General features: G+C 38.9%; 9 protein-coding genes and 1 long non-coding RNA gene across 13 annotated transcripts in view; 5 read left to right on the top strand and 5 right to left on the bottom strand.

The window, feature by feature from the left end:
* Window positions 1-45, top strand: part of LOC109036887 (NADPH-dependent diflavin oxidoreductase 1) — a 9,187-nt gene extending 9,142 nt beyond the window's left edge. Inside the window, exon 9 of the mRNA XM_019051309.2 lies at window positions 1-45. This exon is cut by the window's left edge and continues 1,685 nt beyond it. The gene's annotated coding sequence lies outside the window, so the exon portion shown is untranslated.
* Window positions 46-692: 647 nt separating this feature from the next.
* Window positions 693-9,107, top strand: LOC109036784 (uncharacterized). Its single transcript, XM_019051156.2, has 7 exons — window positions 693-1,016; window positions 1,568-1,751; window positions 4,871-5,115; window positions 5,645-5,719; window positions 6,265-6,520; window positions 7,355-7,525; window positions 8,340-9,107. The coding sequence occupies exons 1-7, from the start codon at window positions 978-980 to the stop codon at window positions 8,954-8,956; spliced, it is 1,587 nt and encodes a 528-aa protein (XP_018906701.2). The 5' UTR covers window positions 693-977; the 3' UTR covers window positions 8,957-9,107.
* A 1,697-nt stretch (window positions 9,108-10,804) lies between these two features.
* LOC109036769 (CDK5RAP1-like protein) lies at window positions 10,805-17,211 on the bottom strand. Its single transcript, XM_019051144.2, has 9 exons — window positions 16,705-17,211; window positions 15,789-16,022; window positions 15,055-15,268; window positions 14,354-14,499; window positions 13,858-14,063; window positions 12,954-13,238; window positions 12,617-12,766; window positions 11,654-11,794; window positions 10,805-11,008 (listed from the first exon to the last, which is right to left on the bottom strand). Exons 1-9 carry the CDS (start codon window positions 16,979-16,981, stop codon window positions 10,895-10,897), a joined length of 1,767 nt encoding a protein of 588 aa, XP_018906689.2. The 5' UTR covers window positions 16,982-17,211; the 3' UTR covers window positions 10,805-10,894.
* An 8,157-nt stretch (window positions 17,212-25,368) lies between these two features.
* LOC109036952 (organic cation transporter protein) lies at window positions 25,369-51,177 on the top strand. 2 transcript variants are annotated; one of them, XM_019051395.2, is made up of 12 exons: window positions 25,369-25,829; window positions 27,997-28,153; window positions 39,878-40,203; window positions 41,439-41,542; window positions 42,006-42,160; window positions 43,362-43,533; window positions 44,278-44,401; window positions 46,339-46,522; window positions 47,360-47,488; window positions 47,867-48,054; window positions 48,933-49,069; window positions 49,496-51,177. In XM_019051395.2, exons 2-12 carry the CDS (start codon window positions 28,111-28,113, stop codon window positions 49,572-49,574), a joined length of 1,641 nt encoding a protein of 546 aa, XP_018906940.2. In that variant the 5' UTR covers window positions 25,369-25,829; window positions 27,997-28,110; the 3' UTR covers window positions 49,575-51,177. The 2 variants fall into 2 exon arrangements, with proteins under 2 accessions (XP_018906940.2, XP_018906948.2); XM_019051403.2 differs by lacking the exons at window positions 25,369-25,829; window positions 27,997-28,153 and adding an exon at window positions 38,176-38,605.
* On the bottom strand, window positions 46,526-47,946 carry LOC140224485 (uncharacterized). Its single transcript, XR_011899749.1, has 2 exons — window positions 47,823-47,946; window positions 46,526-46,771 (listed from the first exon to the last, which is right to left on the bottom strand). It is a non-coding gene; the product is annotated as an uncharacterized lncRNA (long non-coding RNA).
* Window positions 51,178-72,331: 21,154 nt separating the features above from the next.
* LOC109036802 (organic cation transporter protein) lies at window positions 72,332-181,326 on the top strand. 2 transcript variants are annotated; one of them, XM_072299656.1, is made up of 13 exons: window positions 72,332-73,734; window positions 101,757-102,773; window positions 169,098-169,381; window positions 172,775-172,891; window positions 174,234-174,334; window positions 174,952-175,106; window positions 175,616-175,784; window positions 176,245-176,374; window positions 177,348-177,537; window positions 178,734-178,862; window positions 179,606-179,805; window positions 180,236-180,366; window positions 180,824-181,326. In XM_072299656.1, exons 2-13 carry the CDS (start codon window positions 102,506-102,508, stop codon window positions 180,888-180,890), a joined length of 1,941 nt encoding a protein of 646 aa, XP_072155757.1. In that variant the 5' UTR covers window positions 72,332-73,734; window positions 101,757-102,505; the 3' UTR covers window positions 180,891-181,326. The 2 variants fall into 2 exon arrangements, with proteins under 2 accessions (XP_072155757.1, XP_072155758.1); XM_072299657.1 differs by lacking the exons at window positions 72,332-73,734; window positions 101,757-102,773 and adding an exon at window positions 139,650-141,457.
* Window positions 111,500-122,221, bottom strand: LOC109036791 (uncharacterized). The gene is made up of 2 exons (XM_019051167.2): window positions 121,809-122,221; window positions 111,500-114,891 (listed from the first exon to the last, which is right to left on the bottom strand). Exons 1-2 carry the CDS (start codon window positions 121,821-121,823, stop codon window positions 112,720-112,722), a joined length of 2,187 nt encoding a protein of 728 aa, XP_018906712.2. The 5' UTR covers window positions 121,824-122,221; the 3' UTR covers window positions 111,500-112,719.
* Window positions 181,327-182,607: 1,281 nt separating the features above from the next.
* On the bottom strand, window positions 182,608-202,047 carry LOC109037191 (EF-hand calcium-binding domain-containing protein 4A). Its single transcript, XM_019051739.2, has 8 exons — window positions 201,854-202,047; window positions 195,998-196,118; window positions 189,508-189,604; window positions 187,255-187,444; window positions 186,371-186,436; window positions 184,602-184,775; window positions 183,631-183,805; window positions 182,608-182,786 (listed from the first exon to the last, which is right to left on the bottom strand). Exons 1-8 carry the CDS (start codon window positions 201,929-201,931, stop codon window positions 182,722-182,724), a joined length of 966 nt encoding a protein of 321 aa, XP_018907284.2. The 5' UTR covers window positions 201,932-202,047; the 3' UTR covers window positions 182,608-182,721.
* A 1,429-nt stretch (window positions 202,048-203,476) lies between these two features.
* On the top strand, window positions 203,477-211,864 carry LOC109035683 (uncharacterized). The gene is made up of 4 exons (XM_019049395.2): window positions 203,477-204,195; window positions 204,933-205,121; window positions 208,409-208,603; window positions 211,415-211,864. Exons 1-4 carry the CDS (start codon window positions 203,614-203,616, stop codon window positions 211,799-211,801), a joined length of 1,353 nt encoding a protein of 450 aa, XP_018904940.2. The 5' UTR covers window positions 203,477-203,613; the 3' UTR covers window positions 211,802-211,864.
* Window positions 211,865-214,001: 2,137 nt separating this feature from the next.
* Window positions 214,002-286,860, bottom strand: LOC109036519 (fatty-acid amide hydrolase 2-A). 2 transcript variants are annotated; one of them, XM_019050808.2, is made up of 12 exons: window positions 286,619-286,860; window positions 277,541-277,600; window positions 245,096-245,278; window positions 238,802-239,021; window positions 234,534-234,751; window positions 230,744-230,855; window positions 228,094-228,257; window positions 226,389-226,532; window positions 225,673-225,777; window positions 218,923-219,096; window positions 218,149-218,331; window positions 214,002-217,412 (listed from the first exon to the last, which is right to left on the bottom strand). In XM_019050808.2, the coding sequence occupies exons 3-12, from the start codon at window positions 245,276-245,278 to the stop codon at window positions 217,296-217,298; spliced, it is 1,620 nt and encodes a 539-aa protein (XP_018906353.2). In that variant the 5' UTR covers window positions 277,541-277,600; window positions 286,619-286,860; the 3' UTR covers window positions 214,002-217,295. The 2 variants fall into 2 exon arrangements, with proteins under 2 accessions (XP_018906353.2, XP_018906345.2); XM_019050800.2 differs by lacking the exon at window positions 277,541-277,600 and having other exon boundaries at window positions 286,619-286,859.
* Between the last annotated feature and the right edge of the window lie 1,498 nt (window positions 286,861-288,358).

Raw genomic sequence — 288,358 nt, 5'->3', positions numbered from 1 at the left:
TACCTTCCCATTTCTTTTCAATAAAACTGTCTCTGAAATGATTAATGCATGGTACATTTTATTTCTTACTTAAATTCTCAAAGTAGTACTTTATTCAATTATGGGTCTTTCATAATGAAGCAAACGTGTGTTTTAGACAAACCTTCAATAATTCAAGCACACACATACTTAAAGACATGCATTTTTAAACTTTTATTATCATCCCTGCAAGCAAAGATTTTAAATTTTTCACCCCGGATCAGTGTTGGGAACATTTCATGAGGGTGGAAAAGTAGAAAAGCAAATTGTCGTCTACCATAAGGATTTTTTGAATACTTAAAATTTTTTGCCTGGATCCTTGAGCTCCGAATAATCAAATGTATTGAACTGCATATTTATTTAAAAACCCCGCTATAGCAAACACCAACTGTTGAACTCAAACTCGAAATTTATACTTCCTCCATTGGATTCGTCAAACCGTATTTCTCACTATTAAGTTCTTGAATATTACTTTTTTGTCCGAAAAGTCGTAATTTATTGGCAAAGATAATTTTATGTGAGCATGAAGCAGTAAAGAAAAATACTTTTTTCTTTTCTAGCCAGTTAGCTTCTAGATCCCTATTCTAGCCTAGTGGGAAGTAACGATTTTATGTTGGTGAAAGTGTGGCGCCATGCAAATTCAAAAAATGTTTACTTTGGGGTTTGAGGTTATAATCTACAAATATCACCTCGAGTGTGGTTAGTTTTGTTCAGAGACAAGTTTTGTCACTTTCATTTCATTGTTAGCCCCCCTCTTTTTTTCTCAAAAAAATTCCATATTCGGAAAATCGGCTCGTTTTTCCTAGGTATCGTCAAGGTTCATATACTGACTGAAGCTCAAAATTCTTATCTATCTCGGGATCATGTGTCAGTATTTTTTACTCAGGTAGTTTTCATTTGTTCATCCTTGTTATCATCCCGGGTTCTTCGTACTTGAAGAGTTTGCTTCATCCTGAAAAATGTTTGAGCTCGACGACGATTTCGACTTTGATGATGAAGTGAGTATTCCTATCTTTTTTACAAGCTGTCAAATCTTTTTCCAGCGGTAATTTATAATCTTCAACGTTCAGTTCTCTGCTCTCAAGTGATCATGCGCAGATTGCTCATGGAAGCACCCAGGTGCCATGTTAGAGGAACATCTCTACAGATTCGAAATTTTGATGGTTGATTGAATTCAATGTTGATATACATTTTTAAGGTGCAATATGCTTGGTATTTGGAAGGTACGCTTGTGAACAGAGTCTTAATTATTCGCTAAGGCTGAGCATGGCAGAAAAACCTTAATATATATTGAGTTGGTTTGCACACAATACAAAATCAAAATCTCTATGCAGAATAAGAGAGCTGTTTGTAAAAAGTATTGACACTAGGAGCCACTAAGATCCATCCGGATAAAAGAAATCATCCTCTACCTGAAGAGTTCCAAGTTAAATGTTAAATATGAATGGGCGGAATGTTTTGTAGATTTGCTTGCACAAGTAGTTCTCACGTGATGTTTCTTATTACCTACTCGTCAATCACCAATGATATTTTTTAAAATTATCATCAGGATTTCGACAAGATTTGCACTGGGAAAACTCTGGATAAGAGCGCTAAATTCACATCTGTAGAAACGGATGAGAAGAAAAAGGTGAAGCCGCCAGAGCTTCAATCCGCGTTTGACCAATACGCTGAGGATGATGATGAGTTGCTTCTTTCAGTTATAGAACCGGACCCTTTGCCTGAACAAAATGGTAGGTCATCCAAATGTATTCATTATATACGTCACTCTTTTTAAGGTGATTCAACAGTTGCCATTTTTTATGTCAGAGCGACGTGCGATATATCGCATCAATTTGTTTCATAATTTCAGCTGCTTGTCATTTTTTCGAATTTTGGGATCGCACTTGTGTTGTCATGAGACTAAAGAATTCATGTACCAAATTTGACAAAGAAATTCAACGTAATAAAGGCAGGATTTTTTTAGAGGAAAAATATCGCATTCGACACTGATATCGAAACTGCACTTGAATACGATATTTTTCCTCTGAAAAAAACCCTGCCTTTAATACGTTGAATTTCTTTGTCAAATTTGGTCCATGAATTCTACAGGGTTCATGCAAGCTTGAAAAGTGCTTGAAAAGTGCTTGATTTTAAAAAAAAAATTCAAGGCCTTGAAAGTGCTTGATTTTTTGGAAAGTGCTTGAAAACGTGCTTGAATTTCTCAGATCCACTTTTCGGAGGTCAAATGAGAAAGCATTCGACTTTTCAGACGTACGCTGGAAAGTATTAAAACGTGTTGAAATTGAAACGAGAACTACTCTGCTGAGTTGCCTGCTCAGTCTTTCGTCGCTGCTGAAAGTGGCTGAAAAAGATAACTTTGATCTAATTACTGGCGCTATTAGATTTTACAAGAATGTCTTGTCAAAAATTTTAGAAAAATCTCCAATATCACATGCCTTAGTTCGAAATTTGTCCTGTTTGGATCCGAGAAGTATGATTCACCTAGATGCAGATTCTTCTCCTGTTAGTCGGTCAGCTGTTTGCAAGAAGAAAATGAGGTCTGTCTTAAATACATTGTGTGATTGTAAAATAGTCGTAGCTGGTAAAGTTGATATTATTCTTGATGAATTTGATTCATTTTATCAAAACGTTGTCTTAAAGAAAGCTGTCACCTTTGCACACTATGAGCCTTATAAAGAGAAGTCAAGAGTTGATGAGTTTTATATTAACTTTATGGACAAGGATGAATACAAAAATTTATGGAAAGTTGTCAAAATAACTCTACTCTTAAGTCATGGACAAGCATCAGTGGAGAGAGGTTTTAGTGTAAATAAAAACCTAGAAGTAGAAAATTTAAAGGAGCAGTCCTACATAGCACAGCGTTATGTACATGAGTTTACCGATGAAATGGAGAGCTTATCCAGTATGGTAATAACCAAAGAGTTAAGACAAAGTGTATCAGGTGCTCGCAGTAGATATGCTACCTATTTAGAGGAAGAAAAGAAAATCAAGGCTCTCACAGCTATTAAAAATGAAAAGTCAGAAAAAACAAAATCTCTACAAGAGAGAAAAAGACGCTTATGTGAAGATGTAAAGACCTTAGAAAAAGGTGCAGACGACCTGGCAGAACAAGCTGAAAAGAAGCAAGATCTCTCATTAATTGTTAAGTCCAATAGTTTCCGCCAAAGTGCCAAAAGAAAAAAAGAAGAGTTAGCAATCGTTGAAGGAGAAATTTCGAAACTCTCCAAACAGTTGTGAAAAAGAACCATAAGTCTCGGTTAAAATCTATAACTTTTTAAACTGCTTGTAAAAACATTTTTCTTCATACCTACATTTATTTAATTTCACATTAACATTTTTTTCTTTTTACTTCTGGTTTTTTTACCTTATTTTTTTTCAATGATGTGGGTCCATTATCTTCTTGAAAGTGTTTTTTTTTCTTCTTTCGTCCGGTTTTTTAGTGTTCATAAAGACTCTTTTTTCAAATGATGTGCCGTTCCATACTCCAGACATACTCCTTACGTGTAGCTTCAAATTAAGAAATCCCACTTTTAAAATTCAAATATTTTTACAATAGTGAAAGACTATCAGAAAACATCTTGCTTCAGCTTTATCAAGAATGAATCTTCAATTTTGAGCTTCTTGTCCAAGTACCCTACTATTCTCATGAATTTAATCCATCGGGATAGCATGCAGATTTTCTATTAACTCTTTCATAAGTTGCACCATCTTCAGCCCATCTTATACCTATCGATATCCATCACTTCTTAATGATTAACGTTGTCTCAATGAATATGAAAGTAAGATATTTATTTATTATTATCATTTATTTTTCTTTTTATTTTTAAACCAACGTTTTGAATAAATTGGAATAAAACATTCAGGTGTAAGTATGGATGGGTAGTTGGTCGAAAACTTATGCGGTGAGCCAGGATTTTACTTTTTTTTGCTTAGAATTTAGAGGTATTTACTTACTGGGTTGTCAGTATTGGTACTGACACTTGGGATGGTCTTTCATTTATACATCCGTGTATTTTTTAATTAGAGGAAAATACTCATTTTAGTTGGTTGTTGATATCTGTCTCGCTATTAGGAGTTTTTATGTCAAAGGTCCTGTGGAAAAATTTCTTGAATCTCGCGCAAAACTGCTTCCAAAAGGCTCTTCTTGAGTCTCATGACAACAGAAGTGAGATCCCGAAATTCAATAAAAATGACAAGTAGCTGAAATTATGGAACGCATTGATGAGATATATCGCGCGTCGCTCTGACACAAAAAATGGCAACCGTCAAATCACCCTGAGCATGAAGGTGTGCCTTGCAAAATGAAGCTTTAAAAATGTCGAAAGAAAATCAGTGTTGCTGAGTGCTTAAAGATGTTGTCTGTCTCTTTTTCTATACTCTTTGTAAGCTTTTGGAAGATATCAGACTTTCCTAAGTAGCCACAGCCACAAGCCCACCGCTGCTCAGATACGATCTTAAGCTGCTTAAGCTATTGATTAACCATGCAGCTTTTGTATGCACCTATGCTTTTGCAAAAATATGAATTACAATATTAAGCTGGTATTAAAGACAGTTTGATGTGGTCGACATTTCATTATTATTATTTACCTCATCATGTTTATGCAACTTAGTTGTCGTTTGCCACAAGAATATTGTTCCCAAAAGTGGTCAGTAAGTAAGCAAATGAAAATTTTCTGAAATTATTCTCCATATAAAGATACAAATTTGAAGAGATCTAATATGAAAATTGAAAACAAAAAAATCAATTTAAATTTGGGCTTGCTGAAATTTCCGTCTCACCTGTGAAAGAATAATGTACGTTATCTTTTTCATGCAATATTTTTTTTTTTCAATCGCTTTTTTTCCCTAGACACTAGAGCAAAGCCTGAAAGGAAATTGGAACTTGTTGACTCAGAGAAATTAGATCAAACAATTCAGCCGTCATCCTCCAAAAACAGTTCATCCTCTAAAAAATCTAAATTGCAGTCTCCTCTGGATGTATCAGGAAATTCCTCTATTTTCTCGCCAAGCTCACGGCTAGATTCTTCTGCATCAGTCACTCCCATCGTTTGTCAGAGAAAATTTCCTGGCCCAGCTGGATTGCTTCCAAAGCGAGTAAGTATCGTAAACTAATATATCATAATCATTAAGTGCTTGCATACATTGAAGTTCAGTTTTACACCAATCTGAAAATGATACTCGACACAATACGCAGTAACAAAATTAATGAGAAAAAAATATTTGCTTTTAGATGACTTTCATACCTGTGTACTTCTATTTTGAAACTATGTCAGACATCAAAATTTTCATTGCAAGATGCTCTTGGCACAATGAAAATTTTTGAATGAGTTTTCGCCCATTTTTTCTGAATTTGTCAACTTGGCAGTGTTAACAAAATTATGTGATAATAGTGGGTGAAGACGAAGTGTCAAAAATATCAAAAATCCTGTTGGCATTAGGTACATGTATGTTTCGGCCAGTGCCGGTAACCGCCCAAAGTCAGGCCAATGACGACTTTGGCTAAAACGACCAGGGAGGATATAGAGAATATGAGCTTTAATCAGAATTTCCCCAGGAAATTTTTATAAATTCGTAAGGAAAAAAAAGTAAATAAAAAAATAAAAAATGTGTTTTTTCCTTCCAGACTTCGAATGCTTTTAAAAGCCCTCACTCATCCATGCTCACGGACTTCAATTTTGACGACTGCTCTTCGTTACAGGTATGACTTTGTTTACCTCCTTATCTCTCTGTCAGAAATAAAAATATGAATGTAATTGTATGCTTATTCTTGAATAATTGCTGAATGTCCTCGAAGAATTTTTATTATAATTGTATTCTTTTATTTTTATTATTTTTTTAAGTGATTATCTTGCAAATAAGATGGTCAAAAATGCCACAAATATCTACTGCATTGAAGCTAAAAACATGAGAGGCAACGTAAACTGAACTTCTTCGTTCCCAGCAACCTCTGTTTTTTACAAAAAATTGAGAAATTCCTGTGTATTTTGCTAACGTATTGGCAATTGAACATGTGGTTATGAGAGGTGGTCTCAATAAAATTGAGTTTTCTGGAGCACCCATACACTAATTTTTAAAATCTTATATTTATTTTGAAACTAAGAGTGTGCTAGACTGATGCCTCTTTACGACTAAATATGATGTATCTTTTTTTGTTCAGAAGATTTAAAACAGGGAAACTTAATTTCTGATAGCCTCCGCTCTTATTGCAGATTTACAGTTGCCCTTTTATTGATCATTTTCCAGAAAACTGTTTGTTCTCAAAACTCGAACGCTAGTTTTGAGGCCGGTCCATGGCAGTACGTGATGAGGGACTTCGCAGCAATCGAAAAAGAAGACTGCATGTTAAATAATTTCACTGTAGCTTGGGTCAAGAGGAAAGCCATTGCCCGACAATTCGTAAAAAATCGAGTGCCTTTCCTTGCTGCCTTACTCACGAGCTTAGATTGCTCAGCCTTGGACAAAGTATCTGGCCCCGTCGTGTTCCTTAAAGATCCTACAGGTATGACATGGTTGAATACATTTTTGTTGATCTATTTTGTTCACATTATGTGCATTGGCGACAAGTCGAGGCAAATCTTCAAGAGAAAATTTCAATTTCATTTGAATTTGCCTACAGATTGATGACTTTTTATCATCCAGATAAATAAAAGGTAACAATTTATAGTGTTGAAGTGGAAAATTTCTAAGATGAAAGCATTTTTTTATACACATTTTTATCTGTTGATCGACGGGCTTCTTACCTGCTTTGCATCACTGATTGATGTCAGCTCAGGCTATGAGTCTCTCACAATGGAGAATTTGCATGCAATTTTTTTATCGCTTCATTCAAAAGTGCTCAAAGAGCTGATTTAAAAGTATTTTTTATAATTTTTTTCCAATATGGGAAATAGTGTAAAAATAATATTTAAAAGTGAGAAAATGCACTGCCTAGTGATCTGGCGGCATTTCCCATTTAAACACTTGTATTTTAGCAGATTAGATAATTTTGTCTTATCTTCTCCAATAATTATTCAATTCATTCATCAAATTTTAGACACCTTCAAATTCTCTATTATAGCAAGGGTGAAACGAGGGAAATGTGTATCCCGGTTTGTCGTGTTGCAGACCTCCTATCATACTTCATTCTCTTTATTGATTCGCTGATTTTTCTAAATTGTGTGAAGAATATTTTGTGAAAATGTTAAGCCAATGTTGGTTCGGTCTCTTTTTATAAAATAAATAAATTAGGAGTGGAGATTTTGAAACTGCAACTGAGGTTTGCAATTTTTGCAGTTTCAGTGTCAACTTGTAGATGCTTTTGCTTGTTTCTCAAACAATAATTTTTCAATTTCAGGAGAAATCCAAGGGACATTGCATAGAGAAGCCTGGGATAAATTTGGTCCGTACCTGGTGATTGGAAGTGTTCTTGTACTACGACAAGTCGCAGTTTATACTGCAGGCACTTCAACCCGACAACAGTATCTGAATATTACTGCTAAAAGTATTGCAATCATCTATCCTCCAGGTACTAAACACTTTAGAGACTGAGTAGAAACAAAAATTGGGGTAGCAACAGCTGAGAGACTTGTGGCAGTGCTCATCTGACAAGCACTGCCTCCTCTTTCAGCACTAAAATATAATTGGAGTGAAGCATTTTGCGTGTTATTAATAGATAGAATTAATAAAAGAAAAGTCCCCCCTTTACTTGGTTGTAGTTTTATTCTTTGTTCAGTGTACGTACATTTTGGACTATGAGTCCATCTTCAGCACATCCGTGAAGTTTTTGACATTTGTGCTGTAGGTGGACTCGTAGTCGAAAATGTACGTACTTTGAACAAAAAATAAAACCACAAGCGAGCAAAGGCAAGACTTCTCTTTTATTAATTCTAACTAAAATATACTGTTAAACACTTTTTATTCGTAAGATATAATCTCACCCAGCAGTTCACATAAAAAATATGCAGTAGTCATCAAAAAAATATATGTCAATACAAATTCTGGCATATGTGACTTCATTTTGTAATTAGAAACTACAACTTCTGGCTCATCTGTAAAAACACCAATGTGCATAAAGAAACTAATGGTACATACATTGTTTCTAAATTGAGACAGATATTTTAGTTCCGAATTGCAACATGTAGTCCAATCGAAAAACATTAAACTATGCAGAGCTGTTTCAAAGTAATTGTTACATATGTACCCTCTATACCTAGTGAACCCTGTTCTAAAACCAAGCCTTATAATGCTAGTAAAGCTCTGACTTTTACAAGCAAAGTCTACTTCAGATACAAGCTGCTCTTTCCAATTTTCTAAGCAATATGCTCATTTTTTATTTTCAGATTCTAGTCCCAAATTAGAAGTGTATCCGGTTTCATTAGAAGAAGTAATGCATAGAATAGGAGAGTGGAAAATAATAACACAACAGAGCGTTAACGATTCACTTTCTGTCAGAAACCCTGTTCAGCCTATCGCTCCACGATCTCTGTTTTCTACTTCTAGTGCACAGCAATCTAAATCAGCTCCATGCCTTGGTGAGCCTGCGTCAAAACGCCCTTGTTACGAATCCAACAATGTTCGTAGGAATAACGTCCCCAGTCCATTTCCCATAGGTTTGACAAAAAGTTCCAGCCAGGGTTCAAGTTTGACAAATATCAGTCCTAGAATTAGTCTCAATAGTTCTCGACCACCTCAAAAATCAAATTCTATCCCTAAAGTACAGAATAGCTTCCAAAGTAGTACTTGCAAATCAAGTAGTAATTCCAAAATGTCTGCTGGTGAAAGCGCAAATGTTAAACCACAAACAAATACACTTAATTGTTTGGACAAAACAAAAGAAAATAAAGTTCCTGAAAGCAAGACATGTATCAACAGTCTTCCAAAAATGAACGATGATGATCTTTCTGTGCTGTCAAGTGTTCTAGAAGGTATTGATGCTGATATGTTTGATGATTTCTGAGGTAGCTTTTTAGTTTTTGTTAATTTTTGTTAAATTTCTTCGTGTTCTGTCCTGTTCAAAGTGTGCATCTCATTTTTGTTAATTCCCCCGTGCCGAAGTTGAATTTGTAAAATTGTATCACTCTAGAATAAATTTACTATTCAAAATCAAAGCGTACCCCTAATAAATATTTCATTTGGATTGCAATTTTATCAATTATGTACTCCAAAGTTATAATAAAATTAAAATATCAATGAAACCTTGCACGGAAACAAATATTGGCATAATAGCAAGCCGAGAGCTGTGCATAAATGATTTCAGGAACATGGAGGAGGGGCCGGCAAACGATGCTTGATATGGACTATTTTGCAATTGGCAACTACAATTTCTAGCCCAGTTTAAGAACCATGTATGTAGTTTCCCTATGCAAATGAGCGCTTTTACAGATGACCCAAAAATTGTTGTTCCTAATTGTAAAATTAAGTCCATATGTACCTGCAAGGGGACATCAAGTCCATTTTGTTATCAGGCTAAGATTAGCGTGCCTAAATTAAAGTGCTCTTTTTCTAGAAAATTGTGATTGAAAATAGCGTAGAGAGCTGTTTTTTTGTAAGTAATATGAAGGGTGAGTCCCAAATCTGACCTAATTTTGAGGGGGACTCAACACTGTCCGATATGAAGCTAACAGGGGGAGGTGGATCAACAAAATTAATAAAAAACCTGACATTACAAATGGAGGGTCCATAATTTGTCAATGATAATTGAGGCACCTCATATCAAAACCCGCAATCTCCATTGCTATGTCTTAAAATTTTGGAGATGTTTTATAATTTTTTAAAGATTAATCAATAAGATTTCTTGCATAAAATACTGTCATAATTTTTACATGGAAAATTCTTGAGAGAGAACGCAGAAAGAAACTCACCTGCTCTCTTCGTACTAGGTAATTGAAAATCATAGCCAAATTTTTGACACTGTAATGGAGATTGCAGGTTTAGATACTTGGCGTCCAAGTTCTGCATTTATTGCCACTGAAAATAACCAGGGATGTAACAATTTACTGAGGCTGGAGAAATCCTCAGCAGAGAGACCGCAGTTTTAAGATTTATTCGATTAATAATGTTCTCTTGATCAACGTATGGTACTTCATGCAGGACACTGAATTTTGTGAATACTGAATTACGTTAATAATTTTACCCTCTCTGAAGATGGTCGCCTACAATGGACGATTTTTGCCAGATCACCATACACACTCGGGTGAGTGATTCTTAAAAATCTGTGAAAAGTCTCAAACGAGAGAGTCATTAAATGGATTGGATTTTGCAAAAAGGAACCAAGAGTATTCCAATGTTGCTAAGATTGGGCAACTTTTTTTACCTTGCAAATATAAACGGATTATCTACACAAGTTATATCTGTTCTCCTGAGTAATTATGAATTCAAGACAAAAATCACCTTTATTTTAATTTTTTCCATGATTTCAGTAATTTTATCCGAAGAATGTAAGTTTCACAATCATAGCAACACTGGAATGCTCTTGGTTCCTTTTTGCAAATGCAATCCAAATGTATATCCTCTATCAAACAAAAATGTCCGTTAAAGAACAGTTCTTTATCTCAAAGACATTCATGTGGGATATCCTAGAGGCAAGGTCGAGAAGTGTATTTCTTTCAAAGCCGACATAAAGTTTTAAGATTCCAGTTTACGAGTGATGGCTTGAAGGAAATTAGATGGTACACGAGATTGTCTGAGTTTATAATAATTTTGTCCGTATTACTTATTATTTGGCTGGGACCAGCATAGTTACTATTTATTCCTAAGCTTTAAAAGGGAGGTATTGAGAAGGATGAGGAATGACAAATACGGTACAAATTCTTAGGAGTATAGTTTAATTTTTTTTTGTTTTGGTTCATTTAGTTCTATGATTTTAATAGAGGGTACTCTTCGTTTCATCCTTTCTTCATGCTGCAACACAGGATCCTTTGAAATTGTCGGCTTGAATGGGATCAAAATTGGTTAGAGTCGAATGAAACAGCGGCAATCCTTTTAAAACTTGTGAATTAGATTCCGTTATCTGTAAAATTCGAGAATGCTGTTACTGAATATTGATAAAGAATGAAAGAACATTTGTAATGTTTTAATGATATGCAGAAGTTTGTGTTATTGATATTTTACTTAAGACCCAAATTAGTGTCAACACATGAAGGCATTACTTACTTGCATCTGCAGAACAATCACTCTTAATATGAGCAAGGCAAGAGATGTATTGATGCTGTGATTCCAAGCTTATAATATAGCTTCTGAGATGATCTTAGTCTTGGAATAAATCTTCTACCATTCCTAATTGATTGAGACCAAACTCTTCTCAATTGTTCAAATATTGATGAAATTATGAGGGCTCAAATGAAGATAGTAATGATACTGCCCACAGGTTTTGCACAGTTTTTTCTTTTCAAATTTTAAAAATCATACATAACTCAAAAAATGTGTCCAATTTTTCTGGAAAGAGAACCCTTGTTGACACCATAATTAACTAGACAATGATAGAAATTGACTTGAGTTGGATTTGTTCTGAGAATCCTCTTCAAAGCACTAGAACGTGAAAACAAAAATTCAAACCCAGATCACAAAAATCGGATTTTCGCAATACGTCAAAGATTCATCCATCCTTTGAATACACACAGAGGCTGAAAAAAAAAATAAAGAAAAATAAACTTACAAGAACCGCAACATAGTCTCCCGGGTTGATAGGCTGTGACTCTGAGGATCCACGAGAGGCTGGTATTGATCCACTTGGTATGATAACTTTAGTATTAAAATCATTTCGGCCATAAAAATCATGTTCAGACCTCTTGCTGACCTATGGAAAAGATTGTAGAATTACGATGTTACCTACCTTGGAGTAAACGATTAAATTTTGCAACAGAATAGTTTAAGATCAACAGAATAAAGTAAGTATACGGTTTAATTTTAACCAAAAATTGAGACTTGTTTTCACTTATCATCACCAAGTCAGAAGATCCACCTTTTTTAGCTACAATGAGGTCGCTAGAACAATTTTATAACTTAGGTTATATTTTTTAAACGTTTTACATATTTTTGGAAAGAAGCAGTTTACTTTGCTTGCACAGCTGCCAGCAAGAAAGAATTTTAGAAACTTTTCTAAAAATTGCTTCATCCCGTTTTCTTGCACCATTAAACGCAAAATGCAGCATACTAAGAAAATTTGTTGGTGCAGAGGGTTGGTCTGTTCCCTCCACAGATCGGAGAAAACCCCAGTGAACATTCCACCCAAGAATTCCTGATGTACAGAAATTTACCTTAATATTATCCTGAAGGCATTTTCTGCCATGGAAAAAAAATGAATTGCTGATCTAACAATTAAATTGTTAAAAAATATGTCCAACACGTTTCAAATGTACATTTTACAATAGTGAATAGCTAATTTAACCACGAGGGTGCTTAAATTAGCATTATTTTATTGTAAAATCTACATTGAAAAAAGTTTGGATGCCTTTTTTTAACTACAAAATTGTTGAATCAGCAATTTCATTTTTTTCTGTACGTTCAACACCACCAAAGTACCTTTACCCTCAGTACTATTATAAGGACTAGGAAGGCCTCTGATGATGTTCTTCAGAGAAATGATGGAAAAAATAAAACAAGAAGAAACAGGACATACCCCTTCAACTAAGACCAATTGGATATCTCCTTCGTATGCTTTGTGGATTCTACTAGCTCCTTTCCGGTACACTACATTCATTCTTGCTATTCGTTCCTTCTTAACATCTTCAGGTACATCATCCTTGTACCGTCTATGAGCAGTAGTTTTCTGTAAAAGAAAAAAATTTAAATTTTATATGTATAAGGTCTCTATGGGTAAAATACTCTAGGGCTACATATTAATGTGAATGCCAATAGAACTCTCACTTATTCTCCTTCGGTCAAACATTTATTTTACTCGCTAGACTTCACGCTCTGACAACAAATAAATGGAAAAGGTAAAAATTATTTATTACCTCTCTCATGCTATAGGCAAACATAAAGGCAACACTGTATGGCACTGTTTCCATGAGAGTCAGAGTGTCTTGAAACTGTTCCTCTGTTTCTCCGCAGAACCCACAGATGAAATCCGATGATAGAGAAACTGATGGTATTGTTTCTTTAACATGTTGGATTAGCTCAAGATATGCCTCTCTTGTATAACCTCGCCTCATTCTTTCTAGAATTTCATTATTGCCTGACTGAGCCGGTAAATGAAGGTTTTTACATATATTTCTGCGACTTTTGATGACATCCAAGACCTGAAATCAAAGGTGGCCAAAAATGTGAGAAATACAGAAGAGAAATGTAAAAAATTGACAATATGTGGCATTTTTAATGGATGTAAAGGACAGAGAGGATAAAGTTTAGAAATTTATATTTTGAGGGACAATATACACAATGAAAAAAAAATCAATTTTTTTACATTCAAACATTCTTGACCAGTTTACTTTTTGACCGGTGTGCCACGATAGCAAGTGGAACAAAAAAAAACTCTAAAAGGGTCCAGCCTTTTTTAATTATTTTGTGCAGTTTAACACTGAGGCGCCTGTGCTGAGGCCTTTGTCAAGCTGTCACTGTGAGGCACCAATATCCAATTGGGCCATCTTTTTCTATCCATTCCACGGGGTACATGGCCCTTGCGGGTGGCGCGCTCAAAGAATTTTGCGCCAAAATCATGCTAACTACGTAAAAGCAGGAGCCATGGCAAGACAAGAGAGAGAAAGAAAGAAAAAAAATAATACTAGGAATCTGCTCCCTTTTTTCGGATTTACTTTAAATAGATTCCTTATTCTAGAAAGAATCAATGGAAAATAAAAAGAAATATGGATCGAAAATAAAACTTTTGGATTTCCTGAAGAAATTGTGGGAAATACATACCTCATCTGGGAAATCTTTGGGATGTGGAGAAGTGAATCGGATCCTCACTTCAGGATCAATTTGTGAAACTTGGTCCAAGAGTTCCGCAAACCTCATTCCACCTTTCTTTGGTTTGTAAACTGTTTTGAATCCACTTGCTAACTTAGTTTCACTTGGAAAAAAATGAGATTCTGTGGTTGCGTCTCGATAACTATTGACATTCTGACCTGAAATTAGAAAAATAAGATTGTTAAGTTGTCTGAAAATTCTTCCATTTTAGGCTTCCAAACTTGATGATGGAGGCATCACAGCTTATGCAGTGAGACGCTAAGTCTATTTTTAAAATGTTTCATTCAGCTTTCAAAATCAAAAGAAAATACTTTAAATTACTGTAGGTATTGTAGTAATTTTTATTCAAAACACTACGAACCTTCATCCCAAAAGAAATGTAAAAATAGAATTACAAAAGAGAAAGACTCTCTTTCATCTTAAAATTGTGAAGAGTAATTGTAATTACCTAATAAAATTATTTCTTTTACACCCTGTCCTACCAGGTGTTTAACTTCCTCTTTAATTGATTCCACAGGTCTGGAGCGTTCACGACCCCGAGTGAAAGGAACTATGCAGTATGTGCACATGTTGTCACAACCTCGCATGATGGATCTGTAAAAAATAGGGCAAAATAATTATCTCCATTTCATGAAATAGATACTGGGGAACGGACAGCATTATAGTAGCTCCTAAAATTCAAGTTTTGTTCTGTCTTGTCTGTTCAATGAGTTGCTCTGTCATGTCATGCATGATGGTCTGTCTGGCATCCATGATCTTACGTACTGCCTCATTCCTGACGATTCTTTCTGGAAATACCAGCGGATCTACGCCAGCAGTCCATCTCTGTTGCCTCTAAAACCTCCCGGGTCCGCTGTTTTATCATACTTCACACCCATAGGTCACTATGCTCTTGATAATCACGTTGTAGGTCCTTCTTTTGTTCTCTTTAGAGATCCTTTGGTCCCAAAGGACTCCATTTAACATGGCAATTGCCCTCCTACTCTGCATATTTCTGTTCTTGATGGCCTGGTCCAATCTTCTATCCTGGGTCAGAAAAACTCCTAAATATTTGTCAGGTTAGTATCTTAAGTATTGATAAACTCATATAATTAAAATTACATCTGAAAAAGTTGAAGTCACACCATTTTGGAGACCTAGGTTACTCACACAAATGCAGAAATTGAATCCTCATTCAATCGCACAGGCATGACATCAGCATACGTTTCATCTAGGGATAACAATACATTGACGGCGGATTGACTGTTACTATAAGTTGAGGCGAGAAGCCTTGGAAGATCCTTGTAGCTATCAGGTCCTGCTATCACATCAACAGCTTTTTCTTTTTCTAAGATTTGGTGCTTCAGTCGCTCGGCCATGCAACCTAAAATAAATCAAAAGGTTCCAGAGGTAAATAGTTCGGTCAAACAATTTATCAATGATCATTCAATCTAGGGATTCACATGCCTATTTCTAACAAGCAGGGCGTATTTCTGGAAATAATCATGGGGAAAAAAATTTTACACAGACTTACGATAAAAGTTTGTTAGGTTGAAATGTTGAAAGACTGAAAACTATCTGACGACTGAGGTTGTGGAAGAATAAGTCATGGACCATCTCTAGATGCTTTGTTAAAAACAGGAATGCTAAGAAAATCAAAACAGCCAACCACTGACTCTGTTTTCAATTGAATGATTCTGAAAATTAGGAGGCAAACAGTTCTTTTTTTATCTTTCTTTTTTTAAAAAAAAATAATTATGTTTGACCTATTAAATGTTGTCCAAATTGTAAATGATGATTTCTTCATTCTGTTCGAAGTGCAGGAACATTAGAAATCTAAAGAAAAAACATTTTTCCTAAAATTTGAAAGTTCACTTAAAATTACACATGATAAATGCTCTTACCTAAAACACCAATTTTTACTTTATTTTTCTTCTTTCTCCGCTTGATACTATGGAAGTAATGAAGTCTCTTCCAAATTTTCTGTTCAGGATTTTCTCTGATTGCACAGGTAACAAGCAGTATGACATCAGCTTCATGCTCTGATTCACATTTTTCATAACCAGCTGATCTCAGCACAGACCAAACAATTTCAGTGTCACTAACGTTCATTTGACAGCCATAAACATCAAAAAAGACTGAATAAAATAAAAGAAAAATTCAAAATTAGAAATGTCAATGGTTAAAGAAAAAAGGATTAGATAAGGCTCAACGATCGTTCGATCACATGATTTTTTCATTTTGACATTCTGAACGTTTCATCTCTTAATTATTGTGCTCCTGGATACTATCTCAAGAGGAATTTTGTGAAATTGACTTGCATTACATTTAATTTTGTACCTATCCATCATTTGGCTATAATGAACAATTCGATGATGAAACTATTATACAAGATACCTATCTCAGTTAATGTTGTTGCAGTATTCCTGTCATGCTTTATTTCTTCGATGGAAAATTACTTAAAAAATATCAATTCTAGAAAATTTCCATGATTTTTTTTCTCTTTACGATGAAAACTCTGTGAAAACATCAAGGAATGATATTCACTTGTTCTCCTCCAAAAACATAAAATGGAAGCGGAGATTCTTAAACACCGCAAACAAAATATGTTGTCTGAAAGTTTCACCATCAAAGTGTGTGCTGTTTGGGCTACTGCGATTCTACCTTTCACACAGTAATTAGATCCATTTTTAGGTAATAAAAGATGTTGACCTGATAGAGAGACAAAACTGAACTGCAAAATAAGTTTACACTTGCAAGTACTTAAGGTTTGATGAATTAAGTGAACCACTTTAGAAAAATCAAATACCTAAAGTTTACCTTTTCTTCTATTAACTGTCCAGTCAGAACTTTTCAAATACGGAGAATACTGAGCTGATAAGTCTTCTGGCACGAATTCACTTTCACTAATATGATTATTAGCGATAAAATCTTTGAGAGTTGGGCCATCTTGCAATTTGGATTTGAGGGATTGTATTTTTGGCTCACTTGCATCACAGAAGGATCGGTCTATCACTGTTAGCACTTTCGAATAATTAAAGGTCTTCGAAAGATGATCCAAATTTCGAGCAATGGGTAAAATCTTTCTGCAATACATGATTAAAAGGAATTAATCTGAGTAGGTAAGAAGATTTTCTCGGCAGAGGATTCTTTCACTAACACCGCACTGATCGCAAACACAGGAACTTTCGTATACTTAGTTCAATTCTTGAAAAAATTACTAACTGAAAAGTAACAAGAGTCATTGAATAGAAACTGCGGTTAAAAAGTATTATAGACTTAATTCTTACTTTTTTTCACACTCACTTGTTTTTTGTTTAGAAATGTCATAATGTCATAACCTAACCTAATTCTTAGGGCATGCACCATCGATGCAATCCATCAGTCAAAGGAACGCGGGAAATTTAAGTTTCGGGATTCGGGAGAAAAGTTAAAAATGAGGCCCGAACACATCTCTCCTACTTTCGGCTGTGTTATTCACGTAGTGCTTGAAGCACCACTACGAATAAAACAAACGCAAATAAACACAACATGGAAATAAAGCGAGGGAAAGGATGCACGTTTACGACGGCGCAGAGATACAACTATTCGTACTTGATGGACGTCCGTGCTGCATCTGAAAAATTGAAGGCGCGATGACGCGAAGCGTGAGCTATCAATGCTCTAGACTATATAGCAGAAGTCTGCTAATTGTTGTCAATGAGGCGTTGCTCAGATTTGGGAGAATAGTTAAAAAAGAGGCCCGAATACGTCTTTCCTGTCTTTAGTGCGGGGGCATACGTAACAAAACATATGTCCCGTGTGCAGGTTCGTGAAGGCATATTGTGTGATACATCAATCTCTTCGTTTTGATGTCTAGAAAAAGAAAATCGATGATGGCCATCTCAAATTTCATACAAACCCCCCCAAATTCAAGATGGCGGCCAAAATGGCGGTTTTGGGGTAAAAAAATTTAAAGTTTGCAAATACGTCGTGTCGGGTGTCGATTCTTATGTATTTTTGATCGTAGAATCCGAATTTTTAGTCAAAAGTTAGCCCAAAGGTCATTCTTAGGCCAAAATCCAAGATGGCGTCCAAAAATACCTCTTACGGGTACTAATTTGCCTATTCGGGTCTACATGCATTGTGAGGTATCAATCATTAGGTTTTCAGGGTCGTAGAGTCCGAAAATGAGGTCCATTTTCCGCTGCGGCTCTCAAGAAGCCCTTAAATCAAAGATGGCGCCCAAAATGGCCACCGGTCTTGCGGATGAAACTGCCATTTAGGGCAGCTATAACAAACAATACGTTCAAATTTAAGTTTCTTGGGTCAATAAGTTCGAATAGGAGATCAGATGTTTACTCCTACAAAAAATTAAGCCTCCGAATCGAAAATGGCTGCCAACATTGTTGCCAGTTAGAGGCGCAGACCGGTAAATGACTGATATTAAGGGATTTGCCAAAGGAGGGGTTTCGATAAGAGCCGTTGTTGGGCCCATACCCTGAAATTCTTCAATTCTACGATTGTTTGCTCATTTAAAGTCTAAAGTTTGCGGAATGTATCATAATTTGGTCATTTTCGGTCTATTTAGGGGTCTCATACTGGCCTGAACATGAGACTAAAGGCCGATTTTGGCGACAAATGCGGGTTTTTTTTAACATTCGACGTGATGCTGTTTCATAACGATCTCATCATCGGAGGAGATTATTATCCTTCAAGTACGTTCATTAAGGATGTAAGATAGTTACTTTGGCCAATTTTCGTTGATGGCAAACCTTGCGCTCAGAGTTAAAACGATCTTCTTAGAATTTTCTTGTTTTTCATCATGATTTAAAATGGCATAAATAGGGCGACTCATCTTAAACCAGAAATAGATTCCTTGGTAGAAAAGGTACGCAGCTGGTCATTACTTTCCTCCAAAATATTAATGGATTAAAGCCTCCTCCCCCCCCCCCAAAAAAAAAAAATAAAAACCTGTGTTGCCATATTTCATTGCCTAACATCACAGAAAACCGCGTAATTATTTCAATATTTGGAGGCTGTTCTTAGTAGAGCATATTCAGCAAAGCTCAAAACCCTCGATTTTTCATACGTTACAATCACATGATTAGTGATTATATAAATGCAATTATCCATCATTATTTTGTCTAATACATGTATGTATCTTTAGAGACTCCCACCGTGGCGCGGCATTCCTACATATCATTGGTAAAAATCGAGAAAAATGCAACATTGAAACGAAAATGAGAATTCTACTATCATCGCGCTGAGAATGTTAGCCTTATACAAAACTGAAAACTCATTGCAATAAAAAGTGTAATATTGGTTAAAAGGTAAAACAACATAGAACATGGTCATATCCGGGCGGCATCACCTCTGCAAAGTGGGCGATAGAGTCGTCGACTGCTGAGCTCATGTTGCATTCCTCCTTTGGTGCCTCACTCCTTGCAGACATAAGTCTGAGTCAGAAGATCGAAGCGTTTGCTAGATTAACATGCATGCGTCATTTCTCCAAAATTATGAAATGGCAGCTCAAAACAAGAGGTTTGATGCAGGAGACGGGGAACCTGATGAAGAAGCAACTGTAGGGAAACTGTGAGGTGGCTGGTCAGGAGTGAGGGAAACCAGGGTTTCAAATTATTTTTAGAAAGCAGAATTCTGATCGATCGCAGGCAATAAGAAAAGCGGGGGGTAGGGATTGTCAGGGTGGTGAAAAATCAGCATTAAGCACTCGTGATTCTGACACATGGCTTACTTTTTTTTCGGATCTCAGATCACGGTCACTGATTCAAAGTTGCATCTTCGTTTGTAAATATCGTGTACGAAATTCGTAAGATAATGGGCCACCTGCAAGCCCAAAATTTTAAAGCAATTATCACCAACACAAAATGTAATCTACTTGCATCTCTGAATACTGTAATTCGAGTCTTACATATTTATTTCAATATGCTCATATTCCGAGAAAGTTGCTGAAATCCTCGGCCAACTCGGATTTTTCTCGATTTTTACCGATGATAGGTATTATGTGCGAGTGCCGCGCCACGATGATGGGAGTCTCTATAGATACATACATGTTATAAACAAAATAATGAGGGATAATGGAGATGTTGCATGTGTGAGGAATTTGCGATTTGACTGTCGATTCTTACGTAAAAGTTCGCGAGAAACACGATGGTGCCACTGGTTTACTCTGAAATCAACTCTCAAGCTCAAAAAAAGCTCTCAAGTTGAGCCCGAAATGGAGGGGATATCCCACGCTATCCTGAGAGTCCACCTCTAAATCAAGACAAACTCTCTATGCAAAGATAAGGAGCAAGTACATTCACAGGGCTACCTCTTTATTTGGGGACTCCACAACGGAAAACACGGCAACCATGCTAATGTATTTGCTCCCTATCTTTGCATGGAGAGTTAGTCTTGATGTAGAGGTTGACTCTCAGGATAGCGCGGGATATCCCCTCCATTTTGGTCTCAACTTGAGAGCTTTTCTTGAGCTTGGAAGTTGATTTCAGAGAAAGCCTTTGGCACCATCGTGTTTCTCGCGAACTTTTACATAAGAATCAATAGTCCAATTGCATTTATATAATCACTAATCATGTGATTGTAACGTATGAAAAATCGAGGGTTTTGAGCTTTGCTGAATATGCTCTACTAAGAACAGCCTCCAAATATTGAAATAATTACGCGGTTTTCTGTGATGTTAGGCAATGAAATATGGCAACACAGGTTTTTATTTTTTTTTTTTGGGGGGGGGGGGGGGGAGGAGGCTTTAATCCATTAACACGTTGACTGCCACGCCGGTCGTATCGACCGGCCTCGAAGGGTTCTGCCGGGGCCACGCCGGTCGTTTCGACCGGGACCCGCTCGCTCGCATTACTAGGCTACTGTGAGGCCAGCGACCGGCGGAGCCGTGTATACGCTTATGGCTCACGACCGGCATGGCCCCAGCAAGAGAGTGCACTACTGAATTTTTTTTTTTTTGGTTTTTTGTTTTTTTTTGGGGGGGGGATTTTTTATTTTTTTCATTTCATGGATCTTTTTCTTTATTATCTGTATTATCTGTATTTATTAGTACAATAAAATTACAATAGTGTTGTTTTCTTTGCTTAATATTAGTTACAAACCTTAGAAATTGTCTGCATTTTGAAAAATATATTAAAAAAGGGGAATAACAATTGGGGGGGGGGGGGGGATTTTCTCTTTCAACTTTAATTTTCTTTTTCGCTATTTTTTGTTGTTTTAAGTTAGAATATAATTACAATCGTTGGTTTTTTACCTCAATAATAATTTTAGACATTTAAAATTTGGCACAACTTGAAAAATAAATTTTAAAAAAGGGGGAACAATTTTTTAGGAGGGGGGAGGTAGGGGTAAAAAGGTAAAATACAGGGTGTTCGAAAAGTCCCCTCCCCCCCCCCTCTATCTTTGGCAGAGATTTGAAACTTGGAGGGTGTTCCTAGATCGAAGGGAGCTACTTTTTGAACCCCCCCCCAAAAAAAAATTTTGGGGGCTCCCCCTTGGGGGGGGGGGGGGTTACGGACCCTAACTTTTTTTTTCAAATGGGAAGACCCCCTTTGTGATACCTCGTTCGAAAGAGCATAAAAAAAGAAATTTTTTCGCGCAAACCCGAAGTCATTATCTCAAACCGTTTCAAAATGGCGGCCGGTCAAAGTTCAAAATGGCGGCCGGTCAAAGTTCAAAATGGCCGAAAATTTGACAAACTCGATTTTTTGCCAATGGATTCACCTGAAATTCGGTATCTGGGGGTATTTTGACCCGAGAAGAACGAATTCGACGTTGGATTTTTCAACAAACCCTAATTTTTCAAAATGGCCGCCGATTAAAGTTCAAAATGGTCAACAATTGGCAACCTCGACTTTTTGCCGATGGATTCGCCTGAAACTCGGTGTTAGGGGGTATCTGGGTTTGTCTCCTACCCAGTTTTACCAGTCCTTACCAGTAATTCCATGCCGTTCGAGGTTGTAGGTTGACTGCGCGCGAGTCACGCAACGTTGCCGATTCTCAAGGAACACACGACCGGCCGGACGACCGGCGTGGCCTCCGGTGCATTATTTTTCACCGGAGGCCATACCGGTCGTTACGACCGGCGGCTTCAGGCTGAAAGCTGAAAGAATATTACGAAGGTTTATGAAGTTTAGGTTTGATATAGTCAATTCTCAAAAAAATACCAAAAAAAAAAGGCTATGGCGCCGGGGGAAATAAGTACCTAAAACACCGTGGCAGTCAACGTGTTAATATTTTGGAGGAAAGTAATGACCAGCTGCGTACATTTTCTACCAAGGAATCTATTTATGGTTTAAGATGAGTCGCCCTATTTATGCCATTTTAAATCATGATGAAAAACAAGAAAATTCTAAGAAGATCGTTTTAACTCTGAGCGCAAGGTTTGCCATCAACGAAAATTGGCCAAAGTAACTATCTTACATCCTTAATGAACGTACTTGAAGGATAATAATCTCCTCCGATGATGAGATCGTTATGAAACAGCATCACGTCGAATGTTAAAAAAACCCGCATTTGTCGCCAAAATCGGCCTTTAGTCTCATGTTCAGGCCAGTATGAGACCCCTAAATAGACCGAAAATGACCAAATTATGATACATTCCGCAAACTTTAGACTTTAAATGAGCAAACAATCGTAGAATTGAAGAATTTCAGGGTATGGGCCCAACAACGGCTCTTATCGAAACCCCTCCTTTGGCAAATCCCTTAATATCAGTCATTTACCGGTCTGCGCCTCTAACTGGCAACAATGTTGGCAGCCATTTTCGATTCGGAGGCTTAATTTTTTGTAGGAGTAAACATCTGATCTCCTATTCGAACTTATTGACCCAAGAAACTTAAATTTGAACGTATTGTTTGTTATAGCTGCCCTAAATGGCAGTTTCATCCGCAAGACCGGTGGCCATTTTGGGCGCCATCTTTGATTTAAGGGCTTCTTGAGAGCCGCAGCGGAAAATGGACCTCATTTTCGGACTCTACGACCCTGAAAACCTAATGATTGATACCTCACAATGCATGTAGACCCGAATAGGCAAATTAGTACCCGTAAGAGGTATTTTTGGACGCCATCTTGGATTTTGGCCTAAGAATGACCTTTGGGCTAACTTTTGACTGAAAATTCGGATTCTACGATCAAAAATACATAAGAATCGACACCCGACACGACGAATTTGCAAACTTTAAATTTTTTTACCCCAAAACCGCCATTTTGGCCGCCATCTTGAATTTGGGGGGGTTTGTATGAAATTTGAGATGGCCATCATCGATTTTCTTTTTCTAGACATCAAAACGAAGAGATTGATGTATCACACAATATGCCTTCACGAATCTGCACACGGGATTACGTATGCCCCCGCACTACTTCTGCTATGTTGATACTCGTTCTTTCTTCTTTTTTTAGGTTCTTTCATTCTTTCTGAGGATGGATTTGCAGACCCACGTCTTAAGCTCGTGTAAACCACAGCACTGGCTCGGTTCTTTTGGAAATAATGGTGCTTGGATGCGCCTGGTGGCTTTAATTTTTTATGTTTTCTTTAATTTCAAAAGTCTGTTGGTTACTTCGATACGTTCAATTTTGCAATTTTTACTCTGTACGATTGCTAAACTTTGAACCTGAAAATAGCGTAAACTTGTGCTGCTTTGCCAAACTTTTTTGAACCCTTCTCCACGTACGGGATGCCCTATCAGGAAATATCACATTACGCCCTTTTACCCAGCCAAGGGTCTACGCCCTCAGATGCGAGCCAGTCCGACCCTGCTGTCAGCCTACCATATGGACGTATTTCTATCAAATGGACCTAAGCGCCACAGAATAAGGAAGGTAGAGGAGGGCTTGGATTGGCGGCGAAATCGGGCGTCCGGCTTATTCCGTCCTATACTCGCAATGTTTTTCCATGGCGCTTAGGTCCGTTTGACAGAACGCGCTATCCGGGATTCTAAATTCCCTCAAAACTAACTCAAATTGGCGCTTAGTTCCGTTTGATAGAAATACGTTCATATTATTATTGTCAAGTAAATTTCAGCTTTCGAGAGGAAAGAGGAAAATTGTTTAATTTCTTCCATGAGGGGCTCAGAGGGCAAGGCGCATAAGTGCAGTTTTGCAAAAATTTAGATATTAATGATTTCAAGTAAAATTATAGTCTAAATGCATTCTGTGAAGAATTAGCCCCGAAATTCCAATTTTTAAGTATCAAAAAGTCGGTTTGAACTTTCTTTCCGCCACAAAGATCCATGTAATTTCGAAATTTCAAACATGTATTTCTCGAAATAGCAAAAACTGCACTTATGCTTCTTGTCCTCCAAGCCCCTCCAATCAAGTCTCCATATGATTATGAACCAGCTTATGTGTTCTTGGATCCATGCCTTTGTCCGTCGGGCCTCGAAGTGTAGGCATACTAATGAAACCAGTCTCGTGGAGGTGGAGGGGGCCTTACGTAACCTCTTACGTAAAGTTCCGCGGCGCGACGCGCCGTTAGTATCCGTCCCGAAACTTTATCATGATCAGGGAGTGATTCTAGAACATCGAATCAAGTGTCCCGTTCAGCTTAAAGAATCGCAAACCTTTGAAACGTTCCCGGGTTTCCGATGTGAGCATAATCTTTTTCTAAATTTTTTCATCATCTCACGTTTCTCTCCCTTTCCCTTTATAATTGAGGTAGTTGGTACTTTCATTCCAAAAATTCTAAAATGAATATTTCTAACAATCGGAAAATTTTTTAAGAGGCATTCAGAAATTTTCTAAAATAAAAAAATAGAAAATGCGTCCCTCTTGAAAAATAAGAAAAACTATACATTAGAGGTCTTCCGAACCCTTTATTCTTCTTCATTTCTCGCCCCTTCTCTCCTCCTCCTCCCTTCGAGAAAAGGAAGAGAGAAAGCAAAGGATAAAAAACAAACCAATGTACACATCGTAGTAAATCTGCTCAAGTTATATTCGATGTTTCTGCTGTATACAAGATTTCATATTATTTTCAATAATTTTAATGAAAACTGTCAAAGTATTTTTAACAATGGTTGACTTGTTCGTAGAGCATTTTTTAAGCATTTAGGTAAAATCACATTTCAAATATTATAACCACAATTTTGTCGAAAAATCTGTTAAAATATTTTAATGCAGGATCTCCCCACCCCCTGATTTGAAAATTTCCCCGAAAATCCCTCATTATTTAAACAATTATTTATTTCGAATTAATTCTCCATTTAATTCTTTAGTTCTTTATTCAATTATTTAATTCTTTATTTCTTTATTCGATTATTTAATTCTTTATTTCTTTATTCAATTATTTAATTCTTTATTTAATTATTTAATTCTTTATTTAATTATTTAATTCTTTATTTAATTCTTTAATTCTTTGCTTCCGAACCCATTTCCCCATGAAAAATGTCTGGCTATGCCGTTGTTGACTTTATGTTGAAAAAAATGCCGAGATATCACCATGGTTTACAGGTCCATTCGATTTTGCCGCTCCGTGGAGACCAGCTCACACACGCAAGAACGAATCCTCTCATCCCGGAGTCGAGTTCATGGTCAAAACCTTGTCTCTGTCAAAACCACTCACCCGGTCCACTACCAACACAACAAAATGCCGACACTCATCATCACGCGGGAACCAGTCTCAGTTTCCAGAATATCCAACGCGACGACTCGGGCGGCGAGAAACGAAATCCGCCCCAGATCCTCGCCGTTGTTGTGAGTGAGTAAAAAAATCACCAATAACGACGATCACCGCGCCGTGATAACGGGAATGAAAGATAAAACGGAGCGATGGAAATAACCTTATCAAAAGCACCGAGTATCGAAAATAAACACGGTGAACGGAGGCTCACGTATTCCGCTCGTGGAAAAGAGACCCAGTGTGATTGTGTCGTTGTCGCTCCGTTCCAATTTCGACGGAAACGAAACCGGTGCGCGGGGATTTCGCGGGAGAAAAGTTTTCCGGAGCGCACAGTGCAGTGTCCAATGGAAATAAGTCAAATTTTCGAACATATAAAATGAAAAAAGTAATGAGATATACGAAAAATGGGGACATTAGCGGTATTATTTTCAATGTTTGTTTACCGATTTGCATCGAATTGGCGTGAGGGGAGGTGATGAGATTTAAGCTCCGCGCGCGGTGACCGGTAGCCGATGACGCGCAAGTGTTGTGATAGCAGTTATCAAGGCTGATTGACACGGTACCAAATGTCCGGTTGGTGATAAAAATGGCTACAAACACTCCTGGTAAGTTCTTTAATTAAGATTTAATCGTAAAAATTATTTTTTCAACTTCTAAACATTACTTTTGAGCACGTTTTTCGATGGTACTCTAATTTAGTATTCTTCCCTCTTACTTAAACTTTAAAGACGTTTTTAAGAAAAACCAAAAATAACCAATTTTCCTGACAAGTGATAATGATTGCAAATTTCCTGTAGATTCTGAATTTTCAAGTCCCATCTGCGTCTGGCTGCGAATAATAAAGTTATATAGTTTTTTCTGTCTCAAGGTCTTGCTCTGAAAAACTCTGATTAGTCCAGGCGCCTGGTAAGTCTACCTGGAATTTTGGGTATACAGCGATTTTTTTTGCTTACTTTATGTTTTTGGGGTCGCTGAATCCGAATCTGAAGTTTTCTACCGCGTATCTGGTGAGCATTTTCCGCCATTTTGAAAAAATGGCCTAAAAAGGCCTTTTTTCGCGGTTTTTTTAATATAGCGGCTACGCATGAGAAAAATTCCCGGATTTAGTTAATGTTTTGAATAGCTGACATAATTTGGAAGAAAATGGTATATGAATATGCTAAGTTTGCTCAAAAATTGAGGAACCTCGGATTTCGGAACTTTGGAACGCTTCGGAACTTGGCTGACCGCGGCGAGCCGGATCGCGCGTTGACGGGTGCGCCGCGAAAACGTGAATGGGCGCGATGTTCACGATGCTGTATCTTCCTCAATTTTTAAGCAAACCTAGCATATGTATACACCATTTTCTTCCAAATTATGTCAGCTATTCAAAACATTAACTAAATCTGGGACTTTTTCTCATGCGTAGCCGCTATATAAAAAAAAACCGCAAAAAAAGGCCTTTTTTCAAAATGGCGGAAAATGCTCACCAGATACGCGGTTGGAAACTTCAGATTCGGATTCAGCGACCCAAAAACATTAAGTAGATCAAAAAATTGCTGTGTACCCGAAATTCCAGGTAGCCTCATTTTTAGCTACCAGGCGCCTGCACTAGATCTCTTCGACTTGTGGACACTGGCATCGAAAAAGGAGTGCGTTACAACGATTGAGGGGAAACTCCGAGAACTATTCGCAAACAAACGTGTCCCAGACGAAAATTTGACAAAATGTCTTGTATTTTTTATGGATTTTTTGTATTTTTATGGATTTTTTGTTTTTATCTTTCTTTTTTCTCTTGTCTCTTGTGAAGTTTAATTTTACTGTAAATTTTCGGTGATGTTTTATTGTGCTGAATTTTTTATTTTTTGAAATGCCTTTTCCTTTTTATTAAAGACTTGTAATATGACCAAACCCAAGTGTTCGTCCTTTTTCTCATGCTGATCCTCGGAAACCTCATTATTTTATAGTGTATATTTGAATTTTTCAGCTTTCATTTCACGCAGCATTGAAATTCGGAATGAAAGAAAGGATAGACCTTAGTTTTGTTAGGCCCGGAGTTAAAAAATAAAATATGCATCGTTAGCATCTGTAAGTATACAGTCGATTTTTGGAGCGAGCTTGCGTTAATCTATACATTTTAATCCTTGAATTATTGCTGAAAAAACTGCTTTTTCCAGGCGCGTTGGCAACACTGTATTTAAAAGAAAGGTGTTATGAGAGGGCCAGATATACCCTCGTAAGCCTTATTAGTTGTGATTTCAGGTTGGTTTTCTCTCCTTTACCCACAAAAATAATGTACTCATGTCATTAAAATAAGTGGAAAAATAACGGCACATTTGGCAAAATTTGGCAACACCATATTCAATCATTTGGGGAATTTTGGAAACTTTGACTTTAATATAAGCAAGTACATGATGAATACTTAACACTGTCAAAATTTCATTGAATTCCATGCATTATTCGATCAGATATGAATTATTTCCCATCCGCCCATAAGGACACTGCACTGTGGAGCGTGGAAATCGGGTGAAAAGTGTGAGGAAGTGCCCCTCGGTGCGTGAAAGTTCGGAAGTGACATTTGTGACGTGAAGCAACGTCTCGATCCCTGATCGGGGAATGAAAATTGGACGATGGAAACGGACCCGTTGATCGCCAAAAGTCCTGCTCGTGGATGTAAGTAACGTACTCGTGTATGTTTAAAATTACTTTGCCTCTGCAGCATAATTGGACGTGTTTCTGCCAAATAGAACTATGTGCATTGTGACGTAAGGCCTGTTATACTGCCGCACTAAGGAAGAACGCCGTATGAACCTTCAGACGCTGCCATATTTACGTCAATAAGACCTTAATTTACTGGAAAAATCGTGAATTTTTTTCTTCAAAATTTCCAGACACTTTTCTTCACAATTTCGTCTGAAATGTCTGAAAATTTCAAGGGAAAATACGCTTAATTTTTTTTAAGAATACATGTTATATCCGGGGCAATTTGGCAACTCTCGAATGTTCATACGGCGTTGTTCTTTAGGACGGCAGTATGCATATATTCCTATGCTGCCTTGATAAGGAAAAACGCCGTATGAACCTTCAAGCGGTGCCAAATTTCCTTTGATAAAGCACGGGTTTCCTAGTAAACGTATAAATATTTTCCTTCCAACTTTTCAGATAATTTTCTTCGCAATTCCATCTAAAGTTCCTGAAGGTTCCAAGGACAAATATTCATAAAATTCCTCAAAAATAAACATTCCAGCGGAGGAAATTTTGCAACCCTCGAATGTTCGCACGGTGTCATTCCTTAGCACGGCAGTATGGGTCTCGGGGCTCATGTCTGAATGCACTTAGTTAGTTCCGTTTGGCAGAAATACGTCCAATAATTAATGGCAGTTTGGTCGGCGAACCACTTACAAGTGTACGTAGGATTTACCTCTCATTGAAAAATCAACGAGTACCTTATCATATCTCAATGTTGCGACCTAATAAGTCGTTTACGAAAGAACGCAAGTACATTGCAATGTTGCCAAATTCCCCTAGAAAATTGCAATTTTAACTATTGATTTTTGGGCATTTCCAACCGAAAATCTCACTGGTTTTTCATCTGATCTCATGCAAAAATCAGAAAAGATTGGACAGGAATAGCACAGGTCTATTCTTGCAAAAATGTAATTGTTGAATCAATTCTGCAACGTTGGAATCAAGTTACGTTTCTCCGTCCGGGAAACGACGAATTGGACGCATTCCTGTCAAACGGAACTACGTGCATCATGACGTGAGCCCTGTTATGCATACATTCTTATGAGTCTCAGGGCTCCATGTCTGAATGCACATAGTTCCGTTTGACAGAAACACGTCCAATTTATGAACGGTCCCTTAGACCTAGTTCTATCACCTCTTGTCACGGTCAAGTTTTAATCAGAGGTTTCAAAATGTTCAGTTGCCGCCAAAAATTTCATATGACTAAATTCAATGAGGAAACGCGCTAGTGCCCCGCCAAAAAACATGTAAAACTTCGTTTTGCTAATAAATTAGTGGTAGTGGTAGAGCTAGGACCCGAGCGCGTGATGATGTTTTTGCCTAATCGACGATTTGAAGGAGCTCATGCGGGTTACCCGGTTTCCGTACTCATATAAGAATCAATTAATCTACATTTTTCAACAAGAAACCAGTAATTTTGGCTCCTTTAAGAAACTACGTACATACTAAGCTCATAGTCTTTCGAATGCAGGTTGGTAATTTCGCAGAATGATCAGGAAATAGTATTTCCTCATTGCGAAATGCAATCCTCTTGAACGTCTCAGTCTGGCTTTGAAAGTAAACGAACAAGTACATACTGTTATTACTCTATGGTGGAACACTAAATTTGAACATTTTAACCCTCAGATGCCCAAGCCGCGGGTCCAATAGATCCAAATCTGACTAAAAGCACCTTGCCTGCGGATTTGAGGGGCTGGTACATACGTGCGTTAGATGTAGGTCTACAAATACATCTTTATAATATCCCTTTGTTGCACGGAAAAAAAAAATTTCATTTTTTTAAAAAAAATGTTATGGTTCAAATTTAATGATAAAGATAAGCACAAAAAACGCTTCAAAATTTTTTTTCATCCCTTCTGAAAAATTCTGTAGGGGTAGGAAAAGTGGTAGAACTGTCATACCACCGCACACTGACGTTCCAGGTTTGTCATTGTGCGGTGGTATAACTGTCATACCACTTTGCTGACCACATTGGATTTTAGTCCATAGAGTACATTTGTATGTATGTATGATTTCAACTTTCTAATTTTAGTAATATCGATTATCACATATATCATTTTTGGGTCAGGTTTAGGAGGGGGGGGGGGGGGTTCCAGCGAGTGGAGAACGGCAGTCAAGATGAAAATAAATATAAATAAAAAAAAATCAAAATTGAAATTTCAAACATAAGCAAAATTTTTTTTAAATGAATATGAAAAAGGTCAAAATCCAAAAACTTTGTGACTACACAGAATTAGGGTGGAAGGAATGGGGGAAAAGAAGAAAAAGAAAAAGGGGTGTATATTTGAAGTTCCAGGGGAAACTTATTTTTTTGTGGGAGGGGGGGGGGGCAGGAAAAAACTAAAGAATATTTGTGGTCAATAAAGAGTGGCATGTGTGTATTTTCTGGGTCATTTTGGTAGTAGATTTAATGTATGAAGTCAGAACAGCCACCCCCCCCCCCCTCCACAGTCAAAGATACTGCCCCGAATTCAATATATCTGACTTTGAAAGGCAGGAGGGTGCATTTTGTAAATTTTTACGTGATTAGGCAAGTGAGATATCAATTCTTATGAAATTTTGGTCCAAAATTCCATATAAGGATTCAGAATTTCATATAAGAAGTCATAATAGCCCCCCGGTCAACGAAAAAGCCCCAAATCAAAGATGGCGACTAAATTTGAAAGGCAGAAGGGTGCATTTTTTTTAAAAATTTTACGTTATTGGGCAAGTGAGGTATCAATTCTGATGTAAATTTGGTCGTCGATTTCAAATGTGAAGTCATAAAAGCCCTCCAATCCACAACAGTGCCCCAAATCCAAGATGGCGGCCGAATTTGAAAGACAGCAAGGTGTATTTTTTAAATTTTTACTTGATCAGACACCTGAAATATCAATTCTGATGTACCTTTTTTCGTAAATTTTATATGTAGTCATAAATGCCTCCTGGTCGAAGGGGGTACCCTAAATCCAAGATGGCGGCCAAATCTAAAAGGCAGGAGGGTGCATTTTTTGAAATTATAAGTGATTAGGCAAGTTAGGTATCAATTCCAATGTCACTTTGGTCACCCACATTATATATAAAGTCATAACACCCCCACCAACCAACCCCCCCCCCCCCCCCGGTCAAAGAGGGTGTCCCAAAAGCCAAGATGGCGGTCAAATTTGAAAGGCAGGAGGGTGTATTTTTTAAATTCTTACGTGATCAGGCATCTGATATCAATATCAGATATCAATTCTGATAAGATTTTTGTTGTGAATTTCATATATGAAGTCATAAAGGCCTCCTTTACAAAGGGGGTACCCTAAATCCAAGATGGCTGCCAATTTTGAAAGGTAGGAGGGAGCATTTTTTGGATTTTTTGTGATTAGACAAGTTAGATTTCAATTCTTATATCACTTTAGTCGCACATTTCAAGCATGCAGTCATAAAAAAATCCCGGTCAAAGAGGGTGCCCCAAATCCAAGATGGCGACTGAATTTGAGAGGTAGTAGCTTCACCCTTCACCCGAGAAATACGCTTAGGACAAGGAAATGTCGGTTCTCGAGTGACATTGGGATCAAAACTTGAAACGGGGAGAAAGATTTCCTCGAGAATGCACAAAAAATTGAGTTATCTACAAAATGCTGTGTGTGCGGTGGTATAACTGTCATACCACTTTATTTCAGCTCAGAAAATCGACCAAAATGAAAAATCAAGTAAAAACTGCAATGCACCTAGTAAATTACGGCTAGTTAGATTAGAGAATCACATTTATCTAAAAAATAACACCTATTTTTCACACACGACTCGAAGAAAAACAATGCGGATCCGACATAACCTAAAATACCGGGTTTTCATGACATACAATACGCTGTAGCCATGTCATTTTGTAAAAATGAATGGTCATACCATTTAGCAATGATAACCAGAGGTATATTGGACCCAATGATTCAGTAGTTGAGTCCGCTCATCACATTGGCAGCGCTGTAAAAATTAAAAACCGAAGTGGTATGACATGTATACCACCGTGCAACAAAGGGATAAAAGATTCAGACATCAAATTGAAAAAAAAAAATATTTAAAAAAGTCGTGTGTCAACACAGCCGAACATAAGAGAGATGTATAGGGCCTTGTTTTTAAACTTTTCTGCCGAATCTGAGTGACACGCAATCGGCAGCATAGACCAGAGCATTGCGAGTTGACGCCTCGCACCATGTTCGCGCCTTCAATTCTGCAGATGCAACACGGGCATCCATCAAGCATGAATAGTTGTATCTCTGCGCCGTCATCAACGTCCGTCCTTTCCCTCGCTCGAATTCCGTGTTTTGTCGGTTCCGTTTGACTTATTTGTAGTGATGCTCCAACGGCTACGTGAGCAACACGGACGAAGATAGAAGAGACGTAATTGGGCCTCGTTTTTTAACTTATCTCCCGAATCCGAACGACACTTCATTGGCAGCATATAGCGCGGAGCATTGCAAGTTCACGCATCACGCCATCGCATCGCGCCTTCAATTTTGCTTATGCAACATGGACATCCATAAATTCCGAATAGTTGTATCCCTGGGCCCTAATTTTGTCGGTCCCTCCCGCACAATAGATCTAGTCATCAGAGATGTCGAACATGACATTTTTATCTAAAATAGCAAATTTTGATGTTTAATTCGTCAAATTTTAAATTTTAAGGGGTGTTTCTTCACGAAAATTCCACGAGGAATCAATGGAACCACTGTTAAAACCTCCAAGGTTTGTATGAATGGAGTTATGAGTTTTTACAGTTTCCAAATTTAGTCCGGCCTCACCCATTGACTCGATCCATTGTGCACCGTGCTTAAGTATACTTAGAACGAGTCTCGAATGCCCTTAAGTCCACCGGCCGACTTAGCGCTTCTGATTGACCGGTGCGGTGCGGTTTGGACTTAATCATGGATGTTTTGCACCTCCGGATGAAAGAGCCGACAAAATTCGGCCCCAGCGCCGTCATCAACCCGCGTTGAGGTGTCTCTTAAGTTAAAGGGAAATTAAGGTTTAGTTTGCTCATAATACATTATGATATGATGGGTCCAAATCAATAATCATTATTTTTTAGACACAGTAAACACAAGTAAACACATGAGTAGACGTCTTCAAAGAGCGCTCTTTCCAAAATTGGTATTTTTGACAGAGTTAAGTCGTGTCAGGGTGACGACTCCTAGGAATATCTCAAGCCGTGTCTCGAATATATCTTCTGGGGGAGTCTTATGACAAATGAGGAAGGAGGGATGAGAAAGTGCCAGTATCTTACCAAAAATGTGAATATATAAATACGGTTTTCTTACCCTCAAAAACGTAGGAATAACATAGATATTATTTCAAAAACTGTCAAAATCAATGTATATTTAAAAACGTTCAACTTGACCCGACTTGGGACTTAGTGTGTATATGAGAAGTCTTCAGCATCTAAGGATTAAATTCAAATATATTAGACAAACAGCTATTTTTAGTGTAGGTAATTTTTATTTTTCTTTATTCTTCAAAGCTAAGTACACGGAGAGACAAATCAACGGAAAATCCTCACTTCTAGAGGGGCCAAGCAATTCTATTTTTAAGTGCGGTTCAACCGCACTGAGCCGCTAAAAAGCGATGGTTTACCCATTCATTAGGTGGTGTTTGTGATTCTTAAATTACAAGCGGTATGAGTTCGTCTATGACAGTTTTTTCATCACGGCACCGACATTCAACACAAATTTAGAATGAAGGTGCGATTGAAGACTGCGAATCACTAAAGCCACCTTGATGATCAGTCAGTGGAAGACTAATTTTGGAATAGCTGGAGGTCGTGGCAAAATCTTTATTTAGAACATCATACTTCTCAGTTTACTTTGGAGTTCGTTCATCTTCATGACTTTGTTCTACACAGTAAAAAAGTTCCGTTTTATGGTTACTTTGAGTTACTTTATTCCAGCCGGATCAACCAAAAAGACTTGGTTGCTCAACATAATTGGACGTATTTCTGCCAAACGGTACCATGTGCATTAAGACGTGCGCCCTGAGACCCATAAGACCCAAACAGGGCTCACGTCATAATGCACACAGTACCGTTTGGCAGAAATAGTCCAATTTTTGGTTAAATCCAAGATCTATTCATATAGATCAGTCATTCCCAAAACCAAAATGAGAATCCTTTGCGCATGCCGTCAGCATTAGTGGCGCGAAAGCCAGATAGCTGGGGATCAATTATTTTTTATGAGAGAAGGCTAATTTTTATTGATGAATCATTCTTCCTTACTTTCAAACCGTTTGAAACTTTTTGAGAGTCGAAAAAAAAACGTGTAGACATCAGCGTTCAGGGTATCGATTCAGCCGAATTTGCGTTTTTATATTTTTAATTAATTTTTGAAATCAAAGCTACGTACGAGCTATTTGGTGGTGAAGACTCGCGTGTAAAATGGCTAATCAGAGTCAACTGTAAAAATAAAAAAAAAACACAGATTCCGCAAAATTGAAACCCTGAATGCTAATGTCTAAACGTTCTTTTTGACACTCAAAAAGTTTCCAAGGATTTAAAAGTAAGAAATTGAAATGCTTCGGCAATAAAAAAAAATAGTCCCCCACAAGAAAAGCGTTGTTTCCGACATTTCTGGGTTTTGCGGCAGTAATGTTGACGTCACGATCCATTGGACAGGGGCGACCCCAAGCGGGGAAATCTGCGCAATGACTGACCAGCTGTATATGAATAGATCTTGGTCAAATCAACCGAAACCGCAGATTACTTTGAGGCATATGGAGATTCAGAAAATGTCCTGCTGAACTAATAATGTACTCTTTTTTGTCTTGATGTAACTCAGAGGCATGTGACTTGCGAGTGGTTATCCCATTATCATCAACGTGATTATAATGTACAATCCTGGCGGCTCGCGTTTACTTTTTGACGGGGTTGCAAATTTGCAACTCAAAAATTTGGTCCATGTAACCAAAAAGTATTGAGCCCCACTTTGGCCCTATATCGCGCCCATTATTGAGCCCCCGTCTTGGTAAAAACGGGTGATTGCGATGAACAAATGGACGTATTTATGCTAGATGGAACTATGTGCAAGTGGAAAGATGGGGTGAGCTCGTTAGTGCTCGGGCCATAAGGCTGAATGGGAATTTAAAAGCGCCATGCAGTGACGTCAGCGGCAACGAACTAGGAGGTACGACGGAGAGATCGGTGGCGGGACTCTCTTAACTCATGAGCCTTGTTCACAAGGCTCTTGTCACATGCCCATGGCTCACGAGTTAGTGCTTAGTTCTTTTGATTTAATAGAAAATCCCATTTTTTCATTCTCTCAAACGGAACTATATCCACTTTTACATTGTTTCTCATGCAGCTTGCACGAGCACACCCCATCTTTTCACTTGCGCATAGTTCCTTTTCGCATAAATACGTCCAAATGAGGTAAGTAATAGGCTAATTAGACTGCATTTTGCAATTTGGAACTATAAACTCTGGCTCATCTGAAAAAAACACTTATAAGCATAGGGAAACTAATGGCACATACGTTGTTTTTAAACCGGGCCAGACTTTACAGTTCCAAATTGCAAAATGCAGTTCAATTACTGGCAACCCACGAGAGACCCTGGTATGGAACGCCGTTTGTACGAAAACCTATTTTCAGGGGGAGAAGTGATTTTTCTTGGGGGAAGAGCAATTTTCGTCGGGGGAGAAACACTTTTTCAGGGGTGGAGAAACTTTTTTAGGGGTGGAGACACTTTTTCTATGGGTGGAGAAGGAATTTCAGGGAGGCGTGAGAATTCTGTGCTCCACTCTCCCGATGAAAATCTTTCCGTCCCTGATCGTGAATATATCGAATATCTGGAGGAGAAATGAAAAAAAAATCCTTCCCTCCGCCGTGCGTTCGATATCGCGACTGCTCGGTGCGGAGAAGGATCTTGCTGCGCCGCGACTGCTTTCGATATATCGATTGAGCGCGGTGGAGAAACGTTTCTACGCGTGGATCCACTTTTTTTCGCGGCGATCCACTTTTTCGTGGGGAGGAGCCGATCGCGACTGCTCGGCGCACAATGGTCCACAGACTGGATTTAACGGATCTTTATTCGAAAATGCAATGCACCGTTTTGAAAGTTGAAGGAGCTAATCATTTTAGGGTCGCGGATTTTATTGTACATCTTAGTGAGTGAAACAAAATATTAACATCCTGACCGAGAAACTTGACTTTAATTGTGATTTCTGACCCTTTTAGGACTAAAGGTCTAAGGATAGCGAGGCTTTGTCAGAGGCAAGTAGAGGTCAAACTCGGGTTCGATGACTCTAAAGACATCAGAGCAGACCTAAAGAGGATCTCGGAAAATATCTAAAACTCCTCAGAACAGGAAAATCGTCGCAACAGTACGAAAAAAGCTGGTTCTCCGAGGAAAATCGACTTTGCCGGGAAAAACAGGTGTGATAGTGAAAATCAAAGGTCATCAAGTCAAAATACATAAGAATCGATGTATCGCACATCGAAAACATTTTTACAATATATTTTTAATAGACTTTGGGGTCGCAAAAGGTTTTACAAGAAAGGCTCGGAAGAATTAGCGTTATCGCAGTGCTGGAGAGTGATAAACAAAACCGAGGTCATATTCGGATTTAGCAGCAGCTTAAAATACATAAGAACAACTCTACCGTGGGTCCAGGAAAATGTACCAAAATGAATTGCAGGCATCACAAAAAGACGTCAAATTTCCTCATTTTCCCGGGCAAAAGTCGCTTTTTCGGAAAAGTGAAAGATGAAAGGAAAAAACGAAGGTCATTTTTGGACTCAGCGGCTCAAAATATATGAGAGTAGTATAATTTCGTACATGAGAAAAATTTTACCTACATGATGCGGGGGTCAACAGTCGCAAAAACACCAAAAATGCCCATTTTCTGCCCAAGATTGAAGGGCGATGCACAAAAACGGAGGTCATATTCGAATTCAGCGCCTAAAAATACATTCAAATCACCTGATCACGACCGGGAGACTTTTTTTTTAAAAAACAATTGTTTATATATGTTCTTTATTGTCGTAATAGGAGAAAAAATCTTGAGTCTTAAAAGCGTCAGAAATCACAATTAAAGTCAAGTTTCTCGGTCAGGATGTTAATATTTTGTTTCACTCACTAAGATGTACAATAAAATCCGCGACCCTAAAATGATTAGCTCCTTCAACTTTCAAAACGGTGCATTGCATTTTCGAATAAAGATCCGTTAAATCCAGTCTGTGGACCATTGTGCGCCGAGCAGTCGCGATCGGCTCCTCCCCACGAAAAAGTGGATCGCCGCGAAAAAAAGTGGATCCACGCGTAGAAACGTTTCTCCACCGCGCTCAATCGATATATCGAAAGCAGTCGCGGCGCAGCAAGATCCTTCTCCGCACCGAGCAGTCGCGATATCGAACGCACGGCGGAGGGAAGGATTTTTTTTTCATTTCTCCTCCAGATATTCGATATATTCACGATCAGGGACGGAAAGATTTTCATCGGGAGAGTGGAGCACAGAATTCTCACGCCTCCCTGAAATTCCTTCTCCACCCATAGAAAAAGTGTCTCCACCCCTAAAAAAGTTTCTCCACCCCTGAAAAAGTGTTTCTCCCCGACGAAAATTGCTCTTCCCCCAAGAAAAATCACTTCTCCCCCTGAAAATAGGTTTTCGTACAAACGGCGTTCCATACCCTGGTAGTTAGTCCATCGTCTTTAACAACCACTCACTTCAACCATAACAGATCCATCCATACTCCATATGTCTTTAAATCTTTCGCTTTGCCTATCAATTCCTATCAGCTCGCTGGGAAACGGCGAGATGTTTCTGTGGCTAGCAACGTTGCTATCGGCCAGTATGACTTTTCGGGGGTTAGTGGGAGCGAAAGGGGGCGTAGCAATGCGATGCGACAGTTCGCGACCGTCTCACGTGAACTCAGTCAAAGCGCAAGGAGAAATAGTTCAAAACAATTATTAACAAGCACAATCACAAGCACTGAAACTTCCTTCCTAGTCGGTCGGGAAGCCTCTGACCAAAAGCGTGTTCATTACTTATTAAAATACAGCTATTAAGTTGTCTCGGCGGTGTCTGTGAGAACCTTTCTCGTCGTGTCTTTATTTTTCCATCATAGTTTTCTCGACCTTCCAGTGCGTTTCCTTTCCCACTCGTTCTCTCTCCGACCCAGTTTGTTTTTATAAATAGTTTGCAAGGAAATTTTTAAATTAACAAATTTTTACAAATTTTAAGTTGAACAATTATAAAAATTATTGCAAGAAAAACGTTAAAAATACCACTGTGAAACTAATGTGCATCAAGTTACTCGCCATTAAATTTTAGAGCACTCGCGGATCGTGCTCTAAGGTTTCTATGAATTGTACTTATGGGCGTCTCCTCGGAGTAGTCCCGACAAAAAAATTTCTGTTGACTTATCATCAGTGAGTACTTAGTTAACTCTTGTACCTTTTTTTCAAAGGCGTCACCGAGAAAAACCGATCGGTAGAATTTACCATTCCTTCACGTTGTATTACACACAGCGTCAATTCAGAGTCAATTCTGACAGAAGAAAGGTAAACATTACTATAATACTGGTACAGATAACCATTCCTCTGGCAGAATCGACTTTGAATTCACGCTGTGTAAAATACAGCGTGAAAGAATGGTAAATTCTAGCAATCTTTTTTCTCGGTGATGCATAACACACATTGCTGAATCTCTAATCAATTGTCTGGATGAAAAGCTCCTCTAAAAAAATGCGCACGTTGCGTAAAATTTGAAAAATAAAAATTAATTGGATGAGTTGGATAGTCCGTAGGTATATACTTTCGTTCTTGACGTTGCGTTGTGGATGTCCGTTCATATTTGATTGATTTATTTTATTAATCAAGGAATTTCTCGTCATATTTTTAAATTTTTCAAGAATTTAACTCAAAATGTGAGGAGTAGTAAGCAAAACTTTTAGGCTGAAGCATTTTTTCACGGGTTTTCCCTTTCTTCTTTCTTTTTCTTAAAAACATGTCACTTACATATCATTTTTAACTTAGTTAATTACAAGCAGTATACTATCCAGATAACGACGCAAGGTTTTTAATGGCAACAAAGTAGGTATCATTAAAAAAGATTTTATGAGTTCAATGAAAGTCATAGAAGATAATAGAAGGAAGAGAGTTGCAATTATTATACTCTAGAAATAAACGCATGTATAACAACTCTTTTTAAACCCGATTCTAGAACAAGCATTAATGTTCTCTTCTTTCACCGGAAACTAACTGACTGAGTAATTAATTGCACTATAAAAAATTAGCGAGATTATTAGATTTGTACGATAAAAGTGTTAAATCACCGATAGTGTCATTGCATAACGCATGACTTCTTCAGTTCATCGATTCAAGGATGTGAAGTGTAGCTATCGAGATTAAAATGCAATCCACCAGGGTGCAATATTATACCTTCATCACTTCAGAAATAAGCTTTATGAAATACGGGCGTGAAATACGTCGTGAAGGAATGGTAAATTCTACCAATCTTTTGAATCAGTGTACTATTTTAGATTTTTTACCATTTTTCTTTTCATTTATCCAACTGAGAATGGCTGAGTTTTCAGCCGAAAATTTTTGGTTTCATTCGTGAAATGTTAGCCTTGTTACCCGCTTTTTTAATTGTTTTTTATTGTATTTCGTTAACGTGCTCGTTTTTGTTCCTTTTTCCAGTGAAAGGAAATAGCGGAAAGCCGGAGTCAGGTCTCGAGCAAATAGATGAGGAGGAGAAGGATCAAACAGATGAAGTTGGACAGGTGACGGGGAACTTCGGAATATGGCAATTCTGGATATGTCTATCTGTTTCGATGGTAAAGTGGGTGGATGCATGGCATCATTTGGCCATTATTTTCCTAGCCCCGGTCACAGAGTTCCAGTGTGCAGAGGGCGACTACATAACTTCGGCCGACCAGTGTTTTGTCATCAATAATGGCACTTACGAGACCTGCCATAAGTGGGAATTCGATACCAGTATATTCAAACAAACCATCATCTCTGAGGTAAGAGCACTGTCCACTGTCCCTGTGTCCCTATGCTAGGCTTATGACAAACTCTGTCGTGCTAAAGAAGAACGCCGTATGAACCTTCGCGGGTTGCCAAATTTCTTTCGGTAAAATACGAATTTTCAGGGAAACTTGCGAAAGTTTTCCGTCCAATTTTTCAAGGAGTTTTCTTCGCAATTTGAACTAAGGTATCAGAGAATTTTAGGTAGAAATATTCATTATTAGCCTCAGAAATTAATGTTTTAAGAGGAGAAATTTGGCAACTCTCGGATGTTCAGACGGCGTTTTTCCCTAGCACGGCAAAACATTCTAGCCGATTTTGCATAATACGTATGTGGAATTGTATCTGAGCTGAATGAAGGCGCTATGAAAATGAGCAGCGGCTGATAGCTCATAATCCCGAATCCCCAACGCAAGGCGAGACTGACGTGTGAGAATAAGAATTCGACTACACTTTGGAATATGGAACTATACGATTTCTGGCTCATATATAAAAACACCAATCTACAGGGAAACTACGCACACACGTTGTTTCTAAAATGAGCTAGAATTTGTAGTCCTTGATTGTAAAATGTGGTGCAATTCATGCGCAGACCATTATGTATCAGTTTGCTTTCCGCTCGGAAGTGTATTCTCGTAATTTTACAAATTTTGACATCTTGCTAAAACAGGAGAAGAAAATACAAAATAATATGCGGACTTGAATAATAACAATACTGGACTACATTTTGCAATTAGGAACTACACATTCTGGATCATTTTAGAAACAACGTATTTACCATTACTTTTCTAATGCACATAAGCACTTTTGTGGATGATCCAGAAATTGTGGTTCTTTATTGTAAAATTTAGTACACTTGCAAGACGGTATAAGAAAACATTCTTGGAGTAGTCGCAAACTGCAAGAAAACAAAAATAAATTTCCTCGAAATTCTGAAGGAGCTTATCATTACTGCCATGGTAAGAAATAACGCCGTAAAAGCCTTTAGACGTTGCCAGATTCACTTCGATAAGCCCTGGATTTTCTTGGAAAATTTCAACAACTTTTTCAGATACTTTTGTTCGCAATTAGATCTAAAAGATCTGAAAATTTCAGAGAGAATTATGAATAACTTCCCTCAAAAATACATGTTATATCTAGAGAAATTTTGCAAATCTCGAATGTTCATACGGCGTTTTTCCTTAGCACGGCAGATTGCAGGTTTAGTAATAATTGGTCTCAATTTTTGCAGTTTGGTCTAGTTTGCGACAAAAACCAGCTGCCGAATGTCGTTCAGTCTGCATCTATGCTGGGAGGACTCGTTGGAAGCATGCTCTTCGGAGTAGCAGCAGACAGGTCAGTGTCTATTTTTCCTCCATACTTCTTAAAGGACAGTACCTACAGAATAAATAAATAAAATCTACTTGATAAAAATTCATTTTTAAAGCTTTGAACTTTGTTGAGCCATCTTCGACTCTTACTTTACTCAATACATCGTGTTACAATTGCATCAAACCCTAAGAAAGTCGGTTGATTTTAAGAGTTAGTAATTGAGCCTGATTAAGATTTAATCTCTGCACGTTGCTTCCGTGTATCATACAGCCTACCAAGGGTCATTAAGATCAATTGGACTACATTTTGCAATAAGGCCCACAATGAATCTTTGGCTCACATCTCCTTAGGGAAACAATAGCACATTCGTCGTTTCTAAAATGGGCTAGAAATTGTAGTTCCTAATTGGAATATGTAGTCCGATTCAAAGAAATGCACTATTCCTGAACTATTGGGATTATTATACTTACAAATTCATTAATTTAAGGTATGGACGGAAGAAGCCCTTGATTATTGGTGTGGTGGGTCAACTGGTCGCTGGAGTGGCTGCAGCCTTCATGCCAACCTACGAGCTTCTACTCCTTTTCAGGTTTATAACGTCCGTTGCCGTTGGAGGCACAATGGCCGTTAGTTGTGTTTTATGTAAGTATATTTAAGTATCTTTAACGTATTTTATTCTTTCGGCTAAAACATGTATGTGTCACAGGCAATTAGCAATCGCCGGCAATTTGCAAGTCAGTGGTGAATAAATACAGAAAATCATAATTTCAAAAATAAAATAACAAGATTAGAGTGCTGATTCTGTTGCCTATGATGTGAATAGATAATTTTTCTACCTTAAAAACATGGCAGAAATATGCACCCTCAGAAGAGCGTGTAGTGAACTCCGTGACATTAGTTGGGTTGAGATCGGACAGGCAACTAAACTAACATCGTGACAAAGCGTAGAGTATCACAAAAAATGAGGGCGCTTCAAGCCGAACTCATACTTTTGAAGACCATGACCCTTAAATTGCATTATTGCGATATATTGAAACAACACGTGAACCGCTTGCAAATTGCCGGCGATTGTTAATTGCCTGCGATTGCTAATTGCCTGCGACATATATTCTTTTGTTAGTTGCGTCTCCCTCATTATTAATGAGAGAGACCTAAAATACGACAGCTGTGCCACACACAATCATCGTGTGAATCCTACGGGTGGATGGATGTATGTAGAGTACTTTTATCCGGAGAGTATGGACTGAGTTACTTGGAGCCTTTGGGGTCCAAAAAAATGACAACGACTCTTGGTGGGAGAAGATGGGGATACGTTGAGAAGGGGTTGTTGCCAATACCTTCGACGTTTATCACCTGCTCCACCTGTTACCACCCAACGTTGGTAACGTGAACTTGCAAGGGTGGTAACGTGAACTCGCAAGGGTGGTTTAACTTGAACCTCTACTATGGCAAGCCATAATAGCAAGCACTTGGGAATGGCCTGCATGTGACGTCCGGCCGTCATTTCTTTTGAATCCTAAAGGCTCCATGAAAGGCCTACGATGGCTGAGCCAATCACTAGTGACATCTTCTGTGGCTATACTCTGTCTACAAAGGCACACTAGATAGATGGACAGAAGTTATTAGTCCCCAAATTCCCATAGAATATGTACGATTTGATGAATTTCCTTTGTTTTCCGGTTTTTAGTCGTCATTGCACAACTTGTGGCGTGCGCTGTCCATGAGACAGGTTGCCACTTTGAATCTAGCGTCCAAGTATATTATTGTTAAACAAGCTCAGTCTCCTTCCACATTTTGTTTCAATTATACATTTTGTAAAAAATTTGATTTCTTTTTGCCAAAGGTATGGAAGTAGTCGGTGGGAAATGGAGGACAATAGTGGGAACATTGTACCATATTCCTTTTAACTTTGGCCACATGACATTACCCGTCATCGCTTACTTCACACGGTCAAGCTGGCGGATCTTCGAGATCGCCATATCCTTACCATCGGCTCTGCTCTTGTCTTACTGTTGGTAAGAGCCTAAAATTGTTTTATCCCATTTTTGATACATAAGAGCAAAATTATCATACATTTTGTTTGGAAATCTGAGATTTGCATAGCTTGATTGTGATGTAAAAAACTTAGGGATTTTACAACTTATTTTTCAACTGATATTTATTTTTGTTTGCTGATGATGAGCCATGCCCAAGATTCATACTAGCAATAAATATAAATGAACTCTACAAATTCCAATTTCGCGTGTTAATGTATATATCTGTAATCTTTTCCTAGAATAATTTTTGCCTGCACTGAAAATCAAATTTTGTAAAGATATCTTATTTTTTCAAAATTGACATTGCTATTGCCATCTAATAGATGTTGGGATTTTTTGTACCATCTAGTAAAGGGTTAATTGTTCATCTTTAAATTGGGGACAAATAAGTTGGCCACATTTCATCGGATACCTGATTGACTTTTAACATCACAAAATCATGATATCAGTTGAATTAAATTTTGCAATAAGGAACCACTGTCTTTGGCTCTCCCATAAAAGCACATATCTACGTAGGGAAACTAATGGCATGTATGTTGTTTCTAAAATAGGCCAAAAATAGTGGTTCCTTATTGCAAAATTTAATCCAGTTACCAGTCATCGATAAAGGTGTCATATTTAAACTTGTTTGCGCATAAATCCAGGTTCCACTGAATTTGGATCGAGACGAGGAGATATAAAAAAATCTCTTCACTCTTTAATCAACTTCTTTTTTTTTTGAAGGCTTACACCGGAGAGTCCACGATGGCTTGTCGCAACCGGGCGAGGCGAAAAAGCTCTACCTATTTTAGATCAAGCAGTGAGAGCCAACGAAAGAGAATTCCCCGCCGATTTGCGAGAGAGCATTGTGAGTAGCATTTTTTATTCTATTTCCTCTATAATTTTGTAAAGATGGGAAACATAAAGAATATGTTAATTTATAAAATACCGCGCGTGCTTTTACTTGTAACATTTGAAGAGCATTATTCTAGATTTCCATGTATCCAAGTTTGCTCGAAGCGAGGGTGACCTTGGCGTTTAGATTACACTTCCACTCTGCGAATATAATACTTTTTTTAGCCTATTAGAGAGAGTATCTAGAAAACCCGCCTTCGAAAGAGATACGTATCTCTTGCTCGTAAAGGAACGCCAACTGAACGCTAGTGGCGTGGCGTGCTTTGCGATGTATCGATTGATCTGCTATATAAACCTATAGAAAAGGATCGATAACAGGATGTTCTCAACGAACATCTTAATAATCGATTCTTTACCATAGTTCCAAATAAGGTGTATCGATAATCGACGATTCACGCCTCGCCACCACTGAACGCTTATTATGGACAGACAGTTTTAATTTTCAATAATTACTTGAAAAGAGATAAGAAAGAATGATAGTGGTTACTAGATTTCGAACAGCACAGGGTGTCTAAAAAGTACATAAACTCCCCCCCTTCTAAAATTTTCCCTAATTGAGCCAATGAGACGAAACTTGAGGATTTTTTCTAAGTCATGCAGAGAGAACTGCTTTTTGGCATATCCACAATTTTGGAAAAAGCGAAAAAAAAGTCGTCGTCCCCCGCAGTTTTGAATATGCCAACAAGTAGTTCTCTTTGACCTAAAAAAATTCCCCAAGTTTCGTCTCAATTGCTCGATTGAGGAAAATTTTAGAAAATGAGGGGGGGGGGGGTACAGACCTTGGAGACACCCTGTATATGAGCCCGAGAACAGCTATGACCAGTAATGGATCCCTGTTCGGATCCCTAATCATGAATCTGGTTACGTCCACTGTACGCGTCATAAAAATCGTCAATAATGTACACTACTGGCCGCTGGATTTTCTAGAGATCGGGGCCGGATTTAGGGGGTGACCACATGAACCACGGCCCATGGCGGCAAATTTTGCAATTTTTTTAAATGTAGATATAAAGAAAAATCGGATTCAGAAAAAAAAATTACAATCGAGAAAAGGTGACCAAATCTCTTACTTCCGGAGAGTATATCTCTAATTTTGTCGTCTTGCTGTGATACAAGAGACAGCGACTTTAATTAGTCGAGTTAACACAAAGAGAGAAACCGAATATGGAATATGGCCTGGAACGGGCCGGAGCAGAGACCAATGATGACGAGAACTTGAGATGAAACGGGGAAACCCTGGGTGCGGCGCGGCGGTCGGCATGTAACACATATTCGCGCCTACAAGACTGCATGAATACATCACGCATTGCGTCAAAGACAGCGCGATCAGCGGCGGGCGGCGCGGCGTGAAACGCATAGCGCCCACAAGAATGCATGAATACTTCACGCATTGCGCCAAACAAAGAGCGGTCAGCGCGGCGCGGCGGCGGCGGAATTTAAAATTATTAAACCACATTTATGTTTGTTCTTTCATAATATTTTCGTTAATTTCATATAAATGGAAGGCCTTGTCCACACAGAGATAGGTTTACGGAACTTAACTTTCGCGCCAAGTTCCGTGAACTTTTGCAAGTAGTCTTGACAGGGCTTTTACAAAACATGTGTCCAACACGAGTGAACGCGTCTTATGCACCCCTCCCCCTCCGGCCCGTTCACTTGATGGTTTTTATTGATGCTTCAAAACGAATGAGAAAGGGGCGGCAAAATACAGACGGCCCATGGGGGCAAGTAAGTAAATCCGGCGCTGCTAGAGATCATAGATTTTCAAGAATCTATATTGATCGCCAATACACTCTTCTTCCCGCGTTCATTTACCTCTGAATAGAGATGATTTTGCGTCCGCAGCGAACGTATGAGCGAAATTCTTTATTTATTTGATTTTATTTTCAGAGAAGATCACCGGCTATTGTGAAAAAGAAGCCAAGTATATTTGATTTGTACAGAACTCCAAACTTGCGAATTAGGATAATAGCTGCTCACGTCAACTGGATCATTTGTGGACTGATTTACTACGGACTGGCTCAGTACATGGGTAGAATCGGCGGAAATATATTTATAAATGTTTCACTATCTGGTATGTAATTTGACTAACTTTTATTGCATTGATTACTACCAATTTTCGTTACCGTTTGTTTCTTCCTGTTTGTAACATAAAAATGAAGATTTTGAAAAACAACTTATGAAATGGGATTTTCCATTTTTAGCATTTGACTGAATGCTGATTCAGATGCAGATTTAGTGTTGATTCATTATTTTGTAAAACTTTCTTGGCCACATCGTAAAACTAAGGATATCCACTGAAATCTGATTCCTTGATGAGCACCTGAAACAAGTTTAAAGTGAACAAAAGCTGTTACTGAATTTGTGGTAGATTGTTACAATCTCTGTTCGTTGAAAAATATGAAAATACATTGATATGTAATGTTAGATGACCTGAGAGATATACTTTTTACGGTAAAAATCATAACGATTAATGCCAAAAACGATGGGTGAACATAGTATCAGTGCACTGCCGTGCTAAGGAAAAATTCCGTATGGATAACCATCAGACGTTACTAAATTCCCTTCTACAAATCGCGAGTTTTCAGGAAAATCAGTGGATATTTTTCCTCCAATTTTTCATAGGATTTCGTTCATAATTTGATGTAAAAAGTCTGAAAATTTCAAGGAAAAATATTCATAACTTTTCTCATAAATAAACATTTTATCAAAGGCAACTTGGCAACGCCTGAAGGCTCAGACGGCGTTCTCCCTTAGCACGGCAGTGTACACATCAGTGTTTCATGTGTAACACTTTCAGCAAGTTATCCTAAAATTATATCGTTGTGAAGGACTTCATTCAATTTTTTTTTATTATTTTTTATTTCGTATAAAATATTAACTCTCACGATGTAAACATTAATTTTTTCAGGGATCATTGAATTACCTGGTGGTATATTTTGTATGTATTTGATGGATACATTCGGCAGGAAAAAGACAATGGTAGCATCTAAACTACTCATAGCAGCCTCAATGTTATTGATAACACAGTGCTCCAGTGGTAAGTTTGCCACCTTATTCAGCTTTATTTTACTCGCAAATATATTCAGAGTAAAATTATAGATCTCAAGGAGAAGAATCACGATAGAATACTGTCTATAGGTCTTATGAGCAGTGTTTAGCAAACGAGCATTAAGTAACTAAGAAAAGGAGTTAATAATACTTTTTAACTCGTCTAGAGGCACGTTGTTCCAATCAGAAATTTGAGGTCTTCAGAAAATATTCTTCATGAAAAAAAGCGAAAAACGCCTACATTTTGTGATTGTGACAACATGTAAACTGGACTTAAAAAATTTAAATCAATGAAATAAAATTGAAGTAGAAATGTGCTTTACCTCAAAAGTGATTTAAGTATGTGCGTAACTTATTTTGCCTCCAGAGGATGAAAATGCGACCGAAAGAATAATTCTGGCGTTCTTCGGTGTCGTCGGAATTTCGACAGCGTTTCCAACATTGCACTTATTTACGGGAGAGCTGTTCCCCACAGTGCTTAGGAATGTCGCCATAGGATCAGGAGTTATGTTTAGTCTGCTTGGGTCCATGGTTTCGCCCTTCGTCCTATCATTGGTAACTTTTTTACTTTTAATTAATCGATTCAGACATTCTTCAAAGTATCTCGATTTTCTAAGGAAGAAAAAGAAGATGGAGGAATTACCTTTAAGAAAAAGAATAATACGCGGACAAAAAGTTGCACAATTGATTTTATCGTGAGTGAAACTTACTGTAAATCAGATGCTCAGAGAATGCCTTCAAATTTTAGGTCAGGCAAAATCCACCACAACGATGTACGTATGATTGTATGCACGATCATTGCGGGAGAAAGAAAGGCGAGACAGAGAATGCTGTTGTAACTTGTAAGCTCACAGGCAAATACCTGGCTCTCAAGGGATTTTGCCAAATAGCCCAATTTCTTAATTCCAACCTGTTAATTCGAGAGAAGGAATAGAGAGAAATTGTTACCCTTTGTGAATTTTGTTGCTCGTCATAATATCAAGATCACGGAAAAACACATACAATTTGACAGCGTTTAGCAGAAAAAACTAAGTTACATCTGACATTGCCAAATTCAACCGGGTAATTTAACTTTTTAGAAAAGAACGTTTGTATGGATTCCTTTGAAAATTTTAAGGAATTTGATTCGTAATGTGCAGAAAATTCACTGAAATTTGCACAAAAATCCGCAAAACCATTTTCTTGTTATAAAGTAAATTGCTTAACTGAATTCGGCAATAGCTGATGAGGCTCAGTCAGTTCCTTTCTACTTTACACGGTCCAATTATGTTTTGTAACTTATTTAAAAAGAAAATGTTAAACCTTTAAAACCGTAAACATGTTAAAGCCTTCATTCTTGCTGCAGAATGTGACCGTGCATGCTTGTTCTTTATTAATTAACGCTATAGCAGACGAAAAAGAAAAAGAAATCAGCCAAATTTTGTGTTTTTCAGGACGAGTACGGCGCTTATTTGCCGCCTCTGGTGTTCGGACTTTGTCCTTTGGTTTCAGCGGCCTCTTGCATGTTGCTACCGGAAACTTTGGGCTCGGAGCTTTTGCACACTATAGAAGACTGTGAAAACTTTGGAAAGTAAGAAACTCATTTTTACTTGTAATGGGCCTATTACAAACTTTTGCTAGAGGCAAAATAAGGGTTATTCTCATAAAAATCGTTTTTAATATAACGATGAGCGCATCGGCAAAGTCTAAAATGCACTCCTAACTTCATAATCTGCTTAAGAAATTTGCTTTTTTTTAGCCTCCTGCTTCAAAAACGATACGGCGTAGGTAAACATTTCGTTAGAAATGTTATTCTATCCTACCCCTGCGTTGGTACGCAAATAGTGTACGTACAAACACGTATGTGCATAGGAAAACTAACGGTACACTTCCTAATTGCAAAAAATAGTCCTATTGTAGTAATATGTGTAGCCAAAATTGCTTAACATGCATTGAATAGATTTTTTAGTTGGCAATTTCTTCTGAGCCTGATTTCCTTACACAATTCTGCTTCCAGGAATTCAGACAACACGAAACAAGGCAAGGTGAATTCATCTTTTGTCGGAGACGAAAGCAGTACGGATAAGCCTCAGTAAACGGTAAAAATCGTCATGTACGGCGAAAGGTGCAATACAACATTACTATTTGTAAAGTATACTTTCTGTAAATTCTTGTAAATTATGTGTCTGTTCAATTGGCTTTTAAATCCCAAGTAGTGCAGGGCAGCAAACATGCTGAAACAATGCCAAAGAAAAAAAACTCCAAATATGGAAGACGTACTTACGGGCTATATCTATGTGTTCCGGACTCAGAGGCCGAAAGTCCGTGTATTGCACCCGGAGCAGTCGAAGCCACGGCTCCAGCACCCGGAACTCTTGGTCTCTAAGCCCGGAACGGACGGTATGTCTTTATAGCCCGGAACTTTTTTCAGTGAATATATTTGCACTTTAATGCGATGAAATTGGAATTATCTCATGATGAGATGCGATTTTTAAATCATTTAGCCGATAAATGCCGATTTTGTACAATCAATGAGATGAGTCCAATGTATCAGAATGATATGTAAACTGCAACGCAAAAAAAAAATTGCAATCCATTCAACCTTCATTTGAATTAATCTCAAAAAGAGAAGCTCTTGAAATCGGTAGATAGGCAACATTTACAACACTCCGATACCGTAGCATTCAATTTCACCGCACTGAATCGAAAGAGCTTTCGGAAATCGCAAACGAAACCCCCCACCCCCACCCCCACCCCTCCATCCATTGCATGTTCTTTAAACTTCGTTTTTTGATTATTCATACTTGAGCGCTTCTCTCCCCAAATGTTCAGTGACCGCCAGAAAAGGGAGGGCGACAAGGGGGTGGAAGTGCTACCTGCAATCTGTGCGACTTGGGATGTAGGTCGAGTTACTAATTATTTTTAGTTATGCTCGGAGGTATTTCAAATACCAATAGATCTGTAAACTCAGCCAACTGCAACAAGCAACACGTGTTCAAATAACTGTTTTATGTTATTTTGCACAAAAATGAATTATTGGTATCGAAAAATATGTTTAATATCTGGATATTATTTAAATTTTTTAAGGAATTGAATGTTAGAATCTCTAAACTTCGCGAATTTTTAAGAGTTTTTGATTGTGAATTTTATGAAAGAAATAAAAGTGAATAATAATTATTTTAGCTCAACATATGGAGTAGAAATAACACGTGGTTTCTGCTTCTTGTTGCGTACGTTTGTTTTTGGCTGTGATTGTTCACGTTTTATCTGGATCGATAAATTCCTAATATACTTATCCAGGATAGTGAAAATGGTATTGAAGAATCTGTAATTTTAAGTTTATTTGTGTACATTTAGATTCAGATTGAAACACACAACTCGATGAGAATTTTTAGCATGGCAGAGATAAAAGTCTAAATTAAATTAATTCTTTTGTCTCTGTTGCCTCCCAAACAGTTTAAACATGAGATTCTTAGCAGATTCATCTTACTTGCTTATTTTCTCTTAAAAGCAATTGTACATCCCTTCAAAGGGAGCAACTTTCATGATTCCTAGGATAGGCAGCACCCCCGTGATGTGCCAAAGCTGTGATTCAAGTCTCATAGAGACATATTCTAGCTTTTGATATTGTAACATATTTTTTTACTGTTCTGTTTAAATAAATAAACAATAAGTAAAGATAGTATTAAGACCAACGGAGTACTGTCTAATTTTTATCCCACCGACTGCAAAAGTCTCCAGCCTAAAATCTCTCAGTCGAGGGCAAATAGTCAAATCAGGCATATTGCCAAATGCCTTGACAAACAGTCAAATATTCTTACGTAGATTGAACTTTTGATTTTTCACTCTAATTTTAGACAAAATAATTCGTTGCCCTTGTGAGAAAAAATTCTCTGTAAAAATATGCAGCATACAACTGTATTTTAAACGATTTTAAAATCCTGAATGCACATTTCTCATAAACTTGTCAGCACGTCATAAAACATAGACTTTTTACAATTTTAACATTTAAATGTACTAAAGGCATGTAAAAAGGAAGGAACAAGGAGAGTTCGCAGCTTTAAGGTGTTATTCTTCCCAAAATATTGAAAACCCGTGAACTCCTCGCCATAAATTTACAGAATTCCGTAACCTGTCAAAATTTAACTACCGGCCTGGGAATTTGATAAAATGTCTGATTTGACTACTATAACACCGTGCTTTCGGTTCGTATGATCCGAAATTTTTCCTCAGCGCAGAAAATAGAAAACTTTTTTTTTTTCCATCCTGGAGATCGTGTTCCTTTATTTGGGCCGATTAAGCCAGAGACATCCTGTACCTGCATCGACATGAAACACGTGGCCGGTAGATCACCTGTGGAAGCTGGCGCAGTGTGGAGGAGTGCATATCGTATTCACCAGCCAGCACCCAACACTCTCTCGCCCGATGCGCCAGATCAAACATCAAACAGTTGTTTTTGAGCGTCACACTTACGTGGATGTCATCCTTTGCAAACACCAGACTGTGACGTCACTGTGCGCTACGTGCGTAATAATTTATAAGATTTCCCCTTCAGAATGCGATGCTGTAATTAATACGTTTACCCAGCCTCCTTTAACCGAGCATTGTTGCCGCCTTGTCCGTCTTCCCATAATTTACTTGATCTACACCCAGGTGTAAGAAATACAGTAACTTTTCCCCACAGAATTATCTGCGTTGATAGCATATTGCATGAAACTGCAGAAATGCGTATCTTGATTTGAGGGCGTTGCAAACTTTAAGTCATACTTTATTTTCTACGCGGAAAACTACCGAACTCCGTTTCTTGAAAACTTTGGTGATTTTTATTCTCGGTGTGATGAATATTCTATAAAAATTGTAAGCCATATAATGTTGGTTGGGTCCCCTTTTAAAAAATGAAATATGAGCGGAGCCGGAGATTTTGAAACACTGCAACTGAGATACGCGTTTTTGAAGTTTCAGCACCGGTATTGAGTTGCATATCAAAATAATTTTTATCGTGAGAGTCTGAAATTGCTAACTACTGTCCGACTAAATTGAGAGTTTTGAAAAAAGACGTATCCATAGCTAGAGAAGTACTTTCTTCCTGGAAATAATTTGGGGAATGAATTATTATTTTTATATTATGTGCAGGTATTTACTATGAGTCACAGAGGCTTGGATACAAGAATTAAGTTAGCATCAACATCGTTATAGACAAATTTTAACGTTATCAACTATGGGAGGCAAGATTTATAGACAAAACATTACCAAGAGAAAAATATTTGTGCTAAGTCCAAAGTCCAAAAACTACGAAGGAATTCAAACACCTCCGGGAAAATGCTGACGATATACTCGTAGAACTACAATAGTCAAAGCTCTATCTATTCTCATCCTCTGGTGAAACTCGCTGAAATAAAAACGCATTTTGATGTGGAATTGCGGTTTGTTCACCACTAACGATATGGACAAGATTCACTTCAATTTGATTCTGAAAATAGTCATAACTATCCTATTGTTTTCATGTACACAGAGTGGAGAAAAAAATTGACTAAAGCCGAATAAACCCTTGCTTGCCTCTGATTGGTACCGAATATCATCCGGTCGGCCGAGAAAATGGAGCGTTTTTAAATTTCTAACAAAGTTACTAATTTTAAACCATATATTCCTCGGTTTGAGATTTGCTTGCTCGCGTTTTTATTGCGCGAACTGTATTCTACGCGCCATTTATTGCAAGGAAACTGTATTTAGAGGTCGAAATACACTCAAGGTTCAGTTAGAGTACCAGTATAGCGAGAGTATAGAGAGATGTAAAACTCTAAAAATCCATCAGGCCTTCACTGATGCCTCCGCGAATAAAGTTAGGGCCCAGAAATGCAGCCAACCTATGAATTTCAATTATCCAAAGCGATTTACTACTACAATTAATACGAACCATCGTTTATAAGGCACGTATTTGACTTAGTTTTCGCACAAAACTCATTTTTGCGGAAAAGCGCTCATTTATATACATTCTTAGCCATCTTGATTAAAATCGGAATCTGCAGGCTGGCAGTGAAATTTTTGGCGTTAGAAGTTTGGTTAGAAGGGTGGCTGCACTTTTGGGCCCTAAGCGCTCCATGAAGCGATCTGTCCATACTCTCGCTATACAAGTACTCTAGGTTCAGTGACCCATTCTCCACGAAAATAACACGTCTGTATGTAAATTTCCCGTAATGACATGATCGATTGGCGATCCGGCAGCTTTGGATAAAAATCAGCAACCTTTCAAATAAACGTATTTAATGCTGAAAGGAACTATGTGCATGGTATTTGCGTGAGACATAGTTCCTTTTAGCATTAACACGTGCAAATAGATTCAGCCACAAAGAGAATTTGATCGCACGCGGAAATGAGCTCTGCAGTAATCAAATCATGTACATATTGATACTACCATCGAGGCTCAACTCTGAGAGCTTTTCACGAGCCCGGGAGTTAATTTCAGACAATAACAGTCGCTCTACCCTGTCTCTCTCAAAATGTTACACGTGCAACTACAACTGGATGATTAAACCGCAAATCTCTCGCTATTGTAGGGATTCTATCGGGTGAAAGCTATCATTCTACATAGCTGTAGTGAAGTCACTGTATGATTTTAGGAGGAGGAGTAGTGGCGAGGCGTGAATGATCGATTATCGATATTTTCCCTTTTGAAGCTACGATAAAGAATCGATTATTAATGTGTTCCTTGGGAACGACCTTATTATCGATCCTTTTTCATAGGTCTAAACGGCATATCAATCGATATATCGCAAAGCACGCCACGCCACTGAGGAGGAGGGGACGCACAGAATCTCCTCATACATTGTTGGAAAGAAAACCCCTCTGAACGCATCGAAACCGGTGTGTTTATTTAGAACCTTCTGACTTATGTTGCAGTGCTAAAGGAGAACGCCGTATAAACATTCGAGTGTTGCCAAGTTTCCTTCAGTAAAATGTTTATTTCGGAGGAAAGTTATGAATATTTTTCCTTGAAGTTTTCAGGGACTTTAGGTGAAATTGTGAACACTATTATCTGAAAAATTGGAAGAAAAGTATTTATAAGTTTATCAGGAGATTCGTGTTTTATCAGAAATTTGGCAACGCCTAGAGGTTCATACGGCGTTTTTCCTTAGCACGGCAGTATGAGACAATGAATTGCTTTTCATGGTTACAAATCCGCGGGAGTAGTCACCTTTTTGTTGCGTTTTGTTTCTATGGACAAAAGATTCAAATAAACACCTGTTTGAACTTTTGATAGTGTATAATTTATTAGTGATTCTCACCGCATATCGGAAGATGATGAAGGAGATGGATGGGAAGAAAAGGGAGAAAAGGAGAAAGAAAAAGAAAAGAAGATAAAGAAGAAAAGAGATAAGAGCAAAAGAGGAGGAAAAAAGAGAAAAAGAAGGAGAAAAGTGAGAGGAGGAAGAAAATTAAGAAAAAGAGGAAACAGATGAAAAGAAATGGAAGACAAGGAAAAGAAAAAAACGGGAAATGGGAAGGAGTGGACGAAGAGAAAGAAATTCTCCGTCCTCTTTTCTACCCTCTTCTCTTTTCTCTTGTCCTTTTTCTTTTTTTGCTTCCTTCCCTCTTCCTCCTGATTTTTTCTTCCTCCTCCTATCTTTCTCCTTCCTATTCCCTTACTCCTTCGCTCCTTTCTTATCTTCTTCTGCTTTTTCTACTTATTTTCCTTCCGATTTCAACGGTGTCCAGCACCTGTCATTTGTTCGAACTCTTCTAATCCGAATCCGTCCTTCGAGGGTTAAATATAAATAATCGATGGTGATTCCAATATCATCCTCACGTCAGAGACAAACGGACGTATTTATGCTAAAAGGAACTATGTGCATAGGGTTTGCGTGTAGCATAGTTTCTTTCAGCATAAATAAGTCCAAACGGAGTGTTCTTTTCTTTGCTCACGACGCTGACTGCTTTCGAGAGGGAAGCGCGGAATTAGCGGCTTAGCTGACAACAGAGTCCAGCGAGCGTGGCGACTAATAACCATATCTGGGAGCGAGTCATAAATCGTGGTGGGTGAATTAACTTGAGCCGTTTGATCGGCCAGTTATTTTAGCTGTTTTAAGTAATTCGATTTTAATTAGTCTCGTGGGCAGTCGTCAATTGGAGGAGTACGGTGGATTCTCAACTACGCTCTCTAGGATTGCCAACTTGTCGTCAGCCAAGACCTTTGTACGAAAGTACACGACATGTTGAATACAGGCGTACGGTGTGAGTATCATGTGCCTCAGTTTTGATACCGCGATGTGCTGAGCATGATTTATAGGGCCTAACTTCTGAGATTCATGCAGGCCTAAAAGATATTTGTAGTATATAAATAAAGAATTGAAGGCGATCTTTCATTTTAAATCCTCGCCCGCACAATGGAAAGAGCCTTTCACGGAGATTAGGACATGAGATATTCGACTAAAACTGCAAATAATGTTGTATGGGGTGCTTCTTACTGCAGAAAGTTTTTCGAGAAAGTCAATGAAACCACTTCTAAAACCTGTATGGTCCTAATTAACATCGATATGAGCTTATAATGTTTCAAAATCTTTCGACTCGTTTCACTCTAGGAGCGCTGCTGCGCTGGTGACTACTGACTGGCTACTGGTGAGGTACTGTCTGAAGTCAAAACGCCTTCCCTTCCGTGCGTATGCAACACGGGCATCCATGGAGCCCGAATAGTTGCATCCAGGCGTTATAATAAAATTCGTTTCGCATCCGTTGGATGCGACACTAATTGAAGCTTTGATTGTTTACTTTCTTGTACACTTTAACTTAATTACAGTGTTGCCTATTCTGCCGATGGAGCGAACCATTACTGATGAATTGCAAGAAATTAGGAACAAAAACGGTGACTACTCGGTGACTACTGTCAAAAAAATGAAATGCAACAGGAAATCTCTATAATCACAAGCCAGAAACTATTGGTGCAATGGCAAAACTTTAGTTCCATAAAGTCTGTAGTGAAAAGTATATTATGTCATGCTCTTTACCTGCTGGAATATGGGCTGCGTCTAGTCGATTTTAAGTCGCATCAAAAGTTGGGTTTCAAGGGCGTGGCAGGACCTTCCAAGTTTTCCCTCCCTGAAATTAAGATACGATAATAAGATAGAAACAAGGAAAACTCTCGGGGCACCTTATGTGATCGTCTAAGTTATTACGACAGCCGCCGAAGCGACTTATAAGCTGTAAAGACCATCAAATGGCTAAAATCCGCCAATTCTATTGACCAAGTGAATACCCTCTTATTCTTACTCTATTCCTACATGTAGACTTCCCTCCAATAAAATACCAAATTCATACGCCTGAGGCCGAATTCCTCTTTTCTCTCTTCCTCCCCTCCTCTTTTATCGCATTTTCCTTTCTTCTTGCTGGGAAAGAGAGGAAATTTCCTCCCTCCCTTTTATTAATTTTTTATGCGGTTTGAAGAGAATTTTTGTATCGTAAAAGCAAACGGATGGCAACGAAGGAGCCTCCTGCCGTGCTAAGGGAAAATGCCGTATGAACCTCCAGGCGTTGCCAAATTTCGATTGATAAATCCCGAATTTTCTGATAAACTTATGAATAGTTTTCCCCCAATTTTTCAGATAATATTTTTCACAATTTTAGCTAAAGCCCCTGAAAATTTCAAGGAAAAATATTCATAACTTTCCTCCAAAATAAACATTTTACTGAAGGAAATTTGGCAACTCTCGAATGTTCATACGGCGTTCTTCTTAAGCACGGCAGCCTTGGCTGTGCCCACAACTAGTATACGCAGGGAAATTGAAGAGCGAGAGTGACACCCTGACTCGACCACGGTTGCCTTATTTGCGGATTTAAAAGTTGACAAAATACATCACATAGAGGCACACACTCATATAGAGTACGACTTCAACTTTTTTAAAAAAAAGGATCTGAATCAACTTAGTAAGGGTAGTCCCATTTACTCGTTCGGGACACACACCTCCCCCCCCCCCCCCATGTGGAGGCAATTATGTATTAGTGTAAAGCAAGCTATCGGACAAACATCTTTATTCTAAACGTAGGTAACAGGGTGGAGAAATGTATTTCCCACATCAGAAAAAAATTATAAAAAACACTGTGAAATCAGCTCTTTAAGCAGGTTCAGATGAAGCAATAAGAAGTTTGCTTGCAAATTCTCCATTTGTAAATTCTTTATAAAGTTACCGTTTACAAAAAAAATGAAAACCATCTAAGGAAGAAGAAGAAAAAGGTAGCTTTGCGTTGAGCTTTGAATATCCTTGAGCGATCTGGCTACCTGTGCGTTTGCATCTTTGGGACGAGATGCCTTATGGGATGGCATCGACCTTGGGCTATGACGCACGTTGTGGCACTGCATTCACGTTACTCGGCATTTCATCACGGCAAAACGCATGAATAATCCATTCATAGGCGGCCCTGCCCCTCCCCTCCCCTCCCGCCATCCCGACCCCCCGCCCCCCTCGTTTTTGGTGGTTGCAGCAGCAGACATCCCGCTCCGCATCATCTTAATGTGGATTGATAGTGCAACGAAAACACGCTCCCATCTTCCCAACATCGAGTAACGCCTTCCCAAACGCGTTAACGACCCGAACTTCGCCGGGCTAGGGAAAAACGGCATACCTAAGAGCATTTCTGCGCACCAATGGACGAGCCAACGGGAGAAACCGGAAATGACGTGACGTGAAAACTTTAAAGGCTCGCATAGTCGTGTTTTGTTCGAAACAACAAAATGTTTCCGTTTTTTTCTTGTTTTTTTTTTTTTTTTTTTTTTTTTTTTTTTTTTTTTTTTGCGATTCTGAACAACCAATGACAGAGCGACTTCCGACTTAGAGAACAGCGTTGCTTTTTTGAAAAACATAAAAATGACTTGCTTTGCAATATGCATATCTTGCATCAATTCTCAAAAACTGTAACTTGTTAGAAAGCCACCAAAGATATGCTCGTTCTAAAGCTGGTCTTGTCCCCTTTTTAGCGTTAATAATTTCAAAGCTATTAAACGGGTAAACTTACTTAAAAATCCACCCTCATAATTTTTTAAACGATTTTGGTTGCAATTTAATCTAAAATATCTGAAAAATATAAGAAAAAAATACACGCATATTTCTTCAAAATAAATAGTTTATGCAGGGAGATATGGTAACGTTGGAAGGTACATACGGCAAAATTGTTGGTGGTATGCAATGTTGCCAACATTTTTCCTTTTCATTCCTTTGAATCTTGTGAATTTTTATCTCCAAGACGTTAATGAAATTATATTTGCAACTTTCACTCGTGCATCTAATGCCTTATAGCAAAAATAATCGTAATCCTTCTCAGTAATGAGTACTTTCTTGGGGGAAATGTGGTAACATCTGAATATTCATATGACGTTTTCCCTTAGCACGGTTGAACCCCCCCCCCCCCCCCCCCCATGCCTGAAAGAATGTTAGAGATTCTCGGATATTTTTTCGCCTAAATGACGCATGCCTTAATGAGAGACTTTTCCAATGACGGCATGAAAGGATACATGCCATGGAAAATGTTGTTTACGAGTTTGTTACTCATTTTTGCACCTCACGACATACACGTTTAATAATAGGAAAAAAACTAAATACAAAAAACCGATAAATAGGTCGGGAAACATGTTTTTAAACAGGCTGTGGTCGTGATTCCCCGGGTTACGTATTTCCTGATATTGATCATTTAAAACTGATAGAGTGGAGAGTAGGTTGGATCACTCACATTTTAAAATATTTCACACATTTGCGCGACGTTGTCTATTTAGAAATTCTATGTAATTAGTACGAGCTTTTGGTAAACCCTGGTAAAAATTGGCGATAGGAGCTGCGGTTCAAAATACCATAGGAGTTCTTATAGCCGACTGAAGAAGGCGATAGAAAATCATATAGCTGGCTGTAGAAATTGGAAAAAATCATACGGTCGGGCTACACGAAGCGATTAAAAATTATACAGCTGAGCTATAGTTCCTATCGCCGGGCTTTCCACTTTATAGCCTGGCTGTTGCTTTTTCGCTATCGGCTATTAGGGGCTATGAGACATTGTGAAGAAATTCGTGTGCTTTGTAAATCCTTAAGTTTGTACGGAATCACCTTAATATTTACAAAACGCATATTATGTTTTCCTTTACTACATATTTTTTCTCATCAATTAAAATGAGAATAAGCCGTACAGAGTGTGCAAACATTTCAAAGTCATGAGTTGAAAAACGCTGACTCCACGAGATTAAATATTAGAGCCTAACACAAAGCGGAGCGGCGGCGCACCGGCGCCTACAAACCTAACAGAGAAACTTCACGCATTGCGCAATGCGTGAAGTATCCCTGTTAGGTTTGAAGGCGCCAATGCGCGTCTCGCGCTGGCTGCCCGCCCAGCGCGCCGCGCCGCAGCATACCACGGCGCACGGTGGATCGAGTCAATGGTACAGGTCGGTCATGGGCGATTCGGGCGAATCGCATTTTTTAAGGGTCAAAAGTGTTCCTCAAGAGTTATATTTTAAGGATCTGACATTGATTTGGAACGAAACATGTTCATTTTTGTGACAGAAGGCATCAAAGAGAGGCTTTGCGTAACTTTTTATTTTAGCGAAAAATCGTCCGAGTCTTTCTATTCCATTTAACTTGCTTCTGTTTAAATTAATGCTAATTTCATTGACATATTTTTGTTCTTCAGAGTCTGGAGAACACATTGCACTAGTAATTTTTTGTATTCGGCCCATTTTTTCAATGATTATGTTTGCGCTAATGTGCTCATCTCAAAACGCGAAAAAAAAAAGTTTAGGTAAACTTTTAACTACCCATCCGCCACCATCCGCCAGAAAAATTTGCATAGGCATGTTCGTAGGAGTCCTGAGAATACGATCCCGCAAAATTTGGGTGCCACTTTGCGCCACTTTGGCCGTGACGTCACTTTTTCTGTTGCGTTCCGAGATTGCGCGCGAGCCTTATCTCGAAAATTAAGCGACCGGTTAGCTGCCGCGGCGCTTAGCTTGCTTCTGTTTAAATTAATGCTGGTTTCATTAATTGATTCTTATATTCCAGAGTCTGGAGAACACATACCGCTAATAATTTTTTGTATTCGGCCCATTTTTTCAATGATTATGTTTGCACTAATGTGCTTATATCAAAATGCAGAAAAAAAAAGTTAAGGTAAACTTTTAACTACCCATCCGCCACCATCCGCCAGAAAAATTTGTATAGGCATGTTCGTAGGAGTCCTGAGAATACGATCCCGCAAAATTTGGGTGCCACTTTGCGCCACTTTGGCCGTGACGTCACTTTTTCTGTTGCGTTCCGAGATTGCGCGCGAGCTTTATCTCGAAAATCAAGCGATCAGTGAACTCTCGTAACTGCTAAATGACCCAGGTAGGTATGATTCCTGGTTCATCGGAAACTGAAAAACAAGTTTCACCATCAAGACGTGCTCTTTGGCCCGTTTTTCGTATTTTCATTATTTCCTAAACTACATATCTATAGGAGAACTAAAAAAAAAAATCGGGCATATTTTCACTCGGACATCCCTTTATATCCCTTATAGAAAGCTTTTTTGGGACGTATGCGTAGATAGCTTGAGGAAACTTTTAGCAAGTAACCCCCCCCCCCCCCTTTACTTGCCTGGCCCCTGACTATGATGCCATTTTATCTGTTGGCCTCCGCGATCGCGCGCGACCGGTCACTGGTGAACTCTGATAACTGATGCTTCTTTCAAATACGTACATATTTTTTAATTTTTCACCTATTTCGATGTGAACAAAGTGCAGTTAGTGCGAAACTAATTACACTGCGAGTACGTTTTAACGTTACAAGTCCGGGAAATTTTGGAATTTTTGCGGTTTTTTGCGTTGCTTGTTTTTTAAGTTTGATGCGGTTTGAGAGCGGAAGACAAGGATGAGAGTGATGGGGAACTGAATATGAAGAAGAAGAATAAGGAGAAGCAGATGACAGATGTCTGTTACATGTTTAAATTTTTTTTTTCTTTTCTTTTTTTTTCTAGCCATCTAGTGTTTTTCCTACTCAAAGTCCCTGTTCCGTCCTCTGAATGTAAATATGAATTTAAAGTAAAAGTGATCTTGAATATTTTCAAAGAATTCATAAATGTATTTCATTTGTTTTCTCACCGATCTTTATGCAGTAGAATGATATCTTATGACAAAGTTTCGAAATTAACTTAGCAGTGAAGGGAATGATTTATCTGATGCAGCAGCTCATAACTGGAGAGGTATTTTTGCGTATTTGTGACACTTATTAGTAAGTTTTCATAATTTTATTCATACTTTATCCTCTTCCATCATGAAAAATTAAAAACTCCGTCCTACGAAGTAAAACACAGACGCCTAAACTTTGCACCTGTATAGTTTTCCCGACAAAATGCACAAATACGGGTCTTCAGGTACGTTGTTCACCAAAAATAACATCAAAAATGAATTCTACGCGAAAAATTACATGAGATTGGTGGGACATAATCGATCAAATGACCAGGAATATTCGTTATCCTCGTAACATTGGAAGCGCAACGCTCCATGACCGACCTCTCCCATTGACTCGATCCACCGTGCGGCGCTTGAAGCAACTATTTCACACCAGAGGTATTGCACAGTATCATACGGAATTGCAGGCGCTCCAACATTTTAGGAATGGCAGGTATCCTTCAAAAGTACGGAGGTTTCCTCGCAAAATAAATCAAGATACCACGGCCCAAAAAGAGAGCGGTATTCCATAAACTCACTAAGTCCTAGCATCCGTAATTAGGAACGTTTAGCATACATTTTATCGCCAGGCTGTTGCTTAGTCGCCATCGGCTATAAAAGGCCATAAGAAATTGTGTTGCCGGCTATGGAAGCTATTGGAAATCTTACAGCCGGCTGTAGGTCCATGGTATTTTGGAACACCAGATTCTACTGCCAATTTTTACCAGGGAAATTACTATTCCAGGAGGTAGATGCCTTGTCGTGTTTATTAGAACGTGTGCTACGGTGGTAAAAAAAGAGGTCATACGTGTGTATCCTCGAAAATTTTAAAATGAATCGACACAAAAAGCATAAAATCACTTCGAGGTATCGGAAACATTTCGCTGAAATATTGAATTAACTTCACATGTTCGTCATAAAACGGATCTATCATGCCTGTATAGTGTATATGAGGCACATTTTAGTTGTTCCTTCCCTATGTAGCTCAAAAATCTTGGATAGCAACAGGAGAGGGGGGTGGCTACTTAAAAAAGAGGGTTTTCCAAGATGGTTGCATGGGTATAAATTCTTCACATTTTTTAGCCATTCCGGCGCGATTGAAATTCCCCCGAGTCCTATGACTTTTTGAAAGTGGGCTTTTTCGGGATTTCGTTCGAACAATATGCAATAAATCACCACGTTATCTACTCACCTGGCACAATTAGAATATCAAGTGCAAAACACAAGGTTTAGTGACCCATACTTCACGAGAGATTTCTTCTCCTCGATCTTCTGTGCTTTCCAGTGGAGTGGAGTACTTTGCGATGGATCGATAAATCGATTGATCTGCCATTTTATCCTATGAAAAAGGATCGATAAACAGGGTGTTGCCAACGAACACCTTAATAATCGATTCTTCAGCGTAGCTTCAAATAGGGAAATATCGATAATGGATCATTCACGCCTCACCACTGGTACTTTCACCATCGATGTGCCATTCGCAAGGCGGGGCGCGCGGAGGGGTGGGGGGTGGAAAAGGGGTAATGGCGAGGCATGAAAGATCGATTATCGATATTTCCCTATTGAAAGCTATGATAAGCAATCGATTCCTCGGGTGTTCAATACACTGAAAAAAAATTCTCGGCGTTTTTACCAAAGGTCCGTTGGTACCTTTACCATTTCACTTTTTTTTACCAATTATTGGTAATTTTACCAAGATAAACCGGTAAGCTTACCTAAAAACTGGTATTTTTACTGTTTTTTCAGGTAAGAATACCTCTTTTATTGGTAATCAATTCCCGGTAACTTTGCCATTTTATCTCGGTAATTCTACCACAGTCGATAAAAAATATTGGCGTTTTTACCGGGGTCCAGTAAAATTACCGAGAAAGTTAATAATTTTACCGAGATTTCTCGGTAAAATTACCAATTCCATAATTGGTAATTTTACCAGGAAAAAACTGGGATCAAATAGAACCCTGAATTCTTAGTAATTTTACCCTTTTCCTAGTAAATGCACCGAGATTTTTTTTTCAGTGTGCGAACACCCTGTCTACCGATCCTTTTCCACAGGTTTAAACGGTAGATCAATCGATATATAGCAAATCACGCCACGCCACTGGAAGGGGGAAGGGGGGGGGTTGTCGAGCGGTAGCCCTCGTTGGAAGGTGAGGGGCCGGATGGAGCAATGAAGTTTGAGTTGTCCAGCCGCGTTCCACGACTCCACGAGACGACCTCGTCCTCGGAAGTTGAGCTTCATCTCCCGAAGGGGGGAGGGTGGCGGTAAAGGGGGGGGGGGCGGCGCGGCGTGGGTGCGGGTGCCCCTGTCCGGTGCAGAGTGCGTTGCACCGACGACGGACGTCGCGCTGTCTTGAGACGGACGGGACTTGCTGTCTGGTCTCTGCACCCGCGTCGTTGCCGTCCTAACGAAGAACGCCGTATGTACACTCCAGAGTTGTCAAATTTCCACGAGTAATATGTTTATATTTGAGGGGAGTTCAGAATACTTCCTCTTGGAACCAGAAAACTTAGTTTAGATATAGGGAGGAGCACGGGGATGTCGCTAATTTTTAGGTTTAGCCGGCCAGTGGGCCGATTATTGAAATTGATAGACAAAGCCATGGACAAAGATGACAAAAGGGATATGGAGGGAACCTGTTGGCGAAAGCGGGTGGTTACAATGGACAAAGGCAAAAGCAGTAGGTAATAGAACTAACTAATGACAACCCACGAGAAACCCGACAGTTAGTCCATCATTTTTTCCCTTAGTCTATGGGAACCACACATTTCAACTAATTTGATCGCTCCATACTTCCTGTGTCCTTTTTGTCTATAGCTTTGTCTATCAATTTCAATAATCAACCCGCGGGTTGGCGTAGCGGTCAGCGCGTCTGACTCTAAACCAATACTGCCTCGCTAAGGAAGGACGCCGTATGAACATCCGAGAGTTGCCATATTTCCTTCGATCAAACGTTTATTTTAAAGAAAATTTATGAACATTTTTCCTCGAAATTTTCAGGAACTTTAGGTGAAATTGCGTCCAAAATTATCTGAAAAATCCAAAGAAAAATATTCATAATTTTACCAGGAAATTCGTGTTTTATCGAAGGAAATTTTGCAACGCCTGAAGGTATATACGGCGTTTTTCTTTATCACGGCAAAATAGGTCCCGGGTTCGAATCCCGGTGGTGGCGACAAATTTTCACGGAACTGACGAGAAGATCTGCAGAAACAGATTCTACCCGGCCTTAATCCCTGAAAATTTGAAAGCCGGAGCATGGATGTGCCGAAATCCCCCTTATGTCTACTGACAATAAAAAAAATAATCTCTACGTTAAACTCTTGTCTAAGCTGTAGATTCCTAAACTGGAATAGAAACCAAATAAACTGCAAGAATAAAACACTTTGATATTAGGTCACGCAGCTTTTGGGACTCAAAGGAGCAGCCAACCTAAGAAATCAAATTATCTGGAGATATGTATTATTAGAATTGTTACAACCCGTCGTTTGTAAAGCACGTATGTGAGTTAGTTTTGCATAAATTCACTCATTTTGGGACCGTTCCTGAATTACGTAGGTAACGCTCTCGGAGGGAGGAGAATCGAGGAAAGCGTTGCAAGGAGGGAGGGGACATTACCATAGCGAAAAAGTGCGTTGCGTAATTTAGAGACGGCCCCTTTTGAAGGAAAAACGCTTATTTATGAACATTCTTTAGCATCTTGGTTTGATAATTGAATCGGATGATTGGCAGTGTATTAGAAAGTTCGCTGCTTTTTTCGGCCCTAAAAGCTCTATATTTCGGCATGTCCGTACTCTCCATATCTCTAATTGGACGTATTTCTATCAAACGGAACTATGTGCATTATGACGTGAGCCCTGTTATGCGTGTATTTTTATGGGTCTCGGAGCTCATGTCTTAATGCACATAGTTCCGTTTGATAGAAACACGTCCAATTAATTACAACTGAGGGGTGACTCTAATTTAGGTCTGATTGCGAATAAATTTCTCTAAGAAATTGGAGAAAAAATATCCATAGATTTCCCTGAAAATTCGTTAGGAAAGGGAGTAAATTTGGCAACGTTTGATGGCTCATATGGCGCTCCACCTTAGCACGGGAGCACAGTGGAGTATTGCCATGGTCTGCGTCGCTCGCTGATTGGTTTATCAGTTCTTGAGGAGTGTCATAAATCAATTCACGCTCTACGGGGGAGGAGGTATGATCCTGCGTTACACTGCGTTACAAGGGGGGAGGGGGGTCAGTGACGTTACGTAACTCTCTCCATTGGGAAAAAACATACAAAATCTGGAGGAAGTTCGCGTGATCTTATGATTTAATGAAGGTCACGATTTTTGCCTAGCTAACGATTTGAAGGCACTTTTTTCTGCTCATTCCAACTCTTATGTTTTTTATTACCGTAATTAAGGTTCTTTGGAGACAAATTGAAAAATATTAGTTTGGTACTCACGGCTTCTCTCACGCCACGATTAATTCATAATGGTCTTTCACTGAGAAAAATCTGTGAATCATAGATCAATAAGTGGTTCATAAGGAACACCACTAATAGTGGTAATGGCAATATATCATATTAGCGTATAAATCTTAGTGATGGTACCTATACCTCAGTATGTTATTTATACCTTCACTTTGGAGTTTGGTTGACAGACCGAGAATCGGTTTGAAATTTTGCAATTATTCTTTCAGCATCGTAGAGTTTTGGGGATAAAGTTGCGGTATCATAATCCTCAAACTTGTAAATTTTGTTTTTTCCTCTCTTCTAGCTTATGTGATGCAGGATGCACCGTTGGCTTGGCTGAGCGAGCCATAACCATGCGGTTCAGACTTGTCAAACATATCATCAGAAAATTCGCGAAACCGTCGCGAAAATAAATTCGCTCGGTTACGCCTGTCCGAATGTGCGAAGCCTCATCCAGGATCCTCGAATTGGCGGATTTCGCAATTAATCTTCGGTGTCAAATCTGGTGACGTGCAGCAAGACCCCATAGCTCACGCGTGGAATTTAACGGGCGGCTTAAACGGGTTGTTCACCCCCTCTCAACAATGTCAAGAGCGTTCCCCTTCGTACCCTCCTTCAACTCCTGATCTCACTCAACTTGAATTATTCGTGGGCTGGAACCATTGAATGATACAAAAGTTATTTCTATTATTTTCCATTCCATAATTTTTTACTGTCAATATTAAAGCGAAAAACTTATCAGGCAATACGCACAATATGGTGGAATGATGCTGTATAATAGAACTCCCTCGCAAACATTCTAAACAAGCACACCGAAAGGCTTACTAAACTGACCTATGCAAACTTTTAGATGATGGGCGATTAAAGCTCTTGAAGTATTTTTACCATATTCTTGGATAGTAATAAATGATCACATAAAATTGAGGGGCGAAGAATATGCAACTACGCTTTGTACATGCAATGTATATTGTATAGATACCCCTGTACAGGCCAATGCGTGAGACCTTTCCAATTTAATATTAGTAGAGTAAATTCATTCAGGGATACTTTCTCCTATCGGTAGCCGCAAAAATCATGAAAATCGACCGCATAAATGCTTAGAACGAACTGTGACAAAGTATGAACAATTACACTGTTTGAATGGGAGAATTCACAACTTTATCATGTAATATATATAGCGACGGTGTAAGTCGGCAATCACATAACTCGGTTTGCGACGTCGCAGACTTCCTGTCATACTTCATTTTTTAAACGGAAAACTACTCAACGGCAATTCTTTTAGACTGCCGTGATTTTTCTTCTCTGTGCGAGGAAAATTCTGCAAAAACTTCAAGGAATGATGTCAATTTGTTCTCATCCTTTAAAAAAAGAACGTGAAGGCGGAGATTTTCAGACACCGCAAACGAGATATCGACGGTGAAACTACCAAACTACGTATCTCGGTTTGCGACGTCGCAGACTTCCTGTCATACTTTATTTTTTAAATGAAAAACTACTCAACGTCTAGTCTTGAAAATTTATGTGATTTTTCCTCTTTGTGCGGAGAAAATTCTGTGAAAATTTCAAGGAATGATATTGATTTGGTCGACTTCAAAAAAATAAAATGCGAGCGTAGATTTTTAAACACCGCAAACGAGATACGTGGTTTGGTAGTTTCACCGTCGATATGTGATTGCCGACTTACACTGTTGATGTAAATAATATGGGTCCTATACTCAAGGCGGGAAGAATATTAGTCTTAACAAAAAAATTAACTCATTGCCACCTAATTTTAGCCTTAAAATGTGCTCATGCTCCGTCCAAAACGTAACCACGCAGACCATGTAGACGAGAGAACAGAAATACGACATATTTCTTGAATGGACTTAATTAGGCACTATTTACAAAGTCGAGAGTAAAATTCATTAATTTAATTATCCATAAGCATTATGTCTCCGAGTCTTTTGGGTTATTATCGATAATTTCAAGTAGAAGGGAGAATTCGTTCAGAAGTATTACCAGACAGCACGTGAACGATTCCGTTCTCCCAAAACTTCAATTTTGCACTCAACTGGAGCATTATTTCTCATTTGGAACGGCTATGCTGACTTCATACACCACGCAAGCGCAGGAAGTTACTGCAAATTGATCGAGTTGTTGGATTTTTGAAACGCAAAATCCCATTATTCCTTCGAGATATGTAGCAAATCCATTCATTGCCTCATCATCTTTGCAGATGACCTAGGTGGCTGGTGGGCTGGCGCGGTAGCTTGGATCGTGACTGGACTTAGAAAAAATCCAATTGCACAATGAAATCTAGTGAGTTTGTTTTCAAGCGTTTCTCTTGAATTGTCAATTCTCTTTCCATCTCGTCTCAAGAAATATGTCTCCATGCATTAACTTCTCAAATTCCACTATAAACAGTCGGCAATCGCAGGTATCTAGACTGGTAATTTTTTGCGAAAACGGTGATGAGGCCTTATTAAAAAAGTAGAATATTTCAGGAAATTGGCAACGTCCCGATCCCAAATGAGTGATTTGGCAGTTTCACTATCGAATTGTATGTCACGTAGTGGCGTAGCGTGCTTTGCGATGTATCGATTGATCTGCCATTTAAACCTATGAAAAAGGATCGAGAAACAGGGTGTTCGCGACGAACACCTTAATAATCGATTCTTTACCATAGCTTCAAATAGGGGAATATCGATAATCGATCATTAATACTCGCCACTGATGTCACACGCGCATTACGCAAGGCAGTGGTATCCACCCTTCAAATTCTTGTGCAGTAGTGAACAGACAGAGCTGTTTTTGACATTTCTCCTCATTCTCTAGGCCTTATGAAATTAATGGAGCGTAAAGTTTTATTCTATCCGCGCAGAGCTAGAAAAACTCACTGTAAATGGGCAACTGCAATTTTATATTTCATTCTGTTTGTTTTTGAAGTAAAAGAGGGAACTTATACCTAAACTTACAGTTGTATTAATAGTCGTTTCTCAAACAGTTCTTGCCTCAGGGGGCCTCATTCCGTTTTTATGTAGTTTGTCGTTTCTCCCACGAAAGAACGTAACTTCATTTCAATGTTGTCAAACTTACCATCGCAAATTGCATATTAACTAGAAAAATATTGGGCATTCTTAGCTGAAAATATCACCGATTTTTCCTCGGATTTCATGAAAAAATCAAGAAAATATTTGATACAAATTGCACCGGTAAAACTTTGTAAACTAAATTAATTGTCGGAGTCAATTTGGCAACCTTGGAGTGGAGTTACGTTCCACCGTGCGAAAAACAACAAATTATGGGAGGCTCAGATTCAGAAAGATCCTCAAAATAGCATCATGGAAAGGACTAATTTTGCTAACTTTAAATCAAATTCAGCAGCAGGGTTTTGGAAATGGATCCTCGCAAGTCATAAAATGATAAGCGACTGTAAAAAGTACAAAGTGCAAAGGAAAAAATAATAAGATTTATCAAACTTTAAAATTCGAAGGCGAATCCATCTTAAGGTGACATAACTCACAATATATTTTCTCTCTCTCTCTCTTTTTTTTTTTTTTTTTTTTTTTTTTTTTTTTTTTTTTGCAAAAGACGAATAATTGTGATATTTGGAGGGTTCCATTTCCAAAGTCAACTGCTGAATTTTACCAGAGGTTTGAAAAATTTGGCGTCTCCTGGACGAAGGGACGTAAACTTAATTCCGAGGTTGCAAAACTGACCCAAGCAAAGTTATTTTATACACGAATGTCCCTGGGCAATTTTAGTCCAAAATAATTCGGATTTTTGCACAAGATACGGGGGAAAAATTTGTGGAATTTTCAGTTAGAAATCTCCAAGATTCTACTGGTAAAAATGAAATATCCAAGGGAAAATTTGGTAACATTGAAATCTACTGACGTTCACTGAAAAAACAAGATTAGGACTGGGCCCTAGAATTGCTTCACAGGGCAGGCCCCGTCCAGGTAGGGCTGGGACCTACCCGCGCAGGGCCTGCCCCTGTGGGGTTTGAGGTAAAGCAATTATACCTATCCGGTTAGGACTGGGACCTTCCGCGCAGGTCCGTTTTTTCCGTTTCCTTTGTCCTTGTTGTCCTGTTGTCCTTTGTTTCCGTGTCCTTTCGTCAGGGGAACGGCAAATCGTCGGTTTTACAATGATATTTCAGGAGGTTCCTCAAAGCTCAAGCAAAGAAGGGTCATACGGCGTTTTTCCTTAACACGGCAGTAATAAAGTCCTGAGGATGTTATCTGGCCTATCTCTTAAATTGAAGGGGAACTGGGAAAGGACATGACCCTCTCGTTAACTCTTAAGACATCATTGGGATTTGGGTTCCTCAAATTTATTTTAATGAAAGATTGCCGCACCTACCATTGGGTCCAGAAAATGTAGTAAGCCCCGCGGGTCGATTTTTGCATCGTTGTCGAATGATCCCGCTCGATAAATCCCTATCTTAGCAATGCTTTTTATCGATCATGGTGATTCAATATCGATCCAAGAATCGAGCCGCAGGAACTATGCAGTGGCAATTCCTGCAAGCTGACAACATTGTTATTTCTCCATTTAAATGTATGTCAAACAATCGATTTTAGGTGAGGCAGCCTGTCTCACCTACAGTCGATATATTCAGTGGATTTAAATGGAATATTGACAGTGTTGCCATCTTGCTGTAATGTGCACTTGCGGAAACAATATCTGGTAGAGTAAACCACATACATTTTAATGTCATTTGGCTGGTTAAGCTGCATAGAACATGGTAAATGATTAAAACAAATCTAGCTACACGCCAAAAACAAATTAAACAAGTTTCAAGTTTCTTGATCTTGTTTCTTGCAAAAACGCCGTAAACGCCAATTTACATTTTTTGAAAACAATGTATCATAGCAGAAATATTTGTGTACCTTGGGACAATGTTCTTACAGAATTCTTTCGGGAATATACTATCAAGAACTGAGCTTGAAAATTTGAGGTGATTGGGTAAAACAGTTTTTATGTTAGAAAGTGTTAAGTTCCAAAAAACGAGGAAAAATATTAATGGATTTACGGCGTTCTTGCTTAGCACGGCAGCATACGAATTGAATGTCTGCTTAATAAATCGAATATTTTGATGATTTTGAACACCGAAAATTCGGCACGTGCAATCGAATTTTTTTTAGTGTTGATGAATGGTTACCGCTGCCAAGCATCAGCTTCTATAATTACGATTTTTAACTGGCAGGAATCGAGTAACTGATTGAATCCTCGCATTTTTTCCTCGAAGATGGAGTAAAACTAAATGTATAGATATAACCAAATGAATTATGCACCCAGAAAGGATTCGAGTAAAAAAGGATGAGTAAGGTTATATAAAGGTTATTTTTGAACACGGCGTTACCTAATTCTCCGCTGCTCGAAGATCATTTAAATCATTTTATTGTTTCCTCTCCGACCAAATAACCCGCATAACTCATCACCGAAATCCGTCGTTTCTCCCACGAAAGGACGTAACTCAATTTCAATGTTGCCAAATCTCCCCGCGCAAATTACACTTTGACCAGGAGGATTTCGGGACTTTCCGATTGAAATTTCACTGATTTCCTTACTGATTTAATGCGAACACCCGACAAAGTTCCAACCGAAAATTACTAAGGGCATTCTTGTAAAACATTCAATTGGACCGCGTTAAACAGAAAGGAACCAAGCCACATCATCTATTGCCAAATTTAATCGGGTAATTTAATATTTTACATGAAAACGGTTGTGCAGATTTTCGTGCAAATTTCAGTGGCTTTTCTCCATAGTACAACGCAAATTCCTTAAAATTTTCAAAGTTATCCACACAAACGTTCTCTCGTAAAAAATTAAATTCCCCGTTAAATTAGGCAATAGCTGATGTGGCTTGGTTCCTTTCTGTTAAACGTGGTCCAATTTTTTGAATCAATTTTGCAACCTTGGGATGGAGTTACGTCTCTTCGTCCTGGGAACGACGGATTTCGTGTTCCGCGTTCGCGTTGAAATTTTTAAAATTTCTTGACGTCATTTCATTCACAGCCTCTCGGACCGTCGAAATTCCCACAGCTCGGGACGGATAATTGTGGACAAGTTTATGGAATTTATGGACAAGTACTTTATAGACAGCCTGTGGGTATGATCCGAGTATCAACTTGTTTTCCGTGGGCCGGAGCTCGACGCGCGACGCGCGGCGTCGAGCGAGGATCCCCGCTGTTCGCGGGCGTCGGGACGCCGCGTCGCGCCGCGCGGCTCCAACTTGTTTATCTTCTTAGTTCAAGCTCGGAAGCTCCGCCGCTGACATCGCGTAAAGCCATCCCGCGTCCGTCCCGTCGGGCTCCCGTCAACGCGGACGTAAAATTTACCAATTCTAGACCGTAGAATTTACAAACTCCAGACCCTCGAATCCCCGTGTTTCCACGTGTCGAGTGAACAGTGCCATCGTAAAAGAGGGAACGAACAAATTGTGGCCATTCCGTCATTTTTCGGAAAGTTGAGCTTTAATCAGGATATAAAGTTATCGGGCTCCATGTTACATTAATCACGCGGACGTAACATTTACCAATTCCAGGCTGTAGAATTTACAAATTCCAGACCCTCGATTCCCTGAGTTTCCACGTGTCGAGTGAACAGTGCCATCGTAAAAGAGGGAACGAACAAATTTTCGGAAAGTTGAGCTTCAATCAGGATATAAAGTTATCGGGCTCCATGTTACATTCATCACAAGTTGAATTAAAAATAAACAGCGATCAATCTCTCTTAAATCAAGGATACAATTTATCGAGCTTTTAAGAATCATCGTGGCGATTTTTCTCCGTGCAGTTACTTTTTGAAAAGTTGAGCATCATCCAGGTTTATAGGTTTCGGGCTCCTTTCTGTACTTAATACAGTGGTTGGAATAAGAAGACTCGATCATCGACCCCCTCTCAAATCAAAAATACGATTCCTCGAATTTATAAGAGTTAGATGCGAGGTACGCCATCTGATGTCTAATTATTTTAAATTGGATATTGTGTCGGGTTTAAGTTTCTAATTGGTTAAAACCAAGTTCTTTCAAAGCACCGCATTAAATACGCTGTGTTTTTGTGTGTAATGGAACATTTTTACAAATTATGAAATACTTTTTTTGGTCGAGCACACAAATGAAAAAAAGAACTGAACTTCAGGATATAAAATCAGGACTGGCAATCCGGGTACATGATCATCGGAATACAATCTCGCGCGTTGCGCAAGTTTAAACTTTTCTGAAATACCTGCGAGGTTTTTCTTTGCAATCTCACATACACCATTTTGCCGTTTGCTCGTTTTGAATCAAAAATTGTGTCGGGCATCAGTTTCAACCGCGAGCTATACCTCGTTATCCCGACCGAGAATTTTCAAAATGTTGCGCTGAGTATGTCACATCATTGAGTTTCTGGTTGTGTGTAATGGAATTTTTTCTAACTGTTGCTCACGCGTATGCTAATGCACTGCAGGTGCAAAAAAATTTTAATGCTCGAGGCTCCGTGGTTGAAAAAAATGATACGCGCAAAAAAATTACTGGTTTGAAAAAGCAGTGCGAAACTCATCTTGAATTGTGATAATTCAAAGCGGTTGAAAGTGCTGGAAACGTGAACTCAGGAACCCACAGGATCAGGAGGAATTCTCTGTCAATCTTCTCGTAAAAAGTAAGTTCCAAATTTATTCTTATCCTACGCATGTTCCCTTGTTCGATAAATAATAAAAAAAAAAATCCGATCTTATCTTTGTAGGCGATTGGTCGAGAAATATTGCAAAAATCTCAACGAGCATTCATCGTTGCCAATTTTTAGACTCCTTTTTGAATCGTGGTAACTCAAAAGGAAGTAGAGCTTGAGTCGAACATACGAATTTCAATCAAATTGCTTTCGTATCGTTCAATCTTTTCAAACTTTCTATATTTCTTTTAAAAAAAATAAAAAATGGACTTTCATGAAAAGAAGAGCTCCAATTTGGTGAAGAAATCAAATTGTGCCCTCATCTTTGGGCAATTCTTTTAATTTTTTACGACGAAGCTCCCGCCTCGTCAGGATAGATAAAAAGGTATCATTGATTTGTACCTTTATCATAATCTGTATCCTGCAAATGAGATTTTTTTCTCATGAGGTGGTGTAAGTTCTATTAGAAATATTGCATAGAGATTTACAAAGCTTGGTACACTCAAAGGCAATTTTTTTTGATGGTAAAAACTGTCCCCGAAGAAAATATTAGTTGAATGTAAGTTTAATGAGATAAATAAATTGAAAAATTTCCTGACAAATCTGGAGATTCAAGTACTCAACAGTTATAACCATCTGAAACTACGAGTAGTGACTGTGCTATTAAGCCAGAAAAACTAAACGGAAGGTTGACGTATAATACGACTCTACACGTGGGTAAGATCATGAAATGACTATGATTGTAAGCCCGGGACAGCAGTGGAATGGCGTATGCTTTGTGATACATCGATTAATCTGTCATTTAAACCTATGGAAAAGAATCGAAAACAGGGTGTTCGTAACGAACACCTCATTCGTTGATTTTTAAACACGTGCAGCTTCATATGGAGAAATATCGAAAATCAATTATTCACGCCTCCCTATACTACAAAACAGAGTTTGGCACGAGTGATCCAACTTTTTGACCTATTTCAGGAACGGCCTAGAGGGAGGAAATTTGCAAAAAACATTGAAAAAAAAACACCGGCCGTGGGAGCCGCAATTACGGGCTATATAGACATACCGTCCGTTCCGGGCTCAAAGGCCGAGAATTCCGGCTGCTGTAGCCGTAGCTTCGGCCTCTGAACCCGGAGCAATCGAAGCTACGGCTCCAGCACCCGGAATTCTCGGCCTTTGAGCCCGGAATGGACGGTATGTCTATATAGCCCGTGATTGCGGCTCCCACGGCCGGAGTTTTTTTTTCAGTGAAGAGAAAATGAAACGATAAATTAAATTTGATTTTCAGCTTTTATTTCCAGCCCTTATATCCAGCTTTCCCAGTAGGCCCATACTCAGCATAAGAACAGGGTCTTAATGAGAATGACAATACCTTCATCTTAAAATCCAATGTTCAAAACACGATCCCTTTTTTACTGTCCCACTCTAAATGCAACTTGGGTGCTGCTTTCATTCAACGGTCCACCGACATTGAGACCTTTGATGCATCCAGCGAATTTTAGTATGTTTCATTAAACATACTAAAATTCGCCGATTAAAAAAAGAACCTGCAACAGAGTAAGATGATAGATATACTCACGTAAACATACACCAATTCGGCGGCATTCATAGACTAACACACAGACATACATAAACACATAGACAGTGGAAATATAGACAGGAGACCGGCTAGGTGGGATTAAAATAAGCCGACTATTAGGTTAAAAGAAATGGGAGAAACTGAAAGAAATGAAAGTTGAGTGCATAACTCGCGCTTATTAAAACACAAGGCACTGGCTCATAAACCGATTAACTGGTACGCTGCAAGTCTGTTTTGAAATTAAGGACGAGATTAAGAGGACTTACACCCAAGTCGATATGATCACACTTTTCATTCAATAGGTGTCTGAAATAGGATTTAACCCGACGAAGATTAATGACAATTTCAATTTGCCTTTCCAGCCTGTTTCCATCCCTTCTGCACAATTGCTCTCAACTGTCGAAAAATTCGTCATTTTGAAATTCCGAAAACTATATTGTCAATTATGGCCTTCATTAGCAATAAGTCTCATAGATTGCGGTGATATACATTAATTTAAAGCATAATCTCCTAATGGCTATGCTGTCGAAAAATCCGTATTCCCGATTGCGACGTTAAAATCTCCACACATAATTATTTTATTTTTATTTTTTGACTTTTGAAAACACATTGAAATAAAAAAAGAAGAAGAATATTCAAGAAGACGCACTTTTTCTCAAAGTTCTCCCCCCCCTCTGATTTGTTACGTAACGCTGGGCTTGACACCCCCCATCTCCCCTTAAGTGCGTCACGTAATAATTGATCGGCCCTTCAGAAGATAAATGCAACATTCTACGAAGCAGTGGCGTGGCGTGAACAATCGATTATCGATATTTCCCCATTTGAGGCTATTGTTAAGAATCGATTATTAAGGTGTTTGTTACGAACACCCTGTCTATCGATTCTTTTCCATAGGTTTAAATGGCAGATCAATCGATACATCGCAAAGCACGCCACGCCACTACTATACGGAGAGGATACACTGGTAAAAAAAAAAACCTCTTGGACCAATGTCGCGGTGCATTGACTTAAGAGTGCAGTTTCTTGTTGCCGGATTGTTGCTTGAAACAAGAGTCTGGACTCTTATTTCAAGCGGATTTTGCATTGATTCAATTCAAAATCCGTTTAAAACAAGAGCCCAGACTCTTGTTTCAAGCAACAATCCGGCGACAAGAAACTGCACTCTTGAACCAAGGGTTTTTTTTTTACCAATGTATCATTGCGATCCCGTTTGAAATTCGGGACTGTGTTGAAGTACCCCTAAAGTCTAGTATCTTAAGACTCTATGTGGGCTAAATGCATTTTATAAGATAAATTTACCGAAAAATTCAAAATAAATACGGCAGATCCAACTGTTCGTTTGAATTGTTTGGATTGAAACTTAGGTTGCATCCTTGTGCTGAATCCTCATGGACGTATGAACTCTATCTGAGCAAAGGCATGCACCCCACGAATGGATTCCTCGCCGCACATTTCAGTGTGAGATGTGCGCCAAGTGTATTTATCGCATATTTTTTTCAGATGTAGAATCTAAAGGTGACACAAAAACCTTGACCTATTACAAGATATTCTTCTGTCAATTATAAAGAAATGTTTCTCGGAAATATCATCTACCTTCAGGAATGAATTTTTCGGATGATTTAGAGGTGGATGGTGGCTTCGGATGGATTACTTTCATTCTTAGATTGGAACTACCTTGAGCGATCTGAGAGAAAAAATGTCTCAGATTCTTAAATTAGGTTAGTACTATAAGAAAAAACATGCGCATTGATATTAAATTTAACATATCGAACATATGAGGGCTTAAAGGAGAAAAATGTCATCAATATGGACAGTTTCTCATTTGCATGTGAAACTATATAATCTGTCAATCACCTACATCAATAGACTACTAAACGCAACCCACTTCTCCGGAGAGAAACGGCCTAACATAATATAATTTTTACTTATATATATTTACTTGACTTAATTGTGTCACATAGTCTCGCCATTGCACCTAGGAAATTATATCCGTATATGTAGACATGTCATGATACAGATTTTCCGTTGCATTTCATTTTTTCGAAACGTCAGGCATTGTGTTTGTTCCATTCATCCGGATTATTCTTTGAAAATTTTGCTCTGAAACGTCAAAATTAGTTTTCGCCAGGGAGAAAAAAACGAAAAAAGTCCAAACAAAGGACGACTCATGAAAGTAGGTTAAAGGAAACTGTACATATTATGATCAGATACCCAATCTATTTTCGGGCAGCGTTTTACTGTATGTGAATGATGCACTTCTCGGAAAATTAACGATGTCGCGATAAAAATCAGTAATGGTTTACTTCATCGGCCAAGTAGGCAACGCTGGAATTAAGTTAAGGTGTGAAAAAAGTAGACAATCGAAGCTTCAGTCAATGTCGCGTGCGACAGATACTAAACGAATGTCATTATAACGCCTGGATGCAACTATTCGGGCTCCGCGGATGCCCGTGTTGCATACGCACAGAAGGGAAGGCGTTTTGATTTCAGACAGTACCTCACCAGCGCAGCGGTGCACAGTGGATCGACTCAATAGGAGAGGACAAAATTTGGAAAGTTTAAACGCTGATAACTCCGTCTCTACAAAACTTTGAGGTTTTGAAAGCGATTCCGTTGGTTTCTTAGTGAAATTTCCCTCCACAAATACCCCTTATAATTTAAAATAAGACGAAGTAAACATCAAAACTCGCAGTTGTAGTCAAGAAGTTCATGTCCGACCGCTTTGATTGGCTCGATCCACTGTGCGGCGCACTTGGAGAGAATCAATGAAACGAGTCGTACAAAACATGGACAAATTTAAAGCTCATACTAAGGAAAATAGAAGTTTTAGAAGCAGTTTCATCGATTGTATTGCAAAATTTCCTTCAAGAAGCACCCCATACAATTTATAAGAAGAATGCTTCCGAAAAGAATGGTTAAAATCATACAATTTATCAAATTTTCTGTGCGACATAACTTTTTGCGAATCGATTAGGGGCTAGATATTTTCGCCAATGATTGATGGCTGCACAGAGATTTTGTTCAATTTCAATGATCAGCGAGTCAATGAGAGAAGCCAGACTTAAAATGTTTATATTAATTGGCAAATTTTTATATTTATATCCCGTCATATATTATTATAAATTTTAAGGGGCGCTTCTTCTGGTAGATTCTGATAGATGATCCCAGAACGGCTAGTTTCTAATAAAACTCGAGTTACGCAGTGAACCGAAGAATCGTCGTGGTAAAATTCCTGGTTGTAGCCACGGTGAAATTTATGGGACCGTCCGTTGTCTGCGGTTCATCTGTAAGGGGTGCGGCTCTCACTTTCGGTGGAAAATGCCGAGCAGAATACGATTGACCTCACGGCAACCTGCTTCTCCCAAAATAACGATTTTTAGGGGTCGGTAAAATGGTTTGCAATCCAACAAGCTGACCGCCAACGTGAATCAATGAAATTTAATTACGGAAATTCTTCACCACTGTTGACAGATTGTGCTGAAAATCCAGTACATTTCCCCATACAACTCAATGTAAAATATCCAGGTTGTTCACACAATCTTGGTCCTCACTCTATCGAAGGTAAAACTGCAAAAACGCATATTTCATTTGCTGTGGTTCAAAATCTCTTTTCTTATTTTAAATTATCAAAGAGGAGAAAACGAACATCATTGCTTGAAACATTCACATAGTATCTTCATACATAGCAGTTAATCAGAGAAGTTTGCAATTAAAGATAAATCGAGTGTTTTTTCGCATTTAAAATTTATTATGACAGGAAGTTTGCAGCGTCGAAATTTCTCATTCGTCCGAGGTAATATAACCCAGTTTCCTGAATTTGTTGTTTCCTAGACAAAGGAACGTTACACTTCATCCCACGGTTACGAAACTCACTAAAATAATTCAATTTTTCACAAAAATATGACTGTGCAGAATTCACGTCATAATTTTTTCTAATCAAACTATACCTTCCCTCTGAAAGTCATAAGCATAGATCCAGGGGGACGGGGGCGTACACTCCCCCCCTCCTTTCGCTCGAAAATGAGGAAGAAGAAAAAGGACAGAAAGAAAAAAGAAAGAATGACGGTATGATTTGCATGGTAATTATTCATGACGAACTTGACTAAAACTTCATGTTCGATGCTTTAAAATTTTGAACATTTTCTAGCGGATGACCCGCGGACCTCCCTTGCGTCCCCCCGTTCGAAATGTTTGGATCCGTCTATGCTGAAAGTTTAAGCTTCTGATTATACGAGTGAGCGTGTGGTATTAAGAAAAATCAGTGACTTTTTCAGATAGACATGAAATTAAATTCTAATGAAACTATAATTCACAGTCAGGGATAGAGTACCTAGGGAGAGTATGCGAACAACTCAAAATATGTAGCTCCTGGGCCCAAAAGGGCGGTAACCTTTGTAAACGAAAAATGTCACTGTCAATCTTTAGACTCCAATATCAAACGAAAATGAGGAAGAAAATTCATAAGTAAGCATTCTTCCGCAAAAATGAATAAGTTTATGCAAAAACCAAGTCAAATACGTGCTTCACCAACGACGGTTCAACAATTGTGATTATAAATCACCCTGGATAATTTGAACTCATAGAGTGCCTACCCTTTCGGGGTCTAAGAGCTCCATCACCTAACCTCAAAATGTTCGACTTGTCCATACTCTCCCTATATACGTACTCTAGTCAGGGAAACAACGCAAAGAACAGAAGTTTAAGCACATTTTCCAATCATGCTAAAGCAAAGCAATAAAAATAAAACTAAAACTAAACAAAGAATATGAAAAATTGGAAGAAATAAATAGCAATAATACAAGGGACTACAAAACCTTTTACTTTTAAAAATAATGAAAAAGTGAGGAACACATACAAATCGTATACACACCCACTTATTCACGGGCGATATGGGATTTGAGCGCATGTGAGCGTCAGTGCTGAAACAGGCAGGGAGCCCCCGTAAAGGAACACTGCCATGCTAAAGGAAGAGCTATAATACGGAGGATGCGTTGGGTTGTGATCTGCAATATTCTTGAGATCTTCTCCAGGAAACCGCGGAACCGATACTTCCCACAAGTGTCCATCTTCGGCGAACCGAGGGAACGCCCAAAACTCGTGAGGACACGCTTGGGTAATTGGACGTATCTATGCTAAAAGGAACTATCCACCGTGCAAAACCTATGCGCACATGGTTCTTTTTAGCATAAACGCGTCAAATTGATCCACGACTTTGTGGCAACTTTTGCGCCGCACGGTGGATCGAGTCCATAGGAGAGGTCAGACAAAATTTTGAAACTTTCAACGTTTGTAACTCCGTTTATAAAAAACTTTGAGGTTTTGAAAGCGGTTCCATTGGTTTCCTAATAAAATTTCCTTCCAGAAACACCCCTTATAATTTAAAATAAGAAGAAATAAACATCAAAATTTGCAATTCTTGTCAAACATTTCTTGTCTGACCTCTCTAATTGACTCGATCCACTGTGCGCCGTTCCATTGTTTTAGCCTGTCTTATAAGCGGTCACCGTGCTATATGGCGGTGGTCCATGTTCGTTCCAACCCCCCCCCCCCCCCCCCCTTGACTCCCGATAGCGAGTAAATGTACTTTTTCATTATTGAAACTATAGGAGCTCGTGTTACTGACAAAATCAACACAACCCGAGTCAATTTCGAAATTAATCTATTGTTTTAAAATACAATCAGTTTGTGCCATCCTGCTAATAGCTTTATTCCGCTCTTAGAACTCAAAGGCCATACTAGCACAAGGTGATGTTTAACATTTTCTGACAATGAACCCGCGAAAGTCAATTTCGCTCCTGGTAGTCAACTTCTACGAACCTTTATTGACTGAAATATCTTCAGTTTTCGGGAATTACAAGCACGAAGGAACCTGAATGTGAACTTGACGATGTGGTATTTGTCGTCACTGTTTTCCAAACCCACGACGATCATCAGAAAAGGTAGTCAGTTATGTTATGCTGACTCTTTTGTGGGGGCATTTATAAACATTATGATGGACTAATGGTGGATCTAGCACTTCAGAGCGAACATTTTAGAAAGGAATTATGTGCTGAATTTTTAAAGAGGGGCATCTCAACTTGTCTGTTATCACTGTTATCGCCGCAGTCTTTCATCACCATGTAACGCCGGGCTGGTCTCTTTCGATTTTAATTTCTTTTGTATTTTTGTACTTTTTTAGCGGTTGATAATGGTGTAGTGAGACTCCCAGACGTCCCGTGTATTTTCATGTATTTTAGCCTTGTTTCCACTGTTTCCTTGTTTTGCATTTACTTGTCTTCAAAATACTTCGGCTCAATGCCCGTCCGAACTTTGCGACTAGTTTTAGGTTGCGAGGAACGAGTGCGTATCAGGACTCAAGTTCCACCTGCAACGTGCTCTTCTCTGGAAAGTTAGGTTCTCGACCTGACTCCCCCCCCCCCCCTTCAGTTTTGCTTAAAATGCTTTCCCTGCAAATACTGGACTTGAAAACGCGGCATTTGTACATTTTGTGTAGGGCTTGTCGTCTTTGTATGCTCTTCTAGATTAGCTGAGAGATTCATAAATCACAATACAATAATGTGATATGCACAGCTGACGAATCTGCACTGGCAGAAAGGTCGATCCTATGAGTCAAAAAACTTTCGGCAATCTGTATTGATGGAGCTGTCCGGTTTGTCAAACAGAACTTTAGATTTGTCAAACCGAACATTCGGTCCATCAGATCAAACATTCGATCGAACCGAACAGATCAAAGGAAGTTCAGTCACACGAATTGAACATTCGATCCTACGAACCATAAATTCGCCTCGACGGATGCAAGCAGCAGCGATCGTGATAAGTTGTGATTTGATCGGAGAATATATCGCGATTTTATCGACGTCACTTAATTCCCGTTATTCTCCGGTCCATTCTACATTATAATCTTTGCAATCGCTGAAAAAAATCTTCATTCCCGTTTGTGACACTGTGCAGGCCTAAAATACGGGAACCAATCAGACATGGATTCACATTGTCTTGACTCTCAGTATAAAGGGACTCTACGTGGAACCACCCCGCAAATCCGGCGATGGAGCTTGAGTCAAGGGTCGAGAGTCACGAGGAAGTCTCTTAACATGTCTATCGTCCCATGAGGTAGTTGGAGTGTCGATGAATCTGGATAGTTGAGGTAGTCAAAGTTGTGGATTTAATTGTAAGTTTGGCAACGCAGCTCTCAATTTTAAACGGCTCAAGCGAGACCGCCACCGCCGCACCGTACCATGCACTCTTAACATCCTCCCCTTTAACAGCATAACGGCTCCGCGCAAAATCCACTCACACCGTCAAGAGCCGACTTTTTAATGTAGTCCCGCACAGTCAGTTCGAACCCATCTCCGTAGCTTAAATTCAAAACCGCCTACCTCCATTCGGACGTTTCATAAGCGTGGCTCTCGTCTTAATTTCCTCGGAACTGAAAGCGTTAAATTTATATCTTAAAATGTATACAGAATATTCTGCTAACACAGATGAAAAATCGCGGGAGTTTTCAGGAAATATGATGGCTAGTTTTTCAAGGAACAATTTAAGTATGAAAGTTTACATGACAGTAAGATCCGTCTATGAAAGTTACCCCTTAAGTCCCTATAAGCTCCATGGACTAACCTCAAAATTACCGACTTGTTCGTGCTCTCCCCATATAGGTACTCCCTAGAGGGGGACAGGGGGTCAAAAAGTCGGGCAAAACGACCTGGCTATTAGAATACGCATAGAGTACATCGAGTTGTAATGTAAGTGGGTGAGCTGGCGCCACTTTTAAGCATTTTCCAGGTCCCGAATTCCGAGACTCCCGTGTTACGCCGTGTCACTTTTTCGATACATAATCGATTGTTTGCGATACACGGGTTCCCGGCCATCCGATGTAAACAAAGAAGTAGGAATCACCACGTATTCCACACCGCCATTGTAGATCGAACATGTATCGAAAAAGTGACCCGAACTCGGCGCACACCGGGCTCGGAACTCGTCGAGCAGAACATGGCGCCAGCTCTTCCATTTACACTACGACTCTATGTACTCTATGCCTTTTAAGTCCCTAAAATCTCCATGACCTAACCTCAAAATTACCGACTTGTTCGTGCTCTCCCCATATAGGTACTCTATAGAGAGGGAGAGGGGGTCAAAAAGTCGGGCAAAACGACTTAGATAAGAATATGTCATTGGAGGAAGGCCCGTCTTCAGGAGCGGATCCAGCAATTTGGCAACAACGGATTCCCTCCATTTAAATCTATGTTAAACAATCGATTCTTGTCGGGGCACCTGGCCCCTCCAAGAATCGATACATTTCCATAGGTTTAAATGGAGAAAAATAGTGTTGCCAATTTTGTGGATCCGCCAATGCCCATCTTCACTTTCTTTTTCTGGTTGCCGTTGTCGGGTTGCCGACCCGCTGTGCACCGGGTCCAGGACGGGAGGCTGGAGCGACGCCTTGCACTCTGGAGCGGTGGTGCAGGAGCCGACTGCAATTCAGCCGGTGCACCACGCCGGCCGCCGCGTTCGCTGGTCGCGCCGCGTCGCGCGAGGGGGAACGCGCGGCGCGGCGGCGGCGGCCGGTGCCCGGGCTAACGAGCCGCTAACGAGCGGAGCTAACGCTGAGCTAACGCAGTGGCTCCGTCTCATCGCTCCGCTTCGGAGGTGGTGCCGCGGTGGTGTCACTTCCAAGTAACGATAGCTAGCGCAAGCAATTTGATTAGTCAATTCCTGTCGGCTCCGGCTCATTGTTCTAGGTCCAAGAGACGGACCCGAATCCTTCGCATCAAGACTCCCGCTGCGCCCTTGTCCCTTCTCTCGCGGCTGCCAAATCCGTAGATTTCAAGCAGATTTATAGCCAGTTTTCGTAAATCGTTTCAACATGTTAAAAAAAAGTAATAAAATAAAAAAAAAATAAAATTAATAAATAAATTAAAAACGGCAAGAGCTACAGTGCCAAACCTCGCAAATCCATTTACTGCCAAATCCGTAGATCTCACCCATATTTATAGCCAGTTTTCGTAAATTGTTTCAACATCTTCAAAAAAAAAAAAAAGTAATAAAATAAATTAAAAACGGCAAAGCTAAAGTGCGAAACTTCGCAAATCCATTGCGATTTTTCAAAATTTCCATTCCTGCTCTATTTTTTCAAAGAGAGACGAGTCAAGTTTAAGGGTTAAATTTTATACAGAATCTTCTGCTAGTAGCATTTCAGAAATTACGTTCACTCGTATTCCAAAGGAAAAATGGACGTATTTAATTCACATAGTTCCGTTTGGCAGGAATACGTCCATTTTAGATCCTCGTAGTAAAGCCCGCCGCACGATGAAACGAGCCTTTCAGAGGTTGGACAGAAAATTTTCAATTAATGATAAAACTGAAAATATTTATGTTGTAAGTGGTGCTTCTTGGAGATACTTTTATGAGAAAGTCAGAATGGAATCCCCTAACACCTCTGTTTCGTATTAACATCGGTTGAGCTTTTAATTTTTCAACATTTTGTAAGACTTCTTTCATTGACTAGTTCCGCTGTGCGCATCTGCTGAGGTAGGTAGTGTCAGAAGTCAAAACGCCTTCAATTGCGCGAGTATGCAACACGGGCATCCGTAGAGCTCGAATAGTTGCATTCAGGCGTTATCATGAATTTCTTTTACCTAGCATTCCCTGCATGCGACACTAATTGAAGCTCGGAGTTTCTACTTTTTGTTACACCTCATCTCAATTCAGGTGTTACCTATTAGCCGATGAAGTAAACCATTGCTCATTGTTACTCCGATATCGTCAATTTTTCGGGAGGTGCGTTACTTAAAAGTATTCATAGTTGTCGGCGCGCGGAAGCGCAACAATTTAGGTATCTGAGCTTAACAAGTAGAGTTTTCTTTAACCTACTTCAATGAGTAGTCTTATATTAACAATCGTTTTGTTTGCTTCTTTTCCGTGAGAAAACTACTTTTGAGGTTTAGAACAATTCCAATGAATCGCAGGGAATTTGGATCAAAAACTGCGATCATTCGTTTTTCGAAAAAATTAAATGTGATAGGAGATCTGTAACATCACAATCCTAAATATACGGATATGACTTCCAAGTTGCAATGGTGAAAATATCGCACGAGAGAATCTGGGAAATACATATATATGAGTGAGAATTGTATTTTGTAATGCTTTTTCTCTCCTGAAAAGTGGGCCGCGTCAAGTTCTTTTTAAATCCACAATGATTCGGCGTTTTCCACTTCAGCAAACGTAATGAAAAGACCATGTAAAATGTTCGATGAGTTCGATCAAAGATTTTGTGTTCAAGGTCTTTTGATGAAATTCCAGGTCTGTCTTTGATCTAAAAAAGTCAATCAACTCCGCATCACCTTCAAGAGGGGCAGCTATATCTTTATTGCTCCTTTAATACGTACCAAATGAGTTTTTTACACCTCTTTGATGTACCTATACGCATCTTTGTAGAGTGCTTATATGATTAATTTTGCTGTTGCGTAAGCTCCCTCAACCGTAATTCCACGGTTTTTTTAAAGAGTTTTCTTCACTCATTTCATAATGTTTTAGAGGTCTCCAGGCACCTTCGATATATTTATTTCAAATAAAATATTTTGATAATGATGCCTACACCTATATTTTCTTGCGTCCATTTGATTATTTCACGCAAGAGACTTTGAGCCTTTTTTTCAGTTTTCCGTTGATTATTAATACTAACCGAAATTGTGTTTTCATCACTTTATAATAAGTTCGAAAAAAATAAAGACCCTGGTAAAAATTGGCGATAGGAGCTGCGTTTCAAAATACCATAGGAGTTCTTATAGCCGACTGAAGAAGGCGATAGAAAATCATATAGCTGGCTGTAGAAAGTGGAAAAAATTATACGGCCGGGCTACACGAAGCGATAAAAAATTACACAGCCGGGCTATAGTTCCTATCGCCGGGCTTTACACTTTATCGCCTGACTGTTGCTTTTTCGCCTTCGGCTGTAAAAGGCTATAAGAAATTGTGTAGAAATTCGTGTGCTTTGTAAATCCTTAAGATTGTACGGAATCACCTTAATATTTACAAAACACACATTATATTTTCCTTTACTACATATTTTTTTTCATCAATTAAAATGAGAATAATCCATACAGAGTGTGCAAACATTTCAAAGTCATGAGTTGACAAACGCTGACTCCACGAGATTAAATATTAGAGCCTAACACAAAGCGGAGAGGCGGCGCACTGGCGCCTTCAAACCTAACAGGGAAACTTCACGCATTGCGCAATGCGTGAAGTATCCCTGTTAGGTTTGAAGGCGCCAATGCGCGTTTCGCGTTCTCTGCCCGCCCGCCGCGCCGCAGCGTACCACGACGCTTGAAGCAACTATTTCATACCAGAGGCATTGCACACTATCATACAAAATTGCAGGCGCTCCAACATGTTAGGAATAGCAGGCATCCTTCAAAAGTACGGAGGTTTCCTCGCAAAATAAATCAAGATACTACGGCCCAAAAAGAGAGCGGTAGTCCAAAAACTCACTTAGTCCTAGCATCCGTAATTAGTAACGTTTAGCATACACTTTATCGCCAGGCTGTTGAGTATTGCTTAGTCGCCATCGGCTATAAAATGCTATAAGAAATTGTGTTGCCGGCTTTAGAAGCTATTGGAAATCTTACAGCCGGCTGTAGGTCTATGGTATTTTAGAACCCAGATTCTACTGCCAATTTTTACCAGGGGGAGAAAAATACCCCGAGTGATGGGAAGATTAACAAATAACAACGCTTCGTAAACATGAAATACAAGCTTTCTTCAAACACCTCACCTAGAACGTAACTTTTAGTCAAGACTTAATACAATTAAACATCCTTAAAATATTTTTCCAATGGGGATACATCGATGATCAATCATTCACGTCTAGCCACTGATTCTCTAATGATATGTTGATGATCCCCTTTAAGTGTACTGTCGTGCTAGGTGCTAAGGAAGAACGCCGTATGAACATTCAAGAGTTTCCAAATTTTCTTGGATAAAATGTTGATTTTCGAGGAAAATAACGAATATTTTTCCTCGAAATTTTCAGACACTTCAGATCAAATTACAAACAAAATTATCTGAGAAATTGACAGGGAAATATTCAAAAATTTTCCCGAAAATTTGTAACTTGCCAGAGGAAATTTTGCAACGCCTGAAGGCTCATACGGTGTTTTTTAATATGGATAATGTATTTTAATATGCGTATATGCCCATATTGTAATATGCATGTATTTTCCTCTTGCTTTTAAAAATTCTTTTTGCGAAGAGTTGCAAAATGTCGTTCAATGTAGACGATGGAACATGCGGAGACCTCCATTGCCTTAAATTTATGCTTGTCTGTATCCTCCTAATCCACTCATAGAGAATCGTCCACTTACATCGTTTCGAGAGCACTTAACATAAACGGGTGTTCTCTCCGTATAGGCGTATGCGATAGCTGAATGGACGATTTCAACTCCCTTTTTCAAGTTTCAAGCTCCACCCGCATGTGGTAATGTGGTATGTTGTCAGTGCTGTCAACAGCACTCCATGACTTCTTCCCAGTGTCGTGCATAACTTCCGGAAAATATAAAAAAAGAAGGTGAGAGAAACAGAGACGACATATTTTACAAAAGCCTCCTCTGTTATCCTCTCTATGGTGTAAAATTTACTTGCGGCAAGGTTAACGCTCAAATTCGTCTGATTCGATTCACGGCCTAAGAGTTGGGCTTTTGTTTAGCAATCCTTACCTAATTTGCGAAAACTCGCTTAGCAAAGTGACCACCCCGATATTCATCAATCATCATTAGGCGAATTTATTTTGCTCGCTAGGGGGATACGTCCCCTGACCGCTGCGCGGCCATACCCCCTGAGGGCACTTTGCTCCCTCTCATGAGTTAATCTTGCGCATGAAATAAGAAAAATCTCGAAGTAAACAATTCGTCGACGACCATAATAATGATTGTGTTGGTTCATTCATTTTCGGTAATTCCCATGATTAAAAGAGAAGATATATATAAAAAAAAGGTAATATGAGCTCAGAATTATCGAGGAAGTCAATAATAATGATACTTTACCATGAGAAAGAAAACAATTTTTTATAGAGTACGTCTGAAAATATCACTGGAATCACTTGATAAGTAAATAAAAGTAGAAATTAAAGAGGAATAATAATCGAAAACACAGAAAAAAGTGACCGATGGTTGGATAAGTTAGTGGCATAAAAGCGGAATGGAAGTATTCAAAAAACCAGAAGGGGAAGTGGGGGTGAAGTAAGATCGAGAGAAGGCACACGCTCAGCATTAGGTTTTTCGCGTTATGATTTTTGGCGTTAGAGCTACCTGAACTTACTTTTTTGTATAGAGTAGGATAGGATTTGCTAAGAAGTCGCTCATTGACCAACATCATGCAGAATATAGAGTTGACCTCCAAATTTCACTTTTGCCTTACTCAATTAAATAGCCAAGATTCTTAGTGCGGGGTTTCTAAAATTGTCTCTAGAAAGAAAACTGCTCCAATTACGTAGAGAAGAAACAGAAACATCTCTTATTTACTCCAAATTGACATTGCTATCACAGCAAAGACATTTAAGGAAGCTTAACCTTAACAGACGCACAGGTTTTAATGACAAGCCAGAGTTTTCCGTATTATCTATATCTGTGTTTTGACGCTGCGTGCGTAGTTGCATTCGGACGTATTTATGCTTAAAGGAACTATGTTGCACACAAACCCTATGCATATAGTTCTTTCTAGCATAAATACAGCCATTTTCAACCGAAACGTAAGTAAACGGCGTCGGAGATTGTTTGCTTTCCTGTTAAATGAGTTATGTGAACGGCGTATTTTACTTCGTTTTGACATTTTCCACTCAAAAATACACGACTTGTTACAGATTTCGGATGTGTTCTTTCTTAATTAGCATAAACCTGCTATTTCTTTTACCGCATTCTTCATTCGTCTACAGTGCTGCCATTCGTTTTTCTGTTTTTTCCAATTTTAAATTATTTTTGGTCAATGGGATTTTTTTTTTTTTTTTTTTTTTTTTTTTTTTTTTTTTTTATTCTACAAAAGAGTTTACAAAGAGTATACAAAATGAAAATTACATGCGAAAATGACAATAAATTGGCAGGGATATTAAGACAAATTTAAGATTCTACAGCAGAAAAACATGAGGAAATTAGAGCACGGTTCGGGATCGAAAAGCATGTATCAATTTATAAAAAGTAGAGCACCTTCATCCGTTTCGACAAACATGTAGGAACTGTTGTAATTGAAAGACGATGAAACTTGTTTCATCTTAATTCGTTATAGCGGTAGATGCAAACAAATACCTGGATAACAATTCCAAATTTTCGATGATAATCAAAACCACCCAACACCAACGTAAGGATGCGTAAAATCACCTACTGTTATTTCCTTCACGATCTCTTTCGTCAAAATTCGAATATTTCAATCGGAAAAAATGTATCAATTTTCAGCCCTGGACTAATCCAAAACCTTTCAGATGCCTAACAAATATAATTTTTTACCATCAATTTGGATATAGCATCAAATATTACTCCCACCCAATTTTTACGATTATTGACCAAAAACCATCCCCATTTTCTTTTCTCTTACTTTTAAGCGCTCAGCCGATAGGGTGCCCTTATAGATTTTAACCTGCCTATAGAATTTTTGTATACTGGTGGCATTGCTATCAAATGGCGCACTGGCTCATTCAGATCTCAGTGAATAGGGACCTCACATATTCAGAATATATTAATCTGTGGTATCTTTATTTAATGCTCCTGGAATCGAACCAAGGAGGACGATAATCTTTTTTTCATAATTTATTGGTTTAACGGTAAGGTAGTTTTCTCAAAATTGATATTTGAAATTTTCATCGAGGCGAAATCTTTTCTCATCGGTGCTCATCTTTTTCGGTGAACTTGGAAACTCGCCTACTTAGAAAATGATGTTATGGTAATGCTGTCAAAGCAAAAATTAATACGTCTCATATCAGCTGAGTTCTTTTTAGATTTTTTCATTGCCTCTTGTGCGCCATCGATTGATAAAACAATTTTACTATTCACTTTAAACATAGACTGACATGCTGAGCGCTTCTCTAATACGAACGTAGTAGAACTTTCTCGCTAGTGTTCTTTTTTTCACCACGAGGGCCGTCTCTTCGCGGAAATTAAGAACTTGAGGACCCACGTTTATTGGGAAAAAGATTGGTTGGTTGATCAGAAGAGCTCTCGGGAAATTACACTTAACATTTTCAGTCCTCGCATTAGCGAAGCTCTTGTTTCGACCCGAAAGCGTGGCTCTACATTTTCGATTCTCGGTCAAATATTTATTGCTCTATTGTCAATAGACAGTCGTGTGAATAGCGATATTAAAACGGTGTTAATCGGATGCAAATAGCAGGAATGTAGGATCGCAGCGTGTTGATACTTCGACTTGACGTAACTAGCGAATGACTTGTCTGGCAGTTGTTCAAATTAAATTGTTGGGAGCTACAGCTTGAAAGCCACACTCGGTCTGGTCCTAGTCCTCCAAGAGTAGAGTATCCAGCTGCAAGCGCATCCTATATTGTATTACATACACTCATAAACCCCAGCTCCAATTACTTCGTCGCATATACTGCCGTGCTGAGGAAAAACGCCGTATGAGTCTTCAGGCGTTGCCAAATTTCCTCCGGCAAGTCACAAATTTTCAGGAAAATTTTTGAATATTTTTCTGCCGATTTCTCAGATACTTTTGTTTGTAATTTGATCTAAAGTGTCTGAAAATTTCAAGGAAAAATATTCATAATTTTCCTCAAAGATTAACATTTTATCCAAGAAAATTTGGCAACTCTTGAATGTTCATACGGCGTTTTTCTTTAGCACGGCAGTATATGGTTAAATATGAACCTTTCGGAGTCGATCATATCCTCGTTTCCATTACGAAAAAACGTAACTGCATTTCGATGTTGTCAAATTTCCCTTCGCAAATTTTATTTTTAATAGAAGAATCTTGGGCATTTCTAACTGATAATTTTACTGCTTTCCCTCCTGATTCCAAGTCAAAATTAGGGAAATTTTGGTCGAAAATTGGGCTGATAAAATCTTGAGAAAACAAGCTGCCTCACGGAGAATAGATCGATTTACATACATCTAAATAGAGGAAAAATAGTGCTTCCATTTTTCAAAAAACCGCCATGGACCGTGAACCCAATAAAGAACCTTTTTAGGCAGCATATGACCTGGCATCTTTCGTACGTACAATACACGGTAAGAAAGTTTTGTTGATTTAATATTTTGGATGTAGAATAAATGTGTGCGAACGTCTTGTCTCCATGGGTCGTTGGACGGGATTTTTCTCAAGTTCGAATCGCAGGAATGAAACTGCAGGGCTTTTTTCCCGTCAAACAACACATCAAAATTTCTTCTTCTTTAAAAGTCGTTCCTTGGACTCCACAATGACTCCTAGTTAACACCGTGATTGGTATTGACTAACTCAATATTTTTCCCAACTTCGCAAGTGAGATGTTTCCCCGGGACTAATCCCATGGCCCGCGGAGTCAAGGTCTTTACTCTTGAGTTCCTGAAAAGACCCACACAGTTCACTTACTTCAGCTTCAGCTTCCAGAATTTGAAATCGACCGTTGAAACAGTTAACTCAGCATATCCAGGGTTTGCGTGCACCTTCCTAATACCTAAGATGTTACATTTAATTAACTTTTCTTGCCTTTGAATCGTTGGTTTATATCACAGAGACCTGCTCTCCAAGATAGCGTCATATTCTTTAGATTTAATGATTCCACCACCCGACTGAACAGAATGTGACAAGTTCATAATATTGCCAGTCAAGAGTCTTGACACGATTAAAGAAGGTGCTAAACACAGTCAATAAAAAGAAACAACATGTGTCCTCTCAACGACACCAAATTTTACACGCTGATAAGCAATTTAATTAAAACGCGCGTCGCAAAGTGGGTAAACTTTTCGCCTCCGGTGACAAATAATTCAGAATTCTTCATCAATGCTGCCGAATGTCTTTATTTGAAAACAATCGCTGCACTTTGGGGCTGCTTTTGGAGATTAATTAGAAAACAGTTTAGCATTTCCAACCGATAATTTCAATGATATTCCTCTGTGTAACCACGTATAAAGCAGTAGAATTTTGGTGGGAAATTTGAGTGTTGTATCCTCGCAAGAAATAGTTCTGTGTGGGTCCATTTGAAAACCTTGCAATGGCTTACAGTGGATCTAGCCAATTCGAGAGGTCGGACATGAAATTTTTGACTAAAACTGCAAATTTTAATGTTTATTTTGTCACATTTTAAATTTTGAGGGGTGCTAATGCTAATGGAGGAAAATTTTACGAGGAAACCAATGGAATTATTTTAGTATCCGAAGTATTGTATACACGAAGTTAGAAGCCTTTAAAGTTTCCAAATTTTGTCCGACCTCCTCTGCTGACTCGATCCACCGTGTGGTGGCACATTCTTCAGCCCGGTAAACAAGAAACTCTAGAGACAGAAGGCTCAAGATTCCTCCCACCGTGCGACGAATGGCATCCTCAAGGTAAATTTAACCGAAATAGCTGGGGGTTTCACAATAGCTTTGTCTTGATTAGGATGCTAATTGAGAGGCGAATGAGCCATGATTAAATAAATCGTACCCGAACCTGGACAAGCAAGTAATCAGAACGTTCTAAAATATGATTTTTGTGGGTATCACGCGGGATGGTATCGAATTCGTGCCAACCGACCGTTTTGTCTCCTGGGAAGATCATTAAAGTGTCAAACGGAAATAGTGCTGCGCGGCAGGTTTCGTTTGTCTGTGACAGGAGGATCAGCCGAGTCTGAATACATTGTTAGGCAATTCTCGGTTATTTTACCAAAGTATATAGCTGCAGTCACTCTTCAAAGTATTTTATTGAGTTGACCTGAAGAACTCTACGCCAGCTTGAAATTTAAATGACTTGGCTACAAGTTGGGTATTTCGTGGTTGGTGCAAATTTTCGGTGTCTTGGATAGTGAGGGAATAAGAGCGGAATCATTAGGTACCAATCGACTTTCCGATTGGTGAAGTTGAAAACGCGTAACTTAGATCGCAACGTTGTAATTTTCCGTCCATGTTCAATTTTTGAAAGGAATGTTAACCAGCAAATTTACTAATCGTGAAATTTTCTATGAATATCTTCAAGTTACTCTGAAAAAATTATACAAAATTGAAAGGGAGCCTGCTGATTAAACCGTCGTTTCCCCCAAGAAAAAACGTTATTACATTTTCATGTTCCTGAATTTTTCCTCGCAAATTGCATTTTTATCAAGAGAAACTTGGATATTTTTAACTGAAAATTTCACTGACTTTTCTCCAAATCTCATGCAAAAATCAGGCAAATTTTAGATACAAATTTCTCTGGTGCGCTCTCGTAAAAAATTAAATTTTCAGAGTGAATTCGGCAACCTTGAATTGGAGTTACGTCCCTTTGTCCAGGAGACGACGAATTATCAAACTTAATCAGACATTTTCAAATTTTACAGTAAAATACGTTTTTTTAATTTATTTTTTATTTTATCCAGCCGTCAATTTATTCATTCCTATTCTGTGTCACAGGACCAGTTTAGTTGCCGTTAAAAATTGTATTGCTAATTTTGATGTAGTGTTCACCGTGATTGTTTCGGTCCGGTGAAGTAGCCATATTGCGTGCATTTTAATAGTGCGTTAAGAATTAGATTCGCAATTTACATACTCTGCGATGTAAAACTTGCAAATCATTCCCTCCGTGTCATGAGGAATGTAGGATCTGGTACACGAAGTTTAAGATCAGCTTCTCAGGAGTAAGATATGTTACCGTGATTGGTACGTCAGGTCAAAATAGAGATGCGCCTCTATCAGTTCTCATACTTGTAGATTCGATCAGTGAGAATTGATATGCACACAAGCTCTCTAAGCATGATTGATTCATAGAAAGTTTAAAAACTTCTATTTTTTTCTGTGCTTTGAAAACTGATGTATAAATACATCTAAGGAGTCAACTTTTTTTGTCAAATAATGAAAGCTTTGCGATCAATTTTCTTCACATTTTAATAATTTCTCATAATTCAATTATTTGTTATAGACCCCATTGGCTAAATTGCCCAGTCTCGGAAATAGGGAATTTTGCCAAGACGAGACAAGACTTCGTAGACAGGTTGTTTCGTCCGTGAACTGTCCGAATTTCTTGCCCATTCCTTGAAACTATGAAGCCAGTCCGCGAACTGGCCGATCGAAAGACTGAAAATTAAACGCTAACGTAAATACGCCGGACGTGTAATTTAAATGCAATTCGCACGTTAATCGACAAAAAGGGCCGTTTTTGGGCCTAACGAAATACGTTTATTTCAGGTATAGATGACACTAGGGGGCTATGCCCCCTGGCCGCTACGCGGCCCACCCAGAGGACGCTTCGCGCTCTCTTAGGCCCGCGTCGACGAAAGAACGACCAAAAAAATGAAAAGGTTTTCATACCCGACTCTCATTTAATCAATCTCCCTCTGGCCGGGAGCAATTGAACCAATAAGAATCGAATGAAAAAAAAAATCGGCATTTATTTCAAACTTCACGCCAAGACTGAAACGAAACGGAACGGAGCTTTTGCATAGTCTGCACCCTGGTAAAAGTTGGCAGTAGAATCTGTGTTCCAAAATACCATAGACCTACAGCCGGCTGTAAGATTTCCAGTAGCTTCTATAGCCGGCAACACAATTTCTTATAGCCTTTTATAGCCGATGGCGATGAAGCAACTCACAGCCAGGCGATAAAGTGTATGCTAAACGTTACTAATTACGGATGCTAGGACTTGGTGAGTTTTTGGACTACTGCTCTCTTTTTGGGCCGTAGTATCTTGATTTATTTTGCGAGGAAAGCTCCGTACTTTTGAAGGATGCCTGCCATTCCTAATATGTTGGAGCGCCTTCAATTTCGTATGACACTGTGTAATACCTCTGGTGTGAAACAGTTACTTCAAGCGTCGTGGTACGCTGCGGCGCGGCGCGGCGGGCGGGCAGCCAGCGCGAAACGCGCATTGGCGCCTACAAACCTAACAGGGATACTTCACGCATTGCGCAATGCGTGAAGTATCCATGTTAGGTTTGTAGGCGCCAGTGCGCCGCTGCCTGCTTTGGGTTAGGCTCTAATATTTAATCTCGTGGAGTCAGCGTTTTTCAACTCATGGCTTTGAAATGCTTGCACACTCTGTATGGATTATTCTCATTTTAATTGATGAAAAAAAAATATGTAGTAAAGCAAAATATAATGTGTGTTTTGTAAATATTAAGGTGATTTCGTACAAACTTAAGAATTTACAAAGCACACGAATTTCTAGACAATTTTTTACAGCCTTTGACAGCCGAAGGCGAAAGAGCAACAGCCAGGCGATACAGTGTAAAGCCTGGCGATAGGAACCATAGCCCGGCTGTATAATTTTTTATCGCTTCGTGTAGCCCGGCCGTATGATTTCTTCCGCTTTCTACAGCCGGCTATATGATTTTCTATCGCCTTCTTCAGTCGGCTATAAGAACTCCTATGGTATTTTGAAACGCAGCTCCTATCGCCAATTTTTACCAGGGTAGCAAAAGAGCATACCTTCGATTCACTTACCCTACTAACAGACCAAGATTCAACTCTCAGTATGAGGGACTCTAGATCAAACCTACGAGTTACATACATATATAGTCGCTTGTACAGCACTCCCTAGCGAAGAAGAAGAGTGAAACGAATCGTGCGATATTTTATTCATTACTACATTGTCAATGTTTGTTTAGTTAATATAATGTGTCTAATTGTCAACTGAGTGCAATTATTATTTTAATCCCGGTTAAAGACTCGACTTTAACTAATTCATCTTCCCGCGCAAACTAGTCGCAGGACTGTATAAGCCCCGTCTCGTGGAGACGGTAACTGGAAAAATCCCAGAAGTTTCATTCCTGCGATTCGAACTTGGGACAAATCCCATGAAACGTCCCGTGGAGACAAGGCCTATGAGGGACTCTAATCAAACCTAACCTCTAAAATGTTCGAGTTGTCCACACTCTCCCCATGAGGGTACTCTAGTCGGTGATAATGGAGCCGTTGGCGGACTGGCAACGCCGTTAAGGATGCGTATTTACGCGGTAAGTGTGAATGAGCGGACGCTGGCATTGAGGATGGCGAGGAGTCCGCGACGGGACGCGCGGCCCAGCACGATCCCCCCGCCCGACGATGTCAGATGAGGAACAATTCCCACGAACGCAGCCGCGGATCCGAGGGATTTCGCGCCGCACTCGCCGCCGCCGCACAGTGGATCGAGTCGATACGAGAGCTCGGACAAAATTTCCAAACTTCAAAAGCTTATAACTCCGTTTATCCAACACTGAGCCAAAAATGGTTATGTCCTGTTAATGAGCATCGCAGGATGTGAAGAATTGGATGTACTGGTGATCCGTAAGAGTCGCTGAACCATGATTGCCCACGCATTTGATTTTGCATTCATAGGATGTAAAGTAAAGCTGCAAGTGAGGCAGTAAATGGAGGGGATATCCACGCAGACGACATTTTTCACCTCTAGAAAGCGTTAAAACAGCATATATTCTTTTCAGTGCAAAACTTTGAGCCTCTAAAAGTGGCTCCATTAGTTTCCTCGTGAAATGGAGTTGTTGCATGTGTGAGGAATTTGCGATTTGACTGGTGATTCATTACGTAAAAGTTCGCGAGAAACACGATGATGCCACTGGTTTCTCTCTGAAATCAACTCCAAGCTCAAAAAAAGCTCTCAGGTTGAGGCCAAAATGGAGGGGATATCCCACGCTATGCTGAGAGTCCACCTCTAGAAAGCTTAAAAAGCTTATAACTCCGTTTATACAAAACTTTGAGCCTCTAAAAGTGGCTTCATTAGTTTCCTCGTGAAATTGAGATGTTGCATGAGTGAGGAATTTGCGATTTGACTGGTGATCATACGTAAAAGTTTGCGAGAAACACGATGATACCACTGGTTTTCTCTGAAATCAACTCCTAAGCTCAAAAAAATCTCTCAACTTGAGGCCAAAATGGAGGGGATATCCCACGCTATTCTGAGAGTCCACCTCTACATCAAGACACACTCTCCATGCAAAGATAGGGAGCAAACACATTGACAGGGCTGCCACTTTATTTAGGGACTCCAAAACTGAAAACACGGCGACCCTGCTAATGTATTTGCTCCCTATCTTTTCATGGAGAGTTCGTCTTGATGTAGAGGTGGACTCTCAGGATAGCGTGGGATATTCCCTCCATTTGCAAACTTTAAAAGCTTATAACTCCGTTTATGCAAAACTTTGAGCCTCTAAAAGTGGCTTCATTAGTTCCTCGTGAAATGGAGATGTTGCATGTGAGAGGAATTTGCGATTTGACTGTTGATTCTTTCGTAAAAGTTCGCGAGAAACACGATGGTGCCACTGGTTTTCTCTGAAATCAACTCCTAAGCTCAAAAAAATCTCTCAACTTGAGGCCAAAATGAAGGGGATATCCCACGCTATTATTTCTAGCGTATTTTTTCGAAGCCAAATAGGGTGCTAACGCATATTTTTAGGGGGAACAATTCGTCGCTCGGCTGACAAAAGGGCGTAACTACACATTGAGATATGAGCCCGAAAAATCATTGAATAGAGATGTTGCATGTGTGAGGAATTTGCGATTTGACTGTTGATTCTTATGTAAAAGTTCGCGAGAAACATGATGGTGCCACTAGTTCTCTCTGAAATCAACTCCCAAGCTCAAAAAAAGCTCTCAAGTTGAGGCCAAAATGGAGGGGATATCCCACGCTATGCTGAGAGTCCACCTCTAAATCAAGACAAACTCTCCATGCAAAGATAGGGAGTAAATACATTAGCAGTGATGCCGTGTTTTCAATTTTTGAGTCCCCAAATAAAGTGGCAGCCCTGTCAATGTATTTGCTCCCTATCTTTGCATGGAGAGTTTGTCTTGATGTAGAGGCGGACGCTCAGCATAGCGTGGGATATCCCCTCCATTTGGGGCTCAACTTGAGAGCTTTTTTTTGAGTTTGGGAGTTGATTTCAGGGAAAACCAGTTGCACCACCGTGTTTCTCGCCAACTTTGACACAAGAATCAACAGTCAAATCGCAAATTTCTCACACATGCAACATCTTCATTGTCCTCTAGTAGCACCCCTTACACTCTAGAATAAGACGAAATAAACATCAAAATTTCCGATTTTTGTCAAAAATTTTATGTCCGACTTCTTCCGAGGACTCGCTCCAGTGTGCGGCGTCGGCGATGAATAATGGAGTTGACAACCGTCGGACGCGAGGCGACGCGACGCCGCGCCCGCGCCGGGGTTTCTTAATCGCCAGACGCGGCGAGATCATGTCTTGAGGTGTTTCCAAAAACGACGCCCATAAAAATGCCTCCCGTCAAGCAAAAATCCCATTTCAATTAATTCACCACCTCTGATTTACGCCTATTTTCATTGCCGGTACAGCTCTGCACTTGTCGTCATCCGCCAATTAGCATACTCCCCCGTGGCTCCCGCTCTTACGCGTCAATTCCTCCCGGCGCAAAAGCGCTCTTTCCATGTTTCATCTAGAGTCCCTTTATACTGAGAGTCAAGACAATTCGGCTCATGGATGTCACAAACGGGAATAAAGATTACAGAAATTGAACGTTTTTCGTAATCTTTGATCGGCCCATTCTCAAATGCCTTTCTCCGTTCCTCCTCTCATTCCGTTTGTTCCTTGCCGAACCCGTAATTCGCTGGTCCATTCCAGATCATAATCTTTGCAATTGGTGAAAATGTAATCTTTATTCCCGTTTGTGACACTGTGGAGGCCTAAATTACGGGAACCAATCAGAAATGGATTCAAATTGTCTTGACTCTCAGTATAAAGGGACTCTAGTTTCATCGACTCCCGCGCGAGAGAACGTAACTGCGTTTCAACGTTGCCGAATTTCCCCTCGAAAATTGAATAATTACAGGGAGATGTTGGGCAATTTTAACTGAAGTATCATTGATTTTTCCTCTCAGCTCATGGAAAAAAAAAAAAAAAAAAAAAAAAAAAAAAAAAAAAAAATCGGTCAAAAATTATAAGGTCAATTCTTGTAACAAAATTAATTGTTATGGTAAATTTTGCAAATAAATACGAGAATTGCCGGGACATCTAGAAACCTAAGAAATCGATACATATGTACATGACCTATGTGGTTACGACAGAATGCCTATTTAAGTGCAAATCGCAATCGATGTTATCGGTGGTTTAAATTTCAATAATCGGCCCGAGGGAATTTTTGCAGAAATAGGTAGAACCGTGGAAAACTTTGTGGATCTGACTTCAGCTCATTGTCAGTTTGCCTTCAATTTTAAGTTTAGGCAACCCGAGCTCCCACGTGGCCGAATAGTGGTATCACTCTGAGATGTCACAATTGCTCGAGAAAGAAAGCGGAATAATTCACCGACCATGTTGAGCGGTGACTTTATCTCACTGTCAATTTGCCTTCAGTTTTCAGTGTAGGTAACCCGAACTCCCACGTGGCCGAATATGGTATCACTTTCAGATGTAATGCACGAGGAAGAAAGTGGATTAATTCACCAAGCGTGGCCTGCGGAGTGGTGAATTTCGTTCGCCTTTAGTATTGAAGTGCAGGCAAGTCGAGCTTCCATGTGATTGATTAAAGGCATCACCCTCTGATGAAAATCATTACCCAGGGTCCTTCCTAAGTGGAATCCTTTTATCCAATGAGTGTGAAGTATTGTTCACTGAAACTACAAACAAACATAGTGATGGTAAATTCATTTTTGCCTTTCAATGAAAATCCAGAAAGCCTAGGCGATTCTCACAAGACAGCGATGAAGAAATTTTTTATGTTGGAAAGTAATTGAAAAAAAACGAAAAACTAAAATAAATGTGCACTGAATTTTTAGAGGAGTATGAAAAATTAGAGCACATGACAAAACTCTAAGGACCTTCAAAATTTGATCATCCCGCGTACTACATCCCCAACTTGGGAGTATTAGACGAATCAAGGTTAACGACCAAACTACGCGTTGCTTTCGACGCATCGTCAAAAACAACTTCAGGAAAATCGTTAAATGATATTTTGCGCAATGGACCGAACATACAAGACAATCTTTATTCAATACTTATTCCATTTTGTGATTATCCAATCGCTATGTGTGCAGTTTGTACTTGCAAGTGTTAATATTTCTTAAAGTACTTCTAAGGGCGAATGAAGGTCTAATGATTAATGGACCCCAAATCATTTTTACCAAGGTGATTTGTCATTTCCCAAGGAATTTCCGAACGTATTTCCTAGCATATGGACAAAAGCGGAAATTTCGAGCATGCTTGGCGAGTAATTAAACTGTTAATTAAACAGACATACAGTTAGACATACTTGCTATATCGGCAACTCTGCTTTCGTGTTGCCTCGCACGTAGCTCTTCATGTTTCCTAGAGGATCTCGTTGTGATAAACCTACGCTGTAAATTCTTCGGGTACGACGGTGACAGTACCCGTGTGAGGAAGTATAAGTGTACCTAACAACTAATTTTAAAAAATTTGGGTGTTGGTCTGGACCTTTAATTTTTTTTTAAAGATAACGAAATATTTATTAATTTTGTTACAAAGGTGGAACCATTATTGGACAGATAATGGCCGAAGGCCTAAGAATACATGTTAAGATATAAGAAGTCCTAAGAATATTTACATGAAAGTTCCCCCTTTAGAGTTCCCTTATAGCGCCTTAAATATAAATTACAAAAGCTGGACCTTTAATTGCAAATATAGTGGATTTTAATCTCATCATCCAACAGAGTATTGACAGATGAAGTATTTAAGAACTTCAGTCTTAAAGACAACACTGAGAAAGTTCTCAACCGAAATGACTCTTTGTTTGACAGAACAATACTTGACAACTCCTTATAAATTGGTGCGTATTTTTAACCCAAACGTAATCTTTTCTACTGCCTATGACGTCATGCACACGCGTGTGGATGCAAGAGTAAAACTGGACCTGTTTTAAGGACTTGTAAAAGAAGATGAAGGACAATTATCAATTGGTGAACTTTATGATGTCCAAACCTGTTGAGGAATTTTACAACGGTAGTGTAACAATACACCTGGATTCAATTTGTGTTATCACCTTCAATCACCTTCACCACTTCAATCAACCCGCTGTCCTAATATTTGATCCTTTATACTTCCTCTCGTCGATTCAATGGATTACATTTTGCATTAAGGAGCCACTATCTCTGGCTCCTCTGTAAAAGCACCTTTCTGCATAGGAAAACCAATAGCACATATGTTGTTTCTGAAATGAGACAGAAATAGTGGTTCCATATACCAAAATGTAGTCCCAATAATCCACGTTTCCTCAAAAACCTAATTTGCAACGAATTTCGAAGCACGAGACCTGAGTATTGCATTTTCTTTTTCATCTTATGGGGTAAATAATCCTGATATTATATTTTTATTTTTTTCTTGTTACAGATCCATCAGGACGCCATGAGGAGGAAACCAATAGCTGCAAAATTGCCGGAAACTCATGTTGGATCAAGATTTTGGTTTTAGCGCAAATTTGAAATAACGAAACAATTTAAAAGTTTCTCAAAAATATAAATGAGAGATCAATTCTCTTTCAGTGTGTATACTTTCTTCCATTTCGTTTTTTGACTGGAATCTATGTGCGATGCAATAAAAGTGTGCGTGTGTCTCCATGCTAACAAAAAGTATTCAGTTATAAAAAAAATCCTCTGAAAGAGTGTGCAAAATCAAATCTATAATCACCGATACAAATTAAAATTTAAATAAAATTAGTATTGCTTTTTTATAATCTAGTCATTCAATTTTGAGTTAACTTTACTCGTGTAAGTGCGGTTGGTCTAGCGACCACTTTTTGTTTTACGCGTTTCACTGTATCGAACGTGTTAGTTAAGTGGGTCTAAATCTACGACCAAAATTTTTCCATCGTCTGATCTTTTTCCCTTTCGACAAAATACCGCGAGAACGGCATTAAAATTACAAAACAGATCTATGTGAGATTTCATCTATCTCGCAGTTTTTAAATCATTTACGCATTCATGATCAAATTTAATCTATAAATATATGCAAGATACCCGGATGAAGTGGCCGGAAGTGCATTGCGGAATGCTTGTCCCGGAATAGTGATTTCAGTGGCGGGTTAAGTGAAGGAGATGCGTTCAAGAGGATTTGCGTCGAGCAGCGCGCTCTAGCGGACGATGGACGTGGACGTGGATGAGCAGGTGGAGCTGCTCTCCAGCCCGCGGACCGGTGTTGGGGAGGGGGTGGAGATCGTTCGTGTCGGGGGTGGCGTGGGTGGTGCTGGATCATCGGGCACCGACTGCGAGACCGACGCAGAGGACAGCCCGAAGAACCTGAAGATAGTTCAGGTCCACGTCAATGATGTCTCGACTCCTGGCTTCAAGCAGAACCCGAGAAACGCCTCTGGTCCCAGATACAGCCTCGTCCCGCAATCTAGCTCCTCTGGTAAGTCATTTCTCATACACCAGTGGCGTGGTCTGCTTTGCGAAATATCCATTGAACTGCCGTTTAAACTTGAATCAGTGAGTTCGGAAACACACCAACTCAGAAAAAAAAATGTTCAGGAAACACCTAAAACTGCGAAGCAGGTGTCAGGATTTAAGAGTTTGACTAGAGAAATTGTGGGAGAGCAGGAAATAATTGAAGAAAATGTTTAAAGGGGCCGAAAGATGTATTAAGTTGAATTTGGAAGAGAATTACAGATTTACAAAGATTGATTAGTCACACTTAGAAAATGTGCATAAGACGAGAGAGGGCACATCGTACTAGTACGGGTAAGATGGTAAAGGACCCCGATTTTGGGGCAGCGCAAGCTTTTATAGACTTGCTGACGTCACAGGTGGTGAGACAACAAGTCTACACGCTATTGGCTGGCTATAATCAGTGGAGCTATCAGCTGCAAGTCTAGTCATTAATTTTATGGGACATTACTGAAGATTGTTGAAGGATAAAACTGAAAGTTGAAGAATGGACTGGATTGAGTGAGACTAAAGAGTTAAAATGAAAAATCTAAAATGTATGAGAAATTTATAAGTTTAGAAAAGAACAAGTTGCAGGTAATTCAATACCTGTGACAGCAGGCGAAGAAGTTAGTTTAAGAAAAACCTTTTTGGTGCCAAAGGACAAGTACTTAGAGACTTTGTAAAGCACCAAGTTGAAATCGATACACCATGTTTGATGACAGAGAATTAAGCGTTTAAAATTTCCGAGTTGGTGTGTTTTCGTTCTCACCGACTTTCAGATACTGATTTTTCATAGTCTGCCCTGACAAATTTATATTTTTCGACCTGAATAACGCTTGAATATTTATATAACTTGTTAGTACAAAGTATACTGAGCCGAAAAAAGAAAACCGCAAAATCGGATGGTCACCCGTTTCCCTTGAAATGGCCAAAAATTGGTATTTTCAATGAAATACTTCGATTCTTCCCTTTTCCCGTCGCTGTTTCGAGCACTTCCGATTGCAATTTCGAAATTTCCTTTTGCGTGCAGATACGTCTATCCGTAAAAGTTACTAAACCGTAAAAAAGTGAAAATCGAAAAAAACCCGAGTTGGTGTGTTTTCGAACTCACTGATTCAAATGTGACAAATGAAACGAACACAAAATGAAAATAGAGCGAATGGGAAGACGGCGCAGAGATACAACTATTCGTGCTTGATGGATGTCTGTGTTGCATCTGCAAAATTGAAGGCGCGATGGCGCCAGCTGTGAATGCGCGATGTTCCGCAGCTCCGCTTCATGCTGCCAATGAGGTGTCGTGAGGAAAATTAAGAAACGAGGCTCGATTTATTAAGGCTCTCCTATTTACGGCTGTGTTGATCGTACATTCTTTAAAGCACCGCTAAAAATACAAATAAGACAAACTGAAACAAACGCAGTATGGAAATAGAGCAAAGTAAAAGGAGGCGCATTGATGACGGCGCAGAGATACAACTATTCATACATGATGGATGACCGTGTTGCGTCTGCAAAATTGAAGGCGCGATGGCGCTATGCGTGAACTTGCAATGTCCTTTCTATGCTGCCAGTGAGGTGTCGCCATATTCGAGAGACTTAAAATGCCCGATAACGTCTCGACTCTGTTGTTCCTCAATTTTTTCTTCTTTTTTCAATTTGAGGTTCGATTCTTCTTTTAATGCACAAATATTTATGAAGGAGCGAAACGAAGGAACTAAAACAATACCGACCAAATAAATCTTCTGACTAAATTTTTTTGACGCACCTTTTCGCCGTTCTCCTCCCCGGCTTAGCAATTTCGCAGTGGCATGGTGTGCTTTGCGATATATTAATTAATCTGTCATTTGAACCTATGAAAAAGGATCGATAAACAGGGCGTTTGCAATGAACACCTTGACAATCGATTCTTTACCACAGCTTCAAATGGAGAAAAATCGATACCATATCATTCACTCCTCGCCACTGCAATTTTGGCCTGTCATAATCGCCGCAATTACCGATCGAGTTGCCATGGCTTAAATTTAGTAATCCTGTGGGCGTGAAGCGGCAACTGATTTTTCGCGACCGATACTTTTCGATCCGAGGATATAAAACTGAAGCTTAACATTGACGCCAGCCCGAGCAACACGATACAAACAGGAATTTCAAGATATTGTGGACTTTCAGCAAGATTTCTTGCTAATTTAGCACGGCTGGTCTCAGAAGTTCTATCCGAAAAATTCGGAACCCTCTAATCTGAAATGCCTAGAAATGAAGCTTTGTCTTTTGATTGATCGTTGCGGTGGCGTGGCAACTTAGGACGGATGAAACGTGAAGAATGCGTAATTCATACGTGGCACACATAAATCTCGGGGGCTTCGGTGGGCTCAAGCGGTTGTCTCATGGCGCTGTCCGGCTTACTCACGAGTGGCCACCGACTATCGGTCTGCCGTGCCGCATGCCGCCGATCCCACCTCCCCCGCCCCCGCGCAACCCCCACACCGCGCCGTTGACCGCATCTTGATTATTACGTATACGCATACGCCGCATGCCGTTGCCATTCAGGAACTGGCACATCCCACCGTCCATGCGTAGTTGTCCCGCCGCGCCGCACAGTGGATCGAGTCTATTAGAGAGGTCGGACATGACATTTTTTACTAAAACAGCAAATTTTGATGTTTATTTCGTCACATTTTAAATTTCAAGGGGTGCTTAAGAAGAAAATTTGACGAGGAAACCAATGGAAAAACTTTTAAAACCTCAAAATATTGTATAAACGGAGTTATAAGCTTTTGAGTAAGTGTCCAAATTTTGTCCGACCTCTCCTATAGACTCGATCCACTGTGCGGCGCACAGTGGATCGATTCAATATGTGAGGTCGGACAAAATTTGGAAAGTTTAAACGCTTATAACTCCGTTCATACAATATTTTGAGGTTTTAAACGTTTTTCCACTGGTTTCCTCGTCAAATTTCTACTTTAAGCACCCCTTGAAATATAAAATGTGACGAAATGAACACCAAACTTTGCAGTTTTGGTCAACAATTTCATGTCCGACCTCTCTAATTGACTCAATCCACTGTGCGCCGTAACATTGTCCTCTTCCAAAATCAAATGGACGAATTTCTATCCAACAGAACTATGCGGAGAGGGAAAGATTGGGTCTGCTGGTTAGTGCTCGGGCCACAAGAATGAATGGGAAATATAGAGCGCCAGTGACGAAGCCGTCGTCTTGGCTCCTCGTAGTGGTCGGGTGGTAGGGGTCTCCGAAAGAAGGGGGGAAGAAAAAAGGAAGAAAAGAAGAAGGAAGGAACGGAGGAAAGAAGAGGGAATGACGCTTGTAACCGGTAATTATTCATAACGAAATTGACTCAAACCACGTACCTATTCGATACTTTAAAATTTCAAAAAAAGTCTGAAGGGAGCCTCCTTTGATCCCTCTTACGCCCCCCCCCCCCCCCCGTAACTCATGAGCCCTGTTCACAACGCTCTGGACACATACCATGGCTGACACACTTTGCACATAGCTCCGTTTAGCATAATGTAAAATCTCGCTTTTCCAATTCAGCAAACGGAATTGCGAGCCAACTCAATGCAGCACCCATGAGCCATGGGCATGTGTCTACAGCGTTGTGAACAGGGCTCATGAGTTAATGCGTCCACTTAGTTTCATCCGTATGGCATAGGCGGGTCCGGGGGGGGGGGGGGGGCGAAAAAAGGGGGGAAGAAAGAGGAAAGAAAGGAAGAGGGAAGGAACGGAGAAAAGAAGAGGGATGGCGCTTGTAACCGGTAATTATTCATGACGAAATTGACTCAAACCACATACCTATTCGATACTTTAAAATTTCAAAAAATGTCTGAAGGGAGCCTCCTTTGACCCTGCTTACAGTCCCCCCCCCCTCCTCCCTCGCTCGAAGTGCCTGGATCTGCCTTTGCTGTACGTGCCTTTTTGATCCCACAAGCTTAATTTCAAAGAAAGAAATTTGGGCGTACAAGGCAACACTGGAAGCAGTTGTTTGGCTGAGACTGGGTGCCCTCAGCCCGCATGCGGCCCTGGTGCTTGGTCCCATCATTCACTCGTGAATTGAGCGTTTGACACGTTTGAAAGGATTAAGCGGATTAGAGGAACCATCGCCAGAAGTAATTGATTTAAAATTGCCGTGAAAATTGAACGAAAGCCGCTCTTTCATTTCGCCGCATGCCTTACCTAGAAAAATACACGCCGCGTCCGACTGTGTGATAACAAACCGCGCGAGCGAGCAGGCACCCGCTAAGTTTTGACGCGTTTCAGGAACTTGCCCGTGCCAATAGGATCATCGACAAATTATTCCTCGTTCCCCCCACGAAAGATCGTAACTAAATTCCAATGATGCCAAATTGCCCCTCGTAAACCGCATTTTTATCGGCAGAACTTTGAGTATTTCTCACTGAAAATTTCACTGATTTTTCTCCCGATTTCATGCAAAAATCAGAGAAGTTTTAGACAAAAATTGCACAGGTTTTTATAAGAAACTGAATGGCTAGAGTCAATTCTTTAACATTGGAATAGAGTAGAGTGTCTATATGGCGAGAGTATGGACAGAACGCTTCATGGAGGGCTTAGGGCTCAGAAGTGCAGCCATTCTTCTAACCAACTTCTAACACACAAAACACTGCTAGTCTGCAGTCTTCAGATCTTAATACTAATCAAGATGGCCAAGAATGTACATAAATGAGCGTTCTTGCGCAAAGATGAGTAAAATGCAAAAAATAAGTCATATACCGTGCTTTATATACTACAGTTCCTAATAACTGTATTATAGTCAATCGCTCTGGATAATTGAAATTCATACTTTAACTGCATTTCTGGCCCCTAACACTTTATTCGCGGGAGGCATAGGTGAAGGCCTGATGGATTTTCGGAGTTTTACATCTGTCTATACTCTCGTTATATAGGTACTCTAGAATAGAGTTACGACGTCCTTTGGTTCGGGAATGAAGTTGTGTTTCAAACCTCCAATTTTTATGGGCGAGAGTCGGGTTAAAAATTACCTCTCAGATTAAAGACAATATAATGAGTATTTCTGTTTTGCAGAAACAAGGATCAGGGCTACGACCGTCAAAGTATGACGCTAAGCCAACTAGTCTCTATGGTTAGTTGGTTATTTTAGATGTAAGTTCAGTTTCATGCGAAATAATCAGCTTAGAATTCGAAACTTGTACCGAACGCACCCACAAAGAACGTTTTCGTTTGCCAATCATTGCCTTCGATTTTATTGACATCCAGGGCCGGATTTACTTACTTGCCGCCCATGGGCCGCCTGTATTTTTCCGCCCCCTTCTCATTCGTTTTGAAACATCAATAACAACCATCAAGTGAACGTGCCGGAGGGAAGGAGGCGTACAAGACGCGTTTACTCGTGTTGGTCACATTTTTTGCGAAAACCCTGTCAACACTACTAGCAAAAGTTCACGGAACTTGGCGCGATAGTTAAGTTCCGTAAACCTATCTCTGTATGGACAAGGTCCTCCATTTATAAGAGATGAACCAAAAAATTATGAAAGAATAAACATAAATGTGGTTTTATAATTTTAACTTCCGCCGCCGCGCCGCGCTGACCGCACTGTGTTTGATGCAATGCGTGAAGTATTCCTACAGTCTTACGTGCGCTATGCGTTTCGGGCCGACCGCTGCTGCACGCACTGTGTTTGACGCAATGCGTGAAGTATTCATTCAGTCTTGTAGGCGCTAATATGTGTTACATGCCGACCGCCTCGCCGGGGGTTTCTCCTTTTCATCTCACGTTCTCGTCATCATTGCTCTCTGCGCCGCGCCGTTCCAGGCCAAATTCCGTGTTCGGTTTCTCTCTTAGTCTTAACTCGACTAATTAAAGGTGCTGTCTATTGTATCATAGAAGGACGACAAAATTAGAGATATAATCTCAGGAAATGAGAGATTTTGTCACCTTTTCTCGTTCGTAATTTTTTTTTTCTGAATCCGATTTTTCTTTATAGCTACATTTAAAAAAATTGCAAAATTTGCCGCCCCCTAAATTTGCCGCCATGGGCCGCGGCCCATGTGGCCACCCCCTTAATCCGGCCCTGTTGACATCGAGAATAACTTCACCTGCAAAAAAACAAATAAAAAATACGCACAAAATTGTACTTTTATAATAAAAGAAAACTGTCGTTTTTCGTGTAAAATGTTCTCCGGTTAAAAACGATCTACTTTGTATTTGAAGCCCTAAAAAAATGTCTCCGTGCAGTGGGATTTCAGGTTTTTTAATCGAGATAGGAGCGATACAGCCTGAGACAGAAGGAGGGAAAAAATCAATCTCAGGTTGGAAGAAGACGCAAACTTTTTCAATCACTGGCCAACTTTAGCTCTTGAGATTTTCTACAAAACTTCCATTTAAGAATTTTCTAAAACAAATTCAATGGTTTTTTTTTTTTAAATTAAACATAACTGAGGCGACACTGCTCATTGAAAGGCCTGCCAAAGCTGTCATAGGGCGGAATTTGATTCAAACAGACAATAGGACGCATTTCTGCCAAACGGAACTATGTGCATTGCGACATGAGCCCTGAGAACCAAAGAATATACTCATAACAGAGCTCACGTCATAATGCACATAGTTCCGTTTGACAAAAATACGTCCAATTGTTTTCCTTGTAAGCAGGAAATTCAACATTTTCACAACCAATGCGAAATAAAACCGTTATTGTCTTGGTCCGAAGTGAATTTCGGTACTTGCACGGTGTAAATCGTGTCGTTCGTGGAATTTTGAAGATGAAAAATATCCCAGAATACTTGAATTTGTACCTCGTCTAGTGATCCTAATCCATTCGCCGGTCCTCTGACGTTAAGGCGTAACTCGATTTCTACGTGAGCCCTGTTTTCCGTATATATTCATGCTCTCTGGGGCTCACACGGAAATCTGTCATTTAAACTCATGGAAAAGGATCGATCAATAGGGTGTTCGCAGCGAACACCTTAATAATCGATTTTTTACCATAGCTTCACATTGGGAAATATCGATATTCGATCGTTCACGCCTCGCCACTGTTCCTAAGGAAAGGTGCTGCCAAGGGCACGATTATGAACACAGATCAGTGGCGAGGCGTGAATGATCGATTATCGATATTTCCCCACTTGAGCTATGGTGAAGAATCGATTATTAAAGTGTTAGTTCGAACACCCTGTTCATCGATTCTTTCCCATAAGTTTAAAGGGCAGATCAATCGATATATCGTCGAGTTTGTAGGCATATGATTTTCCGGGTGTGATATTCGTGACGCGAGGAATCAGATTTTCAGCCGCGTCCAGAGCTTTTATTCATACTTTTCCTCTTTTCCTTTTTTTCGATATAATATAAATAAACGGGGACTCAATGCCCGGAGGGGGCTTTTGAGACCAGCACCCACGCTCCCACGCGCACGACTCCATTGCAACGCTGCCAGTTCGTCGCAAACGCCGCATTCTGTCGTGCTCGGGAAGAACACCGTATGAGCCATCATGCGTCGCCAAATTTCATTCGACAAATCACGAATTTTCAGGAAAAATTGCGAATATGTCACTTTCGATTTTTCAGAGTATTTCATTCGTAATTTGATTTAAAAGTTCTGCAATTTTCAAGGAAAAATATCCATAACTCTATTGAAAAATAAATATTTTCTGAGAAGAAACTTGGCAACATTCGAATGATTTTACGGCGTTTTTACACTGCGCTCCGAATCGTGCGATTTTTACCTCTCGGTTTGGCATCTTGCGAGTTGCATCTCGAACACGCGTGAGGAATCTGCGGAATAATTACAGTTTCTTCCTCGTTCGCGCGATGTAATTTACGAGTTGAAATCTGCCGATTGTTAATTCGAGCGCTCATAAAACCTCGACACAATGTAGCTCTCGTGATTATAGGGACGGCAGCGATCCCTCAGGGCAGGTTTTAGTTTTAATCAGCTTTATATCGCTTGGAAACTAAGGTGAACTTGGTCGATGCGGGTTATTTTGGCGCTCGAAGCTGGTATAGGGTTGTACTGCCGTGCTAAGGAAAAACGCCGTATGAGCCCTCAGGCATTGCCAAATCTCCTTTGACAAATCATACATTTTCGGGAAAATTTGCGAATATTTCTATTCCAATTTTACAGAGGATTTTCTTCGTAAATTGATCTAAAAAATCTAAAAATTGTAAGGATAAATATTCATAACTGTCTCCAAAATTAAATATTTTCTGAGAGGAAATTTGGCAACATTCGAATGTTTATATGACGTTCTTCCTTAGCACAGCAGTGTAGTTCTTCGCAGAAATAAATGGAAACCCTCGACTGTTATATCTTGCGGCCATGGTGGAGTTTTTCCGGGAACACAACTGGACCGTCAGCTATTCTCAAATTTAATCGGGCAATTTAATTGTTTTGCAAGAAAACGATTGTTCTGAATTTTTTTTTTTTTTTTTTGGGACAAATTTCAGTGTATTTTCTGCATAGTACGAAGCAAATTCCTTAAAAATTTCAAAAAAATCCGCACAAACGTACTCTTGTAAAAAATTAAACTGCTCTGTTAAAATTGACAATAACTGATGTGGCTTGGTTCTTTTCTGCTGAACGCGGTCCAACTTTTCCTGATGAGGGTCGTATTCATAAGCGTTTCTCAAAGAGCTCCTTTCCTTGAGAGACCTCATCATGTGGTTAAAATTACTATCTCAAAATATATTATATTATTTATTATTATACATATAAACGTATGAGCCTCATACGGAAGGAGCAGTTTAAGGAACGCCTATGATTACAGCCCTGTGCAAAACATCGCTCACTTCACATAGGTTCAAATTCAACCAACTCAGATGTTTTTTCCCTCAAAAAACACCGCTATAAATTCAGACGATCTCGTTTTTAAGCGCAATGAATATGCGGGCTCTCGCAGCTTAGTTTTCCTCGTTCTCTTTGAAACATCAAACTAAGTTTCATCCTCCAGAGAGAACGAGGAGATTCAATTTGTATTTTTGCTCCCTATTTTTACGCCATGAAATGCGCTGTATCCCGCCGTAACGCACATCCCTCCCTTTCGTCCCACTTATTACATTAGTAGAAATAAAGGGAAAAATGTACCACCCCAAAAATCTAACTAGCTTGTGTGTTCAGATCTTTAAATGATTACTTTCCTTGAGAGGAAAAGAGAAACGGATTCATGTGGAATATATTTTCAACCCAATTTAGGATGTGAATAATAGTGATATTTTCTCAACAAAAAGGCATTTAATTATACGTTTATGTTCTAATATTTTCGGATGTGTTGAGCACATCGATAAAACAGTTATTTGAGAATTATAATAATTTATAATTTATAAAACATATTTAGCATGAATTTTTACAGACTTAAAGTAATTATTTACACAATTATCACAAAGTACACAAACTTACTAGGTGCCACAACATATACAAACCACATTTTATTACTTTATTAATAATGGGGAAGTATTTACAAGTGTTCGAAAAATAAGTAGCTCAATGTATTTTATCTACAGGCTTTCTCGAGGTGAGGATGTGGGATATGAAATATAAAAATATAAGATCCTCTAAAAATTCTTACAGCATCTCTAGGAGCAATAATTTATATAAAGCACTCCTTAAAACACCGTAAAAATATTATCCAGGAAATCACTCTTGGTCACGCTTTAAGTCACCCTTAAATACGGTAAAATTTACGAGGAAAAGTATTTAAAAAAATGACTACTTCTTATTAAAAGTTTTTTTTTACACTTTTTGCAAACATATTATGTGACGTTCAAAACTACAGCATACAGTTTCTTAGTTTTATGAGTTCTATTCAAATCTTTTTATTAGAATTTTATGCCCCGTAAATTTTACTAAAAAATAATCTTAAAGAGTAGCCGATAATGTAAATTTTTACAATTTTTAAAGAGTTGCCTTTTAAAATTTACGAATTTGTTTAAAGGTTTCTAACAGTCGTTGCTTCTAGGGATCACGATACTCAATCAATGCTTTAAACCAAAACGCCGGGAGTTTCGGCGATATCGTGGAGTCCTCCGATTCCTCTTTCGTTGTCAGCAGTGAATCACCCCCGTTGGAATCACCATCCAACCGGCTCCTCGTGGTAGAGCTCGCGATTGGTTCTGACTGTTTCCTCCCCTTCGCTCCTGCTTTCCCCTGCTGACTTTCAATCACAACTGAATTCTGTCCAAAAGTTGGTTTCGGGCTGATCTCTCTGCCAAGTTCACTCATGACTGTCTCGATACTATCCTGAAACTTTAGGTTCAGCTCGTTGTCCTCGGCGAAGCTCTCCCTCCTTAGCGGGGATTCCTGCTGCACCTTCTGTTTCTGCTTCTTGGCCGCCTGGAGCTTTGCCTGAAAGTGAGGGTCACTCAAAGCGGCATTGACTAGCTGGGACCCTGCTTGCGACACGCCTTGGTAGAGCATCGTCCATATCAACATTGGATCGAACAGGCCGGCGACTCCGCCATAGCCCAGATTTCCGAGGAAAGCTTGTCTTTCCATCGAATTTCGACCCGTTTTATCTTGGGCAGGTCTGGCAGTGTTCATGACGCGTTTCAGATGAGCGATAGACTCTTCGATCTCTTTTGAGGTCGCTTGTAGGGCGCTCCAGCTTTCGATCGGTAAGTTTTGGTCGACGGTTTTCGATTCGAATTCGGGGGAGCTTTCGGGGGCTCTCAGTTTAACGTCATCCTGCTTAAGGTCCTCTCGTTTTGATTCTTCTAACTTGGCGTCTCCTGGCTTCTTGTCGTCTTTTTTGACATTCATTTCGTCGAGTGTTTTCTTCCCAACTGGTTTGACCTCGGTTGGTTTGCTCACATCTGGTTTCTGGCCCGCTGGTTTGGCGTCATCCTGTTTCTGATGTGCTGGTTTGACGTTATTTGATTTCTGATCTGCTGCTTTTGCCGGTTTCTGGTCTACTAGCTTGGCGTCATCCGGTTTCTGATCTGCTGCTTTTGCGTCATCCAGTTTCTGATTTGCTGCTTTGGCGTCATTCGGTTTCTGATCTGCTACTTTTGCGTCAGCCGTTTTCTGATCTGCTGCTTTGGCATCATCCGGTTTCTGATTTGCTGCTTTGCCGTCATCCGGTTTTTGATCTGCTGCTTTGGCGTCAGCCGGTTTCTGATCTGCTACTTTGGCGTCAGCCGGTTTCTGATCCGCTGCTTTGGCGTCAGCCGGTTTTTGGCCCGTCGGTTTATCCTCAGCTAAATCGACGTCATCCGATTTCTTATCAGCTGGTTTATCGTCATCCGGTTTCTCATCTATCGGTTTAGCGTCAGCCGGTTTCCGACTAGATGCTTCACCGTCTGCTGGTTTGGCATCATCCGGTTTCCGGTTATCGGCTTTATCGTCTGCTGGTTTGGCATCATCCGGTTTCCGGCCATTCGCTTTATCGTCTGCTGGTTCGGCGTCATCCGGTTTCCGATCAGCCGGTTTATCATCGCTCGCCTCCGTTTCTCCCGGCTTAGTCTCCTCCGGTTTCCGCTCGGGTTCCTTCGTGGCGTCCGTGGTGTTACCATCAGTCAAATCCCCATCGAAATCATTCGAGGTTTCCATGACCTCCTTGATCCATTCCTCATCCGCGTCGTAATACTCATCCTCGGCGTCCATTCCGATCTCATCTAGATACTCCGACCCCTCCTCCTCCTCCACCTCCACGGGAGGTTTCGCGGTCACGACAGGAGGCGGTGGAGGACTAAAAAGGGCGAGGAGATACTCGAACAAACTCAACCTCACAGCCTCCTCCACCCTCTTCGCCTGGAGCTCGGATCGCATGGCGTCCAAGTACTCGTGCGGTCTCAATCCGCCATTCTTCTTCTCCAGAGCACTCCGGATTCCTTCGAGGTAGGCGAACCTCTGAGAATCGGGTGTCGGCGTCGTCGTTGTCGAGGCGGGTTTCGGCGAGGATCCCTTCACCCAGAATAACTTCTTGGGCCATTTCTTTTTCTTGAGTGACGTTGCTTTCTTTCTGGGGCCCGTGGAGGCGGAGGCGGTCTCCAGAGTGATTCTCTCCGGAGACAACGAGGGATCTCCATGTCGGGCCGGGATGGAGACGGGGCCCGTTGGAGCAGACTCCGGCTCTGGGACGGCGGCGGCGCTTGCCCGCCCGATCAACGTCAGGCCCGCGACGAACACCTGAAAAAATAACAGGTGCATACGTTAAACGCATATCGGAGTTTGCTTAACTGCTGTTCCGAGTCTGTCGCCGCCCCCGCGAGGGAACAGGGCAAAAACCTCGTCTCATTTATTTTGCGCGAAATTCTATCGAATTGAATTCGTTCTTTCGATTCCTGAGTACAGTGAAAAAAACATATAGGTGAAACACAGACCCGAGTATCCGTCGGAAAAACACCAGTACTTGTGAGGACAAAGTATCATTTTCTTTGAAATTATCAAGATATGGTAATCGAATCTTCTTTAAGTTACATCTTGTATTTGCTGACAAACAGTCGTTAAAATACAAATAAATTATAGAGCAAAATTGAACCAGAATTGTCCATAATGAAGAAAAATATTCACAATTTCCGAGAAATTCGTTTTAGATTGAGCGAAATGACATACCATGAAGTATACGTATATCCTAGCACGGCGAATTCCTAGGTACATGAAAAATATGGTCGATTTTACCATGCTCGTATCACTATGTCAGAGCATGGTCAAATCTATCATATTTTTTTCAGTGTAGCATTTACCATATTATGGCAAGTACCACCAGAGTTCTGGTGAATACTACTGTAATTCTGGTTATTTTCACCATAAATAGGATCATTGCCTAAAAAATCAAATAGACTGATATTTGATGTTAGTATACTTTTTTTTCATTGACGAACGGAACGATAGTACAAAGTATAAAGCCGTTCGAAGCACCAGTCAAATAGAAACAAGGCGGTCGACTGTAAGACAGTGGCGATTTTGCGGATTGACGACACTGTTTTTCCTTCATTTCAACCGATTAAATATATCGAAAATAGGTGAGCAAGAATCGATTTTTTTACATAAATTTTAGTGCTGCAAAAACGGTGTTGCCAACTTTCAAGGCTTACCATGTTTAGGATTCTTTATGTTGAAAGTCTCATGGTTGTACTGCCGTGCTAAGGAAGAACGCCGTATGAACATTCGAGAGTTGCCAAATTTCCTTCGATAAAATGTCTATTTTTGAGGGAAACTATGGATATTTTCCCTTGAAATTTTCAGGAATTGTAGGTGAAACTGCGAACTAAATTATCTGAAAAATTGGAAGAAAAGTATTTACAAATTTTCCCGAAAATTCGTGATTTACCAACGGAAATTTGGCAACGCCTGAAGGCTCATACGGAGTTTCTCCTTAGCACGGCAGTGTAGGTATACTAAGTTTTCTGCACACATCGCAAAGAAATGAAACACAGAAAAGCGTATCTCAAGCTAAAGTATGGCAACGCTGGGGTCAGTTACCGTATACACTTCGAGACCAAGAAACGATTAATTTTTACGGAGTTGACCTTTGGCCAGAGACGCGTTGTATATAATGCAGTGACTAATTTCTCCTCTTTTACGTTTGTAGTTTTTTGCTTGGGGCGACAGTCGTCATTCATAATTATCAACTATTAAGGATCCTCTGTAGTTACGCGCGCAATGTATTATGCGTGGAATCATGCAAAATTTGATGCTTTTTTTACTTGTTACGCCAATCCCTTCTATCCTTGAAGCTAAAGTAAGTAAAAGATAAAAAAAGTATACGGGTTCGAAGACGATTTTGACGGTGAAACTCTCCAACCACGTACCTTGGTTTTCGGCGTCGTAGACGCCTTGTATACTTCATTTCTTAAACCGAAAATGACTCAACGTCAATGCTTGAAAACTTTCATCGTTTTTTTTCCCTGTGCGAGGATAATTCTTAAAAAAATTTCAAGGAATAATAACGATTTGTTCTAAAAAATAAAAAAAAGAGTGGAAATTTTAAAACACTGCAAACGAGGTACGAGGGTAGGGAGTTTCACTGTCGATATTTAGCAGAAGAGGAATGTGTATAGTGTCCTGAATGTAAGAATCAGGGATAAATGAAAAGTGATGGTATTAGTAACTTGATCACTGCGGAAATGAGCGTTATATAATTTTCAAATATCTTAGTAGAGATTAATATGTTCATCCCAGTAACATCCAAGCGTACACGCCTTTGATACACCTTTGAAGCAGGAAGTTAACATTTTTTAGAGAAAGCGCTTATGGTAGGGATTGCCTATTTATTGCTTACTAACTAAGTTCGGATAGGACATTTTTAAGAAGTGTGTGGGAAATGTGTTACAGTATATCGTCGTCTCTGTGCTTCTACTTTCACCGAAATTATTTTGAAAATATTCACAATTATCCACGTTGGTTAAACTCATCCCCACACACCTTCGCCACTGAAAACGCGAGCTACCCGGAAAAAACTAGGTAGTCTTTCTAGGACTATCCTAGTTTTTTCCATATACAATGAATTTCATTCGTGATCCTAAATCTGATTCAGAACTGTGAAAATAGTAATATTTTCAGATTTCCTGCTTCTAAAAATTGAAGCCTGAGAACGAGGAACATTTTCTATGAGTTCTCCGAACTACGAGTAAATGCATACGCCAAATAAACCACTATCACAGCAAAAAACAGTCAAAAACAACTCAAGATTATTTAATTGATTTCCTTAAACCTCATTTAAAGAAAATTTAACGATCGATTCATAAACAGAATGCATTACACACAGTTACATACACACACAAAAAAACACCCTTTCACACATAAAATGACACGCGCCAAGAAATATGGATCGTTGTCATGGATGTATGCATAAGCAATTGTATTACGGTGTATTGAAGGCGCCTCGAGTTGAGCCAAAGATCGTCCGGCACACGGGTGATGATGTTAATATTAAACGTGTGATTCAATCACTCATGGCCATGGCTATACTCGAACATTGCGGTAACGAGGTTTGCAGCTCGTCAGACTGAAGGCAAAGCTACTAAGCTGCTCGGCTCTCATTTTAACGAATAAAATATTTTGGACTTGTTTGGCTGGTAAATCACTTTATTATGAGGATGTTTTCACAGTTGAAGTCGATAGGCCCTTGAACATTTAGAAAAATCGATTTTTTTAAAATTTAGTAGGGAGGGGGAAAAAGAGAAAATAGGTAAATAAAATTTAAAGATTAGCCTGTTTAAAAAGGAGGAGACTTGATCGCGGTTCGGATATAGATCACGATTTGTGCATTGTAAATTACTGGGATTAACTCCTAACCAAGATATTAAATGTTTTTTGACGCGTGAATTCAAAACCTCCCGCTCGTGAATAAACTCAATGGTCCACGTGAATCAAATTGCACACCCGTTACCGTGGCAGTCTCTGCGATTCAGAAATATAGCCATCTCAATTTGGACGCTTCGGCTCAGCTGTAGCAAATCGTTTACACTTTGAACAATAAAGGGTGGGAAAGGAATGATGTTGAATTGAGAGGTCTGTCACAACTGTTGGAAGGCGCGATTTGACTCACGTAGAGTATTGCGATTCTTGTGACCGGGCAATTCAAATTTCCATGCACCCAATGTAAAATAAAAATGTTAACAACTTAGCTAGGAGTTGATTTCAGTAATTTTCAATGCAAAAATCGTGTTTTACGTCAAATTCTTGTTTAGAAACATGGATCAGAATACTTAAATTAGTACCTTATCTAGTGGTCCATTCCGGTAATTTACCAGAGAACAGAATCTCTGAAACTACATAATTATACTGAATAGTGTGTGTGCGAAATTTCCATTTCATCAAGAAACATATCTGTATATTTTTTGCTAAACAAATTTTTTTTCACTCAATTTATTTCAAACTTTAACCATAGTTAAGTATATTCTCAGTCCAAAAAGTAAATTACTGAAAGGAGGGGATTAGTAATAACCTTTTAAAAATGCGACTTTTGTCAAATGTAACATGACGTTCCATGCAAGAATGACCAAATTGATCATCTTCATTTTTAATAAGATTTCTGGACTCCAATGATGCCAAATGACATTTCAGTGGTACCAACTTATATTTTGGGGTTTGAATCAACTTATGCTACCACATGCAAACCTAAATGATGACCTGCAGACATTTTACAATCAACTAAAATGTTCAATATCTTGTTTCTCACTCCGGATGTGTTCGTTTTTCCACCTAGCTCCTTAATTCGCATTGTCATCGATTAAATTTTCCACATACGCAGTGCGTAAAAATGGTGCTGTAATGTCTTATCAGAACGTTGGACACACGTCTAGCCTCTAATGTTATTTATGCTCGTCTTTCTTCAGCATTTAATTGGTATTCTCTTGGGGTGGTATCAATGACAAACGAAAATGATTTTCATAATGGCACGAGCCTTAAAAGGTAGACGCGTCTGTCGGAAATATTCCTTGATTAATGTTATAATTACAATGTTTCATGAACAGAAGCTCGTGCGTAACAAATAAGGAAATCATTATTTCCCAAGTCGTCTCGACTTGTTACTTCTAGATCACTTCTGTCCAGTAAATAGTTATAAATGAACGGATCTGATAACGTTTACTTTCCGTCTGGTCATGAATTTAAAGTGTGCTGCGCTTGCACGTATATAGACGCTCCTATGCTAAAAGGAACTATGTCTCACGTAAACCCCATGCGCATGGTTCCTTTTGGTATAAATATGTCAATATATAGTTTGACGTATTTATGCTAAAAGGAACTATAAACATAGACTTTGCGTGCAGCATATAGCTCCTTTCAGTATTAATGCGTTCAGTTAGTATTGAGCTTATTTCCGATTATGTCTAAAAGAGAACTTCGGAATTGTATGCTACACGGATTCAAGTTAAAGTTGGAGGTGCTGGAAGTCGCAAAGAGTAGGCCGGATTTACAGCTTTAGCGCCCCTAGGCTGAACTTTTTTTTGCGCCCCTCAAAATGTAGGAGCAATCATGGGGGAGGGGAGGTGCCTCGGACGCAACTTTCCACCCTGGAAAGGATGTTATTGCGTAAGGAATTACGTTTAAGGATTCTCAAAAATATTGCGCACCTCAGAGAGTTGCGCCCTAAGGCTATAGTCCATGTAGCCTATAATGGCAAATTTAGCCGTGGCGAAGAGTAAAGTGACGCGACATAATATAAAATCAGAAAATTTTCAGAAGACTAAATAGGGAAAAAAGGGAGGAAAATTCAGAATTCCAGAGAAGAAAATACCCTCTCTTTTCGTATTTTATCACCCGTTGAGATTTGTTGGTCCACCAAACTGGTCAAATGAAAAACCGAAGAGGAAAAAAATGAAACGTTCACATGCAGTTTTTTTATAAAGAGGCCCTGGTAAAAATAAATTGGGGGGGGCAAATCCGAGGCCAACCCTTGAAAATGTTTGATGATCTTTTTTTCTTTAAATTTTGAACTTTATGAGCCTATAAACCGCATAATTTATCCGCGAATCAGAACGATTGCAGTAATCGAGTTTCACAGTTCACTATTCATTTGGACGGGTGATTCATTAGATTTAAGTTTTGTTGAATAACACGTTCAAGGTGACGGTTTTGAGTTTTAAGCTAAAAATAAATCTGCAGAAGCTAATGGTACCGGAGGAAAGAATCTACGACAGATGCGTATGTTTTATCAGGCTTGTTTTATTTGGAAATAGTCGAGTGTGTAATTTTATGAGCTTTATTGTGTTTAATATTAATGGAATTTTAATTATTGTTGCATGCAAGAAAGTGAACGTAGGAAAATCAAGTTTTAGTCTATCTTCATTCCACATTTTACACGCGATGGAGGATTTTGATGTGTTAGAACCATTCCTGAGTAAAGAGGATTCTTTGTATGGGAGTAAGTAATTTTTCCAACCTATCAAAGCTCTAGCCAGGTGCTGGGTAGAGAAAACATGTTTTTTACAAGTTAATAAGCTCCATTATTGATTTTATCTAATTTTGAAGGCACATCGTCAAATTAATTAAATTATCAAATTATCTTAAATTACTATGTGCAAAACGCACAGGAGAATATGTAATAAGGAATATATATTTTTCTTTGCTTCTCTCAAAAATAGCACTTACACTTATTCGTTAGGAGAAAGAGAGTGAATAGGGAAGTGCAGATAGTGATATACAGGGAAAAGAGAAAACACATGAAAAGCTCCAGAACCAACACGACACTTAAACGAACATACCGATTGCGGGGATATTATTCTTAAAGTCGATAATGCAATGCTAAAAGTCCAACGTATGATCGGGAGCATATCTTGAACATGTCAAGTCATCTACCGTGTATAGCAAAAATGTAGTAACTCCATTCTATATTTTGTCCGTTTTTCCGAAAAATGTTTCATTTCATGAAATCAAACTACCATACATTCCTCATATTTTAGGAACAATTGTGATGTTTCATACCATGAGAACTCAAACAGAGCAAATAGAGCATGATAATGATCATGCTTTCTTTGGAAAGTGCAAATGGCAAGTGACAAGTGGCAAGTGCAAGTGCAATTTGGATGAGTGAAAGAAGAATGAAGAACATCGAATGGAATTACGGCATTTTCGCTGTGGACGACAGTCACGCTGTCAAATGTTAAAAATCCTCGTAGACCGTTTCACACTTGCTGATGTACTTAAATCAAAAGCAACTATCTCCATCGTAACATGGGGGAATACATGCATTACAAGGACCATGTCACGATGAAAATAGTACTTTTTAATTTAAATACGTCCAAGAGCCTAAAATAATTTCAAGCACCTGTGGGCTGATTTTTGAAATTGATAGACAAAGCTATAGACCCAGAAAAAAAGGCATATACAGGGATCCTATTGGAGGAAGCGGGTGGTTACAATGGACAAAGGGAGTTAGTAATATAGACTAAGTAACGGCAACCCACGAGAGATGCTTCGGTAAGTCCATCATGTTCTCCCTTAGTCGATAGAATCCACCCATTTCAACCAATAGGATCGCTCCATACTCCCTATGTCTTCTTCGTCTAAAGCGCTTTGTCTATCAATTTCAACAATCAGCCCGCTGATAAGGACCTTGCTTCCTTTGCACTAAGGTTAGGAAATCTGACTTGACTTACCAGATAGAGATTCATGAGCGCTGAACAATCAACGTGACACAGTAAGGTTGTTCGAATAGTAACTAAATGACCCTTCTTGGGTGCATTTCTCCGACATAGTTACCGTTAGGTTCAATTGCGCGTCCGCCACCGATTCCTGGATCATTAACACAGGTGGAACACCTAAATTGAGAGAGCAGGTGACTGCATTTCAGTCGACGCGACGGTGAGTCACTGATTCTGCCTTGCTAAGGAAGAACGCCGTATGAACCTTCAAGCGTTGCCAAATTTCCTTCGACAAATCACGAGTTTTCAGGAAAATTTGTGAGTATATTTTCTCCAATTTTTAAGAGGATTTTGTTCGTAATTTTATCTAAGAAATCTGAAAATTTCAAGAAGAAATACGCACAACTTTCTTCAAAAATACGCGTTTTATTCGGGGAAATTTGGCAACTCTCGAATGTTCAAACGGCGTTCTTCCTTAGCACGGCAGGATACTCCTACGACTCTGCAATGATACTGACTCTGTTCCGAAAGTTGGAGAATCCCTCGGTATCGGATTATTTCTGGCTGATCGATGTAAACTTAACTTAGAACATGACGTAGTTTACCTAAAAAATGTTCGATCAGATAAAATAATCATTTCCCGGCAAGGTCATGAGTATTTACCTTTAAAAAAGAACTGATAATCAATGATAATGTGCAGAGGCCCTTAGTAACACTAATAGTAAATCTAAGACATTTAAAGGAGGTTTTGCATCGTACTTCGGAAAATTCGCGTTTTATCAGAGGCATATAAGAGACGAATTTGTTGTTTTTTGAGCACCTGAACAGTATTTGGACCGCGTTAATTACAGAGGAGGTGCGACCATGTTACCAGATTAACTTTTTTTACAGAAGAAAGGCTATGCATATCTATGAAAAAATCAGGAAATTAGCTTATTTTACGGAGATCCACAGAAAATTTCCGAGAAATCTACTGTACCGTTCACCCGTGAAAAAATAAATCTTCCGATTAAATTTGGCAATGGCTGATGTGACTTTGTTCCATTTTCCTTCACGCAGTTCACTAAAGTGTCTTATATGCGTTAATTGTTAATTTTACAAAGAACGGAGGATTCCTTTAATTAAATTTTCCGCTCATACGGTACCAGGTCCGGTCCCTCAAAAACCGCATTTTGCACTCATAGTTCACTTCAGTGACACGACAGTGCATGCGGTTTACTTTGTGCGTCTCTGATTGAAACATTTATCGGTGACAATAATTAATTCTGAGGAAGAGACCTGCCGCGGCGCACAGTGGAGCCAGGGAATGGGAGAAAGTCGGACAACATGTACATACTTTAAAAGCTTGTATCTTTGTCAATACGAGACGTAGAAGATTGAAAGTGGCATCATTGGTTTTATCGTAAAATTTCCTAAAAGAAACACTCCTAAAAATGTACAACGCGACGAATGAAAAATAAATATTTGGGATTTTTAGTCAAAAATTTCATGTTTGACTTCTCCAAATGGCTGGTATTACTGTGCGACGGCACGCCTTCCCGTGCGGTAATTACAAGCATCGCAGCGCACACTAGCCGAACCGGGTGGACGTGGACGAAACCCAATTACTCGTTTGCACTCGAGTTCCCTACAACAAGGCGAAAGCTAATTATGTCGAACGAAACTTTGATTGTTGTGCACGCAGGCCAGCCGCAGCAGTACCGCCGACCAATGCGTGCAATGGCGCACAGTGCAGTGAGAAAAACGCACTAAATATCTTCCAAGCCGAAACGGAAAAAAAGACGTTCCACCATTCCATTGGCGGATCAAGCAATTTGGAAACACGGGATTTCCTCCATTTAAACCTATGGAAATGTATCGATCCTTAGAGGGGCCAAGTTTACCGACAAGAATCGATTATTTAGCATGGATTTAAAAGGAGGAAATTCGGTGTTGCTAAATTGCTGGATCCGCCTCTGCACCATTCTACACTAAGGAAAAACACCGCATGAGCATTGGAATGATGTCAAATTGACCGTTCGACAAGTTCGAAAGTTCCATATAAAAAAATTCACACATTTTTTGGAATATTCGTAATTTATCGAAAAGAGGCAACGCTGAAATGTTTATACGGATTTTTTCTCTAGCAAGATAGCATTGAAATTAAGATGATCACCAATGCAATGAGGAACCTCCAAGTAAAAATTACTTAGTACTGAAAGGGAAAAAAAATAAAATCGTTGATGGAAAAGGCGTTTCCTCTCATTTATTAGGTTTTTGTCACACGTCAAATACCTGTATAATTTTTTTTTTAACTTTATATGTAGCCGATAGTTACCGTCTTGCTGTAAGCTCACATTTAGCTTTCACTTTCTTCACCAATAAAAAGTAAATAAATGCATAAAAGGGAGATCAAGTGGGGGGGGGGGGAGAGAGGAGGAGAGAGGGGAGGAGAGAGCGGGGGAGGGAGGAGAGGGGAGAGAAAGAGAGGCTTAATATAATACTGATCTGTTTCACAGGTCATCTCTGAACTTGGACTAAAATGGTCTACAGACATTGGTCTGAAACTTATCCTGGTCTCATTGAGCTTTGTTTTCTGTGCGCCGCACGTTTAATAGATCACCAATCACTTGCGTTGTCAATTCTTCTATTTTGATCATTTTAATGCTCACTGCCAGAACTTTCTTGTTTTGCTGAGGAAGAATGTCGTATGAGCTCTCAACTGTTGCCAACCCTCCCTCCCCCCCCCCCCCCCGACAAATTAATTATTTTAGTGGAAAGTTATGCATGGTTTACCTTGAAATTTTCAGGAATTTCAGATTAGATCGCGAGCAAAATTGACTGAAAAATTGGAACAACAATTTTCAAAATTTAATCAGAAAATTGTATATTATCGAATAAAATATGGCAACGTCTGAAGGCTCATACGATGTTCTTCCTTAGCACGGTAGAGAATTGATGTGTGATTTAGTACGTACACCCAACGTGGCTACACCGTCTGGTGAACCACCGGTGATTTGATTAAAACCTAACGGAGGCGGTGGAACGAATCGAAGAATATGCTTTATGCAGTATCAAAATTGTCGATAAAATGTTCCATATTTCGATTCACTTGATTTTCGAAAATGGGGAAATACTTGGCAATCTGACTACCGGGAACGAACCTAGTAATTGGAGCCAGCCTCACCAGTTTAATTGTTAACTGTTGACTGATGCTTGAACTCTGTGACCTCGGATATCGATGGAGGGGGTCACAAATTAATTATTTGAATATTCATCCATGCAATTTGCTGTCAAACTTAAAATAGATTTGTGCATTGCTGCCAGCTGTGCTTTTGAACCACATCCTGTTAAACTATAATACACGTTAAATGTCTTACAGCATACATGTTATCATTGTAGGAAAGGTCCTGAAATATTTTTTCTTTGACGTGAGCTTTTCTTTTGGCTCCTAATATTTAGCTCATTTGATAGGATTAGAAGAGACTAAATAAAGTTTTTTTCAATTTTTCTAGAAATCAAATTTCAGATAGCTACAGATCAAAAAGAAAACGTCCAGAAATCATTCGCGACATCTAGATGTTGGGAAAGTAGGGATTAAAGTTCCTTAGGAAAGCTCTTGGGAACATTCCGATGGCTCTTGAAAGTGTGAGTGATTGCCATGTGTATGTACATGAGTGGGTGTTCGTTCTTCTATCAAAGTTTCCGAGAAAAGTGGAGTTCAGCCAGGATTCGCGGGAACCAGTGGCGTCGCGGATTTTCCGATCTATCGATTGATCTGCCATTTAAACCTATGGAAAAGGATCGGTAAATTGGGTGTTTGCAAAGAACTCTTTAATAATCGATTCCTTACCATAGCTTTAAATGGGGAAATAGCGGTAATCGATCCTTCACATTTAACCATTGCCGGGACGGGAAAATTGTCATTTGGATCTCTATGCGAGAGAAGTCAAATCCAATTCCTTTTGCGTGGTTTTTGGAAATAATTCTTACGTGAATGCCTACGTATCTCCAAAAACTAAATTATTTTTTCCCTCTGATGTAAGATAGCTGGAATCACCAGATTATTTGCTTGAATATGGCAAACCTGAATGAAACCTTGATCGGGATTGTGAACGCACCAATCTTCAAACAGACATTGTTGAGGAATTTGCATACCTGTCGCAAAATTGACCGCAAAAATCACTCCTTTTTGCGATATTAAGGAGCAAAAATGTTATGTTGTCTATACCGGTATGGATCGTCAGCAGCAAGGATATTTGCTGCATATAGCGTAGTTGCCAAGTTAGAATTGTATCCTCGCCACTGATACGCTGCGTGCAGAGTGATATGTCACGTTGGGAATATAGTATCTTGAGATTTCACAAAAACGAGTTTAAAATTTAAGTTTTAAGAGTGCAGCTAGAAATATCGTATATGGAGCAGATCTTCGGTTAAAAATTTCTCGTAGGACTCATGGAAAGGGTATGGGTATGGGGCATGGGTAAGAGTATGGGAAATGGTATGGGTCCGTAGGGAAAAAATTCCCGAAAATCACGAAATGTATGTCGCTGTTTGGGAATATTGTGCCATTAGGGAGGGGCCTACACTGGAAAAAAAAACAACACATTCGATCTAGAGCCCAGACTCTTGAAAACATTGACAAGAAAAAGGACTCTTGATTCAATCAGATTTAAGCTTAAATCAAAAGGAAATCCGCTCAAATTAAGAGGCTTAGTTCTTGATTTAAGCTTAGATCTGATTGAATCAAGAGTATATTTTCTTGTCAATGTTTTTAAGAATCTGGACTCTAGTTCTGACTATGTATTTTTTCCCCCCAGTGTATAGATTCTATACCTTTAAACGAAGATCCCTCTTCTATTTTTTTAATTTTTTTATTTTTGGTTTTTACCATTTTTTATTTTTAATTTTTTCTATATTTTATGTTTAAGTTTTTCTATTTTCTAGTTTTATTTTTATTTTATTTTTTATTTTGCATTTTTTCAATTTTTATTTTTTCTATTTTTCTTTTTATTTTACATATTTCTATTATTATTTTTTATTTTATTTGGTTTTTTATTGTTTAATTGTTTTTTTTTATAATTGTAATTTTTTATTTTTTATTATTTCATTTTTTATTTTTTTATGGTTTTTTAATTTTTTTTTTTTATTTATCTAAACTGTTACCAAGAGAAAAACCTTCCTATTATTCACCGGAGGTTCCAAATGAATGATCAGCCTTGATACTTGGCAGCCGCTCGGACGGAGTGCACCACTGCACCGCATCATGACGTTTGAAGTGAAGCGTATGCTCGTGCCAAAGGAACATTTAATCCGCTCGACAGTCGACACTTGCTGAATTGAAGGTCGCCTTCCCGGTGCCGGTATAGTTCTCTGAACCCCTGCGCCCACCGATGACTTTCGGAACCAGTGGCGTGGCGTGAATTACGATGTATCGATTGTTATGCCATTTAAGCCTATGGAAAAGGATCGATAAATAGGGTGTTCATAGCGAACACCTTAATAATCGATTCTTTACCATAGGTTTAAATGGCATAACAATCGATATATCGCAATTCACGCCACGCCACTGCTTTCGGAACCAAGTGGGCTGCCTTCAGTGTCCGTCATGTCGTGCTTAGCAACAAACCGTATGAACCCTCCGGCGTTGCAAAATTCCGTCGGGCAAAACGCGAGTTTCCTGGAAAAATTTCGAATATTTTCCCTACATTTTTTCACAGAATTTCATTTGTAACTTGATCGAAAGGATCTGAAAATTCGGGGAAAAACATTTATAACCTTCCGCAAAAATAAACGCTTTTTGGAAAGAAATTTGGCAACATATGATTGTTCTTACGACGTTCTTCCGTAGCATAGGAGTGTGCTGGTCAGGCCCTCGTTCTCATCGAACGGACAATCGTCGTAATTAGATGAATGTCAGATCGATTTCGTCAGCGAATTCCACTGGAAATGACTTCGGGTATCATACGGTCAGTGATTAATGGAACTGAGGGTCTTTAGTCTTTAAGTCTTTTCTGAGGCGCTAGGGGATTCAGGCCCAGGGTCTAGCGACGCACCTCTTCCTCTCCTTAAATTTAAATTTTCTTCCCAAAAAGGTCTTAATCTGCGATTTTTGGATTATTTTATTTTAAAGTTTTGACACTTTATGAGAAAGCTTTGACCGAAACCTTCTCCTCCCGTCGTCTTCAGATTAGCTCAACAAGTACTCATATTGAATGCTTCAGCTTAAAATGTAGAAAAGGAAATTAACAATCGGGTATCTGGAATCCAATGGACTCTATTCATAAATGGAAATTATTTTGACGGAGCATGATTCCACCGACTATTCAGGATTTTTACAAACATTAGAGGAATCAGAATAATTCGATTAATTTGACTGAAATAAATACATCTAAAGGAAAAACATCGGGAGTGGGTGTCATAAAGTACGCATTTTCATCATATTAAAGGTTTCCCTCAATTTCTACACTTTTTTTAAACTTATATTTTCATTTTAAAATCAGTTCAAGGACATTGAGATACCTAAGCAAAACGAGAGCTTTGGTAGAGCTTTGTCAAGCGGATCCCTATTGTCATAACGTCTTTTACTATTGTGCCGTTCCTTTACGCCGTTTCCTTTTGCTCGCCGATTCATTTACCTTAATATAAATCCTAAAAATAATTCAAGTATTAAGCTTTGCGATAACATGAGCTACAAAAACCACAATTTGCAAAACTTTTTTTCGACCGAATTAGAATTGAGCTCTTTCGTGAAAATGTGTGCCACTGAGGTCTGTATCGTAGTCTGTACCTTAGAGGATCGAACGCATTTTTCATTACTCCTCTATTGTTAGAACTCATTAGATTCCATCCAAGAAAAAAAATGTTAATTGATTCAGCACCGCAAATGTGATTCCGTCGAGACAGAATCGGTCTTTAAACTATTAAGCTCACCGGTTTTCTACACTTTGGTCACGTGTGAAAACAGAAATTCGTTCTTCATCTGGCAACTCACAGCTTTACGGGAGCACATAATTACAACCCGTTATCGGCACACGTTCTCGACTCCAATTTGTCTAGTCAAATTACCGACGCAACTACATTTTTTATTCTCAACAAGAATCTGGTTTTACCACCAGATGCCTCAAATAGCCGTTTCGTTGAAACTCCTGCGTAATTTTTTTCTTCTTTCTTGCATATGAATGAGATGCGAGAATCGAAAAAAAATATCATAAAAAGATGTACTAATTATAAAAAACAGAGGTTTCAGAAATGATGAGGCCTTCTCTTTCTGCGCTCGCCATAGATGTAAATATATGCAAGTGGAAGAGTATGAACAAGAGGTTCGGAAAACATGGTCATCAAATTAACTTCTCAGTAAAATCCTTGAAATAATAAACTTTATGGTTCTCCTTTCATTTTTATCTCACTTTTCCTTTCTCATCTCTTTTGCTGGTAAAAAAAAAAAAACAAAGAGCGGCTTATCCTCCTTATATGCTAGGCTTCCACTAATTACGATTCTCTACTGCGTCTAGATTTGCCTCTGACCGGAAAATCGCCAAGTTACTACCTACGTAGTGCCTTTGCTCAACACTCTGTTTTTTACATAGTGCGACTATTCTAGTGATTTGTTAAACGCGCATGGAGTGAAATGTTGGACTTTTGATTCAGTTGATCTTGACTAAATTCAAACTTGAGCACTCATGAGGAGTCTAGTCTAGGGACTTTAACGCAGAAATAGAAAAGTATGAACTTCCATCGCAGTCTGAATCGTACCGAGGGCCTCGAGAAGGAAATGACAATGTGACTCGTTGCTTCGATTATATGGAACTTGAAGGTTTTGCAATAATTAATTTAAGTGCAGCATGATTGAAGAGGAAGTTTCGATGTACATTTTTTCAAAAATATTCATTAAAACTATGTCGCGTTGCCATAAAACAATATTTTGGGACATGGTAACGATCAAGTCCCAAAACTTGGTTAAGTGACTGACATGAGTAATACTTTCTCGGAGGCCAAATCATGATTGTATTAAAAAGAATAAATACATTTGTATAGATCACGATGTTGATCCATGGCTGCATGTATATAAAAAAAGTTCGAAAGTTTTCGCCATTTTTTTATTGGTTCGGCTTTAAAAAAGAACCGTCTCATGCAAAAAAGAATCAAAGTCATACCAGTCATTGCCAAATTTTACCGAATATTCTACTTTTTTATAAGAGACTGGTTATGCGGATTCTTTTGAAAATTTCACGGAATTTGCCTCACGTCGTAGAGGCAATCCTCTGAGTGTTCAAAAGAATTTCATAACCATTTTTTCGGTAAAAATGAATCATCCGATGAAAGGCAATGATTGATGTGAATTGCGGTTTCTCTATTCTTCATGCTGTCCAAATTCGTGTTCCTTGAATTCCTAGTAATTAGCTAAAAGATCGGTGAAAATCGTGAATCAGAGCAATGCACTTACTTCATTTCACAAAAAATCGATCAATTTGTCTCCGGTGATCTCATATTGTGATGATCTTGATGTACTTTTATGATCTGATTGGCTGGGCGAAAAACATATGTATATAAAGCATTGGTATTTTAACACAACTTCTCTTAATCAGAGAAAAAAAAGTGTCTCCGGAAGAAGAAGTTTTAAATGTTTACTTTCTCTCTTCCCACGGCTAGTCAATGCGATATATCCAAGGTCTCTTGGATAGGACTCTGCTCCAGACAGAATAGCTTTAGGCGCTAAGAACACTGCAAGTGAGTGGAGGTCGTTGAAACGGTTGGACTCTGGCATTTATACCATTCACAATGACATTAATTATTTTAACTGAATAGCGATCTTGTGCATGTTCTGTGGGTTTCCTCTTTTGCGATGCAGAATTTGATTTATTGATTTGTAGTTGGGTGATTGACCGGCATGAATTCTTCATCTTTTCTCTGCTGCTTTTAATTTTCTCGATGTAGAACTTGATCATTTTTTTTACTATGCCACCATGCCTAAAAATAATTATTGTAAGTTACAATTCTTAAGAAAGCTCTTGGTCAAATTTTCCCACATTTTGAACGTTTGTAAAGGAGGAGGTTATTTTTTCAAACTGAAGATAAAAACCGTAAGACTGCAAACACATTTATAAAAATATTAGCTTATTGAATATTGAAGCCAAAAAGGCTAACTTTCTACACCATAGCTTGATGGAAATAAGGGTGGAACCAATACTTATAAAATTCAAAGAAGAATAAAAGAATTACAATAAATTGATTTTCAAAATTTTTAGCTACGTGTTAATATCATAATATTAACGAATTTATAATGATATAATAAAACAGCGGTTACTTACTTTACTGCGGTGGCTGAAAGTAGAAAAATATAATTTCGTATGATTCTGTGACGTTAAAATTTATAGTGTAGAGAGTACTTTATTGTGACAGGTTCTGACGTACTGAGACTCGAGTGGTTGACATTAAATAAATCGTGCACAGTTTTATCTGCTTCTGACACCAGAATACTCATTTGCAGTTCAACTTGTTTTATTTATTTATTTTTTTTTTTTAAATTTCTTGGTTTTTGAGTAAAAAAACGACGAACCGAAAATCTTCATTCAACATTAGTTTTTACTAATATCCAAACTTCTTCAAAGTTCGACGCAAATAGAAACACTTTGGCCACTGTAGGTATTTAAATCTAATAGAGGATTATAATTTTGAACTTGTCTGCAGCCTAAGTCACCAGAGATAGCTTGAATCGCCATGAATAGTATGTTCAAAAATGTACTTGTAGTAAATCCCAAAATAATGAGACATTTCAAAAATGAAGCGCCACATTTGACATTGACAGCAGAAATAATGAGTTTTGGAAAACGTGGAGGATGACACCATTCACCGCGGTCGATGTCCGTTGATACAGGACGTAGAAATAATCGCCTAGATTGGCAGCAGATTTTATTCTTTCTTGTTCATCGAAGAATAAAGACATCGTTTACCAGACGAAAGAACGCAACTCTATTTCCTGGTTGCCTAGTCGATTCAAAAAATGCAGTTGTGTACTATAACATGACTTTGTGATTTTTTGCTAAAATTTTACAGATTTTCTCATGTAACCGTAAGGAAAATCAGTGAAACTTTCAGTTAAAAATACCTAGAAGTTTACTCATAAAAGCACAATTTGTAAGCGGAAATTTTGCAACGTTTTAATGTAGTCACGTCGAAAAGCTACGAATAAAAACGAAATTCTGGGACAATCGCAACTGACCCTTTATAAAGCTTCAAATAGGAAGAATAGGGCGTGAGGGGCAAAAATTTCCGGGTCCTGATGTAATTCAAATCCCTACGTTGTGCGTACTGAAAGATACTTCGGATACCATCAAGACCAAAGCAAAGCACACTATATAGAATGAGTCTCCACATCGCGCGGTGCCCTTGGGGCTTTGAAGGCAGTTAATAGAATTTGTGCGAATCCGATTGTGCGACACGCGGACAAAATCCGCTCTGGTTGCCGCGGCGCGGGTGAGAAGTGAGATCAGCTCTTAACGCCACCTGACCACGTCCATTATACGCCGCACCGCACAGTAGATCGAGTCAATCAGAAAGATCGAACTTTAAATTTTTTACTATAACTGCAAATTTTGACGTTTATTTCGTCACATTTTAATATTATAGATGTAATTCTAGGAGAAAATTTCACGGGAAAACCAATGGAACCACTTATAGAACCTCAACTTTTTATATGAACGGAGTTAAAAGTGTTTAAAGTTTCCAAATTTTGTTCGACCTCTTCTATTGACTGGATCCGCTGTGCGCAGGCGCGCCGGCCGGCTGTCCACACCACAGGCATGTCCATAGTCCCTGCTCAATGGCAAGGTCAGGAAGACGCGCTTCCTTGCGTGGCCAGATTTTGATTTGATGTCCAACTTCGGTCGGCTTGACAATCCAATCAAGTGCCACTCTCCCATTCATGCTGAAAGTAAGTGGAGGCATTATGGTGATTTGAGGTAATGGAAGAGTTTATGTAAGTGGATAGTATGAATATTGCACTTTCCGCGGGAAATATCGATGATACGGGTTGCTAACCAACTAACCAACAACACATTAAGATCGATGACGAGCTTTATGGGTTGTTGGTTAGTTCCTGTTTGTGGAAACAGCACAATTACCAAGTCTCGTAACCAGTGGTGTGGCGTGCTTTGCGATATATCGATTGATCGGTCATTTAAACATATGGAAAAGTATCGATAAACAGAGTGTTTGCAGCGAACACCTTAATAATCGATTATTTACCACAGCTTCAAAGGGGGAAATATCGATGGATCGCAAAGCACGCCACGCCACCGCTCACAACTTTTAATGGGTCACGAAACCTTTTAATTTAATATTCTGAAAGCAGAAAGTGAGTGTAGATTACGCGGTAATTTATTTTCTATTTTTTAAGCCAAAATTCTGGGCAAGCCCGCCTGTAAGAAGTTCGAAGACTCGAGAGAGTTGGAGCCAAGTAAGTCTTGCATGGCATTAGCGGCTCTGGAAAAAAAACACATTGGATCTAGAGTCCAGACTCTTGAAAACATTGACAAGAAAAAATACTCTTAAAATTAAGCTACTACTAAATACTCGCTCAAATTAAGAGGCTTGGTTCTTGATTTAAGCAAAAATCCGATTGAATCAAGAGTATTTTTTCTTGTCGATGTTTTTAAGAGTCTGGACTCTAGATCCAATGTGTTTTTTTCCAGTGGGGCAGTGGGCCTAATAATTCACTCATACTGTTTCTCACTCGTTCCGACCAGTTCGCCTTCAAAATCTCGATAGGCAATGTAAGCGGCTTGGGAGCAGTAATAGTTGCTCGCCGCATTTCGGGAAGATTAATCGGTTCGTACATAGACTGTAGCGGCTTGATAATATACTTATATTGTTTCTAACTTGTTCCGACCAATTTGCCTTCAAAATCTCGATAGGCAATGTGAGCGGCTTGGAAGTAATGATAGTTGCTCACCCAATTCGGCCACGATCATAAAGAAAATGATTTTCACCATTGCTATCGTGGTCAGTTAGACACGACGAATGAGAAGTTGTCACGTCATGAATTGTTTACTTAAAAAATATCCAACATTTCCTCTTTGTTTTCCGACTAAACGAGATGTTGGAAAATATAATGTTTTACACCATGGCTGCCTGTCATGGCCAACTAGACTGGCTGAATACGTGATCGTCGCGTCATGCAATGGTTTACTTTTCTACACTGCATTCAAGTCTCCGACATATTCTGATTGTTTTCCCAACTCATTAAGATTTGTTATCAAAATTTTAGGAGCATTCAAAAATACGTATAAGCCTGGGATTGATGTGTCTGGCCATTGCATATCGACAGCTGCAACTATCAAACCATGTACGTCTTCTTTGCGGTGTTTTAATATCTACTTTTCCATTTTATTTTTTTGAAGAACAGCTAGTCAACATCATTTTTTCAAGTCCTCGCAGCATTTCATAGAATACAATACCAAGATCCATCGGTTTATTTCTGAATCAATCGATCGGAACCGGCTGTCGTCTTCACTCACATTTTTTCTCACTCACTTCGCCTTCAATATCTTGATAGGCAATGTGTGCGGCTTGGGAGCAGTAATTGTTGCCCGCAGCATTTCGGCCACGTTCACCTACTTTATTCATTGTTGTACGCGACTTAATAATTTTACTTCTCTCTGTTACGCATCGTTTACTTGCTCTATTACAATTTTCCTACTTTACCTGCCGCTCAAACAGCAGCACAGCTTGCAATACATTGCTCTTACATTAGACCGCATGGGATCCCATTTATCTTTTTTAATGTCTCGCAGGCCCAAATGATTCTTACAAATATGGGAGTTATATGATTCCTGGGAAGGCCCCTCTGTCGCTTTTGAGAATTTAGGGGTCCCTCTGTTACTACTTGATGTTGTAATAAGTTTGAATCTCCTTCAGTGTAACCGCAAATACCGCTGAATTTTTTCATTTTGAGACCATTGAACTTCCTTCATTCTCGCTGGTGTCACATAGACTGCGTCAATAAATTTTAATGTTGTAGTTATGATTTCTCGGGGCCCTTTTGTCGCTTTTGAGGCCCTCAAGATACTGCTAACACACTTCTACAAATGTTATTCTATGGTCTTGGGGGGGGGGGGGGGGGCGTTCATCACCTCTGAGGCTCTAGGAACATCCTCCTGGGTCTTCCTTCTGTACATCCACATTTTAAGGCTTCAGATGCCCTCATAGATCTGTCAGTTACACATTTTAGGAACTTTGGGGTCTTGAGGAGACTGAAGAGAATTCAAAAATAATACTATCATGGAAAATTTAGTAAAAGTCTCGAGGAAAATGGCAGCAGATTCTTGTGAGGCAATCGCCTCCAAGTCTCTCTAGCCAGTCTGCCCCTCCATAAAATGAAACCGCCGAGTAAAATGAAAACTTATACCAGTCGTGTTAGAAGTTAAGTTAGGCATGAGACTGAAATTTTATCACGGATTAGAAGTTTTAAGAATTTCGATATGCAGGGCGTCACCCTTTTTACGGGAGGAAAACTCAAAGGACTCCTAGTCGTTAACATTTTAATCGCAAAAGTCACTAAACACGTATCTGGATTATGGCGTCTCAAAATTTCGGCTATTTTTCACTTTTTTAAAAGAAGAATAAACGAACGTTTTTGTCGAAACGTTTTGCAGAATAGTCTATCCGTGCAGGTGAAAAATCAGGAAAAGATCGGAGAAATAATGTTCGTTTTTTTCTTTTTTTTTTTATTTATCACAAAAAATGAAATTTGAAAATGAATTTGGCATCATCATCAATCGAGACGAGTGTTTTGCGACTTTCACCGTCAATTTACTTCCGCAAAGAAAGCTCCGTGTGCGTAATCACGATCAAGAACAGATAAAGTCAGAGCGAAAATATTCAGAAGTTGTTAACCCTACAGAATTTTTTTCTCTAAATATAACGTCAATTGCGGGAAGATAAACAAAACCAGATACGGATAACCGAAGTTCAATTTCATTTAAATTTATGATCGTATGTAATTACGTCTGTTTAGATTCCGGACCGCCCGCCTTGTCTGGACGGCGCGGCGCGGCGCTTGCCGAAAAAATGCTGTTTGGGTGGCAACGAGACCCTTGGTAATGATTTAGTCTTATGCAATCGAAAGTTCACGCCATATTACAGATAGCCCGTGCTTTCATTTAACGGTGTGTGTGTTATCACTGCCAAAATGCTGCCCTCAACCTTTCGCCAAGGCCCATGAACTCTCTTGATTAATGAGTATAATATTACGGACGTCTGAAACATCGCAGTCGATTTTCGTTTGAGTCTCAGTTCAATTGGACGTATTTCTGCCAAACGGAACTATGTGCATTAAGACATGAGCCATGAGACCCACAAGAATATATGCAGAACAGGGCTCACGTTAAAATGCATATAGTTCCGTTTGACGGAGATACGTCCAATTTATATTTAAGATTGTAAAATATGTTGTTATTGTTGTTATATGATGTTCTGCGCATCCTCGCCATGAAATAGCAGACAAATTTGTGTCGAAGATGCGAAAAACTGTAGTCCTGCTTTACTTTTGAATTGGAAAGGGAGTGGCGATCTCGCAGCCTCTAGGTCAGTGTGTTGGTGTGAATTTGCGCCAATAAATGCTCGCAAGCGTAAAACAAACCTTTACGCTTTAACACGAAGGTCGGTCATGAGAATCATGACCTTGGGCGCGGGAGATGACTATGGAATGATAGACAAAACATGCACCTGGACTTTTCTCCATGCCAGGTCCATGCATTTCTGCATATCGGATCAAAAAGTATACCCATAACTCTCAGGACGTGCAGCAAGAATATTCTTATGGAGGAGGGGGAGTCCGATTAAGCAATCGTGTTGTGCTCCTTTCTGCATTTGAATAAAGGTTGGTCGTGATTCCCTAAGAACTTTTCAGCGCTGCTTTTAAAGACCAGATAAAATTTATTAGGGCATGAAATGTCGTTTGGATTAGATTAGTGTTGTCGTGCCGCGATTGTTCTAAAACGGAATGCATTTGACGGAGTTATTCAAAAAAAGACGTCTGCTCTCTTAAACTAGCTCGTCGTATAGGCATTTATGCAAGAACTCTTGAGCGCTTAGGAACTCGCACAGCAATGTGAAAATTCTACTCTGTTCTGAAACAGCAAAAGAGACAGCTTGATACGCACATGTTGTATAAGCATCCGGAATCCTTGTTTTGGAGCTGCAAGGAAAAGAAAAATTGTAATTTGAAATAGTGAGCATGAGGAAGGAGAACATTTAAAATCTTGTAAACCATAAAGGCTACTTGTGAAAATTACCGTGTGCAATAAAGCTTGGGAGTGCGATATCTCTAGCTCACAATTAGTTTCCGTTAATCTGGAGCATTTCGGATGACTACAGGAATCACATCGCGTTGTGCTGCTGCATATTGTAAAATTATTTGGAGTATAGTTCTTCTAACAATTCCTTTTTAGCCTTAATTTATGTCTCAAAAGCGGCTCTACAACTAGTCAAACGATCATGCGATTTATCACATCGTTCAGAGAATCGAATTTCTGGCTAACCAGCCGATTTTTTCACGAATTTTCAGATCGTGCCTCCATTATTCCAAAATGTGTTTGATTCCTCAATCAAATTGACACAAATATTTAATTCAAATCCATAAGGTATGATTTGCTGAATGTTATAGATTTTCAAAAGAAGTTTTTGGAAAACTTAGCGCGAAAGATTTCTGTTTTAATACAGAAATCCCGGTAGTCGCAGCAACCATAGATAACGTCAACTCCTACGCCTCCTTTTCTAGGCAGTTTCTAGAGATAAAGGATGCCGCTGGCAATGAGACGAAGAGATATTTATACCCTACTGACCTCTATCGCTCGTGTCAGTAAGAATGCCAGAAGTAACGTGCTAAGTGCGCCTTCATTTTAAGAGGATAGACCAAAAACTCACTGTCTTGATGATACTGCGGTGTGTTCCACGTCTAGGAAATTCGAACCCGATTTTTTTGCCAGAACCTGTAATTTTTTCGCCGCAGGTATACTGTTGCAAATATTTAGAGAACCAGGAACCTGATATATTGTTTAGACGATGCAGATGGAACAGTATTATACTCACAATTTTTTTTTTATTTTGGTCAAAATAAGGCATGTCTCACAGCGAAACATTTCTTTTGATTCCCCAGCAGCTAAAATATGAATAATATTTTATTTTCTTCCTCCCCTTTTCCTGTGTAAATGTGAGGGTTGGAGGGAAAGTTTGAAAATCATAGAGGATGCATACTGATCCGCAATTTTAAATTTTGATACTGATTAAAATTGGGCTTTAACAGTTTAAATATAACTTTAACTGATCCAAAATTAATGCGAAAATGTTAACATGTATTTTATAGAATTTTGGAAGGCACTGTATAATCTTACTTCACACACAAATTTTGGAATCCGATTGTTCTGTACTCATGGACTCCGTCTTCTTAGACTCAAAGATGGAACACACGGAGTGCAAAATGGACGTTTTTCTGCCAAACTGAACTAAGTGCATTAAGGCATGAGCCCCGAGACTCATAAAAAATATGCATAACAGGGCTCACGTCATAATGCACATAGTTCCGTTTGGCAGAAATGCATCCAAATAGACTTCTCTCCGATTTTTGCTCAGCTCCCAGCAGAAATGAGAACAGCTCTTCGAAGTGAATTTTAACCCTAGACGGATTACTTAATTCAATGCTCTCAGGAAAATCACGTCCTTTTTTATTCTAGTCATACGTTCGTGCAGATTGCAACTTTATTGATGTGTCGTTCTGTTGCAGAACTTTCAGGGGCAATATCCTCATTAATTGAAGGAGTGAGAGCCAGAGCAGATTTAATTCATAGCAACGTTTCAAAATTTCACACGACAACTTATTTTCTGGTAGCAAACGGGTGCATATCGTCGAACCTTAAGGAAGTCTTAGAACATTTATTTGGAAATTAAAAATTCTAACGTGTCTCAGAGCATGCATATATTTTTCAATGAAACTTCGCAACAGTACAGTGCAATGAACCCTTCTGATTCTCGCCCCTTTAATTTGTCATTTCCCAGACAAAGGAACGTATCTACATTTCAAGGTTGCAAAATTGACGCAAAATATTCATTTTTCTACAAGGATATGACTGATCAGTGTCAATATTCTCGGAGTATACTAGTTTTAGCCTTTGATCGGATAAAAAATCGGCAAAACTTTCTATCAGGATTGCAAGACAGTTTTCTAGTGAAAACGATACATCCGAGGGAATATTTTCCAACCTCGATAACGTCGATAACGTCGCGTAACGAAAGTCGTTGTGCTGCAGCTTCCGTAAAAACATATAATCCCAAATTAATTCCTTAAAATTTCAAAATTTTGGGAATCATCGTTTCATAAGAGGAAACATCGATAAAGATTTGCAACATCATGTCTCAATTGAAAATTAAATTTTTTTCTAGAAACCAACCAAAAAATGCGTTGTTACGAATAAATGAAAGATAGGATTAAGAATTTATTTCGAATTTTCAAATCCTGCCAAGGCTCCATTCCAGCCCTTCCGACGTTTTCTTCGAACCCGATCCAAAAACCAGCCCAAATCCAAAAGCGAGCTTAAAAAAAAACCAAATTAAAAATCAGCCTGTCTCGGCTCGCGAAAGCTCGAAAAATGTTGCAACGAAGCGCGACAGCTGCTGAAAGTTGCCACTTCGCTTGGTGCAATGATTAGCAGCAATTGCCCGGGGCCCGGGGGACAACGGGAGGGACAGAGACAGCGCGTGAAGCGACGGGAAGAGCGACCGGGGGTCCTGGGGGGCGTTGGCGGGGGGAGGGGGGGACCGGAACCCGCCGCTCACAGCACTCTTACGCCCGACGACCAGCAACCAGCTCATTCTCTCATGATCAGTGATCGTGCTCGCGCTTGCGTCTCGCCACCTCACGTTGAAAATCGCGCCTTGCGGATCCCGGATAATACGAACCATGTGTGAAATCCATCGCTGACGCTTTCGCGTAATTGACGTTGATTATTACGACGATTATTCGATATTTCAAATATTCGATTGGTCGATTATTCGATAACGACGCGGTCGTTTCGTTCCCTACCCTGCCCCTCCCGCCCTCGGACCCCGCTCGTCGCCGGCAAATTCGGAAACGCGATTTTGGCGGGAACCGATATTTCGAAACGAAGTGTCGTTGAATTAGGCGGACGGTAGTTTCGATTATCGATCCATCGACGTTTTTCCATTTTCGGAGGCCGAAAAAATTTTAGTGACCGACTGAGCCACATCATGCGATGACCTTTTCGATGAAAGGTGTAGATGGCTGAGGTTTTAAGCGGAAAGTGTGGATGGATGAACTTTTGAGCGAAAGGTGTGGATACATCGAGCGAAACTTTGTTCAAACCTCGAGCTGTTATCATTTTTCTTTCCAAAAGAAGGAACAGCAGAAGAAAAGGAAATTTTTAAATTTTCCGGCCTTTCCTCGCAAATTGTAACCCCAGAACGACAACGAACTTTTGAACGGCAAGAGTGGATAAATTAGATAAAACTGCTTTTATATCAAGCCATCGACTTTTGCTCAAGATAAAAAAACGAAATGAGAGAGAGAGAAATCGGCACTTTTTAAGTCATTTACCGTGCTAAATTGTAGCCTAAGGTGGCCGACCGAAAACTGCGTTATCTAATGTGAAACAAGAGTCATACATTTGGAAGAAACAAGTTTTGACACATATTCACCAACGGCACTCCGCATCGACTCAAAACACGCGCTTTTCTTGAACTTCCAATAAATCCGTTCTTGTCGATGGGTTAACACAAGTTCGGTTCAATCATTTCACCTCAGAGGAACTTTAATTGAGATGTGGAGTCTTGGCAAGTTCCTCATCGCCATGGAATCTTCCGGTTACCACGGCAGCAAGCGTACTCAGTTGGGAGCATAAATCTGCATTTTTATTCAATGCTCAAACGTTCCGCATAGCACCGCTATCTAAAGTTCTGATCTGTGGTGAGCGAAACGTGTTTGGAGTGGTGTTTGACTTAGAATCCCATAACAGTGAGTAGAATTGAAATTCCCGGGCAGTGCAGGGCTCCCACGTTGAAGCGACAGAGCACAGCGGCGATCTTATTGACACCCAACGGTCAATTAAGTTGCACCTCGCAGCGAAACTTGTGACCATATGAGCTGATAGCGCAAGCGGCTTCCGCGTCAAAACACGACCCACTGATCCACTCCATCGTGTGTGCAACAAGAGCAAGAACCACTCCTCACCTCACTCGATCTACTCTTCGTTATCTCACCTCAATTTCGATTGAATGAGCGGACCTCTCAACTTCACTTTCCTCGTGAAATATGTGTAAATAGTGCAGTTCGTGAGTTAAAAAAGGCCCGACCGCAGGTTGCCTTCGCCGAGAGAACGGTCGCACCGCTGGGTCATTAGCACTGTGCTTGGTGCAGGTTGGCCTTAATTCTGTTTATTGTGCGCATCGTGACCGGGCCATCCGCTAATGATCGCGGTTGAAATGCTAATCAGGGGTTTTTGTCGGTCGGGATCGATTTATTGTGCTGGCATGATTTTTACGTGATCCGCGGTTATCTGTTACCCAAACCCGGCGTGGACCCCTCGGAGGTCCGGAGAATTCGCACAAACCTGGCGCCCTCTTACGAGTGACCGGCAACATGATCTTCAGGAAGATACGCAACCAAATGCTAGGTAGGATTCTAAATGGTGTTTATTGCTTTATCAGTATTCGGAACTTACCATTGACCACTTTAAAAAGTGAAAATTAGATTATTGAACACTGAAAAAAAAAACACATTGGATCTAGAGTCCAGACTCCTAAAAACATCGACAAGAAAAAGTACTCTTGATTCAATCGGATTTTTGATTGAATCAAAACGAAATCCGCTTAAATTAAGAGGCTTGGTTCTTGATTTAAGCTAGATTCTGATTGAATCAAGAGTACTTTTTCTTGTCAATGTTTTTAAGAGTCTGGGATCTAGATCCAATGTGTTTTTTCTTCCAGTGAAAGTGTTGGTATATAACATTATGGTAGTAGCACTTTGTTTAATTTTTGGTTTGTTGGGTAGCCAGTGCTATGGGTTAAAATGAAATGTTCACTTACATTAACTTGAAATTGAAGGATTTATTAGACGAAGCTTTTCGGACCAAGCCATCGTCAGGATTTAGCAAAAAACATAGTTTGAAACAATACATGATTAATTTTGATTAATATCAGTTCGCACAAACGTCCAAACATATGATGTCAATGTTTGTTTAAAAAAATGTAAATCAGACTTCTAAAAGACATGTTTTCCGATTGAAATTTTACGGAAAATGCGTTGAATATATAAAAAACTCAACCCATGAGTAAGACATTTTTTTCTAGTCCACATGATAAACAGTAATTTTAAACTTGTCGCTCGTGAAGATAACGATAGCTAAATTAGATTAAATTAGTCATTAAAAGCGCAATTTATTCAATAGAACAAGAAGTTGAGCTTTTTTTCGCACACATGCTCTCATTGCTCCCTCTCCTCTGATACGAGTCACCGATAATATTGTTTAAAAAAAAGTCTCCGTTAAAAAAGGGCATGAAAACTTCCTCTGGCCCTCACTAAATACTTATTGTTTTACGTACTTAAAACCTCCCACCCATTATTCTCAAAACATACTTCCTTGCTCAACATGTTTTTGAATCTCAATTCGACACGGACGGTGCGGCGATCAATGTTTCTAAAGGCTCACAGATTCTTGTGCGCAATTCTGACGCTTGCAATTTACTTTTGAGAAGAAGCCCATTTTTAAATTGTTCATGAATTGCGCGCAAATCTGACACTGCATATTTTTTTTAATATTATGCAGACAATACTTGTTTGTCCAGCTCTCGGGCGTAATCGATCATCTCATCAACAACAAAAATTGTTGCATTATTACGAGCATTGGTGAACGGAGATCCCTGGTAACGACCGAATACAACGAGTCAAGGGCAAGACCATCGAGACGTTATTAACATCAATGCTCCGCGCCAAAGCTCGTAAAAGTTCAACATGTCAAAGTTTCAACAGCGTTGAATTACAGGAACAAGTGAACATGTTGGGCATACGCAGGGACAAAGCTATAAGAGGGTATTGAATGTCAGATAAGAAAGACCGTGAATTAGACGTATTTAAATCAAAATGAACTATATCCATCGTGACATCGTCACCTTCCAGGCAAAGTATCACAAGCGCCATGCGACGTTTAAAAATTTCCGCCGCCATTTTATTTCTTTACTGAGAAATTGTTGGTTGAATCTGTTTGGAAATTTCACTAAATTTTATCGGCAGCACAAAGAAAATTCAGTGAAATTTTCGGACAGCTTCGTTGAACAATTTCTCTGTAAACAAATAAAATGGCGGCGGAAATTTTTAAACGTCGCATGGCGCTTGTGATACTTTGCCTGGAAGGTGACGACATGAGCCCCACCAAGCGTGTATTTTTAGGGATCTCAGGGCTCATGTCAGAGTGGATATAGTTCCTTTTGATTTATATGCGTCCAAGTCGGATTGGAGTGGGTTGAGTTCCGCTTAATTTCAGGTGTTTTTCATGAAAATGACGGAGGCAAATTTTTGTCATTCATTACGGTCACTTACAGTCACGTTCTCTAAATCATGCGCTTATAGGCACGCTTATAATCTTTTTTCTTTTTCGTGGCAGATATCAACTAAACGGTGAAAGTGCAAAAATTGTACCGCGTTTTACGGCGGTTTTAGGTTGATAAATACTGAACGTCATTTCCATAAAAATTCTTTTATTTTACTGCTATGAATGACGAATTTCAAACAATTCTGCGAGTTCGAGCTTCTTTGAGAAAATATATATTGCAGCGGAGACTTTCAAACAATAAAAAGGAGTTACGCGTTTTTGCGGATTCACTGTTCTTATATGTAAACATACATCACTTCGAGCATGTGAGCCTGTCCTCATAATGACTACTTTGCGTCTTAAAAACATTCTTAGAGAGGCCGAAATCTACCCTTAATTGAAAATTTTATAATTATATAATTCTGTTCTATATTCTATTCTATTTTATTCTGTCCTGTATTATATTTTGTTGCAATATTTGAATTTGGTCGTGACATAGTAATGAAATCAGAAGACATATCATTAATTTCATAATTGAAGGGAAATAGGAATACAAAGAGTCAGTTTCAAAATTTATTAAAATTCCACGAAAAATTTTCATGATTAAATTCTGGTTCTCGATTGGTCGGAAAGGGTGTTGTGTCCCCAGGGAAGAAAAATCGACAACCAGGGACGATATATTTTTACTAGGGGGCGGTAAAAGACCGTATTCAGAGATTCTCAAAATAGCAGAGGGACAAAGAAAATAATTTTGCTTTGATCGCGTTGACCGTTGAACCAGAAACTTTCTCCACGCCCACGCAATTTTTTCCAACCAAGAAACAAGAACCAGTGGATTATTTTGCTTGCCTTTTTTCTGCTGGTCCATTCCCGTAGGAAGTTACAGACAAATATAGATCCTATTGATTGTCCTTGTGAACACCAAATGATAAGCACATTCACGCTCTAGGATCTTTAAATTTTATAAGGGATTAGAGGTGATCGGAATCTATTTTTACAGATCCACACGTCAATTCCGTCAAAAACCCGACGCCAATTCCGAGATTCGAACCGGGGACAAAATGACACAGAGTCAGATGTATAGGCCTTAAAGTCAATTAACCTGGCTGGCTCGATAATTCATAAGAGTTTGAGAGATTCGTCATTTCATGTTCCATTTTGGAAAACATTCATATGGAGGTTCATAAACGGAGAGGTTCATTCTCTGCTTAGCCTGCAGACATCGAAGAACATAACAGCTAATTTGTCGGAGAGTGGAGTTTGATGATAGGGAACCGTAGGGCTGGGTAACTGAGTAGCTATTACCCGATAATTACAGCAACTGAGAAAATATGCAGATTGTACAGCTCCTATCACTATCCCACAATCGTCAAAATCCCCGTTCTTGCTCGGATGTGAGCGATAAACTGAGGAATAAAACAGTCATACTTTAAAGTTCACATACGTAGACATATTGTCCTCTTGATGGTCATCCTTGGGACAGTACAGATGACCCAAGAAAGTCAGTTTATCTTGCGTGTGAACCCAGGAAAACACTTAATGAAGTGTATAGCTGAGAGAGCTATCTAGTTTCTGAGAGGGAATGGTTCAGTACTCGATTTTTTCACGTGAGAAATTAATTCTCCGAACCGCCTAACAACAACTAATTATTGAACTGATTTGCATTTTTGCACATCATTTCTTATTAAATAAGTGTCAAGTTAACTGTGAGTGCCATACTGCTGTGCTCAGGAAGAACGCCGTATGAACATTCGAGCGTTGCCAAATTTTCCTTGATAAAACATGTTTTTTGACAACATTCGTGCATATTTTTCTTTGAAATTTTCAGATATTTTAGATTAAATTGTGTACAAAATTGTCTGAAAATTTTGGAAAATAATTTTCAGAATTTTCCCGGTAAATTTGATTTTTATCGGAGGAAACTTGGCAACGTCTGAAGGCTCATACGGCGTTCCTCCTTAGCACGACAGGGTTGGCGCGCATTGTAAGAACGATAGCAGTTGGTGCAACGAGCCGTGAAGGACTCTTCGAGAGGACAATGACCATTTCCTCCAAGCTGAAAAAGCTCTACTTGAAAAGTTGAAAACGACGTAAAATATTCGGCCAAATATGATACTTCAATGCCCAAGCTCCGCAGAACAAACGTTGCATGGGCAGATTATTGTAGCCCCCCTGACGTAAGGGCGTACCTCAATTTCTACGTGAGCCCCGTTTTACATATACATTCATGCTTTGTGGGGCTCATGCTGAGATCGTTATACGCCCTAATGTTATAACAGAAGCGCATCAACTCGTGTAAAGTTTGAACCGAGAAAATTAGGCTTGAAGTTTTAAACCTCCGCGCAAGACTAAATGTTAAGACTATTTTCATACGCGAAATATTTTTAGGAGAAAATTTACCACTGGTTGAATTTGAAACCACTCTTAACTAATTTTGTCGTGTTTTTTTCTTTTTCAAAATGCGATCAGGAGCGTTTCTCTTACACAGTTTGTAAATGGTTTTCTAGAAATATTAAGGGTCATATTTAAGGTGCAAAGACGAATAAGGACGTGAGTAGGAAAAACAAGTTTCAAGGTAGCGCGACAATTACTATATATAAATCGGTGTATTATAAGGTATGAATAGGGCTCATTTTGCACAAAAAAAGAGAAAAAAAAAAAAAATGATAATTCAAGTGGTCCGAGAACTCATAAGTAGTAGTTAATATTAGACCAGATTTTTAAAGAAAATAACTGTTTGAAGAGAGTCCTTGAATCAACACTGCTTCGGGCCAGCAAGTATGGTGCTGGTGGATCTGTATTATTTAGATAAAAGAGTTACACTTATAATGAGCCATTTTTGATAGCAGATTCAGAGCAATAATTGTATTCAACCATCGCGTGTATGTAATTTTAAGACTTTTATTATTACTCGTTTCTTTCCATTACGACTGTTCGAATACCTAGGCGTGAAAAACCACAAAAACAGCTTTTCTACGGTAGTTTCTAAGAAAATTCTGAAGGTGCGTGGCTGGTGGTGGTTCTGTCTTGAAACAATCAGAATAATTACTGAGTACAGACTGTCTTACTTGTCTTTCTTCATTTCCTTCCCAGTCTGAGTCTTGCTTCATGGCTGATGGCGCGCGCGCGGCTGCTACCTTGCCTTGTAGAGCGGTTTGCAGTGGAGAAGTGTCCTCCTTCCTGACCTATTTCACACTTTCTCGCATATTAATTGTGAAAGAAAGTCAAGATAATTAATGGCTCATTGTTTTTATGATTGATTTTTAAACTGTCAATTAAATTCAAGGCTCATAATCTGCCAGGTTCATGTCTATCATCGAACGTTGCTCCATGATGGAATTCTTGACATTAAAAGTGAAAATTCTAGTAGTTTGTCACATGCTTGTCCTCGTTCATTTCGTCCTACTATTTTGTGATGTTCCATATGAGTCAAATTTTTTTTCTGCTCGTGAAGAAACTCTTCGTAATTGATTTAAATTTTTTTTTTTCAATTCGGTCGACTAGATTTTAACTTGGCTGCTAAATCATAGCAGTTATTGAGCAATGTTCTGTCTCCTCGAGAGAGCTCAATTGCTTTTCCGTTTATAAATTTTATCATGACTTAACTGTAGTTCTTGGAGGCCGCGAAGAAAATCAGTTGGGCTTGAGCCACTGTCACGGGCTTACTTAATTTCCTCTCAACGATGCACCGGCATGACGTTGCCAGATCTCAATATCTCTCCTATTTTCAAACAAGATTGCGAGGAAAATACTAACTTCTCACCTTCATTCGTCAACATTGTCCAATTCCTGCTAAGTCAGGTTTCGTCCTTTGCTTAGGATCACGTACCCAGGATAAGGAAATGGGATAATCAGTTACCCCGATATAAATATGTAAGACTCCCGTTTATTCGTTAACCGTTCTTTGACGGCGATGCAGAACCAATCGTCATTTGCAGTTTCCGGAACTTGAGTTCGATTAGTCATGTTTAGACTTAGAATTTTTTTGCAGCTTTTTCCAGGCTCTATGAGCTATGAAATTCAAACCGTTAAAGTCCCTTTAGATTGCACATTTCTGGGATTTTTTGGCAGGAAATATTCTTTGAATGCTCCCAGTGGCATAAAAGGCATCCTCGCAGACTATATGCTCTATTTCGGGAAACCCAGACATCTGGGAGGCCCTCGGTCGATGGGAATTTTTTTATTTACATTTAATTCGGGAATTTGGCTTAAACTTAAGCTTCCTCATACTAAAGGGCCTCCTCTGTTTTTTAATTTATATTTTTAACTTTCGTTTATTTTTGTTATGTATTTTGTTACTAATAACATGGAACCCCAGTCTTCAGATTCAATGGCATCAAAAATTGTGCTTTTATCTTCTCTTAATTTTAGGATTTTGAGTCCTTGATTTACCTTCCATTTAATTTGTTTAAAACATTTTTTTAGCCGGTTAAGGTCCACTTTCGCCGACCAGGATCCAATAGACGAAATTGAAGAGAGAGGAAGAAGGATAGGTGAAAGACAGAGAGAGAAAACATCCATGTCCTTCCAAAACGACAAGATCCGAGACCATCAAATTGTGTCACCCTGACCGGGATTCGAACCTGAGACAACTTGTTCAAAAGGCAGAATATCTTTTCCGCACAAAGTACATTTGTGGTAATTTTTCAGATTATCGTTACCGCACAACATCATTTTCGCACAAATCAGATCTTAAACATCTGGCAACATCAATAATTTTTTCAATCTTTGTTCACTAATTTTTCTCAAATATGCCTCATCTTTTTCTCGACGTTGCCACATAATATAGAAAATTATCTGAGCGAAAATGATTTTGTGTGGCAACGATAATCGGGAAAATTACCACTAATGTAGTTTGTGCGGAAAAGATAGTCAGCCGTTCAAAATTATTCCACCTGATTTTAACTTTACTCATCACACAAAGAGCCTTTCCAGCGAAGAGAAAACAACGCAATTCGATCACTCTCTACACTCAATCCCTCTTATTCCTCAGGTTATTTCTGTCATTTCAGCCTCTTTCGAAACCATCGTTATTTCATCACTGATAACTTGAGGGGACAAAACTGGCGACCCCGATGCGTTCTTTATCCCTTTCTCAAACAGAAATTCGATCAATCAGTCAGCGGGACCCGAACGTTTGAAACGCGTGAGTCTAATAATACCTGTTTATGCTAAAAAGAACTATGTTACATGCAATCCCTATGCACATAGTTCCTTTTAACGTAAATAAGTTCATTTGAGATTCGGCTGAAGTAAATTAATCGGTATTCGGTAATAAATTCGAATGGCCGGAGGAGTAAATTGAGGTGCAGGTACTCGGCGCACAATGGATCGAGTCGATGGGAGAAGTCGGACAATATTTGGAAACTTTAAACGCTTATAACTCCATGTATATCAGCTTTTGAGGCTCTAAAAGGGTTTCATTGGTTTCCTAGTGAAATTTTCTTTACGTACCATTCCTTAAAGTTTAAAATGTGACGAAATAAACATCAAAATTTCCAGTTTCAGCCGAAAATTTCATGTTCGACCTCTCTGATTGACTCGATCCATTGTGCGGCGCCTCGGCGGCCCTTCATTCAATGAGCTTCGCATTCGGGCCTTAATAAATCACAACCTACTTTCATAGCGACCGAGCCCAAATCCAAAGACTCATGCAGGCTCCAGAAAGGCCTTGGCACGCAGGCGCAGAAAGGACACCTCCACTCGAAAATATTTGTTTCCAAGTCTATCGATTTGCTAATGCACCGCTATCCAAACTTGTCGCTGTTTGGCGCATACTTCAAAAAAGTAGATTAAGTTTTGAAATATCCTATGGAAATTTTGACCGGTAGTCTGTTATTTGCAGGAAATAGATTGGAATTAATTTTTTGTGGATGCATGCTGGTGCAAAACATAATATCGAGGAACATTCTGCATTTGCAAGCATACATTAAATAAGCTGAGCTTGGACAAGAGCGAGATGTGAAAATAATATCAGAGGGGGAAATGGGCGTATTTAGATCAAAAGAAAATATCTCCATGTGGCTTGGGTCTTGTTAAGTATGTATTTTTATGCGTTTCAGGGTTTACATCTTAAAGGCGATATTTATTTTTTTTTTTTTTATTTGAATAAATCCGAAGGAAGAGCAGAACGAACATTTTCCACCTACGAAACAAAAATTTTCATGATTTAAGTCTGGGGATGTCTTTTATATTTAGGTATGTTTATACTCATAAAGAACAACTGAATCAGCCAAAACATTTAATAAAATAACAGCTTAATTTGGGAAAAGACTGCAAAAAAGCAGCCAAATATATATATTAAAGTCGCTTTACAACACACTCTGGCGTTCTACGACCCCCAAACGCCACATATGCCTGTCTTCCCAGAGGTTATCGGGCAACTGACACCGCAACATCTCTTCGTCAACGCCCTGCCGCCAACCCTTTACGGGACGTCCCCGTCGCCTCTTCCAGGTGGTACCCAATCCAAAACTTGTTTGGGCAACCTCTCCTCCGACATTCTTTGCACATGTCCATACCAGCATAACTGCCTGGACATGACGTCGTGCACGATATCTTTCTCAACCTTCATCACCTGGCGAATTCTCTCATTACGGACACGGTCCCGTCTCGAAATGCCGGCAGATCGCCGCCAAAAATCCATTTCAGTTGCCCTCAACATTTCTTGCGTTCTTTTCGTCAAAGGCCACACTTCACTACCATAGAGCACGATACTTTTAACGATGGCATCATATATCCGGTGCTTGTTTGCCTTTGAGATGCTCTGATCCCAGAGCACCCCGTTCAGCATCGCGATGGCTCTCCTGCCCTGGATGATCCTGTCCTTAATTGCTCTATCCATCCTTCCATCCTGATCGAGCCAAACACCGAGATACTTATACTCGTCACACTCTTCGATGCGCCGTCCATCCTCAAGCTCTATGCTTTGCCGTTGATGCGCTGCTCCCACGACCAGCTTCTCTGTCTTGGACACCTTAACGTCCATGCCCCATTTCCGATATTCTTCGACCAACTTCCGCGTCATGTAATCTGCATCTTCCTCATCTTGAGCTACAACGATCTGGTCATCGGCAAAGCATAGAGTATAAAGGGTCTGCCCATCAACGAGTGGAACGCCCATTCCCGCAACCTTATTTTTCCATTCCTTTAACACGTGCTCTAGGTAAACCTTAAATAGTGTTGGTGACAAACAACAGCCTTGTTTTAGCCCTTTTGTGACGAAAAAAACCTCCGGACAACTCTCCACGACATTTAATTTTTGCTATCGTCCCGTTATAAAATGATATAATTGCCCCCACAAGTCCTTTGCTAAAACCCCTTTTTTCCAAGGCTTCCCAAAGCTTCACTAACGGCACGCTGTCATAAGCTTTCTGAAGATCCACAAACACCAAGTGCAGCTCCTGGCTGACCGCCCTTTTCTTCTCGATGACCTGGGTAATGGTGAACAAATGGTCGACGGTAGACCTACCGGCTCTAAAACCAGCCTGTTCTTCGGCTTCCTGGCCGCTCCAAACCTCTTCGACCTTTGCCTTGAGAATTTTACCGTAGACCTTGCTCAAGGTTCCTGTGACCGATATACCTCTGTAGTTGTCGCAATCTTGCTTACTACCTTTCTTATGACTGGGAGTAATCCAAGATTCCTTCCAATCCTTTGGTATTTCGGAACCATGCAAACAGTCTTGCATGAGTTTCCTCAGATGTTCAAATAGTTTACCGGTGCCACATTTTATCAACTCCGCCGTATACCCCCAGGTCCAGGAGCTCTGCGAGTTTTCAGCTCCCTCACAGCCTTCACCACATCTTGGAGCTGGATCTCCACGTTGGAATCTTCTTTAGTGCTTATGACTCCAAATTAAGTTGTTATTTTATTTATCGGTCGGGAAAACATGAGTGTTATCCCGATGGCAATGAAAAGGTTTCAACCCGCCATAATTATTTATCTCCACTACTTTCTAGGAAGAATGAGCCAACCTTCATCAATTTTAAAATTAGGGACTGAGGTTTTAATTAAATCCTTTATGAGACTTAATGAGAGAATTATGTTTGTAAACATGGTTTAGAAATCACCCATCCTTAGGAATTGTAATTTAAACGCCCACTTAATAAACACCACACATTACACAATTGCCATACCTCCGATGAGGGAATGCAATTTCATTCCGAAATCGCAAAATTGACGTAAATAACGGAGTTTTTACAAGAGTACGACAGTGGGATTTCTGCTTATATTTTTTTTTATTTTTGCGTGCGACCTGAAGAAAATCGGTGAGATTTTCAGTTGGAGACGCCCAACAGTTTCCTTGTAAAAACAAAATTTCCGAGTAAAAGTTTTGCAGCGTCAATATGTGCTTACGCTCTCTCGTCGAGGAATGACGAAATTTCCAAAATTATTGGGAGTTTAACATCTGGTAGTGGCGAGTGAACTTACTCGATGATCAAAATTAAGCTTATTTTATTCCTAAAAGATCATTGTCCAGCGCAGGCTCGTTATTGCTGAAATGTGACCTTCGGATTTGCGAGTCATTTAAAATGAGTGATGAATGAAAATACGTAGTACGTAGAGCGCGCGTGCTATGGCCTCAAAAAGACACTCTTAGAAATGAGCTCGCAATTCGGCACATGGTATTCACTTTCTTACCGGTATAGAACAAAGACATTCGCTGAACAAAGCAGTAAAGTGTCATGGCGTAGAATGGTTTTGACGAATGAATGACCGACAAAGCTTGAACTTTTAATGGTCACGGTTGTCGTGAGATCGAAAATGCGACTTAGACTTTAAAAAAAGTTGAACGTGATTCACAGTCGGGCAAGAATAGGTTTATCTGCATAACCTTATGATGGGCAAAACGACGGCCAGTGATGTCTCTTATACTTACCATTCATCTTTGTGTGGTTGTTTTTAAAGTGCAAAATCCCCTTGGCCCTTGACCTGAGTGTGTGACAACACAGAAAAAAAAGCTTCGTTTGAAACAGCGATACCCGGTTCTATGTGACACACTAAACTTTTTGGTCCGGGTAAGATTGAACCTTTTCTGCCACAGCAACAGGTCTTCAAGTTGGGTGACCAAATTCTTTGGTAGCCGTAACTGAGACTCAACCTCACGAGAGACTAACATTTTAAACTTTGGCTTATTTGACCCATAGTTTTATTTCTATCACCGAAAGATTTGGCTACCTGAACCTAAAACCATAGTGGTCCATGTGAAAATATGGTGCGTCACATAGTAAAGTGATTTTTTCAGAGAGATCGGACATAGACTTTTTTATTATTGAAAATTATTAAAATTTTATATTATAACTAGAGGGCTTCCGCCCCCTGGCCGCTCCGCGGCCCAACCCCCTCGTATATTCTGTCAATTCGTTATGAAAATATCACTTAATTTTTTTTTAATTTACATTATTCTCGTAAATTGTATTAATATTAATACTGCTGAAGTTCTGTTAAGTGCTTATTCATTCAAAGATCATCTTCAATTTAGCTAAAAACTTACTTCAATTAAGTTTGGAGTTTTAAAAAAAGGTGAATAATCAGTTTGAAACGGTTTATATGGGATAAAATAAAATGGATGGAAAGCAAATAGGATAGAATATAATATAATATAAACGAAATATAATAGGTTTGTCATTAATAAAACGGGATGTATTTATATTAACCTTGATAAAAGGCCACAGGTCGGTTTGATATTTAAATTAAAGAGTGGCGGTGATGCGTAACAATTTTGGATTTGCTGCTGCAATTCCCGAGTAGTAGTGATCGCCATAAATTGCGATTTAATCGGAGAATATATCGCGATTTTATCGACGTCGCGATTTATTGCAATATTATCGGATAAAAAAATCGCGATTTTATCGACGGCGAATCATCGCAATATTATCGGGAGAAAAATCGCGATAAATTGCAATAAAATCGCGATTTTATCGAACGCGATTTTATAGAGATAAAATTGCAATAAATTGCAATTTTTCATCAACGCCTACTAACGCATGAATGACGCTTATGAAACATGTTTCTATGCCGCCGCCGCTGCCGTTTTTACCAAGGTCCGTTGGTAACTTTACCATCTCTTTTTTTATCAATCATTGGTAATGTTAGAAAGGCAGACCGGTATTTTTACTGATTTTTCCAGGTAAGAATACCACTTTTATTCGTAATCAATTCCCGGTAACTTAATTTACCACTTTATCTCTGTAATTCTACCACAGGCGATAAAAATATCGGCGTTTTTACCAAGGTCCATCGATATCTTTGCCATCTCACTATTCTTGGTAATTTTACAAAGACAGAATGATGAGATTACCAGTAGAACCTCATTTTACCAACCGTATTTCATAAAGTACAGTACGTATTTCATAAAGTACAGAGGAGGGAAAATAAAAAAAAAAAAAAAAAAACAATCCAATGAAAACTCGGTGTCAGTCAACGCAATGTAAAAAGTTGTAAGGTTGCGAAGCGCCGATCCATCTACATAGAGGCAATTCGCACTTGGGAATCATGTTGCGGCCATAGCCAGATTCAGTGGCAGATTCATCTTGTAAATTGAAAAAGAGAAACTCGACCGAACCAGATTTTGAAACTTTCACTTGTGATTTTGAAATTACCTTACATTTAATTTGGATATTATAAGCATACTCATTTAAATCTTTAATTTTTTTGAAAGAAGACATTCCGAAAATTTTTTTTAATTTTGTTTTTTGAAGGTTAAAACTGAAAAATCAAGTGGTGAAAATACTCAGCTGTTTTTCATCACATGATAATGAAGTAATGCAACTGATAATGAAAAATAAGTCGCAAAGATAGGAGAAAAGAATTGTAATGAAATACATACAATTATTAATGATCAAAAATTAAATTCATATAATTTCGAACAGTAGAGAAATAGGAAGATTCGTAATTTTTTGTATAAATGGGGAAATTTGGGGGAATTTGGAATCGATAAATGCGGTTATCGAAACGTGCGATTATCGATACATGCGATTTGTTGTGTTTGATTGTGTTTCATGGTGTGTTTGATGTGTTTGATTGTGTTTCATGATGTGTTTGTTGTGTTTGATGTGTTGATTGTGTTTCATGATGTGTTTGTTGTGTTTGATGTGTTTGATTGTGTTTCATGATGTATTTGTTGTGTTTAATGTGTTTGATTGTGTTTCATGATGTGTTTGTTGTGTTTGATGTGTTTTAGGTGTATCATGATGTGTATATTGCGTTTTACGTCTTTCATGATGTGTTTGATGTGTTTGCTATGTTTCATGATGCATTTGATGTGTTTTATCCCGGTTCCTTAACATAGTTACATCCACTATTATAAATGACTATACTGTATAGGTAAAATTACTGCATATTATCCCGGTCACTCTGAAGAAATCCGGTTTTATCCCAGTCATTACTGCTTTAGAAAAAAACGATGTATCGAGATCGATACACAAAGATCGATATCCTTCCTGTTTTCCCGGTTTCTTAATATAGGTACATCCGTTTTATCCATGACTATCCTGTATAGGTAAAATTCCTCCACTTTATCCCGGTCACTATGAAGAAATCCCGTTTATACCAGTCATTACTGCTTTAGAAAAAACGATGTATCGAAGATCGATACACAAAGATCGATATCCTTCCTGTTATACCAGTTTTATTAATATAGGTACATCCCGTTTTATCGATGACTATCCTGTATAGGTAAAATTCCTCCCTTTTATCCCGATTATTATGAAGGAATCCCGTTTTATCCCAGTCATTACTGCTTTAGAAAAAAACGATATATCGAAGATCGATACACAAAGATCGATATCCTTCCTGTTATCCCGGTTTATTAATATAGGTACATCCCGTTCATCCATGACTATCCTGTATAGGTAAAATTCCTCCCTTTTATCCCGGTTATTATGAAGAAATCCCGTTTTATCCAAGTCAATACTGCTTTAGAACAAACGATGTATCGAATATCGATACACAATGATCGATATCCTTCCTGTTATCCCGGTTTATTAATATAGGTACATCCCGTTCATCCATGACTATCTGGATAGGTAAAATTCCTCCCTTTTATCCCGGTTATTATGAAGAAATCCCGTTTTATCCCAGTCAATACTGCTTTAGAACAAACGATGTATCGAATATCGATACACAATGATCGATATCCTTCCTGTTATCCCGGTTTATTAATATAGGTACATCCCGTTCATCCATGACTATCTTGTATAGGAGGTAAAATTCCTCCCTTTTATCCCGGTTATTATGAAGAAATCCCGTTTTATCCAGTCAGTACTGCTTTAGAACAAACGATGTATCGAAGATCGATACACAAAGATCGATATCCTTCCTGTTATCCCAGTTTATTAATATAGGTACATCCCGTTCATCCATGACTATCCTGTATAGGTAAAATTCCTCCCTTTTATCCCGGTTATTATGAAGAAATCCCGTTTTATTCCCAGTCAATACAGCTTTAGAACAAACGATGTATCGAAGATCGATACACAAAGATCGATATCCTTCCTGTTTTCCCGGTTTCTTAATATAGGCACATCCCGTTCATCCATGACTATCCTGTATAGGTAAAATTCCTCCCTTTTATCCCGATTATTATGAAGGAATCCCGTTTTATCCCAGTCATTACTGCTTTAGAAAAAAACTATATATCGAATATCGATACACAATGATCGATATCCTTCCTGTTATCCCGGTTTATTAATATAGGTACATCCCGTTCATCCATGACTATCCTGTATAGGTAAAATTCCTCCCTTTTATCCCGATTATTATGAAGGAATCCCGTTTTTATTCCCAGTCATTACTGCTTTAGAAAAAAACGATATATCGAAGATCGATACACAAAGATCGATATCCTTCCTGTTTTCCCGGTTTATTAATATAGGTACATCCCGTTCATCCATGACTATCCTGTATAGGTAAAATTCCTCCCTTTTATCCCGGTTATTATGAAGAAATCCGTTTTATCCAGTCATTACTGCTTTAGAAAAAAACGATATATCGAAGATCGATACACAAAGATCGATATCCTTCCTGTTATCCCGGTTTATTAATATAGGTACATCCCGTTCATCCATGACTATCCTGTATAGGTAAAATTCCTCCCTTTTATCCCGGTTATTATGAAGAAATCCCGTTTTATCCCAGTCAATACTGCTTTAGAACAAACGATGTATCGAATATCGATACACAATGATCGATATCCTTCCTGTTATCCCGGTTTATTAATATAGGTACATCCCGTTCATCCATGACTATCCTGTATAGGTAAAATTCCTCCCTTTTATCCCGGTTATTATGAAGAAATCCCGTTTTATCGCAGTCAATACTGCTTTAGAACAAACGATGTATCGAATATCGATACACAATGATCGATATCCTTCCTGTTATCCCGGTTTATTAATATAGGTACATCCCGTTCATCCATGACTATCCTGTATAGGTAAAATTCCTCCCTTTTATCCCGATTATTATGAAGGAATCCCGTTTTATCCCAGTCATTACTGCTTTAGAAAAAAACGATATATCGAAGATCGATACACAAAGATCGATATCCTTCCTGTTTTCCGGTTTATTAATATAGGTACATCCCGTTCATCCATGACTATCCTGTATAGGAGGTAAAATTACTCCCTTTTATCCCGGTTATTATGAAGAAATCCCGTTTTATCCCAGTCAATACTGCTTTAGAACAAACGATGTATCGAAGATCGATACACAAAGATCGCTATCCTTCCTGTTATCCCGGTTTATTAATATAGGTACATCCCGTTCATCCATGACTATCCTGTATAGGTAAAATTCCTCCCTTTTATCCGGTTATTATGAAGAAATCCCGTTTTATCCCAGTCAATACAGCTTTAGAACAAACGATGTATCGAAGATCGATACACAAAGATCGATATCCTTCCTGTTTTTCCCGTTTCTTAATATAGGCACATCCCGTTCATCCATGACTATCCTGTATAGGTAAAATTCCTCCTTTTATCCCGATTATTATGAAGGAATCCCGTTTTATCCCAGTCATTACTGCTTTAGAAAAAAACTATATATCGAATATCGATACACAATGATCGATATCCTTCCTGTTATCCCGGTTTATTAATATAGGTACATCCCGTTCATCCATGACTATCCTGTATAGGTAAAATTCCTCCCTTTTATCCCGATTATTATGAAGGAATCCCGTTTTATCCCAGTCATTACTGCTTTAGAAAAAAACGATATATCGAAGATCGATACACAAAGATCGATATCCTTCTGTTTTCCCGGTTTATTAATATAGGTACATCCCGTTCATCCATGACTATCCTGTATAGGAGGTAAAATTACTCCCTTTTATCCCGGTTATTATGAAGAAATCCCGTTTTATCCCAGTCAATACTGCTTTAGAACAAACGATGTATCGAAGATCGATACACAAAGATCGCTATCCTTCCTGTATCCCGGTTTATTAATATAGGTACATCCCGTTCATCCATGACTCTCCCGTATAGGATGCAAAATTCCTCCCTTTTATCCGGTTATTATGAAGAAATCCCGTTTTATCCAGTCAATACTGCTTTAGAACAAACGATGTATCGAATATCGATACACAATGATCGATATCCTTCCTGTTATCCGGTTTATTAATATAGGTACATCCCGTTTTTCTAGGACTATCCTGTATAGGTAATAATCCTCCCTTTTATCCTGGTTATTAGAAGAAATACATCCCATTTTTATACCTGTCTACCGTCAATAATTCCTTTACGGAAGAATACATTTAAATTCCGGGGATTTTCAATGACGTTTAATGATTGGTTAAAAAAAGACCAGATGAGAATGCGAAATGACACGGACGTACACACAAAAAAGGCCTTATTTTTTTACTATAGTAAGAAAATTATATATTTAAAAAATATTATTAAAATTTTCATGCTTTTTTCGTAACATTGTAATATTGCGGAAAACGTTACGAGAAACCGATGGAGTAAATCGTCACCTTCCGGCTAAAGTATCATAAGCGTCATGCGACGTTTCAAAATTTTCGCAGACATTTTATTTTTTAACAGAGAAATAATTGTTGATTTAATGTGTTTGAAAATTTCACTGAATTTTATCGGCAGCTCAAAAGAAAATTCAGTGAAATTTTCGGACAGACTCGTTGAGAAATTTTTCTGTAAAAAAATGAAATGGCGATGGAAATTTTGAAATGTCACTTGGCGCTTGTGATAATTGCTTGAACTTTTCAACGTTCCCACATCTCCTATTGACTCACTCAAATGTGCGTCATTCAGTTACTAATCTTGAGTTCATAAGCTTGGGTATAATCTTCATGACGTAGATAATATGAATTTTGCAGCAATGATAAAAAAAAAATAATGCAAACATGATTTGAGCCATTAAAAATGTCAAAAAGTTATGGCCACTACGAACTTTTCGTTGCTCTTGATGTGGTCATAAGACCGAGATCAATAATTACTCAGCGTGATCAACAACATTTACCATTTGTGTACGCCTACTTTTTATGATAAGAGTATTTGAAGAGACCAAATGTATCATTAAATGTATTAAATAGATAATTACCGTTTCAACCGAGCTTCAACTCGACTCACCAACAGACTAAGGCCCTGGGGGCTTTATTGAGGTATTCAGTCCTGGATAGTGAACACCTACATACGAAATCGGTGGTTGGATATCTTTAATCATTGTTGATGGCTCATTATTACGGGAAACAAATTTTTTGTAGCATGGAAATGCGCATCGTCTTCAATTGCAGAGAAATATTGTGGATACAATAATCATTGGCTTGATGTTCTAAATGAATGGGTGTGTTGTCAACTTCTTCTCTCATACTCTTCATGTTCTGACTATGTAACTCGTCTTAATAACGCATTTGAGTAAACTTTCCGGTGCCTTATATATGCAAATAAAACTACATTTTAGGTCATTTTTTATTACATTTACTCACAGCTTCCGCCATTTTTGGGTCCCAAGAGCTCCATAAAGCTCAAAATGGAGGAGCCACTCAAAAACAATAGCCATATGACTATTTATTCATTCAAGTCGCTTTTACAGCGCGCCCGGGCGCTCTGCGACACCTAATCGCCATTCTTGTCTATAGATCCAGAGGTTATCTGGTGAATGGCATCTGACTATACTCTCTCTATTCATTTTCTCTACCTTAAACTTTCAAGGAGGCTCTGGGTATTTTGTCTCTGTGAATAACGCGTCCAAGAACAGGATACGGAAATGAACAGGAGGCAACCCTCTTTCGAACGACATCATCTCACTTATATAACGTACATGATGTCTTCTGATGTCATCGACATCATCTCACTTATATAAGCGAACAGGGGTCGTGGATTCTCAGAACGAAACTGAGCCCTGCGTTTACCAAGAGGCGCCAAATGAGAGATGGTCGTAGACCTATTAAGAGGCATTACTCAAAGTTTTTTTGACGACTCATGGATGCGAGACATCATGCGATTGTGCACGAAGTTCAATTTGAATTTTCTCAGAATTCGATTCCGAAAGAATTTTGGGGCCGGACGTGAATAAATCGCTTAGTTCCGAAAGTACTCGATTACTCTACAACAAAGTGACTCTAATGGCATAGATAACCTCCTTTAGTAAATGATATTGCTATTTTTCTATCGTTTATTGCAAGTGAGATGATGGAGAAAGAGTTCGTAGTCGCATCGGGTTACCGGAAAGGTGATTCAAAAATCGTATTATTTTAAGTTTTTGACGACAATTGGACGTATTTCTATCAAAGAGAACTATGTGGAGGTGGGAAAGATGGGGTCTGCTTGTTAGTGCTCGGGCCAGAAGAATGAATGGGAAATATAAAGCGCCATGACGAAGCTGATGTCTCGGCTCCTCGTAGTGGGCATTAACTCATGAGCCCTGCCCACAACGCTCTTGTCGCAGGGGCATGGCTCATGAGTTTTCATATTTTGGCGCTCAGTTCCTTTTTGATTCGATTTCAAATCCCACTGGTCCACTTTCCCAAAAGAACTCCCGCTCACTTATACATTATTCCTTATGCTGCTTATCGAGCACACTCCATCTTTCCCACACGTCTATAGTTCCTTTTAGCATAAATACGTTCAATCAATGCTGCCGTGCGAAGGAAAAACGCCGTATGTACCTTAAGGTGTTGCCAAACTTCCTTTGGAAAACACGAATTTCCTGGTAAACTTATAAATATTTTCCCGCCAATTTTTCAGATAATTTTGTTCGCAGTTTTACCTGAAGTTTCTGAAAATGTCAAAGGAAAATATTCGTAACTCTCCTTGAAAATAAATATTTTATTCAAGGAAATTTGGCACCTCTCGAATGTTCATATGGCGTTCTTCCTTAGCATGGCAGAATTATACAAACGTTGTTTCTAAACTGAGTTAGACATCGTTGTCCCTAATTGCAAAATGTGGTCCAATTGGCAACATTCGGTGGCGCCAGTGCGGTCATGACGCGGTGGCGCACTTCTTGTCATCGGAGGTGTAGAGAGAATATCAGTGATACAACGATAATTACGGCCGGAGGAGACACATGCGCACATTGCGCACGCGCCTGTTCTAGAGTTCGAACCAAAATGCGAAACCAAACTCGAAACGCAAAGGAGCAAGTCACCATTTATGCGTCTTGGTCTCGAGGCACTGCAATTGGACGTATCTCTGCCAAACGGAACTACGTACCCAATGACGTGAGCCCTGTTATGCATGTATTCTAATGGGTCTCAGGGCTCATGTCTTAATACACATAGTTCCATTTGATAGAAATACGTCCTTTTAAGGAGAATCTCTTTTTTCCGAAGGAGAATCGCCAGTTCATCAAACGTGCGTTACAATGGCCAGGCGTGAATGGTCGATTATCGATATTTTCGCATTTGAAGCTGTGGTGAAGAATCGATTATCAAGGTGTTCGTTGCGAACACATGTTTATAGATCTTTTTCCATAGGGTTAAATGGCAGATAAATCGATATATTGCAGAGCACGCTACGCCACTATGGTGCGTTATTCCTTCCGAACCGTTTTCAGACGAGTAACATTCACGTGTTTTCCGAAAGCACACGCTGCACAATCCATTCCCGTCTACGTCACGGGCCATTCGTCGCCTTCCTGACAAAAGGACTTAAGTACATTTCACGATTGACCCTGTCGTCCGTATAACTCAATGCTTCCCTGGGCTCAGCTTAAAGTGTAGTTCTGTTCTTTTGCCAACTTTGCGACGGAATTGAACGGCGGTTGTGACGAACTCACGAGACAGAAGTCGCAATTTCATACTTAAAGAGTGTTATTCAAAAGCTCCGATTTCAGCCTGTCGCCGCACAGTGCGAGAGAGCCAATGAGAGAGATCCTAAATGATATGTAAATTTTAAAAGCGTGTCTCCGTTCATACGAAGTGTAAACGTTTGAGGAAGGTTCCGTCGGTTTTCTCTGAAAATTCTCTGCCGTATGCATTCCTTAAAATTTATAATGTGACGAATTTAAATATCAAGATTTGAATTTTTTGTGAAAAAAAGCATGTTTAAACCCTCATAACGGCTCGCTCATCTGTGGGCACAGTGGATCAAGTCCGTAGGATAGATCGGACAAAATTTGGAAACTTTAAACGCTTATAACTTCGTTTATACAAACTTTGAGGTTCTAAAAGTGGGTCTATTGGTTTTCTCATGAACTTTTCTTTTCAAAGCACCCCTTGAAATTTAAAATATGACGAAACGAACATTAAAATTTGCAGTTTTAGTCCAAAATTTCTTGTCCGACCTTTCTAATTGAAGCGATCCACTGTGCACCGCGTCGCGCCTCCAATCAAATTTCCATTGTCGTCCCGCGGCACAAGACTTGCCTCGTTCTGAGGATGGCGAGGCTGGAAAATTTGTTCGCTTTCAGCGTTGCCAAGTCAAAGAATTCGAAATTTTATGGCGACGCATCTTATTGAAATCCTCCCATTACATCCAATGTTCAGGTTTAGCAAAAGGTGTATCCTAAGGTATGCCCTATGACATTTTTCCGTCTGAATTTTTAAAAGTCATAAAGTGCGGCACTGGTATAATGGCAAAAATTTATTTTTTCATTGAATCGGCCCATAGTAGAAGGACGCAAGTCCTTAAAACTAAATTTTACAGTGGCGGCATAAAACTGAGCTCCTTGTCAAGCACGGTGACTAAAGATTCTCTGAAATGTGGAACATATTAGTCAACGTTTATTTGAAATTTCTCAAATAAAATTCTAAGGCGGAACAATTTTAGTAAGACCTTTTAGGCTAATTTGCAAGTTTGGATTTACATCCTCACTCAAGAAATTGAAGGAAAACTGTAACAGATGCATGTTGAAGACGTAGGTTTGTAGTGAGTTTTGGAATTTGTAATACTAAGTTACGCTTTATTAATATAGAGCATGATGGGGAAAAAATATCGATTCAAAAACATAGGGTTAGGAGCATTGCTCTTTTTTCACTTTAAGGAAACAAATCCAAAAAATGTGCAAGGATCCTATAGGAGGCCAAAGTTTGCCCCTCGTCCGTAAAAAAGAAAAAAAAAAATTGAAAATGTTGAACTTGCACTCCTCTAACGGAAACCAATTCAATTCGAATGATAAATAAACGTGCATAATGTTAAAGTCTGCATTATACAAAACTATGCTTAAGCCTAAGGTCAAAATCGGAAGGAGCGACCGAAGTTGGCCGATTGGCCGTAGAAATTTGAAGTATTCGACTTGACAACGCTTTTACATGGAGGACAAGTTTGTCTAGCTTTGCCATTCCCGTAAGGGAAAACTTCTGAAACTTTCATTGGGATTCCCGAACCAGCTGAACTTGTCACTTTGCATAGTCCTCTTTTGGTAATGTGATTTTTTCGGAGGTCATTCATAATGATGCGTTTCACTCAGAGCCTTTGAGTATTGTCCAAGCAACATAGGCTAGATAGTGAGAACTATTTACACACAAAACTTGATTAAGTTTTCTTGATGTGGAAATTAGACATACTTTTCAGAAGATCGTAAGCCAGTGGTGATTCAAGAAGTTAATTTGATCCCCCCCCTCTTGTTTTTTTTCTCTATGAAAAAATTTTATTAAACCCCAGACTGCACACAATTTTACTTCTCAATCTGGCAAAAATTGCGAATAGATTTAAATATATATCCCAATCTCATGAATCAAGATGTAAACACACTAGCGTTATAAAAATCACAATTACCTCGGCTTCGTAGAGTTATTTGAGCAGAAAACTTATGACTCGGACTCTTTTTCCATTTATGACTCTTCATCAAGTTTTTCGAGTTTTTTTTTCAAATGCGGCGGAGTATCGTGAAATTTCAGTCTGATTCATGAAATTTAATAGCGGAAAATCATTAAAAGAGAAGCAGTTTCGCGTTCATACTGAACTCATAACTTGATTTCATAACTTGGGGTTATGAAACTGGAGGAATGTCTGGAATTAATTGAATAAAGTGGCAAACTTGTACTATATGGCCGAGTGGTCCCGAAAATAATTTCCTGTGATGTCATTTCGTCTTCATTTCAGCAGTCACGAAAATGTAACTGATTGTCATTTCACTGCCACAATTCTTCTATTTTCTTTTGTTTAAAAAGAATACGTAATTTCTGAAGTTCATGCATGACGTATTACTCAAACAGTGAAATTGAATACTTTTCTGTTAGACGGGCGCGAGTCCAAAACTTATGAGCCCAGGCTGTCGTTGATCACGTAGGATGCTAGGACTCATGAGTTTTTGGACTTACGCCCGTCTGACAGAAACTGATTCAATTATGAGCAACCTTCTCGCGCAATCAATGCCATAGTGAAAAGTAAACTTATTTGAATGACAGCGAATTCAGTTGACAACTTTACATGTATAGAGGAGGTCAATGCTCATCAGGTTTTTGGCAAACACCTGTGTCCTGTGTCCTACTTTTACTCGGTGAAAGAAATACACCAAGTATGAGATTTTAACGATAACTTCATGAAAGGAAAACTTTTCAGTTGAAACTTGAAAATCTGTTCTCAGGGATTTTTTTCGGTAGAATTGTTAGAAATGAATGCCTTCACCTCTCCCTCTCTCTCACCCCCTTTCTCTATTTTAAAATTGTGCAAACAGTATTGACGAGTAGAGAATACAGAACTTGTTTTTCTTTTATTTGTTGAGCATCATCAAGAAAGGAATATTTCGTTACCACTGGGAACCAGGCTTGGAAGTGTATCCAGGCAGGTCTATTAGCACGTCTGACTCTAGGTCAATACTGCCGTGCTAAGGAAGAACGCCGTATGAACCATTATACGTTGCTAAATTTCCTTCGAAAAACAACGAATTTACGGGAATATTTGTGAATATTTCTTCTCCGATTTTTCGGAGGATTTTGTTCGAAATTTGATCTAAAAAGTCCGAAAATGTCAAGGAAAAATATTCATGACTTTCTTCAAAAATTGATATTTTCTGAGAGGAAATTTGGCAACATTCAAATGCTCATACAGCGTTTTTCCTTTGCACGGCAGAATAGGGCCCAAGTTCAAATCTCGGTAGTGTTGACAAATTTTCACGTAACTAACGAGTGGATCCACAAAAATATATTCAAAATGGCCCTAATCCCTACAAATCCGAAAAGTCTGAGCCATGAAAATACCTACCCCCTGATGTATGAGAGCAATGAAATTTAAACTGATTGTACATGTGGCTGTAGATTCTCAACAGAACTTAAGATATATTAAATCTGCACGAGACAAAAAAGTCTAGAGTAAGGGCGTATGCCGCAGAGGCGTGGCGTTCTTTGCGATATATCGATTGTTGTGCCATTTAAACCTATGGAAAAGGATCTAGGGTGTTCGCAGCGAACACCTTAATAATCGATTCTTTATCATAGGTTTAAATGGCATAATAATCGATACATCGCAATTAACGCCACGCTACTGGTATCCCGGTTTCCACGTGAGCCTTGTTTTACATATGAGTCCATGCTTTTTGGGGCTCGTACGGATATAGAGATACGCCCTCACGCCACACTGTGGATCGAGTCAATAGGAGAGGTCGGACAAAATTTAGAAACTTCCAACGCTGATTACTCCGTCTATACAAAACTTTGAGGTCCTAAAACCCAAGTAGCAGTGATCGCTATAAATAGCAATTTTATCGGTTGGTTATCGCGATTATATCGGTGGCAATATATCGAGATACCATCGCATTGAAAATCGCGATATATGGCGATTAAATTGCTACACATCGCAATTTTTGGTGCGATGAAATCGTGATCAATTTTCGTCGATAGGATCGAGATTAAATTGACACTTATCGCAATTTTTATTTCGAAAATATCGCAATAAACTGCCGGGCGAAAAAATCGCGATTTTATCCCGACAAGATCGAGGATAATCGCTCAGATGTGGATGATCCTAGCGATTTTATCGCCGATAAAATTGCAATATATCCCTACTTTTCGGTTGAAAAATGCTACGTGGGAAGTGCTTCTATTGGTTTCCTCGTGAAATTTTCTTCTAGTAGCTCCCATTAAAGTTGAAAATATGACGAAGTAAATATCAAAATTTGCAGTTTTAGAAAAAAATTCATGTCCGAACTCTCTAATTGACTCGATCCACTGTGCGCCGGAGGAGCGACGAAATTAAATGAGAGCGAAAATACGATGTTATAAGACGCAGGTTTGAAAAGTAACATACCAGCATACGAAGAGGAGCTTTGCCAAAACACCTATGCGTAAATGTATAAAAACAACAACATTGATGTTCACCCGGCATAAAGGCCAAGTATGAATCAAGCCATCGCACCGATGTGCGTTTTAAGAATTAATAAAGCACTGCGATAATTAATTTTACTAGATTTTCCACCGCGCCTGTCTGTTCTTAAAAGCATCGATCACTCATTATTTTGACATTCATTGCACGGCAAAGAAACTGAGGATGCAAAAAAAAGGTCCTGATACATTGCGAGAACAATTTAATTCCCTCTCAACATACACTCAATCTCTGACAAAAAACTAGATCATCACACTGAGGTGTGAACTTTACCTCCTTCGATTCTAAGATTTTTTGAATGACAGTGACGAGAATGCGATTAGAGTGCAGGATAAAAAGGAAAGGAACGCACTGTAGTGAGGAAGGTCGGTTTGAATGTGTGAGACATTGCATAAATAATTCGACTAATTTTTTTAATCGAGGAAAATTTGCATTAATTTGCATCTAAATCTAGAAGTGACACATGTCATCTGTGACAGAGTCGCCACATTCTTCTCAAGAATCGCCTTGATTTAATATAAGGGTATTTGGATGAATTTACACAATAGCCGTCACTGTACTAAAGAGGCAAAAAAGTATTGAAGAGTCTCTTCCTTCTTTTCTTTTATACAAAAAAGTATCTCATGAATTTTGCCAAATATCGGAGTTTTTGAACAGTATTTCTGTTAGCGTTATTTTATTTTATCAATTGTTATCAGCAAATCTACATAGCTCAATCATTGTCCGTAACATGCCCAAACTAACGACTCTATGGGGCCCGTCGCAAGTTGTACCTCCAAAATTTTTCGCAAAAAATGATCGATGGCCAAAGTGCGAAAACACGTATTTCCATTGCGGTGTATCAAAATTTCTACTACTATTTTATTTATTCGAGGAAAATCAAGGCTACTTTAGAGCTCGAGATTTACAGAGAATACCTACTCAGCTAATAAAGGAGAAAAATCATGTGAGTTTTCAAAAATTACGGTGCCCAATTTTCCAGAAAAAAAAAAGGTATGACAGGAAGTGGCCTTCGTGGCCATCGTGATTTTTACAACGATATGTGTGGGAATCAACACACAAAGTTGATACTAGTATTCATGGTTTACATTAACTCAATGACAAAAATATATTCGAATAACTTCGTAACTCTGATTTTCTTGCATTCGATCATCATCAAGCGCACTTGTTAATACCTGGCTTGGAGATTAATACCTGGACTAAACTGTGTGGAAATATTTTTTCACCAACATTTTTGAAGACGATACATATACAAACACACGGTGCTTTAATGAATACATTGTCGAAGTTTATTTCGGAACGACAGCTCGCAAATGATTATGATGTGTACACTTCAGAATGGTAAACTGGTAGAGCAAAATAATAAAAATATTAAAATAGGGTAACAAAATAGTGCACATAAATATAAACTAACAGGTTTCGTTCAAGTAAATAAAATACCTGAAAAGGAGGAAAAAACGTTAGTCACAATATCTTTATCGATGTCCTGGCAGAAAGCTTCAGCTCGCGCCGCGCGCGCTGTCCTGTCTATGTGTTCTGTAGTATTCGAGCGCCTTCAAAATTATCACATGCAATAAGCGAGTCAACTTTTTTCCACCTGGTACGTGACTAACTGCAATTTAGCGGGCATGGTATGCAAGCGAGAGCTCACAGAGCGTGGATGGTTTCTAAAAAATCCGCCGACATTTAACTGCAAAGAATTCACTTTAAAAAAAAAAGCAGAGTAAAAAATCCGAGATTCAATTAGTACTTTTTATCTCTAAAAATTCGACATACCATATTAACAACTTTTTACAGTTATACTTTACATTGAGTCAGCGATTCAAGGTCACTCAAGTGCTTTCTGTCTGAGTTGATATTTTAATATGACGACACAGGGCATGGTGCTCATTCTCTAAATACAGAAACACTCATCTTAAGGGGGAAAAACTCTTATAGAGCTTTTTCCTGAGAGTTTCGCTGTTGGGAATATCACTAATTACGACCTGTCCATAAGGCAAATGCAGACGCGTTTTTGGTCTGATTGAATCCAAAATTAGCGCAGGGTAGCCTCCTAATTTTCTGCCTCCAAGTTAGTCACGTTAAAAAAAGTATGGCAAAAAAGTCCACATGCAATTAGCACTTTTTATCTCTTTAGATTTGACACATCATCTTAAAAGCTTTTTACAATTATTATTTGCATTGAGGCGGCGTTTCGTCCTTTAATGCAACGGGGATGGTAGCATGCATCGTCATATTTTTGATGGTAAAGGGTTACGCTCTTTGACTGCTTCGCAGTCCGACCTTTCGAGGCGTTATGCGTTATACGTTATACGTTATGCGTTTAAGTTATGCATTATGCGTTACGCATTATACTCCTATGAATTTCTACTGAAGAGTAAGATACTCTGATGGTTTTGATCACCTTTGCCTATAGTGTCGATGTTTTATTTTTATTACAGACATAAAAGCTGCTTTCATATCACTCTTTGGCGCTCTGCAACACCTGGCCGCCAAAACTCCCTATCCATGCAAAGCCCTCCACACTGAAAAAAAAGTTAGGGCTATACAGACATACCGTCCGTTCAGGACTCAGAGGTCGAAACTTCCGGGTACTGGAGCCGTACCTTCGATTGATCTGGGTGCCACTACTGGAACTCTCCGCCTTTCAGCCCGGAACTTGGACGATTATGTCTATATAGCCTGCTAGTACGGCTTCCGCGGCCGGAGTTTTTTTTTTTTTTCAGTGTAAGGTGTTGGCACTACCTCATTTCCTCTAAAATCTTCTATCGTCGCACCCTTTCACTGGGCGTCCCTTTCGTCTCCTCCTTGGGAGAACCCAATCAAGAATCTTCTTCAGCAGCCTTTCTTCCGTCATCCTGTTGACATGACCATACTAGACAAGCTGTTTGGCCATGGCGGCAAAGACGGTGTCATTTTCGACGCCCCGTCCTCTTTATTTCTTTCTTTATTTATTCTCCTCTGGCTTTTATCTTTATTTTCATTATCTTTCTTATTTTTGCAGCTATCGTCTCATCGGCGTCGCAGAAGGACGAGAACTCGAAAGGGAATGTCTCTGTGACAACGCAGACGGATCTGGCGAAGAAACCGGAGACAACTGAGCAGTCGGACCCGATAGCGCTGGCGATTGGGGATTTCGGAAAATGGCAGTTCCAGATGACGGTCCTCCTGTCGCTCTTCAACGTCCCTTGCACATGGCACATAATGGCCTTCGCCTTCCAGAGCTTGGACCCCAGTGATTACTGGTGTGTCAGCGCTGGTAACAACACCGTTTTCGCCGATAAGAGTGTAAGTTTTGTTATTGCTCAAAAATCAATTCTCTAACTCGTATCCATTCAATATTACTATCTCTCTTACCACATTGAGAGCGAAGCGGATTCATAGAGTACATAGAGTCGTAATGTAAGTGGGAGAGCTGGCGCCACTGTTAAGCATTTTCCAGGTCCCGAATTCCGAGATTCCTGTGTGACGCCGGGTCACTTTTTCGATACATGATCGATTGTTTGCGATACACGGGTACCTGGCCATCCGATGTATACAAAGAAGATAGGAATCACCACGTATTCCACGCCGCCATTTTGGATCGAACATGTATCGAATAAGTGACCCGAACTCGGCGCACACCGGGCTCGGAACTCGTCGAGCAGAACATGGCGCCAGCTTTCCCATTTACATTACGACTCTATGTACTCTATGAGGGGATTTGTGTGTGCTTGTCGCTATGTACCCTTTAATTGGTCGATGAATTAGCCAATCAGAAAGCATTGTCAGGAAAGTCATAATGACGATACTTTGGCTCTATGACGACTTCATCAACGGACGTTTTCGGTGAGCTCATCGACGGATGCGGGCGTTTCCGACGATGTCTGAAGATGTCTCGTCATTACGAACTTTTCTAATAATGAACATAATGACCAGAAATGACCAGAATTGATCAAAATTGACCAGATTTGAGTAATAATTATATAAAAAACCAAAAATCATTGAAACAAGTTACCAAATTCTAGAGTTGGATCGAAATTTTCTTGTTGCGTGCACTAAAAATTCGGCTGTAGGGACTCTAGTTTTATAGTTTGCAGAAACTAATTACATACATATATTATCATTTATAGTATCATTTCATTCAGTTACCTAAATTATTTTCAATGATCGTAACTGCAACTAGACAGTCATGGACTTAAACGAAATTGGCTATCCCTTGTTTGCCTAAACAATTATCAGAACTTAATAAAGTCTCCACGTTAGTATCTTTACGCAAATTTTTAATCGAATTAAAGCTCGATTTCTTACGTACATGTTAGAAGTATCACTAAAAATCTAGAAAAAACTGCATGCTTCGGAAGTCCTGTTACCATTTCTGCCGTGCTAGGGAAAAACGCCGTATGAACACTCGAGAGTTGCCAAATTTCCTTTGATAAAACATGTATTTTTGACGACATTCATGCACATCTTTCTTTGAAATTTTCAGATATTTTAGATTAAATTGCGTACGAAATTGTCCGCAAATTTTAGAAAAATATATTCACAATTTCCCCAGCAAATTCGGGTTTTATCGAAGGAAATTTGACAACGTCTGAAGGCTCATACGGCGTTTTTTTTAGCACAGCAGATTTAATGTCGAGGTATTATCGAATGATAGATAGAAGAATTCTCGATAAGGAACCGTTTCCGTACAGAACATAAATAATTGATGCAACACCATGCAATGGCAGCGTTTGCAGCAAGAGTCGTCGTTGTGGAAGCATTCGAGGCTGAGGGTAAAACTTGAAACGGCTCCGAAGTTTAACGGCGAGAGGGATTTTGATTTCCAATCAAAGACGAGAGGCACACTAGGCAAGCCTCTGGAGACTTGTTTGAAAATAACTTGAATCGAGAGTCATTACAGTCTGCCGGTGTCTTGATGAAAACTCGCCGACCACTTTTTGATGTTGGTTCTCCGAAGGAAACACAAACAACCGTATCTCACCGAGCTCGCTGTCAAAGCTTGAAAACCGATCGAACCGTTCATTAATCTAGTTCGTCGGGTGATTTTATGATTGGCCTTAGATAATATGAATACAATTCACTGAGCGTTAAGAATTCATCTTGAAATGCTAATAAGTTCGTGGTGAACGAGAAAATGGTATGAATGTCCTTTTCTATGTGCGCGAGTCAAGGGCACCAAGTTGGAATTTTCCCCTTTTACAAGGGAGGATTCAAAAGTAACTGGACGACCTTCGCCCTGGTTTTATGAAATTGACTTTTTTTTTTTTTTTTTTTTTTTTTTTTTTTTTTTTGACAAGGTCTCAAATAACTTATAATTATACACTACGCTCAACTGCAATGCATGAAATCCACTGAATCAATTTTAAGGCGGTCTTACTGAAGCATTGTTTTTAAATGCACTTTCTCTGTGGCGCAAAAAAACGGTAAAAATGCGGTAGTCTCCCAGAATGTGGCTGTGGAGTTTCATTTTCTCTTTATGGAGACTGAAAACCTGAATTTGCAAGGCTTATAATTTGAGCTTCCACAGAAACGTCTACGTTAAACTTCAAGTTCAAAAAAGCTGTCGTGGTTCAAAGCAAGCCAACAGATCGTATTTTTTTTTTTTTTGCGCATGACATACTTTTTCTGAATTCTACTTACAAAAGGTGTCTAATGGGAATATTACAAGTTATGAAAAAATACTTACTCACGAATTAAAACTTCATCCCCTGCATGAAAAAACTTCCGACAAATTTAAAGAGCTCTTTTCCTGGTCACCTAAAAGTATCTTTCAAACCTGCGCTTCACTACGACGTAGTTCTTTATGCTAAGAGGAGTGATGTAAAAATGAACTAAATCAAAAGGAATCACATGAATAATACAACTTCCATGAACATAGTCTCTTTTAATTTAATTAATGTTTACATAGTTCCTTCTGGCATTAATACAACCACGAAATAGCCTGCACGAAGACATTGTTCTTACAGATCATATTCTTGCAGATCGATAGATAAGTCATTCTACCTGGGAAGAAACTAAAGACGCTCTTGGGTACGTAAAATAGTATAACCCACTAATTGAAGGCGTTTCACTTTTCCTTCGATGAGAACATCTCGGTGAGGCCGGCGGAGGGGCGCACAGTGGATCGAGTCAATTAAAGAGGTCGGACATGGAACTTTTGACCGAAACAGCAAAATTTTGATTTTGATTTCGTCACATTTTAAATTCCAAGGGGTGCACGTAGGTGTTAATTTCATGAGAAAACCAATGGAACCACTTTTAAAACCTCAAAGTTTATGGATGGAGTTATAAGTGTTTAAAGTTTCCAAATTTTGCCCGACCTCGCCTATTGACTCGATCCCCTGTGCTCCGTCGCACAGGGGATTGAACTATTAGAAGAGGTCGGACATTCATTTTTTGACTAAAATTACAAATTTTGATGTTTCTCTCGTCACAATTTCAATTTCAGGGGATGTTTTTGAAAGGAAATTTCCCCAAAAAACCAATGGAACCACTTTTAAACTTTTTCGTCTCATATTTTCGAGGGTATCAGCCTTCGAAGTTTTCAAATTTTGTCCGACCTCTCCTATTGACTCGGTCCACTGTAGGACAGAGGCTTAAAACCACATAAGATCAGAATATCCAGCTTGACCTTTTTAATTGTTCTCATAACATCCTGCATTGTTCGTGTTGAATAATAGTATCGTTTTATCATAGGATCTGGACCCATGCTATATCAAGGAGCTCAACAATCGAACCGGGGAGTTGGATGTGAAAGTATGCGAGAGGTGGGAGTTCAACACGAGTGTCACCGGCACGTCAGTCATCAGCGAGGTCCGTAAATTTACTTGATAATATAATTTAATGAGTGATCATATAATGATTATTAATTGTATAATTCATAATAACGATGGCCAAAGTGTGAAACCACGTATCTCCATTACGGTGTTTCAAAATGTCCGCTCCTATTTGATTTTTTTGTGGAGAAACATGTCAACTTTAAAGCTCGACATTTATTTAAGTTGGTTCGTCAAGCTCAAGTGACGTGGTCGAATTGGCATGCAAAATATCGCATTGGTTAGGTCAAAAATCTCGGCAGATTTTGAATTTTCAGCAAACATAAAAGAAAGATGGCCCCTGCGTATAAGCCCAAAGAATCATTCTAAACCTAAAAATGGGCAAAATTTAGAGAAATGAAAGCAGAAAAGTGTTTGGAAAAAAACCTCGCATTCGATACAGAAATCGATATCTGTATCGAATGCGAGGTTTTTTTCCAAACACTGTTCTGCTTTCATTTCTCTAAATTTTGCCAATTTTTGGGTTTAGAATGATGCTTTAGGTTCATGCGCAGGGGCTATCGTCCTTTCTTTGCTAAAAATTCAAAATCTGCCGAGATTTTTGACCTAATTGATGCGATGTATTGCATGCCAGTTCGACCACGTCACTTGAGCTTGACAAATCACCTTAATGTAGTTTGCTACTGAGAGGAAAAATCAAGAGCGTTATCAAGAAATTAGGTTCATTAGCTTAACGAAGAAAAAATAAAGTATAAAATAAATTCTGCAGCGTCGCAAACGGAGATACGTGGTTTCGCACTAAGGTCATCGAAGCAGAGTTGCTTAGCCATTTGCGAGGGTATCCTGAGTAATACAAGACATTACTCAAAATGTGTGAAAGGTTAAAGTTCAGCGTATTTCTGTAATCAAAGTTTTAAGCCAGTGATTTTTTACGTTGATTTTTTTCTATCTTGATCCCAGATTTTTATCAGAATACACTGTGGAGTGCAAAGTATTACATGAATGCACACTCGTTTTATCAAAGACTGTTTGCAAGTATTTAGAGTACCATGACAGGTCATGATGAATGCTACGGCTCATCGGTCTACATCTACTTATGGCCATGGTTTTACTTCTCACGAACTTTGAGTCGTTGACCTACCAGTCCCTCTAAAATGACTGGCTATTACAAAACTCTTCACAAATGAACTCATGCGTATATTTATATCGAATTTTGAGCCAATCATATGAAAAAGAAATGTTTCTATAGTATTTTCCATTTTCAACGCCCGCATTTTTCTTAGTTAGAATGTATACGTCCGTCCGTGATAACTTGTGTAAATTTATCAGGAAAATCAGGGACTTTGTCAACTGAACCATGAATTTGTTTTATTTTGCAGTGGGGCTTGGTGTGCCAATACAAAAGCCTAAAAAACTTAGCCGACATGATGTTTCTCGCAGGTGTTGCTGTGGGAGGATTTTTAGGCATCATCTCTGACAGGTATTCCCAAAACGTCTTACTCGTAACAAATTAATATGAAAGCGTTGAAGCTCGTTTCACTATATTATTCTTATTCAAATCGCCTTGCGAGTTAAAAGTCTTCAGCTGCTCAACTCGGAAAAATGTAAAATTCTTTTTAATGCAGTAACAATTTTTATACTTTTTTGAGTCATGCGCATCTTCAATCTTCATTTGTTTATTTTTTCATTTTAAATACACATTGAAAAGATAGGCCCAAATGTTTGTTAGTTTCAAAAAGTGCCCAACCCAATGGTTTACCTATTAAAGGCCAGAAAAGTTTCGTACATTTATGGCACCGGGATCTATTTGGGTACAGAACGAAATGCTCCAGTAAAATGTGTATATGACTACAAATTTCGACTGTTTCTCCGTATATATTAAATTGTTATCAGTATAATTGTTTTTTTGTTTTAAATTTTCTACCTGAGTTGGGTACTTCTATAGGTAAGACATTAATCTAAAAAACTACGTGAAAGCAATAACAGCGTGCATAGTGTTCGATCAGCTATGTTGCGTATTTAAACGCTGTTAGAGGGTTATTTAGACTAATCAACCACAATGTTCCGACTATAATATTTGGATTGAAATGCTTTCAGATTCGGTCGAAAAGTTTCGCTGATGGGCTCACTAGTGATGCAGCTTGTTTTAGGAAGTCTTGTCGCGATTTGTCCTTGGTACTCGCTATATTTAGTCCTCCGACTTTTCCTGGGACTTTTTAGTGTCAATGTCGTATTTTCCGGCTTCGTTCTGTGTAAGTTAACATTTATGTAAAGTAGTGATTTTCGCAAGATGTTTCATTGGTTTTTTGTTGGGATGTACATTTCAATTTTCATGAATCTATAATCTCTGAGCTCACACATTTAACGACTTATTAAAAAAAAAACAAGAACTGTCCGTAGATATTTAGAACGCTAATATGCTTGAAAACTTTCGCGGATTATGAATATACATGAATGGGACTGTATTTTTGATTGATCAAGTTTGTTTCTGAAAAAATCTTTTGTATAATCTTTGTAATTCAGAGCAACCGATTTAAAACCCAGATTAAAAATAAAATTGTAACGAAATAAATTTCAGCTTTGGTCGGAATTTTTGTGACGTCACTTAGATAAATTAGATTTATAAAATGAGAATGAAAATGTTTTGAGAGAATACTAAAATTTTTAAAGAAAGTGAGAAAAAAAAGCGAATTGAGTCATTGTAATTTGCATAGTAAATATAGAAGTGAATATGACTATCTGACATGTATGGAAATTTCAGGTGTTGAACTTGTAAGTGGAAAATGGCTGACAATCTGTGGGGTATGTTACCTTTTACCCTTGCCTGTCAGTTACATTATGATAGCTGGTATTGGTTATATCATACGCGACTGGAGAGTGCTCCAATGGACTATCACTCTTCCAGGTGCTCTTCTACTCGGCCTTTGGTGGTAAGATTTTTCTTTTTGGTATTTAGCATCGAGATTTTCTTTCAATAATGGACCGGTAGGGTAGTTCTTTATTTCAAAGCAGAAATTCCTAATCTAAATACTTGATTGCTACTCAAGTTAAAAGTCGTTTTTATTTCGATTGGTCCTTTTAAAATTTTGGAGGTTGACACAAGTTGTTACCTAGTATCATTTAGGAGCACTTAAAAATTTCAAGTCTTTACCTCACTTCACTCAAAAGTTTCAAAGATGATGCCTGTAGCGGGACTTGTTGTTTACCCTGCCTAGAATACTGCGAAATGTTTTTTTCTTTCGAGAGACAAGTGTTTGGATGTACATGCAGTGGGAAAATAGTTGTTGAAAATAATTTTATCAGAATTTTTTTGTTCAAACATTGTGTGCTCATTTAATTTCCGTATCTTAACTCTACGATGAGTCATTTCATTTTTCTAATTCGGTTTAGTATACTGCCTGAGTCTCCCAGATGGCTGCTTACCAGAGGACGTCTTGAAGAAACAGTTGAAGTTTTAGAGGATGCGGCCAGGATAAATCAAACGGCGCTACCTCCGAATACGGATAAAATTCTGAAACAGGTACTTTATGCATAAAAATATTTATACAATATTTGGATTTCATTTTTCATTCATGAACTACTATTTCTGGATCTCGTGTAAAAAAAGATGTGCATAGGAAATCGAATGGTGCATACGTTGTTTCTAAACTGACAATGAGCCAGAAGTTGTACCGTCCAAAATTGTAAAATCGCAAGTCTATTTACTCTCCGTCTATTTGAAACAAGAGCTAACCTGAAGCACCCGATAGCTTTGATAGCTTCTTATGATAAAAACTGAATCATCAATGATCATAATTAGAGTAATTTTTGTTACCGTTCTGGAATGTATTTTCCTTCCTTTTTTATTTCCAGAGGACTACTATGAGTCCTATGGTCATGATCCGTCGAGTTTCATAGCGCCTTGATGAGAGGCAACACAACTAACACTTGAAGCATCTAAAATTGCGTATCTTCATAAATGAAGGATTTTCAACTGTTGTGCGAATACCTGCTGAAAAATATATGGAAACTCTATACTACTATGCCGTGCTAAGAAAGAACACCGTACGAACATTCGAGAGTTGCAAAATTTCCTTGGATAAAATGTTTAGTTTTGAGGAAAATAATGAATATTTTCCCTTAAAATTTTTAGACACTTTAGATCAAATTACAAACAAAATTATCTGAGAAATTGGCAGAAAAATATTCAAAAATTTTCCTGAAAATTCTTGATTTGCCAGAGGAAATTTGACAACGCCTGAAGGCTCATACGGCGTTTTTCCTTAGAACGGCAGTACCGTGCAAAATTGAGATCCAAAAAAATACCTTCATGACTTTTAATTGCATCAATGGTTTTCTAAACTTCATTTGTATTCAGCAAAAATGTATTTTGGATCAAAAATATTGAATCAGTTTTCAAATAGCACCATTGCAAACAATTATTTAGCAATTTTTCTTTAATCCGGTTTGATTGTTAGGTGAATTACATCTTTTTTTGAATTATCTGTTCACAGAGCTTAGCAGCGATAGAAGCATCTGGCGGCGCGCCAAGAGTTCAATGCTGTGAATTGTACAGAACGCCGAAAATTAGACTTATATCTTTAGTTTTATACCTCGTATGGTTCTCTGTTTATCTCGTGTATTACGGCCTCGTTCTTAATCTTAGCAAACTAGGCGATATCTATGTTAATACAGCCATTTCGGGTAAGTAGAAGATTCTTTTATTTAAATTGTAAACACGTGTAGATTAAAACCAAAGTATTGGCGAGCTTAGACACAAATGAGATAGTTCATAAATCGTCGCTCCTCTGACGTAAGGGCGTATATCGATTTCGGGACGAGCTCTGGAAAGCACGAATTTGTATGTAAAACAGGGTTCACGTGGAAATCGAGATACGCCCTTACGTCAGAGGGGCGACGAAATGGACCGCATTTAGCAAAAAAGAACCAATGCGATTACAATGTTCTCAAAATCGTGCAACTTTTTATTTCCTTTTAAGAGTACTCAAAGTATGTACAGTATTGCACAGTATTAAAATGTAAACAATTATTTTCCTTTCAAATTAACAATCTTCTGGTGAAAAACAAAATGTATTAGCTTTTCTGCGAGATTCTTCAGATAATTATGAAGAAGCAACATTTTTACAACACTTTAATCGCACTGTTTCCTTTTGAGCTAAATTTGATCCAAATATAAAACCACGTGCTTAAAACTTCGTTTGCGTTTGTACCAATTACTTCCAGTGTTGAGCGATACACGTAGTATTGATTGGATACGCGTATAATAATTTGCATGGCAAGAACGAAAGGTTAATCATATTTTAAAAACATGTCCTGAACACTTCTTTTCAGAAATATTTGTCATAATTCTGTTCCTTTATTTTTGAGATCGTCTCAATACACGTAGAGCTTTGACCTCTCATTATTTAACTATATTAGTCAGTTTGATGTGAATGCAAGAAACGGACTCTCCAGCGAATACAAAGATGAACGAATTTGTGTTGAGTGGCATAATTCATAAATAGTCGCATCTAATCGCAGTCCCCTTATAACCAATCATAAAACACATTTTTAACTCGAAATTTTTGAGAAAAACAAAAAAAATACTCTTTTCACTTAAGATAATTTTTTTCTGATACTTTTATTACATTTCACAACACCTCGTTAGATAGTCACAGTTAATACTGCAAGATAGGGGAAGTACAGACGGGAAAAAATATCAAAGAGTTTTTTTGTTTTTTTGTTTAAATTTCAACGTATCGAATGAATAAAGGGAACTAATGCATGTCCCTCATGCCCTTTATATTTTATGTTTATGTGACACTTTTTCATTTTCAGATTCTTTCTTTTCATGTCAAAACTTGTTTTCATTGCTAGATTTGTTTGATATCTATTTTCAGGCGCTGTGGAGTTACCCGCCATAATATTAAGTATATTCATTTTATTGCGAACCGGGAGGCGGAAACCTCTCAGTTACACTATGTTAGGAGCAGGAATCCCTTGTTTGCTCATGACCGTCGTTACATATTGTAAGTTATTTTGTATACTTCAAGTTAAACACTGGAAAAATAACACATTGGATCTAGAGTCCAGACTCTTAAAAACATCGACAAGAAAAAGTACTCTTGAATCAATCAGAATCTAGCTTAAATCAAGAACCATGCCTCTTAATTTAAGCGGATTTTGTTTTAATTCAAGCAAAAATCAGATTGAATCGAGAGTATTTTTTCTTGCCAATATTTTCAAGAGTCTGGACTCTAGATCCAATGTGTTTTTTTCCAGTGAATATATAATATTTAATTGAAATGTAAACCGCGGACTCAAGGGTAAACTCCTGACTTCTGCATAATCGTTGGGTCATCATTCAGACACTCGCTTTACAGAAACGAACGACGTTTAAGCTTTGCACTGCAGCAGAACCAAATTTCAATTTCCGTAATCAAAAACTTCTGGACCTCAACCAAAATAATTTGGTGTCAAAAATGAACAGAATTTCCATTCTTTGTGTGTTTTGCCGGTCTGTCACGAAATGAACAGGCACCAGGTAGTGCAGGTTTGACTTTTTTGCTTTAATCAGATGAATTGAATACTTTCTTCCAAAATTTTTGAAGAGCGTTCCTAGTTATCGTGAAAACTGGAACAACTTCCATACAGCAATCTTCACGATGTGAGATTTCTTTTTCATCTCTCCTCTCAAACTTGAATTTGAGACTCCATTTGTGCTGTGTAATCTCAATCATATCAGTATCGTTTACATCAACATCGCTGATAGTTTCAGGTAACAGAGACGGTAGAAACTGGATGGACGTCACGATGGCAATGTTCGGGAAGTTTTCAATATCAGCCTCGAATGTGATAATGCCGGTTTACACGGCAGAACTTTTCCCAACGGTCATACGGAATCTTGGCGTAGGGATGTCCAATATTCCTGCCGGAATCGCTTTGATCATCGTTCCATTCTTATGGGAAACAGTAAGTATCTTGTGCTGTAAAATGTATGACGCAGATAAAAACTACAAAATGATGAAAGAACGTAAGAGATATTTAAATTTTCAATCCAGTAGGCATTGATATTGTTATTTTTACTGACCAAGATTTCATAACTTTAATAAAAATATGCACGTCTTTCTTTTAATAAAGTGTAACAAGATGGAACATTTATTTTTCATGACAAGAAAGGGATGTATTATGCACATAGAGTACCGCAAATTGAAGAATTTCGGAATTGAAATTTAATATCAAGGATTAAAAGAGATGTAAAGACAGCAAGAGCATACCTAACATCTGAAAGGGCAGTCATGTTGTAGAAATTCACAAGAATTCATGGACTGATGAGAAACCCACTTCACTAACAATCAGTGTAACAGCAACCAGTAAAATATTCTTTCAAAATGTGTTTCAGGAAAACGTGGAGAAAAACCTGCCATGGATAATTCTTGGCTTTTGTGGTGTCATGGGAGGACTATCCGTGCTTCTTTTACCAGAAATTGAAGGGCTCACCAGTACTTTGGAAGAGTTGGAAGAAGAAGCAAAGTGAGTATCATTATTTTCTAGGCACTCTGCAGTGATTATAATTATTTAATTAATGTTTAATGCGTCTACTTAAATATTTAAAATAACAAGTATCCCACTACTTTTGAAACCATAAATGAAAAATCACCAATTATTAGTTTTTGACGGTCCTCATTTTGTATTATGTATGCCCTTAAAATTTGCAATGAGGGTGGCTGTCCAATTTTTCCCCCTCCAAAATTTATAAAAAGAGGTTGAAATAGAGCAAAACCAACGCGCTCCACTAGAAATGTTTATGCAGAAAGTAAGTAAAACTGTGTAGTTTTTAATTATAAAACGTTCAAAAAAGAAAGAGAAAAAATACAAGAATTACAATTACGCTCCCATCTATTCTGACAATAAACAGAGCTGTTGTAATTTTTTTGTCATATTACACGGATGAAATAATTTTTCTTACTACAGTCAATTTTGATTTCAGCGTTCCTGCTATAATTCCTCCACCAAGAAAGGCCTCTGCAGTAGCCAAGGATATTGAAAACTGTTAAGATAGGACATGAAGTCCTCTAATCCTTCAAAAATAATATTAGCAAGCTAATATTTTTAGGTTCTGAATTTCAATCAACGTAGCAAGCGGCTCTATTCGAATGTCCTACTGTGAATACATTGATTCACAATCTCATGAAATAATGTCTGTGAAAATCATAGTATTATATTTGTAAATAATCCAGTTTATTAACCGTACATATGAGATATATTTACAATATATTCTGATCGTTTATAATTCTAGCGGAAGAAAAGGTGTAACCAATTTCCGTGAACTGTTCATAATTGATTTGTTTGTACAGTACCATTAGTTATGTAACGTTAAGAAAAACTATCCGTGATAGTTTAATTAATATTGATTTTTTATTAGCGTAAATTATACATTTGTAAAAACTTGCTGATAGTTTTAAAACATTAAATTGTGTATTTTTCCACCAATTTTCTTTAATTTTACTTAGCTTTCCATTTGAAAAGAGACTTATCGAATACCCTGAGAGATTTTTCACATTCCATCATTTATTCGTTTGAACTCAATTCATAATTCGATTGGCTCCAATATATGCTCCAAAATAATTATACATAATTATTAAATGTAAATATTTTTCGCGTTACGGAACATTCATGCGTTTCAAAATATTTTTTGACTGTACATCTTTTTTCCAGTGAAGAGAACTCGATTCGGTTTGCCATATCTTGAGTGGGATATGTGAGCGTAATTTCTTTAAAAACCGAGTTGTAGGTATAATTGGACCAGCTCGCATTGCAATGAGAATCTATTTCCGGCTCACCAATACGAGCAAGTATCTGCACAGGGAAACAAGTGGCACATACGTTGCTTCTGAAATGAACTGAAAGTAGCAGCTCCTAAATGCTGAATGTGGTTCAATTCATCCAGTGATACACTGCGGGCATGATGAATGTTGCTCCTTTATAATTGGACTGCATTTTGCAATTAGGAACTATAGATTCCGGCTCGGTTTAAAAACAACGTATGTGCCATTAGTTTCCCTATGCCTATAAGTGTTTTTTCAGATGAGCCAGAATTTATAGGTACAAATTGCAAAATGCAGTCCAATTGTCTGTAAGGAAGTGTCGAATCCCCGAAAGTAAAAGCTTCCACCTGTCGCCAAGGGGTCAGTGAAGGGGTCACTTGTTCCTGGCATCGGCACAGTGATAAGAGAAAAATAACTTAAATACACCTAATGTCAACACCTAAAACCATTCACACTGATCAGAGAGTTAGGATTCAAAAAATAATTGCAATCTTCGCAAATACTGCACGATCACATACTATTTCGTGGTGAAACTGTAGGAATGCGTATCTCGGTTTCCGGCCAGTGACGTGGCTTGCTATGCGATACATCAATTGATCGGTCATTTAAAAATATGGAAAAGTATCGATAATCAGGGTGTTCGCAGCGAACACCTTAATAATCGACTATTTATCACGGCTTCAAATGGGGAAATATCTATAGATCGCAAAGCACACCACGCAACTGTTTCCGGCGTTGCAGACTTCCTGTCAAAAGTATTCCAGGAAAAAAAATGTCTCCGTGGAAAATTACTAAACTTCATTTCCTGAAAGCTTCAATGAGTTTTCTTCTAGGAATAGGAGAGGAGATTTTGAAACAATGCAACTGAGGTACGCATTTTGCCGTCGATTTGTACTATCACTAACATAGCACCATTGGAAAATGATAATCAGGACGTCAACTACTATACAATACTTAAAAAGTATATTTGAATTTATACAATCACAAGTGATAAGAATTTCACATTTTCACTAAAAACTATCCAAAGAACGATCATGGCTCATCAGCCAAGCAAATACTGTCACCTTTTGTCCGATAATAAAAATGCTTCTAACGCGAAAAGCATCCTTAGTTGCTCTGCTAATCCTGTGATAGAAAACAAACAACAAAACACACGCCGCTTAATAAATTTCTCGGATTCTTTGAGGATTTCAAATTATACTTGGTCAATGTAATGTACTCCTCACTTCGCAATAATTCATTATCACTTATTTCTTTTAATTGAAGTGGAAAAAAACTGCATTTTACTATTAGAATTTACCAAGATCGCATTATTGTTTTCGCGCAAACAAACAGTTCCACCTAACAACAACAGGCCTAAAAGTTCTAACAGTCTCAAACTGTTCCCATGCAGTTTTTTTTTTTTTTTTTTTATTTGTTTGTTTGCTGACATTTGCTCTGTTACTTTCATTGATTTGGCTGGATATATGCCACAAAATGGTTTTGAAGAGACATTGCAGCATGGTCTTAAAATATGCGTAAGAGGCGGAGGGGGGGGGGGGGGCAAAATTTCATGAAAAATAAAAACTTGAAATTTCACGTTAAATTTTTCATGAAATTCCAAAATATATGAAAGATATTGAAAAATACCGGTTCCTTTTCATGTTTCGCAAAATGTAAAAATTGTGACTTCTTCTATTTTTGTGTGTTCGAGTGCGGGTTGCATACTTAGCCCCTGAAAAAGGTGAAATATTTCACAGCCTCGAGAAATTTCATGAAATATTTCACCGAAATTTCCGATCTTTCATATCTTTCTTACGTTTCAATGCCACCCTGGTAAGAGGGAAGTGTCCACCAAGACCTGCGTCCATCTCTAATGGAGTGATCCTTCTGAGGTCTCAAAATCTTAACAGTCCTTTGAGTCCACCATTTTATCCGACCTTACTGAAGCATAATTCTTCAAGGGTCTCACTGATATGTGACTCCTTACCTTTGGCTTGTAGTAAAAGTTTTGAATGCAACGGTGGCAAGTTCACGTGGTAAACTTGATTAATCTCTTGATCCTCCGATCGTTTTTCGTCTAATTTTTGTTTGTACTCTCCTATCTGCCCCAGTAATTCTTCTGTCCGCTTCCTTTCTTCAGCTATTTCTTCCTCTAATTGCTCCTATTGAATAAAACAGAGACAATCACTTATTATACTCATTTGCTTATCATGTAATATTATACTTCATAATATAGAATCATGAGAGTATCGCGTAACGCCGTATGAACCATCAGGCGTTGCCAAATTTCCTTTAATGAAACACGAATTAACTGGTAAACTATTGGATATTTTCCTTCCAATTTTTCAGATAATTGTGTTTGCAATTCCATCGAAAAGTCCTGAAAATCTTGCTCTATCCAACGACACCATTATGAAAAGTCACCGCTTTTAAACGACAACGAATTTTGGACGAATTGCTTGCTACAATTTGTTCGACTCGTACAAAGTAGCTCAAATTGCCTAACCAGCAAAATGAAGTTGTAAACATATGCACTCGAAGCTTATACATAGTATGAACATCGACTGAGGACAAATTGACGACGAGACTGCAAAATTGCGTAACTAGTTACCAGTCATTCAAAATATACGTTACAATTTGCTTGTTTGAAGAGAACGACTTCAAAATTTCAACAGAATATTCTTCACAATACAACAAAATAGAGAGGAAAAAATCATGGAAGTTTTCAAACTATGACTTTGAGTAGTTTCCACTTAAAAAATGAGGACAGGAAATCTTCAACGTCGCAAATCAGGTTAAGCGATTTTACAGTTTCATCGTCGAAGTATAAGATGTGGCTGGATGTTCGTGTGCGTGTTTTGACACCGTCCACCTCGAAAACGGATTTGAATTCACTCGCACCAAACTCCACTTAATATCAGGATAAAAAATGAGTTGGTTAACGAAAACAGGTCTGACCTTTTGACGAAGTAATTTTTCATTGAGATTCGAAAGTGACGAGTTTTTGCCCTTAATGACGGCTATCTGGGACTTGAGCTCGTGTTCCTTGATTCCTATGAGTTGCAACCGCCTCTCTTTCTCCTCTAACTCATTTGCAAGCCGAGCAGTCGCTTTTTGCGCCTTCCGTTGTTCCTAGTAAATAGAGAGAAATATGAATGAACACTGAAAAATTGTAGAACCGACATCAAAGTGAAAAAATTCCAACTTTTCACTTGAATTTTAAAGTTTTATATCGCGCCAGAAGCACAGGAAGAGTGCATTTGCGATGCTTTTGACGGGCTATATTAATCTATTTTAGTTTAACTCTTTAACACCTACTGCCGAGAATCCTCCGCTGGAACTTCAAAAATTTTCATTTTTGGTGTTATTCGTTTTCAAAGAAAAATACTTGGGTGCTGAAAATTAACTTTCGGTGAATGATCTTCAGTCTTATACCAATAAAATGCACAGTAAACAAAAATAACCAACACTTTGTGTTCGTAAGGGGAGAAGAACACAAAGAAACCAACAAGTGCTATTATTATTTTTTGGTTGAATTTTCTTTGTGTTACGTTGATCAAATCTTAAAGTTGAAAGCTTGCAACCTCGTTAAAAATCATGCTAAAACCGCTGGGATCAAACTTGACTCGCGTGAGTGATATTCGAATTCGCAGAAGCGGATCCTGCAATTCGGCAACACCGGATTTTCTCCATTTAAACCTATGCTAAATCATCAATTCTGGTTGGAGTAGTTCAACTTAATGAATGAACCTTCAGCAGGCTGTGGCTAAAGGAAAAACAAAGGTTTTCTTATTAGGGAAATGGCTCCAAAATCACAATTAGTGCATTGACATAGTCCAAAATCTGCTTCTGTCCTCACAAGCTGTTTAAAATATTTGCACTTTCGTAAAAATCCCACTTAAAATAGCATATTTTGGCAAAGACGTAGTTTGATAGGGAGTACCAAGCCCCTCCAAGAATCGATACATTTCCATGGATTTAAATGGAGAAAAAAATGATGTTGCCAATTTGCTGGATCCGCCAATGAATGCGTTAGCCACTCGTGAGTCACAAAATCGGAATAACATACAGAGCGGCAAGAGTGCATGAGTTCAGCAAGACATTTCCTTCATTCCCAGATGTCTCAGAGTAACCTATGGTGTCGGTCGATTTAACCAAAAATTGTGTCAATCAACAAAGTCCTTTTGGTTGACTCTACCAACACAAGCGACTCTGAGTAACCCGAAGTAGTATAAATACGGACATTTTTAACCGTGTATCTAAACGCACTTCCAGTGGGGTTGATTATTGAAATTGATAGACAACGCAATAGACAAAAAAGACACAGGTAACATGGAGCGATCCTACTGGTTCAGATGTGGGGCTGTTATAAATTAAGGAGGAAAATGATGGACTGACTATGGGGTCTCTCGTGGGTTGCCGTTAGTTTGTCCATTACTTACCTCCCTTATCCATTGCAACCACCCGCTTCCACCTATAGGCTCGTTTCATATATATTTTGTCTTGTTTGTCTATAGCTTTGTCTCAAAATTTCAGTAATCAGCCCGCAGGCTAATTGGACGTATTTCTACCAAACGGAACTATGTGCATTATGACGCGAACCCTGTTATGCGTACGTATGCGTATTCTTATGGGTCTCAGGGATTATGTCTTAATGCACATAGTTCCGTTTGATAGAAATACGTCCAGTTATTCCCAATCGATATGAATCTTATCCTATTTCTTACCTCATCTGCTATTTTTTTCCTCTCAGTCTGAATTTGGCTCTCCATTTCGTCCATCATAGATTGCACCTAAGATAACATAAAATTCCATGGAGGCAAATTAATGTGGAGGATTCTTTTTAGTATGAACACGTCCAATTTTAATTACATACGGAGCAACTGTTATTTACGGTTAGATGTATGCAAAACGATTTTCACGATGACTAATGTGCTAAGCGGGTCGATTCCTGAATCGTTATCGAATTAACTTGATCGATAACTCCCTATCCTAACAATGTTATATGTCGATCAAGGCCATTCGATAGCGATTCAACAATCGAGGTTAAGGAGTCCGTTCGAAGATGGATTAAGAACCGGAGGATTCCTTATTTCGGAGATAATCGTCGCATTGACTTGACAAAATTTTGATTTCTCTTCGGAAGCATTTGCGACATCTGTATCCATTTCAATCTAAAATTATTACGTATCATATTATAAAATAAGATTTACGATACTCATAATCTTTAGCCAGCGCATTTTAGGTATTTAGAGCATGTTGCGCCTCTATCGCGGTAAATGAATTTTGCTCTTTTTTTTCAAAAGTATCTTCAGGGTGTGCATCCAATTCAGTATCAACAACTTAGATATTCGTTATGATTCCTTTTTAAGCAGATTTAAATTTATTTCATTCAAGATAGAAAATATGTGCGTGTAATTCCTCTAAAAATATGCTGCACTTTGAAAAAAATTACACAATTTTCATTGCTCTATTTAAAAGTAACGCTTGCATCTTTACATTAGCCGGAAACTCTTAAAAATGATTAACTTCAAAATGGTTGGCTCTGAAAAATGATTGGCACAATTTTTAACTCTTTTGAAACTACAATTAAGAATTAAAATATACATACGTAATTAAAACTATCTCTCTCCTTCAGTTTCATGTTTCTCTCCAGAATTTCTTCCTGCTCTAGCCGCAACGTCAGATCTTGATGTAAAATGGAGAGAAACCTCTCCCACACATCTTGATATACATTTGTGAACGCACTGAATTGGCTATCCAATAAACAGTCTGTGATTTTCTCCAATTCTGGGAGAGCTCTGTAAGCAGAGGGCAATATTGGTAAGGTTACTTTTAATCAACCAGAAATATCAGGTTTTTAGTGATACAGCTCCGTTTATCAGAATTAAGTTCATTTCTTCATTTTGGTGAAGAAAATGAGTTGAAATGTGGATATTTGGTAGTTCAAATTCCAGGCATATGATGTGAGTTGCGTCGCGGAGCGCGTGAAGAATGCCAAGGCGCCTTCAATTTTCGCCCATGCGACACGCACATCCGTGAAGGTCGAATAGTTGTATTCAGACTCAAGGCGTTTACGTGATCGCTCCACTCAAGCACCCGTCAATACGCAATAATATTGGCTACACGATATTGACAGATTTACAGATTTACCTAACTGCACCGGACTTTCACTACATTACTAGATGTTTTTTCGTGTATTAATGCATACATTTGTTTATTTGTTTTAACAAGAGGAAAAAATCAGAATACTGCCTGGATATATTCTGAGTTTATTTTTTACATTCATTGAACCACTCACACACAAGTCAATCAGTTATGTCGATTATTTTTCCTGTGGAAAATATATTGGATAAATAAATCAGCAATATGAGATGCAGTTAGGGTGATCATAGTTAAATGAAGGCACCCTCCCGCTTGAACATTAAGTGGGACGATTATAAAAACGCCTGGAGTCTCGATACAACTTTTCCACCTTTACGGCTGTGCGTGTCACATTGGCAAAAATTGAAGGCGCTTCATGATTCTTCACGCTGCCGGCAACCGACTCAATCGTTTGCCTGGTTTTTCTAATTACCATAGGATCCGCATTTCAAATCATTGTTTTTTTTCAGTCTTTTGTGACTGAAGTCTGTGAGTGAACATTCCCAATCACGTTGTTAAATCTGCCGCCGTCATATCAGTCGTTTACATTCGTCCTTTAAAAATCTATGACAGCTTAAGGATATATCAGTGGATCGGCGCAATAGGCGTAGATTTCATTAGATTGAAGTTATGGTTTCATTGTCCCAACTTGGGTTCTCTAATGAGCATGCCCTCTATCATACGACGTTGCGGCACTCTACGTTTTAGGTCATAAGAAGGATAGAATAAAAGTCAGAGAGCTGCGATTTAAACAAAGAGAGTGTAATTTCCTCTTAAATTTAAAAATGTTGGCTCCAGCTGACGAGTAAAATTGCTGGAAACCGTTAACCAATCAGAGGCAACCTCCTCTTCTTCGGTAAAATTTAGCGGCGAGGCGTTGGTGATCGATTATCGATATTTTCCCACTTGAACCTATGGTAAAGAATCGATTATCAATGTGTTTGTTGGGAAACCCCTGTTTATCGATCCTTCTCCATAGGTTTAAATGGTAGATCAATCGATGTATCACAAAGCAGGCCTCGCCACTGGTAAAATTAGAGGCTCCCAAGAGGCTCATCGTTCAATTCAGTGGCGTGGCGTGAATTGCGATGTATCGATTGTTCTATCACTTAAACCTAAGGTAAAGAATCGATTATTAAGGTGTTCGCTGCGAACACCCTGTTTATCGATCCTTTTCCATAGGTTTAAATGGCATAACAATCGATATATCGCAAAGCACGCCACGCCACTGGTTCAAATTGCAAACTATTTCTGCTTATTTTAAAACCTTCCTGCTTCAAAGCTTCACAAGTTTAAAACCATATTTTGGAAAGAGAAAACTCAACCGTATGAGCGGGAAATTTGGTATCCTACATGGATCTAACTATTCGGTTCCTCGAGGCAATTTCGGTTTCAGTTTGTGGAATCGAATGTTAGTGTTTTTTATTATACCTGTTTCATCGGTCCGGTTTGATCGAAGAGTTTGATCTCATGAACCGAATGTTAGGTTTGACTTATTGAAATTTCAGTTTGACAAACCGGATAGGTCAATCGAGTCCGGTTTGATCGAAGAGTTTGATCTCATGAACCGAATATTAGGTTTGACTTATTGAAAGTTCTGTTTAACAACTCGGATAGGTCGATCGATATGGAGCGCCAAACTTTCGGCTCAACGATCGAGCTTTTTTTTTCAGTGCATGACGCTGGTTCTTATTTGCAAAGATGCTGTTTCAGTTCTCACCTGGGTATCACGTTAGTATCTTTGATTGATTGGAGCAGGCGTCTGCATTCAGATTTACTGTCCAAACCTTGTTTCGCCTCAAGACCGCAAAAATTCTCTGCAATGAAAGCAATAGAACATTTAAACCGTAAAATGCATTAAATCGTTCGATTCACCACAAAAACACAAAAAACGAGCGTAGATAACGGAGAGATTGGAACAGGACGGATAATGACTCACGAGAGGCTGAAATTATTTATTCAGCCGGCTCAACGTCGCACCTGGCCGGGATCCATCATTCGCGAAATGATTCCTTATTCAAATAAACTGATGTTAAGTGCCATTTAGAGCCCGGCTATTTACATATACGCGCTGGCCAAAAAGCCATCGGACGTTTGATGAGTCAAATATTGACGATTACAAATGACAGTTCAAACATTCCGACTTCAGAGCGGTCTCCGTTTCATTTGTTGGACAAGGGATGACATTCGTTACAGGATGAATCCAAGTGTATGAGTGCGACCGAAGCGGTGTTGTCTCATTTCTTGAAAAATACACCTGGCTCAAGAGTTCCATTGATAAAATGAGACTCCACCACCCGATCTGGTCATTACGCTTTGAGTGGTGTGGTTTTACCTGCAGTGAAAGCCGAACTTATAATCGGATTAAAATGGACGCATTTAAATAAGAGAGGACAATCTTCGTTGTGATTTGGATCATGTTGGATCATCGATTCTTATGAGTCTCAAGGTTCACTATCACAGTGAAGATGGTTTGTTTTAATTTAAATATGTCAAAATAACTGGATAGCGCGCTTTCTTATCGGAAACTATTGGAGCCGTTTCGACGCACGCTGAATCCGCATTGATATTTTTGTAATGGCTAAGTAAAATTCCCAAATCCAAGAGTAGAATAGATATAGAGTGTATAAAAACAAAAATAACGATTGTAGACGGATTTACCTACTTGCCGCTCATGGGCCGCTGGTATTCTGCCGCCCTTTTCTCATTTGTTTTGAAACATCAATGAAAATCATCAAATGAACGTGCCAGCGGGGGAGGGGTGCATAAGACGTGTTCACTGGTGTTGAACACATTTTTGGGAAAGCCCTGTCAACACTACTAGCAAAAGTTCACGGAACTTTGCGCGAAAGTTAAGTTTCGTAAACCTATCTCTGTGTGGACAAGGCCTTCCATTCATAAGATATGAACGAAAAAAATATGAAAGAACAAACATAAATGTGGATTAATGATTTTAACTTCCGCCGCCGCGCCTCGCAGACCGCACTGTGTTTGACGCAATGCGCGAAGTATTCACGCAGTCTTGTAGGCGCTATGCGTCCACGCCGATCGCACTGTGTTTGCCGCAATGCGTGAGGTATTCATGCATTCTTGAAGGCGCTATCCGTTTCACGCTGTCCGCAATGACCGCACTGTGTTTGATGCAATGCGTGAAGTATTCTTACAGTCTTGTAGGCGCTAATATGTGTTACATGCCGATCGCCGCGCCGAGGACTTCTCCTTTTCATCTCAAGTCCTCGTCATCATTTCTCTCTAGGTAAGTCGCACCGTTCCAGGCCAAATTGCGTGTTTGGTTTCTCTCTTAACTCGACTAATTAAAGGTGCTGCCTCTCGTATCACTGAAAGACGACAAAAGTAGAAATTACTATACTCTCAGAGGATTAGAGATTTTGTCGCCTTTTCTCGTTTGTAATTTTTTTTTTCTAAATCCGAATTTTTTTCATACCTACATTTAAAAAAATTGCAAAATTTGCCGCCCCCTACAGATTTGCTGCCATGGGCCGCGGCCCATGTGGCCACCCCTTTAATCCGGCCCTGATTGTAAAAAGTTCTGTAGCTTTTATTCCGACTGCGCTTCCTTTCATTTTCTTGTAATTACGCAATTAATTGTGTAAAATCTTTACCGCTTGGGTTGGGTTGGTTTTGTTCAATAAAATTGAGGAACTGGTAGTCTACCTCACTCTTAGTGAATAGACCCTTATTCTCTACTGCCGTGCTAAGTAAAATCGCCGTAAGATCAGTCATTCAAATGTTGCCAAATTTCTTCTCAGAAAAAAGGTATTTTTGAAGAAAGTTATGAATATTTTTCCTTGAAATTTCCAGACTTTTTAAATCGAATTACGCACGAAAGCTTTTCAAAATTTGGAATAGAAAAATTCGCAAATTTTCCTGGAAATTCGTGTTATGTCGGAGAAAATTTGGTAACGCCTGATGGCTCATACGGCGTTTTTTCTTGTTGACACGACAGTATACTCCTGATTTATCACCAAGAGTAAAATACGAACATTTCTATGGGAGCTATGTTTCTAGTGATTCAGAACACCGAAACATACATAAAAAGCTGTTTGAAATATCTTAATGGTATTTTAGGATTTCTGTTTTTCTATAATTTTCTCTTCTATTTTCCTTCTGTATTTGACAGTTTCTCTAGAGACGAGTCATTTTAATCCGTCTCAAGAACCTATTTACCAAGTTATTTAGTTGAACTAAAGGAATCAACACAACAAGGAAATAGAGCAAGAGAACGGACGCGCGTACGCTCAGATTCGGGTGAAAAGTTAAAAAATGAGGCCTGAGCACGTATGTACGGCTATGTTGCTCACCTAGCTCTCGAAGCACCACAACAAACAAGACGGACGGAAACGAACACAACAATGGAACAAGGGAAAGGATGCGCGTTGATGACGGCGCAGAGATACAACTATTCGTACTCGATGGATGTCCGTGTTGCGTCTGAAAAATTGAAGGCGCGCTGGTGCGAGGCGTGAACTCGCAATGCTACGCTCAACGCTGCTAATGAAACGTCGCTCAGATTCGGCAGAAAAATTTAAAAAGTATAATCGATTACGTCTATCGCATCCTCAGCTGTGTTAAAACTCGGGTTTTCCTTCTTTTTTTTTTCAATTGGAGGCCTGTAACCTAATTGTTAAAACTTTGTATTTGTCTATTGAACACGAAAAGACTCAGGTGTAATGGAGCTATGTGATTGGTCAGAAAAAGGCACGAAAAAGCGAGCTCGACGATGACGACCCCCGAGACTGACCAATCACATAGCTCCATTACATCCGAGTCTTCTCGTGTCTGATAGACTTTTACGAAACTTCAACAATCAGGCTGCTGTACCTTAGGATGCGGCTTATACGAGAAATTAAAAAGGTTGAATTTTGAAATTGACAAGGGACCCCGCCAAAACGTTCCTAATAGTGTAAAAACAAACGTTGTAGAACAGTTTTGCATTTGGTCAACATTTAGAGGTTGCGACGGGCCTTTAAAGTTGCCAAATTTGGCTAATTTTCGCATTTTTTCGTCAATTTTGGCAAATTTTCCCAGGCCTTACTGAGAGTTCTAATCGGTCAATTTATTCATAAATAGGCAGTACATAACCTAAAATGTACCCCATCCTCCACCTTAAGCCCCCCAGCCCCCCCAACCCCCTCCCTCACCGATCCAATATAAATACACTCTTTATAAACTACGCTATTTTGGTAGTGACCAGAGATCTTAAGTAACACTGGTCAACACGGGTTCAAATGTGATTGAACTAGGGTAGTTTTTAGCGCTGAGTCCGAAAATGACCTCCGTTATGCTGGGTCAGGTCGATTTTCCCCGGAAAAATCAGGATTTTCCTTAAAAATCGAGCTTTTCCGGTGAAAAATCAATTTTCCGGAAAATCTGTGCATGATGGAGGAAAGATAAGGTCATTTTCGGATTCAGCAGCTAAAATTACATGGGAATCCATATATTGCATGCCTATTGAAGTTTCCGTTCTGTTCCAAATATCGAGGTTTTTCCGGACAAGTGCCCCTTTCCGCCCATGTAACGCATGTAATACCAGTCCGATTGATTTGCGTCGGAAAGGAGGGAAAATATTTTTTCTCAGGCGACAGGTGGAGTTGACTCCACTAAATTATTGCCACTGCAGCCGAAAATGACCCTCGTTTCCTTTCAGAACCTTTGGAAAATCCAGATTCCGAAAAGAGGGGATGTTTTTAAAACGTTTTTGAGTTAAAAAGGTGCATTTTTTTCCGAAAAATCGATTTTTAAAAAAAATTGATAGATTTTGGAAGAAAACGAGGGTCATTTTCGGCTGCAGTGGCAATAATTTAGTGGAGTCAACTCCACCTGTCGCCTGAGAAAAAATATTTTCCCTCCTTTCCGACGCAAATCAATCGGACTGGTATTACATGCGTTACATGGGCGGAAAGGGGCACTTGTCCGGAAAAACCTCGATATTTGGAACAGAACGGAAACTTCAATAGGCATGCAATATATGGATTCCCATGTAATTTTAGCTGCTGAATCCGAAAATGACCTTATCTTTCCTCCATCATGCACAGATTTTCCGGAAAATTGATTTTTCACCGGAAACCGGAAAAGCTCGATTTTTAAGGAAAATCCTGATTTTTCCGGGGAAAATCGACCTGACCCAGCATAACGGAGGTCATTTTCGGACTCAGCGCTAAAAACTACCCTAGTACAATCACATTTGAACCCGTGTTGACCAGTGTTACTTAAGATCTCTGGTCACTACCAAAATAGCGTAGTTTATAAAGAGTGTATTTATATTGGATCGGTGAGGGAGGGGGGTGGGGGGGGCTGGGGGCTTAAGGTGGAGGATGGGGTACATTTTAGGTTATGTACTGCCTATTTATGAATAAATTGACCGATTAGAACTCTCAGTAAGGCCTGGGAAAATTTGCCAAAATTGACGAAAAAATGCGAAAATTAGCCAAATTTGGCAACTTTAAAGGCCCGTCGCAACCTCTAAATGTTGACCAAATGCAAAACTGTTCTACAACGTTTGTTTTTACACTATAAGGAACGTTTTGGCAGGGTCCCTTGTCAATTTCAAAATTCAACCTTTTTAATTTCTCGTATAAGCCGCACCCTACAGTGTACCTCTTTTTAAGATATATTTGTAGACCTACATCTGAACTCGTTTGTACCGGCCCCCATACAGCCCTCGGGGAACGTGATTTTAGCAAGCTTCGAATCAATTTGGTGGTACGCCCTTATGTCAGGGGGGCGGCGAATTAACCTCCTTGCGAGCCGATTGTTGAAAGTGGTAGACAAAGCTATAGACAAAGATCACAAACTTATCATAATACTCTTAGGCTTGGTCTTAATTTCATGTATTATATACCGATATGTCCAATTCCTAAATAAGTAGATGATTTGAATAAAGTGAAAAAAGACGAAGGAAAAAGAATGAAAAAAAGGATGAGGAGGGATCCTTTTGGTGGAAACGAAATGTTGCAATGGACAAAGAAGGTGGACAATAGACTAACCAACGGCAACCCACGATAGACCCAATAGTTGGCCCATCATTTTCTCCCTCAGTCTGTTTGCACGACCCATTGAAAGCAATAGAATCGCTCCATACTCCATATGTCCTCTTTGTCAATCACCTAGTCTTCTCAATTTCAACAATCATCCCACTGCACTAGTTCCCTTCCTACAGTATGGAAATCAATTATGACCCTATAAATACAGTCTTCGGTCCTTGATCAGACCCTACAGTAAAAACTAAGGAGAAAAATCTTAGATTATGGGGCATTACGACAAGCGGAGCAATGAAAGCGAACGTAGCCGCTCCTTTTGTCTTATTGTATGGGCATGGAGGTCAAGAGTACTGGCAAGTCGCGAGCCGGGATCTCCCTAAACGAGAGCGGCGCGCGGCGTGACTCTAAAAACGTGATGCCGAGCACAGGTGAGCGTTCGCGGGTTTGCGCGCGGCGCTGGTCTAGTAGCCGATGGGCGGAAGGTCGCAGGGAGAGCAAGTCCAAGTTCACCGAATCGCTGGCTCGCTACGCCTCCGTTTTATTTCCGAAAAGGCTCGCAGAGGCGGATCCAGCAATTTGGCAACGCCGGATTCCCTCCATTTTAACTTGTGTTAAATAATCGATTCTTGCCGGAGCACCTGGCCCCTCCGAGAATCGATACATTTCCATAGAGTTAAATGGAGAAAAATAATGTTGCCAATTCGCGGGATCCGCGACTGATTATCTTTTCCGCAATATAGTACTACAATTTATACTGAATTTTCGGTTCTTCAAACTGAATTTTCCGTTCGTAAAAACTGCATTTTCAGTTCGTCAAATTGAACTTTCGGTTAGTGTAACCAAACTTGTGCGGCATAGTGAACTGACACACTAAGTTTGGTCATATATGCCGAATGTTCGGTTACATGAACCCGAAGTTCAGTTTGACAAACCGAATATTTGGGATGGTATGGAACACCGAATGTTCGGTTGACATGACAAATTTTTTTTTTTCAGTCACATTTTTACAAAATCCGTAAAATAGGTACATGACAGATACATAACATACAGATACATAAACTTGACGCGTGGTTCAGAATACTCCGCCATTAGGCAGCACTGTTGCCCAAAGCTAATGGATTTTCGGGGCTTGCCCTTTCCGAAACGAAGGTTTCGTATCTGTTGTAAGGGACTATGGTGTGAGTAATGGGAGAGATGTGGGAAGCATACCAAAAATTACCGTGAATTCTTCCAGAGTGACGTAGCCGCGTCCCCGCTTGTCCATCAGCTCGAACACCGACTCCAGTTGCGGGGGCGAGAAAGACACCTCCGATTCGGATTCCAGCAACCGCTGAACAAAGTCAAAACCACGCACGTGAGTATACTAAACATAGCGAGCAACGTTTCTGTCACCGTGTTTAACACATTAGCGGATCCAGAAAATCGGCAACATTGTCTATTCCCGCATTTAACCTATGGGAATGTATCGATTCTTGTAGGGGTCAGGTGCTCCGACCAGAATCGATCATTCAACATAGGTTTAAATGGAGGAAATCCGGTGTTGCCAAATTGCTGGACCCCCTCCGATTTAACATAACGCACCGAGTTGCACATTCAAAGAAGAATATGAAAGGTATTTTTATGGATTCCCGGTCGTAAATTCTTTCTTGTCGAATATAATTCACAGTTGAGGACAAATATTTCTAACGGGGAAATAGTTGTTTAACTATGTCCTTTACATTGAGGTTTATGGACGAGACTTCAAACTTTTTTTTATTTTTTTTTATCAAGAGCTTTGAGCCTTCTCCAGGTTGGGTCAACCTTGGCCTTAGTCGCTAGACAATTGGACGTATTTATGCTAAAAGGAACTATGTTACACGCAACCCCTATGCACATAGTTCCTTTTAGCATAAATACGTCCAAATAACCACCGCATATGGTTAGTCCACATCCATGCTCCAGGTTTTTCAATTTTTCAGGGATATTAAGGCCGAGTAGGATCTGTTTCAGCGATCTACCCGTCATTTCCGTGAAAATTTGACACCAGCGCCGGGATTCAAACGCGGGATCTATTGACCTAGAGTCAGACACGCTGACCACTAGGCCAACCTGACCGGCTGACTTCAAACTTCTTTTACCCGGCTCAAGCTTGGACCACATTTTGCAAATAAGGAACCACTATTTCTGGCTCATTTTAGAAACTACATATACGCCATTGATTTTCCAGTGCTGAAAGGTGCTTTTATGGAAGAGCCAAAGATAGTGGTCCCATATTGAAAGGCCGAAAGTTCCGGGTGCTGTAGCAGTAACCATAGGCGTATCTAGACATTTCGAACGAGAGGAGGGCTTTCCTCAGAAAATTTACGAAATTTAAAAGCATCTAATGTGCACTTCCTATCACTTTCGTCATCTTCTTCATTCCTCTGTTCCTCCCTTCTATCTTTTTTCCTTTTTTCTTCCACCTTTTTTTTTTTACGAGGCGCACACCCTCTACGCCTTCCCAAAGACTATCTATGGCCGTAACTTTGACTGCTACGGATTCAGTGACCGGAGCGACCTGTTTCAAATAAAATTGCTCACACAAAAAGTGAGCAGAGCACTCCTTGTTTATTCCGCTTCCTTATTTGTCGCATAGGTTGCGCACTTCCGGTTGAAAGACAAATATTCATGAAAGTTATGTGGAGCACATACTAAAGAATGTACCTTGAGAGAAAGATAGGGAGCGGTAGAGGGAAGAAAAAGAAGAGATCATTGCGAATTATCAGCTCTAGTGACACAGAGCTTCAGGACCGCCACCAAACTAATTAGGACTCATAAAGGCGTTAAATTTATGCGCAATGTTAAACAGCTATGTGACGCTAACATTTTTACTAACCGCAAAGAGTGAAGGGGCTCCAGCGCCGTCAACTTGATGGTAAAATTTTCTCACTTCCATTCAGTTATTCGAATAATTTACTCATAACGGCAACACCGAGCTTTTTATCCCGGTAGTCGTTTGGTGAGTGACGTTTAAAATTGTCTTCTCTTAAAACTTTATGGTTCTCTGTCCGAAGGAATACAAGCGTTTGCATGAACTTGAACGTGTCTTGTGAGCATTTGTATAGAGCTCATTAATGGCTCCTCTACGCTTGTTTGTTATTTGCCCTCAGTTTATTTAACATTCTCGCTCAAGAGACAGTGTTCATATTTCAAAAACAAATCATCAAAGTATGCTTGGATATCTGATAAATGTATGGAAAATGGACTTATTTCTGCCAAACTGAACTATGTGCATTAAGAAGTGAGCCCTGTTATGCATATATCCGTATGGGTTTCAGGGCTCCTGTCCTTAATGCACATAATTCCGTTTGGCAAAAATACGTCCAAATGTATATCGACGGTGAAACTACCAATCCACGGATCTCGTCTGCGGTGTTTAAAAGTTCCTGCCACCATTTTAATATTTTAAAGGAGAACAAATCAACATCATTCGTTAAAGTTTTTTTTCAGAATTAGCCTGGCGCAGAGAAGAAAAATCACAAAAGTTTTTAAAAACGGACGTTCAGATGTTCTTCTTTAGAGACATGAAGTATAAAAGGAATTAACAACATAAAATAAATGTATTAATAAATGCATGAAATTAGCACTGGAAAAAGTCAACATCTCAGTCCAGGGGAGAAGGGGAAGGACTGACGGCTGCATTCTAAAGTTGCTGCTTTAACAGTTTATATCGACGACGGCGTAAGTCCCTAATCACATATCTCGTTTGCTGTGTCTGAAAATCTCCGTATCTATGTTATTTTTTTTAAAGGAGAACAAATTAACATCATTCCTTGGAGTTTTCACAGATTTTTCCTTACACAAAGAGGAAAAATCACAGAAGTTTTGAATAATTGCCGTTGAGTAGTTTTTCGTTTAAAAAATAAAGTATGACAGGAAGTTCGCGAAGTCGCAATCCGAGTTATACGTGATTGCCAACTTACACCGTCAATATATGCGTTATTACCAATATGGCATAGGTGTAACAGGTTACCTCAGTAGATTAAGGATATTATGCCCGTTGAGTGCCAGTTTTAAACAACATTTTCCAATATCTCAGTGAAAAATCGTCCACCTTACTCTCGGTATTTTTACAAAGTTCCTACTTTAAATGTGAAATATAAATGTTGACGATTGAATAAAACGTATTTTCTCATGTAAATTTAGCCCAAAATTGACGGAAAACACTTGCCGCTTGTCTGCTACTGAGTGAAAATTTATTCATCCTCCCAAATCAGAAAAATTATCAAGTGAAGAGAAATAAAAAATGTAAATGCGTACATTTGGATGCAAGGAGGATTTGCGTAGAATGAGAAAGACGCGGGTTTAATTGTTCGCTTACTCACAATACAGTTATTTACGTATATGTATTGACACAGAAACAAAGCGCGTTTCATCCAAAGCTTTCTTATCTACAATTTTCGTGTCTTGAGTATACTGTCGTGCTAAGGAAGAACGCCGTATGAGCCTTCAGACGTTGCCAAATATCCTTCGATAAAAACCGAATTTACAGGGAAAATTGTGAATATTTTTTTCCAAAATTTTCAGACAATTTCGTACGCAATTTAATCTAATATATCTGAAAATTTCAAAGAAAAATGTGCATGAATGTTGTCAAAAATACATGATTTATCAAGGGAATTTTGGCAACTCTCGAATGTTTATACGGCGTTCTTCCTTAGCACGGTAGTATAAGACTGCTGTTACGGGGGCTCCATAGTTAGTCAGTAGTAAGTTTTTGGCCATTGATATTTCCTTCAGATGCATACTTATTTCATTTTCGCATTCATACCAGCTTCGAACGCGTCTCAAATCCCCTTACTAGTACCTCGAGTTTTGAAACGCATGAATAGTGAGATCATTTGGAGCTGGAGCTAACATCATGTGCATGCACGTCACAGATAACGTCACTGTAGCCGATATTTTTGTGGGCCCCTCAGAAAAATATTACGCCGCATCCACGTCATGAGCACAAAAAGGTTTGAGCTTTTTGTTAAAAAGTTTCAACCGAAAAACCTAGCCTTGGAAAAGAATCTGCAAATAATTACAGCGTCAAAAAATATATGACTCTGTAGAATTAATTATCAAAATGGCTTTTCATTCGAAAAAAATGAAACGCTCCAAGTTATGAGGGTATTCTCCCTCAGATAGATATGGAAATATCTTTTGTACTTGTGTGAGATTGATTTGATATTTATTCAGTCAATCTTTTCTCCCATCGCCTTGCCCAAAATCAATCCACAGTTCCAACGCCGGGTGTGTCAATGTTCTCGATAATTACCCCGGTATACTTTTAAGTTCTTGTCGATAAAATAAATTAGTTTTTGTACATTTTGTTAGATGGCCTGCTTAATTATAAGATGCCTACAGCGAGACATTTGTATCTGCATGTGATTTCAATTACTCCTTTAATTTTACGGCTGTCGATATTAGCAGGTGCTAATAGTGCTGAAGAGGGTAAAATCAAGGATTTCTTTCGTTCGAACCGCGTGATTAAGAGAAATCTAAGGATACCTTAAACGTAGCATCATAAAAGAGACATTCTTCTTTTTTGAAAGTTCAGGAACATTTTTCAGTTTTACCGAAAAGGTAGATCCCTACCTGGGATTAAAATGATTTCCCCCGGAAAAAATATAAATTACAAATAAAAAGATTCAAATATTTTGACAATTTTAGGATAGAAATGGACCTACCTTAAATTCACCTTAAATTCTGAAAAACCGGCGATATATTTTCTTTCGTAGCCTCTGTTTTTGCACTGGCAAAGCGTTCTAATCCTCTGTGGAGGATCGATCTATTTCTTACGCCAAATCTATGAGCTTAGCTCAAGCTCCGTAAAATTGTCTCTTTCATGTTAAACCTCCATTGATAACAATGTTAGCAATGGGTGACTAGACAAGAGTCTAAACTAAAGAAACATGTCATATATTTGGATGTATTGTAATTCAATTGTGAGTTTGAGCTTTCTTCTGTCATAAAGCTCTACATATGTTAAATCGACACTTTAAACCCGTATTTCTCAAAGTAGCCACAACTGCCCTAATGAGCCCCAAGCTCCTCCAAGCTCCAAGCTATCGAATCCTCCAAGCTCTTCACTTCAAGTTAACGTATTTATACTAAAAGGAATTATGTTGCACCCAACCCCTATATGCATATAGGTTCTTTTGGCATAAATACGTCCAATTCATTGTTCCCGAACGAAGGAACGTAACTCCATCCCTAGATTACAAAATTGGCTCAAACAATTACATTTCCTATAAGAATATTCTGTGGAATTTTTGTCCAAATTTGTTTAATTTTTGCTGAAGATCAAAGGAAATATCATCGAAACTTTTGTAGTTAGCAATGTTTAAGTTTCTTCTGGAAACAATGCAATTTTCGAGGGGAAATTTGGCAACATTTAAATGTAGTTACGTTCTTTCGTGAGGAGAAAGACGAATCATGGGAGCTAATTTGGTTCGCATTTAGCCAAAAGGAACCAGCGCGATTACAATGTTTTCAAAATCGTGCAATTTCCTCCTTTTATTTTAAAAATACTTAATGTATGTGCAGTATTAAAATTTACACAAGAATTTTTCTTTAAAATTATGAATTTATCATTAATTATTAAAAATTATAAATTCCAAACTATTTGATATTCTGGGAGATTTGTTAGATAATTATGAAGAGGGAACATTTTTACAAGACTGTAAGCGCGCTGGTTCCTTTTGCTAGATGCGATCCATTCATGTGCACTAAAAAAATGATGAAATTGCAACCACCCCTTGGAGGATGACAATACTTTCTCTACCCTAGGGTAGCGAGAAAGTAAAAATAGGGTAGTAGGGTATGCTGTTTTAGCACCTAGGATGTCAATAATGTGTCTGGTGATAATAAGAGGCTGCCTTGATTGTCCACGCAGTTGAATTTGCATTCAAAGGATGTAAAGTTAACTGCGGTGGCAGTAAAGGCAGCAGATTGGGATCACCAGAAACATTTTTTATATCCTAGGTGCTAAAAAATCACATTATTTTTTGTCAGTGTGTAGAATGATATCGCGGATCCGATGGGGGGAAAATAGAGGCTCACCTGCATATCCCTTTTGACGATGAAGCCCTTCTTCTCGCGATCGGCGAGGTTGAAGTAGAACTCCGCGGTGGGTTCCATAGCGCCGCGACGCTGGCAGCTCGACGCTCGACGCCGAACGCAGAGACACTCGCAACTGACGCGCGGGCCCGCGCTCGCTCGGGCTCGAATCCGCGAATCGCGATGTGCACGCTATGCACCACCAAGTTACTCATCGCTATCGCATCGCGGATCTCCGCGCACCTGTTCCAACAAATCACCTTGTTTGGCAACAATCACCACCCCCCTCCCCATCGGTGAGGTGCCGATTGTGTTTCGGGCGACGCAAGTGCGTCTCGCTCGCGGAGGGGGAGGAAAGGGGCCTAAAAAACGAAAACAAAAATGCAAGCGGGGAATTTGCGATATAACGAGCAAAACAATCGGTGAGCTTGACGCAAGTTTCAAAGCTCTCGGCTCAAATTTTGCTGTTTTTCAAAGAGGAATCAATTTGAATCTAGAGTACCTATACTGTTGTTCTGAGGAAAAACGCCGTATGAGCCTTCTGGTCTTGCCGAATTCCTTCTAGCAGATCATTAATTTTCAGGGACATTATTGAATATTTTTCCGGCAGTTTCTCAGATAGTTTTGTTTGTAATTTGATCTACAGTGTCAGAAAATTTCAAGGAAAAGTATTCACAATTTTCCTCCAGAATAAACATTTAATCGAAGGAAATTTGGCAACTCTCGAATGTTCATACGGCGTTTTTTCTTAGCACGGCAGTATATGAGAAGTGTATGCAGATCAGTGGCGAGGCGTGAATGATCAAATGTCTATATTTCCCCATTCTCTCTAACTCAAATTGGCGATGATTCATGAGATATTTTTTTCCGTTGCTATGGTTTCGAATATAACAATGATACAAATTTGCTCTACAGTCACAAAAATATTACACCGAAAAAGGCGTGCTTGAAGAAATTCAAAATTTCAAATATTACTCTGATGTCAGACTCGGATAGTAACCGTTCCGATTCGGCTCTAGACCAAGAGTTCCTCTTTTACTTGTCTCTTGCTGATAAACTCGTTTGTCACAAAGATTTGAAACAGTGTCAAAAATGGTTCGAAAAGTTGTGCAGCAAACTTTACACCAGCCGCGAGGCCAAGAAGCGCCGAAATAATTACTTGATTCGGCTCCTTATCGCTCTCCATAGAAACCGCCTAGAGACTCCTTTTGACCATTCACCCCCCGCAGGAGTTTTATCCTCCCCTGAAGAGGTGTTCCCAGAAGCAATGCCAGAGACAGAGGGAGCGGACGTATTTTCAGATCGGACGGATAGCACATACACCGTGAGCAAGCCGCTTTATATACAGGGTGATGTTTGCGGTAGCGTAGATACGCCTGTTAAAAAGGAAAGGAACGCCGAACTAGAAGACAGCGCTTTTCAGAGCTTAAAAATTGAATCCTCTGCGAGTGAATCCAGAATCTTCAGCGATCGGTCCGGAGAAATCAGTGAAAAGTCGGCTGAATCGACAAAAACGCGTGTTAAAATTCGGAGGAAACTAACTCGGAAAAGGTCAAAATCAGTTCCTTCAAAGCTCCTTGTCGATACTTCAAAAAAACTTCGCGGCGGCACCTCTGACCTAACCGCGGAATATTGCGCGTCTAGTGAGCGCCGCGCTAAAAATTTAGTTCCGAATTTTTTTGAGTACCCTTTGCCGACATATTTCGACGAGCCACAACTAGCGGTACAGCGTGAGAGACACTTTAAAAATGACTAGAGTATGAATGTTCTGGGAGGAAAGTGGGGATGCCGACGAAACAAAGATTTTGGACGAGCAGGCGCCAGACGAAGTCAAGAAAGCTCTTTTCCTTTCCCAGTCTACAACAAATAAAAGCGCTTGCGAGACGAATAATGGTGACTCCCAGTCAATGACATCACTTAAGCTGCCTGAAAATTTAAAGATCGTGAGTAATAAACGAGTATTTCATGAATTGGGCGACCAGTTTCCTCACCCTTCTGGAGTGTCAGATCAGGGTGAAAGCTCGTGTGATAGAGGAACTGACCTGACTCGTTTATTAAAAACTGTTGGTGTCTGTGATGGTTTATTTTTGTCCGAAACCGCTCCCGACCAGACCGGTGACATTCAGAAATCCACTGATTGTGAGACTCAACTAACCTCTAATCGCCTGGACGAGACAAATCCTCTAAAAAATGATTTACTGTATGATGAGCGTCGAGAGGAATTTGCCAGTGTCCGAAAAGATCTTTTCGAGCCCATTCGCAATCTGGCCGGAGGCTACGATGGACCGTTTGTGGCGAGGGAGGACACATTATTTGCAGAGAATTGGTCATCCAAAAATCGCACGGTGAGTTGTTTATGATATGATGTGTGCAAACAATCTAATTTTAATAAAAGGAACTATACTCCACGCAAACCCTATGCACATAGTTCCTTTTGGCATAAATACGTCCAATTGAGGCTTTGGGTGCAGAAAGGGCAGTTCTTGGTTGAGGAGTTTCAGAATCTACACCACTAAATTATATTTTAGAGAAGAAACTATTTGGTAAATTTTCTGAAATTTTTAGTTTTCAGCATTTTAAATTTCAAGAAAATTCAGTAATTTTCTTTAATTATAATAAATGAAGCTTAAACGGAGATCCTGAGATACCGCAACCAAGAAATGCCTTTTCTGTACTCAGCGCTTCAACTGCGGGAGGGGATAAAACTAAAAATTCTCTTGAGCTGATTATTTTTCAATATACCTTGGCAACCGTGGAATTTTCTAAAGGGGAGACCCTACACCTGTGTATTGTAAAATCTGAGCCAGAAAATTGTAAATAATCTCGTGCACAACTCAATAGTTCCATCAAATTTAGAGAGTAAACGTCCAATGTGAGCATAGTATAGCAATCATTTATAGCCTATTTTGCCGACAGGAATTCTTTGGTGTTTGTAACAACACCTTTGACATGCTTTGAAATTTGATTTATTTTACGTGTAAGACAAGAAATCTTCAATTTGGTATTGGATAACCATGAACACTTTCACGCGACCTGAGCTCCGATTCTAATAACCACTTTCAAAATTAATTTTTTTTCCCAGGAAAAGATTGAAAAACCCTCTGTCCGAGGAGGAATTTTGAAAAATCGATTCATGAGACAACCTTCAACTTCTATGGGGGATATTTTGAAAGAATTGACTCACTCTCCAGTCATTGAACATTTAAGATCTAAGAATATTCCAGCAATGAGAGATTCTGCAGTATCTGATCACTATGCCAAAAACTCACAGGTTTGAAAACGAAAATTATTTTTAAATTCATTTTACGCTTTTACCATTTCAAGGTATGAAAATAGAAAATTAAAGAAAAACGATGGAAATCAAATTGGAATACATTTTGCAAAAAAGAACCAAGAGCATTCCAATGTCGCTGAGATTGTGCATCTTTTTCTTTACTTTGCAATTATTGTAAACTGATCATCTCAACAAGTTTTATCTTTAATTCCAATAAACTATATAAACTCATGATGAAAATCACCTTTGTAAATTCAATTTTTTGAATGATTTCAGTAATCTTATTGCAAAGAATGTAAGTTACACATTCCTAGCAACATCGGAATGCTCTTAGACCCTTTTTGCAATTTACAATCCGATTATGTTACAAATGTAATGTTATTGTTTATCACATTGCTTACGATGAAGCATTGCTTGTGCATGTGCCTGTCATGTTTCACTCAAAGAGTTTTGAATTTAGGATCCAGGTAAATAACAATTTTTATTTTTATTTTTTTTTATTTATTTATTTATTTTTTTTTTTGTAAAATTTGTCTGCAGCATTATTACCTAAGTTACGATTGCAGAGGACATCATTCCAAAGAGGAAGGTAATTTTACAATCCGGCTCGACAACGTTGAATTCTGTTCCCCAAAGGTCAACTCATTCCTGCAACTCATTCATAGCAATTTTCAGAGACAATTATCGTTGCCATTTGACGTAAGGGCGTATCTCTACCTCCATATGAGCCTTGAAATGCATGGAATTATTTGGCCGAAAGGGTTCACGCGGAAATTGAGACACCACCTCACGTCAGAGGGACGGTGTTATTACTGGCTCTTCCTGCACAGATCAGTGGCGTGGCGTGACTATATCCGATAGGCGTTCGGTAGGAGTGTTAACTTTAGGGGGGGGGGGGGGGGGTCAGGAAGGTTCACTCCCCTTCCTTAGGGGGGGGGGGGTCTCGGGGGGTCTGCCCCGGAAACTTTTTAAAAAATGAAGCCGCAAGAACACGAATTTAACCCTTTCTGGTGAAAATTGTGCCGGTAAATTGTCATTGAAATTTTGTTCTTTTTACCGATCGGTTTCCTGTAATTCATTTTGTTAAATGATAACGTATTTTCGCAACACGCACCTGCAGAGAGAGGTGGGAGAGGGAGACTGGGAAACTGGGAGATGCGGCCCGCAGGCGCAGGGGGGGAAGCGGAGGGCGAATCGCGGCATAGAGGAAATTCGGCGGTTCGCAAACCCCTGCGGACCACTGCTATAAGAAACAGCTGGACTGATGAACGGCTCTCCTCTCTCGTTCTTATCCCCTCCCTTTTCTCTTTGCTGTGTTCCCTCCGCGAGCGCAGTCCGTACTCGTCTCCGAACCCAATGCTCACGCTCCGCTCTGCGCCGTGCGCCGGTGCCGCTCCTCTCTCGTGTACCCTTTGCCCCTTCATCATTGCACCCAGGTTCTCTCTCCTCACCGTACGCAGATCATCCAGGTTCGGTAGCCGGAGCGGACCACGCGTCACAGGATTTTCTCTCTCCGCCGCCCCACATGCCGCTGTCGGAAGCCAAGCGCCCGATACTTATTTGCGACCTACTATTCTGTATTCTGTATTGCTTCCCACATTCTTAGCCATAATTTATTAATTGTTTCAAAATATTTTAGGGTGTTCGGCGAACACTGCGAACCTATGGACGCCACGCCACTGGCACAGATGCATAGCGCGTATCCTCTGCAAATGTTGTAAGTTCGATAATAGGTGGCAACGGTATTAGTTATTCTTCGGTATAAGAATTGCAGGTGTGTATGTGGCTCCAAAATATAAACTTTATGGCAAAACAGAGGAGCTCTTCGTATGTTTTGACTGAACCTATTTGAGACTTGGAGTTTACAGTCGAACTACTAATTAGTGTTTTTCCGCGTTAAACGAATACGTTTTTAACTTATGAGTATATTGCTACGAGTTAGGTGAATAACGCATTACACAAGAGCTTTGTGTAACCGCCACACAGTGGATCGAGTCAATTAGAGCGGTCAAACATGAATTTTTTGACAAAATCTGCTAATTTCGATGTTTATATTTCGTCACATTTTAAATTTTAATGGATGCCTCTAAAAGAAAATTTCACGAGCAAACAAACAAAACCACTTTTAAAACCTCAAAGTTTTGTATAGACGGCGTTATAAGCTTTTAAAGTTTCCGAAGTTTGTCTGATCTCTCCCATTGACTCGGTCCACTGTGCGCCAGTCGAAACAAAGCGAACCACCAAGGCATGCGTTTGGTTATCATTCAGAATTTTATACGTCACTGACAATGAAGTAGGATATAGCGTGCAGTTCCATTAATTTTATTGTCCACAGTAAACGGTACCAAATCTGTCAATGGACCCATCATGTAACCATTGAATATGCTTGATATGTTTCATAAGTGCTAGACGTACATTTTGGCACAGGTTTTAGAGGGTGATTCATCATATACCTGACCATAGAATATGCTTCTTGTCTTGTAAGTTCTAGATGTAAATGTTGGGCTAATTTTTTTCACGCACTCTTCATTTTAATATGTCTTGTCAATACGACTGAAGAAGTGCATTAGAATTCCGCGAGAATTTGCCTGATAGGTTCCCAGCAGACCCTTAGGAATTTCTCAAGTTCTCTATTCAACTCTCTTAGTTGCCCTATGAGCCTTGATCGTCACCCCATCAGTTCCCACGGGGTCTCCTATGGTCCCCATTGATCCTCATAGGGTCTCCATCCATCCCAATGAGGTCTCCATCATTCCCCGTGAGGTCCGTGTCGATCTCCATGAGATCTCCATCATTCCCCATGAGGTCTCCACCGTTCCCCATGAGGTCTCCATCATTCCCCATGAGGTCTCCACCGTTCCCCATGAGGTCTCCATCATTCCCCATGAGGACCCCATCGACCCCCATGGGAAAATTATGAAAACCCCATGGGACAGTTTCATAAGGGAAAACTTGTTCTGAGGTAGATAGTGCGATAGTCATTTAATTTGTTTATTCATTATTTTCTAAATAAATGAAAACCCTATACATGATGTAACATGTGATGCAGTGGCGTGGCGATTGATTCTTTACCATTCCATCAAATGGGGAAATATCGATAATTGATCATTCACGCTTTGCCACTGATGTGATGATTTCTAGATTTTTGAAAAATTTGGGGCTATGGGGATAGCCATTGGAAAAAACAAAGCCAAAAAAGTTTCTCAGTTGTCGTTCACTTGGATTTTGTGGGCTATCTACGCCTTCAGAAAAAGCCTCTTAAAAATGCGTTTTGTCCCAAGCAGGCGGAGAGTGCCGGAAACATCTTCAATGATCTTTATCAAATGTATCCAAAGTCGGTGGTAGACGAACTCCTACGGCTATGGAATATTGAGAGGCAACGGGTGATAGCGGATTTCAAAAAGATGCACCAACAAAGAATCGCGAAAATGGAACGAGCCGCCAAACAGGAACTTGAGGAAAAAGTTCGCAGTATCAAGGTAAGTTTTCAAGTGCTTCGAGGACTTTATGTCCACCTACCTCTCGTCCATTAAATAAATGTCCACCGCTATTTATGTCCACTCAGCGTTAAGTCCAGTCTTTATTAAGTCCACATGATTTAATGTCCAACCATGAATATGTCCAAAATTGTCCAAATTGTGGACATGTTATGTCCACATTTTTTTCTTCTCATTTAAATGACAGGAATCACCTCAAAAAATACATCCTTCTACTACCTTCATTCTTAAAACATTTCATTCATGAAAGAGAACAGACGCTTTTTCTATTTTAGAGAACAGACATTATTTTATTTTTTTATTTTTTTCATTTTTTTTTTTATTAAACCAAAATTAATTTTATGCGATTCAAGTTTTAGAATTGCAGCATCGTTTAAACATCGTCCGAGTTTCTGCATCGTTGCAATTAGATACATATTTACCCTTTAGTTATCGCAAATAACTCTTACATTGCTTTTGGTGCAATGCGAGAAGTATTCATGCAGTCTAGTAGGCGTTAACATGCGCTTGAAGCCGACCGCACTGTTTGGCGCAATGCATGAAGTATTCCTGCAGTCTTGCAGGCACTGATATGATTTTGACGCCAATCGCACCGCCATATTCGGCGCGATTATTCGAACTCGCGCTAGAATAATCGCGGCATCGAACATTTGGGCTAAATAGGCCCGATTGGCCGAATTCAGGCCGATTGCGCGTTTGGTCAAGGAATCGTATTTCAACACACAGAAAACAATTTCAACACCAATGTTTCGGTACATCAAACTTTGGCGCATGAGGTCATGCTTTCTTACTGCGGCTTGTGCATTTTTCCCGGACTCCAAGCACTTAAGTATGAGTGATCGCGATAAGTTGCGGTTTCATCGGAGAATGTATCGCAATTTTGTCGACGTCGATTAATTGCAATTTCAGCGGATAAAAAATTGCAATAAATTACACTTTCATCACATTTTGCGATACAATTTCAATTTATCGCGCGCAATTTAAATACATAAATTGCGATGAGATCGAGAATAACTGCTCGGATGTTGATGATCCTAGCGATTGTATCGCTAAAAATCTTAAAAAATCGCGATATTTTGAAGGTAAGTTGCGATTTTTGTACGATTTTTTGGCGATAAAATCGCTAGAATTATCAACATCTGAACAACTATCCTCGATCTTGTCGCAATTTTATCTCTAAAAAATCGCGTTCGAAAAATCTAAATTTTATCTAGATTTATCTCGATTTTTTTATCCAATAATATCGCAATAAATCGATGTCTAAAAAATCGCCATACCCTCTCTGATCAAATCGCAACTTATCGCGATCACTGCCTACTGCCCAAGTAGCAGTGATCGCGATAAATTGCGATTTAATTGGAGAATGTATCGCGATTTTATCGACGTCGCGATTTATTGCAATATTATCGGGAGAAAAATCGCGATAAATTGCAACAAAATCGCGATATTATCGAACGCGATTTTATAGAGATAAAATTGCAATAAATTGCAATTTTTCATTAACGCATGAATGACGCATATGAAAGATGTTTCTATTCCGCCGCCGCCGTTTTTACCGAGATCCGTTGGTAACTTAACCATCTCATTTTTTTTTATCAATTATTAGTATAATGTTACAAAGACAGACTGGTAAGCTTACCTGAAAACCGGTATTTTTACTGATTTTTTCAGGTAAGAATACCACTTTTATTGGTAATCAATCCCCGGTAACTTTACCATTTTATCTCGGTAATTCTACCACAGTCGATAAAAACTATTGGCGTTTTTCCCAAGGTCCATCGGTAACTTTGCCATCTCACTATTATTGGTAATTTTACAGAGACAGAATGATGAGATTACCAATAGAACCTTATTTTACCAACCGTATTTCAAGGTATGAAATAAAATACAGACGGAGGGAAAATTAAAAAAAAAAAAAATCCAATGAAAAATCGGTGTCAGTCAACGCAAAGACATAAGTTGTGAGGTTGCGAAGCGCCGATCCATGTATAAGAGGCTTCAATTCGCACACGCAAGTCATATATCGGTCATAGCATAGTGACAATGTGCTGGCCTTCCACCGTAGCGATTGCGGTTCGAATCCCCGCGGAGGCTCCGGGGATTTTACGCTCGTCTTCGTCAAAGGACCTGACGGCTGAACCTAACGGCAATCGGCTGACAACTTTAACCCCTTTTTTTTGGCGATTTTATCAATCGCTAGGATCATCAACATCTGAGCGATCATCTTCGATCTTATCGCGATAAAATCGCAATTTTTTCGGGCCGATAAAATCGCAATAAAATCGCAAAAAGATCGAGGATAATCGCTCAAATGTTGATGATCCTAGCGATTTTATCGCCGATAAAATCGAGGATAATCGCGACTTTATTGGCGATAAAATCGCGATTTTTCCGTTGAAAAATGCTACTTGGGTGGGGTAATATCTATCTTGACGATAAGCTTTCGAGCCCAAAATGAATGATTTTTCGAAAGACGGCTCCGTCCTGCGGGCCGAGTTTTGAAATTGATAGACAAAGCTATAGACAAAGAAGACCTAGGGAGTATGGAGCGATCCTCTTGGTTGAAATAGAGGGTTCCTATATACTAAGGAAGAAAATGATGAACTAACTGTAGGGTCTCTCGTGAGTTACCTTTAGTTTCTATTACCTGCCTCCATTTTTTGTCCAATGCGACCACCCGTTTTCCACCAACAGTATCTCTCCATATCCCTTTTGTCTTCTTTGTCTAGAGCTTTGTCTATCAATTTCAATAATCTTCCTGCAGCTTACATGGGCCAACTTTTCTAATTTCAGAACGGAAAAGAAACACTGGTCAAGTTGTGGGAGTGCAAAGAACGGATCGATCGGTTCATGAAAGCTCCGAGATTTCCCAGCGGGGGCGAGGAGCAGCAGAAGCAGCTCATGGAGGCGTTGCGTGTCGAAATCGCCGAGGAGAGGGCCAAACTCAAGACGGAGTCGGATTTGAATACCCAGTTAAAGGTGGGTCTCGCCAAAGCGACCTTGGAGAAAGAAGAGCAGGACGCAAACTTCACCGCGATGAAAGACGAGCTTAGGAATCTCGACGAACAATTGTGCGATGTGTTGGCGGCGATTTGCGATGAGTTCGAGACGCAGCACATCGCGTTGAATAAGAATATTTTAGGGTGGCTTGACTCAAAGCCAGAGGTCAGTAATACGTAGGTATGCCTCTGAATACCATAAAGGATATTCCAAAAAATACTCAGGTTTTGTTCATTATTTAACCGGCCATTGGCGGACTCAGCAATTTGGCAACACCGGATTTCCTCCATTTAAACCTATGGAAATGTATCGACTCTTGGGGGGGGGGGGGGGCAGATGCTCCGATAAGAATCAATTATTTAACATAGGTTTAAATGGAGGGATTCCAGTGTTGCCAAATTGCTGGATCCGCCTCTGTAACCGGCGGCGCACGATGGACGGAGTCAATACGAACGGTTGAACATAAAAAAATGTATTAGTTTACATTTTTTTTAAACATGAGATGTTATTTAAAAGTGGTTTCATTGGGTTTTTCGTTTAATTTCGCTGATAAATATCCTTTGAACTGTATAACTGTTGAAGACAAAATAAGCATCCTCGTCTGCAGTTTTAGTCAAAAATTGAAGTCCAACCTCTTTCAATGATGAATTGCCCATCACCGTGTGGCAATTTTCAAAAGCGCAAGATCTGATTTCACCGAAGACAAAAACTTTCCCCTGTTTCTTTATAAATATATCGCGATGCATTCAATTTGAGCAAAGAGGGAGCGTAAAGTTGCATTAAAATTTAATTCCATTTAAAAATGTTATGCCCTAAACATGACAGATTTGCAATGTATCAAGCTTCCTCTGTAAACTACAGCCTCTAGACTGCAAACCTTAAAGCACCATAAATCCAGGTAAGTTTTTACATTTTTCGGCGTTACCTACCAAATAATGATCCCAGAGTTTCTTTGTGCTGTGGTATCGATTATACTTGAAGTTGAGTTTTTAGGAACTGAGGTCCCCTCTACCGTTACGTATCATTTGGATACATTATTCAAAAAAATTGTGTTTAACAACGAGTTTGAACTGTTAAAGGCAGCGCTTTAAATTATGCAAATACTACTTCTCCTACCAGGGCCGGATTTTCCTACTTGCCGCCCATGGGCCGCCTGTATTTTGCCGCCCCCTTCTCATTCGTTTTGAGACATCAATAAAAACCATCAAGTGAACGTGCCAGCGGGGGAGGGGTGCATAAGACGCGTTTACTCGTGTTGACCACATTTTTTGGGAAAGCTCTGTCAACACTACTAGCAAAAGGCCACGGAACTTTGCGCGAAAGTCAAGTTTCGTAAACCTATCTCTAATGGACAAGGCCTTCCATTCATAAGAAATGAACGAAAAAATTATGAAAGAACAAACACAAAATGTGGTTTAATGATCTCAACTTCCGCCGCCGACCGCACCGTATTTGGCGCAATGCGTGAAGTATTCACGCAGTCTTGTAGGCGCTATCCGTTTCACGCTGATCACAATAACCGCACTGTGTTTGATGCAATGCGTGAAGTATTCGTGCAGTCTTGTAGGCGCTAATATGTGTTACATGCCGATTGCCGCGCCGAGGGCTTCTCCTTTTCATCTCAAGTCCTCGTCATCATTTCTCCCTACGTCAAACCGTTCCAGGCCAAATTGTGTGTTTGGTTTCTCTCCTAACTCGACTAATTAAAGGTGCTGTCTCTTTGTATCACTGAAAGACGACAAAATTAGAAATTACTACACTCTCAAGAAATGAGAGATTTTGTAGCCTTTTCTCGTTTGTAATTTTTTATTTCTAAATCAGATTTTTTTTTATACCTACATTTAAAAAAATTGAAAAATTTGCCGCCCCCTAGATTTGCCGCCATGGGCCGTGGCCCATGTGGCCACCCCCTTAATCCGGCCCTGTCTACTACTACTACTACTTTTTTACACTTCCGCATTTTGCATCCGCATTTTGCAATAGGCGAGGTACTATATTTTCCGCTCATTCATGGGGGCACAGCTCAGCTACATTGGGAGATTTCTGGCGCATACGTTGTTTCTACAATGAGCCAGAACAGTGGTGTGGCGTGCTTTGCGATATATCGATAGATCTGTCATTCAAACCTATGGAAAAGGATCGATAAACAGGGGGTCCGCAGCAAACACTTTAATAATCGATTCTTTACCATAGCTTTAAATAGAGAGATATCCATAATCGATCACTCATGCTACGCCACTGAGCCAGAAATAGTAGTTCCTATTTAAAAGTGCATGCAGTCCGTGAGTAAAAGTGCTTTGTCCACTTTGTTAAAGTTTCCATGAATGGAAAAGACGATTGGGACGACTTGGGAAAGACGATTAATCATACACAACAACAATGAAAATTCTTACAAAAAATTTTATTTGGTAAAAAATTATTTCATTTGAAAACACAAGTATTTTATTTGATCATCCGGTGAGTTGAGGTATCACGGAGTCAAATAAGTTGTGGAATGCGTCGTAAAACACGATTTTATAATTTAAAACTTACAAAAGTACAAAATTAGCTTTGAATGTTATCAAATGAGAACTTTTAAACAATATGTTTACGAGAAAATTCGAGGCATTTTCATGGTGAACTTAGTTTTGTTATTTTGAGTTTGATATGGGAGAAAAATTGTATAAACAAAACCTAAAAAAGGTCTATATAGCTCATCAATTTTCAATAAATTTTGTTTTATCAAAACCGCAAACCAAGCCACCTTCCGATTAAAATTTCGGATAATTTTATCTCGCATAGATGTAAAGCAGCGCCCATATTTAGTTTTATTACATTTTAATTTAATTTTTTTTTTGGTGGGACTATTTATAAAAAAACCTCTTGACAAGCTATTTCAAATAGAAAACGTAACCTAATGAGGATATTAGTCTATAAATGATTTGTCACGCATTAAAATGAGACTGAGGACCATCTGCGAAACATTTACAATAGTGTATGATTGGCTATCAATTTCATACCAAAACAAGAAGTAAAACACAGTTTTGAAATGAAACTTTAAGAACCATAACTGAAATACGTTTCGGTGAAAACGCATTCCACCTTTTTTATAACAAGTTGATGTATGAATTTATTTATGAATTACTATAATTTAAGTGTTGCAGGGAATTCTGCCCTGGCGTCAACTATTGCGTCACTCTTCTATAGACAATCAAACGTATGAGGTTATTCGAATTCAATGTTAAAAGCTAAAATCACGCTGATAATTATTTGAATAGACGTCCTCCGATCTAGACATCATTTAAATTTGTTTAAATAAAATAATTTAAAAACTTCATCTCAACATGTAAGTTGTCTCTCTTTTACAAAAATGAAACCTGAATGGAAATTTTGAGACTACAAAATTGAGTGTGCGTGTCTTCAGTTTCTTAATAGGGTTGTAGATATTCGAACTTTAGATAGATTTTTTCCTTTGGTATCAAACGTTAGCTGGAGAGGGAGATGAGAAATTAAGCATTGCGTAGTGAATGAAATAAATAATAGGGACAACTGGAAAAAAGGCATTTAAAAATAATTTTAGAAAAATATTTAGAACTAACATAGTAACTAAGTATAATATCACAACTTTGGCTTAAACCATCAAAAAGCGGAAAGGGTGCACACTTTAACGCTTTTAAAACCAACTGCATAATAATTTCGCGCAGGTTCTTACATACACTCGAGGATTTAATATAAATTCTAGTCATCATAGATTATAAAATTCTAAAGCGAAGAATGAAAAGTTGTCTCTCGGTTTGGAGAAAAGGGGAAAAATTAGTGGGTGTTACATGGATTTTCAAGGTCTGGTGAACGTTGGGAGATGCTCAACTGAGCCGCTAATTTTAGAGTGACTAAGAGAGAAATTGTTCGAAAAAATCAATTCATCTCGTGTGACCTATAACACTATACTGTAAACATATTTATTTATCATTTGCTAGGAATTTAAAAAAAAAATAATAAAAAAGAATAAAAACTGGGCGTTGACAGGGGTTGCCTGATTAAGCGCAAATAATACAGGGTTATTGAGTCTTTAGACAAGAATACCACATTGCGGTTTTAATGTTTAAAAAGAAAAAATCTTCCAACGTTAGAGATAAATCATTTTTCAAAGGGAATGAGTATTCTTCAAACGGTTAAACAATAGCTAAAAAGCGCTACGTCCTAGAATCATTAAAAAAATCTTACCTAAATTAGATTGAACTTACAGCTATGAATGTGATGATGTCTGATGCAGGTACTCAGAGTTAAAAATTCTGTGAATTGCTTTTGTAGGTGTTACCTCTGCACTTCTTCTTTACAGAGGTCATCACAGGACTATCAATTGTCCATGCGACCATGCGATGATCTCATTTGTCTTTCGTCAACATTTCATTGTTGGTGTTACAGGATCCAAACTGGCAAAAAACATGTGAAACTGTCTAGGTTGAAACCAGCTATTGTAGTTTTCAAGGATATTTTGGTCAATGACTTTGACTGGACCATTATCTATTATCTGTTTGCCTTTAAATTTCATTTCAAAGACATCGTGGTTTGATCAAATTCAAGACAAATATAACCACCTTTCAGTGGTCGTTGTGCTAACATAGATAAGTCATCTGACCGAAAATTGCCAATACAGAGTTTATTATGGTCAACTTTGCCAATCTTTCTTCTTATTATTTTATTATGATTGATGTTACTTGTAGCAATAAGTCAACTTTTCCACGAATTCTGCTCTGAACCTGATGTTACTCGAGCAAAATTCAACGATGACCAATCACGCGTCCCCAGTAAAGCCTCCTTTTATCGCTCGCGAAAATTTTCGTGTTGGATCAACGGGAATATCTGTTAAATGTGCCAAGAACAAGAATGTCTCTTGGAAACCGCAAAAATTCGGCTCGTTTCAAAAAGGGACTTCGTTACTTTAAAGCGACGTCTTGTCGCTCTTGGCAGATTTCCGGTTGATTCAATGAGAAGCTCTGTCGCGACATAAAAATTCAGGGGAATATTTTTCTCAGTCATAAAGTTGTGGCTTGCACGAGTAACAAAGGCTTTGAAGGAGTGGTCACGTTTGACATCAGTTGTCAGTCATTCTGCATCCTTTTTGATTACTTTCAACGCTCACATTATTATTTGGACTGCACTTTGTTAAAAAGGAACTACAATTTCTTGCTCATCCATGAAAACACTTACATTCATTACGGAACAAATGGTGCGTCTCTAAACTTAGCTAGAAACTGCAGTTCCTAATTTCAAAATGTAATCCACTTCACAACCGCAAATGGAAAAACCAGCTCCCTGTGCGTCCCTCACTCTAAGGATTTCTCGAACGAGAAAGAATTTGTAGGCAAACTGAGCTTCATTTATCAACAAAGAACTACTATTTCTGGCTCATTTTATAAATAACATATGTACCGCTAAGTTCCCTATGCAGATAAGAGCTTTTGTACATGAGCTAAAAATTGTAGCTCCTTATTTCAAAATGTAGTTCAGCAGAACATGTAGGAACTTTCACGAGATTAACTCCACTTGAAACCAGTCTTTTTTTCAGCGTCGCTAGATCCACGGATCCTGGTTATACCACATCTTGCTTCGCACGACTGCAGTTCATTATAAACACCGAAAATTCTGACGAGACGCCGTGGAATACTGAGAATGGCGACTAAATCGGGAGACATCATGCAGTCGTTGTTGCAGGCTCGTAACATGGCGGCTGAACCCAGCCTCCAAAGGCTGTCTCAAGTTCTCTGGCCACTGAAAGACATAACCTATCCTGAAATTTGTTCGCTGCAACCTGAAAATATATAAAACGGTCAGTCATCAGTGGAAAAGCCTTATTTAAAACGAATAAAGATCTGTTAAATACGGTAGCTATGGACCGTAGCGCACGGCGCGCCGCGGGTGAGGCGGCGAGCGTCCGGAGATTCAAAACGCCTTCAACTCCGTGCGTATGCAACACGGACATCCATAGAGCTCGAATAGTTGCATCCAGGCGTTATAATGACATTCGTTTCGTGTTTGTCGCAAGCGCCACTAACGGAGGGGGCGCGATGCTTGTTTTTCTGACCTCTTAATTTAAAGTCAACGTTGCCTATCGTGATATATTATTATCGATGTTTATCATTGCCAATTTTTGGAGAAAGCCATTGATTGTTAAAATGTATTACAACGTTGCCACTCTTCAAAATTTCAAGATAATATTGCTCCATTTACTTTAAATATCGCCTATAGAGCTCACTGTAGACGTCCATTCTTGGTACCTCTCTCACAAGATTAGATAATTTTTGCTCATAATTAAATATGAGCGGTAGAAAATGGACAACTTATACGCAAAACATTTGATTAAAGAACAATTGACAGTGCAAAACATTTGATTAAAGAAAAATTGACAATTAAACATTTAAGAGCGTCCAGCCCATGGGGAGTCAGACCTTTTTGAACATCCTCTCTATTGAAGATCATACGATTTTTCTTGTCTTCATTTTATGTGCGAGTGATGTATCAATAACTTAAATTTATTTTATGCATACCTGAATACCAATTGGCAGACCCTGTGAGTTGACTCCTACCATACAGTTGGTTACAGGCATTTCTGTGACATTGAAAAGGGCTAAATATGAGCTATTTGGAAAGAGGTAGTAAATCTGGTAGTGAAAATGTGCTACGTTCGGGAATGATGGGTAGAGAAAGACACCATCGCCTCCTAACAAATCCTGAAATGAAATCAAAGAAAAGAAAAACATATAAGATAGTAGCAATAAAGGATACAAGAACGAAATTGGTTTTAATCAGAGACAAATTCATTGATTTTCACCTACAGGCGTCTAGGATACGTACGATTTAATTGCTGTACATCGTGTCGAATTAGTACGTATTCTCTTTGTTGCATTTCGTTAATATTCAATTAATGTTCTCATTGAATATTTATGAGCTAAAAATGTTCTTGAAAATTAATGACTACGGTTCCTTGATTTCCATGCTCTCTTAAAAATCGTGTTTTCAAGATAAAAACTTTGCTTGAAGGGCTAGTAGTCCAAAGTGTTTCATATCTTCTCTTCGGTGTATTTTTTAAGTCAAATAACTAAGATGTGCCAGATACCAAACCTAACTTCTAGAAAATTTGAATGTATTTTATTTCTGTAAAATCAATCCCATATGCTAAGAATGAGCAAAAATAATGGGGAGCTCAAGATAAATCTTAACTGAGGTTTTTTGGCAAAAATTGAATCACTAGTGTGTTTGGAACAATTATTTAAATTCAGCCTTTCAGCATAACGCGCACAAATCACAAGATAATTACTTACCTCAAAGGTCTTTGTTAGCTCTTGTTTCTTCTCATACAACGCTCTGACACTATCTTTTGAAATCTGATCGATTCCCTTTTTCAACATCGCAAAAAGCACGGGAGAGATTGTGTATTTATACGTCAAATATGAGAAGAATTTCTTGACTTCCTCTAGAGGACTCACTCCAGGAACCTGTGAAAAAGATAAGGCCATTCATTAGGGAATACCTTAAAATATGCGAGGACTCATTTAACTGCTGAAAAGTCCTGAGTGAAAAAGTGCAGAAGCTAATTAATTAGAAACAAATGATCACCTAAAGATAAAAACAAAAAATGAAGGGCTGTCTCATTCATCGGAGTTATCTTCAATCTTACCATCGTAAGTTTGTAATACTTCTGATTATTAACATCTGTAAGTATATCCGTTTAGCCCTCATGTTCAGGACTGTTTGGACGTATTTCTGTCAAACGGAACTACGTGCATTATGACGTGAGCCCTGTCATGCGTGTATTCTTATGGGTATCAGGGATCATGTCGTGATGCACATAGTTCCGTTTGACAGAAATACGTCCATTTGGTCTTGCTTCTGTAATCCATTGGCCTAGTTAAATTTCACTCTTATTGACTTGCTCATTCAGTGGTGCGATCGAAAATCGTATGCGTGTTACAGACGTGCGTGTCATAAAAATGATGAGGAATTTTCGAAGGGTTACGTCACCTTTCGATCGATAATTTTGTAATCCGCCCTGTTTTGGCACTTCAGCAGTTGTGCGAAGTGCGAACACACATACTGCCGTGCTACGGAAGAACGCCGTATGAACATTCGAGAGTTGTCAAATCTCCTTTGATAAAATGTTAATTTTTGAGGAAAGTTACGGATATTTTCTCTTGAAATTTTCTGATAATTTAGATCTAATTACAAAGAAAATTCTCCGAAAATTCGAACGGAAAATATTCGCAGGTTTTCCTGAAAATTCGTATCGATGCAAAGAAAATGTGGCAACTGACGGGGGTTCATACGGCGTTTTTTCTTAGCATGGCAGCATACGATTCTGGTTATTAATCCTATTATACTCAATCCTTCTAATATCAAGTTAGATACAGAAGCCATCAGATACCATGAGGCTATTTCCTACGTCCATTTGGACGTATTAAAATCAAAAGGAACTATATCCATTCTAAAATGAGCTCTGAGATCCATAAGAATACGTGCAAGACGTAGCTAAGGTCTTAATGGATATAGTTCCTCTCGACTCAAGTGAGTCCAGTTTAAGGACTTAGGAAGAACATATTGCCTTTATCATAAACCGAGCCTCACTATGCAGGTTGTATCCTCAACATTTAACGTGAAACAGATGATCAAATTGGAAATACCTAATTTGAACTCCTAAAGAATAAATTTACTTTTCTTGCCTATGTGATTTCAAGCTTAGTTCCGCTCGCTCAAAAAACTAAGTCTTCTCGAATCAAATGGGGCACTGATTTTATTATAGTGTCTTTTATTACGATTAAATCATTTTCTTATAGTGCTAAATTGTTCTTAATGATTCTATAAACACTGTGCGTGAAGGAAAAGAAGGAATTCATTGTAAAACAAGCAGTGAACTCCAACACAATGTGTTGATAAGGCGCGTCATTAACTCGCACACATCAACCCCTTTAGTTTTCATTTACAGAGATTTCAAAATAGGCAAACAGCACAACAAGACTGCGAGGTCAAAGACGCACCTTGACGAGACCGTGTATTGTGAAAGTAGAAAGCTATTCGATCGAATTTAAGTTTTTTGATCTGCCTCAAGCAAAATCTTATCAGATTCTTGAAGAAAAGTGCTACGGAATAATTTAAGCGAAGAAAAGAAAAATTCTGTCGAACTCCTAGAAGATAAAGTCGATTTAAAGGTATTTTGGGGCTAAAATACCCAAATCACCGGTAGTAAAAATCCCGTTATATTATTGAAAAGAAATTGACTCGATATAAATGCAATTGCATTAAATACGTCTTGATTTTGTTATTTTAAACGTCTTTCCATGCGAAGAAATTCAACCATGTCGTTGCTTTATTCATTCATGAATTGAAAGTAAGCAATCTACATCCCGAAAATCTACCGATTTGCCGTAAAAAATTGCAGAAACTTGATATAGCAGGTCGATGCACCCACTCGTTGAATTTACCAACCAATTTCGTGAGTGCAAATGTGTAAAGATCAATACGCTATAGTCATTTTGGGTGCATTTATTTTTCATGAAACAATTATAATTTCAATCCCGAAAAACCATCAATTTTCCCTATAAAATCGAAAAAATCAAAATATGTCGACTCCCCGACGTGAAAATTAGATTCTACGTGTGTAAATACTTATGTATCGATATGCTGAACAGAAACTATGTGTGGACACAGTCAGAAGCCCGCGGCAACATTAATTCAACAGAAAAACTGTAAAAATTAGATCGCCCGCCTCTCCTCGTTACTTACAACAAACCGTTCTTATACTCATCTCAAAATTTTTCTCAGAGCTTTGGGTTATTATCAGCTTCCATTTAAACTCCGGTTCGATGGCCGAATCGGCTGCCAAAAAAGCAAGCCACTGTTGAAGGGTTCTATGAGAAATTCGTGATATTATCGGCTCTCAGGAAATCACCCCATGGCTAAAATTGGTGGTATAAATGTTTAAGTGCTTAAAATAATCGTATCCAAGAAACTAAGGAATTAAACTACTATGGAGTCAATTTCTTTTTAATAACATAACGGGATTTACTACCGGTGATCTAGCTATTATAGCCCCAGAATACTTTTAAAGCGCCTTTGCGTTCCAGAATCTCGACGGAATTTTTTTTTTTTTTTTTTTTTGGCTTAAACGATTGAAGAGACATTGTAGTTAAAAATATAAAGATTTTTCGATTTGGACGTATAAAAAATGTTTAACTCGTCCAGGCACACCGTGTATTGTATGGAGTACTGCTGTTATTCGACCGTTGTCTTCAGGTCAAAATTCTTACAAAGAAGCCCCTTGCAAGAGGCGAATTTTTTGTAATTTCTCCCAGTTTTTTCAGCGTTAGGTATATAATTGAATTGCTTGTCAAATTCTGAGGTCAATTATATTTCATTGTAATTTATACTTCCTTTTTTCCCCCTTCATTTTATTTTTCGTATCGAGAAGTCGAGGTTTTGTTGATTTCTTCGGATTTCGATTACTGTAACGTAACTTCTCTTCTATTCGGCCGATTTTTATGAATGAGGTCTCTTTTTATTTGTGTTTTAACGGAGAGTAAGGAAAACATTGCTAAATACACGCGAAACAATTTTTTTTGAAAATTGGATGAATCCTAGCGTGACGGTGAAATGGTTAATGAAGCGTGAGTAATTGGGGTACGGGTATCGGCCGCGTTGGGACCCAAGACGGCCCAAGGCCCATTGTTCTTCGTGACGCCGACGCAGTGATCAGGAGCGTGGGGACGAGAGGGCTGAGTGGACTCCTGTATGAGCCACGTTTAGCAAATGGTCTAATGAGTCTCGAGGCTCATCACAGATTGCACTTACCACTATCCTACTGGCCCCGGCTATCAGAGCAAGGAGTACCAACTTTTGAAAAGCCTAACAGTGGTGTGGAGATCTGTCAAAGCAACGTTATGAACGAAACGGAAGAGTAAAATTCTCATTCCTAGAGTGTCGGCCTGGTCAGCCATCCTCGAATCAGTTCGCTTGCTTCCGCTTATATATGCATATTTTAAATCAGCGCGCCCTACTCTTAGGCTTTTTTTAAAAAAACCAAGTAACGTAGACTCTTGGTATTCACTGCACATAAACTAGCGAGCCCCAGAATGAGAAACAACTTTAAATCATAATTATTGACGGATAAATAAACTTTTTACACGCTTTGGAAAATCTCAGAAGTTCGCGGTAGTCACTTTTCGGTAAGGAACTAAGGGACTCGGTTATTGTATCGAGCAGGGTTCGAAACGATCGCAAAGGCGGTATACTACGTATACGCGCCAACTAGCTGCAATCCTTTTCCCAACGATAAGTTAGTTTTCGGTGACGGAATGACGTCAAAATTGAAAAATATCAATGCGAGCAGCGAATGCTAATACCCCCTTTACGAAGCTGATTTCAGAAATTTTCAACATGCTCGATGGGTTCGGTATGAGCTTTTCCTGAGAAATCATGTTGCAATGCCTTAGCTCTTATCGTGCCTCACAATGGCAACGATAATGGCCATTCTCTAAAAGCCCCTTCAGTCACAAGCAAAAACTATTCAAACACGACAGTCATGGGGTTGCATATTTCACCATTTTGAAGGCAATTTTTGTCCGAGAGTCAAAACGCTTAGTACGCGAACACTCCTCACGAAATTGATGACTTCCTCCCGTATGCTGCCATGCTAAGGAAAAACGCCGTAAGTACTCTCAGACGTAAACAAATTTCCCTTTATGAAACACGAATTTCCTGGTAAACTTATTAATATTTTTCTTTCAACTTTTCAGATAATAATGCTTGCAATTGCACCTAAAGTTCCTGAAAATTTCAAGGAAAAATATTCATAACATTCCTCAAAAGTAAACATTTTATTGAAAGAAATTTGGCAACTCTCGAATGTTCATACGGCGTTCTTCCTTAGCACGGCAGTATGAACACCTTGCTGACGTAATGACGTTACTAAACGTTGCGTACACGTACGTTGTACGCTGCGTAATCCGTTGAAATCCATAATTTTCAAGACTTACGAGGAAAATGAACTTACGTTTTTACGGCAGAAAACCACGGTCATTTGCGTGAAACTCCGTGATGTGCGTGTTTATATAATATCGATCAATACAAAACATTTTAGAGCATTGAAGCATACGCCCCATGCCCGCCGACAGTCCGACCTTTTGCAAATGATTAGCGATTTGTTCGGCTCATATATTTATGTGACCAGTGCGATGGAGCGTAAAGGCGGGCCCGAGATAAGTTCAAGATACAACCATAATATTATCCGTATTATTACTCTATCGTCCTAATTCATTGCAAGAATGTGAGACATGTTTCGATTAAAACTCATCTGTGAAACATCATGAAAAAAGTGTGTCCTGAACCAAGACCGTATGCTTACTTCAAAGAATACTCCATGGAGTTTTTGGAAGTACGTATAACATAACCTCCATTTCCCCAATTAAAGCGGAAGAGGGCCGTGGGACCAAAAGTGAGGATTATTTTGACTGCATTTCGCAATTTGGAACTATACATTCTGGCTCAGTTTAAAAACAACGTTTGTGCCATTAGTTTTCCTATGCACATAAGTGTTTTTTCAGATGAGCCAGAATTTATAGTTCCAAATTGCAAAATCCAGTCCATTTACAGAAACTGTCAAAGAATGTGCATAACAGATGTATGAAATGTCACCGAGTGTGAATATACATATTTTCTTATTCGGGAAATCATTTTTACTCAGAGAACAATTCCCAAGAAAATGTTCACGTCTCTCTTTTCATTGATACCTCAAACCGATGGTGGAACGAATAGCAAAGTAGAATAATTGTAAAGGTGATATTTTGCTCTCTGATATAATTACCAACCCCGGTGTCTGATAAAATATGAATATGAGTTACAAGGTCACGGGACCGGGACGCCCTTAATTATCAGTGGCGGGGCGAGAAAGATCGATTTTCGATATTTCTCCATTTGAAACTGTGGAAAAGAATCAATTATTTGGGTGTTTACTGCTAACACCTTGATTATCGATCCTTTTCCATAGGTATGAATGGCAGATCTATCGATATATCGCAGGGCACGCTACGCCACTGTTAATTATATGTCTTCATAGATGTTCATATATTCACGAAAGCTAGGTAGTATGGACGCATGCTAATGCGAGTGAAACACGCTAAGACACCATTATTTTACAAAAGCAATATATTCAATAAAGTATGAACGGATATATTGCTTTAGAATTTACTTCTCTCCTTCCCCTCATCCGCGGATAACCCATCCTAAGTAGTATTTTTCAACGGAAATATTTTGAAATTAAGTTGCGATTTTTTACGATTTTTTGGCGATAAATTCGCTAGGGTCATCAACATCTGAGCGATTATCCTCAATCTCGTCCTAATTTAACCTCTTTAAAATTGCGTTCGATTAAATCGAAATTTTATCTAAATTTATCACGATATTTTGTTCAATAATGATGTAACAAATCGTCGCCGCTAAAATCGTGATTTTATTGTAAATTTTTCTGATACAATCGCAATTTCATCGCAAGTTTTTATCCGATGATATTACGATAAATTGACAACGATAAAATTGCGGAACATTCTCCAATCAAATCGCAACTCATCGCGATCACTGTTACTTGGGATGTGTTACTTAGGAAACAGGTGTATTATTGTGCTTTAAAAATTAAAATTTTGATAAATATTGAGGAAAATCAAAAGAAACCTTTTTTAAGGATATGAATCGATAGACGATGTGCTTCATCGACTAATGCACAGTGGCGTGGCGTGCTTTGCGATATATCGATTGATACGTCACTCAAACCTATGAAAAGAGATCGATTATCAGGATATTCGCAGCGAACACCTTAGTAATCGATTCTTTGCCATAGCTTTAAATGGCGAGATATCGATAATCGATTATTCACGCAACGCCACTGCTAATGCATCAAACTGCAGTCATTCGTCGGATGATGGAGGAGGGGAAGGAAGGGGGACAGAAAAAGAAAATACTTATCATTGGTCGGAAAATAAGACTCAAAATACGTGTTTTAAACTCTTAATTTTCAAAATATAACTTACGCTGAGAGCAGAAGATTCCTCGCGATCGAAGACGCTTGGAATATTTTCCATGCGTGCCATTAGTATAAGAGCTAAAGCAAACGCATCATCCATGCTGATATTGACCTGAAAATTTTAAAAAAGATATAGAGGGCGTGTACTTTTATGCGTAGTAGATCGAGGAATTAATGGATCAAACGATTGGAAAGGTAAGAGAGCATTATTCCATAAAATAGAAACGGCATGGCTTAGCCTGAGAGTTGTGTGTTATAGAAACATTAAGTATGTACATTATAATGTAGTTCAAGATGCTTTAGATGGTGCAGGGTTCAATTGGAGAGGTCGGGGCTTCTGTCTATTTCTTCTATGAAAAAAATTCAGCACATTGATTATCAAAACTTTTAAATATTTCAGAAAAAAAAGAAAGAAAGAGTTTACAATTTAAATAAAGGTCAGACTTCAAAATGACGAAGAACTTGATCGAAAGGAATGCTGTCACTGGGCTTCATTGAGTAAACATTATCATTAGCTGACCACGGAAATGTGGTCACTGTAGGTACGATAATACCCTTGTATAAAAACTTTCCTCATTGACTGTTGGACTCAATACTTTAAAAACATCTTTTCGAAGAGTTTGAAAGCTGTCATGATAGAGGTACCTGTCAAAATATACAGTCCTATAAAACGCAAGAGAGAAGGAATTTAGTTCATAATTTTATTTGAAACGGGGAAACTACCTTCTGCGCTTTGATTCCGTGTTTTACGTCTAAGTAGTTGACCACTTTCCTCATAGCTTCTTTTATTTCGATGTGTGTGTCGTTGTTGATTATCGTGGGTCCATCATTTTCCATGTAGTAGAACTTAATATTTTTCACCGGTTCCTGAAAGAGCAAAATAGTTCAATAAGGAACAACAATATCATCAGCTATAAAAATTATTCAACAAATTCAAGACTTCATTTGCCGTTCTTCATCTCTACGTATAATACAAATGGATGAAGATTCCTTTTCAATAAAATTACTAACTTTTTTCATCTAAATATACAACGCAATTTAATATGAAATCATGAAAAGGGAACCATTTTGCTCAATACAGCAGCAATGATAGATATATTGCGGAAAAACGGGATCTAATTGCTGTTTTGTTTACAGAATGACCAGTGGTGTGGCGTGCTTTGCAATATATGGATTGATCAGCCATTTATACCTATGGAAAAGGATCAGCAAACATGGTGTTTGCAACGAGCACCTTAATTATCGATCCTTTACTATGGCTTCAAATGGGGAAACATCGATAGTCGATCATTCACACCTCGTCACCAGGGCCGGATTTACCTACTTGCCGCCCATGGGCCGCCATTATTTTGCCGCCCCCTCCTCATTCGTTTTGAAATATGAATAAAAATCAACAGGGGGAGGCGTGCATAAGACGCGTTTAGTCGTGTTCGACACATTTTTTTCCAAATCCCTGTCAGCACTACTAGCAAAATTTCACGGAACTTTGCGCGAAAGTCAAGTTTCGTAAACCTATCTCAAATGGACAAGGCCTTCCATTCATAAGAAATGAACGAAAAAGTTATGAAAAAACAAACATGAATGTGGTTCAATAATCTTAGCTTCCGCCGCTGCCGTGCCGCTCTCGCCACACTGTGTTTGGTGCGATGTGTGAAGTATTCCTACAGTCGTGTAGGCGCTATGCGTTTCACGCCGACCGCTGCTGGCCTCACTGTCATTGACGCAATGCGTGAAGTATTCATGCAGTCTTGTAGGCGCTTTGCGTTTCACGCCGACCGCCGCGCCGCGCCGAGGGCTTCTCCTTTTCATATCAAGTCCTCGTCATCATTGCTCTCTGCGCCTCGCCGTTCTAGGCCAAATTGCGCGTTTGATTTCTCTCTTAACTCGACTAATTAAAGGTGCTGTCTCTTGTATCACCGAGAGATGACAAAATTAGAAACTACTATACTCTCAGGAATTGAGAGATTTTATCGCCTTTTTTTGTCCGTAATTTGTTTTCTGAATCCGAATTTTTTTCAATACCTGCATTTAAAAAAGTATAAAATTTGCCGCCCCCTTAAGTTGCCGCCATGGGCCGTGGCCCATATGGCCACCCCCTAAATCCAGCCCTGCTCGTCACAGAGAATGACGTCAATTTTTGTGATTTCACTGTTTTCCCATAAGTCCCGTTTTTTACTTTTAAGACACGAGGTTTGCTGTTTTAGCTTGATTATTAATTTCATTAAATTAGATTAAATACATTTTGAAGATTTTGATTTCGAAAATTTGGACATTACAGCTCTCTTCAGTAGGTAACTCAGCATTTCAGGTGAGGCATCCTAATTTGATTGATATAGATTCAATGCATGCGTTTCAATGAGCGAAGTGCGATGTTACCAACTTGTAAATAAGAATTCGATTTTCTGAGTGCAACAGAAATATTACTTACCATTTCATCAAGTCTCAGTTTATCGGCTAGAGTTTTGTCGGTCATCATGCACTTGAGAAGTAACGGCAAATCCTCAGAATAGCGCGACATGCCTCCGATTGAAAAGAATTTGTGCCACTGCTTATCGCGAGCTGAGGGCATGTGACCATCGATGCTAATAATACCTGAAATTTACATTAGTTAATTAGACATCAGAATTCCAAACTAGATGTTAAAAAAACATTGTGAATCTGGAACTGGCGTGATAATCAAAGTTTCAAGTTATTTCATAAATTCAGTGTATCTTATAACATCACATCCACCAAATGCCATTTTCAAATTAAGCATTTGCGATCAAAACCACAGGAAGGCACTGATTTTAGTAATTGTAAACCATCAAAAAACAGTACTCATTAGCCAAGAATTAGAAATAAATTGCAAATTATTGATTTTGGGGTCTGGGGAAAACTCCATGTAATTTTGAAAATTTCCAAAAAATGAACTGAGGCAAAAAAAAATATTTGTCTCCTTCCAAATTGGTCGTGTTTCAAAGAAGAGCCTCGAGTTATGCGATGAAAATATTTGGATCAGAATAGCAAAACTCTTGATTAGTTTTAAAATAATGAACAAAAATTAGGATCAAAAAGGCATGAATCGTTTTTTACTTCTGGAAAATCCGCAAAGTCATATAGACTCCGGCTTTTGCCATTCTCTGGTCTAATGACCCTGGCCCTAAACTGTATTTTCAGCTGCACCCAAAAAAAAAAACCATAATTTCAACACTTTTATTTTGTGATTCTCTGAAAATTGTAAGATGTGACTTCGACTTGATCCTTATCTTGAGCCTACTTGCTTTAGATAAAAACAGTTTCTTCGTATTTTGAGTGGGTACCCTCAACCCCTTTCGTGTGTAAAGCTGGAAGTCTAGGTTAAAGGTTCTCTTGCTACTATGTAGGACACGCGTGTGAAAATGAACACCTGGGATCTGAATGCTGACCACCAGGCGTGGGTGAATTTTTATACATCATTAATTTATGATGCCTTTAAGCATACAAGCGCACTATCGTGCGTTACAAGCGTTACTATTGCAGTTCGAAAAACCATCGTGAATATGTTCAATAAATAGTTTACACTCGGGCAACTTCTGTTGACCGCAAGCTGCCAGTTACTATAAAAAGTTCATTCATGCAACCGGACCGGTTCAGTGGTCAAACAACCTGACGCTGGTTCTGCGAAAACGATTTTCTGAGGCGACTTTTGATGTCATCAGGTGCACGACGAACGCATGAAATGAATATCAATGAGGAAACTAGAAAAACATGCATCTTAGTCGCGTGGTTTTAAAATGTTCCCCCTTACTTTGAAACTTCAAATTCTCTTTCACTTGATCGTCTCAAAACGGTGAAAATAATTCATGATGGCGAAAGTGCAAAAACACGTATCTCCTTTCGCAACTTTGCAACCTTCCTGTCATACTTTTAAGTTTTCATTGGAAAATTAGTTAACTTAATTTCATGAAATCTTCCTTGATTTTTCTTCTGATAGACTTTATAACTTGAAACTTTATAACATGAAATTTCCATGAAATATTCTGCTCGTATAGCAGAATATTCCCTAGGAATTTCAAGATTTTAAAATTATCATGATTGTGTTGAGAGAAAAACAAAGTACTGGACTATCGTATTGCTTTACTACGGAAGTGAACCGTCTCACTGGCGCCTTCGATTACAGATGTCTGCAATAGAGCTAAAGTGACGTGTTTATAAAATTGCATATCTGACAGGTTGAAGGCGATTTATGCGGTCGACACCGTGACACGCCAATACGCTCCACTAAGCAAAAAATACTGGATTAAAAAACATTTTTTCTATCGCCGAGTGGAGGAATGTCACGTTTTTCCTTGCCGGGCGATGATCTTCGCGGTCCTGTGTCTGAAGTTTTTAGTGTGGCTGAGCAGTTTTCGTCAGACAATGTTTTTTTTTTTTTTTGTGGCTTATTGAAAAAAGTCGGACTCATTGGAACATCATACTTCGGATTGAGTGGCAATTCCCGTTAGAATACCTAATTTTTATTAATAAAAGAGACACGCGGTTTCCAAAGAGCGAATACCTCAAGAACGAACACCAAAAAAACGGTCGAAAAAATGAGCGACCATCCACAAGCCAAGAGTTTATTTTTATGCATTCATTCCATCATTCTTGATTGGATTGACGTCATTTCTTCAAATAATTTTATAACCATAAAAAAATCGCAACCACGAAAAAAGGAAAGGATGCAAATTATTTTGTTAACACTCTAACTGGAGTTAGATGTTTCGAGAGATTGATGAAAGACCACGCGGCATGTATAGTTAATTTTAGTTCACCATGTTTTATTAAAGTTTTTTTAACTTATCAGACCTTGACTTCAGATTTCAACTATTTGGAAAATTCGACGAACAGACGTTTTTCAACTTTAATCTAATGAAAAAATTGGTAGGGATTCCGTCAAATTCTTATTAATGGCGGAGAGTCTGTACTCTTAATAAACAGGTAAGACACTCTTTACGATGTGCAGTTTGTGCAGATGATGACCTAAGTCTACGAAAATTTTAACAGTCTTTTGTGCAGATGAGACGGCAGATCAATGACATATGACTGATCCTTTATTTTTATTAAAGTTCTGAACGAACCTGGAGTTGGTTTATGCCCAAAAATTCCGCAGAACATGGCTGGTAGCCGGCTTGATCCACCGATATCCGAGACGACGCCAATAACAGATCCTGCAGAAGAAATTAGTGCGGCCTGGAACAAATAGAGGGGTACGAATTAGCGAATGGTCTTTTAATCGAGTTTCCTAGCATGGATATGGTTAAAAGTCTTTGAAGTGGTTTCGCACTTTGTTCATCGAAATGATTTAAGGGTTCCGAACAGTGTTCGAAACTCACCTTTGAGTTTTAGGAGCCATGTGGCGCATCAAGCCCGATTTTTAGGCGCCATTGAAGATTTTTTAGGGGCCAAATTCACTTTTTGCTGATATATTACGGCGCATTTAGTGAAAAGTTAGACACAAGATGTTTTCGTTTCAGAACTAGTAAGAAGCTGTAACTTAGGGAAGACAAGAGCACTAAGAATGGAATCGTGAAGAATAGAAAAAGCTTTCACTTGTAGTGCTGAAAATTTCGAATAATCGCCTAATATGAAAATTCAGATTTTTAGGGGGCAATTTTAATAGGGGCCACGTTGGCGCAGAGCCTTCATTTTTTAGGCGCATTTGGCGCGTTGGCGCCTGTGAGTTTCGAACACTGGTTCCAAAGGGACTTATTTTTTGTACGAGGCGATGATCTCATGCTATGAGATCAGAAGATTGACTCGTCGCAACGATGTTTGAGTGTCAATGGACCAAGATGCAATGACCGACGACAAAACTGAATTAAGCCTGACCGTCGCACAGAGACCTCGCAGAGCCGGTCGAACTCAAGATTCAAGTAGGTCAACGCCTTGCCGCGCTTCTTCAAGCATCGCTCGGTGCTTAGCCGCTCAACAAATTATTGCGCGAATATTAGTCCAGGCGCCTGGTAAGTCTACCTGGAATTTTGGGTACACAGCGATTTTTTTGGCCTACTTTATGTTTTTTGGGTCGCTGAATCCGAATCTGAAGTTTCCGCACGCGTATCTGGTGAGCATTTTCCGCTATTTTGAAAAAATGGCCTAAAAAGGCCTTTTTTTGCGGTTTTTTTTGATATAGCGGCTACGGATGAGGAAAAGTCCCGGATTTAGCTAATGTTTTGAATAGCTGACATAATTTGGAAGAAAATGGTGTATACATATGTTAGGTTTGCTTAAAAATTGAGGAAGATACAGCATCGTGAACATCGCGCCTATTCACGTTTTCGCGGCGCACCCGTCAACGCGCGATCCGGCTCGCCGCGGTCAGCCAAGTTCCGAAGCGTTCTAAAGTTCCGAAATCCGAGGTTCCTCAATTTTTGAGCAAACCTAGCATATTCATATACCATTTTCTTCCAAATTTTGTCAGCTATTCAAAACATTAGCTAAATCCGGGACTTTTCCTCATCCGTAGCCGCTATATCAAAAAAACCGCAAAAAAAGGCCTTTTTAGGCCATTTTTTCAAAATAGCGGAAAATGCTCACCAGATACGCGTGCGGAAACTTCAGATTCGGATTCAGCGACCCAAAAAACATAAAGTAAGCCAAAAAAATCGCTGTGTACCCAAAATTCCAGGTAGCCTCATTTTTAGCTACCAGGCGCCTGGACTATATTTGCACACTGCCAATCACAGCCGATCAATCCCCATTCACCTGATCCGACCTTTGAGTGCTTATCCGCACTCAACAACACCTCGAGAGAGGGCTCTTTGTGCTGAGGTGAAACCGGGTTCAATCAAAAGCCAAGCACGATGAATTGTTTGCTCAAATACCGCTCACGAAAATCAACTTGTTTGGCCTTTATTAATGGGGTAAAAATAGCAGGATTATTGATCGAGCTTCTTGGAGAATCTTTGAACCTTTAGAAAGTTTCAGCCCGTGTTTATATAGTCCACTGGAAAAATGAGGCTTGATTCGATTAGTGATATTCTATATTATTGCCGCCAAGAATTTCTGATTTCTTGTATCAAGCAGAAATAAGGGGCTTGGAGGACAAGGCGCATAAGTGCAGGTTTAGAGATATTATTGATTTCAAGCAAAACTAGTCTTAATGCATATTCTGTGAAAAATTCGCTCCTAAATTCCAATATTTTTAAATATCACAAAGTCAGTTTAAACTTTCTTTTCGCCATAAAGATAAGTGTAATTTCGAAACCTCAAACACGTATTTCCCGAAATAGCAAAAACTGTGCTTATGCGTTTCGTCCTCAAACTCCTTAAAATGATGTTTCTCTGAAGAGGAAAGTTGCTTGTTTCAAGCAAACATCTATTTTATTTGAGCGATTTAACTTTTATTTGCTGAAGGTCTCGTTCTCTATTTTCTTAAATGTTGGAAATTTGCATCATTAATACAATATCAGGGATGCACGAGGAACAAACAATCCATATTGCATACGAAATGCGTTTTGTTTTTGGAAGGGCAGGTGCATACATGCAGTTACGGCAAAATAGCTGCTTCAGGTTAGTGAAGATCCGCGGATTTTCGTCACAAATACTTCAATTTCTCAGGAATGTTTGATCAGGTGTCGGTGCCGTTCCTGATACATGTTCTCCCTTTATTTACTTCATTTATTTTTCTTCATTTATTTTCCTTCATTTTTTATACTTTGAAAGTACTTGTTCGTGTGAAAATATCACAAGGTATTGACAGCTTCCGGCTTTTTAAGGTAATTTTTTCCTCTCAGGCGGCCCGGAGTATTTAAAAATGTCGAAATTACCGATTGAAAACGATCAATTGTTTTCAAAAACGTAAACTCGTCATTGAAAGAAAAATCTGTTACGTTCGGACTGAACCAGATTCGACAATGTAACGAGGTCAACATGCAAGTTCCTGAATCCGCTAATTTGCCCTCATATCAGCTAACAAGAGGATTTATACGTGCAGCACTAATTAATTAGGAGTAAAGTCATTTAAATGTGAGCCTCGACGTGATGTGCTCTTGGTATTTCGTGTACAAATGTCACTCTTTCTCGTGTGATCTAAAACATCAACTGATGCAGATCTTCTGTCTTGGACGTTTAAACGAATACCATCTACCAGAAAAAGTTATTATTTTCCTACTAGATCATCATGATGGTAGAATTACACCGGCCGATTTTCATGATTTTTTTGGCTCTTGGCAGTCGTGCCCTCTACATGCCTGTAACTTTCAATTTTTTCAAAAATGATCTAGGAAGAGGCCCTGTGAGGACGCCAAGCAGCTTCTGCGGGCGGATTATTGAAATTTATAGACAAAGCTATATAGATATAGATAAAGAAAATAAATTGAAAATCAAGTAATCCTTTTGGTGGAAGCTGGTGGTTGCAAAGGACAAAGGAGGTAAGTAATGCACTAACTAACGGCAACCTACAAGAGACCTCATAGTTAGTCCATCATTTTCCCCCTCAGTCTATGACAACCAGCCGTTCCAGGTAATCGGATCGCTCCATGTTCCCTATGTCACCATTCTCAATAACTTTGTCTATCAATTTCAAGAATCAGCTCACTGCTCTCCGAATAACTATGAATTCCAGGGCTCACGTAGGAATAGAGATACGCCCCTGTGTCAGAGGTACGACTATTTGAGGAGCTTGGAGGACAAGGCGCATAAGTGCAGCTTTTTAAAAAAAATTGAGATATTAATGATTTCAATTAAAACTAGTCTTAATGCACATTCTAAGAAAAATTCGTTCCCAAATCCCAATTTTTAAGCATCAAAACGTCAGTTTGAACTTTTTTACCGCCCTAAGGATCAACGTAATTTCGAGGCTTCAAACACGTATTTCTCGAAATAGCAAAAACTGCACTTATGCGGCTTGTCCTAAGCGGAACTCACTTCTCCGCCTGAAGATCCGCCAGGAGTTCGGCGAGTGTCGTAGGGGTTGTTGGTAGTTCCGGTGGCCCAGTTGGTGGTTTCCCAGTTCATGCACAGCTCCGGGGTGTTGGTCACGATGAAAGGTATGGCACCGGCCAGCTTCAAGCATCGCACCGTCTCAGCATCTTCATTCGCCACATTCGAGAACGGAGCTGTCCGTCCGGCGTTGTTACTCATCCCTGAAACAAAAACCAACTTTTTAGACGATGCAAGTTCTTCTAAGAATAATACGGACACCTTTTCTCGACGGGAAGTTTCGTGGGATTTGTTTCTGGGAAAAATCTCACTTTCGCAGTTGAGAAACTTATTGAGTAAGTCAATACTAATCAGAGTACTAACTAGAGACCTTGTGGAGTTCTAAGAGCGACTCAAAGAGAAGAGGAGAAACTTTTATAGTTAAGTTTAACGGACAAGGAGCCCAGAAGTTGCATTCTTGCGATTTGAACTTGGGACAAATCCCATAAAATTTCCTTAGACCACATTAGCAGCTGAGAGCGGAACATTGCGAGTTCATGCCTCACGCCATCGCGCCTTCAATTTTGCTGACGCAACACGGACATCCATCAAGTACGAATAGTTGTATCTCTGCGCCGTCACCAATGCGCGTCTATTCCTTTGCCCCGTTCCCTTGTTGTGTTTGTGTTCGTTGGTCTTATTTGTAGTGGTGCTTCAAGAGCTACGTGAGCAACACAGCCAAACATAAAAGAGACGTATTCGGGGCTTGTTTGTTAACTTCTCTCTTGAATCTGAGCGAGACCTCATTAGCAGCTTAGAGCGGAACATTGCGAGTTCACGCCTCACGCCATCGCGCCTTCAATTTTGCAAACGCAACACGGACATCCATCAAGTACGAATAGTTGTATCTCTGCGCCGTCATCAACGCGCGTCCTTTCCCTAGCTCTGCTCTCTTGTTGTGTTTGTGTTCGTTGGTTTGATTTACATTGGTGCTTCAGGGCTCCGTGAGCAGCACAGCACAAGATAAAAGAAATGTAGTCGGGTCTCGTTCTTTTAACTTTTCTCCCGAATCTGAGCAACCCCCCATGGGCAGCATAGAGCGGAGAGTTGCGAGTTCACGCCTCACGCCATCGCGCCTTCAATTTTGCAGACGCAACACGGACATCCATCAAGTGCGAATAGTTGTATCTCTGCGCCGTTATGAGCGCTCGTCATTCCGTTGCTCTATTTCCATGTTGCGTTGGTTCCGTTTTTAGATCAAAACCTTTTTCCCAGTCATATGATGCAATGAAGCATTTAAACGTGAAAAAAGCTCGCTTTTGATTACTGTGAATTTGAATGCGTTGTTCATCATGCTCCAGGAAATAATAATGGGAACACCCTGTGTATAAAGCTATACTTTTAGCGCCGATGCGATGCGATCGGTGCACCGAAAGCGCGGTGGAGTATTTTGACGGCGTGAGTAGACGGTCCGCGGCCGTGCTCTCTCATTAAAATCTTCGTGTTATTTTGACAGTAAAAATCGATGTTCTTGACACACTGATACTGTGAATGAATTAACGATGTTAAGTGATGATCGAGCTGTGGATTGTATTGATTATTCATGAAATTCGTTGCGGGGGAGAGCTCCAGCAAAGCAATGGCGATATATCGATTGAATATCCATTTAAACCCATGATAAAGGATCGATAAACAGGGCGTTCGCAACAAGTACCAAAATAATCGATTCTTTACCATAGCTTCAAATGGAGAAATATCGATAATCGAGCATCCACGGATGAGTAATGAGTAATGAGTCTCCTCGAATTCGGGCTCATGAATGAGTTGAAGCCCCCGAAACTTTTCCTCGTGAGCTGTATTCATGTTTTACGATGCCCGAACACAGGAAATAGAGATATGTATACATAAATGCCCTCCACAATTCTCTAGAATATTTACATTTGCAAAAAGCCAAGAGAAGAAAGTTATTTATCTCTTTTATCAGCGAACGCTTTGATTGGATTATTTACTTTGATGCTTGTTTACTACAATTCATAACGATAGTCTGAGTTGAAATACGAGGGTATGCATATTCGTGCGTATGCGTCCGCCGTCCGCATCAACTAAAAAATGTTCTGTTCGGATTGAATTATTTGCCTCCATTTAACGCAATATTTCATCAGCTTTTGTGCGGTTGACACAATTCGTCTTAGGCGAAAGAATCGTTTGTAGATCAGTCCGTACCGTAGCCAGACATTTTTCATTCAAAAGGAGCGGTTGCCTGCGGTAAAAAATGTCTTATGGGGCAGCACAGTTAGAGCTTTCCAGTCCAGGAGGAGAGTCAGAATTGCTGGACCCTCGCTTTAACTGGGCACGTTTTAGAGGATAGCCATGTTTTTTGGTGATTCCTTTCCTAGCAAGGACATATGCTCTTGCATAGAAAATGAATAATCAAATAACATTTTAGGAGTAGGTTTTAGGATATCGAGGATCAAAGTAATTCGATTGTCAATAAAGAGCATGACCGACAGATAATGAATGAGGAAGTAATCATGTCCTGGTAGGAAAAATAAGGCACATTTTCCCCCGTAGAAAAAAAAATGTACATATTAAGTGATGATTGCTGATGCTGCCCTGTTTTCAATTTTTCGAATCAAGCTAGGTAAATATACATACTCGTATTGAGTCAATTAGCTCAAGTCGCGCGAATTAAAGAATAATTCATCCGAAAGTATTTAATTGTAATGTGATTTGTCATGTAACTCCCGGTTTGAACTGGCAGAATCTTGTTTGAACCAATTTAATCAGAAACACTTCTACTAAGGAGCAGCTCGTTTTTTCTTCGACAGTTTTAAATGAGCTTTTTTTAAATTCATTACACATATAAGCAGTTGATGAATAAGCATTAATACAAAATGGACATCAACAAACTTTTAAAACGCCCTATTCTGTGTATTCTGTGAGATCCGCCCCCTCCCTTTGGCACACCGAGGACGGTTTTTTTATACACTAGGATCATCAAACTACGATGAACTTTTGGATGGCAAGGAGACGGACCTGCACATGTGTTCGCGCTGGCTGTGCGTTCCCTTGACTCTTCAAGTTAAATATCATGCACGATTTATTCATCGCATTGCTTTTGCTCATGAATAACGCATATTGTGAAAATTCTCGGCCTAGTTTTTTTTTGTTTTACTTTGAGACCGCCATTGTGCTTTTTCTCCGTCTCTTGCGAAGTAAGGTGGAACATTAATCTGAACCGAGTTTCATCATTACATGAGTATCATCTTCGGCAAATTCATGACACTGTTCTGAATATAAATTTATTTCAAAGGATGCAATAGCAATTAAAAATCAGAATAAACTCCTATATGCTCAAAAATTTCCATCTATGATCATTAGCTTGAAGTGTGTTACAAAATTAACTAGCTGCGCACAATTAAGAGTTTTGAATTCTCGGTTTTTTCCCGTTCTCCGATCTTCTTTGAACTTACGCGCTTATAATAGAATGAGTCAGTTGTAAATGAACCGCGTTGAGCAGAAAGGAACCAAGCCACATCAGCTATTGCCAAATTTAACTAGGCAATTTAATTTTCCTTATGAATATGACTGTGTGCGGATTGCTTTTACAAATTTTAGTGAATTTCCTGCGAAGTACGTGGATAATTCCTTAAATTTTCAAAGGAATCAATCAATGTCGCCATCTTTCAAGAGTTGTCACTAGCTCAGCCTCGGATCACCCATCCTACCGCTCCACCTTTTAAGATGACGCTGATTCATCCATCCACGGATATTAACATCTTCGGACGTATCAGTCTTATCTGCGATTATACTTTGAGAAAAAAAAAACTTCGGTCATATGAACCTAATGCACAGTGTTCAATATCGGCCATATTTTTCGGTTCATGCGACTGCTCTCTCGGTCCCAGGAACCGTATCTTCGGTTCGTGCAACCGAGCATTCAAACCGAAAGAAACAAAAGAGCCAACGAAAAAGCTCGGTTGCATGAATCGAAGATACGTTACCCGGGACCGAGAGGGCGGCCGTATGAACCGAAAAATATGGCCGATATTGAACACCGTATATTCGGCTCATACGACTGAAGTTTTTTTTCTCAGTGAGCCATGACAATAGAAGGCTACACCCCCTGACCGCTGCTTCGAGTTCCACCCTCCAAGCGTTTGGCGCCTCATGTGTTATGCATTACTCGTTACTCTTTTGAGTATTTATTTGAATAATTATTTAAATTAATTATTCGAATTTTAAAGTAAATTGGATATATTTGGTTGAAATACCTTTGACAGAGATGCTCTCTTTGACGGAGAGAGGGACCCCGAGGAGCGGTAACTCGGCTTCGAGCTCGGCTTCTGTCTTTGCGCCGCTGGCGATCAGAGTGTCCGCGGCCCGCGCCTCTTCCAAAGCCAACACGAACCGGTCCTCCACCATGAAGTTCAGAACTGGGTTGATCTCCTGCGCTCGGGTGATGTAAGCTTTCAGCACCTCCTCACTCTTGACCTGCAACAATACAGCTCCTTAGTCACTCCAATTTACCGGCATTTGGCGCTAACTGCAAGTTTAATCAGTCTAATTGCATTTTACTTTTATCTTAATTTCGCCTAATTTTCGCCTAATTTTTGCTTATATTCCTCTATACTATAAAATTATACGAGTAACGCCTAACGCATACCGTCTAAATTAGGGTATCGCTCTTGTAGCGCTTCTGTGCGCTCTGCTACAACCGCTACAACTGATAGCGATCCTGCCAGAGCTCCTCCGGCAGATTGCATCTCCTCATTTCGTGCTTTACTCACTCAATCCACGATTTGGGAGGGCGTCCTCTACGCTTTTTGCCAGTGGGGACCCAATCAAGAACCTTCTTAGGCAACCTATTATCTGGCATTCGTTGCACATGCACATACCAGACAAGCATGTTTCCTGAAAATATCATGCACTATGTTGTTTTTGACGCCCATAATTTCACGTAGTCTGCCATTCCGAACGTGATCCTTCCTCGACACTCCGGGGGATCTATACGCCAATAGTCCATTTCGGTTTCCTTCAGAAACCCTCTATCCTTCGTTCAAACTCCTTTAAATTATCCTAATTCTCACAGTGCATGAAGTACCAATCGGACGTATTTATGCTAAAAAGAACCAGAGACGGGTGAAAAAGAAGGAGTGTGCTGGTTATTAGAAGGCCGTAAGAATGAATGGGAATTATAAAGCGCCAGTGACGTCAGCGGCGACAACAGATACGATAAGCCGCAAATTTGAGTCTTAACTCAAAAGCCCTGTCCTCAACGCACTTGTCACATGTCTCTTGCTCATAATATACTATATATTGGCGCTTAGTCCCTTTTAATTTCATGTAAAATCTTACTTTTCCATTTTGCCAAAAGGAATCACGCCCTCTTAAAAACATTGCTTTTTCTGCAGCTTGCACAAACACATCCCATCTTTGCCACACGTGTACACTGCCGTGCTAAGGAAGAACGCCGTATGAACATTCGAGAGTTGTCAAATTTCCCTCGATAAAACACGTATTTTGGTCAAAATTTATGCAAATTTTTCCTTGAAATGTACAGATATTTTAGATTAAATTGCGTACAAAATTGTCTGAAAGTTTCAAAAAAATACTCAAAATTTTCTCAGTAAATTCGGTTTTAATCGAAGGAAATTTGGCAACGTCTGCAGGCTCATACGGCGTTCTTCCTTAGCACGGCAGTATAGTTCCGTTCAGTAAAATTACGTCCAATTACTGGACGGCTGCAAATTCTCCATTACATATTTCAACGTATGGCAGCGAGTTTGAAATTCATTGCACTCCTTTTCCCTGCCAATTTTCGTCATTTTTCCTCCTCTGCGAGAGGGCTCGACCGGTAAAATTATACTCGAGCGAAGTATTTCCGTAAGGAAGCGATCTGCTCACGTCCTGCACCCGCAATGAAGACGAATGATTGTCCCGGTGAAGTTCAGGCGCGGACCTTGAACGTCTAGAAAGGCGGCTAATTAAACGCGGACCAGAAACACCCAGAGGAATGATGACTGGAATTAAGGATGGAGGAGAGGTCAGCGCAGGTGAAACAAGAGGAAGAGTGAACGCACTGCACAGAGAACGGCCACCTATGTTCACGTTGATTCGACTCGGCCATGTATCACAGCTTCTGGCTTTATCGCTGCTGCCATTTTTACAGCTCTTGGGTCTCTAAGTTTGCAGTCTCCCTCACGAAAGAACGTAACTGCTTATCAATGTTGCCGAATATCCCCAGCAAATTCCGTTTTTCTCACATGGAGTACATAGAGTCGTAATGTAAATGTGAGAGCTGGCGCTATGAGCTGGCGCCATGTTCTGGTCAACGAGTTCTGAGCCCGGTGCGCGCCGAGCTTGGGTCACTTTTTCGATACATGTTCGATCCAAAATGGCGGTTTGGAATAAGTTATGAATATGTTTCCTTGAAATTTTCAGAAACTTGAGGTGAACTTGCGAACAAAATTATCTGTGAAATTGAAAGAAAAATATTCATATGTTTACCAGGATATCTCTTATCCAAGTAAATTTGGCAACACTTGAAGGTTCATAAGGCGTTTTCCCTAAACGCGACAGTACAGAAGCGTAACCTACGGGTCAAAAGAAGATAATTTAATCTGAAGTTTTTCCTAAATGTTCCCCTAGTTGGAGCAAGGCAGAAGCTCCGACCAAGGGCCTTTTTACATGGCACGTTAAAGAAGAGAAAAACCTCATTTCGACCCATTTTGTATGCTCTTGCAGGGCACCCTGTATAGGTAGTGTATACTGCTAAGAGTAGAGCACAGCGCGACAACCTCTCGTTTTCCACGTGAATATCAACAAGTCGATCGGCCGAGCCGAATTGTCACGATTCTTCGATAATGACTTGATTAATATGCAGCACGCTCTACAGGTGCGCCGGTATGTTGAGAAAACCGGAAAAAACATTCTGAACCGACCAAGAAGTTTCAGAGGAATTGTCGTGGAAAAGTCAGGCCAAAAACAGAAATAGAAAAACTAGGAAAGATAAGTGGGAGGCTGGGCGATTCTTGTATATCTAGTGGCAGCAAAAATCAAAGGGAATTAATGGATTTCAAATAGCCAGTTTTCCGGGTGCATGATCGCTCAAGCCTGAAATGCAAACAAATATACGCTACGCTTTCACGAAAGATTTGATAAGATAACAGCTTTACACTGTGTAGGCGAATCAACAACAATCAAGTCAATACGACCTTGCTGAGGTGAAGCTACCCCGTTGGTGAAAGAAAAAAAACACCACGTCTCCCGCTGATATACCTATGATTCCAAAACTAGGTTTTACTCATCAACTAATGGAGTACATTCACCGCAGTCTTTGGCCTTTTTTTAACTTTACTGAACGGATAGAAAGTTTATCTAAAATGAAGCTCTTTAATGTTCAATGTAAGGAAAAAATTCCAAAGGGTTATTCTGCCGTACTAAGGAAGAACGCCGTAGAAACATTCGAGAGTTGCCAAATTTCCTTCGATAAAATTCTTATTCTTGAGGATAGTTACGAATATTTTTCCTATACATTTTCAGAATCTTTAGGCTTTTATTGCGAACAAAATTATCTGAAATTATCAAAAATTGGGAGGAAAATATTCTTAAGTTCACAAGGAAATTCACACCTTATCAAAGAAAAATTTGGCAACGCCTGAAGGTTTATACGGCGTTTTTCCTTAGCACGGTAGTATTGAGAACGTCTTGATAATAAGTTCTTCATTGAATTTGTCTTTTCTTAAACAGCCGGGATGGGGCAATGGCAAGGGATTTTTGCAGGATTATATTTTAATTTTTTACACTTACAATTTCGCGAGATAACCGAAGAGTTAATTGAAACTTTAAAAAAATCATTTCTGAGGGGAAAAGAAGCAAATCAAGATCCAGCCAATCAACAGGCGAGAAGACGTAGCCGTAGCCAGGCAAAACCTGGAGCTGAAAGCAGCCAATCTGCAAAAAACGCAACACGTCCCCCCGTCTAGCGAAGTCATCAGAGCCCGCCAAAAATATCGTTTCCAACGGATCCCACTCTCGTCATTTTCAAAACAGGATTTCTCGGTAATTTAGGGTGAAATAAAATCTCCGAAAATTTCTAGAAGCTTAATTCACTCCGTAATTTAAAAAAAAAAAAAAATTAGCGCTACTGACCCGTTTTTGGTGCTTCGGGAGAATTCTGGTTGTTGTAACAAGAATCTCTCCCCGGCTGAGGCAACATGAATACAGGGCGGTCATCTCAAAATAATATTCGATGATGAGCTTATTAATAGCAATAGTGTTTTTCACGTATCAGTGATAAAACCATTTTGTAAACCGACAAAGGTGTTTTAACTTAAAACTGAAATAGTATAGAGTAGTTTGAACTCAATGACCAAAACTGCGTCGCGAAAAAGTCGAAGTAGAGTCATCCAGGTGTGGAAATTAAAGGTACACAGGGAGGTGAGCTGCTGAATTTTATATCAATACTTGGGAATGAATGAGAGTATAACAAAATAGCGGAAGTGAGATGAAGGCCGGACAAATAGTACCTAAGGGTGAGGTGGATAAATATTAGAAGAGAAGGGATAGTTCTAAGGACTGGGAATGGATGTTTATTTGAGTTGTTTATTGGTTCGGAACAAAATACAATTTAAGTTTTAAGTGCTTTTGTTCTCATTGTCAGTGTCAGAGTAGACAGTATTCTTTGGGAGCTTGAAATGGTGGACCCAGAATTAGGCTTCACAAACTTAACACACAACAGCCTCAAAGTAAGCGAGTATACAAAAACTGACCAATTCGGCTTTCGCTCATTTGGAAAATTTTTGCGGATGAAACAACATTTCTTTCCAAGTTTAGCGGGTTTTGTAGACTACACACACAGAGAGATATCAAAGCGAATGCGTGTAACATCTCTGAACCAGTTTCGCGAGTCGCCAACGAAGGATTGCGAGAATTACGAAAAAATTAAAAAAATGTTTGAGTCCATTCCCGTTTATTGACATTCCGCCAGCAATGCAGTGATAGGACACGGGTTATATTGAGGAGAATCCGGAGACTTGGCATCAATGCTGTCATTTTTATGGTCATTTTCTGGCAAACGGCCTTATTTTTTACAATTTACTCTTACGACTGAGGTGAACAACCTCACTCTTCTTCGTTCAGTAGAGTTTCAATCTACTTCAATATAGATTTGTTGTCCCCAGGAGCTTACTTGACCTCATTTTTTGGTGTTTTCAGCTGATTTTCTTGGTTTTATTTTTTTAACTTATAAATAAAAAACGAAACAAAAACCTTTAAAAAGTCATTTTCTGTAGTTGCTGTAATTCATTTTGAGTAGCCTCCGTCTCAATGCTGGTTGAAAAAACAAACAAAAGATTGCCACCCCATTGTAAAATAGATGTCACCATAAATAATTTGGTTCATCAGCAGCTGTACTTAAACTTTAATAAATTGCTCCCTGTGCATTGCGAGACTTTGACATGATAAAATTGAACCTATACTTTGTGAGCCATTATTCTCACACCCATTCTTTATCCTTGGAACGATGGTCTTCATTTTGGTGCGATGTTCCACTTTGAGAGAATCAGAGCTCCTTCAGTGTCAACCTGAGCTTATTACCTGCCTTTATTTTTAGGTTTTCAGCAGAAAAAATATCACATGAAACTACCTCACTCTTTCACAAAAAAGAGCTACAAAAAAGACATCACAATACCTGAGTTTTCTCACTTCCCACATCAATCGGAAGTATCGAAAACAAAATTCTGAATTTTTACAGTTATCTATTATTATTATGGAACCTTCCTCGGGGATGGAGGGAAGTTGGTCAGTAATAATTGATACCGCTCAATGATTTAATGCTAGACTTCGTCCCATCGATTAAAAAGAACGTTAAACGACGTCCGAAACAGAAGAGTGTATAACACGTACTCTGTGAGGGATTTGGGTTCGAATCGCCAACTCTGTCACGACTGCTCCAGTATTCCCCGGTTCGCCGAGGTCAGGATTGTTGACATTCCGTTACCTTGGTAACAAAAGTTCTCTCTTTTCGAACGAACTCCCGCACGTCAGAAATTGACGAGTGATTCTACGCAACGGTGCATCCAGTTACGCCGCGAGTTACTATTGCCCCTCTGACGTAAGGATGTATCTCAATTTCGCCGTGGGCCCTGTTCTAAATGTAAATCCATACTTCCTAGGGCTCATACGGAAAACCAGATACGTCCTTACGTTACAGGGGCGGCGATATATACAGGCCTGGATACACGCTCAAATTTCCATCAATATCCGATCAAATGGTGACTGGTGCGTCCCATCTACCATCAAATTTTTGCGGCCTGCAAAAATTTGATGGTAGATGATGCATGGAACTGTGGGTCTCATCCTTTGTCTTATTTCCACGCAACCGTGCTTATTTCATGCTTATTTCAATTAACACACTATTTTAATTGATTTTATTCCTCCCATTTAATTTATTAATTAAATGGGAAAAATTAGGGTCTTGTATTAATTTTACTCCCAATGTTTCTTTGTCTATCGGTATGTCCATCAATTTCAATTAAGAGCCCGCCGAAGCAAGAGAATCTTACCTTTTTGGTCCTGATGAGCCGGGCGAGCTCTTTGGCACTGAGCAGGAGGAGCTCATTTTTTAAGGGTGGTAACTTCTTCTGTGAGGTGGTGTAGCTGATAACTTTTGTGATGGGCCAGACGAGGGCTGTGAGAACTTTGAGGCCGCCCAGCAGCGCGTACTGGAACTTGGCCGGGACCAGCATCTGAAACAAACAAGGAGCACGTTGAATGTTGGGCCGGTGCAATTGCATCACATCCACGCGCAAATATTGCTCACGTTCCCGAGAACATGGAGATTGGAGAGTTACAGTCGCGCACCAAAAAAGCGGGCCAAAGTTATGCACTCAAGGTGATCACTGTTTGTCGTCCTCTGTGGAATTCAATGGTTGTCAAACTTGTCGAACCGTCGCGTCGCGTCGCGGCGTCGCAACGTAAAAGGATATCACGACAGATTAAAGTACGAGAAAATACACTTAAAATGGGGTTTGAAGAAGCTAAAGGTAGGCAGAAACACAGCCAAGATGTTTCAAGCCCTTCAATATGTACTGAAAAAAGTGACTTGATTCCAGTAGAAATGAGGGGCTTGGAGAACAAGGCGCATAAGTGAAGTTTTTGCTTTTTCGAAAAATACCTTTTTAAAGTTTTGAAATTACATGGATTTTTTATGGCGGAAAGTTCAAATGAAGCTATGAAGCTTAAAAATTTGAATTTGGGAGACGATTTTTTGCAGGATATGCATTAAGACTAGTTTTCCTTGAAATTATTTATTACTCATTTTTCTTTTTTGAAAAAATCCACTTATGCGCCTGGCCCTCCATGTCTATTGAATATATTCGAATTTGCCACCGAGATGTCTTTCTCTTAAATTTAAAAGAAAAAAGTTTCTGTTGAGAACAATCTATGCTCATATCAAGGAAGAAGAAGTCGCATATATCGAGCAGAAATCTGCTTGATTTGAGGAATTTAATTATTGATTCAAGAAATCTACTTGAGGGCAAAGTCAAGAAAATGTATGGTTAAATCGAGTAAATGATTTTCAAATGTGCCCATATTCTCAGGAGCAGGAAAAGTTAAACATTCATTTGTTCAGAAATATGCTAGTTGTGTTTTCTTTTCCAATTTTAATGGGACCCATTTTTGGTGTATTCATCTTAAGCCTCATAATTTTCAGCTCTGATTATAATATAGGATCATATAAGAGGTTATATAAAACATTCATAGAGATTTTGAGCTAATTTAAAATTTGGAAATCTTCAAAGGCCGAATGGTTTAGAACTCATTTATAATAAAACTCTTCGAAATTCCCCTGCAGTTAATTTGTTGAGGTTGGGTCGGATTGGATTAATTGTAAGAGCAAAGGCACTTGGTAATTACCTTGATGATTTTAAAATACATTAAATCTTTTAATTAAGAAAGGTAAATGAAAATTTTAAGATTCATGAGCCCCTAAGCTCACGTAAGGACGAAAAAATAAACTCGAATTTTTCAATGTATATTCCTGTCGAAGCTACACGTCATAGCTTGTCAAAGCTACGTGCAAGACAAACTTTAGTCATAAAAACAGTTTAAATATTGGGGGCCGTTATTACGCGGCAAGGAATAACTGTGAAGGCGGAAAAAACCAAAACGCCTTCAATTTAACGTATAGGCAACTTAGGTATCAATAGAGCACGAATAGTTGTATTCAGGAGTTACGATCTATGCTGTGGCAGTTGAGATATCAGGATAGTAAATTGTAAACATTTTACCGCCGCCTTACATACAGCATGAAGGGGAAAAAGGCTGCAATTTTTACGGAACTGAGGCATGTCTACATACTGATCGACGGCTGAAAAGTTGGTTCTAAAAATGTCTTTGGTTCAAGTCAATTGTGAAAGAAAACAACTATACAGTGCAGAGAGGGGCTGTCACTGAACAAAAAGCACTGGGAAAAAATTAATTTATTTCCAGAATTGAAAAAGAGGGGAAAACTCAATTGTCTCTAAAATGTTTAACATCAGACAGATCAGAGTTCGTCACCATTTTAAAGTTTTAAAACGGTTATTTATTCAAGGTTTTACTTGATTTTCTCTCTTTTTCAGACACCTTGAAATGGAACTCTGGAAGCATTGCTTTCATGACCTAACCATTCAGGTTTATTTCATTTGCTTACTTTTCTTCTTGTATTACTTGCTAGCGGTATCAATTGACCAAACAATGCAAGAGGAAAAAGTCTCCGAATGAACGCAAACAAATTTTAAGTCAAGGAAAAGGAGAGGTAAACCACGTATATTGCTCGGTGGTCCAAATGCAGAATTCCACGTACGCCAATGGACGTTATGAGCAAACTCAGACTTTTTTTTTTTTTAAGAAAAAGAGGAATTTGATCGCCAATCAATGAGTAGCATTCACGCAATGGATTAACTTTAGAGTCACCGTAAAATAAAAGAGTGCGATTTCTATTTTTTTTTTCGTGCTCGTGCAATACATACTGTGCTACAAATATTATTCAATTGGAAAACCTTAATTAACTTTACTTTTCTCTGAAAAAAAACTGTAGCTTACAACTAGGGTTGGTATATGCCAAGGAGGGTAACTAAATAGTCTGGTATTTTTCCAGGCCCGAACGAATCTGTTCAACGTCTCTAAAAGAAAAAAAAAAAAAACAGACCAACAGCTTTCTTAAAGAGCTGTCTGTGGATTTTCCTCGCTCTTTTAAATAAGTTCTAGGAAAATGTAAAAAAGAAATTTCAAAAAGTGCAATTCACGTATGCAATTTTTAAATTTAGCCATCGATATACTCTTCGGAGAATATTATTCAGAATCACACGCTGGCAGACGCTGTATTCGTTGGTATCACTAATTAGACCCAATTCAAAAGGAATGAACCAAGTCATATTTTTGAGGGATTATATGAGTCAGGAGTAATTTGAGCCTAATTTCTCCTGACAAAAATTCCAAGACAGTAAAAATATTTTAAATATTAAAATAGGCGTTAATTTCATATATTTGACAATGAGTCTCGTCGAGGAATAAAATTTCAACCAATTTTTTCTCTCTTCAATCTTGATGTGACTATCGTTCCCTTTTTGTGAACTCGGTTTAACTGTAACGGATAAATTGCTTGAGTGTGGGAAAACAGGGTGCACGGGATTAAACGTGATTTTGCTCTTTCAAAAGGGCATTTTGAGTAATTAGAGTGTAGCATAAAATAACAGGCTAATTCCAGGAAGAAGAAATGACTGAGTTCAAAGAAAGGAAATGTGTAAATTCGGAGAATGAGTTTTCCAGAAAAAATGCAGATGCATACAAAAATATTCAAATAAATGGATTGATGCAATGGAATGGAATTCAAATAGCTGTCATAATCACAGCCCTACGGATTTTGTTTCAGGAAAAGGGGAGCGTGAAATTTTTTTTTTTTTTTTTTTAATAGAAATATACTTCAAGAGATAATTTGTTGCAAAAAAAGACGTAAAGATGAATTTTAAACGGGTCTGGTTATATAAATTCAGTTTAAAGGTCTGGAAAGTCTGAATTAAATGTCAAAACAATTTTTGGAGTAAAAATTAAGGAGAGTTAGATGTAACTTAAGAATAAAAATAATAGAAAATAAAAGGAGGAAAGAAAAATATGTGAATAATTAAAACCAAAGGGGTGATAAAAATATGAGGTATATGTAAGAATATAACAATAAATGGGAACATAATAAGGAGAAAGAAAAGGAAGGTTGAAAATTGGTAAAATCGTGGAAGAACAGAAAGATTGAAGCAAAGAAGGGGAGAGGGTGATCGAAAAATAAGGAATAGAAAAATGAGAAATAGGATAAAGCAAAATGATTTTCAATTGTAGCCTCTCACCTCACTTTTTGGCTCATTGCCTAGGACACGATGACCATTATACACAACTTTGAGAATGAACATAATAACAAAAGGATCCGAAGATAGAATTAACGGCGAGAGAATATTTAAGTAGAAAATTTTGTAACAAAAAAAAAAAAAAAAAAAAAAAAAAAAAAAATTAGAAAGTCAACGAATTTAGGTAATTTAAGGCAAAAAAAATCAGGTTTATAAAATGTGCATTGTCATCGCGGGCAAACGTACGGCGCCAACTTACGCCTCAGATTCGACATGTTGGAGGTATAAAATTCCTTAAAACTTGGGAGTAACATCACGCCAAGATATTTGGCCCCCCTTAAAGTCGGCAATGCAGTGTTACAGTTTGTTGCATTGAAATCATTTGCATTTGATTTCTGGCAGTCAGGTTAATCTCAATATGAATAATCTCTTATTCATTACCGAGAGCTACGAGGATAATTGAACTTGCTAAAATGGAAATGAAGTAGTTTTGCCGTCGAGGTGGAACATGATTATTCCAACCGACCGAATCAGTTGTGCACCAATGATATAAGACGAAAATTATCCAAATAAATTAATTTAGTATTTGATAAGAAACAATCGATGATGCTTGGGACCTCTCACTGACCGAATAATCAGCGCAGCAGCCTGACTGCTGAAATTTATGTCGGCACGACAAGAATCGAGAATCGATTTATTACGCTGCGCAGATAGGGCTATGTCTTGTCTTATCTTGCCGACATAGCCAGTTAAAGTTTCAACAATCAGGCTGCAGGCGGAAAAAATGATCCATATTTCCAGGGCCAGATTTAGGGGGTGGCCACATGGGCCGCGGTCCATGGCGGAAAATGTTTTATTTTTTCTTCAAATGTAGGTATCAAGAAAAAAAATCTGATTCAGAAAAAAAATACAAACGAGAAAAGGCGAAAAAAATCTCTCATTTCCCGAGAGTTACAGTATAGTAATTTCTAATTTGTTCGTCTATCGGTGATACAAGAGACAGCGCCTTTCATTAGTCTAGTTAAGAGAGAAACCAAACACGCAACTTGGCCGGGAGCGGCGCGGCGCGGCGCAGAGAGCAATGATAACGCGGACTTGAGATGGAAAGGAGGAGCCCTCGGCGCGCCGATCAGCATAAAACACATAGTAGCGCCTACAAGACTCCATGAATACTTCACGCATTGTGTCACACGTAGTGCGGTCAGCAGCGGGCGGCGGGAAACGCGTAGCGCCTACAAGACTGTAGGGATACGCCACGCATTGCGCCAAACACAGTGCGGTTGGCGCGGTGGCGGAAATTAAAATCATTAAACCACATTCATGTTTATTCTTTCATAATTTTTTCGTTCATTTTACATAGATAGAAGGCCTCGTCCATACAGAGGTAGGATTACGGAGCTTAATTTTCGCGGTAAGTTCCGTGAACTTTTGCCAGTGTTGACAAGGCTTTCACAGAAAATGTGCCCAACACGAGTAAACGCGTCTTATGCACCGCTCCTCCTCCGGCACGTTCACTCGATGGTTTGTATCGATGCTTCAAAACGAATGAGAAGGGGCGGCAAAATACAGGCGGGCCATGGGCGGCAAGTAGTTAAATCCGGCCCTGTATATTTTGATATGTAAGGGTACAACAAAAGGGTCTCCTTTTCTTTAAGAAGTGGTTTTGAAACGATCATTAATGGATTAAAGATTGATTCTAATCAAATTGAACGATCTCACTCCTCTCCGTGTCAATTCTAGCAATTAATTATTAAAATACATTATTTTATCAAGATGATTATTTTCGAAAGACAGGGAATCAGCTTGAGTTTTGCCGACTTGCAAGCTTTTGCTTTTACTCCAAAATGCAATTTTACGGTACCCAGAACAGATGACAGATGCCTATTGAGTTACGCTTCTTTTCCATCTCAATAATGCAATAGAGTGAAGGAATTTGACGTATAGCATGGTTTTTGGTTGAGCAAGACTTATTTATGCAGGTGTCAGTGCTCTCATACATCAACGGTGTAAGTCCGCAGCCACGTTTTTCGGTTTGCGACGTTGCAGACTTCCTTTCATACTTTGTTTTTTTACTTGAAAACTACTCGGCGATTCTGAAAAACTGTCGTGATTCTTCTTCTGTGTGGGAAGAAAATTCTGCGAAAATTTCGAGGAACGATGACGATTTGCTCTCCTTTAAAAAAACGATTTTGGAGCGGAGATTTTGAAACAACGCAAAAAGGATACGTGGCTGCGGACTTATACCGTCGATAAGTATTTCACAACGTGTTGCAAAGTAGGTGGAGCCCATTTTCCGCATGATATTATATCAATTCGGGGTAAAACTGTGCGATCCACATCTTTTGCAACCGGAAAAAAATTCTCTCCTCCCCTTCATCGTGAAAAGGAGTAAAAGTCAATTAAATGATAATGTAAAGAGCTATTTTTAAAACTGACGTCACACCACACCACGAATATTCCAATTTTCGCAAATAAATCCTCATCCTCACTTACCTATCTCACCTAGAAACATTTAAAAAATGTTTTGCAGTCTTGTACCATGGAGCTAAATTGGCTTGTTGCGGTGAGTCATGGATTCAACTAGCATGAAAAGTGGTTGTTGTCAATTGAACATAAAAATCAAGCACATTTTGGGAAAATCTTAGGAGAATCAAGTTATGTTTACACACTCTCGTTATTTGTTTACATTTCCCTGCAGCTTTGCAACTTCAAAAACTAAAGTCACAACTGGAAATAGTTACTCGACGTCATACGCTGACGTTCGGGGCTAATTTGTCAGTCGGGAAAAGATTGCGGGATCTTCTAAGTGGACAAGAAACTGCAAATTTTTTCATAAAAATTGGCAGCTCGAACTCGGCGCGTGAACGTTGACTCTCGACCGAAGAAAGAACTGGTTTGGGATCGATGATTTCATTCCAATTTTGAGCCATGCCACCTGTCTGGCCTTACAGGTTTCATTTGACCAGTTTAACGACTAATCATTTATTTTACATCGTGTATTTTTTTTTAAAATTCTACAATCGCGGATCAATAATAGGAGGAGAAGGTGGCGGTTACGAAGTGTCACTACATGGGAAAGGTATATTTTGATGATGGAATTTAAATGCCCACACAAAATAAAAATTAAAGGTAAAGTAAAATTATTGAAATTGAACTTAAAGGCAGTATGCAAATTTCATATTTTGCGAAATTTTATATTTAAAATTTTAGTGTCTAATGCCAATTTTATTTTTTAAATAAAAAAGTACGTCACCTAGCGTACAGCCAAACGATGTTTTCATGTATGAAATAACGATTTTTAGGGAGCATAATAAAAAGGTATTTTTTAATTCACTTGCATCGTTCTTTGGATCAAAGCTATAAGCATTGTAAAGAGGAATATTCCCAATCCATCAAATTAGGAGCTGTTGCTGTTGAAACAGGATATTCAGCTCATATATTTTTGAACTCACAACAGTTGAATTTGAAACACTAAAACCAACGATGCATCTTATTAAACTTGTCGGACCTGCACATGAACCAAACAAAAATATCTAGGCTTGGTTAAGTTCGGTCTTGGTCCGTAGCCACGGGGTCCCCCTTGACCGAGAAATCCCCCCCCCCCCCCAGGTAAAAATAACTTTCATGATTTTTAGGAATTTGTTGCCTTCGGACCTCTCTTTCATAAGCAATATTCGACTGTGGACCCTCAATGAAAATTTCTGCCAATGTCACTGATTGCGCAAGAAGTTCAAAAGAAGCATCTTAAACGCATCTTAGTGGCTCTCGAAACTTAACACGCGCCACTTAAACTAGTGCTGTCAAATTGAGCGAATTTAACGCACGTTCAGTACGTTCACGTTATTACGTGTTTCTAAAATAGGTGCACTCAACACCTAATCCGAAAAAATCGCACAAAAACAATGAGTAGGCGGTATTTCTTCCTCATTGTCCACGAGGCACGCTCGTTTAGGATTCCCTTTCTGCGTATTTCCTGGGATCAACGGATATCGACCGTGTACAAACAGTGATACGACCGGGCTATAAAACAATAAAAAGCCACCGTGGTACAGCACGTAACGAGCAGAGGGGACCTACCCACCACAAAAGGTGAGGCAAAGTGCCGCGGAAGAAGATACCGAGATGCATGGAAAATAAATCACGATTTGTTCTGCGGGTGAAGATCAATGTTGCTGCTGGACCGAGAAGATTTAATATCGCCTTGATAGCGACGTTGCTGATTTGAACGATGCTCGTACTGCTCATCCTCCACCTTCTTCTATTACCTATTTCCCTATTGGATACTGTGTGACAAAGAGGTTGTGTCATTGATGTGTCAACGTAAATAAATCGATTATAAAAGCTCGAAAATCACTGGTTAAAAAAACCTCTGTTTCAAGAGTGCAGTTTCTTGTCGCCGGATTTAAGAGTCTGGACTCTTGTTTCAATGCAAAATCCGCTTGAATCAATGCAAAACCCGCTTGAAACAAGAGTTCAAGACTCTTGAATCCCGCGAAAAGAAAGTGCACTCTCAAGTCAATGCAATGCGGCATTGGTCCAAGAGGTTTTTTTTACCAGTGATGTGAGTGCTCGGTTGCGGTGTCTCAAAATTTTTGTTCCTGTAAAATTTCATCGAAACGAATTTAACCATTTAAAAAAACTATCCTCTAAAAATCACATTTCGATTCTTGCCTCTTTTAAATTTTGTCATTCTATTCGCACGAGGAGGGTGAGGGTGTGAAAAAAAATACGTTTCAACGTCTCTCAAAAACGTAGAGTTGAGAAAATTCAGCTAAGGAGGGCTTAAACACCGCCCTTATCTGTACTCCTCCTTTTAGTAAATTTTAAAACAAAGCGTGTTAGTTCTCTACCAGCGATAAAGTTACGAATACGCAAAATCTGAGGAAAGTTGACATTATGCTGCTGGGTCAAAAAAATATTCATCCATGGTTTGTAACGAGCTAAACTAATACAGATTCTGATGATTTTCATGAGAAAAATTGGTTTTTGGAAAATTTTTGGTGTAAAAATCCCATTAGTATCTCCATATCTTTAGTCGCAAATTAAAAACAAAGTTGGACAATCTGAACAGTGGCGTGGCGTGTTATGTGATACACCAATTGTCCTGTCATTTAAACCTAAAAAAAGGGATTGATAAACAGGGTGTTTGTAGCAACCACCTTAATAATCGATTCTTCACTGTACCTTCTATAATGGGGATAAATCGATAATCGATCATTCACGCCTCGCCACTGAATCAGAACGGTTTTGCAAAGTTCACACGTCGTTTCTGCAAAGAATGACTCAAGTTCAAATTCACTCGTTTACGCTGCCGTGCTGAGGAAAAACGCCGTATGAGCCTTCAGTCGTTGCCAAATCTTCTTTGAAAAATCATGCATTTTTGGAAAAATTCGTCTGTATTTTAATTCCGATTTTTCAGAGAACTTTGTTCATAATTCAAACTAGAGTGTCTGAAAATTCTTCAAAAATGAATATTTTCCGAGGGGTAATTTGGCAACGTTTGAATACTCATAGGGCGTTTTTTCTTAGCACGGGAGTACGACGGGTGACACTTTTAAACGGTTTATCCCATCCGCAATCCACCTGGCATCACGCACAAAAGATCAAAGTTGAGCATCCGCGGGAACTGTTTCCGACACGGTCCATCTTCATGGTTGCCAAATCGAATTCAATTTCTTCCACGAAACATTAAGGCATTTGTAATGCGCCCCACAACTTGGCAATCGCGCTTTCTATGCCCGATGGTGGCCTTCGTGCATGCTAAAAGAGCCCCAAGGTTGGACTGCACGACACGATGAAGAAGATTCACCAGAAAGCTATACGCTGCGTCGCGCAGTTTTAAACGAGTGAATGGGAGAAGTCAGAAGAAATTAGGAAACTTTGAAGGCTTATATCTTCGAATAGTTGAAGATATTAGCATAGAAAAAAGTTTAAAAGTAGTTCCATTGGTTTTTCTGTGAAATTCCCATCCAGAAACACCCCTTGAAATTGAAATTGTGATGGAATAAACTTCAAAATTTTAGACTTTAGCCAAAAATGTAAACCTCCTCCTCAAGCCCGTTCCACTATGCGCTTATGACCGACCGAATATGTTCTGTTTGAACAGTAATTAGTGTTGCCACTATAGAGGGTCGCGTGGTTCAGTGGTGGAAAAATAATCAGAGGTAACTTGTTACTGTAGATAGCACGATCCGCTATAATTTTCACTTCCCATCTCCATCTAAAATACGGGATGGAATCCATGTTTACATTTCATAAAACATGGTTTTTTGCTAAAGACTTACACCACTTTCGTCCATTACCGCCACAGTTGAGAGGTCATGTGATCAAAGCAATTTTGACATTCAGATTTACCGTTTGGTCAGAAAATATCTTATATCAAGGATCAAAGTGCAAAATAACGTATTAAAATAGAGGAGCTTCAAACTTTCCGCTCCTCTTTCATTTTTCAAAGAGAGACGAGTTAACTTCACAGCTTGAAATATACACAAAATATTTGGCTAACACAGATTTGGAATCCAGGGCGTTTTCAAAAAATTACGTTACCGAGTTTTCAAAAAGAAAGTGAAGTATGAGACATCGCAAATTAGGATACGTGTTTCGCATTTAGGCCATTGATATGCTGTTTGGGGAGATTTTTTATATGGCAGATGGATATTTTTCAAAATAGGAAACTATACACATGGTTTGAATAATTTCTATAAAATAATTAAACAAGTAGTAATCAGCAAAATAGTCTCAGAGGTGAGTTTACGTTATTTTTTGCGTTAAACTCTGCGTGTAAGCTAGATTATTGAGTCTCCTAACCTTGTGCAAAGTGTCAGACTCTCCATATCCTGCTCTGTGGGGAACATTCTAGAGCTGTGTGTAAACTAAATCCGAAAGCTAAATTTAAAATAGAAAAAAAAAGTTTTAATTAAACTGTATAATTGGACTCAAACTGCATGATGAGTAAATAGAGTAAATATTACTGAGACGTTTGTACCGTCATTGGCTTGCATAAAATTCCAAAGAACGAGTGATCGTGAGAGAAAGGATGAATAGACGTCCATGTTTTGTTGAAGCGTGCTGACTGACCGTCAGGGTGATCAGAGTTGATATTGTGGGAGGATAATTGAAGGAACCGTTAACTTGGCATGAAGCTACGTCCAAGATGAGTTGAGTGTTTGTAATCCGGTTTAGTTTTATCCCAGGACACGCGAGATTCAATTAACAGTGGAATAATGTAGATAGAAACATCGCATTAAACTATGACTCAAATTAATTTCAACGACTCCAAAAAAAATGGTGGTTGAAAATTCCTTCCCCCTCTTTTGCTCCATTTTAGTGAACTATTTGTTCAAATCAATGCTTAGGGTTTGCGAATATAAAGTCCATTTATCAAGACGAAACTTTGAAGTAGGATACTGTGCAGTGGCGAGCAGGGGTAAATGCTCGATTATCGATTTTCCCCTATTTGAAACTATGGTAAAGTATCGATTAGTTAGGTGTTTAATGCGAATACCTCATTATTCGATCCTTTTCCATAGGTTTAGATGGTAGATCCATCGCGCAAAGCACACGTCACTGGTAGGATACTATGTCAAAGACAAAGTTGTGTTACTCTGAATATTTTTTTACCCTGTTGTTTTGATTGAGTAACCACAGATGATGGCTATTAAGAGGATCCTATTATCAACGAATTTGTATTTGGAGACTTGAACGGTGGAGTAGAAAAGACAAATGAGAATTGAGACCCGTTCTGCCGTGCTAAAGAAGAACGCCGTATGAACATTCGAGAGTTGCTAAATTTCCCCGGATAAAACATGTATTTTTGACTAAATCTATGCATATTTTTCCTTGAACCTTTCAGATATTATAGATTAGATTGCAAACAAATGATCTGAAAAATATTGGAAGAAAAATATTTACAATTTCCCCAATAAATTCGTATTTTAACAGAGGAAATTTGGCAACGCCTGAAGAGTCATACGGCGTTTTTCCTTATAGCATGGCAGCGTTGCTTCTTGTGCTGAATTTTTGTTTGTGTTGTTTTGATTGTGTGATAAGAGAGTATGGATGTTAGGAGGCTTCTGCTCTCTAAGTAGACTATTTCTCAGCGGAGACTTGAACGATGGATTAGAAAAACAAACGAGAATTGAGACAGTTCGTACCGTGTTGAAGTTTTGTTTATGTGCTTTATTTAACTTCCTGACTAAATGGGCTCACTTTCTTACAATAGCTCATTGAAAACTAGTAGAATAATTAGTCGTTAAATATTCTGCTTTTCTATTTGAATAATTGAAGACGTCGAGACAATCCCACCGTCAATGGCAGAAAATAACGAGGAACAACATTTCTGACGTGAGTGTCGCCTTAAGACTGATCAATGACTGAACCACAACAAGCCCACGCTATATCGACGAGTTTGCATGGAGTATAATTCCAATATTATTTACTGCCAAGTGATTATCCACTCAAATGATAGACCGTCTGGAGCCGGCACTCACCGCAATTAAGATTGACCGAAAGGTACCTATACGTTGGTCATCAAGGACTTCGATATCAATAGTGAAGCGTGAATGATCGATTATCGATATTCCTCCATTTGCAACTATGGTAATAAATCGATTATTAAGGTATTCAAACATTTTTGGAGTAGTATACCATTAATTAGAATTAAAAAATTAAGTAAGTAAAAACACCTATATGAATGAATAGTGTCCGATTTTAAATTTAATTTTTTTTAATTCTGATTATTAAGGTGTTCGTCGCGAACATCCTGTCTATCGATCCTGTTTTATAAGTTTAAACGGCAGATCAATCGATATATCGCAACGTTCGCTACTGTTCGATACCTGGAGAGTGCTGCTTTCATTAAGTTTCTACTCGGAGTGGTAATTTCTGCCACACGTGTCTCATTTGACTGTAAGTGACAAAAATTATGTAGCGCCTTCACACGGCCAACTTGTGAACAACATTGTATATTAAAAATGGAAATATGCAAATTCTCAATTTCTGTTACGATTAATCTAGTTTCATGGATTTTTACTTGAGTATTTATGAAACAATTTGATCCTCCTTTAAGTCTGATACCATAAATGAAAAATAAATAAAAAGTAAAGATAATTTGCGTTAATGATGACTGTTCGTGGTTTTAGAAGTTGTCTTTTCTCTGTTTGAAAATAAATTATCTCCGTCTGTTAAAAATGAAGGAGGATATCTCATGTCTGGCTTGATTAATATACAGGTCAAATTTTTTTGAAAAAACTTCAAATCGCCATCGGAATCCATCAGAAGTGCAGTGCTACTGCACGCTTGAAAAGTTAGGAAAAGGCATCGAGACCAGGGAATTTGCCAGGGCAGTCAGATCTCTTTGTGCGACTATCCATTTTTCTTGAATTAAGCAATAAGAGATGCTTTATTGTTTTTATATTTTTCGATCGTTAATTTATTATTTAATGACATTTTTAAAATTTCACACTCCCCCGGTCTCTCTCGTGGCGCAAAATTACACTACTTTCCTTTGAAAATTACGTCGTATCTCTACCATTTTCCCTTTGCTAGACCGCGAAAAAAAGTATCACAATCCCAACCATACTCCTAGCTGATTTGGGCGCCTGATATTAGGGAAGTTGTATCGGTAAAATGTACGGTTGAGCCTGCCGAAAAAGGTAGTTAGATTAACTACCATACCTCTGGCTACTGCAACTAACGTTATATCTGGCGCCAAAATCAGCAGGGAGATACTTGGGGATTGTGATACTTTTTTTTCAGTGATGTAAAATGCCCAAGTCTCTTATGGCGTTTTTCCCTAGCACCGCAGTGCAGCTATCAAACAAAGGGATAATATGTAATCCCTCTGTGGAGTGGTGAAAGAAAGAAAAAAATTACCGCATGACAACCCAAGGCTATGGAAAAGCCCGTTTTTATGTAATCCAGTAGCCCATCCCACGTTTGTCTTACTCAATCGTCACCATAGAGTCTTCTTTTCCAACACAAGAAAAACAGTGGCGTGGCGAGAATTGCGATGTGTCGACTGTTATGCCATTTAAACCTATTGTAAGGAATCGATTATTGAGGTGTTCACTGCGAACGCCCTGTATATCGATCCTTATCCATAGGTTTAAATGGCATAACAATCGATATATCGCAAGGCACGCCACGCCACTGAAGAAAAAGAGCATCACTCGAGCCGCTGGTGACTTTAGCAGCTCTTCCAAGCTTGTTTGCAGTGCGAGACGGCTGAAATGACGAGGAAATAGAAAATGATCGTCTCGGACACAAATTATACGATTCCCGGTTAACGGTACGCATGCAGTGCGCGATTTATTCTCGCTCATTGACGGATCTTTGTCCGCTTATTGCAAGATCACAAATTATGCAGTTATCCACGTTATTGCCGCACTAATACGGCTCCAATTAAAATCTCTATGCGTGCTACGCGGCGTCGATCGGGCAGCTGTAAAAGGTTTCCTTCTCACTCCTGTGTCCTATTCTGCCGTGCTAAGGAAAAACGCCGTATGAGCCTTTAGGCGTTGCAAAATTTCCCCCGGAAAATCACTAATTTTCAGGAAAACTTTTGATTGTTTGTCTACCATTTTCTCAGATAATTTTGTTTGTGATTAGATCTAAAACGTCTGAAAATTTCAAGGAAAAATTTTCATAATTTTTCTCAAAAATAAACATTTTATCGGAGGAAATTTGGCAACTCTCGAATGTTCATACGGTGTTCTTCCTTAGCACGGCAGTATTCCCTTGTGGTTTCTTAAATACTTTCCAACTGCGTTAATTGTTCAACAAAACGAAAGACCAACGATCAAAAGTAAAAGATGAGAATGTAGTGATAGACATCGTAACAAAGATTAATTATTTCGAAGTGAAATTGATGTTGTTGTCACTTTTATAATAAATTTGTCTTTACACATAAAATTAAGATTTTAAAGTTTGCATGAACTTGGTTTTTATGTAAATTGATTGCGATGTTTCAAAATTTTCACTTTTGTTACATTTTTTAGAAAGGAGCGTAGCCAACTGTATAGGTACAGGTTGAATACACAGAATAACCTTCATTATAGAGGAGAATAATTGCGGAAATTTCCATGATATTACGTTATGATTAATACTCCAATAAAAAAATAAAATATGGCCGAAAGTCTGCATCATAGTAAAACGAGACACGTCACACGTGGCTCCTAAATTTAGCTATCGAATCATGGTTACCCAGGTTCGTAATTGCTGAAAAACTGACTATCCGGCAGTTACGCCGGTAATGAGATTTTTTTTAGAAAGCAATTAAGTGATAATTAAAATACTATAAATTGTATTTTTTTCTTAATTTGTGTGTACTAATCATCTTATTCGCCAAGATGCACAACTTTAGGAAACAATCAAGGTCATTGAAACATTAGAATTATTCATACTCGGCAAGAAACGTCGCTTTCCTCTGCGCTTTTGCCTTGATTCCTTTCACTGACATCCAATCAGAGCTTCAAAACTGAAAAACGAAAATCCTGACACATGGAGTATATTTACGTTCAAAATTTCTGAGTCCTTGATAAATTTTGAAGTAATTAATGATTCTTTAGGATCGAAATTGATCGGTGTCATTCTGTTTCTAAAAAATGAAGCAAGTCTCCAAAAAAATTAGTTCAGCGTGGAGAATCTTCTCATTTATGAGAGATGTTATAAAAGGAAGAAAACCTGTCACTGACGGCACACAAGTCGGAATAGTTGTATTTTTTCCTTTAGCCTGAGGCGACGAATATTTGACTCGTTCTCTCCACATTGGAAGACGAGCTAATGAGGAAAGAAGCTCTCTGTCAATAGAAATGGTCAATATTTGCAACAGTTAATTAAAATGAATAAATAAATAAATAAATGAAAATAAATACAATTCCGTGGCAATAACCTTCGGTAGAGTTTGGAATGAAGAACGAACGATTGAGTCCGCTGTATCTTCCATTTTTCACAGTCTTTTTTTCTTATTGCTGGCATACTTCAGTCCATAAATCTTTAATTGGAAGGTCACACAAATTGATGGTGAAAGTACAAAGGCATATATCTCGGTTTGTGACGTCACGTACTTAATTTTATGAAAAACGACTGATCGTTATTACATGACATCGTGACATTCCTTGATTCCTCGAATTTTTCTCCACCCATCCAGGAATAACCCATTAAAAATCTCACACGCAATAAAATCAAATTCGTTTCACAAAAAACTAAGCGTAAGCGAATACTTTGAAACTCCACAATCGAGATACAAGTTTATCTAGTTTTATAATCTATATTCGAGTGATAGGTCTCACTCGCTGGTGACTGAATAATAGATAATGATTTTGTATTCTGTGCCCCGTGGAATACTGGCAAAAAGGACGAGTTCAACTTTATTCCTAAAATTACTTATAAAAGGCGTTTATTTTTTGTTTTATTTGTAGTATTGTTGCTATGTATATCACCACTGAGGCACTCTGCAACACCATCCATCTATATTCTTGCCGTTCCATTATTGCCGGAAGAACTTATTTGGGATGCATAATTTGTACGGAGAAGGGCTCGACGCGCAACAAATAGGTTCCTTTTCTTCTCCTTATTTCCAATCGAAAGTTTCATTTATCAGGGCCGGATTTAACGAGGGTGGCCACATGGGCCGCGGCCCATGGCGGTAAAATTAGGAGGCGGCTTTTGCAATTTGTTTAAATGCAGGTACAAAGATATCGGATTCATAGAATAACTTACAAACATAGAAAAAAAGGTGTCAAAATACTCTCATTTTCCTGAGAGTTCATAATTTCTAATTTGTCGTATTTGTGATACAAAAAGACTTGCGCCTCTTTCATTAGTTGAGCTAAGAGAGAATCCCAAACACGCAATTTGGCCTGGAGCGGCGCGGCGCAAAGTGAAATGATGACGGGGATTGAGATGAAAAAGGAGAAGCCCTCGACGCGGCACGGCGCTGGCGAGTCGGCAATATAACACATATTAGCGCTACGACTGCATGAGAAACTCCACGCATTTGCGTCAAAAACAGTACGGTCCAACAGCGGTCGGCGCGGCCAGGCGCGTGAAACACTCAGTGCTACAAGATCTACATGAATACTTCCACGCAATGACGCCATACACAAGTGTAATCAGGCGGCACGGCGGCCCGGAAAGTTAAAATTATTAAAACCACATTTTTATGGTGTTCTTTTCTTAAATTTTTTAGTTCATTTCTTACAAAGATGAAAGGCCTTGTCACACAGAGATAGGTTTAGGAACTGAACTTTCGCGCGAAAGTTCCTGTGAAACTTTTGCTAGGTGTAGTGTTGAAAGGCTTACGCAAAAATGTCGTCCAAGCATAAGGGAAAGCGTCTTATTCACCCTTATCTCCCTCGGCACGTTCACTTGATGGTTTTGATTGAGGTTTCAAAATGAATGAGAAGAAGGCGGCAAAATACTGGGCGGCCCAAATGGGCTGGTAAGTAGATTAAATCGGCCATGTCATTTATACTTTAAACACTTACTTTTAATATTATAAGAGGGATATGTAGCTGGACCACAGTTAATTACTGTTTAATTGCCATTATTTACGGATGGTACTTACATCCCGCTGAAAAATTTAATTAAACTGTTATTAACAGTGGTCCGGGCTATATTCCTTCTTATTACTATACTAAAAACTACACGATAATGCTTTTCCAAACGAACTGATATTTTATTTTTATTTTTCCGCAAATAATTGACTTGGTCATCTATCCTTTTTTCTCATAGAATTCTGTGGTGATAGTTGATACTAGGGGGCTACGCCCCCTGGCCGCTACGCGGCCCAACCCCCTGAAGGCGCTCCGCGCCATCAATGGGCCGCTTCGCGGCCCTATTTTTACCCTCCTATCAGTGTTAGTTTTATTTTTCCCCTAAACAATTACAATATGAGGTATACTTTAATTTTAAACTTTACTTAAAATTACATTAAAATTAAAAGGACGCGTTTTGGAATGACTGCTTGATGAAATATTGCAGTAAAACAATGAACAATGATAGTCAGGTAATAATAATTAAGAAATCATGAGTCGGGGATCGAACCTACACCGAGTGCAAAGTGGATGTATACGACGCAAAGACATAAAGACGGAGCGCTCGTATCTAAAAGCACGGGGAAAAAGTGAAGCTAGGTTCGGCGCTGCGCGCTTGTGTGAGTGTGTAAATGAGCGCGGGAATCCATGGCGGCAAACGGAAATTTGATTTGAACTTGTCCTCTTGATTTTTCCTTATTTCTTCTTCGAAACGTGTTTTAAATGCTTAAAACGATTATATTAAGAAAGTTCGGTCTGCGTCCTAATATATTACACCTACTTTTGCTCGGTAACAGGCAGTAATCTCAGATAAAGTTAGTTTTTCTTCTGCTTATGGTGGTTCTGCAGGTTCAAACAGGCCGTTACAGTTCTAGATCTACGTTACTCCCAAATGAAATCAGTCGGTCGACGACGGACCGAAACTAACCTAAAGTTAATAAAATATGAGTGTGTACCTGAATTTGGGCAAAAATCAACCTAAAATACTTTGTTTCCGCAATTTTATTTATTAGTTCCCGCCCTACATTTGAATTCAAACTTGTCCCGATTTCGCCGCCAATCCTCTAGCCAATAGTAGAGGTGATTGAAAAGAAGCTCTAGAAGCTTCATTTTTTGCTTTTAGTGCTCCGTCTTTATGTCTTTGATACGACGTCTTAGACGACTCGGTCACCGCTCGACGTGAGGGTTTTCCGTGCGAATCTTGTGTAGATAAGTCTAGAGCTGATGCGCAGGCTACACACCCAATCGGAAATTTGACCTTGGGCAGATCGGAATAATATTGTGGCAACCTTAGCGAGACTGTGAGCATATTTCAACAGTAAGGTTGGCCTGAGAATCTTGGTACAATATACCATCAATACTGGATATATAACCTTAGTATTTTAATATTGCACCAATATTAGCAACATTAGAAATCCGACGTCAGGTGGTGCTCGGTGATTCCAAGATTGTCACAATGTTGTCACAATATTGGTTATACAATATTGGTAAACTAATACTGTCGTAGAGTTATGTTTTCAATATTGCAGTAATATGTTAGTTTTAACATTGGCGCATTATTAAAAAAAATAATGAACATAGGCTTCTGCTTATAATATTGACACAATATTGACACAATATTAGGAAAACAAAATTGCTAAAATAATATCGAGACGATGTTATCTCTGTGATACTGCGGTATTGTTATTATGTTAACATTCAATTAACGTTAGAACAACACACATAACAGGCTTCTGTTCGTAATATTGTCATAATATTGGCACAATATTGGATATCTAAAACTGCTGAATTGATATTATGCTAACATTATTTTTACAACATTGTGGTAATATTCGCACTTTAACATTGTCACAAGATTAAGAAAATAAACATTTTAGGCTTCTGTTTCTAATATTGTCATAAGATTAACACAATATTGTGCGCGGCGAGCACAATTCGACCGCGTTTGCTATTTCCGCCACCAGGGCGCGCTCGCCGCGGATCTGCCGTTGCGGTCCCTTTAAGGGCAAATTAAAGGGCAAAAACTGCGACCTTTCGCTTTTTGACGTAATAGGCACATGATCCATAGGCGTCTAACCCATCTTACCGATATTCTTAGGCCAAGGGCTCAAATGGAGCTTTTTGGCAACGGTCCGCGCGCGGCCGCCCCGTCAATGGGGCTGGTTCTCGTTTCGCCTGGGCAGTGCCCGTTACAAGTGGGATCCAAGTTGAATACTTCTGCCAGTGCAAGCAGCCAAGAAAGTAGCTGCCTTAGGAAGGTTCCTCGGCACTCCAATTTTCCGTATGCCTACATTAGGCATTGCGACGCTAAGAAATTTCTTCCGCGAGGACGGCAGGTAATACGGCGTTTCTATCGCCTACCTTGCCTCAGAGGTAAGATTGGAAATCCAAGCTTGTCTCAGAGGTAAAATAAATATCCTGCCAATACTATGGCAATATTTTAACATCAAGTCTATGGCAACATCATGATCACAATATCCGCTGAACAAGCTTGGAGCAATATTATTAACATAACGTTGTCACAATATTGAATATCCAAGTTTGTCTCGGAAGTAAAATAATGTCCCACCAATATTGTGGCAATATTGTCAGGATAGGCTTGGAGCAGTCTTACAAACCTAACCTTGGCACAATCTTTGGGCTCAAGCTTGTCCCAGAGGTAAAATAAATGTCCTGCTAACATTGTGGGAACATTAGCAAGATAAGCTTGGCAACTCTATTCAAATGTGAAAAAATGTCATACTAAGCTTGTACCAAGGTCAAATTTCCGATTGGGCAGTTACTGCGCAACCTCCTCGACCACTGCGCATCCTCCCGCGCATAGCGGTAGCAGTACCGTGGCATTCTATAAACTCACTCACTTTTATAACGTGATTTTAAAAAATCCTGGGTCCTTTTTCCAAAATCTGATTACAGCGGGCTCATCTAGGGCCTATTACCTGTCGATTTACGCAAAAATCATGGAAATCGGCCCGGTAGAACGCTCAAACGAACTATGACAAAAAATATAAATTTACATTGTTTAAATGGGAGAATTCGCAACTTTACCACGTAATATAAAAAAACCTGGGCCATATTTTGAAAATCTGAAAAGTTTTGGCTTATCTAGAGACAATTGTCCGTCGATAGCCGCAAAAATCATGAAAATCGGCCCGGTAGAACGCTGGAACTATAAAGCGTCACCAGTTTCGCAAAATTAGGAGGTCTTGGAGCTTATAGTATAGAAGATTATATTTTGCAAACGGCCTGGACCAGAAGAAGAAAATAAACACAAGCATCAATGTCAGACAATTTTTATGTTTCCAGTTTTTGTTTTCTTTCGTTAATTTATTATCTCTTTATCGATTGTCAAAGGAAGACTAATTAAAATATTTTTCGGACAGCGTTTATGGCTGAGATCGCACTTATCCTCACTTTAGATTGATTCACGCTCATCCAAGATTTGGCGAGCTTGAGGATAGGTTTCTTTTCGTTTCGGGGACTCGATTTTATTATATCATCCTAAGGTTTTTCTGATCAGTACAAAATTGATTAGCACAAGGAAGTCTGATATATTAGTCGCGTCTATAGAAAATTTTAAAGTTTTAACTGACGATTTTTTCTTTGGATTTGCACTATAAACATGTTGCTACTTATTCAAAACTATTATGGCTTCCCCATCCATTATATCAAGGCATCTGCATTGCGGCTGATCTCTGAGAGGCACGCATAACTATTTCATTGTACTGTAAAAGAGTCTGAGTCACATATATAATTTTGCTTAGAATTGAAGTTAAAAAGAAAAAAAACTTGTCTGAAACAAGGACACAATAAAACTTGAAACGATATTTTTTTATCGAATTTTCTGGAACTTTTAAAATTATCATAGAGGAAAAAAAAGATGGTGTTTGCATTTCGGGCATCTTGGGTGACGTAGGTCGGTACAACGAGTTTATCATCGATTTTCCTGGAAATTGTGTAATTTATGGAAAAAATTCATTCTACAAAAAGTGCTTGAAATTATATCATGAGTTGAGAATTCTTGATTTCGCTGACCAGGTCGTTGTACCGCCCTACGTCACAGGGTAAACAAACCTCAAGATGCGAACACCTCCTTTTTTTCTCTATGTAATATTATATTGTTCATCAAAACCAAGAGTTTCGTATCCTCTTACGAGTTAGATTATTTTCTTTGTTTATTCTCAGTTTATCCATTTCTGATTTTATGTATTTGTCACATTTTTTTTAAAATGAAATATTTGATTGCGTAGTGGGTAATACTCTGAGGAAACCCGAACCTTCACAAGAATGACACGTCATAATTGACCAAGAAAACATAAACTTAATTATCCGGCAGTACCTAACGTTCCATCTAAAGTGAAGAAAACCCCCAAAAGAAACTTACGGTGGTGTTGAAGCTTTACGATCGATCTTAAACGTATCATGTGAATTCTGCAAAAAATAGGTCACCAGTGCGACCCGAATACTGGTCGAAGAGAGGGCAGTATGACTCCATTTTCACCTCTCATCTGCGCTTAGATTATCTTTAAGAGAGTGTCCGGAAACTGGGTTCCCATAGGGATCTGCTGATCTCATGCCCCTTATGTCTTCTTTGTCTACCATTTTGTCTATCAATTTCAATAATCAATCAGCAGGGGAGCGAAGGGGGAAGGATCAAAGCTGCTTCACTTCCCGTCGAGTTCCGATTGTTTTCACCCATTTCCTTCATTGATTCCGTGCGTTATCAGCCCTTTTCCAATCACGTTGCCGATATCGAGTATCAGCGCAAACGAAAATAGAAAGTGTTTCCCCGCTGCTCATCAGATTACTGACACAGATTCGATCGCAGAGGCAAGGCCGCGCCGAGCGTCGCGTCGTGAGATGTGCGACAACTTCTGGTTCTGAATGAAATTCGCACGCTGATATATTCTCGGATGCCAAATTTAACGCAAATCACCGCGCATATTGCGATAAAATTCAGTGTTAAACTGTTGACGCCATCATATTGATTCTGATACGTTGGAAGGATGTAGTGAGCTAATCTGTTCTTATAATGTTACTTCTTAATGAGCTAATAAGACGAGTCATGAATCATTGCAACACTAATATTCTAATTAAAATTATTCGAAAAAAAGGTATGGTAACATTTACTATTAGTCTACTTGATTTTTTACACAGTGATACTATTTGGTGAAAATAACCAGAATTATAGTAGTATTCACCAGAACTCTGGTGATGCTCATCATAATATGGTATCTGCTACCCAGAGACAAGAGACCCTCCACTAGTATCTTGGCCATTGTGGAAGCTTTTACTTTCGGGACTTCAGCATTCTACTGTTGACTTACCTACATGGTTGATGTTCAACAACGTGTTGGCAGTTTCGTTTTGCAATCAAGCCGAAAATGGCCGACGGTTGGGAGACTTGCTTGGCTCATGACGTCATCCGAAACTTATCATCGACCATGTAGGTAAGTCAACAGCCGAAGCTAGGGTGATGACTGTTGCTCCCTAATAATTTTCCGTAAAGAATTGTTGAATCCCCGAAAGTAAAAGCTTCCACCTATCGCTAGAAGGCCAGTGGAGGTAATCTGTTCTTATAATGTTACTTCTTGATGAGCTAATAATACGAGTCATGAACCATTGCAACACTAATATTCTAATTAAAAAAATTCGAAAAAAAAGGTATGGTAACATATACTATTAGTCTACTTGATTTTTTACACAGTGATACTATTTGATGAAAATAACCAGAATTATAGCAGTATTCACCAGAACTCTGGTGATTCTTACCATAATATGGTAAATGCTATCATCTTTTTTTTTCAGTGACAAGTAGCAGGTTGAAAACAGAACTCGCACACTATTTTGGCTCAGCGTATTGTGAATTATATTTCGTAGATTCCGAGATTTTTGTTATTTCTTGAACGATTCAATTTTTAATGATCCATTACCAGTTAAAAATGGTAAATTACAGAAAAATCGAAAGTGATCTCAACTGGCAGCCATGTCGATAGAATTAGAATCCCCCTGCGGTTTGGCGGAGCTCATCGCGCTGACTGCTGACTCACAGCGATAATAATTTCTCGCGCGTGTAAATCCGCGATCGACAGAACGTTTGATCCGACAGTGAGTCCAATTAAGCACCTTACAGATACTAACCCGCCCTCTTCCCAAGCGTGAAAGGCGGTGACAGACGCGAGATGGTGTGAAAAGATTCTTTCCTGACGCACGCGACAAGATGACTGCACCGCACGTGAAAAACCGCACGTATTTTCCGGATAAACACCGATTTTCCCAGAAAGATGCATATGAGGCCTGGTCAACAAAGTAAACTGTAATTGGTCAAACTCCCACAAAGGTGTGATTGTGGTATCCGATTACAAAGCCATTAGGTTCACTAGCAAATAAATGAGGGACACAATCACTAGCTATTTTAATCGGTGCTATGCTGTATCGATACAAAATACGGTAATTTTGCTGAGTTTTGAGAAGACTTCCCTTGTCACTTGTGAATTTTCATTGGTTAAACACAAGACATAAATGCTTACTGGCATTAAACGCATCACTGATCAAGAACTCTATAATTTTATCTCAAGCGAGGTCATTCGCTGTAATGGCTGTAACTTAACATTTGGTGTTTTTCAAATAAAATTTTACTTGTCTACGAAATTGCTTCATTGTCGCAAAAAAATTGCTCCGTCGAGCAACAAGCAGGGGCGGATCCAACAATTTGACGACACCGGATTTCCTCCATTTAAACCTATGTTAAATAATCGATTCTTGCACGAGCACCTGGACCCTCCAAGAATCGATACATTTTCATCGGATTAAATGGAGAAAAACAATGTTGCCAATTTGATTGATCCGCCAATTGCAACAACAATTTCCTTAGAAGAAAGGTTTCTCTAGCTCATATTTATATATTTTCATAATTCATATTTTTTTTCAGTGTAGTTAAAATTGTCGAAAGTAAATCCGAGGAGACCGCGTGCTACATCAGACTTTGTAACCAAAAAAAGTAAGAAGAAAATATGACAAAAATTGACGCATTTTCAGACTAAGATTCGAAACTTTTCATACTTTTTCTGGTTATTATTTTTGTGAGTCTCTAAAGTTTGATGTGGCAACATTCGGTTCATTCTAGCGGCGTGCTACTCTAGGTCAGTGATCTTTTGTGCTGCATCATCGCATTTTATGCACGACGGCTTTTTCCGGTTCGTCGAGACGAATAGACCCAGGCGCCAGCGTTTTCGCTTAAGTCCCGGCCACCTTGACCTTCCTTCACTGTTTACTGTGAGAATATAGGTGGGAGACGATTTTTCAACGTATAGGTTCATAATTAAAAAGTCAGTGCTATTTTCGATCCCACCCCGCCCCCAACTTCCCAGAAACCGAATTCTGAGATCCTCCTCACGGAGATAAGTGATCTGTCAGGATTATTTAGAACTTGACTTCTATCCACCTATAGAAGCCCAAGAAAGTTCGTTCAAAGAGAGACCATTGGCGTGGCGTGCTTTGCGATTTCTCGACTGATCTGCCTGATCTGATTTTGGAAAAAAAATCGTTTTAAAAAAAATCATGAAACTTCCAATTTTCAGAATTTTTCAAAATTGTCTCGTTTAAAGCTAGATACAGTCTACGTAATCAAGAGAAAAAAAAAATTGAAAATCAGTCTAGTAGAACCTGACAATAGTGTACCTTAGTATGAGTACAACTTACACGGTGAAGACAGGGGCTGCCAACTCCCCTTTGGATTCAGAAAACGATTCCTATAACGGAAAGTGTAAAAAGCAACTTCTGAACAAAAAATTTACAATTATATTAAAAACAGAACAAAAAGAAATTAGATATTATACAAATGACGTCATTTGTGCTTTCGCTATTTGAACAATGTAAATTGTAAACACTGATTTTTATTCTTAGGAGTCGATTCCTGGATTTTTTGCTACCTGTGTGTATTTTGTTTTTCTCGAAAAATTTTGACGAAAATAAATGTTGGAGGAGTGCTCCACTTTATACTTTGTCCAGAGGTCCATGATATTGTCTTTAAACATCCAAGAAAGACTAGAGCCGTGATCAAAATGTTTCGGAAACTACCCAATCTTTGGAATTTCGCCGATGCAGTTAGAAACTTGAAAGTTGAATTGTTACTCTATTAATATGCTAACCGAGCGGTAACAATAATTTTAGTGCAACACTTTTGACAAAACATTCTCTTCCGATTGAAAATTTTGAATGATTCGAAGAATCTCTAATTTTTTGTCAATATTTGTACGAACTCCTTATGTTCCCATTGCCGGGACTGAGTTTGAACTCCTACTTCTACCACGAGATCATAGCACAATTAAAAAGCACAAGAATTCCTGTTATTAAAATTTGCCCTCCATTGTGACGTAAGAACAAAACGCGATATTTCGGCATTTTTAGTATCAAATTGAGAGGGATTTGAAAGAATCCAAACAAAATTTGTCATTATTATTCCCCTCCTGAAAATATTCAGACTGATTATGTCTCATACATAAAAATATTGTCCTTCCTAATGAGCCTTCACCGGTACCATGACAACGCAGAAGATTTTCAGTGCCAATTTGGTGTAAAAATGACCACTTTATAGGTAGCTTTTAGGTATGAACACGCTTTTAAAAAACTTTGCCGTTGAGTTTTTTCACCACAGATCAATCATTAAATCAATCAAAGCTAATATTCAGCGCAGTGGACGCAAAACGCTTAAATTGGTATTAATTTCATCCGATTTGACTTGCACCTCCTTCCATGTGCGTATTTATTGGTCAATCCGCTTGCAATTAGCGCGGCATTTCTTTATCATTTATCAACGACGATAAATTTGATTGCCTGGAAAGGAAAACAAATGTTGGAGGAAAAACTTCAGTCTCTAGGTTTAATTAACATAGTCAGGGATCCGGTGATTCGTCTATCTTCGATGGAAATAGTTTTTTCATGAGCAAGAATGGCAGAAAAAATAAATTAACGGCTAGGAGTCGTGAATTATTTTTCCCCCTAAATCTCACCAGATTTTTTTATAAGAGTATCGGGCGATGGTGGGGAAGGAAAGACAGGCTGAGGTTCAACATTTTCTATACTTCTATATTTACGTATCATAATCAAAATTGATGGAATTCGTTCGGATATGTTAAAATAATAATAGACAAGAACTAGCAATTCTCCTAGGATGTGCGTATTGGCGAGAGTAGTGCGTTTTAAGGAAAATAGTGGTATTATATAATTTCTCTTCGAAATTTGACATTTTAACGTCGGAACGATGTACATATTTTTTCTTGAGTTGAATTTTTTTTTTTTTTAAATATACTTTAATATTATTCTTTCTTTAATGCCGATGTTTTTGCAATGCCCTTCTCTTCATTGTATTTTGTTCCCATGAGGTGACTATCATCGACATCAGTCTGTTTAACAGTAGATGGAGAGAGTTATTCTTTGAAAACTTAGAATTTGCTTTTTCGACTCAACTCAACAAATATTGCTCCGCTGAGAATTTTGCTGGCAGGAAATAAGGTTTATTTTCCCATGGAGGGTCACACATGATGTATCAAATTCCAAAAATTAAAATCAGCTAGACTAGAACTCGCAGAAGATATTTTTTTTTTTTTTTTTTTTTTTTTTTTTTTAAAAAAAAAGGGGTTTAAATTACAGAAAAAACTCGTTTTCATTAGCAGAAAATTATTTTGCTTAATTTTTTTCGAGTTGAAGACTTTTTTACCTTGGTACTTGAAAAAACTGACAGAAAATATAATTTTTCTTATTTTAAATCAAGTTTTCTTTAGTGCAAAGGAAATTTACTTTGGTATCAGACCACAACACCGAGGTTTTTGTATTAAAAAGCAACTTCATTTTTTGAAGTAAAAGGAAGTTAAATCACACTAAAGTTATTTCGTTAGTAAGGAAAAATTTCATGTACTCAAGAAAAGAAATTTTAGTGGAACAAGTAATATTTTAAAATTAAAATGTGATTTTTCTTGCGACATTTTTTTCCAGTGCTCCCCTCAATTGGATTGCATTTTGCAAAAAGGAACCAAGAGCATGCCAATGTCACTTAGATCGTGCAACTTTTTTTACCCCGCAAATATAAACTGATCGCCTGAACAAGTTTTATCTTTACTCCCAATAAACTATAAATTCGAGACGAAAATTACCTTTGTAAAGATAATTTCCTGCGTGATTCCAGCACTTTTTTTCAACGAATGTAAGTTGCACGATCCTAGCAACATTGAGATGCTCTTAGTTCCTTTTTGCAAAATGCAATCCAATTAATACCAGATATTCACAAAACACCGATTCCTGCTGTTTCATCTCTTCAGGTTCGAGTTGTGGACGAACGCTGCGCTGGCAGCATGATTGAGAAGAGAATGAAGAGGTGACGCTTGGGTTTGCAGCAAGTACAAACTTAGGGCGCAATACACTGGCATCAGAAAGGTACACACTTCAAAGCAAACCGATGCCAGATTGTGCCGTTTATTCCCGCAATTTAAGTTCAAAAAGTATCTGTAAACGTCGTTATTCTTGACACTTAGGCAACGTGTCGCGAACACGGACCTTGAGGCCTCGTTAAAGCCGCCTAGTCAATTGCTTTTGTGAGCACCTTAAATTGGCCGTGTTTAGTCTCGTCGCGCAAACGTCAGAAATAACGCTATAACGCTACACCGAGGAGCATCCTGATGTCTTTTTGATCCGTCATATCGCTCCCTCTTCGACCTCACCCAGAAAGTGAAAGTGGCGTTCATAAATTAGCCGTGTACGGCTATGCAAATTTGTTCACCCAACTTATTGTTAGCATTTTCATAGGCGTCCAATGTGGGGTTTTCTTACTGAGCTTGAGATGAGCTCATCTTTCTCACGCGTATATATAGATGCGGTCTTGGCGCGGTGTGCTTTGCGATATATCGATTAATCTGCTATTTAAACTTATGGAAAAGAATAGATAAACTGGGCGTTCCCAACGATCACCTTCATAATCGCTTCTTTATCACAGCTTAAAAAGGGGAAATATCATTAATCCATCATTCACGCCTAGCCACTGCTTTACGTAATGCAATATTCTAAATTTTGACGAGATATCACATGTACACAAATTGTATTCCAAAAAAAAGTTTTTTGACGCATGGTAGGAAAACAGGTCACACGGTATGAGCACAAACGTTTTGCATACATACTAACCTTAAATTGTACGTGCCTATACCACATTGTTAGGAAAGAGCATTGGCAGAAATCGAATCTGAGAGTGGTAGTAACTATCAAATAGTGCGGTTAACGCCAGTTTAAGTAGGTATACCAGTCTAGGTATGGACATCAATGTATGTTACGCTACACATGGCGTAATTGAAACTCCAAGAGATGGAATCACTGTAAAATGAACAACTCAGAAACTTCATTAGCCTCTATGAATCCTTTGTTTTTTGCGTACATGGGAGCAAAAGAAGCCATATAGCAATTGCTCCAGAATTAAAAAGAACCACTCCTCTTTTTTCAAAGGAGGAATTAAAAGTTTTTTTATGTGTAAAAAAAAAAAAAAAAAAAAAAAAAAAAAAAAAAAGTTTTTTCTCTATGAATAGGAACATTGTGCAAGACAAATAAAATCAATCTTACATGCCTACCTCGTTCTTAGGTAAAGAGTTGGATACAGTGCTTCCAACTCATTCACGTTAACGATGGCTCACTTCCCAGTCTTTTGGTGCGATTTACTTTGATTCTTGAGTCTAGACACAACAATAAAATTTCAATGCCACTTTTTGTCTTAAAGTTGATCTCGTGATCATGTGAAACGTGATGGTTTCGGATTATTTATTGATACTAAAAATCGAGACTGTTAATTTATCAGGAGTACGAAATCGCACTCGCATTTTGTGGTAAACATTATGTGCACACGCGGTATTCGGAGCAAATTGATGAAGATCTAATCTACGCGCACAAAGAACTTTTCAGACGGACCAAAAATTCGAAAAAATGTGTACAAAATTTCTTATAATACGACAAAATTTAGACTATATGTATGCATGAGCGATTAAATCCCGCGAGATGTTAAAAATCAATCGAGTAGAAAAACACTACAAAGACACACTTCAACATTATAAAGCCATTGAACCTGCTTGCAGTTTTGAGAGCTTTGAAAAACCACCATCAGAAGTCGCGTGATTCATATACCTACATGCGGAATATTTGGAACCTGACTAAGTGCAGATGGATTAAAATGCTATTCTTCCGCTAGATTTACTGCCTCCAGAAATTCACCTGAAATTCGTTTTTCCGATTATCTTCACCTTAAACAATGTTTCCTCTAATCCCTCCCTTCCTTAATAACTGATTTAGTTCTAGTACGTGACAGTTTTGATCACGCAGTCTTATTGACACGGCAAATTGTTTGATGTTCGCACTTAGCATCTACAAATATTTTTACAAGGAGCAATTTAGTTATGCCATCATTTATTAGAAAAAAAGAACATTTTTTAGTGCTGCGCCTTCGTGTAATCTCTGTTCTGAGTTATATCAAGTTTGATAATGAGCCAGGCATTTGATTATGTCTAAATAAAATATGATGAGATCCGTCCTGACGTTATGTTACTGCTCGATTGTTCCACGGTATACAGTTTTAAAACAATTTGGAATAATTTTAATATTTTGTTAGTTTCACAACTTTTCGCGTCCGTTAGTTTTTGGAGGGAGAGAACAGAAGCGCTGCGCTGGTTCAGTTTCCGACACCAATCCAGCTAATGATCTCTTCCTTTTCATCAAAGTGTCTTTATTTTTTGTGATCAAGGACGAGTCCCTTCTTTTAGAAATGTCATGAAAAATTCCTCGATATTATGTAATTAATATAATATTTGTTTTTCTCTCCTTCCACTGAAACGTCTATCAGTCTGATAAAGAGGGAATAATGCCAAATTAAGTAATAGAGCATGTGATTCCGCAGCTTATCCGTAGATACAGATCTATTCGTATCAGCAAATACCAATGTTTTCAAATCGTACTGGAAAACTAGTTTAAGATAAAATCGTTCCTAACGTAACCAATATATTATCCTGAGCAATGACAACAGCGAAGCCGACGCCACCTCTCTATAGTGCTTTCCTATAATGCAAATTCATCTTTAATTGGTCGATTACATAAATTTTTCTTCTTCTTTTTTTCCACTCAGAGCCTGCAACGGTAATTGATTCACTGTAATTAGTCCTCAATGCGCTTTGGGGCATTGTAATTAGCCGCTCAATAACGCTCCGCGATGTAACGCCCCTTTAGAAGTTATTGCTCATTCTCGAAGTAAAAAAGAAAGGAAGAATGAAAAATTATGGAGGTCCGGCGACGAGTCGTAAATCTATCGGTTATGCACCCGCACTCAATGTTTGATCGGCCACTGTTTGTCCACGCGGTCATAATTTCTCACGAGTCCGCGGCTCTTTTCGCTGTCATCGAAGCTATAACTTCCGTCTACCCCCAGGTATGAGCGTGAGTGTGTATTCAACGGTTTACCCCATGTTTGAACAAATAATTGGACGTATTTCTGCCCAACGGAACTATGTGCATTAAGACATGAGCCCTGAGACTCCTAAGAATATGTGCGTAACAGGGCTCACGTTATAATGCACATAGTTCCGTTTGATAGAAATACGTCCAATTGGCGTAGCCTGTGTAGGAGTCGGTCGAAATTGAGGCGCTTTTCCAAGGTGCAGGAAAGAAGGAAGGGCTGAGGACTTTACTTGCCCAGAGGTGGCAAAGGTATGACTGGGGTAATAAATCTGCTCTCATACTGTGTCTCAAAATCTAGGCGTGGATGCAAATAATTATTAGAATAATTATTAATATAACTTTGCCATACAAGCAAAGAAACAGACCAATAAACTGAAAGCAGAGGCGGATCCAGCAATTTGGCAACACCGGATTTCCTCTATTTAAACTTATGCTAAATAATCGATTCTTGTCGGAGCATCTGGCCCCTCCAAGAATCGATATATTTCCATAGATTTAAATGGAGGAAATCAGGAGTTGCCAAATTGCTGGATCCGCCAATGACTGAAAGAAAAACTCCGATCGTGGAAGCCGTACCTACGGGCTATATGGACATACCGTCCGCGTTTCGAGCTTATAGCCGTAAGTTCCGGGCGTAGCACCCGGAGCGGTTGAGGCTACGGCTCGAGCACCCAGAACTTCCGGCCTATAGGCCCAGAATGGACTATATAGCCGGTAACTTTATTTTCAGTGTAGAAATCAGATTACGAGGACTTGAGCTCGCGAATTGGTCTGTCGATCAGCAACTGGCATGTAGAGATTTAAACCAAGTTTATTTGAATTCAATTTAAGATTAATGCAAATATTGACCATTCTGAACTACAATTCACTCTATTTCAATTAGAGGGGATATGAAAGTTGATATCAATTATGATTTACAATTATTACAGAAAACTATAATTAGTTTTAGCGGAGGATCGAGCATGGAGACATAAAGAGTGTCTTAAGCTGAGCGTCAATATGGACGACATGTTAGGAGACATTTATCGCACAATAACGCTCATTGCAGAGAGACGGGAGCGGTATCATTGGTTACTGGTAGACATAGTATAACACCAGGAAATGGCTAAAAATTGTATAGCTATCGAAACCGAAAGTACCTACTGTCACCAACAGTCATTGCAGTGGCGTGGCGTGCTTAGCGATATATCGATTGATCCGTCATCTCAACCAAGGTAAAAAGGATCGATTAACAGGATGTTCGCAACGAACAACTCAAAAATCGATCATTTACCATAGCTTCAAATGGGGAAATATCGATAGTAATCGATCATCCACGCTTCACCATTGAGTCATTGAATGGGCTGATAATGGCAAAACTTGAATAGAATGCATGTCTTTAAGTATTTAAATATTTTAAAGATGCAATAAAGTGTGTTTCTATAGCATCAAAATTTTGCCGTAAAAATGCAGGGAAACATGTATTTTTAACACACAATTGTCTTTAATTATCATGTATGTATGTGTTAAAAAATTGAGAAAAATTCCAGGCTCTTTATACAATCTCACAGTGGGTTTGAAAAAACCAACTGCTGTCCAAGGCAAGAGAGATATGACAATGATAAGAATATATTCTTACGTTTTTTGCATCAAATTCTTCGGCAATAACAGGACGATATCCGGCTGATTTTAAACGCACCTGCAAAAAAAAGAAGAAAATTAATTAACTTACTACGGAATGCACGCGAAGGGATCATGTTTCTGTTTTATTAGGGAAGGAAAAAAGGTTCCTTAACAAATGGAAATTTTCATGAGACATGCAAAGAAATGGCATGTTCCCTGGAGCAAAGTAGAAAAACCAGCGATTTATCAGTAAGTACATACATGGAGCCTCTTGGGTTTATGAGAGCAATCTATTCAAAAGTGTTGGTTCGAAGTCCGTTTTTTCAGGCGTTAAAAAAATAAACATTCCGAGTTTGATAACAAAGCCCATGCGGACCAAGATGACGTTGTCAATTTGCACCATTAAGTCAAACAATATCATTCTCGCTTCTCATATGTGCGATAGGGAACGAAGACACCGGTGCTGAGTTACAAGTTATTTTCATCGACATCACTATGTTAATTGTAGAAACTATAATGCACATTGAGGTTTTGTTTGAAGAAAATTTAGAGAGGAAATTAAACAATTGTTTTCATTGTTTTACTCACTATCACACTCACATTTGAAACTAATAAATCGAAATTAGAGCACTGAAAAAAAATTCTCGGAGTTTTTACCACGGTCCGTTGGTACCTTTACCATCTCACTTTTTTTTACCAATTATTGGTAATTTTACCAATACAGACCGGTAAGCTTACCTAAAAACCGGTTTTTTTACTGTATTTTTCAGGTAAGAATACCACTTTTATTGGTAATCAATTCCCGGTAACTTTGCCATTTTATCTCGGTAATTCTACCACAGTCGATAAAAAATATTGGCGTTTTTAACAAGGTCCAGTAAAATTACCGAGAAAGTTCAATAATGGACCACTAGAGAAGGTACGAATTTCAGCATTCTGATACATGTTTCGTGACTAAAAATTCACGTTGAAAACGATGCGCACAACAAAAATTACCGCAACAAACTCTTTACGAAGATATTTAATGATTCTTGATGCGCGAATTCAAACCACCCGCTCATGAAAACTCAATGCTCTACGTGATTCACATCGCGCGCTAGACGTTATCATGACAGTCTCTGCGACATAAAAATCAGGCAACCTCAATCTTGACACTTTGGCTCAGCTATAGCAAATTACTTATAGTTTGAACAACACACAGTGGGAAATGAACATTGCTCGATTGAGAAGCTTGCTGAAACCGTTGTAGTGCTAGATTTGACTCACGTAGAGCTTTGAGTTTCTTGTGAGCGGGCAGTTCAAATTCCTCTTAACCAACGTGAAATAAAAACGTTAATATCTTCGTTAGGAGTTGGTTTCAGTAATTTTCGTTGCGCGAGCCGTGTTCTACGTGAAATTCTGGTTAAGAAACATGTATTAGATTGCTTAAATTCGTACCTTGTCTAGTGGTCCATTTTACCGAGATTTCTCGGTAAAACTACCATTTCCATAAATAGGTAATTTTACCAAGAAGAAACTGGGATCAAATAGAACCCTGAATTCTTGGTAATTTTACCCTTTTCTTAGTAAATACACAGAGATTTTTTTTTCAGTGAGGGAAGGGCACAATTAAAGTCTAAAGGCTTAATAGAAGAGACTCACAAAACTACACTTGGTTTTCGATCTTTGGTTGCGGAGAAAATAGCCTTCAAGTCGAATCACATATTCTATTTATCTACGCTAAAGACAAATTTTAATTTAAAGAAATTCCCCTTTGATTTGAGGACATTTTTCGGGCATAAAACAATTTTTAAGTCCAAGAAATTTTTTTTTTACTCAAGGGAAAATTTACACAAGTGAAAACAATTTCTGTGGATTAGAAAAAAAAGTAATATTATTTGACTCAAAAGAAATTTGTTCACGTCGACTAAAGAAAAAATTTTCAACGCAGGAAAAAATGTAAAATCGAAAAAATGTTTGAGTCAAAGACACATTTTTCTTCTACGCAAAACATGCTTTTCCCCCATTTTCCGGTGTAATTGTGTTGATCGTAGCATTAATTTGTTAATATGATTGACCCCAACACAATTATCCCTATGATGCATAGGGTAAACAATTCAATTATTTTTCATGAATAAAATTGGCAACACTTCTATTACGGCTGCTTCTTGATAAGAGAAAGTTAGTGAACTGGTCTCGGCGTATGATGCACAAAAAAACTTGCATTGTATCCACCGTATCTTGGAATCAGGTGAATAGTCTTGCCAAAAAAAAGAGAGGATGTGTTCAGCGATGAGCTAATGAGCGGAAAAGCGATCGTGAGCGCGTTTTTTATCTCTGAATATTCATTTTTCCCGTTTGATTCGAGGCGTCGCGTTGGCTCAATTTAAAATAGGAGTGGCGCAAATAAGTTTTCAGATGAAAGATATACCATTAAAACTAGATATAAATGCGACTATAACAAGAGTTATATGCTAACGTCATATTTTAATTAAATCTTACAATTAGAATATTCTGGAGTGAGCACTCGCTTCAATAAAAAAAGAAAGAAAAGTAGTTAAGAAAATGAAAACATAATAATGAGCAAGGAAAGGCTATGATGATCTCTCCAGACACAAAAAAGCGGAGAAGAAGGTGTTAAACTTTTCAAGGCAAAGCAAACAATCATAGAGAAAAAAAATGATGTAGACTTTACAAAAAAATCCATGCGCGTGTGCTGCAAACCGTATGTCTAGCGCTTTTTTCGCGTTCCTATGATATAAGGAAAAAATAGACAATTTTACGGAAATTTCCCCATGCTCATACCCAATTTGATGAGAATAAAACTTCATCTCAAGCATTCAGAGTGGCCAAAACATATCCCTTAACAAGGAATTAGTCAAACAAGCTCAGAGAAAACTGCTGTATAATGGTGGATCAGGTCATTTTTAGGTGAAGTTTTGAGATAAGTGTTATTACCCTGACCCAAGACTAAAAATGCACACTTTTTATGCATTGTTAATGTCACACGGAATCTTAGAGAGGAATGCTATAAAGCAACCTATATGTAGGTATGTATCTTAGAGGGGAGGGACGAATATGATACAAAAAAAAACTACTTACACTGGGCTCCGTTTCTGGTAATGTGCGGTATGAATTTTGAGTAGACTTAATTGGAATCGTCACATTTTTTTTAATGGTTTAATACTTTCTTTTCAAATTTGGAGCAAATATCTCAGCACTCTTAACATTCTCAATTCAGAGCAAAAATTAACGTACATTGAACAGGTTTTATAAGACAATGCCTTGACGTCATCAAGGCATGACCTACATTTTGTCTGTATTCAAGATATTTATGGCATCATTCTCTCATTTTCATTTTTAACATATGAACGAGTTTTTCAGGCTGAGGTAGAATATATTTTAATGGGAATATATTTATGTATATTAGAATATATTTTATATTTTAATGGGGATTGGTGAGAGTTTGGTGACATAATGCAGATGCTATTAAGACAATGCCGGTATGAAAATATCAGAAACAGACAGAACTTAACTTCAGCTGGACCGAGAGTGAGAAGTTCACATGGAGCATGTCCCATATCGATCGAAGTTATTAGATTCAGTGAACTGAAACTTCGATTCGTCAAATTGAAGTTCAGCTCTGTCAACTGAGGCGGTCGGACTCCTCGATCGGATGAAGGCTTGAAATTGTTTTTTTGACAGCGAAACGCCTACAGAACTATTCAGTTCGTAAAGTCGAGGAATTTTTTCATCCGAGGCGTGCAAAGTGCACAAAAAGTATTACGGTTATTTGTAACTGGAACATTTAAAACATTTATAACCGTTTTTAGTTAAACTGAAGACAAGCAAGAAAGTATCGGCCTGGGAGTATATTAAACCCATGATAATAATAAAACTTGCGTAACCTTTATCAGCGACACAATATGGGAGCAGTTGTACTAAATAGTGATCGAGCTTTGAACCCAAGCTTGAACTTTTTTTGTATATCGCCACCATTGTTTACAACGCCTGATGATAGCGTATTTGAGGAAACGCAAAATGTAACATTGTTGACCATCCGCACATGTTTTTCAGCTGTCTTAAAAGTAATAAGACAAACTGAGAAGAATACAAACAATCAAAAAATGATACCATTTAGCCCATTTCTTTTTATTCTAAAACGGAGACTGACGCATATTTTTATTGTGTAAGCTATACATCCCCCACTTTCACAAAATCAACGTTATGCACTTGTAGGAAGGGGCATCCAGAAATGGAACATATAGCAAAAGCTTTCATTTTTCAAGATGGACAAAATGCTGTGCAGCTCTAACAGAGAGAAATGCAGTGCATAAAATAAATTTAGATTTGTTCAATACAATCCGTAAATCCGTGGATACCTACTATCATTTGTGTCTTTTTAAGTCAGCCGTTTGCGTGGTTTTTTGAAATAAATTAATCGTAGGTGTGGTGGGGATAATGCCTAATCTGGTTCTGGTTGTAAATGTAATTGATTTTTGTGCAAGTATGAGAACATTAAACTCATTTGCTCAAAGTTATTTTTGGGCGATAGGCGCCAAAACCACTTGAAAGGCAATATTATTCAAATGTAGTGTCTTTTCAGAGGTAAAACTCGAAAATGCAAGTCATAGTTCCCCACGAAACAATTCTCCATCATAGAATGAGAGAGTGCTGGCTCTTGATCGTGAAACTGCGGCGATTATATTGAAGAGAAAAAAAGAAAAAGTGGAAGACAAAAGATAGTGTAAAGTCGATTAAATCTGTACATCGGCAATTTAACTTTAAGATCTAGTAAAAACCGTTTAAATTTTGGCAAACTCCGAGAGTGTAAATATTGTGACGTACGGGGTGCTATAGACAAATCTTCAAAAACGAAAAAAAAAACAAACGAGAGGAACGAATTATTCACTCTCTAAAGTTGGCTGCAGGTGCTTTACACAAAGCCATTAAACAACAGAAAAAAAAGAAAAAAAAATTATTCACTCAACTTCCCGTTGAGAAATGGATCCCAGCAAAGATCTCGCGCTCACAAGACAGATTAAAGGTGATTATGGGGCCATGCATAAATGTTCAAAAAATATTTGCAGTTTAAGCGCTTTTGCGGCCTCAATGAATACAAACCTAATTTACAAGGTAAAACATTTCATTCAACTTTCTTTAAGGAATATAATCCAGTTTTACTTGATTTTGAATGCTATCACGCACAAAAAATTAAAGTTATGAAGAAAGTTGAATGAAAATAAAGGTAAAGTCTCATCAAATCGTAGGTATATTTTATAATGAGAAAAAGTGTTTCTGACAAATAATGCGAGCAATGTGATGGCCAACTAGTAAGTATTGAATCAATAATGTTAGTCCGGTGTTGAAAAAATATTATGTAAGGAAAAAATTTTACGAAAATTGAAAAAATCCGAAAATTTTGTTACGGTGAACTTTTAAAGGTATCGAAAATGGAATGCCGAGCCTGTCTTTCATAGTTTTTTGCTTCTTTCATTAGCTCCTTACTCCTCTCTCTTTCCGAGGAAAAGGAAAAACGCAAAATTGTTTGATTTTCAAGCGAAAAACTGAAAACGGAGAGAATGAGGAATCTTAATAATTAAAAGATTCACGACGACCAATTTCGACGACAAAAAAAAAACATCGGACCAGCGGGTCTACGTATAAACTAATTCCTTTGACCTCCATAAAATCATCAACCTTTGATTTGGAGGATGCCGAGGAGAAATTCCGGAGAAATTTAATCCGAGTCAATCCTCTTTATGACTTGCTAAAATATGTTTTTTTCTCGGAGCATATTTTTATTTCTCTTTTATCAATCCCGCCAAATTATAGAAAAATGCTGGAAAGTATCATCATTCGAGTATCTTCGTAAAAGTAGAGTCATTCTTTTAAAGTATTTCGAGAATTATAGTTTAACTTAGTGTTGTCGTTAGTGTGTTTCATTATTAAAGGATATCACGGATCATTTGCATGAAGATAAAAGTGTATCATGAATGCACTTATAGTTCAAAATATGGAGCCCTTTGTAACAGTTATGGTGATAAATCATCACTTTGGATAAAATTTGAATTTATAGGTTGGCTGCCTTTTTGGGCCCTAAAAGTTTCGTGACCTAACCTCAAAATTACCGACATGCCCGTGGTCTCCGTGTATGCAGTGGCGTGACGTGCTGTGCGATATATCGATTGATCTGTCCTTTAAACCTATGGCAAAGGATCGATAAAAAAGGTGTTCGCGGCGAACACCTTGGTAATCGATTCTTTCCCACAACTTTAAATGGGGAAATATCAATAATCGATCATTTACGCCACGCCTTTGGTGCATAGATACTCTAGCAGCACTGCCGTGCTAAGAAAGAACGCCGTATGAGCCTTTAGACGATGCCAAGCTTCCTCCGATAAAAACCGAAATTACTGGAAAAATTGTGACTATTATTTTCCAAAATTTTCAGACAATTTTGTACGCATTGAAATCTAAAATATCTGAAAATTTCAGGGAAAAATGAGCATGAATGTTGTTAAAAATACATGTTATGTCAAGGGAAATTTGGCTACTCTTGAATGTTCATACGGCGTTTTTCCTCAGCGCGGCAAAGCAGTGAAAGGAAGAAATTCAGGGCTGATACGCGTGGCCTGTGCCTCTACGATTGCCGATGATATGGAGGAGGTACTTTACTTATGAGCTGCGGTTGTAAGTTATAATGTCACAAAGTGGAAGAAAATATCAAAATAAAAAGTGCCTTCTTCCGTAACAAAGTGACATCGATTGGGACGATTTTCTATGGGACAAATCTTGGTGTGAATCGATTCGTTGAGGCGCGATATCACGGACCACATTTACATTATGTGAATAAGACTCGGCAAGGAGAATTTTTTACCAGCATAAATGATCGATTATGACTTTCCCCATTGGAAGCTATGGTAAAGAATCGATTATTAGGATATCCGTCGCAAACACCCGCATATCGATACTTTTCCATGGGTTTAAACGGCAGACCAATCGATGTATCGCAAAGTACGCCCCGCCACTGTTGATTACTGGATCGAAAGAGAGGATTATTCCCCGGTCACCTTAAGCAGCTCCGACCAACATGTCTACCGGTTTGTGAATTCGTCGATCATTGCATGATGATGCAGAAAATTAGTAGGAAGTACAAGTTTGGCAGGAAAGCTTAATTTTCCGAGGAAACTCTTTTCCATCTACTTCACTGAAACGCCGAGCCGCACTGATAAAATCGAATTCATCGGAACAAGATAACCGTTTCCTCGGCGGTCTGAGGAAAACATGGGTTCCGGCAGAAAACGATACAGTTCGCAAATTAAAATCTTAGGCATGAAGATGAAAATTTTTTTATCTCGTACAATTTTTCTAGATCTTGATTTTGATGGTTATCCATTCATACTAAATTAAATCGTCCGCGAAAATTTCTGAGGATACGCCGTGCTAAGGAAAAACGCCATATGAACATTCGAGAGTCGTCAAATTGCTGTAGATAAAACATGTATTTTTGGGGGAAGTTATGAATATTCCGCCCTGAAATTGTCAGATATTTTAGATAAAATTGCGAACAAAATTATCTGAAAAATTTGAAGGAAAATATCCGCAATTTTCTAAGAAAACTTGGTTGTTATTGAGGTAAATCTGGCAACGTCTACAGGCTCATACGGCGTTTTTCCTTAGCACGGCATATTGAAGGGAGTGTTATTATTTGTCGTTTCCTTCACGAAACAACATAACTCTATTCCGAGGTTGGAAATTGGCTCAAACGATTCAATTTTTACTAAAGAGTATACATGCGCATTTTTATTCAAAATTGTCTGATTTTTGCATGAGGTAAGAGAGAAAATCGGTGAAGTATTCAGTTGGAAATGCCCAAGAATGTCCAGATAAAAGTGCAATTTTCGAAGGAAAAGGCAACAATCATGTAAATGTAGGCAAACCAAGCTGAGGATGCGACTATTATAACACCTGGGATGCGTTTGTGCCTAAGCATTAAAATGAAGGCGAACTAAGCCCTGGTGTGTACTTGGATCAACGCTTTAAACCATAGTGTTTTCGCCCTTATTTAAACGACGACGGGCCGAGAACAGCTCCCGTGTGTTGATAAATGTAGTTGCATCCTCACGAATGAGTCTCATTGATTGATATCACATTTTTTCATCAAATGCTGCTGGTAGAATCTTCCACACGATGAGCTGCACTTTTTTTTTCTCAAAGGAAAAAAAGAGCAACTCGTGCCTAGCTAAGGATAGGTGTCGTTCGAGAATGTTTTTTTTTCCTCTTCCGCTGAAACCTAAAAAAATGAAGTAGATTAGTTTCTGCATGGTTTTACACCAAAATTGGGTATTTTTAAAGAAATAGATTGAAGTCAAACGGAAAGTGGATTAAACACGCCGAGAGTAAAATTCCTTGATGGTTGTAAGTATATTAATTGTTAACCAATATTTTTAACTTTTTTCAGCCATTGTTCCCTGATTCCTTTGCTCTCACCTAAACCTCCTCAACCAAGACTTTCGAAAGTAAAGCAGCGCTTTACAAAAACAAAAATCAAAACATGGCTGGAAAAAGTTAAATATATTACCTAGTGAAAAAAGGTTTACCTCGCTCAAATTTAACACAATTTTTTCATTCTCGGTGTACCTACATCCTAGCTCGGAATTTTAAAATCTCGCTTTTAGATGCAACGCACTTTCATATTGTTTTGGTACCTGAATCTTTTATCTTTCCCTCGAAATTAAATGTCCTTTGATTTAAAGTTATTTTCCGCGCGAGATATTGTCGCACTGGAAAGTTCTACCGATTAGGCCGGCACATCTGTTGAAAATTGCACTTTTCTTTTCAAAATACTTTGGCCCATCCCTTGATGCATTGGGTCTTTTGTGGCTTGCCCAATTCCGCTTCACAAAATACCTTATTGAAGGAAAAAAATAAAAAATAAAAAAAAAACGCATAAGATTGAACGATAAATGAGCCAACTCGGGTGGGTTCTCCATTGACCGTAGACTATCAATAATTTATTTCACAATTAGTGAGTTTATCATCATGGTGACGCGCATCTCTTAGACGATCCCAGAGAGTGGACCACATGAGTAATGAGGGTAAGTTGAATTACCTTGATAAGCAGTTATGATCCTTTGTGATAAATTGTGTTGATAACGGTGACGAAAGGTTAGGAACGAACTAGGACGCACTGTTGGGTTTACACACTACGCGTGGAACGACCCGGTCAGCTGACTGAGCGATCGCGATCGGCTCCGGTTTTCGAACTGAGCTCGACTTGGGACTCGCGATGAAAGCGGCACGAACCTCTCTCCCAGCTGACGACAACAAACAAACTGAACTGCCCGCCGCGCCGATCCACACACAGACTTCGCGGACGGTACGCGGCTTTCGCTGATATTCGCCGGTAGTCGCCGCGTGGATCACGGATATCATTCACAGCGTGGAGAAATTCAATCGTAAAAGACTGCGGATTTGGGATTTTTGGGCCCCTAAGCGCAGTCTGGGTGCGAGCCCCCCAAAAACATATCTTGTGAACTATAGTAATAGAAGGGGTCTGGGAGCCTGGCCTGAAAATTTTAAATTTATATCCGCCTTAGTTACAATTTGAGACACTTGCAGGTATAATGAATTTCGTGTTTAGATGGAAATTACTGGATGAGCTGAACACAAAAATACCCTTTGTTCAAGAATTGAGCAATTATTGAAGAAGATATGACAAAATGATGTAATCTGATAAAATACGCGTGTTTAAAAAGGAAATGCCGCCAGATGACGTCACAAGACGACGCATTTTTTCACTTTTAAATCTATTTTTATACTATTTCCCCAATCAGAAAAAAATATTATAAAAAATACTGTAAAATCAGCTCTTTAAGCACTTTCAGATAGACTAGTAAAAAAGGTGCATGCAAATTCTCCATTTAAGACATTTCTTGAGTGACAATGTTAATGAGTGAGAGGAAGGCGAGACGGCCTCAGCAAGACTTACCTTTAAACTTAAAGCGTAGACCCTTGGCTGGTTAAGGGGGCGCAATGTGATATTTCCTGGTAGGGCATCTCCTGCGTGGAGAGAGGTTCAGAAAATTTTGGCAAAGCGGCACAAGTTTACGCTATTTTCAGGTTCAACGTTTATTAATCGTACGGAGTAAAAATTGCAAAATTGAGCGTATCGAAGTAACCGACAGGCTTCTGAAATTATAGAAAACATGAAAAATTAAAGCCACTAGACGCATCCAAGCACCGTTATTTCCAAAAAAACGAGCCAGTGCTGCGGTTCACGCGAGCTTAGGATGGGGGTCTGCAAATCCATCCTGAAAAGAGTCAGACAAGAACCTGAAAAAAAAAGGACGAGTATCAACACAGTCGAATACAGAAAAATCGTATTCGGGCCTCTTTTTAAACTTTTTCCCCAAATCTGAGCGACACCTCATTGACAGCATGCGGCAGAGCATTGAGAGCTCACGCCTCGCGTCATCGCGCCTTCAATTTTTTAGATACAGCACGGACGTCCAACAAGTACGAATAGTTGCATCTCTGCGCCTTCGTAAACGCGCATCCTTTCCCTTCCTCTATTTCCATATTGTGTTTGTTTCCGTTTCTCTTATTTGTAATGGTGCTTCAAGCACTACGTGAGTAACACATCCGAAGGTAGGAGAGATGTGTTCCGGCCCCTTTTTTAACTTTTCTTCCGAATTTGATCGACACCTCATTGACAGCATGCAGCAGAGCATTGAGAGCTCATGCCTCGCGTCATGGCGCCTTCAATTTTTCAGATACAGCACGGACGTCCATCAAGTACGAATAGTTGTATCTCTGCGCCTTCGTAAACGCGTATCCTTTCCCTCGATTT

The sequence above is a fragment of the Bemisia tabaci genome, chromosome 4 (assembly GCF_918797505.1).
Source record: "Bemisia tabaci chromosome 4, PGI_BMITA_v3".
Classification (NCBI taxonomy): Eukaryota; Metazoa; Arthropoda; class Insecta; order Hemiptera; family Aleyrodidae; genus Bemisia; species Bemisia tabaci.
Note: the sequence above shows the minus strand (reverse complement) of the source record. Positions and strands in the feature narration are given on the sequence as shown.

What these genes read in the sequence shown, in the direction of transcription:
- LOC109036769 (XM_019051144.2), bottom strand. Translation starts at nt 16,981, where the DNA reads ATGTATTGCAGAAAGATTTTACCCATTGCTCGAAATTTGGATCATCTT. An exon ending in TTGCCTATAGCATGAGAGAG is followed by an intron (nt 12,767 to 12,953) that starts GTAATAAATAAT and finishes TTTCTTTTACAG; the next exon opens with AAAACTACTGCTCATAGACG. An exon ending in AATTGGTCTTAGTTGAAGGG is followed by an intron (nt 11,795 to 12,616) that starts GTATGTCCTGTT and finishes TCTTTTCCATAG; the next exon opens with GTCAGCAAGAGGTCTGAACA.
- LOC109035683 (XM_019049395.2), top strand. Translation starts at nt 203,614, where the DNA reads ATGTTCTGGGAGGAAAGTGGGGATGCCGACGAAACAAAGATTTTGGAC. An exon ending in GGTCATCCAAAAATCGCACG is followed by an intron (nt 204,196 to 204,932) that starts GTGAGTTGTTTA and finishes TTTTTTTCCCAG; the next exon opens with GAAAAGATTGAAAAACCCTC. An exon ending in AAAAAGTTCGCAGTATCAAG is followed by an intron (nt 208,604 to 211,414) that starts GTAAGTTTTCAA and finishes TTCTAATTTCAG; the next exon opens with AACGGAAAAGAAACACTGGT.
- LOC109036802 (XM_072299656.1), top strand. Translation starts at nt 102,506, where the DNA reads ATGGACGTGGACGTGGATGAGCAGGTGGAGCTGCTCTCCAGCCCGCGG. An exon ending in CGGATAAAATTCTGAAACAG is followed by an intron (nt 176,375 to 177,347) that starts GTACTTTATGCA and finishes ATCTGTTCACAG; the next exon opens with AGCTTAGCAGCGATAGAAGC. An exon ending in TGTTAATACAGCCATTTCGG is followed by an intron (nt 177,538 to 178,733) that starts GTAAGTAGAAGA and finishes ATCTATTTTCAG; the next exon opens with GCGCTGTGGAGTTACCCGCC.
- LOC109036952 (XM_019051395.2), top strand. Translation starts at nt 28,111, where the DNA reads ATGGAAACGGACCCGTTGATCGCCAAAAGTCCTGCTCGTGGAT. An exon ending in CAAAAGTCCTGCTCGTGGAT is followed by an intron (nt 28,154 to 39,877) that starts GTAAGTAACGTA and finishes TCCTTTTTCCAG; the next exon opens with TGAAAGGAAATAGCGGAAAG. An exon ending in CGCCCTTCGTCCTATCATTG is followed by an intron (nt 48,055 to 48,932) that starts GTAACTTTTTTA and finishes TGTGTTTTTCAG; the next exon opens with GACGAGTACGGCGCTTATTT.
- LOC109037191 (XM_019051739.2), bottom strand. Translation starts at nt 201,931, where the DNA reads ATGGAACCCACCGCGGAGTTCTACTTCAACCTCGCCGATCGCGAGAAG. An exon ending in GGAAAAAAATAGCAGATGAG is followed by an intron (nt 184,776 to 186,370) that starts GTAAGAAATAGG and finishes TCTATTTACTAG; the next exon opens with GAACAACGGAAGGCGCAAAA. An exon ending in AAAAATTACTTCGTCAAAAG is followed by an intron (nt 183,806 to 184,601) that starts GTCAGACCTGTT and finishes TTTATTCAATAG; the next exon opens with GAGCAATTAGAGGAAGAAAT.
- LOC109036519 (XM_019050808.2), bottom strand. Translation starts at nt 245,278, where the DNA reads ATGCTGGTCCCGGCCAAGTTCCAGTACGCGCTGCTGGGCGGCCTCAAA. An exon ending in GCGGATCTTCAGGCGGAGAA is followed by an intron (nt 230,856 to 234,533) that starts GTGAGTTCCGCT and finishes TATTTGTTCCAG; the next exon opens with GCCGCACTAATTTCTTCTGC. An exon ending in GTCTGCCAATTGGTATTCAG is followed by an intron (nt 217,413 to 218,148) that starts GTATGCATAAAA and finishes ATATATTTTCAG; the next exon opens with GTTGCAGCGAACAAATTTCA.
- LOC109036784 (XM_019051156.2), top strand. Translation starts at nt 978, where the DNA reads ATGTTTGAGCTCGACGACGATTTCGACTTTGATGATGAA. An exon ending in CTGGATTGCTTCCAAAGCGA is followed by an intron (nt 5,116 to 5,644) that starts GTAAGTATCGTA and finishes TTTTCCTTCCAG; the next exon opens with ACTTCGAATGCTTTTAAAAG. An exon ending in ACGACTGCTCTTCGTTACAG is followed by an intron (nt 5,720 to 6,264) that starts GTATGACTTTGT and finishes ATCATTTTCCAG; the next exon opens with AAAACTGTTTGTTCTCAAAA.